The sequence below is a fragment of the Antechinus flavipes genome, chromosome 2 (genome assembly GCF_016432865.1).
Source record: "Antechinus flavipes isolate AdamAnt ecotype Samford, QLD, Australia chromosome 2, AdamAnt_v2, whole genome shotgun sequence".
In the NCBI taxonomy this organism is placed as follows: Eukaryota; Metazoa; Chordata; class Mammalia; order Dasyuromorphia; family Dasyuridae; genus Antechinus; species Antechinus flavipes.
The window spans coordinates 314830503-315072247 of record NC_067399.1 but is presented as its reverse complement, the minus strand read 5'-3'; the positions used below and the strand labels follow the sequence as shown (position 1 = coordinate 315072247).

At 35.4% G+C, this 241745-nt stretch overlaps 4 protein-coding genes across 5 annotated transcripts; 1 reads left to right on the top strand and 3 right to left on the bottom strand.

Annotated features, from left to right (window-relative positions):
* Positions 1-3026: 3026 nt before the first annotated feature.
* On the bottom strand, positions 3027-35444 carry VIPAS39 (VPS33B interacting protein, apical-basolateral polarity regulator, spe-39 homolog). Of its 2 annotated transcripts, none has more exons than XR_007950619.1 (20): positions 34892-35444; positions 29995-30087; positions 24375-24474; positions 22995-23141; positions 20238-20276; positions 19746-19810; positions 19053-19109; positions 18413-18505; positions 17900-17933; positions 16777-16879; positions 15793-15820; positions 14731-14804; positions 10020-10095; positions 9468-9602; positions 8878-8919; positions 7509-7598; positions 6998-7084; positions 5525-5614; positions 4796-4977; positions 3027-4050 (listed from the first exon to the last, which is right to left on the bottom strand). XR_007950619.1 is itself a non-coding variant. In XM_051977512.1 (20 exons), exons 2-20 carry the CDS (start codon positions 30085-30087, stop codon positions 4030-4032), a joined length of 1479 nt encoding a protein of 492 aa, XP_051833472.1. In that variant the 5' UTR covers positions 34892-35444; the 3' UTR covers positions 3027-4029. The 2 variants fall into 2 exon arrangements, 1 of the variants encoding a protein (XP_051833472.1); XM_051977512.1 differs by lacking the exon at positions 4796-4977 and adding an exon at positions 5008-5112.
* Positions 35445-35584: 140 nt separating this feature from the next.
* On the top strand, positions 35585-44557 carry AHSA1 (activator of HSP90 ATPase activity 1). Its single transcript, XM_051977513.1, has 9 exons — positions 35585-35771; positions 37544-37734; positions 38617-38699; positions 39195-39312; positions 40052-40140; positions 41342-41470; positions 42579-42680; positions 43049-43100; positions 43400-44557. Exons 1-9 carry the CDS (start codon positions 35692-35694, stop codon positions 43570-43572), a joined length of 1017 nt encoding a protein of 338 aa, XP_051833473.1. The 5' UTR covers positions 35585-35691; the 3' UTR covers positions 43573-44557.
* Positions 44558-46434: 1877 nt separating this feature from the next.
* On the bottom strand, positions 46435-81758 carry ISM2 (isthmin 2). The gene is made up of 6 exons (XM_051977511.1): positions 81416-81758; positions 60677-60925; positions 56321-56672; positions 54627-54767; positions 54059-54136; positions 46435-50569 (listed from the first exon to the last, which is right to left on the bottom strand). Exons 1-6 carry the CDS (start codon positions 81668-81670, stop codon positions 50052-50054), a joined length of 1593 nt encoding a protein of 530 aa, XP_051833471.1. The 5' UTR covers positions 81671-81758; the 3' UTR covers positions 46435-50051.
* A 1532-nt stretch (positions 81759-83290) lies between these two features.
* On the bottom strand, positions 83291-237589 carry SPTLC2 (serine palmitoyltransferase long chain base subunit 2). Its single transcript, XM_051977509.1, has 12 exons — positions 237377-237589; positions 196548-196742; positions 183743-183897; positions 182499-182647; positions 178975-179099; positions 163684-163777; positions 161985-162090; positions 160735-160954; positions 159082-159208; positions 95051-95186; positions 93028-93157; positions 83291-88937 (listed from the first exon to the last, which is right to left on the bottom strand). Exons 1-12 carry the CDS (start codon positions 237512-237514, stop codon positions 88818-88820), a joined length of 1695 nt encoding a protein of 564 aa, XP_051833469.1. The 5' UTR covers positions 237515-237589; the 3' UTR covers positions 83291-88817.
* Positions 237590-241745: the final 4156 nt, after the last annotated feature.

The window sequence follows — 241745 nt, the reverse complement described above, 5'->3', positions numbered from 1 at the left end:
CATTCCCAAGAAGCCTCTCTAGATTTGAAACCAATTCATACCACTCTTGAGATTTCCTTTGTAGACATTTTGTCCTTGTCTGTCTTCCCTGTCACCATAATAACTTTCTATGGTTAAGGTTCTTTTCTGTCTTATTCATTTTTTTTTTCTTTTCTTTTGTGCCTTTTACAGTCAAGCTCTGCTCCTAGAGTACAGGGAGCATTGTCCCAAGCTTCCCATGTAACACTGAGCCTTTGCTTTGAATACAGGGGTCCCTTGTGTTTGGTGTCTTGCTCACAGCAAAGGGAAGCCCTATCTGCAAGCTCTCTCTCCTGGGTTGGCAGGAATTGCCTTCTATGCTGACATTAGAAGGTACCCCACTGATCTGTTCTGATGAGGCAGGACCAAGGGTCTCAGTTGCTGATCTGCTGTGACTAAGACCTTCTCACTGGTTTTCCTAGATACAGTCTGAGCTAAGATGAAAACCCTTTTCATCCCAGTGAGGGATAGATTTTCCCAGAGATTTCCCTATCCCAGAGATAGATTTTCAACCTATCGAGCTGGAGAGTAGTTTCATTCCTTCAAACTGTATTCAGAGGCTTGGTTTCATGTGATTTTTGAGGAAAAATGGGAGAGTTTGAGCAGCTTCCAGGTTCATTCTGCTATCTTGGCTTCACCCCTATAACTCTCCCAAGATTTTTTCTCCTTTGGGGGAACCCAATAATTTTCATTTTTTTTTATTAAAGCTTTTTAATTTTCAAAAGATATGGATAATTTTTCAACATTAACCCTTGCAAAACTCTGTGTTCCAATTTCCTCCCCTTTCCCCCTATTCTCTCCCCTGGATAGCAAGTAATCCAAAAATATGTTAAACATGGTAAAAAATGTGTTAAATCCAATATATGCATACATATTTATATAATTATCCTGTTGCACAAGAAAAATCAAATCAAAAAGGAAAAAAAAAATCATGAAAAAGAAAATAAAATGCAAACAACAAAAAAAGAGTGAAAATGCTATGTTATGATCCACATTCAGTTCCCACAGTCCTCTGAGTGTATATGGCTTCATCACAAGATCATTGGAACTAGTCTGAATCATCTCACTGTTGAGAAGAGCCATATCCACCAGAATTAATCATCATATAATCTTGTTGTTATGTACCATGATCTCCTTGTTTTGCTCATTTCACTTAGCATCAGTTCATGTAAGTCTCTCCAGGACTCTGAAATCATCCTGGTCGTTTCTTACAGAACAATAGTAATCCATATTCCATAACTTATTCAGCCATTCTCCAGCTGATGGGCATCTACTCACCTTCCAGTTTCTTGTTACTACGAAAAGGGCTGCCACAAACATTTTTGCACATGTAGGACCCTTTAAGATCTCTTTGAGATATAAGCCTAGTAGAAACACTGCTGAATCAAAGGTATGTACAGTTTGAGAGCCCTTTGGCATAATTCCAAATTGCTCTCCAGAATGGTTGGATCACTTCATAACTCCACCAACAATGTATTAGTGTTCGTTTTCCTACATCCCCTCCAACATTCGACGTTGTCTTTTCCTATTGTCTTAGTCAATCTGAGAGGTCTGCAGTGGTACCTCAGAGTTGTCTTAATTTGCATTTCTCTGATCAATAATGATTTAGAGCATCTTTTCATATGACTAGAAATGGTTTTCATTTCTTCATCTGAAAATTGTCTTTTCATATGCTTTGACCATTTATCAACTGGAGAATGGCTTGAATTCTTATAAATTTGAGTTAATTATATATTATAGAAATAAGGACTTTATTAGAACCTTTGAATGTAAAAATGTTTTCCCAGTTTGCTTCCCTTCTAATCTTGTCTTAATTTTGTACAAAAACTTTTTAACTTAATATAATCAAAATTATCTATTTTTTGTTTAATGATTATTTCCAGTTCTTCTTTGGCCACAATTCCTCCCTTCTTCACAGATGTGAGAGGTAAACTATACTTTGTTCTTCTAATTTGCTTATATCATCCTTTGTCTAAATCATGAACCGATTTTGATCTCATCTTGGTACAGGGTGTCAGGTGTGGGTCAATGCCTAGTTTCTGCCATACTAGTTTCCAATTTTTCCAGCAGTTTTTGTCAAATAGTGAGTTTTTATCCCAGAAGTTGGGCGTTTCCCCCCCCCCCCCCAACATTCTTAAGACTTAGAAACTATAGAACAGTTGTCATATTGATGGAAGGAATTTCCTTACACAGAGAACTCCACACCAACCAGATCATGCCTGGACCAAAACTCTCCCTCAAATGCTTAAATACTTACTACGTGCAAGGCATTTTGCTCTGCATTCATATGTATCATCTCCCTTCCTCCTGCCACTTCATATATTTTGTGTATTCACAGAATCAGAATTTTTAGTTGGAAGAAAGATCTTACAAATATCTAGTCCAACTCCTTCATTTTACCATATAAAACTGAGGCCCAAATTCATATTTCTGATTTAGAAGGGAGTTAAAAGAGATCAATTAGTTCAATCTCTAATCAGTGAATGAATCCTTCACAGAGACATCCAACTTCCTTTTGCATACCACTATTTAGTGGCAAAACTAACTAAGTAGAAGCTTCAAACTTAGAGGTCAATACATTAAGCAGAGTGCTATCTCAATGACTAAACTTGTTTTTTGAGGAAAGTAGGTAGGTTATTGTTCAGTTCTTCAATGGTGCCTAACATCTTTATGACCCTATTTAGAGGTTTTTTTTTTTTTTTTTTTTTTTTTTTGGCAAAGACAGGAGGTTTGTCATTTCCTGTTCCAGCTCATTTTACGAGTGAAGAAACTGAAGCAAACAGGATTAAGTGACTTGCTCAGGGGGTCACATAACTAGTTAGTGTCTGAGGCCAGATTTGAATTCAGGAAGATATATCTTACAGATTTCAGGGCTAGCACTCTATCCATTGCTATCTTTTAAGGAAAGAAGGCATACAAAACCACTAACTGACTTGGGGCCACCCTGAGAAAAAAAGGATTGTAAGGTTAATTTTGAATAGAATGAAAGGAAAGAGATGGGCAGCATCTAAGGAGGCAGAGAAACAGCTTTATTAAGAGTTTGTAGAAGACAGAGTAAGTCAGCTCTGACACAGGAAAGGAAACTAAACTTGGTGCAGAGTAGTAATCAAGCTTAGCATAATGCCCTTGTGAAAACCAAGGGTGAAAAAAAAAAATGTGACCCCCATCACAATCCATAGTAGACCAGAGGCAGGACTGAGTTGGGATCTACCCCAGGTAGACCTATCTGCAGCTTCCAAAAAAGGGCTGAGAAACCATCCAGAGAGTATTTCCCAGCACTGCTGGAATCTGGAGGGGACTACATCTGACCTCTAAAAATATGTTAGGCCTGGGTTAGTAGAAGAAGAAAAATAATGGGGATCTGCTCTCATCACCAGCATAAGAGAGACTCTGAATATGCCAGAGAAAGCAACCATAATCTCTTGAGATAAAAGGTCAGATGGTGTAGCAGAAAGACACTTGATGGAAAAACAATTTCAGAGGCCTAATAAAAATGGTTGTGAATTGATTACCATTGTCAGACTATTCCCTGCAAATCTTCAGAGCCTTCCTTCTGTTCCTATAATGTAGATACAACTGCCTTTTAATTTGACTTAGAATAGCCGCTGTCTGACGAAACTTAGTTCCACCACCAGCTGAAAGGAAAGCTTCTAGCCCCAAAGTGCCTGACACTCAGTCTTCCAGGATACTTCTTTTCTGAAGTAATCATATTCTCAGTTAAGCAAGAATGTGCCCTAGAATTACAAACTTGAAAATATATCTTCTCTGATGTTCACAAAAGTACCCAGTTAGCAGGGACTTGCAAATCACAGCTTTAAGGCTTAGCCATCATACGTGTCCTCTGGTCTGAGGCTCATTTTAAAGATGTCCTGGTTTAAGGTCTGATCTGTCCCAGGTATAGGCTCTGCCTATCAGTGACAAGACCAAATGATGTGGCTTAGAGTTCCCCCCTCCTCTCTTGGGGACAGGAAGAGGGTAAACAGGAAGGTTCCTAAGTTCATTACTTTCCAGTTAGTTCTTCCATCGAATTTGCTGCAAGAAGAACAGACAATGAAGGACTCTGATTAGTATTATCCTTTAAAGCAATGGTTCTCAAATTTTTGTTCTCAGTATCTTCGTGTTAAAAAACTATCAAGGATCTGTTCAAAGAGTTTTTGTTCACATGGGTTATATTTATAGCTATTTACTATATTAGGAATAAAAAAGGATTTTGAATTTGTAGACCCTCTGAAAGGGTTTCAGAGACCCCAACAATTCTTTGGACTACACTTTGAGGACCACTGCTTTAAAGTTACCAAAGCTGTATCCTTCTAGAAAGCTCGAAGAATCAGTAAGATAAAACACATATCCAGGCACAGTGAAGGAAAGGGAAAAAGAATTCTCCCAAGTTGAAGGGACATTTTTATTCATGGGGAACTCTAAATTTATCTCTGTAATCCTCAGAACTAGTTAAACTGGTACTCCCCCAAATAAAATTTATAAATACACTGAAAAATCCTGGTTGTGGAAAAAAGCATACTCAGAAAATACCTTAATAGGGGATTAAATTTCATAGTCACTCTGCCAGTCAGGCACTATCACTAAACAGATACAGTCTGTTTTACCCACTTGTTTCCACCATTGTAACCCAGTTCTACTTACTAAGAACATTTTGGATCTAGCATCTTAAAACCACAATTTTGTAGACACCCTCAATTCCTTCTTCCAATCCCAATTTATTCTTAGTCTAGCCACACCAATGAAAGACCAGCCCAAAGACCCCCAGAGGAATAGTTACCTTCATAGGATAACCCTAATTTTCTTCCGAAGCTTGAAAGAAATCCTGCTCAAATCAATCACTGCTGGCATCAAGGCTCATATAAAAGATTACTACTCAATCTATTCAGCCAACTGCTGTTCTTACTAGGTCCTTGAAGCACTCCTCTAGCAGCTCCTTTGTGAACAGTTTGTGTCCTACGGCTGACAAAAAGACAAATTCTTTGTGCTCACCGTACTACTTAGAATGCTGTCAATCTTCTCCTCTTCCACGGATGCTTTATCCACCTTACACCTATAAGCTATTAATTGCTGCCGATCCTTCAGGTCCCGATATGTCTGAGCAGCAAAACATAAGAAACCAGGTATTTTGTTTCTTTATTACTTTTCTAAGTAAGCATACCATGAAAAAGTTTATGTTGGTTATAGTGGAGTTAAGATGAAAATGAAATTGGGGGGTTGGGGCCTTCAACAGAGCCATGTAGAGAAAATTTGGGAAGAAAGACCTGACTGGCTTAATCTAAAACCTTGCCTTCAATAAATAAACTCATTAGAGGATATATATAGCAAATTATCAAGGCAGCTGAAAACAGGACCCAGGAATCCCAGCTTCCAGCACAATTTTCATCAGGGCACACGACCCAATATACAGAATGTGAAACAAGTAGGGAATTATGGATGGTGAATGTAATGATCTACCTTTTACTCTTATTAAGGGACTAACCCAAGGCCCTTTTTCTCTGGGACTTACTTCAATGACAACATCATGGCACTTAAATTTGGTAGCAAGATTCAGCTTTGTGTCCACATCTTCCACAAGTCGGATATATTCTTGTAAGACCTGTGGAAGAAGAGGCATTAAAAGTCCATGGGTTTCTAAGCCAGTAAAGACAGAGATCTAATAAGAAGTAGAGTCGAGACAGAGATCATTACTGGATAGAGAGTACATTTGCAGTCAGAAGTTAGATTTAAATCTTGATTCTGTGCTTCATAGTTTTGCAGCCTTTGGCAATTAGCTTCTCCAAAATTCAGTTTCTTCACCTCCAAAATTTTAATATCTCACAGGATTATTATTAGGATTAAATGTATGTAAAGCAATTTGTAAGAATAAGCACTATACACACAAATACACATTTATGTAAATATATGAATTGAAGTTTCTATACAAATAAAATCATTGCAATTAGAATTAAAAGTGAAATATTTAACTGGGGAAACAAATCTGACAAAGGGCTATTATCCAAAATATAGAAAAATGTTATTTTCCAATATATGTCAAAGGACATGAAAAGATAGTTCTCAAAAGAAGAAATGCAGGCTAGCAACAACTATATGAAAAAATGCTCCAAATCACTAATAATAAAAAATACATATTAAAACATCTTTAAGTTATTGGAGAGACTGTGGATAGAATGTAGAGCTGTGAAATGGTCCAACCATTCTGAAAAAATGATTTGGAGTTCTACCTACACTCTTTGATCCACAATATCATTCTTGGGTTTATTCCCCAAAGAGATCAAAGAAAGAAGGGGAAAGAACCAAAAATATTTACTGCAATAATTTTTGTTATAGCAAAGAACTGGAGATTGCAGAGGTACCAATTAATTTGAGAATGGCTAAATAAATTATGATTCATAAATAAAATGAGATATTATACTTTAAGAAATTATAAAATAGATGGTCTCAGAGATGCTTAGAAAGAATGATAAGATATGATACAGGATAAAGTGGAAAGAACTAGTAAAACAATTTATAAAATAACTGTACTATAAAAGAAAACAACTGTGAAAGAACTATGATAAATGAAATTTTCAACTACAACTCTAGAACCTTGATTAACTATGCTTTTCACTTTTTGATAAAAGTGATGAAGTAAAAATGCAGAATAAGATACATATTTTTCAGACAATTGATGATGATGATGAGGGGAATCATCCATTTCCTCTGGAATCTAACATTCAGAGCAAGTCAAGCTTTTCTGTCATGTAAACATATTTATGTTTTCTAGAGGCTCAATACAGCCAAATACTCCTAAATATTTTAGAGAGGTTATTCTCTGAGGTAGATAGATTTATCTACTTTTAAGGGGCAGAATGAAGCTTTCTTCACAGAGCATCTAAGCTACAGTGTTTAACAACACATTTGGTCTCATTCAGCATAAAGATCAGCATTAAAGAAGCTCCTGAGGTGTTTTGCATGCAAATCTTTTCTACAGAAACTCTACCTGTACAGGGGCATTGTTCTTGTGCAGAATTTCCACAACTCGATGGAAGCCAATGGGAGCTCTCTTCTTGGTATATCCTAGCCAATTCTGAAAAGAGAAGTGCAGAGAAATGAGAAACACTTAGACCTTCTGTACAAAGGAAGAAAAAGGCAGATAAAAGGACAAAGACCCCAAAGAAAAGAGGATAGAGAAAATGGAGACAGAGAAAGAAAAATGGTAATGAGCTTCATAGAATTCTTGCAAAGAAGACCAGGAAGCAAGATTATGGGAATTGGAAGCCAGAAGCATAAAGAAGGTTCTCATGGGGAGGTGGAATGAAAAGAAAGCAGAGAGAGCAGATATCAAAGTACTACAGTACAATCCTAGGAAACTAAAAGAGGACATCACAGACTTCAAACTTCATGTTTGAAGTTAAGAGGAACCTTTACAGCTACTGGACAATAAAGTGACAGCATCTCTTCCGAGGTAAAAATGAGCAAGAGAAAATTATAGGCTCCAGAGTGGTACCTACCTTGGTGGTGAAGAGGGCATCCACATCCTGCCATGCTCGGAGTTTGGCACGGGCAGCCAGTGCTGTCAGTACATACTGCTTGTCAGGAATCTGGAAAACAAAAATGGGGATTTGGGAGTGGCAGAAAGCAGCAATGGCTTCAGAGCATAGTTAAAGTTGATAAACAACTTTATTACAGTGAGAGATACAACTGCATGCATAAAGATCAGGGTTTTGTTTTTTTGTAGGGTATAATAAGAACCAAAGATGGGGTTAGGGTAGAACCAAATAGTTCAAAAGTACAACTTCTCTAAAGTTGGGGTCATAAGATGGTATTCTGTTTAATCCTATTTATACAAGGTCATTTGAGAAAAATTAGAAAATCCCCACTGGGATTGAGAACTGAGAATAACCATCCTTTCTTGTAGTCCACTAAGAAGCAAGGTAGCACAGTAGAGGGTTCTTTAGAACTTCAGAAGCTTGTTTCAATCAATCAATAAATATTAATCATCAACTATATATTAGGTATTTGGGATAAAAAGATAAAAAATGAATCAATTCTTACTCTCAAGAAGTTTACATTTTGTTGAGATGGGAGAAGGGGGAATAGAATATTTTCTATAAAGAATAAAAATAATGTAGTTTAGGGAGGAAGAAAGCTGGAGAAGTTGGGAGAATCAGGAAAAGTATTATGTACAAGATAGTATGTAAACTGTATTTTCAAATAAAGTATTTTATGAGGTAGAAGTGAGGAAGAAGAGCAAGGCAAAGACTGCCAGTATATAGCCATTGAGGTGGAAGATGAGTGTAAAGTATAAGAAAAAAGAAAAGCAGTTTGCTTTGACTGTGGAGTGTGAAAAGGGAATGATCAGAGAGATGGGCTGGAGCCATATTGTAAAGCCATATAGACAATGGGGCACTCCTGAAGTTTACTGAGTTAAAGAGTGCCACAATCTGATCTGTGCTTAAGGAAAATCATTTTTCCTTTAGCAGTATCTACATGGAAAATGGACTAGAGAAGGGGATCAAGAGATTTGAGCTAGAAAGCACAATCAGAAGGCTTCTGTAAGGTTTCTAGACCAAAGACAATGAGGCTCTGAATTAAGGTGATAACTATATGAGTAATGAGATAGAGCTTATATGAGAAATGTTGAGATAAAAATGGCAAGATATGGCAAGTGAATGGACATATAGAGTAAAACACTGAGATTCTGGACTTGGGAAACAGAAGGATGGTGATAACCTTAGAACAACTAAGGAAGATGAAAAGTAAACTTCCTTGACTGCTAGCACTAAATAAGTCTAAACTTTTCTCAACGTTTCCATCATTCATTTTCCTTATTCTTACTTCTTCATATTTTGTCTGATGTGGCTACCCATTTATACTTACCTTAAAAGTTTTTTTCAGATTGATGGGACTGCTAAATGTTCCCTGAGGGAAAAAATGAGAAGGAACATTATTGCATTTGCTAACTGCCCTACAGATTACAGTGAATCTTTCATACTGGACTTCTCATCTTCTCTTCTTATCTCTAGGACTTCCTACATTTCATTTCATGATCTCCTGAGTTCAACATATAATAAATAGAGCAAACCTATTTAGAATTAATATCTCTATAGCTCAACTACAAGAATATTGATCTGAGAATTTCAATGTGTTCTCCAATTCTTCAACAAGTCTTAATGGGAAAACTGACATGCTAATCATTAAAAACATTTTCATGAAATCAGAAGTTGTGTCTGCAGTTATCCCCTTTGAATAGAGGTTGGTGTGAAGACTAGAAGCCAAAGTAAACTACACAAGACTCTGCTGCTGATTACTGAAGGTACATCAAGTACTTCTGTCTGTTCATTGACCCTCTGAGAATAAGACAACATCCAAATCTACTTTTAAAGTTAATATTAATATGTTCTATGTGTCCCAGCTTAAAAACTTTTGAGAATTTGTACATTTATCTCCTAACTTTTACTTTCACATACCTCAGGTTCTGTGTAATGATAAAAGCAGGAGTAGAAGAGAGTTGTCACCAGTGGCATGTTGAGGATGGAGGCCTTACGTGGATGTTTCCGGAAGATTTCTGTCTGCCCTGAAGATTCTAAATGTCGATCATTCACCTAAACCAAATGGGGTCAAAAGAGAGAAAAGGAGAATAAAACTCATAGGTTATATGAGAGACAACTGGTACTATTACAGAAAAATAAAGGGAAAACATTTGGTCCAGAAAGATAAGCCAGAATAGTCAAAATAATTCAGGCCAATGATTCCAAGTTGGATCCAGAAAAACTATGGAAAGATAGCATGCTAAGGGAACATTCTTCAAGGGGAAATGGAAAAAGAAAAGAATTGGTCAAGAATATAAGGAGGGAAAAACACAAAATTCTCAGAGACCCGCTATCTAATGCAGTTGAATAAGAGGAATTATGTTTGGAGACAGAAAAAGTTCTGGAACTCTCCTTGGTGCTGAACAGCAATGACAATGAAGGAAGAAGAGGTCTTACAGGAAGACAAAAAAGGTTAATGGGTATTCTAACCTCAATGATGATCTGTCGTTCCAGGAGTGTATAATGGTCTTGAACATGAGCAGCATCTTCCACTGAAAATGGCAAACTGGTAAAAGGCCAAAAAGTTAGTACCCTTCCTCAACTACAAGTGTCACTCTCTCAAAGGATAAACAAAACCACACTATAATTAGCAATCGTCAGGCAAGGCTTTAAAACAGGGACATTAATGCTTGCCAAAGTTGTCGACCATAGAAGATGTCTCACAGAATTCAAAAGAAAATAGAATTTCCCACTCTCCTCCAAGTGCTATTGTTTGTATATAGCACTAAGTTAATTTTATCAAACCATGGAATACTGCACACCCACAATCATTCAAAAGCATTTGGCACAAATATTTACAAATGAAAAAACAAATGGATAATAATGATCTATTATCTCAGACATGATGAGTAATTTGATTTACACCTCATGTAGCTGGTACAGAAATACTATTATCTTGGATAGACATTATGAATGTACAAAGAACTGAATTCAAGACTTAACTAAAAGGGAAGCTGACTGGATTAGGGAAACTGTAGAGTCTCTTTTTAACAATTTCCTGAAACAAAGGTTCTTTTTAACAGTGACAACCTTCCAGTAATATATGATTCTGAGTCATGAAATATCATTTCAGGAGAACTAAAGCCATAGATTATTTTAAAAAGCAATACAGAGTTACATAGTAAGCATAAATAGACTACATCAAAGGGAAAATGGCATCCAGAAATGAGGGCAACACAATGCCAAAAAAGTCTTACACAGGAAGCTTCTCAAACAGTATTGTCTGAGAGCTGTATGGCCAGAAAAGAAGGCAGCATGTAGTCAAAACGTAGTCAAAGAGATAACTAATGCACAGATGGTCCAAAGGTATTTATGAAATGTTTTAAAAATTATAGGAAAATGGTTTATGAACATTACTGATTATTCACCTATAGCATTAACAATTTTTGAACATGTATACCATGTTTAAGATTGACATCAATAATAGGGTAGTTCAAAAGGAAGATTGGAACAGAGTGAAGGTAAAAATAGTAATAATGTTATACAAATGAGGTGCAGAGGAAGAATAGACAGAGGCATTAGAGGGGGATGAGGATTCATAGCTTCGAAAACCTAGTCACATCAGAAATGGGTTAAATAGGCAACTTTACATATATATCATGAAGAGTATAGCATCCTCCAAAATCTACAATGAAATAAAGGAACAGGAATGGGAGAGGAAATAAGGAAGCAAAGGGTGAAGGAAGATAAGGGAGAGATTCATGAGAGGGAGAAGGCTAGTAATAGCAAGGCAAGTTAAAGAGCAGAATTAAAACAAAGGATCAGCAGGAATAGGAAAAATATGGGGGGAAGGGCAGGGAAGAAAGATGTGTGTGTAAATATTTCAGAGTCCGATTCTTTTTGTATACCAAAATAACAGTTTGGTCATGTTAAAAAAAAAAAAAAAAGAAAGATGTGTGTGTGGGTATGTATGTGTATATACCTATGTGTATATATATATATCTATATATAAATATATCCTTTCTTAACTACAGCTGCTTGGGGGGAGGTGAAGGGGAAAAAAAGAATAAAATTTAAAAAATGAGCAGCAGAGAACAAAAGAATGATTTACAAGGAAGTAAAAAAAGAGACACTCATGAATATAATTTCTACTAATATATGTACTTTCTTGAACTGATAATTTGTTGTTATATATTTTGAATCCTCCCTGATGAGGATATGTTGGGCACATGATAATGTCTCTTTTGTTTTATTTTGTTTTATATTCCTTTTCTTTTTTTTTAATAAAATAAACTGAAAAATATTTTGAGCATGCACTTTCAATACATGCACATTTACTTATTTACAAATTATGTGCACAACCATGATAATAATTATAGGAATTATAAAACTTACACAAAAATTGATGAGCTAAAAATGAACTTATAGTCATTCTCTAATTGATAAATGGTCAAAGCACATGATCAAACAGGTAAGGGAAGACTTCAAGGTATCTGTTATCATAGGAAAAAAATGCTCCAAATATCTAAAGGTTAGAGAAATGAAGTTTCTACTCATAGTCATCAGAATGGCAAAAATGACAAAAAGAAAACTGGGAAATGTTGGAAGGGCTGCATTATTGGACTACTGATAAAGCTGTGAATTGGTCCAGCTGTTTTTGAAAGCAATGAGGAAGAGTGCTCCCAAAGTTACTAAACTGTGCATACTCTCAGAGAATATGCATACTATCTGTATGTCTATACCCCAAAATGAAAGAAGGTTGTATGTGCAAAAATATTTATAGCAGTTCTTTTTGTGGTGGCAAAGATCTCAGAACTAAAGGGTTACCCATAGAAACGAATGTGAACTATCTGCATTTTTGTTTTTCTTCCCGAGTTATTTATACCTTCGGAATCCAATTCTCCCTATGCAACAAAAGAACTGTTCGGTTCTGCAAACATATATTGTATCTAGGATATACTGCAACATATCCAACATATAAAGGACTGCTTGCCATCTAGGGGAGGGGATGGAGGGAGGGAGGGAAAAAAAAATCGGAACAGAAACGAGTGCAAAGGATAATGTTGTTAAAAAAAAAAAAATTACCCTGGCATGGATTCTGTCAATATAAAGTAATTATTAAATAAAAATTATAAAAAAAAAAAAAGGGTTACCCATAAATTGGGGAATGGCTAAACTATGATATATGAATATAATATATTTTATTACTGTACTGTCTGAAACGATGAAAAGGCCAGTTACAGAGAAACCTAAGAAAATTTGAACTGATGCAAGAGGAAGTGAGCAGAACCAGAATGGCAATTTGTATTATAATAATAACAGTAACAATTTGTACTATAACAATAATAAAAACAACATAATTTTTGGAAAATAATTTTTAAAGTCTTAAGAAATTTGATCAATGAAATAATCAACCATGATTCTTCTAGAATAAACTTACTACTTCTTGAGAGAAAAGTGATAGAGTAAAATATACAAAATGAAATATGTCCAGATACAATCCATACAAGAACTTACTTGACTGTGTATGTATGTTAAAAGTCTTTTCTTTTTAGGAGGAGTGGTTAGAGATAAAATAAATACTTATTAACTGAAAAAATTTTAATTAAAAATGAAAAATTGTATTTAATTCTCAAGTCAACAGGGTGCCATTAAGTGAATGAGACACGGTCAGACCTGTGCTTTGGGAAAATCATCTTGATACCTGATAGAGGATAGACTAGCCTTTCCAGAAGGTTGGAAAATCATTTAGCAGTCCAGGCCAAAAGTTAAGAGAATTTGAACTAGGATGGTGAGAAAAGAGCTATGAGACATGTTGTAAGGTTAAAACAAGATTTAGCAACTGCTTAGATATATGAGTTAAGGAAGAATGATTTTGGTTTGGAACTTGGCTAACTTGAAGGTCGGTGGTGTGTTCAACAGTAACAGGGAAGTTTACAAGAGAGTAATTTGGGAAGAAAAATTTAAATAAAGAAAATTGAAACGCCATCACAACATATCTGTGCCTGCTCCTCCTGTGCAACTCATTGTCTCACCTCAAAATAAAAAGGTTCTTTTTTACCAGTTACAGCTGCAGGGTCTTCCCTCTTAAAAAGAGCCACTAGTTATTCTGGAGGGAGCAGTAAGGGAGTTTGATGGTATTTTTCCAAAATCAGCCATATAGCTGTTGTAATGAATGTCTTTATCAAGATTGGGTTATAACTGCCCTATCGAGACAGACAACTAGCAAGAAAGGAGGTTGGTTGTGAATTTATAGGTTTGAAAGGTAGGTAGTGATGCTTCTTTCCACCCTCTTAATTAGCTGGTCAAAAACACTGCAAGATCAGGCTAATGGCTCCTTGGTACCAGGTTACCACCCACACTTTGGAGACCATTCATCTCGAAAGGCCTCCAGGAAGTTGGGTAGAGAACATGACAAGCTTGCAAAAGATTAGGGGATATATTTATTAAGCTCTGCATTTCTGAAAGAAGTATGCCAATCAATCCAAATACTGATGTTATTAAATTTATGAAGCATTTTCCTAAAAGCCGTCATGTACACTAATACAAGTATTATCCGGACAGTATAGCTGAGGCAATTTCAACTTGAGGATATTAAATGACCACACAGATGAGAAACCCAAGGCCCAAGGAGATTCAATGACTTGCCCAAAGTCTCTCAAGTAGTGTCAAATCTAGAATTTGAGCTTCACAATCAAGAGTTGTTTGTTTTTTTAAACTACTCCAGATTTGATGTTTTTCTACCTTACCCACACGTTGCTGTTTGCAACATCAACATGCACAAGATACAAACTGAATGTGGAACATTGAGGCATAGTAGGGAAAAATGGATTTGGAGTCCAAAAACCTAGATTCAAAGCGTAGGTCTTTACATCTTACATCTTAGGCAAGTCATGTAACTTCTGGTCTCAAATCTCTTTTAAATGAAGATTTGGACTAGATAGCCTCTGAGGTACTTCTTAGATCTAAGTTTATGAAACTGTGATCAATCATGTCAGGAATGCTGAAGAACAGAAATAGATTTCTACATTGGGTATCTAAGAGTTACACTCATCCCTAAGTCTCCATCATGCCTCATAAATCTATTAACCACTTTGTAAACCCGCTTCCAGTTTCCGTCCCCATTGTTTGCCTTCCTGATCTTTTCTATGTAAGGCTTTCATATTTAATCTCCCAAGTTTAGGAAGAGGAAAATACTTACCCAATACAACTTTTGAGAAATTCTTTCCGCTTCTCAGGATCTTGGATGCTTAAGTGTTCTTGGTACTGGGACAGCTACAGAAATAAAAAGAAAAGTTCTGAGTAACCTGGATTTCCTGAAAAGAGGAAAATAGCTAGAGGACAGCTCTAGTGATTGGTATCATTCCTTCAAAACACTCTATTAGGGAAAGTACCCAAATCTCCCAATAGATTTGACAAACTCGGGACTGAGGGAGCTGTTGCATTTACGCAGCTAATTTAGCTATATTAGGCTTCTTTTCTTTGTGAAATTTCATTGGTGCTAAGGGCTCCCTGACAAACATATGTCTTCAACTAATGCAAATGAATTATGGTATTGCAATGTAAGAAGTGAAGTGACTTATGCAGGGTCACACAATCTGGATGAGTTGGAGGCAAGACTTGAAGTACATGACTCAAGGTTTTCAAGACTACCAGGCTGATTCTCTATCTACTACTCCCTGACATCTCTCCACCTCACTTTTGACTCCATCTCATCATCTTGGTCCTATGAAAAAATAACTAACATTTATATTTTTTCAAGCAACAGGCATTTATTAAACACTTATAATATGCCAAGCACTTTGCTATGTGCTGATGAAACAAAGAAAGGAAAGAAATATTCTCTGTGTTCAAGGAGCTCATATTTTAATTTCAATAGCACTTTAGACTTTGAAAAACACTTTACAAACATTATTTAACTTAAATCTTAAAACAATCTTTATTTCTGTCTTTCAGTTGAGGAACTAAAACTAAAACAATTTCAAGGGTCTTGTTTGTGTTCACATAGCTAGAAAGTCAGAGGAAGATGTAAAGTCCAAGTCCTTCTAACTTGGTCCAACCATGCTGCCTTATTTAGTCTTTAAAATGAGGTAAAGATTAGAAACAAAGAACCAAAAAGACTAGTGTAGTTTTACAGCCAACTAAAGCAGCACACCAGAACAAATAAAATGTCATTAGAACATATTCTATGTTCTACTTAGAATACTAATTGTACTTAATGGCACAGCTTAAGGTAGTGTCAAGTTGAGATGGTCACACTTACTGCAAGTTCTTCTGTTCTGTCCAGATACCTTGGAAAATAGAAAAAAGGAACAGATCATTAAGTGCTTCAGGTGCTCCATGTCCTAGCATTTTTATCTAAAGCTGGGTGAAAGTAATTCCTTGAATATAAGCTTTCACCTTAAGATGAATGAGCTAACAGCAACACAGTCCAAAGCATATTCATCCTCATCCAGTATATGCCCTTTTCTTACAGCCTCTACCACCAGCCTCACCCTCTCCTCAAAGGGTAACAAATCTTGACAAATACATCTTATTTTTACAACACCCAGGCACACATGGTCAGTGTCCATAGCCAGATGAAGTACTTTATTCATCTGCATTCATCAGCTGGGGTGAGGCAGCCCATTACTTAGCTGGTGTCATGGAATGAAACCTTACTAACAGGAGCCCATATCCAAAGGTAGAGGCTCTAGCCTTTTCTATAAGTTTAAAAGGAAAAAAATGAGAATTACACTCTTCAATCTCATTCTGAAATGCCTAAACTTCCAAGGGCAGTCAAGTAGTGGCAATAATTAAAGCACTCTAATGATGAAAATGATAACTCACATTTAGACAGCACTTTATACTCAAGGTGCTTTCTTTATATTCCAATGAGATTGGTAACATAAGAATTACACTCTGTTGGGGCAGCTAGATGGAGCAGTGCATAGAGAACCAGCCTTAATTCAGGAGGACCTGAGTTCAAATCTGGTCTCAGACACTTAACACTTCCTAGCTGTGTGACCCCAATTGTCTCAGCAAGAAAAAAAAAATTATACCTTTTTTAGAGATCGTGAAACTAAAGTTCAGATAAGTTAACTGTCTTGTCAATAAGGCAACAACAGCCAGTAAACTAGAGAAGCTGAAATATGACCTACATCCCATGTCTCTTTTCAGTGAACCAGATGATCTTGCCTTCATTACTAACATGGTATCTGCATGTACAACTCGATTGTTACTACTGACTGATGAAGTGCCCTCTCACCTGAAAAGGTCTAGTAGCATCTTCTGATCACCTATCTCTTTAAGAAAGTGAATGAGATGTCTCAGGGCAATCTGTCGCACTTCTAGCTCTCGGAAAAGGATCTCTGGTAGGAAATAAATAGAGAAAAACTGAAATTAATCACTAAGTTGCAAATTGATTGATGGAATTGAATTGATATCTCCCATACCCCTTTTTTTAATCTTTGTTACATGGATAGGTTTTCTGGGTAGAGGAAAAAACAGACAAATCTGGAAACTGAATGAATAAACAGAATCAATAAAAATATTTTAAAATTTAGAATAATCTAGTCATTGGCGAGACTTACATGAACTGATGCTAAGTGAAATGAGCAGAACCAGGAGATCATTATATACCTCAACAATGATACTGTTTTGAGGATGTATTCTGATGGAAGTGGATCTCTTCGATAAAGAGAGCTAATTCAGTTTCAATTGATCAAAGATAGACAGAAGCAGCTACACCCAAAGAAAGAACACTGGGAAATGAATATAAACTGCTTGCATTTTTGTTTTTCTTCCCGGGTTATTTATACCTTCTGAATCCAATTCTCCCTATGCAACAAGAAAACTGTTCGGTTCTGCACACATATATTGTATCTAGGATATAGTGTAACTTATTCAACATGTAAAGGACTGCTTGCCATCTGGGGGAGGGGGTGAAGGGAGGGAGGGGAAAAATCAGAACAGAAGTGAATGCAAGGGATAATGCTGTAAAAAATTACCCTGGCATGGGTTCTATCAATAAAAAGTTATTTGAAAAAAAAAAAAAGAATAATCTAGTCATGCTAAATATGAAACTAGCTTTCTTTCTAACTATATGGTTTTTGCGCAAATTCTAGCAGGAGCCAATTTATTCATCATATACCCTCCATGAATTAAAGAAAATACTGATTAAAGAACTCTTCAATTCCCACTGACTCAACTTGTTTGGTCCCCCCAAATTCTAGCCCAGCTGTCTCTGTATAAAATGAAGTACAATTTGTGACTAATGGGTAACTATTAAGATAAAGTGACAATTACTTGGATGAACACTTCCCTGGCCATTATCTTAAGCAAGAGGCAAGGAAGACCCTTGACTGTAAGTCAATCCAAACTATTCTCACCTTTGCTGAGGGTCCTCTTAAGGAAGATCAAAACCTGAGGAGAGAGGGAGACTATAAAGTGTATGTTACATAAAGAGCTACCCAAATATATCAGTTGGTATTCCCTAGGCTCCTTTGAATAACACTTTAACAGAGGCCAAAAACACATTAGATATTAATTAAGGCAAAGAACAAGCTCAAGGGTACAAAAATGATTGAAGACTTGAGCACAATATCTTTCAGAAATCACTTAGTTCTTGGTGTCTCATGACTATCTGGAGCCAATGTACACAACCACTTCCCTGAGTATCCTTTCATATTTACCCTTCCTTAGGATAAATATAAGAGTGGAACTACAGCCTTTTTTCAATTTCCAAAACAGCCAAAATGCCAATTCTATACCACAGTTAAGATTCCCACCACTCTCCATGTCAGAAGCTGGGCCATTCAGAGTTCCAAGAGACACCAAGAAGTCAGGAATCAATTCCTCACATGACACCTAAGCCACAATCCTACTCCTAAAATAAAGCTCACGGCAGTAATGACGTTCCCATCATGGATAGTCACTGCTTCTTCCAGAAGTTGGAGCTTGTCCTGTAGGGAGCGGAACCTCTCTAAGGAGCAGACCTGGTAGGGCAAGGGTAAGAAAAAAATCAGAATATGGTTCCCCAACTGCACAACTAGCTTCAAGGAAGTCATATTCTTAAACACTCTTCAGTAATTTCCAGAGTGGTACCAATTTCAGAAAATGTCACTGATAACAAAATCTCAGATCAAGATCCCTGGTTACACTCTAGGCCTAAGACCTCCCCTAAACCTTTCCCCATTAGCTTTGTATTCTGGTGTTACCGTCCTGAGCAAGTCTTAGAACTTGGCCTCCATGTTAAGTCCCACCACAAAACATCACCCAAGGCAGATCGCTAGCGTATGAGATCATTCTCACATATCCTTTTTCCTTCCATTCACATATATTCCATTCCCTTCCATTCACCCTAATCCACACCAAGCCAAAAGGCATCAATAGTGCTACAACCTTTGACATAGTGAGTTCAGTCCTTTCAGAAACCATCCAAATTCATCAACTGAAGATGAGGATATAAAAAGGGCACACTGGAGACAATGTGCCCAACATCCCAAGAACTGCTCCATGCCCTTCTTTCCACAATGTCCTTACCTTACCCTTCTGCAGACGCCTGACTGTGTCACTGAGGCTCCAGTCACTGCTGTAATCCTGAAATATTAGCAGCTTGTGAACCCCACTGGGATCAGAGGCCAGGGTATCGAGATGCCAGCTCCTCACCCCAGCCTCACAGGTACCAGGAGGGCTTGATCTCAGGTGGCTTGGCTGATTTCACGAGATCCTTTGTCATGAAGGGGGAGGTATTTAGTAGGAGCAAATAGACAAGGGAGAAGCTGGAAAGTCGAAAATGGCCTTGATAGGAAGCTGAAAGCTAATATTACTCTACGTTGCTGAAAGCACTGTGAATAGGGGAACACCAGGGGAAAAAATACAGGGAGAAAGAGGGATTCTTTCCACAACCCTTCAAAAAGTCACTGTAAATGGAGTTAACTTGTTCAGAAAACCAGAAATTCTAAAGCCACCATCTTAAGATTTCCACCCACTAATAATGGTTCTGTGCAATATCTGTATACCCATCCATGACCCTCATTTGAGGAAAGTAAGACTAGAGTTGCTTCAACACACTCTGGATTCTTGGCCTCAGAGAGAATTCTTTGCTCAGGGATCAGCTGTTCTTTCTTATCCATTTTATTGTAGTCTCTGCCCAATTAAGCTCCTTTTATGGGGGCTTATGGGGACACATGAAAATCAATGGGTTTTGAAGTATAATTTCTAATAGTAACCTACCTTGTATTCACCCTTAGGTCTTCGCAGCTCAGGAGCATAGTTTTTGGGAGGTATATCTGAGAGGGCTAGGGAAGAAAAGGTAACAGTTTCAAAACATCCTGAATTCTGCCTCTTGTCACCTCTGCTTTTAAACACAACTTCCTTCTCCAAAAGATTCTCTGTCATCATAGATAGACTTAAGGCCTAGGGCAGTGACCCTCTCATCTCTGCAGTCAAAGCAAGACATCATTCCAAAATGTCCTCATTATTAGAATTAGAAAGGGGACCAGAGAACAGCAGGAAGGGAGGGAGAGGACATGTTGCTTTATTCTTTATAAGGCTAAAACATTTCCCATCACACAGTTCAGGGGTTCTTCCTAAAGTCAGAGTACCAAAAAGGAGCTCATTTGAAATGCCATCTTCTAACTCTTCAGACTGGTTATTAGACAAAAAGCTATTCCCCACAAAAAGCAAGGAAATTCCCAACTCCAATCCCCAAAACCCAATGCCTACCATCTGAAAGGGACTGGAAACTCCCAAGTCTGCTTCTTCCTAAAGCCAAAGAGCATATGAAGAATAAGACCCTAGGTTCTTACTAAGGTTATTCAGGACTACTAACAATCATAAATATTCATTGGGAACAGAACAGTTAAGTAACAAATAAAAATTGCCTTTATACCATGCTTAAGCTTTGTATTACTGCTTTACATACATACATACAAATGTATATTTAAAAAAAGAGAGCCCCACAACAAATGTTTTTGTCTTAACTAAAAGAATTGTAAACATAACACTAAGAATTCTGAAATCATAATAAAAGGATATTAAAACAATTCTTTATTAAAACACACTTATTTAGAAAATATTAACAAAATAAACATTTTTCTAAAACTAAAATATTTTTAAATTTTTTTTCCCAAATACACAAAAAGGTAGTTTTCAACATTCATTTTTGCAAAATCTTGTTCTAAATTTTTCTCCTTCTTAGCCCCCCCCCCACTCATCTCCCCAAGATAGCAATCTGATAGATTAAACATATGCAAGTCTAACTATATTTCCATAATCATCATACTACACAAGAAAAATCAGAACAAAAGGTAAAAAAACACAAGGGAAAAAAACAGCAAACAAAACAACAACCAAAAAAAGCCTTGATGCACATTCAGTCTCCATGGTTCTCTCTGGATGCAGATAGCACTTTCTATAACAAGTCTGTTGAAACTGTTTAAGGTTAAAATATTAAGAGCAAGCTTTTCTAATTTCCCAGATTCCCTCCCTATAGAAGAGGTTTATTCACAATTCAAAAATACTGGCAATGAAGCCTTAGTCATATGATCCAAATCATGAAATATATGCTTTCTCTGATATTTAGATGAGTTTCTTTTGTTTGTCCTCCACAGAGTTATAACTATGAATTTTTTAGCCTTAATGAAAACTATAACTTTTTATTAAAATTGTATGGCATAATGGACAGAGACCAAATATGAAGTCAGAAAAAAACAAGTCCTATTTCACACCTCTTAATATCTCTAATGACTCTTAAGACTTTAAGTTACAGATGGAGCTGCCCAAGTCCATCCGTAGAGGAAGCGCCCACATCAGGTATTCTTTATGATGATGAACTCAAAGATCCTGACCATACTAAAAAATTCTCTTTAGAATGATACTTTAAGCTAATTCTCCTATTAAAGAAATGCCCATAGTGCAACTTTCTCAGTAATTTGTAACTTTTTTCTTGTCAACTCACCCTAAATTTGAAGTTGCAGTCCAATGCCCTCCTGCTCAGTTTGTGCCCACTGGGTTTAGCTTAGCATCTCAGAATTCCTAGCATTCATGGTGCGTAGCAAGCTGGACTGGGAGTTCTAATTTCAGCATATCAACTAAGCATGTGACTGGCTACACTAGATGGCCTGTCTGAAGGAGTTTTCAACTCCTCTGATTCTCTCTGCTGGTGGCTGGGTATCAGCTTTCTGTCTTGGCCACAAGTACTTATCTATGTTGTCTAACTAAGCTATTGAAGCTAATTAAAGGAAAGATTTCCCTTTCGTCTCTCCAACCCCTGCTTCTCTGATCTATAGCAGAAAAAGAAACAGTTAAAAAGGTGTGATATTGCACTAGCAACATACCAGTTTTTGAATTTTTTCTTTTCTTTCTTTCTTTCTTTGGCAAAAGGTAGGTTTATTTCGGAGAAGAAGTTATAGACAAAATGAAGAGATACAATAGATGCCAGGAATGATAAATATGAAATAGGAATGGGAAAGCATTTAGAAAAGGATTTTAATAATAAATGATGGAAAAGTGGAGAAAGGAAACACCCCATGAAACTGGGGCATGCTCTTAGCTGGCAAACTAAATTCTGAAAGGGACTTAACACCTTAAAAGAACTAGTTAGCTATCTAAAGGAGAAGTGGGGTCAGAAGAAGAAACCACCATAAGGTAGAGTGCCATGGCAGACTGACACAAAGGAGTGCAACATCAAAGCCATGGGCCATAAGCAGATTTATTTAGCCTCAGAGTCTTGACATAACTTTGGATTTCTAACTGTATTACCCTCAGAGGTGGGACCACCGAGCTAACCTAATGTATTTTTTCTTATATTTTAGCGTACAGCCTGGCACATGGTAGGTGTTTAATGTTTACTGACTATATCAAAAAAGAGGTAACTTCCCATTTTAGCCTAATTTTCTCTCACCTATAAAGCTGAGATTTTTTACATTCTGACAATTAGTCTAAGTTAATATGATAGAGCTGAATACATGACCTACCTTAGAAACCATCTAATGAGAGATCACAGCTATGCCACATCCTTCCCAAAGCAATAAGATCAGAGATCGGGAGCTGGCAATGCCCTCAGATACTATCTAGTACAATCCCAACATTTTAAAGGTGCCAAAACTAGAGCCTAGAGAATTTAAGTAATTTGTCAAGAGTTACTGGTCCCATATAGGTAAGAGGTCATGCTTGAATTCAAGTTCATGTCCTCTGACTCCAAATTCATAACTCTTTCCACTGCACCAAGGTCACCTCGCCCTTGGCAATCCAATGTCAATTCTTTCAACCAAGCTCTGGAGACACCTCCCCTTGATGCAGCCATCCAAAATTCTGCACAATTCCGTTATCCATTAAACCTTACTGAATATTGGAATAGGAAATTTGGAATACTCCAATAATTTTGTCTTTCAGTTTCCTTTTTTCCACAGTAAAACAGAATGTGCTCAATCTTTTAAGGCTCAAGGGAACGGGAACTTCTCACACCTCTTCACTCTTTACCTTTGAAGAAGCTACTCAGAGAGTAGGTGGAGGCAGGCTTAGGTAGTGGAGGATAGGAGGATAAGCTGTTTCGAGTCTTCAGCTGCTCACGTCCCTCAAGGGCAGGACCACCACTGGAAGCTGTCTCTTTGATGGACCAAGAGATGCCTATATGACAAGAAGCAGTTAAAGTGCATATTTGATAAAATATGCAGGCAGAATATAAATCCCCACACTCCTATTTACCAGGGGGCATCCAAAAACTTCCTGGGTGATCCTGCCTTATAAAATCAGAGAGACTACCAGGTGACCACTGGAGAAGCTAAGTGTTAATAGTTTTAATGGTATTCAGTAACGTCTGGGTAACAACATTTGGTAGGTAACAGTTTTGTTACAAATCTATAGGAATTCATTCACCACCACAACTCAGAGATATACCTGAGCAGTTCACAGCAAAAATGAATAATTTTGTCTCCCAAGAATAAAAAAATGATTCACATATATTGTCAGAGGTTGTCACTTTTTTAGTTGGTTTTATTTAATTATTTTTGTTATAAGAAAGGGCAGTGGGTTTTAATGGAAGATGGGGGATAAATGAAGAAGTGACTATGATATAAAAGTAAAACAAAGACGCCAATAAAAAAAAATATATATATATATATATTTTAAAGACTAGACAAGCAGGGAATGGTGGCACATTGTATAGTTTCTGTTGCTGGTGAAGCTGAGACTGCTGGATCTCTTCAGGAATTCTGAGCTAGAGTTTGGTTAACTCTGATTAGACATTCATTCTAAGTCAGAAACTTATGGGAAGCTCCTGAGAACGGAGTAGTCTTAAGAGAGAGGCAAAACAGCACAAGTTGGAAAAGTGAAGAAGTTAAAACTTCCATGTTGATCCATCCCTTCTATGATATGGGTATTAATGGGACTAATCTGTCAGTGGCCACTGCATTTTTAGCCAGGGTAAGAAAGAGAGAGTCAATCTCAAATTAAAAAAAAAAATAAATGGAGACAGAAAAGTTCTTTCTTATATTTTTCATGTACCCTAAAAGAGGCAGTGTGTATGAAACTTGCCAATCAGGAGGGCTTGGGTTCAAATCCTGCTTTTTAAACACACTAGCTATGAGGCCAAGGGCAAGTCACTTAATTTAAGTCTAAGTTTCCTTATTTGTAAAAGTAAAGGGATGGCCTAGAAGGCCTTTACAGTTGCTTCCAACTCTAAATCTATTCTCCTATGATCACTTGTCTCTTCAGAAGATCCTCAGTCAAGAATAGACTTTTAAAGTGATTAAATTTTTAAAGGAGAGAAAGAAGGGGAGGAAGAGACATGGTTTAAGCACGTGGGTCATCTATTAAGAAGATAAATCTGGATTAATATCTCCTTGGATTTCTTCTACTTACTCCCCACAGGTTCTCCACTCCAGCTGACTCTCTCCAAGTCATCATCATCATCATCCACAATGTCCCGAAGGCTGTTCACTGCCCGTTTGGACTCCTTTAACTGCAAGGGAACAGAAATCTGGGAATCCAAGTCACTAACTCCTCGTCTGCCTCCTTCCCTCCATCAGCATCCAAATTTATTAAAAAGATGATACCCGAGGAATTTGAGACATAAAACTAAAAAGCTGAATGATTAGTACTTAGAAGAAAAATTAATTTAATACACCTAAAACATTCACAAGTGTTTTGTTGTGATATTCATAAGTATCAATACTCCTGCTCTCCCCCCACTTTTTTTTTTTTTGATAAAGGGGATTAATTATAGGAGCTAAAGGTTAGGTTTCATAGAATAAATTTAAAATTATCAGGGCTCTTCAAATTCCAATCCCAGGTATAATTGTATTTGTGTGAATTGGTATGTGACTAAATTTCTCTCAGAGATTCAGTGAATTTCTGCATTAATAAGATGTAGAGAGTATTATCAATTATATTCCTTCTTTAATTGGGAGATGATTTTTTGAACTCCTATTGAAAATCTTAGTCTACTCCTCACTTTCTCATCCTATGCAGTTTCCATCCTCCTCTGTCCCTCCTTTTTGGTTTGTCCTCCTGAACCCTTGTTCTGTTGTTAGCAAAAACTCTTGTCACCCTAGACTTCTGCTTCTTCTCACACTATTTCCACTGCATTCATGAAAACCTAGTCCCCTCACCCAGAAGAAATTGCATTGCTGATGCTTTCAATAGCATGGGCTCTTTGCTCTCTTCTATAGCTGACAAATAACTAAAATAAATAGTCATATTCCTTCTTCTGAGGGTCACTCCCCGATCCTCTCTTTACCTCCTTCACTCAGCAATTTCTCTTTTGAGGTTCACTTTATCTGCATACATCACCCAGTCCAGATCCTTGCTGCTGTGATATACTAGGCACCAAATCATTCTTGAAACTGGCTCAAGGAGTTAAATACCTACTTAGCTTATAGTATTCCTCTTTATCCTGACCCCTACCCTCATATAAAGGGATTTCAAAACACAGCCTCATATATTCCTTTGAACACCCCAGCCTCTCAATATATCAGATTTCTTAATTTTTAGCACCTTTATCTTCACACCACTTCAGCTACCCAGAAAGATATCTTAAGATATTGCCATCACTAAGTGGGGCCAAAAAATAGTAATCATAAATCTGAATAAAAATTTTTAAAGCAAATTTCTCTGCTAAAAATCTCATTTCTCAAGTATATAGGGAACTGAGTCAAATTTACAAAAATAAGCCATTCATCAATTGATAAAAGGTCAATTTTCAGACAAACTAATCAATGCTATCCATAATCATGAAAAAATGCTCTAAACCATTATTGATTAAAGAAAGGCAAATTAAAACAACTTTGAGCTACTACCTACATGTATCAAATTAACTAATATGACAAAAAGAAAATGATGAATGTTGTAGTAGCTGTAAGAAACTTGAAAGACTAAAGTTGTATACTGATTTAACTATTCTATTAAACAATTTGCCCAAGAGTTATAAAATCATATATATCCTTTGACAAAGCAATACCAGTACAATGTCAATATCCCAAAGAGATTTAAAAAAAAAAAAAAAGGAAAAGGACCTATATGCACAAAAACATTTATAATAGCTCTTTTAATGATAGCAAAGTACTGGAAATTGAGGGGGATATCCATCAATGCATATACTTGTGATGGAATCTGATCATGCTATAAGAAATGATGAGCAAGATACTCTCAGAAAAATTAGGAAAGATTTACATAAACTGACGTGAAGTGAAATGAACCAGACAATATTGCATATTATATATATACAAAACCAGGACAATATCACGTATTGTACAAAACAGCAATATTGTACAATGATCAACCCTGAATGATTTAGTTATTTTTAGCAATACAATTCAAGATAATTCCAATAACTTAAGATGAAAAATGCTATACATCTCCACAGACATAACTGATAACAGATTTGATCTGAATGTAGATCAAAGCATACTTTTTGCTTATTTCTTTATTATTTCCTATTTGTTCTGGTTTGTGTTTTCTTTCATAACATGACTAATATGGAAATGTTTTACATGACTACCTATCTATATCAAATTGCTTACTTTCTCAATGGAGAAGAGGAGGAGGAAGAGAAAGAATTTGGAACTAAAAATATTCTTTAAAAAAATGAATGTTAATGAAACTGATGCTAAATGAAAATTGTAGAACCAGGAGATCATTATACGCGGCAACAGTAAGATAATATATGATCAATTTGATGGCCGTACCTCTCTTCAACAATGATATGACTGAGGCCAGTTCCAATGATCTTATGATTAAGAGAGCCATCTGCACCCAGAGAAAAGACTGTGGGAGCTGAGTGTGGACCACATCGCATTTTCATTTCTTTTGTTGTTGTTTACTTGAATTTTATTTTCTTCCTCAATTTTTTTTCCTTTTTGATCTGATTTTTCTTGTGCAGCAAGATAATTGTATAAATATGTATGTCTATATTGGATTTACATATATTTTTACCATGTTTAACATATATTGAATTACTTGCCATCAGGAGAAGGCGGAAGGAAGTGGGGGGGAAACTGGAACACAAGGTTTTGCAAGGGTCAGTGGTGAAAAATTATCCTTGCATATGTTTTGAAAATAAAAAGCTTCAATAAAAAAATGAATGTTAAAGATTCCTTCTTATTCCAACTCCTTACATAATGCTTTATACAAAGACGATGCTAACAAGAGCTGACTAAATTAAATTCTCACTCAAAAATAAGAATAAAGCCATCTAAATAAGGAACTTGAGATCCTTAAAAAAAAAAAAAAAAAAGGAAAATTGTTTTATGTGAACAAAATTAGAACAAATAGGATATGGAAAGAAATGGTTGCCATACAAAGAAAACTTTATATATATTCTTTTTTTTTTCCTGTGTCTTCTTTTTTTAATTGAAGTTTTTTATTTTCAAATATATTTAAGGATAATTTTTAAACATTGACCCTTCAATGCTTTGTATTTCAATTTTCTCCCCCTTCCCTTAGATGGCAAGTAACCTAATATATGTTAAACATGGAAAAATATATGTAAATTGAATATAGATGCATATATATTTTTACAGTTATCTTACTATATAAGAAAAATCTAATCAAAAAGGAAGAAAAATGAGAAAGAAAATAAAATTAAAGTAAACAACAACAAAAGAAGTGAAAATGCTATGTTGTGAACCACACTCAGTTCCCACAGTCCTCCCTCTGAGTGTAGATGGCTTTCATCATCACAAGATCATTGGAACTGGCCTCAATCATCTCATTGTTGAAGAGAGCCATGTCCATCAGAATTGATCATGTATTATCTTACTGTTGCCGTGTACAATGATCTCCTGGTTCTGCTCATTTCACTCAGTATCAGTTCCTGTAAATCTCTCCAGGCCTCTTTGAAATCATCCTGCTGAATGGAAAACTTTATATTTCTGAGAAGGGTTTAATATCCAAACATCTAGGACACCTAGGTGGCACAATGGATAGAATCCGGGCCTGGAATCTAGAAGACCCATCTTCCTGAGTTAAAATCTGATCTCAGATACTTACTAGCAGGGTTACCCTGAGCAAGTCACTCAACCCAGTTTGCTTCAGTTTCCTCATCTGCAAAATGAGCAGGTGAGGGAAATGGCAAATTGCTCCTGTATCTTTGCCAAGAAAATCCCAAATGGGGTCATGAACAGTCAGACATGACTGAACAACAATTCAAACAAATAGAAAACTAATAGAAATATGTAAGACCAAGCACCATTCCCCAGTGGCCAAAGTATTAGAACAAACAGTTCTCAAAAGATGATAAGCAAACTATTAACAAGCATGTGACAATACTCCAAATAACTAATTATAAGAAAAAGGCAAATCAAAACAAACCAGAAGCTTCACCTAATAATCAACAAATTGGCAAAAATAACAAAAGATGTAAATAGTCAACATTGAAGAGATTGTGGGAAGATAACACTTAATGAATTGTTGGTAGAACAATGAATTCATTAAACCACAAAACCATTAAAGCAATCTGATATTTTGCAAAGGAAGATATTTAAAAAGTCCAACTCTTTTAACTCATGAATTCCATTTTCAAATATATACCAAAAGGAGGTCTCTCTCTCTCTCTCTCTCACACACACACACACACACACACACACACACTCCCATACACAGCAAACTATTTATAAGGACACTTTTTGGGGAAAGCAAGAAACAAGAAATGAAGTAGGTCAATTAGTGAGCAGCTAAACAAACTGCTACAAAAATATAAAAGAATATTAAGGGATTGTAAGAAATGGCAAATGTGAAGATAACAGAAAAGCATGGAGTTAGATGAACTGATACAAAATGAAGCAGAGACAAGAAAAGAACTTACACAATGACAAAAATGCAATTGGATGGAACCACCAGAAAATGACTGAAAAAGAATATTTCAAAATTATAAAGCTCGGCTTCCCCAAAAAATGTAAAACACCTTCTCTCAATCTTTTGCTACCTCTTTTTCTTAAAAAATAAAATTATAAGCCATAAAGGATCATTCTCTGGGAAAGGCTAGATAAGACATACAGGAGAAATCTAGGCAATGTAAAAATGAAAGATATGTTAAAGAACAAAAAAAATGAAGCTTAATGGTACAAAATTATAATGATCAAGCTTGACTCCCAAAAAGAGATGTTGAAAGATAGGTGCTTTTTTTGCAGAAAGAGATCTAAGTATGGAACATACTATACAACAGCTTCTTTTTTTATATGCTGATTTTTTTTTTTTGACTAGTTCTTTCTAATTTTTTTTAATGAGCTGGCTCTCTGGGAGGGGGAAGAAAGTAGGATACAGTAATAAATATAAAATTTTAAAATATCAATTAAAAAAATTTTTAAGTTGATCTTTTTTTCCTCCTCAGTTCCTTCTTAACACTTCTCTAGGTTTTTAACATTTTATGACCCTGAACATTTTCTAACTGGAATTTCATAGAATTCAATATGAGGGCAAAGAGAAAGCTCAGAAATCATTTCGTTCAATTCTACTTAACAGATGAGAAAACTGAGAGCCAGAGATAAGTAACTTGCCCAAGGTGACACAATTAGTTACAAAGAACTCTATGGAAGCTGTTTTGAAAAAGAGAAGCCAGCTGGAATACTGAGAGAATGATTTCTGGCTAGAAGTTGGTTGTTGTTGTTGTTGTTTGTCCTTCATTCTGGAAGAGGCCCATGATATGAGAGAGGTGAAGCCATGATATACAAGTGAATTGGATTGAAGGGAGGGAGAGCTATGAAAGATTACCTGCTCACTTTCCCCTCCAGAGCAATCTGGGTCCATTGATCACATATAGATCAGGATGACCAGAGATGGCCCTGGATGAAATGAAAGATCTTGGCCTTTTTAAGCTGAAGTCTTCAACAGGTCTCGGTCCGACTGAGACTGCACCCATTCAGTGATTAAGGCTAGATAACAATTGAGGCAAAGACTCTCCTCTTTCACAGAGGTTAGAAGTCAGAAGGGCAGTTAGTTATACTTTCAGGTCTGTCCTGTGTCTGTCATATCCTTGGCAACCTACCTGGCAAAGTTCATCATCATCATCATCAAATGTAAAAGCCTTGAACTTGGAGCTGTGCCAGTACTCTTCCTCATCAACTTTTGTGCGACTCATCTGAGGCAGAGAGAAAGGAAAAATTCTTAGAAAGGCAGCATGGTCCTAAGGAGAGAATGTTTCAGATGTCCTGTACTTTAATTGAAATTGTAAGGATCTGAGCAAGTCACTTTACCCTGCCTATCCTCATTTGGAAAATGCGGCCAATAACAGGACTTACCTCATAGTGGTCGTTGTGAGGATGAAATGAGTGAACATAAATAACAGATTTTGCAAACCTTAATTGCTACAGAAATCCCAGCAATTATTATTATTAGTATTGTTACCTTTCCTATACCTGATGGCAGAGTCTCTGTATCTGCTATCTGTAGATGATTCTCTGGTTCTTCAGCATAAATGCAATAACCTGGTCCACTTACATTTTAACTCATCACAGAATCACAGAGGCCAGGAAAGTGAAACCAAGAAGTTAAGTAAGTAACTGTCCAAGATCACAAAGTTTTAGACTGGAAGGGACCTCAGAGCCATCTAGACCAACCTTCTCCTTCTATAGATGCAGAAATTGATAACCAAGAAGATCAGGTAACTGTACAAGGCTACACAAATGTCAGAGCTGGACATGAATATGGGTCCTCTGATTCCAGAGCCAGTGCTCTACCCTGCATCACAATCATTTCATCAAATAGTAGATATTGGCCAAGCATCTACTACACTTAAGATACTCTAATAGGTTTTGAGAGAAATACAAAGAGGAAATAACTTCAAGGAGCTGATGTTCAATCTGAGGAGAAAAACACTGAGTTTAAAAGAATCTGAAGTGGAGAGCTAGCAAGGATGCAGAGGTAGACAAAGTTGTTTAGAGTCAAGAAGACCCGGCTTCAAGCTTTGCCAATGTGATATTCAGCAAGCTATAACTTCCCCATGTCTCCAGGAAATTATGCAAATTGCAGAGAAAATGGCATAGATAGAGAAGTTGCTCACCATAAGCTCCTAATACTTATGAAATCACCAATCTGGTTCAAAGAAACAAACAAAATAAAGGCAGTAAATACATGCTGTGTATATGGACTAAAAGGCTATTATAATATGCATGAACTGGGCAATCAGTGCTAACTGAATGAATACTACACAACAACAGTACTTTCCTAGATGTTCCAAAATATCCAATCTTCATTTAATTTACGTTCAATTGTATTCTAAATATTTGGAAAGCCAGGCTTTTGACTGGTAAAAGATATGTTAAAAAAAAATTTTTAAGTGCTATATTGGTAAGGCATAAAGTTACCCAACATAAAAATACCGGTTTATTCCCAAACAGGAAATTCTGTCCACAATACATCCTAAACCATTTGTGGCATTAAACTGGCTTAAAACTGGTTTAAAAATAAGGGCTTTTGGAAAACAATAGTTTAAGCCAAGAAGTGAAGAGCAAAAATAAATAAAAATATAAAAAGACTAACAAGCAAAGAATAACAGCAGCTCTAAGAACATCCAAATCTACTCACCTCTTACTTGGCATTTCTATACTTGCCTCTTACTCAGTCCCTCTAAGGAAGTATTCTTTAAAATGAAGCTTGTGGAAAGTTAGTAACAGCCCAGCTAAATCTGCTTTCTGGTGGCCACAGGCCATAGACCTTAGTGTAAGGCCTAATTACACTAACCTAGAGATGTTGTAGATTTGATTTGTTGGTGTCAAATTGACTTCAGGAACTTAATAACCACTTTGAGTAAAAATCAAAACTGTATCACTTGCTTAGTAAGTGTAACTATAAAAATCCCAGGGTACAGTATGAAGGAAAGTTAAAGCCTGTGCTCTTATGATCTGTAATGTGTCTTTTCATTTTCTATCATTTCATTGACAAGTATTTTTTTGAAAGTCTATAAATTGCATAATAGTATATTACCAGAGATGCATCTATTGAAGATTAAGATAGTATAATGGATTAGCAAACAATGTGAAAAGAAAATGATGGAAAAGAGAAATGCATTTTAAATTAAAGAGGAAGACTGGTACTGGATTAGCAAACAATGTGGAAAGACAACAAATCAAGGCACATTAAATAACAAGAGCAAAATAATAGAAATAAAATAAAAAACAGTAAAAAATTTGGAACAATAAAATAAGAATATAAAGCTTCTGTTCACAACACTACAAAAAATTCATGAGAAGTTACAGAAAATAATTTTCAAGGATGACCAAAGGATTTAGATCAGGTATGACAAAAACCATCTTAGCCAAGAACCTAAGCACTTTTTGTAAAGTCCATTACATCTAGGATATACTGCAACATATCCAACATATATAGGACTGCTTGTCATCTAGGGGAGGGGGTGGAGGGAGAGAGGGGAAAAATCGGAACAGAAACGAGTGCAAGGGATAATGTTGTTAAAAAATTACCCTGGCATGGATTCTGTCAATATAAAGTAATTATTAAATAAAAATTTAAAAAAAAAAAAAACGTCCATTACAGGTCTTCTAACACACTCTTCAACTCTGAGTTCACAAGATCCAGGCAAAGAAATTGAAACTTGTGTAAAAAGACAAGGCACATTAACACACTATTGATGTGAACTGGTTTGACCATTCTGAAAAGCAATTTGGAATTATATAGAGAAATGGGCTAAAATGTCCATACTCTTTGATCCAAAGATTCCTCTGCTAAGTATATATCCCAAGAAGAGCAATAATAAAAAGATACCACATATACCAAAATATTCATAGTAGTACTTTTTGTACTAGCAAAGAATTAGAAACAAAGCCTATTTATTTAAAATAGACAATTCTGATTTAAGAATGAAATGAAATAGTACATGAAGGAAAATATGAATAATAAGAAATATGTAAAGATTTAAATGAATTAATATAAGGTGAAGCAATGGGGCAGCTAGGTGGCACAAGTGGATATGATGCTAGGCCTGAAGTCAGGAAGACTCATTTTCCTTTATTCAAATCTGGTCTCAGACATATTTAACCCTGTTTGCCTTAGTTTCTTATCTGTAAATTGAGCTGGAGTAGGAAATGACAAACTATTCTAGTATTTTTGCCAAAAAAGTTCCAAATGAGGTCTTGAAGAGTTGGACTGAAAAACTGTTCCTGGAGCCACCTGCTAGGGATCTACTTCTGACATAATAGATCCCTTCATGTAAGAGGATGGTAATGATACAAGGAGACTGTGAGGCAGTTCCAATCTCTAACCTCTTGCCTCCCATTCACTTCATTCCCAATTCCTAAGCATCATCTGCTTAAAGGATGATTTGCAATTCCTTCAAGTGTGTTGATTCACAGCTGTGGAGGCTTTCGAAGAACCAAGCCACCCCTTAATGGTGCAATCCCCTTTAACCTTTCTGGTTTTCTGGGTTTTGTACTTAAGTGTGGTCCTTAACAAAGGACTGTACAACAAGAAAGGTGAAGTAAGCAGAAGAGGGAATAAAAATTACATGGTACAACAGTATAAATTGAAAGACTTGTGATAAGAAAACAACCAAAACCAAATGCTGTAAAATTAAGACTATGCTTGGTCTCAAAGAAGAAAAAGAGATTACACAACCTTGCTTCTTTAAAGGGGTTTGGAACTGTGTGGCACACTGCATATAATGTTTAATTTGGTCAGTTTGCTGGATTTTGAACTGTTTTTCTTTAAATTTTATTTTTTTCAATAGTATTTTATTTTTCCAAATACATGTAAAGATAGTTTTTAACATTCATTTTTGTCAAACTTTGTCAAACTTAAAAGAAAAAAAAAAAGGGAAGAATATGTTGGGAAATAGATGTGGGGGGAAAACACCAAGAATTTTTTAAAGAGGGTTCAATTCTATAGTGGATGGAAATTATTAGGAAGTGACTTAACAAACCCACCAAAAAGGCATTCAAAAAATAAAATCCTATATACCTTAAGTATAGAAAAGAACCTTAGAATTCATCTAATCCATGAAGGATTTAAATCCTGGGGAGATATGTTTAACCTTCTTAAATCAGTCTCTTCCTCTTTTCATTACATAAAAGCAGATCATCACAACGGAAATAGTAGTGAACTTTGGAGCTCAGAAGAAACCCGACTTTGAATATCAACTCCAACATATACCAACCACAAGCAAATGCAGGTAGGTGAAACAGTGCCAACAACCTAAATTCAAATTACCAATCCAAACACTTAACCTCTTATCTGGGCAAGTTCCTCCTCAGTAAAATAGGGACAATAATAGCAATTACCTCCCAGGATTGTTGTCAGGGTTAAACAAGCTATTTGCAATTACTAAAGCCTTTATATATTGGAAATCGCACTGCAAATATCTCATTTTTATCCTCACAATAACCGGGGGTGGGTGGGGTGGGTGGGGTGGGTGGGGGGGTGTTATTATTATCCTCGTGCTACAGATGAAAAAACTGAGGCAGAAGTGAAATAACTTGCTCAGGGTCACACACCTAAGAAGTCTGAAGCTAGATTTGAACTAAAGATCTTTCTGATTTGGGGCTCTATCCACTCCGTCCCCCATTCGCCCATACTTGGCATTGATAACTGCAAAGAGGTCCCGTCCCCACCCGCCTGCAGGAGCTAAGAGAAGGGAGATGGGAAAGGTAGGGGCGGGGGCGAATACTGGGGGACAGGAAGAGGTAGAGCTTGGGGGCACTCAGCAGCCCCTGCTTCCTTCAGGATTCCCCCTTTTCTTTTCCCCTGCCTTCTCCCCAGACACCTCGGTGGGCAAACGAGGGAGAAGGGGGAAGGCATCCCAGAGGGACCTGAAGGGAGGGGACGTTAGTTTAAGGAGGGGACGAGAGAATGTCAAGAAGGCACAGCGAAAACTGCGCAGTGGCCAGCGGGGAACCGAAGGGCGAGGGGGACAAGGGGCGGCCTGAACCCCTTACCTCTTCCGCATCGGCCCCTCCCTCTCAGGACTCAGCAGCAGTCACTCAACCTCAGCCCGCCGAGCCTTCCTCGTCATACAGCGCAGCCCAAAGGTAATGGGAAGAGGGAGAAAAGAACCATCTAGGGAGGGGGTCCGGCCGCACGGCATGCTGGAAGTTGTCGTTTTCCTCTCTCCCCCTCCTTTTTCCGGCTCGCCCTCGACTTTGGTCCTGAGGACTACAATGCCCAGAAACATAATTGGGCAGGGCGGATGGGCTCGGGACGCTTCCCTATTTTGCAACGCCTTCTTCCGCCGGACATGGAGGGGCAGTTAAAAACTACAATTCCCAGAGAACCTCGCGAGGAAAGCTTACTGTTTTCTCCCCTCATTGCGTGGGTGAGAAACCCGGAGAAGAGTTATAGATTTTCGGCATGTAGTATAGATAGGTTATCCAGTGTTCTTTCCACATATATAATTGCATATGTGCACTAGTTGTGAGGGAGAGGGGCAGTTTAGCAAATGGGGAATAGGCCGGAACCCTTAGAATTGGGGCGTCGTACTCTGCGGAAAGTTGGAGCGGAAGTACATGGTGGAAGTAGGCCGAAAGAGAAGTAGGAGGAAGAGAAGGAGGAGGAGGAGGAGGAGGATCCGGAAGCTTGCGGAGGGGGAGCGGAGAAGGTTGGGCTGGGGTGGGGGGGGGAAGGTGGAGGGAAAAGCGAGCCGGGAGGCGCTGCGCCCGCTTCTAGTAATTTCCAGGCGCTGCCGGGCGGCTGGGGCCGGGGCCGGGCGGGAGCCTGCAGCAGTGGAATCCGAGACCAGATGGCCAAGTGGGGCGAGGGTGACCCACGCTGGATCGTGGAGGAGCGGGCAGACGCTACTAACGTCAATAACTGGCACTGGTAAGTGCAGGGAAGAAGAAGTGGCCGGAGCCGGGGCCTGGGCTCGGGTGGCCCCGGAGCAGAGATCTGCACGGAGGCTCTGCTGCATGCGGAGCTGGGGACGATGGGGATGGCAGGAGGAGGAGGAGAGAGGAGAGAGGTCCACTGGACAAAGCGTGAACCCCCCAAGAAAGTGCCCTCCTCAGCCCCGGGCAAATAACCCTTCCTGGAAAGCCGGGGGCCGGGCCCACGTTTGCCCCCGAGCGCTAGCAGTGGAGAGGTTCGGGGAGCGCATGTTTTCCTCCCCCCCACGTGTTGAGAAGGCGCAAATCCGAGCGTCTCGGAGAAGGAGGGTGGGATCCACCAGAACGAAACACCCGGGGAAGTGTGGCGAGAACGGTGGCAGAGGAACCAATTGCTGGACAGCGGGGGGGTCTTAGGTTCTATAAGTGCCTTCTTTCTTGTCGCCCAAAAGCATCAGAAAGCCCTTTGCCGAGGGAAGCGGGCCATTGCTGCTGGGCTGGGCAGGCTCGGGGATAGAGAGCTGTCCGAGTTCTCGTCTAGGTAACCCATGGCCTCACAGTGATTCGGCTTCTTAGTTGTTGCTGGAGTTTCTTCTCCCTCCTGGGCCCAGCTCAAATGTCATTTCCTTAAGGCAACCTTAGCTAGATGTTCCTCTTCTCCAATCCCTTTGTCACACACGCACACACCCTAAAAAGCTATAAATGCTGCTCTCTCCTTCCTCCGAATTCTTTGTGCCTCTCTCCAAGTACTTATACCACGTTGTGCCTTGTTTTAGTTATTTGTGGATATGTCTTATTGTTAGAACTAAAAGGTTTGTCGAATTGCATAAATGACCGAGCTTTCTTCTCTTTCTTCTAATACTGCTACTTGTACTTGTTGAATGCATGAGTTTTTAGTTTTATTTTTAAACTGGTGTGTTCATATCCCCATGTTTTACAGATGACCAAATGGATTTTTTTTTTTAATTGACTGCTCTTTGACATGTAGGTGAAAAAGAATTCTTGCTGCCTTGAAGCTCTCTATACAAGGAGTATTAGTGGTATTAGCCCTATATTCTCTAACCTTTATTACTTTGAAAGCGAACAAGTTGCTTTTTAAAAAAACATACCCTGCTTCTTTCAGTGGTATCAAACTCCAAAAGAAACATCCCCTGGCTTCATATTGATTTCCAAAACTATAAGCTAATATCTTTGTTGTATTGTGTTTTTATTTATTTTGTTAATATTTCCCAATTACATTTTAAGGTGATTCAGGGTGCCTTCGGGAATTTTCTGGGCCTCAAGTATGACACCTCTCCTTTTACAAGGTTTGATGCAGTAGCTACCACTTGTTAGCTCAGTTTGAATACAGAAATCACTCTGGTTCAGGCCTTGAATTGACCTGTTACTTTATTACTATACTATTACTACTATACCCACAAATTGTACTTCTAATTCTAGTAGAAGTCTTACAAATTCTTAACTTTGATCATAAGGGGAATTGTTTGAGTGTTAGGTTACTCATATCAGAGTACATGGTTAATAAGTAGCATTATAGTAATACCTCGAAACATTGTAGATGAGGGAGAAGGGTGTGGTATTGGATTGAGCACTTCACGTGGAGTCAGGAAAAGTCCTGGGTTCATTGGAATCCCATCTCTGGGTATTTAATAACTGAACAGTTTGGTAAATTATCTGAACTTTAGTTTGCTCATTTGTCTTTTCATACAGTGGGTTGATTCTAAACAGTTACTGTAGAGAGAATTCCATGGTTATGTTTCTCCTTTTTAGGACTGAGAGGGATGCTTCAAACTGGTCCACTGATAAGCTGAAATCCCTGTTTTTGGCAATCCAAGTACAAGGTGAAGAAGGCATTTGTGAGGTGACAGAAGTGAGCAAGCTCGATGGAGAGGCATCAATAAATAATCGAAAAGGCAAACTCATCTTCTTCTATGAATGGACCATCAAACTGAATTGGACAGGTGGGTGCATACCAGCTTTCTGAAAGGGTAAGGGTGTCTGCATTTTATTTTGAATGCTAATGACTCCAGCACCTGGCACAGAACTTTGTTCATAGCTATCACTTGGTAAATGTTTGTTAAATGGCCGTTTGAAAGCTGTTTGTTACAATCTGAAACCATCTTTGTGAGAAATATGTGCTGCCTTGAAGCTCTGTGGAAGGGATATTAGTTGTTTTGGCCCTATATTCTAAAATCTCTAACTTTGTCAGTGAGTGAACAAGTTGCATTTTTAAAAAAACATCCTCCAGATTCCTTCAAACATCTGTTTCTAAAATAATATAGAACATTTCATTTCTGCTACTTTTAACTTTCTGGACATTAGGGAAAATCTTAGTTCTAGTCAAGGTCTTCAATTAATATTTCTCCACAGTATCCACTTCACAGTTCTGCTTACCACTGAACCCTCTTTTGTGATATCTTAGGGAATGAACTCTAGAGAGAAGCAACATGGCATAGTGAATAAAAAACTGTTCCTGATGTCAGGAAGACTTGGTTTAAATCTTGCTTTTGACATACTGGCTGTATAAATAAATTGAGTCACTTAGACAACTCTAAGCCAGTTGAGCCAGAACAAATGTGAGTTTGTTTTTTAAGAAGAGTTTCTTTACTGATTTCCTATGAAGTCAAGAGTCTAATAATAAAATTAAGAAATCTAATGTCTCAAGCAAAAGTGGAAAAATAAGAGTGCCTCTATTCAACTTGTGGGCTAAACAAAATAATCCATAAAATCACAGATCTTGATCTCATTGATAATGATTAGCGTTAATGGGGGACCATGAGTGGCAGAAGCCTCTGCTTACTAAAATAAACAAAAGGATCTGACAAGCAAAATCTTGTTGGCAGGTACTTCTAAGTCAGGAGTGAAATACAAGGGACACGTGGAGATCCCCAACTTGTCAGATGAAAACGACGTCAGTGAAGTGGAGGTTTGCATTTTCTGATCCTTCATCTCTTAAGACTTCTTTCCTTCCTACCTCTCTACCTTTTTCCCTTGCCTTTTCTTTTTCTTCCCTTCCTTCTTTAAAAAGAAATGACAATTAAAATTGATATAGGATTGAGCCAGGCATTCAGTTTCATTCTACCACATGACTATTTCCAAGAACTTTAAGTCAATTGAGATCTTACAAAGTAACTTTGGCTTAATCATAAATGTAGATTTTTCTCATACCTTATTCTACTTTTCACCTAAAGACTTTTGTTTTCTAAAGCTTTCCACCATTGCCTTGACAGAAAAAGATCTTGGAAGGAATATTTCAAGTGGGCCTTCTATGTCAGGAAGGGTATTGAATCCCGGTATACATGTTTTCTTTAAAAATCTGGTCTGTAATCATGTAACTGCTTAACTTCTACATGTAGCACCAAGGGTAAGAAGATTGTTGCTTAAGCCTCTCAGATTATTTACTGTCTGGTTCTCCATTCAGGTTAGTGTGAGTCTTGCCAAAGATGAGCCTGACACAACCCTATTGGCCTTAATGAAGCAAGAAGGTGTGACAAAGATCCGAGATGCAGTGGAAACCTATATCAGGACTCTTAAAACAGGTATGCTTTGGGACAGGTGACTCTTTCTTATCCTGTTTGAGGATTAATAAGAAATAAGAGCCCCTTTGCCCATTGGAAATCAAAGGTGGGGAGCGCTATCTCAGCTGTTAATTTTTTTAGGGCTAGGGACACAGGAGATCCAGAGGCGTAGCATCCTCTTACTGTTTTTGAATAAATGAGATGCTATTTAAATGTTCTTATCAGGACTAGGTATTAGATCAGCATTTAACTTAGTCATGAAATTGGTTACTTTCTGGACACTTCCCATATCAGTCTACTTGTACCATTGTTAGAATAGAGAACCAAGCTGCAGAACACACTTATGTGTTTTGTGTTTGGGGACCAAGCTCACTTAAAACAAGTACAGTTAAAAAAACAAACAAACAAAAAACCAAGTATGGTTTGACACACTATATTATATAAGCCATAGATCTCAGTAAAGATTAAAGTTGAGATTATCTGTCTTTTCCCTTTTCACCCTCATACAGAGGCACATTGTGCTTAATATATCTTGTTTGCTTCTATATATGGCCTATGACGTTTTTTTTTTAAATAAAATATGTTGGCTGAAGAGTGTTATGAGGGGTTTCAAATACTTGTATTTGAAACGCATGTCTAATAAGACAGTTTTTCTGAGCATTTCCTCCTCATAGGCTTAGTTTCTTCTGTTATACTATCAGTACCATGTGCCCCAAATTTGCTAGGAAGTAACTCTATGACTGGGATTCTGTCTCTGTAGAATTCACGCAGGGCATGATCTTGCCTACTCTGAATGGCGAGACAGTAGATCCAGCCCCCCAGCCGCCAGTGAAAGCTGAGGAGTCCAAAGTAAGTGGCACTTTCTCTATATGGTAACACTTCAGAGCAAGCCAGGGAAATGAGGGATGTCAAGAACTACACAGCCACTTGACTTGCTCTGAAGAGAATCCTTGTCTTTTAAAATGAATAAAAATAAACATATAGGTATGTTGTCTTTTTTCCTTTCCATTGAAAATCTAAAGTGTTTACAAATTAGAAGCAACCTAAAATTTGAACAGCCTAAAGTAACCGTATTTTACAGGTTTCTAGGATGTCCAAAACTTACTAAGAACCAACCTATTTCAAAAAATGTCAGCACCGGTCATGTTTCCACAAAATTACTCATTACAGCTTCCACTTTATATCTCTTCCATACAGTCCTTAATTTGTATTGTGGCTACTAGATATCTACGTGAGGCCTTATCTTCAGGTTATCTAATAGTCCCCTATTGTCCCTTCCCATCAAGAAATTCACATGTCACATCTTTTTGTGCAAATTTTGATGCATTATCATGTACTTAATATTTTCTTAGAAAGGAATATGATATTTTATCATGTTTAACATAGATCACTTGCCATTTGGGGAGGGGGTGGAGGAAAGGGGAGGTAAAATGGAGCACAAGGTTTAGCAAGGGTTAATGCTGAAAAATTATTCATGCATATATTTTGAAATATAAAGCTTTAATAAAAATATTTTCAATAAAAAAAAATAAAATGACTTCCAAGATTCAAAAAAAAAAAAAAAAAAAAGAAGGGAATATGAGAGAAAATCTGAAGAATATAACTAAGCATTATAGGTAGAAAAGACTTTTTTTTTTTTTTAAACATAACACCTTGCTTGAGAGTAACAATTAATACCTAATTACTTCCTTTAAAGATGCCTGATAATTCAAACCTTCCTCTATCTGGTTTTTCTCTTGATTCTGATTTCTTTTAAGTAAATGTAACAGATTCTTTGTCATATAGATTTATCAGTTTTGGGTGTATAGGAGGTCTGTTAGATCTTTTCCCAAAATATGCATTGGGATATGTGGAGAAATTGTCAGACTTGACTTTGGCATGAATTAACTTATACATGTTCCTTTAAAATAGGAATACTATTATTTCTCCCTTCCTACTCTACAAGTTATGAGGAAAGTGCTTTGTAAAGCTTAGTAGGTTATTAGGTAAATGTGAGTTGCTGATTACATCATCATCAGATAGCAGATTAACAATCAGCATCATTCCATAGGTAAAGCCTAGTAGTTTGGCAAGTCAGTCTAAAACCGTTGGTGTCAAGATCCCTACGTGCAAGATTGTTCTGAAGGACACTTTCCTAACATCACCAGAGGAGCTCTTTAGGGTATTTGTCACCCAGGAGGTAAGTGTGTGGTTTGAGTGAAGTCTGTTATGCCCAGAGTAAAGTTTATATAACCAGTATAGTATAACCAGTAAAGTATAACCAGGCCTAAACTGTAGCTCTTAAGGCAACAGGTTCTTGACCTGGGTGGGAAAAAAATTACATCTTCATTTTCATTAAACTCATTGAAACTTAGCATTTTCTCCAATTATTCATGTAAAAATGCCTTCTGAGGAGTTCATAAACTTCACCAGACTGCCAAAGGTATCCATGACATCAGAACAATTAAGGACCCCTGCCCTAGGGGATACAACATATGTTAGCACCTCAAAGAGTACTGGTGAATTTGCCTTTACAATTCTCCCTTTTTATTACCTTCTGTTCCCATACTTGCTAATGGTTAAGAAATTCCTTCCCCAAAGTACTGTTGAATAATTCTTCCTCTTCAAATGATGTCAGGGACTCAGAGAGAAATCCTAAATACAATGTAAATCTGGTCTTTAGTCTACCCAATGAATGATCCCCTGCAATATTAAATTGAATTAGATAAATTAGAACCAGTCATTTAAAAAAGAACAGAAGTGGGGATTAATGAATGAGTCTGCTTCATGATAGAAAATGCTATTCACATCCAGAGAACTAGTCTTGAATGCAAATCAAAGCATGCTATTTTCACTTTTTTTTTCTTTATCGTGTTTTTTCCCCTTTTGTTCTGTTTTTTTTTTTTTTCTCCCCACCACATGACTAATGTGGAAATAGGATTAATAAAATGGTACCTAGATAACCTATATCAGATTGCTTGCTGTCTTGGGGAGGGGGGAACTCTAAATATTATAAAAATGAATGTTGAAAAGTATCTCTACCTGCAATTGGGGGGGAGGGGAGGATTATTAAGTGGAAGAGGGGAAAGGTTTACTTTGCTTGCAACCTTGAATATGCCTCCTAGATCTTCTTCACCGGATGATGTGGAAGCTGTGACTGGCCAAAGGACAGTGAGGACTTAAGTGTAATTGTGGGCATAGGGCTGCACTCATTTGTAAATAAAGCACCAAATATCAGCAGTGAAATGAATGGCTGGGTGCTAGAAAAGCACAGGCCCCACTTCTGACCTCTTCTCTTGTCCATGCAGATGGTTCAGGCCTTCACCCATGCGTCTGCAGTCTTAGAAGCAGACAAGGGAGGGAAGTTCCAGTTGCTGGATGGCAATGTCACCGGGGAGTTCTTAGACCTGGTGAGTGCTGCCCACGCCCAGATCCCTTCTGGTCACTGCCCCATTAGAATCATACTTTTCCTAAGGTCCCTAGAGTTGGGTCCTTAACCTCTTGTTACACTTAAACCGAGATTGTTTCAGGTTGTATCACCATCAAGATACATGTATAAGAAACGTGCAGCCAGAGGCTGATGACAGGGTTAAAGCTGTCCCTGATCTGTCCTGACAGGGCCTAGATGTTAGCACACGGACTGCCTTAGCCTCTGGGCCTCAGAATTTCTTGGGTAACCCGACTGTCTTCAGCCTGTGCTAGGCAGAGTATTGGGGGAGGGACTGAGGGAGGTGATTCAGAAGGTGGGGCCTGACCATTCACTGTTTTTACCCTCCAGGTCCCTGAAAATAAGATTGTGATGAAGTGGAGGTTTAAGACTTGGCCTGATGGTAATTGTCTCTTCTCTTATTGTGTGTATCCCTCAGCATAGGAATGAGATGGGGGTTGTCTAAGTCCTGAAGTGGTTTGTGGGAATCCATTGGGCTCAGTGCTGAGCTCTAGATAAGTTTATGTTCAGTCATTTCCCACATGGAATCTACAGCTAATTTCCACTAGAAAAATCTAAATTTCTAAGCCTGGAAAGCACACTTGGCTCCATTAAGGGAGAGGGACTTGAGGACTCCAGTCTCCTTTGAATGAGATTTCAGAGGTAAATGTGAAGTCCTAACAACTGATCTACTCCTCCCAGGACATTTTGCTACCATCACCTTGACCTTCATTGACAAAGATGGAGAGACAGAACTTCTCATGGAGGGCAAAGGCATCCCATCACCAGAGGAGGAACGGACAAGACAGGGTTGGCAGCGGTACTATTTTGAGAGCATCAAACAGACCTTTGGCTATGGCGCACGCTTATTCTAATGTTAATGTCTACAGGGCCATGGCCCACCCAGCAGCTCAGTCCAGCTCTCTACTGTCCTGCAGCTGTGACTGGCAGGATTGCACCATCCCAACCACTACTGTGGGGCCTAGGCCCCCTCCCCATTCATATACCATGGGTTCGTGCATGTTTTCTGCTGGGCGGGATCAGACAGTAAATTCTCTTTTATGTGTACATACGCTAAATAAACATAACTTAAAAAAATACGGAAGCATTGTCTAAATCTGAGTTTAGAACTGTGGAATAGGCAGCAGGTTCTCTTTGGATTTGGAATTAAAGAAAGATGGGAGGAGTTATACCTACTGTCAATTTATTGTAAGGTTTATTGTAAGGATTAAATGTATATGTTCCATCAGTGAAATAGTTTGGAGAACCTCCTGCTTCCCACAAGCCCAATAAAATTCATCTGTCTCCTTAATAGGGCTCTAGGGCACAATAACTGAACACAAGAAGAATCACATGGTGCTATAAAGGCTCAGATTCCAATAAATGATGTACTTAAATTCATGTGCTGAAGTTAGTGGCAAAATTGGGCTTAACCCATCCCTGGTTCATAGTTCACTGGCCTTCCCACTATATACCATTCTGTCTTGATCTTAATTCTAGGGGTTATCAAATCCTGAGTTCTTTCCCTCTCTGGTTCCAAAACATTTGATTGACAATCCAAGGCAAGGTCCATTTTCAGTGAAATTACAAGTAAAACATTTCTCCCCTCTTCCCTTCTCCACTTACTCCATGGAATGGAGGAGTGGGGAATACTTAAAGGATTTGAATTTGTCATTTGGATTATTCTCACCTCACTAGTTGATTAAGCATTGCTGGAAATTTAATCTCTTTGAAAGCAGCAACTGCATTTTTGGTTTTTGTATCCAATATTTGTGGTCTGAGGAGGGAAGTGGGATTTTTCTCATTTTTTAAATTTTCTGGTTCTTGTCAAATAAAGTACGTGGTACATCGTATTTAAAAGTACCCAGATTCTCAAAAATGTTTCTGCCTGTATAGAAGCCGTGTTGCTGGTGATCAAGGCTTCAAAATCCGAGTCTCAGCTTTTAAAAAGAAGTGTAAAATTCAAACCCCTAACAACTTTCTTAGACTTGAAATCCTCAGAAAGGACTATGGCACAGTGATAACCTCACTGAATTAGGACTCATGGAATCAGGTTTAAAGCTTGGAAGGAATCTTAAAGACCATATAGTCCAAACGCACTGAATACGTGTCCAGATGGCACACGCCACTTGTCCAAGATTACAAGGATTGTGGTAGAACTGGAATCTGAATACAGGTCCTCTAGTGCCAGTAAGTGGATTGCCATGGAGTTCTGTGACCCCAGACAAATCAACTTGTCTAGCCTTCAGCGGCAAAGTAAGGACAGCAAATCCTCCCATTACATATATTACTGGATTATTACAGATGATAGAATCAAAAGAGGAAATGGATGTTTAAAAGCTCTGTGACCAAAAAAATGTGCTTTTCTCTAAAAAGCTATTATTTTTTTTTAAGTTACAAATAAGTTCTTTAAAGAAGAGTTCTGGGTTACTGAATTCTAACCATACCATTTTCTAGCTAGATGCCATTAGGGAACAAAAATCTATTTATGCACCAGAAAAGCTCAAATGATTTGGAGGCTAACTATGCACCTATAAGATATAAAGTATGTGTATATACATATATATATACATACATATACTATTAATATCCAATCCCAACACCAAAAAAGCCCAGTTCTTTTTCTATCTCCTCAAAAATTAAAAACAATATCCTATATCAGAACTAATTCTGAGATGAATCTAGTCAGTTTGCAAATCCTAAAGAGATACTTCAATATGAAAATGTAATTGAAATAGAAGAATCAAGGAAGGTAGCTATATCCTTTTGGGGGGCTGAGGGAGTGAAAGAGAAGGGTCTGGAAAAAAACTTTTTTTTTTTTTTTTGTAATTTGGGTAAAGGATTCAATGAATTTTTTAAAAATCAGTTTCTAGAAGAAAGAAAGTATTCATCCCTGTCTAACACTGAATGAAGCCGTCAGTATATATTGAGCCAGGCTTTCTGAAAGACCAAATTTTCTTAAAAGATCGAAGGAAGAAAGTACTGTAACAAGCTTTGGGGAGAATTACCTGGGTGACCAATGCAGACAGAGATTGTTGAATATGTGATTTTCAACAACCATAAGTTTTTAGAACTGCAAAAGATTTTAATGGCCAATTAGTCAAATTATTCTCCTGTTTTACAGATTTACATTTTAGAGAGATTGGAAGTCAGGTTAAGTGATCTGCTGAGGGTGACAACCTCAATTATCTCAGGCATTTGTTTTGATAGCAGGCAAGGATATCTATTTGGCCAAAGGTGAGATTAATAACGAGTAATGAAAGTCCTCTTTGCTAAAGATATGATGAAGTAGTGGTAGTGGAGCAAGGAGATGGATCCGATTATCTGAGTGTTAGCTTTAAACCAGGGTCTCTTGACAATGCCCACACACTGTTTTCCTAAGTTTTATGATACCCCATTCCTATTTCACCTCAAGCACAAGTGGAGGATCTGTGTTATCTGTTGCCCTTTATTACCTTGGAAAATCACTTTAAAGTCCTATCCATTCCCAACCCCATCATGGTTTTCAACACTAGGGTTCACTTTTTTTTTTGGGGGGGGGGGGCCAGTGACTGGATATGGTTGCAATTTAATATGTGTCCCATTTCACATTAAATTTAGATTTGTTTATGGACAAATCGCTTATTCTTTCCGTGCCTACAGTAAAGTCTAAGATTTGTTAGTTACTTACTTTTCCACACTGAAAATTCTTTGAACTGATGAAATCACATGTCAACAAAAAAAAAATCAACTCAGCATAATGGAATAGTCTTTCATTTTATAGGACAGTGTTGCAAATCGATTATAACAGGAGGTACTAACTAAAATCTAAAATGTGTTTGTTGCTAATGTTGCCAGGTTTGTGAGACAAAAAACAAACAAATGCGGGAGTCACCTTTCAGCGATCTTGTGCAATGTGCACAAATATAGACTGGAGTGAGAAGGTATCTGGCCAAACAAAACTACAGAGGACGACCCTTGATGATTGAAGAATACATCTTCCTTTATTATCACTTTCCAATTTATCCTCCTGTTTCCTTCTCCAACCACCAACTCTAAAACGATTCTGAAATCTCATTGATATGCCCTCCAGTGACATATATCACGACTAATCCATGTCTGCTTATCTCTGATCAATCCTTAACAATGCAATCCTACCCGACGTGCTGGGTCACTCGAATTCTCTTGCCATCTTGGTACCATGGGCCATTATGACTCCCTCTCATCACACAACTAGCACATCTTTTTCTATTACATATGTCTTTGATATCATCACCTTCAAAATGGACTTGTTTGAAGTACATTGGCAGCCTGTTTAAGAGCCTGGGGCAGGTCTCTACCTGGTCCTTGGGATGATGCTCAACTCCAATTCTTCAGAGACTGTAATGTACTCCTGGCTGTACAATCTCCCCAAGCACCATGAGTTAGGAGATAATGTACAGAGGAAAGACTGCTAGCATTGGAGTCTGGAACCCAGAGTTCTAACCTAGTTCTGCTGCTATTCAGTCACCCAATGACAAGACAGACCACGTTTCCTTTCTGGGCTTTTGTTTTCTCACTATATGATGAGGGATGATCTTCAAGGCTTCTTCCTGTAATGCTGTGATTTATCCCATAAAAGAGGGCAGGGAAGATCTTGCAACGTCTAACTGGTCTTTTCCTGGGGTCTAGGTAGTACAGTGGAGAGAAAGAACCCAGGTCCTGGAGTCAATAAAATTTGTGTTCAAAGTCGGCTTCAGACATCTGCTGGCTGTAAGACATTGGGCAAATCACTTGGTCTCTGTTTGCCTCAGTTTCCTCATTGATAAAGGGGACATAAAATTAGCACCAGGGTTGTTTTTAAAATTAAATGAGATCATTATAAAGTGCTTAGTACAGTGCATGGCACATAGTAAGTGCTATATAAATGGTAGTTATTACTAGTGGGCCCTTCTACAATAAGAGGATCTATGAAGTGGGGGCAGCTACCCCCTACATAAATAGGAGTACATCCTTTGGCTTCCAGAGCAGCCCTCTATAAATCTGCCTTGGACAAAGGGGCCAGGCTCAAAATTTAGTAGCCAGATGAATTGTCCACTTTCAAGTGGAAAAAAGAAAGACAGGCCACAGGATACGGGTTCCCATTATCAGTCCGAGATGACAGAAAGTTCTCACAGGATCTTCTGGAAGAGTTCAGAGAGGCAATGCAAACATATCTGGACTGGCACTTTGTAGGTCATATTACAGGGCCAGTGGAAGCCCTGACAGCCAACATTCCTTCCTCTCACCCCAGCTAAGCTGCAGCAGGTGTAGGAGCAGCTGAGAAGACTGAGGGTACTCCAGGCAAGTGTCATTGCTGTCCTGGGTAAGCACTCTCTAATGCAACAAAGTAAATTAATTTGCACGTTTGCAAGATTCAAATGCATGAGTATAGAAAGAAAGAAGTACTTTTTTAAGCCAGATTTTGATGAAATTGCTAAATGCTTGATGATCTGGCGTCCCCCCATGCCTGCCTGTTAAAGTACAAAAAGGGTTTCAGGAGCCGACAAGCCAGTGGCCTTTGGATTGTCCCACCCTGGTCATAGCTCTCTGGAAGATGAATCCCAAGCCTAATAGGTGATCCTTAATGAGGAGAGCTTCTTTTTAGTGCCCTCCTGAGAGCCTTAACCAGACAGACCCTCAGCTGTTCAAATTCATTTCAACCACCCTTGTATTCCTCCCACTGCTCCCTGCTTTATCAGGAAGTGGTTTCAAATAAAGTGCTTTATTGCTGAAGATCCACAAAAATCCCATTGCAGCTCGCTGAATCTCCTTTGCCCTCTTTCCAACCCTCCAAAGAACTTGGTGACAAATGATAGTTGGAACTAAAGCAAGTTAACTCCTAATAAGATATTGTAAATCCAGGATGGAAAAAAAGGGCACCAAAAGCTGGAGTAAGATAACTGGAAATGAAAGTCTCCTGGATGAGGGAAGGGGGATAGGTATGGTGTAGAGATTCTTATGCCATTCCTCATCAGCTATAGCCCCCATCACAGATTTTGTAACTATAAAACCTATCCTTTTTCAATCCTGCCCTGTTCTGACATCAAATCACATTCTCACTCAGGCCTTCTCATTTCCACTGTGGGGGTGGGGAGTGGAATATATCAGTACGATGGGAGCAAGGGTTGGGATCAGCATGAACTTTCTCTTCTCTTCTTCCTGGAGGGTTTCCATTCCCCTAAGCCCTAACTAATCAACATAATTCTTATCAAATTTCTTCATCCCAACATGTCAAGAACCATACACCTGCTTCAATCCTTAATGCCTTTGTAGGACTGCTTTGATGCAGGAACTATTGATACAAGTGGGCAGTTGATGAATATATTCCAATATATCCCAGTTGATGAATATATTCTAAGGACTGACGGATGATGTCTGGCATCTTCCTTTCAGATGCCCACCCAACATTACCCCCAAACACCAGATGTAAGTGTCTGGTCTATGGGAGGGCGATGGCACTGAGCTACCCAGCCAGACTCTTGGGGAGAGGTGGAAGAGGGTAAGTGTCCCTAATGCAGAGCTGGCCACACCCCAACTAACTGTTCCAGATTTGCTCAGACACCTCAAAAAGGAGAGAGAGAAGACACAGGGCGGACAGGGATGGAGTCCTCCAGTTACCCGTTCTCCACTGGCCCTCACTGATTCCCCAGATCCTCAGAGAGTCACTGGCGATGAAGGTGCTTTTCTCTAGCTCAGCTGAGCCTGTCCTAAGATCCATTCAGCAAATCTTAAGTTCCCAACCCTTCTCTCCAAGAAACTGGAGGTTAGCTGGATGGCCGTAGCAACACTTGTATCCGAACCAGGATGATGAGGGCACAGAAACCGGGGACTGAGAAGACAACAAAAGTCTCCTTGAAGTGGGGCAAGAGAGAGAGATTGGGAATGGGAGAGTTGAATTCACAGGGCTATTAAGGGCTTTCTGAATGACATGCTTCTCTTTTCTCCACCACGAATCCAAAAATATGCTGATCTAAGACCAACTTTTCATTCACTCTCACACACACACACACACACACACACGCACGCACATCTAAGACCAACTTTTCATTCACACACACACACACACACACACTCTCTCTCTCTCTTCAGCTTTCATATTACAAACAAGAAAGGAGACTTCTCACGCCACTAAACTGGGAGAAAAAGTGCAAGGGTCAGAGACGCCCAGAAAAACCCTCCCCCATTGAGCAGCTTGGTACAGATACTCCAATTATGAGGTGTTCTTACCCTGCCCTTTTCCAGATATTCCTAGGGAGCAGCCAACGGGACCCCACTCACTGCTCTGGCCCAGCCACCAGAGACCAAGCCAAGCCTCCTTTCCATCCTCCACATTTGGGCCTCCCTGATCCTTTGGTTAATACTCTTTGGCCTCCTGCAGCTGGGCCAGGTATTCCTCCTCGGGTGGGTTGTCAGCACAGGCTCGCCCGTTGTTTGGGGGCCGCGCCGCATGATAGCGGCTCCAGTCCCCTTTGCACAGGATCCAAGGCAGTGTGTCCACCTTGAAGTGCAGCTCTGGGGAGAAGTCTGTGCTGATGAGGTCCGGGGCGCCAGCCCCCTTACCCCGAGTCAGCAGCCGGCTGCCCTCATCATAGCAGCAGTGCTGGGCAGCCAGCGTGGTACTGTCTAAAGAGAGGAGGGAGCGCAGGCAGAAGCGGGCAGTGGGCTGGTAGACGTCCAGGCGTTCCTTGGGGCCGCTCGCATCCCTCCAGCGGAAGCTCCTGCCTTGTTGCTCATCTGGAAGGCTCACGGCACTGTACACGGCCTCCAGAGGGTAAGCACAGGGGCAGCTGGGCAGGTCGGTCAGCATCTTGCTCATGTATTTAGCCAGGAAGTCACTCTTGCAGTTCAGCCACTTTTCACAGCTATCTACATCTGGTCAAGGGAAGGAAAGGAAGCCAGATTGACTCCTTAGCACAGTCAATGTTCCATAAATGTTGGTCAAGAAAAAGAATGAATGAATGAGTAGGAGACAATCATTCCCTTCTTTTCCTACTCAAAGCCTCTGACAATGAGAGCTTACCCCTGCAAAAATTACTAAGCCTACCTGCTGTCTGGGTGACTCTGGGAGCTGAATCAGTTTAAGACATCAAATGGGCAAACTCTAGTGGGAAACACTCCTTTCTCCTCCCCCTGCTCCTCAAATCCTCAGGAGGAGGAGGAAGGGGCCATACAAAGCTACTGTAGCTACAGCTGGGGAAAGACTATCCTTCCTCCGAAGGATCATCATAGCAACGTGGCCCCTTTAGGGAAAGTTACTGAGATAGCACGAACCTCCAGAGGTTATTTAGTCCAGTTTATTTTACCTGGAGCATTACTGCCATCACTCTAATCAAGCAGTCCAGGCTTGACTACCTCCAACATCAGGGAGCATATTAACTTCCACTCATTTTTCAGTAGCTCTAATTATTTGGAAGGGAGACTAGATTTGATGCCTGAGCAGGGAATTTCATATAGATATAGATAGATACACAAACACACACAATGCATACACCTTAGGAAGTATCCCCCACAAAAAAAAAAAAAAAAAGAATTCTGGAAGAGAAGGAGGTGCCAAATCCCACACAGCCAGTCATTAAAGAGCTAAGGTTCAATCTCACTTTGGCCCCTCTCTGGGCTTAGTTTCCTAATCTGACAAATGGGACCTGGCCCTGTTGACCTCCCCATTGAATTGGGTTGAGGATTACATAAATCAGAGGATCACTGAGCTGGGGCTAGATTAGAACCATCTGATACAACCTGCTTATTTTACAGATGAGGAAACTGAGGCTCAGGGGAAATAAGTGACTCCCACAGAAAGCAAGCATCAAAGGCAAGTTTTGAACCCAAATTCTCTAGTCTCAGAAAACTCCTTGAAAAGTTGTTCATCCCACGTCCAGCCATTCTGGAGAGCGTTATCAAACTGTGCACACCCTTTGATCCAGCAGTGTTTCTACTGGGCTTATACCCCAAAGAGATACTAAAGAAGGGAAAGGGACCTGTATCTGCCCAAATGTTTGTGGCAGCCCTGTTTGTAGTGGCTAGAAGCTGGAAAATGAATGGATGCCCATCAATTGGAGAATGGCTGAGTAAATTGGGGTATATGAATGTTATGGAATATTATTGTTCTGTAAGGAATGACCAGCAGGATGAATACAGAGAGGACTGGCGAGACTTACATGAACTGATGCTAAGTGAAATGAGCAGAATCGGGAGATCATTATATACCTCAACAATAATACTGTTTGAGGATGTATTCTGATGGAAGTGGATCTCTTCGATAAAGAGAGCTTTAATTGATCAAAGATGGACAGAAGCAGCTACACCCAGAGAAAGAACACTGGGAAATGAATATAAACTGCTTGCATTTTTGTTTTTCTTCCTGGGTTATTTACACCTTCTGAATCCAATTCTCTCTGTGCAACAAGAAAACTGTTCGGTTCTGCACACATATATTGTATCTAGATTATACTGTAACCTATTTAACATGTATAGGACTGCTTGCCATATGGGGGAGGGGGTGGAGGGAGAGAGGGGAAAAATCAGAACAGAAGTGAGTGCAAGGGATAATGCTGTAAAAAATACCCTGGCATGGGTTCTGTCAATAAAAAGTTACTTAAAAAAATAAAAAATAAAAAATAAAAAAAAGTTGTTCATCCTTCATTCTCAAAGAGAACCAATGACATCAGGAGAGTGATGTCCTAACTTAGAAGTAAATTGTCAAGTGAAAGTACAAAGTGAAAGTGGCTTTAGATGAGGCAGAGCTGTGCAAAGTCAACATCCTCACTTTCCTCTCCAGAGTCATTGTAATCAAGTGATAAGACATAAGTCAAGATGACTGTGATGGATACAATGGAAGACCCTGTTCCTGTTAAATTATGGTCTTTTTCAGGTCTCAGTTTGTTTAAGGCAATGCCCAGTCAGGGCAAAGACCAGGAAAGAATTAAGACTTAAAAGGCCAAGGTAGCCTTCATAAAAGAATCAATGTGGGAGGGGAAAGTGTGGCAATGCATTAACTTTCTCACTGTCCTTGTAATTCAGGGTCCTTTCCTTTTTCTTTTTTTTTTTTTAACTAAGTCAATACAAGGAAAGGTCATATATTTGAAATTTGCTGATAATATCTATTAGCAGACAGTACCATCCCCCCATCTTTCAAGTATTCCCTAAAATAATATCTGGCAGCTCAAGGCAAGAATGACTTTGCCCCCGGATACAAAGGAGGAGATTGAGTGTCTCAGAGGGCCAGTTTGTAGTCCCCTCAGCCCTTTTCACTTGATCATACTGGATTCTGTTAGGCTTCCCTACTTGGTTAGCTGGGTAGGAAGAGAAATGGTTAACCTGAGACTCGTAGTTCTTTCTTCAAGGGAAGAAAAACCTTACTAGAATGAGAAATGTCTGGCTTAGAAAACCAAGTATGGCCACATATTCTATTAGTTAGGGTTGCTGTAGATGGGATGGACGGCCTGAAAAACAACTGTTTGGTCCCTGATACAGAAGATCACAAGAGAAGGCTGTCGGATGGCCCGTGATTCATGCTTCTGATAAAGAGTTGGACCAAATGACATTTAAGTTCAAAGAATCAGATTTAGAGCCGGAAGGGACCTTAAAGACTAGTTTATATCTCTGTTTTAAGGAGGAAAATGAAACACAGAGAGTTTAAATAATTTGTCCATAAAGAGAGATAATAAGTCTGAGGTAGAATTTGAATCCCTATTTGCCTGTCCCCAGTCCAAGGCTTTACCCACTATTCCATGCTGCCTCTGAAGAGACGAGAGCCAATATTACTGTTTAGTAATATCTGATTTTTTTTCTTGGTTTTCTTGGAAAAGATATTAGAATGATTTGCCATTTCTTTCTCAACTAAATTAAGGCAAATGGAGGTTAAGTGACTTGTCTGGAGTCAAACAGCTAATGAGTAGTAGAGGCTGGATTTGAACTTGGGTTTTCCTCACTCCACTGCTCTGTCCACTGAACTATTGAGTTGCCTTCAAGAGGCAATGTAGTGTAAAGAACACTGTCTCTAATAACCTGATATCTATGTGATCTTAAGTCATGTAACTTCTCTGTGTCTCAGTTTCCTCATCTGTGAAGCAATGATAATGATTTCATAGGGTTGCTACAAGTAAAGTGTTTAGACTTTAAAATGCTATATAAATGTGAATGACTTCTTCTTTTTCCAGAATGGGAAGAAATACAACTCCAAGGGTCTTTGTGACCACCCAAGCCTTATCAGAGGACTGCTGCATTATTATTTGAGTGAAGAGAGAGATTTCTTATCCATGTGAAGTTTCACAGTTAAATGGTTCTATCCCTATCCCTTCATTTCCTGCCCCATCCCCACCACCATCCCAATACCCCCAGCTCCAGGCTAAACTCTGTACTGACCTGAGCCCAGCATTTGAGTGTCATTGTGTACTTCAGGCAACCAATCCTCACTGGGAAAGCCCATCTTGCTTTCTGTTCCTTTAAAAAGAATGAAAATCAGTACAAAGCAGTGACCCTCTCCACCCCAAGCCCACCAAACTTTCAAGTCCTTAAACCTTATTCCTCAACCTTGAAGACACAGTGGGTTGGAGAGGCAAACTTTGGGACTGGAGGTAGGGAATGAATAACATTGAAACTATACCTGGAAGCTAACAAACACCTAGTGGTGAATCAGTAGTTTAGGTAGGATTTTTTGCTATTTCCATAGATACTGGGAAGGTCCAATGGGACTCTACGATCCTTGAACCTAATATGGAATTGTTTTCCTTCTACAACACATCCTCATGCCCCCAAACCTTATACATTACTTACTGCCATTTAAATACAGAACAGCTATATGGTACAAGTCACTTAACCCCAATTGCCTCACAAAATAATAACAATAAACACAGAACACTCAATTCCTTGGAAATTTAGCTCATAAGCTCATCCATACCAACGTCAGCCTTTATAGGGCCCACACTCTCACCAGGGCATCGAGGCAATTCACACATTCGAGACTCTGTGGCTGTGCAGGCGTAGCCACAGGAGCGGGTCCTTTTCTGGGTACCGCTGCTGCAGGTGACACTGCAAGAGGACCAGGGGCTCCATTCTTCTTCCACCTCATAATCTGGGAGCAGACAAAGGAGAATATGATAGACACAGTTGAGATGAGGGCAAGACTAAGCAAGTAGTTGCTTAGAACAGGAGGGCAAGAATGGGGAAAGAGACACTTTGGAGTATTTTTTAAAAATAAATGCACATATTCTCAATGCTAGAAAATTGTATTCCCCATAGCATGTAGGTATCTTATTTTGTGATAAGCTGTATGTATTACAGTAGAGATTTGAAACCCTGAGTAAAATAACATTTTTTCATTATAACTAAGCTGCCTACAAACACAATTGGCTGGGGTCCACAGATGTTTTGTTCCAGATTCTCTTGTGAGACCCCTACCTCATTCATATCTCGAGCAGTCAGCAGCTCTGTCTGGCACATATAGTAGTGGATGCCTAATAAATAAATTGGTTGACTGATGGTTCTAAATTCACCTGTTCAATTAATTAGGTGAATTTGAAGGTAAGAAAATTTTTCTACTTACCTGCTCAGAGATAAGATTTCATTGGTCACATATGGACTCGACTAAATGTAATCTTCTTAAAAGTAGGAAATTTTTTTTCTTTATATCTCTAGCCCTTAGCATTGTGCCTGGCAGAGGAAGCATTTAATAAATGCTTGTTTACTGATTGATTTGGGTCCTACCTTTGCCAGTGACTTCATGGCCTTGAACAAATCACTCCCTTTGGAGGAAGCTCACCATCAGAAGGTCAGCCAACAGTTGAAGGTTTTTTTTTTTTAAAGCCTTTGCAGCTCTTAAAGAGAGAGGCCACTTCTAAGGCCAGTTGCTCCTAATCCCCTCATGGTGTAGAGCAGTGGGATCAAACTTGAATACAAACAGGGTCCTCAATTAAGGATCTTTGAAGACATATTGATTCAGTTTTAAAATGTAATATAATCTAAGTTTTATCATATTTTAATTTATTTTGTTAGCTATTTCCCAATTACATTTTAATTTGGTTTGGGGTCCCGCTCAGAAGCATAGTGGTCCATGTGCAGCCCTTGGATCCAGTGTTTGACACGAATGGTGCTGGGGATAGAGAGTCTGTCTCACAGCCAGGAAAACCTGGGATCCATCCAGCCTTACCTTTGTCTGACCCACATGGCTGTGTGACCCTGGTCAGGTCATTTAATATTTCAATACTTTAGATAACTCTCTAAGATCGTAAGATGCAGAGAAGATTCCAGGAAGTTATTTCATCCAGAAGTTCTTGATAACTGCTCTAGTTCCCTATCTCTTATTCTCGATGAGAATAAGAAGCATTATCTGCTATGGCATCGAGGTCCTTTGACCTGGCTTGGTGGAAAGATTTTTCTTTCAGATTCATCTAATTCAATTCCCTCGTTTTACAAAAATGGAAATTGCCAAGTCAAGTTAAGTGACTTGCCTAAGATCACACAGATCACAGATTCATGTGAAATCAATAATCATTTCATCAAATGGATTATTATTATTTTATGCCCCACCCCATAAAGAGCTTTCTCTCCAGCTCTGCCATTTCCCTATGACACAAAGCTTCCCCTCCTGTAACGTGACACACAGCCCCCAGCGCACCGTGCACTCACCATAGTTATATTTCTCCATGAAATCCCAGGTCTTTGGTGTCGGCCATCTCTGATTCCAGCTGCTTTCCACTCCACTCAGCACGGGCTCTTCGTCTTCCTCCTCTTCCTCCTCATACTCTGTGGCATAGTCTTCCTCACTGTCCTCCTTCCCCTCTTCCTCTCTGAGGGCTTTCCCCTCAGGCTGGGGCCCAGATCCTCCCTCCTCACCCTCTGTATAGCCCCAGAACAGAGGCCAGAAGAGCTCTTGGGCAGGGAGCCAGCTGGGGGAGCCCAAGGACCAGTAATCACTGGTTTCTGTCAACAAGTCCATCTCCATCTCAGCCTGCAGGTCATCTACCACCTCAATGGTCACCTGGGTGGGGGGATGCCAGGTTGGGCAGTCAGGGAGATCTCAGCAGCAAAACTGCCACTTCTGTCCACAACACAGCAACGGTATAGCACTTTACAGTTTACAAAACACTTTCAGACATAGAATCTCATTTGCACCTCACAGAGACCCCAAAAGGAGGCAAGATTCCTGCAGGATCATAGATTTTGAGCTTAGAATGTCACCTAGATCAAACCCTTCATTTTCCTATGCCAAGGAAACGGATTGCCTAGAACGATGCTTGGAAGATTTATTTTCCTGTTACTTTTTTCTTTTTAAAGTTTTTTTCCCCCATTGTTTTGTGTGTATGTGTTTACACTGACTCCTTATGTCCTCCAGAATCAAACAATCCTCTTTGGCATTCAAAGCCCTAGCACCTTCCTACCTTTCCAGTCTTGTTGCACCTTACTCCCCACTATCTGTTCCCCAAAGCCCTGGCTTCCGGAGCTGTTCCATGAGCAAGGCACTGGGCATTACTCTGGCCATCCCTCATACCTGGGATGCTCTCCTTCCTCCATTCCACTTAGTGAGCCTTCCTGGCTTCCTTTAAGTCCCAAATAAAATCACATCATCTCCAGGAAGCTTCTTCCAACCCTTCTTAACACTACTACCTTCCCGCTTTACTTATTTCCTATTTCTTCTATATGTAATTTGTTTGTATGTCTGTGTTTGTCCTTTAAATTGTGAACTCCTAGAAAACAGGAGCTGCCTTTTCTTTTTTGTATTCCCACCACTTAACACAGTACCTGACACATATTAAGAGCTTAATAAATGCTTGAATAATCTGTAATTTCACTGGTGTACTCTGGATGAAGGCACTCCTTCTACCACTGAAAACAGGCAATTTTGACAACTCAAGAGTGTTTGAGAATTACCTAGAGGTGAGAGTTGAACTTAATTCTCCCTGACTCAAAGATCAATTTTTTGCCTTTCTGCCTGGCAGCATGTAGGCAATTAATAAATTGATTATTTACTGATCAATTTGCAATTGCCCAAGCTTACCCAGGTAGTAAGTGGCAGTTAGAATTTGAACTCATTTTCTGTGGCTCTAAATCTGGCATTCTTTCTACTTTAGCAACTTGCTTTCCTCAAAATGTTTGTGGTGAAAATAAAAGGAGGAAAGTGCTTATTAATGAGATATTATCAATCAAGGTAATATTATTATTTTTCTTCCTGGAGAATGGTATATTCAGGCCATGGCAGAGGGTTACCAGTGCACAGTTAGCTTCTTTTTTTTTTCTCAAAGGCTCAGTTTCCTCATCTGCAAAATAAACGTGTCCAGTCTTGGATACCTACTGACTATATGATCCTGGGAAAGACACAGAATCTCTGTCTTCTCCAGTTTCCTCATTTGTAAAATGCAAGATAATACTCCTACCTCCCAGAGTGACTGTGAAAATCCCAACTAGTTTGAATGATGAATCCTGGAAAGTGGTTTATTATTTGAATTTTCACTGCATATTTTCATTGGACTGAAATCAATGACCATATTTTTACATAACTGCAAATTTGAAAAGTGTGAATTCCACAACATCTGACCACTTCACAGGATTGTTATTTTCACTAATTAGAACTTAGCTGTCCAATCTGTAAAATACTATATAAATGCTAGCTCTTATTGACTATTATTATCATGCCTTGAAAACAACTTTCTGTAAAGCTCAAAGTGCTAGGCAAATGTACTTTGATATTATTATTCTCATTTTACAAATGGAAAAAATTGACGTTCATATGGCTGGTTGGTAGTTGAGCCAGGATTAGAACCCAGGCATCCTGAGCTAAGCCTGGTGCGTTTCTATCTCACCTCCCTATTCTCAGTCCCAACAAGAGGGAATAAGGAACAGAAAGGGGGAACAAATGGCAGATTTTCCTTTAACCTTTAAAGGTGAGGGGTAGGGAGAATTTTCAGCCTCACTGCTTTTATCTAACCCTTAGGGCTTGGGAAATAATGAATCTTCTCAGGGCAAATGGAGAATGCCTTAATGTTTCATCTGTTGGGAGCACAGTCCAGGATAAAGGCCAACACAATCTAACTGAAATAGCCTGAGTCTGGGAGACAGCTGGGGTTCTAGTTACAACCCTGCCACTAACAAACTGTGTGACCTAGAGAGAAACATTGCTGCTCTGGGCCAACATTTCCTCCTCTGCAAAATACAGATTCTACTACTACCGGCTCTTTCTCTCTTACGGGGCATGATTATAAGAAAAAAAAGGAGACTCCAGGACTTCAGGGACCTCAGAGATCATCTAGTCAAACTCATTTATTTTATAAATTAGAAGGGGAAATAGGTGGTAAACCAGGATTCAAACCCAGGTTTCTAACTTCACATTTAGTTTTCTTTCTGTTTACTGTGCTAATGAAAGGATTATAAAAGTAATGGACAGTGATAATATTATGATATGATACAGTATAATATGATATTTGACATTTATAACACGTATAGTTAAATATAGTTACAATTATATGAGATTGTATATGTATATTATGACAATTATAGTACAGCAAAATCTGGCATAATATTATATAAATGTATTATGTTATTTTACATTATATTATGCTGTGGGATTTTTGCCTACTATTTCTAGAAGCACTGATCAAAGAATTGAAATGTGGAAGGAACTGTAGATATCCTATTCCTTTCATCTTAATGCACGGATAGTGCAGCTTCTGAGGTTTTCAGGTCATGGTTAGAAATTAACCAAAATTAGAATCTATTTTATCTAAGTCACTCTCCCTTTGATGGGTTCTTCCCTGTGTCAAGATCTAGCCTACCCAAAAAAGAACGAAATGCTCAAGCCACACTCCCCCTAAACCCTTCTCCCTGCCAGCCATGCTGAGTGTGGGGCTGATGGGGAAACAAAGTCTGCATTATTCTCCATGCAGCATGCATTGGAATGGACACTGCCTTTATTTTTTTTTATCAACATTCACCTTTGCAAAACCTTATGTTCCAAATTTTTCTCCCTCTCCTCCCACTTCCCCAAGATAGCAAGCAATCCAGCATAGGTTAAATACGTGCAATTCTTCTAAATATATTTCCATATTTTGAACACTGCTTTTCTTTTAAAAGAAAAAAAAAAGAAACTGAACTTGTCTGTTTGTCCAATCTTCTGGGATTGGAAGAGCCAAGGATTCACAAGGTTTTCTGCTCCTCTACAGTCTTCCTTACTTGTGACAGTAAATAGGAGCTAGTAAGCACTTTGGTAAAATTATAAATGGCCCCAAACTGTTCAGTTTCCAAGTTTTCCCAATTTAAGGAACAAATAACATTTTCAAGTGTTTATAGTTTGAGGTAGAGCTGAGTAGTAACACAAGTACTGGATTTGGAGTCAGGAGAACTGGGTTTTAGTCTTGGGTCCAAAATGTCTTGTGACCCTAGGAAGTCAATCAACTTTTCTAAGCCTCAATTTCCTCAACTCTACAGTAGGTATAGTAAAAAGTGTAATATTATCTAATATGAGCATTGTGAAAAAAAGCCTTTTGCAAAACTTAATGTATTATATGTATGTGAATCACTACAAAATTCTTAATTCCTGAACAAAACTCATTTGTATGCAACATACAGGGAGAGGACCCGAGCCTCCATTTCTAGAAACACTGATCATAAGGATGAAATTTGGAAAGAATTTTTTAGATTCCACTCTCTTCATCTGGAGTTCCATTACCCTCTAAAGCACTGAGGTAACTATTTGAATGATGACACATGGGGTCTATATCACAGGATATGGTCTAAGATATCTTAGGGGTCACTGGCTCAAGACCTTTATTTTACAGATGAGGACTTGGAGGCCTTGGGAAATGAGGGACCTATCCAAGGTTGCACAGGTATAATCAGGATTCAAGATTTGGAGTCATGGCCCCTAGTTTATAAACCAGCAAACCAAGGCTTCTTCCCTCCTGCATCCTAAATGGTTCAGTTTCTCCCCTACTCTACCCCGTTCTCTTAGACCTCCACTCCATTCTCTGACCCACCTTCCCAGATACTCACCTGGATATTGGGGTTTTGGGCACTGAGATCTACATCAGCCAATCCTGGAAGGCTCTGCAGTTCCAATAAGAAGGGAGAAGTTTCCTGTGTAGTAGGGGATTCAACATCCCTTGGGCCTTGATGGGTTGGGGTCACAAACTGGGATATGCCACGGCGCTTATGTTGTCGTAGCCCAGCTCGGTTCCTGGTCTGGGAGGACAATGGCGCTTCCTCTTCCGGGGGTAACATGGGACTAGGTGAGGTAGCAACCTGAAGGAATGAAGATGCAGCCAGAAAGAGGATCAAGAACTCCTCTTAAAGAGTGGGGGTCTTAATCAAGTCAGTGATGGCTGGCCAAAGTATGATAAAAGCACTAGTTTTGAAATAAGGATGTCAAAATTCTAATCCTAGCCTCTACTACTAATTCATTAGATGATCTAGATTAATTTCTATAATAGCCTTGAGCCTCAGTTTCCCCTCCTGTAAAAAGGGGGAGATGTATCTACTTTGAAGGATTTCTGTAAGAACTTAATCAAATAATGAATGTGAAAAGGCTTTGGAAATTGTAAGCAACTGTATTGGTGAAAGGGATAATGATTTTCAGAATTCACTCATATATATATAAACATACATGTATACGTGTATATATACATACATATATATAAGTCGATATAGATAGATGGATATACATACACACACACATATATCCATCTATCATTTATCTATATGTATAGCCATTGTGCTAAATGGAAAAAGTAAAAATGATACTACCCTTGACTTCAAGGTGTTATTCTAATCTCAGCAGTAAATTTTCTGATGCAGTAGAAATGCACAGTGCCTTGACTACCATAGTAGTCTTCTATTTCTCCTTTTAGTAACAAACTAGTCAATCAGCCACAGACTATTAGATCTGGAAGGAGGGTTTAAGAGATTATCTAGTCTAACACAGATGAAGAAACTAAGGGTCAGAGAGATAGGAGGACTTGCTCAGGGTCACACAGTGACATGGTCTCAACTGGAACCCAAGCATATTGCTCCCTGTCCAATGTCCTTTCCACTACACCATTATTATTACTTCCAAAACATCACAACCAATTTGTTCTTCTCTGTTCTCACTAGGAGTTCTCAGCACTGCTGAGGAGGAAGAGGATTTGAGAAAGGGTACAAGGGGATGGGATGGTTGAGTAGCTCTCAGTGCTATTCATTGTCTGATCCTTGGAATCATGACCTTCCTAAACACAGCTCCTCATCATAGCCACCAGCACCCCCAGAGTGAAATGCCCAGAGCTGCTCCTCAGTTTACTGTGTATACTGAGTATTTGAAGTAAAAGAAACTGAACCCAAGAGCTATTTAGCTTGTTGAGCAAGGTGAATAATTATGGGAAAAGACAAGCTAGGTTAGGAACATTTTATTTCTTTTTCCCTCTCTTCTCCAACATTTACCCTATCCTATCTCTTTCCTTCCTCACCCAACCCTATCTTAATTCTCTCCATTCCCATCCCTCTCCTCCTAAGCCACCATCATTCTATTCTCACAGCTTCCATCTCATCCCCTTTACTCAGCACATCACAACATCTCTTTCCTTCCCATCCTATTCCATCTTTCTCTATCTCTCCCATACCAATCCTTCTCTTCTCCATTCCCCAATTCTCTTTCTGCATCCCCATTTCATTTTTTCTCTTTTCCTATATCTTCATCCTTTCTTCTCCTTCCTATACCTCTATCCCATCTCTTTTCTCTTTCCCACAAAACTATCCCTTCTCTTCCTTGTTCTCTCTTCTCTTCTCTTTTGTAATCTTCTCCTATTTCTCTTCTCACTCACATACCACAGAAGCATGAAATCTCAGAGTTGGAAGGGACCCCCGGATCATCTAGTCTAACCAGTATTCACTATCAGAAAAAGAATCTTAGCTAATTTTTTCTTTAATTCCCCCTTTTAAATCCTTAGCATTCTGTCATTTTACCTGAACACTTCATAGTTTTTGGGTGTTGTCTTCTTCATAATTTCTGACATTAATTCTCCAGTTCTTATCCCCACTTCCCCATCTACATGCCACCTTATTTTTGCTATTTCAAGACATTTATCTATCCATCAGACTAGTTCCAAGGCATTTCTATCTAGAAACTTCGCAGGGAGCCCATATAAATAACAATAGTTAGCAGTTCTCCACTGATCCTTATAATATATATAGTAGGTGCTAATATTATCCCCATTTTGTACACAAGAGAGATCAAGTGACTTGCTGAGAATCACACAGCTAGTAAGTCACTGTGGTTGGATTCAAATTCAGGTCTTCCTGACTTCAGATCAACACTATATCTGGTGTGCTACCTAGCTGACTCAAAATAACATGATAATGATACAGTTTATCAGAGATTTAGCAGAGAAGATAAAACTTAAAATGACTCCTTGAAATTTTGTGTGACTCATGTCTGGACTATTACAACAAGCTTACTGCTAAGTCTGTCTGCCTCAAATCTCTCCCCACTTCAATCCATCCTTCATTCAGCCATTAAAGTGAATTTCCTAAGGTACAAGTCTGACCATAACCACCCCCTTCTCCCTTACTCAACAGACTTCAATAGTTCTCCATCACCTCCAAAGATGTAAAGGGAAATAGGTTTTGGCATGAAACTGCATGGGGCAGAATATGTAATGGTGAGGAATTCAGGATGACTCCTAGGTTGCAACCCTATGGCTCTGGGAAGATGATGTTGCCCTCTACAATAATAGAGATGGTAGATGGGGAAGATTTTGGGAGGAAAAATAATGAGTTGAGATTTAGGTATATTGAGTTTAAGATATTTACTGGACATTCAGCATGAGATGTTCAACAGGCCTTTGAAGATCAGCAAAGAATTTGGCACAGGATAGGCAGATTTGAGAATCATCATCACAGAGATGGAAATTAAATCCAAGTGAGCTGATAAGATCACCAAATGAAGTAATATAGAGGGAGAAGAGAGTAGGACTCAGGACTGAACCATGAGGGTCACTTGTGTTTAGAGGGTATGATCTAGAAAAGGACCATGAAAAAGAGATGGAGAAGGAATTTTCAGATGTCTTATATCACCCTTTCTTCCTTCATCCTATCTCATATAAAGAAGTGGTCATTTCTTGCCAAAGCCCCCCTCAGCTAAATGTACAAGTGATCCGATTCCACCTTGTCTTTTCTGGCAATTGTCCTCTCTATCATCCCTATTTTCAATCTCTCCCTATATCATGGCTACTTTCCTAATTACCTCAAGCATGCCCCTATCTCTTATCTTCCAAAAATGCTCACTTGAGCCATCCATCTTTGACAGGTATTAGGCTGTATCTCTCCTTCATTTTGTGATTAAACTCATTGAGAAAATTGTCTAAAACAGGTGTCTATTTCCTCTCCACTCACTATCCAGCTCATACCTGTTAACGGTGTTTCTGGTTTTTTTTTCTTTTTTCCTATATTATCTGGGTTATCTCATTAGTTTCCATGTGTAATATTCTTGTTTGGTTTTCTGGAGGTTTCTGAGCAGCTTCCTTTCAGCTGAGCAATCACCACAAGAATAGCCAGGTGTTAACGTCCAAATTCTTTATGATCTCCTTCACAATCTAGTTTCCTTGCCTGGGGCCTGGGCTAGCTTTCTTAGAGGCCTTCCAGAGTCTTGGTTTCACTGGAGAAACTAAGTAGGACAGACCTGCCATCAAGGTCCTGTGAGATGGAGTGAATGAATCTGTCTCTCAGTCCCACAGGAGAGCCACCAGGAGCCTGACCGAGATGGAATGCATCTCTCTCCCTGGCTCCAAGAGCTTGAGCTCCCGCCTCCAGTCCTTTGTCTTCTTTGTCTTCTCTGACTGAGGCTCCCTGCTTATATGCTCTACACTGAGCATAAGCCAATCATTATATTACTAGGAAACCATTATTTGTTGTAAGACTAAATCAATCATACTGAACTTAGAGAGCTTTTAAGCATCATGCTAAACTAGACAACCATTGTCTCATCAGTTCTACTGACTTAACATCTTATAAGAATCCTTGTTTCAGAGTTCTGGCCCATAACATCTCCTGCTTTCTTTTGTTTTAGAACATAAGGTGGTCACACTCTCCCTGACTTCTCAAGGAGGTGAGAATCCCAACAAGGAGGTGATGATGTCTTCCCTGACTCCTCAAAAAAGGGATGAAAACACCAAAAAAGGAGGTGATCACACCCTCCCTGACGTCTCAGGAAGGGAGATGAAAACCAAAAGAAAATGGGGAATCAAACCAGATTAGCGGGTTTCTGAAGGGTCTCACTTGAAACAGGTATATATAAACCCATCAACATGGGAGGTATTACATAACAAACAACATGAATTAACATGAGGAATTATATTATATATATATATCCATAAGTCCTAGAAATAGTCCAAAACCAATCTACTGTCCATTACTTCATGTGTCTGAGAATCCAATGATTCCTGCAAGTTTTGAGGTCCTGCAATAATCTCATCTTGTGTTAGGGAATCCAATGATTCCTGCAGATTTTGAAGTCCTGCATCAGTCTTATTAACAATTTTTCATCTTAGGGAATCCAATGATTCCTGCTGGTTTTGAAGTTCTGTAAGAGTCTTATCATGTCTCAGCGAATACAATGACTCCTGATGGTTTTCAAGTCCTGCAACAATCTTATCATCATGTCTCAGAGAATCCAATGATTCTTACGGGTTTTGAAGTTCTGTAACAGTCTCATTATTAACCATGCTCTTTCAGTGCCAGATGTTTCTTAGGTCTTCTCCTTTGTTTCAAGGTTTTTTTCTCTATCTTTCTCCAATGGACAAGGTGAATATGGCTCGTTGGTACCCATCTGATTCCTTCTTCATCTGTAGAGATACAAGAAAACCCTCTCCCCAAGCAGTTAACCTACCTGGTAGCTTCCATTCACCACTTTCTGGATCTCTCCTCACATCTGGCAATTATATTAGAACTGTTTGCATTGCACACTGCCCTTCTGTCGGATTAAAAAGCCTGTATTCTCCCCTATTGTAATCCCTTTCTTCCATCTGATTGCTTTTCTGCTGATTGATCATACCAGAGTCCTGAACTTCTAAAGACTTTCTGGGTGCAACCTCAGCTGCCATCATGCCCCACCTGTTTTTTGTTTGAGGTCTTGGAGCTGGGCCTTGCCTCTCATTTCCCTGGGTCAATCTATATTCTGAGGTCCAATGGAAACCTCTGTTGCATTTTGAGCATAGGGCTTTGGGTCTTGCTTTCTCACTCTGTCCTCTTACTCTATCTCTATGCCTACATTGAGCTTCAGATGCCCGATTTTTCCACATTGAAAGCATCAGTGAGTCCCCATATAATTCTTCTATAAACCTCATTAGCATTTTCTCTAGCAAGTTGTTTGATCATTATTCCTGTAGCTGCATTTTTACCAATCGTTCGTATGACAGCTGTCTGCAAACATTCCATGAAATCAGCAAAGGGTTCATTTGGCCTTGCTCTGTGTTCATGAAAGCTTCCCCTCTATCTTGTTTTCTTGCAAGGGAGCCCCATACTTTGATAGTAATAGCAGCAATTTGCTCATATGCTATCAAAGGGTAATTAATCTGTGCTAAAGCGTCTGCATACTGACCTTTACCTACTAGTTGGTCAAAGGTGATTTGTATAGTAACTCCAGTTTGCCTGGTTTTTTGGGCTTGTATCCTACATAGCTCACTATACTCCAAAAGCCACAAGTTTTGTCCAAGTCCTAAACATGTCCTTGCTATAGATTTCTAATCACTGGGGGTTAAAATTTTATAAGCCAATTTCTCTAATAACATCTTAACATAAGATAATGTAGCCCCATAAAGAGTGCAACCTTTTTTCAAATCCTTGATTTTTTCCAGATCAAAAGGAGTGTATCTTCTCTTTTGTTGACCTGAAGAGAATATTCCCTTCAATAACAGGGTATGCATTTATCAAATCAGATGTATCCTGTCCTTCTTTTTTTGCTTAACTAGTGCCTTTTGAAATCTTGTCATGGGGGTGGACAAAGCTCCTGTATGGGTGGTGCTGTCAGTGCCCCTCCCTTTTCTCTTTCTCCCTCCACCCATGAAGGGTTAATTGAGGGAGTAGGTCAGAGGTTGGGGAATGCCCTAATGATTCCTGCTGTGAAGCACCACATTCCTTAATTTCATCAGAATTGTACTTAACTCCTTTCTTGTCTAATTCTTCTTCCTTTTCAACTGTTTTTTTGGTAACCTCCCCTCCTGCACTTTCTTCTTTTTCCTTATTCTCTAACTTACATAATTTCCTAAAGCCAATTGTATTTATATGTATAAAATGTGTCTTTAGTAATTGAATCAGGGCTATTATCACTGTAATATTCACTTAGTTGCTGTCCTATTAATTTCCATTCATCTGGATCTAATTCTTTTTCCTTTGAGAATCAAGGAGCTGTGTATTGTAATGTTTCTAAAAGTTCAATGATCTGCTCCCAAGTTACAATCAAACCTCATTTTTTTATGAGTTTAAACTTTCGAGACATTTTCCTTGAGGTGGAAAAGTCTCCTTTCTAAACATTTGTCCCATTTTACCTGAAACATTAGTTTAGCCTTTAACAAAGTTTCCTTCTTGTCTATTTTTGTACTTACCCTAATTTCTGGGTCACAGATGTAGGTCCTTAGTCCCACATTCGGATGTCAAAATGCAATGTTCTTGGATGGTTTTCCAAAGGTCTTAGATCAGCCTTCTTTTCAGTAGAGTAATCTCCCCGAGAATAGCCAGGTGTTAAAATCCAAAGTCTTTATTTTCTCCTTCACAATTTAGTTTCCTTGCCGGGGGGCCTATGCTAGCTTTCTTAGAGGCCTTCCAGAGCCTTGGTTTCACTGGAGAAGCTAAGTAGGACAGGCCTGCCACCAAGGTAGTGTGAAATGGAGTGAATGAATCTGTCTCTCAGTCCTCCAGGAGAGCCACCAGGAGCCTGACTAAAAATGGAATGAATCTCTCTCCTTGGTTCCCAGAGCTTGAGGTCCCACCTCCAGTCCTTTGTCTTCTCTGCCCTCAATTTGGCTGAGGCTCCCAATTTATATGCTCTATACTGAGTATAAAGCAATAATTATATCACTAAGAAACTATTATTTGTTGTAAGATTAAATCAATGATACTGAACTTAGAGAATTATTAATCACTATACTAAACTAGATAACCATTGTATTATCAATTCCCCTGACTTAACACCTTGTAAGAATCCTTGTTTCAGAGTTCTAGCCCATAACATCCATGGATTCAATTATTCTCTCCATGCTGATGATTCTCAAATCTATTTCCTAATCTCCAGATTCTCATCTTCCAGTAATAACTGGATATCTTGAACTGTATGTCCAATAGACATTTTAAACTCAACATGTCCAAAGTTAAATTTGTTACTCCCCCCCAACCTTCCTCTTCCAAACTTTCTTATTCTGTCAGAGGAACCACCATCCTCCCAGCTGCCCAGGCTTACAGAATGCCTACCTTGATTCCTCATGCTCTCTAACCACCCCCATATCAACTTTGTTGCCAAGTTCTACTGATTTTACTTTTCTAACATTCCACATATGTATGTATATATGTGTGTGTGTGTATAAATATGCATGTATATGTACACATATAGCATATGTATATATCTTTTTTATTTACAAGATATGTGCATGGGTAATTTTTCAGCATTGACTATTGCAAAACCTTTTGTTCCAACTTTTCCCCTCCTTTCCCCTACCCCTTCCCCCAGATGACAGGTTGACCAATGCATGTTAAATATGTTAAAGTATAAATCAAATATAATATTAGTATACATGTCCAATTATTTTGCTGTACAAAAAGAATCGGACTTTGAAATATTGTACAATTAGCCTGTGAAGGAAATCAAAAATGCAGGTGGACAAAAATAGAGAGATTTGGAATTCTATGTAGTGGTTCTTAGTCATCTCCCAGAGTTCTTTCCCTGGGTATAGCTGGTTCAGTTCATTACTGCTCTATTGGAACTGATTTGGTCATTGCAGACTGGGCCACATCCATCAGAATTAATTATATGTATATATCTTAAGACAATGCTATCATCTTGATTCAAGCTCTTTATCATTTCATATTTGAACAACTGCAGTAGTCTGCTGGTTGGACTGCCTGCCTTAAGTCTTTCCCCTTTTCAGGCCATCCTCCCCATTTATCTGTCAAATTGATTTTCCTAAAGTATAGATTTTATTGTGTCACCCAAACCCAAATAAATAAGCTATAATGGTGTTCTATTACTTCCAGGATCAAATGTAAATTCTCTATGTGGCATTCAAAACTTTTTGTAACATGGCTCTCTCCTGCCTTTACAATCTTATTCCCCTCATCAATACTATGCAATCCACTCATCAATGCTGTCCATCATACAAGACACTCCATCTCCTAACTCCAACTCCTAACATTTTTTCTGGATATTCCCAGTTCCTAAAATCATTTCCCTCTTCAACCTCACCTCTTAGATTTCCTGGTTTCCTTCAACTTTCAGCTAAAATCCCACCTTTTATAAGATCTTTCCTGATTCCTCTCAAAGCTAGCCCTTTCTCTCTGTCATCTTCAATTTATCCTCTCTTTATCTTGTTTGTGTTGTACATAGAGTGTGAGTAAGAGCAAGGTATGGTTTTGTCTTTTGTAGATGGTGGTAATATTTTTAAATAAAATTTTATTTTTTACTATTTTTGCTATTACTTGAAACACAGTAAGCACTTAATAAATGTTTGCTGACTGATTAGGAGTGTAGTACCTGACACACAGAAGGTCCTTTAGAAATCCTTGGTGATTGAATATACAAATATGCATATCCACAGACACACATACATCATCATCATCATCACCATCAAAAGTTTCTAAATTCCCTACTGCAAGACTTCTGTGGAATCTTTATACTTACATATACATACTTTCTCTCCCCAAGTTTGTTGTATGTGTGGGGAGGTGTGCCCCCGTCCAGATTAGGACATTGTCCTTTTCTTAGAGTTTCAAGAAAATATCTTAAAAATAGCATCTCTATGGAGACTTTGGGAAAAACAGAGAAAGTCTTGAGAAGGATTCTCTCTCTTACTACTTCAGCATATCAGCTCCAAAATCAAACTCTCAAACTCTCCCCAAATGCTAGTGGGGGAAATGGTGATTGTAGAACATATACAGGATGTCTTAATTGCCTACCTATTAGAAAATGGCTGAAGAAATTATGCCATATTATTTTGTATTATGGCTCCTTAAGAAATATTGTTATGGACAGAAGCAGCTACACCCAAGAAGAAACCCTGGGAAATGAATGTAAACTGTTTGCATTTTTGTTTTTCTTCCCAGATTATTTTTACCTTCTGAATCCAATTCTCCCTGTGCAAGAAGAGAACTGTTTGGTTCTGCACACATATATTGTATTTATTTAACATGTATAAGACTGCTTGCCATCTGGGGGAGGGGGTGGAGGGAATAGGGAAAAAGTTGGAACAGAAGTGAGTGCAAGGGATAATGCTGTAAAAAATTACTCTGGCATGGGTTCTGTCAATAAAAAGTTATAATAAAAAAAGAAATATTGTTAAATTAAATAGTATTAAAGAATATTATTGCTCTATAAGAAATTACAAAATGGATACTTTTAGAAAAAATCTGAGAAGATTTAAATGAAATAATATAGAATATAATATAGAATAAATATATAAATAATATAGAATAAAATGAGTAAAGATATAAAAGAGGCATTTTTTTAAATGCAGAGAAAAAAGGCCAGTCAAAAAGAAGCACAACTTTGAAAGTTACATATTGAATTTAATCTATACTATAAAAAGAAAATCAGGCTGAATTGAACAGAAACGTGAACTTCTGTGTACAATCTTATTTTTTTCTGTTCTATTATGAATATAAAGCTGTCCATTTTATTTGGTGTTTGTTAAGTTTTGAATAGTGTCACAATGTTAAGACTTCAGTGCTTCCCAGCGTGTGTTTCCAGTGAATCCCAGCAGAGGTCTCTCTACTTCCCTCAGGAACAGCCTTTCTCAAGAGTAATCTCAACTCCAGTTAAAAGAATTTGGGGATGGTCAATCCAAAGGAAAATTCTTCTCTGCAGTCAGCTGGGCCCAGGGCCAGAAGGCTTCCCTCCCACAGCAACATAAGAGGCACTTTTTCAGTATTTCTGCTCTGAGTGTTCCCTGAATGGAGGACCTGCAGAGCCTGCAAATTGCTAGTGTGCTCTTCTTACCTGTGTGAATAGCCTAAGCCCACAGATGATACAAGATTACTTCCTTGCAAGGGTGCAGACTCATAAAAGACACCCAGGTGAAGAGGAAGACACTGCCCTTCAGGGAAATGCCCTCTGGCCTTTTCACCGGCTCTGACCGCTCTGGGCGTTGCTGTCCAACCCTCAGGTACACTTGGGTAGGGAAGTAACCCTCTTCCCACTTTATTGACAGGGAAATGGGCTTTGAGAGCCAGGGGCACAGAAATGCAGTACCAGGCTCTCAGGCCCTTAGAAAGCAACAGTCCGTGCCTTGAATCCCCTTCCTGGCCCTTCCATAGAAACCAGAAGATGAATAACCTGTGATCCAAATTCACTCCTCACTGAGCTTCAATGTGACTTCACGTTCCTCCCTAACAAAGAAATCTAAGAATCTCCTCTCTGAGAAAGTTTTGTCTACAGTTTAGATGAGAACATGTTGGAAGACCCCCTGACCAGAACGAGACCCTCCCCTCAACCTCACTCTGCACCCATTTGGACATATATCCTCTTACACAGGTCCACGTTTATGGATTCACTGGCTCGTTTGTGGTGATGGATGCTTTCCCAATTCATTTCATTAACTATTTTAGAGGGGCAGGCACTGGATCTGTGATTTCACCGATACAAAGGGAAATCCAAGATGAAGAAATTCCCTCTGTGGATGTAACTTGGCACCCTCTGGGAAACCTGTAGTGCCTAGAGCAGTGATGTATTAAGTGATTTGCACAAGATACTCAGCCAATTGTCAGTGTTGGGGGTTGGATCTGGCTTCAGGTCTTCTTGGCTTAGAGGGCAACGCCAATACATTCTCAACCTTTTTTTAACTGTACTGGATTTTAGATGACATCATCATATGGGAAAGGTAGCATGGTGTAGTAGATACAAAACTTTTGTCATTATCATCCTTCCTTTCCGAAGAGGACCAATAACATCACAGATAATGTCTTAAATTACTGGTGAACTGGATTTAAGCAAGGCAGAAATAGAGCCAGATGCCTCACTGGCTCCTCCTTTCAATCATTCAAATCCAGAGACAAGATAAAAATCAAGATGTCTGGTGACTCCTTATAGAGTCAACTGGCAGAGGGGTTTCCTTACAGAGAATTCTCTTTATTAGAGAAATTACAGGTCTTAAGCGCCCCGAAAATGATCTTGTAAATATATAGAAGACTCCCACATTCATTCACCTAAAAGCACCCAAACTCACTCGCCCACACAGCTGTACAGCTCTATATTTGGCCTAATGTGTGCGCGTGATAATCTGTGGGGAAGAGCCTCCCATGTATCCTCTCCTGCTTGGAGCCTGGCTTGAATCACCCCACCCCTAGGCCACATGTTCCCAGTTAATATTGTGTAAGCACGTTAGCCATAATCTTTAATGCATTAAGTGAGCAGAGTTGTTGTTAACTTATTCCAGCCTTAACCCTCTCATTAGCCCCACTTCCACTCACTTCTGCTTTAGGAACGATGAACTGGGCCTATGGGGGCCCAACCACCCCAACTGCTAAACCAACACTCCCAGGCATCCTCCCCTCCCCCTATTCTTGAGCAGCTCTGACTCCTCCCCGGCCTAAGTTCCTTCCCTTCCTCCCCACTCCAACTTCTCCCTAGGCTGTTGCCCAAATATGACGGAAGCTAGTGAGGGAAGAAGAAAGGCTTCAAATTCTAGGGGCCCAGCAGATGCCCCCTTGAATCCAAGGGGATTCAAATACTCCTTCCTTAAGATCAGGCTTCCAAGGGGTCTGGGCAATTATAGCTGATTAAGGTAGGGGGTAGAAAAAGCAAAACTCAGTTCAGATTTCACCCTCAATACCAAGACTGGCATCTGGGATCCTAATCTTGTCTCCTGGTCCTCACCCTCAAAAAGGAGTTCTCTCCTACAGAGTACATTGAGACAGACAGCATGGGGGTTCAGAGCACTGAGCCTGCAATTGGGAAGGCCTGAATTCAGCTCTTACTCAGACACTTATTATGCCACTTTACCTCTGCTGCCTCCTTTCCTCATCTGTGAAATGGGGATAATAATAATAATACCTATCTTTCAGGGTTGTTGTGAGGATCAAATGAGAGAACATTTGTAAAGTCCTTGTAAAGCTTAAAGCATTATATAAGTCCTACCTATAATATATAACAATATATTATAATAGTTCTAGCTGAATATTTAATTGTGTCTGACTCCCCTTTTGGGATTTTCTTGAGGAAGATACTGGATTCCCATTTCCTTCTCCAGATCATTTTACAGATAAGGAAACTGAAGCAAACAGTGTTAGGTGACTTGCCCAAGGTCACACAGCTACTAAATCTCTGAGGCCATGTTTGAATTCAGATCTTCCTGACTCCAGATTCAACACTCTATGCCAGGGGTCCTCAAACTACAGCCCAGGCCAGATGCACCAGCCGAGGACGTTTATCCCCCTCACCCAGAGCTATGAAGTTTCTTTATTTAAAGGCCCACAAAAGTTTTTGTTTTTATTATAGTCCGGCCCTCCATCAGTCTGAGGGACAGTAAACTGGCCCCCTATTTTAAAAGTTTGAGGACTCGGTGAGTCTATGCAATGCACCCCTTAGCTGTCCAACTTACATATACCTTGTACATCTATTGTTGTTACAATAAATCTTTGTAAGGAATTATAAATATAATGATCCCCATCTCTCTTTGTTCCTCACAATAATTCTGTGTAACAGCATGTATTATACTTATCCTCATATTGCAGATAAGGAAACTGGGTCAGATTCAATTTAATTTAATTAAGAAAACTTTCTTGAAGAAAGCAGATAAATATTATGTTGCTTGTGCTACTTATTACTCCTGCGACTTAAATATGTCACTCTGCTGCTCTGGACTTTAATGTCTTCATTGGGAATTTATGGAGGTTAAATTAGATTATCTCTGCATCCATTCTGACCCAGAGATATCAAGAGATTTATCCATGGTCACACAGCTGATAAGAAAACAAGGTATCATTCAAACACAGGTCTGTCTAAATCCAATGTTCTCCCCCTTACATGCTGCATCTCCGCAGTTATGTGGTTCATTGAATAAAGCACTAGACTTGGAGTCAGAAAGACTGATTTGAATTCAGCTTTGGATACTTCCCAGCTGTGTGATGCTGGACAAGTTACCTAAATTCTGTTTGCCTCGGTTTTCTCAACTAAAAAACGAGGATAACGGGCAGCTACATGGCATAGTGGATAGACACTGGTGCTAGAGTCAGGAGGACCTCAGTTCAAATCCAGCACTTCCTAGCTGGGTGACCCTGGGCAAGTCACTTAACCCCAACTGCCTTGCCAAAAATGAAAGAAAGAAATGCCTTAGAGAAAACCATTACATTAAAGCATGGATGAAAGATGGGGATAATAACTGCACTTACTTCACAAGTAATGTGAGGAACAAATGTAATTAATAATAATAAATTAAATCATGCCTGAATCCATTAGAGAAGGCAATAGCAAACCACTTCAGTATCTTTGTCAAGAAAAGACCATTCATAAAGACTAAACAACAATCACTCTAAACAATGGAACAAAGTCAATCTATGATTATATTTGATTTCAGAAGATAAAATAATCTTCTGAAAATTCTAAAGCCAATATCCAACTGCTGAAATACTCTGAGGAGGAGAAAGGAATAGAAAGATTCAGAATGAAGTCATTTCAGTTAGAAGCTTAGAGACCAAAGGTACTTAGATAAAAGGATGAAACTGGAATCTTATATTTCTGTCTGTCCAGCAAAAGTGCTGCCATCTACCTTCTTTTAGAAGGTAAGTAAGAAAGTAGATAGAGCACTGGAGTCAGAAAGACCTCTGACCTCAGACACTTTCTAGCTATGTGACCCTGAGCAAGTTATTTAAACTCTGATAATATTGTACCCACTTCACAGGATTGCTATGAAAAACAAATGAGACAATACTTGAAAAGTGTTTATTTACCACAGTATCTGGCACATAGTAAGTACTTTGTAAATATTAGTAGTGATAATAGCAACAATAGTCATTATTATTAACTATGTATGTGCTACCTCTATCAAACAAAGCTAATGGGGAAGAAGATGGTTAGCCAATCTAAACTCTTCAAATGCCAGAAACAGAACCAAAATAACCTCAGGTTCCTTTAGACAGGCTCACAGAAGTCAGTCCAATTCTCTACCTCTAGCTTACCATCCTGGACAGATTCATCCTGTTCTTATTTTTATTTATTTTGTCAATGTATATATTGTCAATGTACCATATAATTATCCCCACGGATAGCATTTGGAATAAAATATGCCTTTAAATAGAGATGTAAATGAAACCGAGTTCTTTGATAGGACTCTTGACTGAAAAGATTTCTTGACAGAAATATATATATATATTTATTATATATTTCTACAGTGAACATAGCTATACACTAGGCCAATGATCCAGGATAGCTGGTTCTAATATTTTACAATCCTCCTCATCAATCAATAATATCAATAATCAATAAATATTTATTAAATATCTATTGTGTACCAGTGCTAAGTACTAGAGATACCAAGAGGCAAAAGACAGACCCTGTTCTCAAAGAGCTTACAATGAAATGGTGGGTACAACACGGATACAAATATAGGGAAAGAAAGCTATAGGATAAGCAGGAAATAACCAAAAGAGGAAAAGAGCCAGAGTTAGAAGGTTTTAGGGAAGGCTTCTATAGAAGGTAGATTTTTAGTTGAGTCTTAAAGGAAGTCAGGGAGGTCACAGACAGAATGAAGAAGGGAGAGCATTCCAAGGCATGAGGGATGGCCAGAGAAAATGCCTGGAATCAAGAGACGGAATGTCTCTTTTGTGGAATAGCCAGGAACTCCACTGGATCAGAATACTTCTTGGAGAGTAAAGTGAAAGATACAGTCTCTGCCTTCAATAACTTACAATACAGCTAGAGAAATAAAACAATTTAAGGGCATGCAAAAGAATAACAGGCTGAGGGAGTACACAGTACTTTCACAGTAAGTAAGTACTCCAAGAACTCAGGGAAGAGTTCACTGGGGGCCACTCTGTCCAGGGAAAGTCTCACAAGGGAGGTGTAACATGAGCTTTGCTTTGAAGGATAGATAAGTTTCAGCTGGGTTCAGAGAAAGGTGGATGAGCAAAGGCATGTTCTTTTGGCCAAATCCTTTGCCCGCCTGGCCTTCTTTCCTCATCTGTAAAAGGAGAGGCCAGAACCAAATGGCTTTGAGGTCCTTTCCAGTGCTGTTCCTATGAGCTTAAATTTTACTGGCTCTGAGATGACTCTGTGAGTGACTCGTGGCCAAGCTTGGGGGAAAATGCAAGAAGATTCAGATTTGAAGGCCATGATTAAATGCTAAAATTTTTGGGGGGGAACAGGAGACTCCCAAAGTATTACTTGTACATTCAGGGTCTTCTGAATAATGATAGTCTACTCTGAAGACCGCCTTAATGTGAAGGACTTCCTTAAAATTTCCTATTGGTTTTCAGAATACAGAATAATTAGATTAACTTCATATAATTTAGTTTGAACAATTCAAAGTCTGTTTTCTCATCTTTAAAATAGAGATAGCACCTGTGTCCTGCCTACTTTATTCCACAGAATTACTGTTAAGATCAAAATTTTTCACAGCATCTGGCTAGCTCTTCTTTGAACACATTATATCCTATCTTCCATCAAGCTCATTTGTATATTTGTAATGTTTCTCATCCTGAAGCCCTCAAACTCCTTGAGGATGGGAAATGTGCCCTTTTTTGTCTTTGTGTAAGAAGCAAAAAGATTTTAATCGCTAATACAAAATCAGGCAAAGCTTGTCAGCATCACCAATTTCATCTGGACTGCTTTAGCTCTGCTCCTGAGATGATTTGTACAGTAAGAAAATCTGCCTGCTCCTCCCACTTCAGACACACCCGTGGGGGAGAGGCTGAATAGCAGATGTATTCCAGCAAATGTCAATGGAATGGGGGGAGGAGATGGGGAGGGAAAGGGTGGGACAGAAAAAGTTGCACAGAAGCCAAAGCTCAGAAGGTGAGAGCAGGTCAGTGGAGATATCCAACAGAGAGCTGTGTGACAGCAAGAATGGAACCACAGAGGATGTTCCCATCCCAAAGCAAGCTTTGGTACCCCATGACCTCACCAGTGAACACTGGGGCCCTGTACTGTCAGAGGTACAAATTGCCCAAGCTATGCATATCCTCTGGCCACAAGGATCCTTTACCCAACCAATAAACACACGTTTTCTAAGAGTCTGCTATGTGTCTGGTCATATTTATTCCCATACTAGCATTGAAACCTTGGGAGGGTTTCTCCTTGTGCACAGGGATATTTCTCGTTACTTGACTTATTTGGTTTTATTGTTACTGACTGGGAATTGTCCGTGAAGAAATCAGGAAAGGCTTTATGGCAAAAAAGGCCACCTTTTGTGGTAAAGGTATGGAAGCATGGGAGTGCAGGACATGTTTGGGAGAATGAATGGTACAATTTGGCTGGAGTGTAAATGACACAAAAGCAATTAGTTATTTTTTCCACATCTTGACTTTCCCCGGTTTCCATATTGACATAAGAAAAGGTTGTTTGAAGAGTTTTGTGGAAACTGCAGATGACCCACAAAGCCAGCAGAAGACACAGAAAAAGTTTACAGACTCAGAAATGAATAAATATGCAATATGGTATTGCATAATATCAGCATATTTTATCTTTTTTATCTTATCACATTTTATATTACTATCACTTTATCATATATTTATGTATCATCATATTTTAAAAAATCTTTCTTATCATATTTTATCTTTTAATACCACATTAATCCAGACTTCTTCTCTGATGTGAAGGAAGGGCCAAAAACTTTTATGTGAATTTTCTAGATTTCCATGAGTGAGAGGGAGTGGAGGGGACATCACACCCCTAACCTCCATGTTGTGGAAGGGATAACCATCCTGTGCGATAATGCTGCTAAGGAAGGATAGTGTCAAAGTGGAGTGCCTTAAATATCATCTGGAGAAGTTTGAGTTTTATTTGGTTGTCACCTAGAAACCAATGAAGATTTCTGGGCAGAGAAATGACATAAAAATAATAATAGCATTTATATAGTGCCAGGTACTATGCTAAGCACTTTACAAATATTTCCTCATTTGATTCTCATAACAACCCTAAGAGCTATTATTATCCCCCTTTAGGAGCTATAACTTATCCCCTGAGACTAACAGAGATTATGTGCCTTGCCCAAGGTCACAAAGCTAAAGCACATATGAGGTGAGATTTGAATTCAGGTTTTCCTGTGCTCTAGCTCTGTACCACCAATCTACTTTCAACTAAATGACCAAATCTGTGCATAGAAAGGATTATTCTGATCATTGTGTGAAGGATAGACTGGAGAGGGAAGATAGGAAAGACAGGCAGAATTATTCAGATTATTAAATTATTTCAGGTGCCAGATATTCAATTAACAAACATTCATCAAAGATTTACGATGTATCTATGATGAGGGTCTATTGTAGGAAAGGAGAAGTAATTGGAGTTGAGAGGAGGGATTATGGATATGGAGCTGTTGGTGAGGCGTTAAAAGGATTTAGTATCTGTTTGGTTATGAAAGGTGAGAGAGAAGGAAGAATATATTTGTGCTTTATCTCTCCAAGGAAATTCTCAATTCCTCGAGAGCAGTTCCAGGTCCCTCACAGTGCCCAGTGGCAATGATAAGACAGTACATGCTCAAAAACTTTTACTAATTAAGTCACCAACAAGCAGTCCATAAATATGAATAGGATACTCATCTCCTATGCAACACTGGTATTCAATGGTACCCCCTAAGGGCCCCTAAAACCTAGGATAGGTGCCAGAGGAAGGAGGGACAGAAGATCAATTTATGCTAAGTGAGTAGAAACAAATGCTAATGAATTCATTTTTACTACCAGAGCCATTTCCCATACAGAAGACCCAACTCATACAAAAACAAAAATTTTAGTTTTATGATTCTACTCTTGGTTGTTGGACAGCATCTACCTGGAAAGGTTGTTGTGAGGATTAAATGAGATATTTCCAAAGTGCTTAGCATGCTACTTGGAAAATTATTGGGTCGTTTTCGGTTGTTTGACTGTGACCCCCATTTGGAGTTTTCTTGGCAGAGACACTGAAGTGGTTGGCCATTTCCTTTTCCAGATCATTTTACAGATGAGGAAACTGAGGCAAACGGTGAAGTGACTTGCCCAGAGTCATATAGCTAGTAAGTGTCTGAGAGCAGATTTGAATTTAGGAAGATGAGTCTTCTTGACTCTAGGGCCAGAACTCTATCCTCTTTGCCGGGACTGCCTGAGCGCGGCACACAGAGATGCTTAATAGATATTTGTTTCAAACTCCTCTCCCCATCTTCCCTTCCATAGTTGCTAACTCAATTCCCTGCTTCCTCTGACTTCTGTGAGTCACAACTTCATTTACCCCTCCCCAAAACTTAGTTTATAATAGAGAAGGAAGGATTTTCTCTACGTATAGATTGGATAATTTCTTCAGGAAATTCCCATCATGCCAGGCTAGTAGACAGAATTTCCAAGAGTCCAGATGTTCTCAAATTTGAACTCCCCTCCATTCTGGAGAGACAGAGACAAAGTTAGACAGAGACACAAAGGGAGGTGAGTTCTAGAGAACATAAGAAAACATCATAGAAATTGTAAACTGGAAAAGATCTCAATCCAAGGTACAATTCATACCTGAAACAACCATAAATGCCATCTACATAAATGATCATCTTGACTCTACCTGAAAGTATCTGGTGATATCTGGTGATAGTAGGAAACTCACAACTTCTCGAGATAGCCCAGTCCAATTTTGTTGTTTAATTGTTTGTTTGTTTTTTCACTACAGTGGGAACCTGCCCACATATTCCACTGACCCCATCTTTGTCTTTCCTTATCTAAATACATGTGTTTTATTTTTCTTTTCTTTTTTGCTGAAACAATTGGGGTTAAGTGACTTGCCCAGGGTCACACAGCCAGGAAGTATTAAGTGTCTGAGAACAGATTTGGACTCAGGGCTGGTGCTCTGTCCACTGCAGCACCTAGCTGCTCCCTTCTTTCTTTTTTAAAATAGTATTTTATTTTTCCAAATATATGAAAAGATAGTTTTCAGCATTCACTTCTGCAAAACCTTGCCTCCCAAATATTTTCCCCTCTTTTACCTCCCTCCTGCAAGACAGCAAGCAATTCAATATAGGTTAAACTTGTGCAATTCTTTTAAAAGAATATTTCCATATTAGTCATGCTGGGCAAGAAAAATCAGCTCAAAAGACTAAAAAATGAGGAGAAAGAAAAGAAAACACCAAGTAAACAACAACGACGACAAAAAGGAGAAAATATTATCCTTTGATCCACATTCAATCTCCACAGTTCAGTCTGTGGATGCAGATGACACCTTCCATCCCAAATCTATTTGAGAATTGCCTTGAGCCACCTCATTGTTGAATAAAACCAAGTCCATCACAGTTGATCATCACATAATGTTGTTGTTACTGCTACACCCGTTTTCTTGATGGGGTGTCTTAGTGTAGTATAGGAGAGAAAGGGCACATCAACTGTGGCCTTGGAGGGTCTGCCGCCGACACTTTCTACCTGTGTGACCGTAACCTCCCTGAGCCTGTTTTCTCATTTGTAAAACGAGAGGGTCAGCCTAGTTGACGGCTGAGGTTCCTGAACCATGCAGTAGTTTTCTCTCTGAACTAAGGAATCGTTTGTTTCGCATTATTCAGTTCCTAGTCTAGTGTTCTTGTATTTGACCTCAGGAACACAATTCATTTTTCCATCACAAAACAGCTTATTATTTGCTGGAAAATGCAAACTTCCAGAGACTTCCCTACGAAGGAGACTACAGGCTAAAGATTGTCTATCTGGGAGAGAGAGCAAATGCCCTCTTTAATTCATTTCATTTTACAAGCATCTATTAAGAGTTCTGCTGTGAGCAAAGCGCTGGGTAGGCCTAAAGAACTTACGGAAGGTATACATAGAAAAAGTAGCATGTGCTCCCTTTCCAGTGGGTATGTACTGATTTGGGATCATTTTTATGTATTTATCTTTGTCTTGACTCCAGTTAAATTCCCCTCCTTCTTCCCTTCCCCCCTCCCCCCCCGAGACAGCTCTATGCCTGGTGGGGAGAGATTCACACGACGCGAGTACCCGGTTTCGGTACTAAAATGAAACCTAAGTTCTTAGCTGTCTCGCCAAAGACCCTCCACTTGCTCTATTCCGTGTTTGGGGCTCTCCCGGGGTGGAGCACACTGTGCACGGGAACACTGGGTAGTCGGGATAACGTAGCACCTCGATAAAGTCTACCCTTCTTACCGGGTGGAGTTAGAGAACGAACCCCGAGGACCCGAATCTCAGCTGCCCCGCGGCTCTCCTCCCTAGCCACCTGCCACCTGCCGCCAGTCCCTGTCCCCAGGCTCCCCCGCTACCTCGCGAGGCGGGGGACGCCCAGCCAGCTCCCTGGGCGGCGGCCGGGGCACCTGGCCGAGAGCTGAGCAGCGGCGAGCAGTCCGAGCCGCGGGCGAGTGGGCGGGCACAGCACCGGGGGCGGCCGTGGCCACGCCGCGCGCTCACCTCTGCTGGCTCCGAGTGGCTGCGGTCCCGGGGCCCCGGGGGGCCGGCTTCGGGTCCTCGGAGCTTTCCCAGGGGCAGAGCCCTGCCGGCAGGGAGCAGCTGCGTGAGCAGGACAAAGCGGAGGAGGAGTCCGGTTTTCCCGAGGAGCCGAGGCATCGTCTCCTCCACTCTCCCCGGCGCCTCACTGCTTCTCGCTCCGCTTACTCGCGTCTGCCCCCCCTTCCTCCTCCACCGCTTTCCACTCCCCTCCCTCATTGCGGGGGGAGGGGGTGGAAAAGATTGGACCAGTGCTGGCGAAGGAGGGCGGGCGGAGAGAATCCCTCTTCCTTCTGCCTTCTCGGGGGGGCGCGGGAGGGCGGTGCGGGAAGCGAGGAGAGGGAGGGAGGGGAGGAAGGAGGGCGTGTGCGTGTTCCACGCTTCTGCACACACCCGGGCACACCCAGACACGCGCGTCCCCACTCCTGCACACACGGAATAATCGGGGCTCTGCCGCCTCCTGCCCGGGGCACGGGAGCCTGCCCGGGCGGGCGAGTGTGACCATCTGGGTTCGTGCACGTGTGTGCAATGGTACCTTTTCTGGATTCGAGCTGGCCAGGTTTCTCGACCTGCACCTCTCTTCTTTGACCTCTCTAGCCCCCAGCAGATAGCCTTCGGGTTTCTCAAGTTCCGGGCTCCTCTTGCCAGCGCTATCCCTTGCAAATGAGGGAAAGAGCAGCCCCAGCCAGCGGACTTCGACTCCCACTGGTAGCTCAATCCTCTCCTATAATCTTCCTGCCCCTGGGAGTGATTGGAGAATAGGCTGTTTTAACCGCTACTGAGCGGACTCTTAGCTCAGGGTCTCCTAGGGTGGGAGACATCGAGTTCTGTGAGATAAAGGCAAAACCCTACTAGAGGTCAAAGGTCCCCAGGGATTTCAGTAGGAGTAGGACTCTAGTGATTCTAAACTTGTTGCACTATTGAAACGCAGACGGGTTGTTTTGCATAGAGAAGCTTAAGAGAGTGGGGGTTTGCTTTCTTGAACCACTGAAATAATTTGTAGATTTGGTGCTGCTCCTAAAAGTTTCACACCATCATTGCCCCACGTGGACTTGGCAGGAAGGTAATTAAACCATCCAAGAACTGAATAAAAATCACGTTACTTCCTTCACTAGACTAAACCTTTTCCTCGAAAGTTTTTGGAATTTTATATTGGAACAAAGCGATGTTCAGAAAGGAGGAAAAAAACAAAAAACAAATAAAACCCAATTAGCACCCTCAGAGCAAGGTGTAGCCAAACACTTAGTCAAGCAAGCATGTAGAAGGGAAGAGTCAAATCCTGTCCTAAAAGGACCCTTCGTTTTATGTTGTTAAGGAAAAAAAAAAAAAAAGAAAAAAGATGGAATGTGATTTGAAGGCAAACGGGGCTTGCATCTCACTGCAGAACTTGACAGAAATAAAAATTCGTCGAGATGCTTAAGAATCAGTCAGAAGGTTGCCAGAAAAATGCCCACTCAGAAACTGCTTGCCTGACTGAAAAACTGCAAAAATTTAAGTAGAATTCAGTAATTTAAGAGGAGAGGGAGAGAAGACGAGAGGGAGAAAAGGAGGAAGGGAAGGAGAGATTCTAAACACAAAAGGCTTCATACATTATACATTTCAGGTCAACTGAATTTACAGAGGTCCCCAACACCCGCTCTGAGAATTCAGCTCATATTTAACCAGCTAGTGCTTTGTTCATTACTTTAATTGATGCAAATGGTAACTTGTATTTTTAAAGTGTCTTTTACTTTTTAAAAATGCTTTCACAAATTATCTCATCAAACCTTTGTTCTTTCCACTAGAAAGCCTCTTTCTTAAACTAACAAACTTAAAGGATTTTAAAGAATGAAGCCAAAATCCATCTTTCTGAATATTTTATTGGGCAAAACACAGATTTGCACGGATTGTTCTTATTTATCCCAGGCAGTTTCCCCTTCAGGGTTTAACATGCACTTTTGAAGCTGAATGAACAGTTCCTTTCCACTGCATCCAGTTTCACAATCATCCAACAATTTAAAAAAATTAGATCATCTGGCATAAAATACTTTATTTTTTGGTGGTAGAGGGGAAATCAGTTACAAAATTTTATTTAAAATGTTTCATATTTACAATCTATTCCCCTCCTCCCTCCAAGGGTATGTGTATTTATTTACATTATAGGATTAGAAAGGGACAATTCCATACTACTCCCTGCAATTCCATTTTGTCCTCTATGGCAATGGAAAAATCTGGGCCACTAGCCACCTTAGGTTCCAAAAAAAGTTGTTTCCCTAATTCTTAACCCATACCTTTTATCCCTGTCTTCCTTATGTTAGCTGCCTTCATACAGAGAGAGATCATCAAGATTGTATGGGAGTTTTGGTTGAAAGACGTTGGGGTAATGTAACATATTCTGTGCTTCTCCTATCATTCCAACCACTGGCCCATTTCCAGTTACTAGAACAAGACCCCTGTTCGACGAAGGAAAATATCAGTCATTACCCTATACTAGGCAGTGAGAAGCCTTAATTTTCTTCCTACTATTTTCTCTTCTTTATTCTCTAGGGATTCCTGGCCAAGTTATCAAGCTTTGCATGAAGAACTTGGATATAGAACTGAGAAAATTTTGAAATGAATCAGGTCTCCATATGCACAGGAATATTCCCTGATCATCCAAGGAGATCATATTCAGGGAATACATTTAAGAAAGCAAAAGAGGAAGTTTCCTCCTTCCTTCTACCACTCCCTTTCCGTCTGCTTGCTTAGCAAGAACAAAGCTGCAGGTAATGCTTTATTAAAAATATGGTACCTGCAGTTTAAGAGTTACTGCATTCTTTTGGGTCAGTTAATGAAAACACATCATACCAAAAAGAATCACAGTTTAAGGCCATTTATAATGTGCATTGTACAGTAAATAAAGTCTTTCTTGCCTGCATCCTTCCCTATTTTCTTCTTTAAGTTTGGATTGGGATGAGAACAAGGTAATTCTGGACTCACTAGTTAAAGGGTACAAAACATAGCATTCTTACTGGAGGAAAGGGAGACAATCCCTTTGGTTCTCTCCCCAAATCAGGCATTTCAACTTATAGCAAGACATGCTTAGGAAATCTGAGTGGTTAAAAATGACAGAAGAGGACACATCTTTTCCCAAATTAAATCCATCAAAAATCACTTCTTACTTTAGGCATTTGTTTTTCATGAAAAGGGAGAGACACAGTGGCCAAATTCTGGGTCAGGCACATGGCCCTAGACTGGGAATCTGAGAACTACACTGCATATTAGCAAAGCCGAGCAGGGAGCATACATGCTTCTCTCTTTCAGGTGAGTGTGGTTCAGGTTAGAAAGAATTTCATGCTGACAGCTGTACCCCTTTGTAAATCAGGTAGCAGCCACACTTGAATACTCTTTGAGCAGTACTCAGTCTTCTAGTCTTGATGTGATATTTTTCCTCTATATACTGATGCCCTGTCCTATTTTAATAGCATGGAATATTCAACACTAATCCATGAATGAGACCACACAAGGAAAAGAACTTTGCTAGTTCCATTCATTTCACATCACATGGGGTCAGGTTATACAAGCAAAAATTTGGGGGAAAAAAAAAAAAACAATCACTTTATAAATGGAGCACCAGGAGAAGGGATAGGTAGTATCTTAACAAAACTATGTAAGGAACAATGGCCCACCCAAGTACTCTCTATAGTCAATGGATACTGGAGCCTTTCTTTTGGATATTTTATACCATGCCTCCATGCTATCCTAACTAGGATAAACTATTTTTCTTCCCTATCTATGGCTTGAATGATAGGGTAGCACAGCCACCATATCCAATTTTATTGAGAGAGACAGCTACCTTACCAGTTGGAAGAGAATGAAATAGTAAGATTATACTTCAGAATTTTCTTTTGAAGGAACTAGGAAATTTTCTCATCATACTCTCTCCATGTAATCATGAACAGGCAGAAGAGGCATATATAGATTCTAATAAATTCAGTAGATACATATTTGTCAAAAAATATGGAGGCTGATTCCACATTAAGGTTCAGAAGGGATAAAAAGGATGCCAGCCTCTTAGAAAACCCAAAGAAGTTAGGCCAAATGCATTTGGAGAGACTCACATATCTGCATCCAATTTGAAATAATAATAAAAACTTTCTGATGTATCATCCTAAAATACCATAAACAACATACTATACCAATTTCCTCTGGGAGAAAGAAATTTAAAGAAAAAAAAAAAAACTGGAAACTAAAAGAACTTGAGTAAGAAAATAAAGTAAATTAAGGAAAAAGAATCCAGAGGGACAATTCCAGAAAGTAATGCCCCTTTTCTTTGACTCCAAAATGATGGTGAGAAGTGAAGTCTCAATAAAGTGATCAAAATATTGTTAAGGTCTTGAACATGTTCAAAGATAATCAGTTCCTTAAAGGTCTAGAGATAAATATATTTTTACTGAAAAGATGATTCCATCCAAAACTAAACAGAAGACTTTACAAGGTCCTACTCCTAAGGGGAATCTATCTAGGAATGTTTTATGATCATTACATTTATTTGTATTGAAACAAGCACCCTGTGAAGTGTTTGGTGAAAGTATAAATTAATTCAGAAGAGGTTACCACCTCAATCCTTCCTACTTGTTACACCTGATTTCATATGACTGGATGCGTAAGGAGAAATAGCTTCTGGATTTGAATTCAACAACTTTATTTCTCGGATGGGAGGATTGATTTGATGTGTTCTCCAAAGAACATGAACTTCAAAACAGCTTAAGTCATTCACTAAAGAGATAGAGGAAGGATAAGGGGAGAGGGAAAAATGAGGAAAGAAAAAACAGCATATTCTGCAGTACTTAATATAGTACTTTGGATCCCAGCTTTTGATGATAATTGATTAACAGATCAATCTTAAGAGTCCCATCAGATTCCCACAACATAGTTTATCAGGGTGTCCTGTCTTGCCTAGTGTACCAGATTCCACCTCATTAACCAACAGATAGACTTAATGATTTCAAAACAGTTAGTTAAATAAAGATACTACAAGTCTGACTATACCATAGGTATATCACAGTATCAAAAAGGGAGACAACCAATCATTTTGTGTAATTCATTCTCTCTGAGAAAACATGGAATTATGGATAACACAAGGGTTTTATCCCTTATAAATAAAACCATAGTTTAAATTTAAAACTTGTTCAAGTTTATTCTATACTGTCATAATATCAATTTTAAAAACTGGCCATAAAATGATGCATGTTTTTATTTGCTACCACCTCTTTTCTCCCAAAGTAAATAGCAGGGGAGAAAAAATACTGATTTGAAAGTCTAAAAATGAGATTTTGGAGATTCTTTTCAACTAAAGGGCAGAAGTTGCTGCTTGGCATATTGGTGATATGATGGAAAAACACTCATTTAGGAAAAGCTAACTATTTGCTTGGTTTATGTTAAAGGACTATTTCCCTTTCTGTTACTTCATTTTTTTAAACTTATGTATATTACACCTAGTTTTCGCCACCTCCATTCAATTTTCTTCAAACTTTAAAAAAAAAAAAAAAAAAAAAGCACAAATTGTAGACTTGACCCAAAAGCTTTCAGTTTGGGTATAAGGGAAATCAACATATTTAATACACTAAAAGCAAATAACAAATCCACCCTTTCAATAGTATTTTTTCTGCCTTCTACTTAACAATTTAGTATTTCTTCACAAACATACTATAGCTTATAACAAGCTGCCTGGATAGAATTTGAGATGAGAAATTTTGCCAGTAAAACAAATGGTTTGAAAACATACACAATATGCAAAAATCCATACACAAAATACTCTTTTCCATTCCTTTCCCAACCTTCCCCTGAGAAGATTAATGGTCCCTTATCTTTTGGAAAGACAGGATAACTTTGGACATAATAAAGCCAAGGACATTTCTCCCTTAGGTTTTGATTAAAAGAACAGGAATAATTTTGGAATGGTGGTATCCAGATTTTCTTTCTGGCTGTGTGATATACATGGATTATATAAGTAGTCTCCCTTGGCAGAAGGTCCAAGGAGTCCCATTCAGAAAAAGGATGCAATCTGAACTGCTCAGAAAAAAAAAAGGATCAAGTCCAGCTAACAAGGAAACAGGAAAGCTTCTTAGTGTCAGAAACAGGTTAAAATAATCGCTGTAACCATGTATCTCTTTCATGTAGTTGGTGTTTTGATGGAAAACAACAAAAGAAAATAGTGATCAGGATATAACCTGAAGAAGTGAGCTTTAAAAAAAAAGCTAGGGTAGCACTGTTAATCCTTTCATAGAAATATACTAAGTGGTTTCCAGGCAGAGAACTTATCCCTCTTTTACTCAAGCATTCTAAGTCTTGACTGGAAACAACTTTTTCCCTGGACAGCCCCAAATCTGAGATAGAGGAAGCAGTAAGAGATTCATGAACTGTGGACAATTATATCAATACTTTTCTCTGAGATCCTATCAGCACTCCTTCTTGTACAAAATCCTGTCTCACAGCCAACAGTGGCTTTGTACATGAAATACCAAAACAGGAAATTTTCTTTCACTAGCAAAAGGAGATTAAATAGGAATGGGATATGGCTATCTCACAAATATTAAACATGCTTAATGGGGAGAAATTCTGTCCTGTTTGGACATACTCTAGATTTGTGACTATCATGAGGAAACAAAGAATGGCAAAGTAAGAAACACCTGTTGGCCAGAATGAAAACAGATACTGGACAAAGTCTTGGGAGGGTCATGTCCGGGGGGAATTATATAATGATCCTGTCAGCAACATTTGTTATCTTAAAAAAAAAAATTAAAGCTAAGTTTCAAGTGTTTAAACTTAAGACTAAACTAAAGAAAGCAAGCTTTGGTTGATTATCTGTCTGGTTAAATTAGGGTTTAAAATTAATTACTTTCAAGGACTGATTGGGAGATAAGTGGAAGGCACTTGCTTCCTAAGGAGGAGGAATGCAGTGAATTCTCTTTGCAGGTACCATTCTATACCCAACATCTGTGTAGAGAATGGTTACTCAGGACAAGAGTGATGGGGAAATATGTAAGGGGAGGGATTGGTTTACAGGGCTAGCCAAAGGCAGGTTAGGATATCGTGATTTCACCAGGACAAGAACTATAAAACAAAACCTTTTTTTTTCCTTCCAAAAATTTGTGTTTGTGTGAGGGTTGGGAAGGCAAAGAATAAGACACCTTTCTTTGAAGGAGAGATGCAGCAGAGAAAGAACATGAAACAACTTTCACTATTTACAAAATGCCATTTGGATTGGATGTGGTCACCTTCAATATTGTGAGAAAATGTCTTTTACATGAAGCAGCCACAGAAGTGTGGTTCCTAGACTGGGCTCAGAAAGGCCACATATTGTCCTGGGTAAGGGAGGGTGTCCTTTACAGGCCACCAAGAGGGCTCAATCTTCTGTCTCTTCATATGTAGTCTCATCAAAGGGCCGATCCAACAGAGGTACCAACCGATGACGAGAATATTTCAGCTGCAACAGATCCCCAACTTCATTTATTTCCTTTAATGCCTGATGAAAGCAAAGGCAAAAAATAATCAGTCTAGTCAGGATACCTGCATGTCTCCTTCACCACAGTTACTTACAGAGCATTCACCTTTTTGGTTCTATCACAGAATAAGTTATATTCTAATATTCAGTATTCAGGAATACAGTACAGATATACAGCTTAAAAAAAAATTCTCTTCAGTCAACCAGAGATCTACTTTCATTTAAGGCGGGGACTATGTTTTTCTTTTGTAAGTCTCTAAATTGCCTACTATACACTATTAGATTTAGGGAATAGAATATCAACCTCCATGTAAGCCTAACATTAGAAAATCAAGATATGAATTGTTTAACTGGAGCATAAACTTGGGATATGCTGGAGAACCTATGAATATCATCAAATGTATTGGCTGATATCGTTCATCTCTTTTCTTGGATTAGTGAATTTTTGTAAGACAGTCACTGTTTTTGTTTTTGTACTTCTAATCATTAGCATGCTTTTGTGCCTACTGTATGTATTAAATAAATATTTGCTGACTTGCTGAAACAAAGCAGAAAGACAAGAAAACCAAAACCTCAACCACCAAACTGATCAAAAAAAAATCACATTCTCTTCCCCCCCAGAATGATCCTTCTACAAACAGAAGTAACATTTATTAATCACTTACAGTGTGTTAAATATTATGGCACTAGGAGAAATAACAAAGTTGAGATAAAACAGGATTCTTGGCCTCAAAAATAAGGGGAAAATGTGAAAAGAAATATGCATAACATAATAATATATATAATTGAAATAAGGAAGGGTTCCTGGGAGAAATGTCATTTGATTTAGATTTTAAAGGATGGCTAGGAATTCAGTGGTTAAAGAGAGGGAGAATATTTGAAAGATGCAAGTTTCAGCTGGATAGTTAATATTTCAAACTTTCTTTAAAGATCTAAGATTCTCAAACAATTTCTCTGCAGTTAGTTTTTAATATACTGCAATCTTATTTATCTCTTCTTTTCCCATATTTGTCTGAATTTATTTTCACACTGAATATTGTTTTGTCTCATTTAACATTTAATTTCTTTTTTCAAGTAAAATAAATATCTTTCCTTCCTATAAATGAGTTTACATTACTGGAAAATTTCTCAATCAGCTGCTGAATACTATTAGTGCAAAGGAATTCTCCAGCACAAAGCATCAGACCTAGAGCAGGACATTCTAAAAAAGGTTGGCAAAATTGTTTACTCCAAGTCAAAGAACATAAATACAACTCTCTCAATGAGAGAACTAGCACCAGGAAAGACTGAAACAAACACAAGAGAGAGACTTTGTTTTAATTCTTCTTGTTCAGCACCAAGCCAAATAAATAGGTTCTTCATAAATGATTTCTGAAAAGGGGATGTTGCACTTTCCCCTCTTGCCAAACATTCCACATCCCAAAGCTTGCACTCCTGCCTTGCACTTCTGCTCTATCTCCTAGAAGAGGCCAAGCTCCTCTAACTAAAATTTACCATTAGCCAAGTATTGTAACCCTTAGAGTTGCTAAATATCAACTAGCTAATCTGATCAGAAGAGATGGAATTACTCCTAGAGATAAGTGTCCTGCCTTTTGGGGCTCTTATGAGAGGTGATAAGGATATTTCTTGGCAGCCCCAAGCCCTGAAGCCATATTCCACAATGTATCTTCCCCCTTCACTAATCCTCAAGTTTTTTTGTGTTTTTTTTTTTTAAATAAACAAACAAAAAAACCCACAAAAACAAATGTGGGTTGAACAACTTCTTTTCAGTCCTGTGGCAAATATTATTCTCAAAGATTCTGGTTTTCATACCCTCTTCCTCCAAAGGCTTAACTGTTAAGTCATTATAAAAACTATCAATTGTTAAACTGAACTACTTATGTTAGGTAATTAGGAATGCTTCTTTAAAAAATGGCAATGAGAAAAATGAAAATAAAATAGCTCCTCCAAGCTTCTTAGGCTGAGCAGAAAGACATTCTTCATTCCAAAATGGAGAAAACATGAGAGTTTACTAAAAGCTGAACTTTATCATAAGAACAGTGGGCACCTTTGAGAAGATATTGAACTAAAAGCTCCATATGGAAACAATTTAAGTTTGAATTTCAGCTGGGAAAGTCCATTAACCATTTTTTCCTACACTCTGATTTAGGATTTTATTAATTTAAAAGAAAAAGACCATGTGACTTGCCAAGACCACAAAGGAAATGGCATTTGTGAACTCTGATTTTAGAAGAGTGTAATATTTTTCATCACCATAAAATGAAAGAAAAAACCCACACTGGCCCAAAGGGATACAGGTTTCAAGGTTTCCCTCTGATCCCATGCCAAATATTCCAAGCAAGGAAGTTCTATTTACATAAAACAGCTATAAATTGTAACTGAAAACTAATGCCCATTGCATGAGTTTATTTAATAAGAACAGGAATAAGGAAGCATTACATACATGTCACCATTTAATAACAAATAGTCTACCCTGAACTTCTGAATCACTGGATAGTGGTTTCTTAGGAAAACACCATGTTATTAATGATAGGGCTGAATGTATTGCTTCAGAGGAGGCAATATTCCAGGTAATCCTCTCAACTGGACTGGTCCCCCAGTTCTTTTATTTTAATTTGGAATATTTGCATTGATTTTGAGGTGGCCAACCTCATTTAGGAACAATAATTTCAAATATTTTATGTAATTGTTGCTTTAATCAGGAAAAATCACCAAATAATTACATTTTATTTACATCATTTAAGATCATATAAGGATTTCCCATGGATTAGAAGTAAATGAATTATTAGAGTTTCATCCCAACTTGTTCTTTAATAATATCCTTGAAATGTAAATATAACGGGTTATGAAAGTAAATGAAATTTAATCCCTTAAAACAAATCTAATTTATGCAATCTTGCTGGAAAAGTCATTGTTCACAAAGACTGTAATTTGAATTTGATTTTTATTTTATTTCATGATAGGTTTACCCACAAGAGCCTATTCCCAAAAGCCATGAGATATGAGCATTTCAAATACAATTTAAAATTATCATAAAGTTAAAAATTAAAGACTAAATTGAATATTCCCAGATATGTGAAAATTCATGGAAAGAGTAATTACACTCAATTATTTCACTAGTTCATCTACAATTTCCATAACTGCATGAGAAACTGGATAACCATATTGAACAAGTCTAAATTATTTCTCAGAGTTGGTCTTATTTTTCACTATGGCCACAGAAGAAGTGTGCAATGAACTCTCATAATCCCTGCTTAAAAGAAAAGCACAAGGGCAGACCAGAAAATCAAATGCAACTGTCTGACTTAAAATCTATCATAAAGCGTTAAATCTACATGAGCTTGGAGTTCAAATGATTTTTTTTTTCCCTCCCTTGTGTCTTTATAGAATGCGAGGCTATAGTATTCCCAAGGCAGGGTTCAGAAATTGGATTAAAGAGACCACAGAAATTGGAACATAAAGGATCATTGAGCTAAACTCAAAGTTAAATAAGGTAGCTGCCAAAATGTAAGAACTTATACAAAAAGCACATTTTAAAAGATTCTAATCACTTTGCTTTGCTGAAGTAAGAAGAGGGGCCTAAGCCCTAAGAATTTGGAAATTTTAAAATATAAAATAAGTGGTTGCAAAATTAGATTTTTTTTCTTTCTCTCAATTGCTCTTTAATGGAATTGCAACTAATTACAGGAAGTATTCAATATTGTATATAAGACAGGACCTAGTACTGGCAGTCATGCCATTAGTTGAAATCTCATCTCTATCACCAAACTAGTGGTCTACGATGGGGTACATCATTTCATCTCTGTTAAAATAAGGGGATAGATTAAAATAAGGATGACAAGAGAAGAAATTATGTCATCTTTAGATCCTTTATAAAAAAAAAGGGGACGTGTTCTTCAGGTATCTGAATACCATTTTGCTTATCTGACCTAAGGAAGAAGGTATTAGGAAAGAAATGTAAAAAGTTGTCTATCACCACCATCTGTGTTGCACACTATTCAAATTGAGGTACAAAAATTGAGGGTAATTTTATGAATAATTCCATTATATCTAGGCCCATATAAGACATAATTATCATTACTGTAAACATGCCCAAAACTGGAAAACTTACAGTATCAAGTATTTCTTTGGTATGTGCTGCTGACAAGCAAAACCTAGCTCGGGATTCAATAATTGGAGTGGCAGGAAATCCCACCACAACCACACCAATGTTCCGCTTCAACATTTCCCGTCCAAATGCACTAAAAGGGGGTAAAAACAAGGAAGAAAATCAGGAAGAATAAAAAGAATAAGGCTCCTGTTGTCCTGAACTGTGCTACTTTTTGGTGGAACTATATTTTGAATCACCCACTGCCTTCTTTTAGCTCTGGAATTGACACAATACAAAGGTTTCTTTTGTTCATTCCTTAAGGAGGTCTTACCCCCAAATGGGTTTCACTCACAAAGTTGAAAGATTATATTTGGCAGAGGAAGGAGTTTTCTAGCAAGGCTGGTTTAAATAGATTTGTAACATAACCTATTTCTGATATACTACAATGACCCACAGGGTTTAAATGAACTCAGCCTAAACCCTGGATTTTGGAATAAGAGATTTGGCAGGTTTTACAACTAGCAGGTGGATCAAGTTGTTGTCCAAAAGAAGAGAATCAGCTCTAATATGGCTGTTTTTGAGCTGTCAGGTTGGCCATTTGGCTCTAGAGTCTAGAACTGAAAATAATTCTAGACTCTGAACTTCTTCGATTAGCTTGAGAACAAGATTGCCTTTGAAATTAAACTCTTCCTTTTTACGGGACTAGTTCATCACCAGCTTTAGAAGATCACACAATTCCATTTAATCTCCCTTCCAATTCAAATCAAGCTGGTAGTAGAGGGCAGTGGTATCAAACTCAAATAGAAATAGAACCAACAAACTACATAAGGATTCCTATGAGTACATATTAACTCAAAAACCAGGTACTGCCATTATCTGTTATACTGTATTTTTTATTAACTTTGTTATTATTAACAGATAACATTAACTTTTATTAACTTTGTTAAATAATTCCATTTTAATCTGGTTCTGCCTGCATTCTGGAGTGTTATGGTAGTAAAATGGCTCACCTCAGATATAGGCTAATGATTCCACATCTAAATCTTGTCTAAATAGAACCCTGGAAAGTATTTGATTAATTAAATTGTCCCTTTTCCTTTGTTCATGTTGATGGAGCACAGTTTTAAACAAAACTTTTCCTTAAAGTTGTTCAAACTTCTTTAAAATGAAAATTTTTGTTCTTTACTAGTCCTTTAACAGCAGCACTGTTTTCTCTAGACCATATCCAGCTGACTGCTCTCCAGCATTTGCAGTGTTAATACTCTATAATAGGAATAAAAAAAACTTGAGGAATGCCTCACCATTATATTGAGGAAAAACATTTTATTTTGATCAGTCTATTTCCCTAAATCCATCTATTTCTTTATCTCATTCTAAAGCTTCATTGTTTTCTCTTTTTGTAAATAAATGCTTTAGAATTTATATAATTTTATGTATCTTTACGAAATAGTTTAGATATAGTCCTGTCTGATGACAGGCAACTGGCCTAGCAGACGCAAGATCCTTACAAGTCTTGGATATCTATGCTAAGTCCACTTAAAAACAGTCTTTATTATATTAGTAATTCAGAAAAGCCAGCTGCATAGATTTATAAAGTGCTTCTGCAACAATTCTGTGAGGTAAATAGTATGAATATTATAATCCTCACTTTAAAGAGGAATAAACTGGAGTTGAAATAAGTAAAATACCAGCCATGGCACCCATAATTAGTAAAAGACAAAAGCAAAATTTGCACATAGATCTTATTCCAAGTTCAAGATTCTGTCTACTATACCATAGGGCTTCCCCAAATATCCCAACACCAAAGCACCTCCTACAAGTTCTAGAAATATTATAAAGCATAAATAATAAAGATATTATTAATAATAATAAGTTATTAACTCTGATTCTATTGGTTTGTAAAATCTTCAGGAAGTAGAGGCAATTTTATTTTATATTGATAAGCTAAAGAATTTTCCCAACAGCATATACTCCAGAAAATACATATTCTCAAACTAACTGTCTGAAGTTCAAAAGGGTTTAAAAAGGTTTCTCTATGACTTACCCAATTTTAGCTGGCATGTACAGCATCAAAGGCACCACAGGGGAATCTTCATTTCCATAAATGATGAAGCCCATCTCCTTCAATCGTCTTCTGAAATACCTAGTGTTTTCAGCTAGCTGTTGTACACATTCTTTGCCTGGAAGACATTGGGGAAAAATATGCACAAAATCATCAACAGATCAAGAACTATCCCTTAAAATACTATTATCTTCCTTTGCATCTAATTTGCATCTGAACTAGTTTACTAGTGTGACTCACTAGACAGAATGCCAGACTTGGGAGTTGAAGAGAATTGAGTTTAATCATGCCTCTGATACTTACTAGCTATGTGACCACAAACAAATCACTCTCCCTACCCTTCTAACCCTTTTTCTTCTCATATGTAAATGAGAAAGTCATATCTTCAATACCAACTCACAAGGTATTATGAGAGATATTCTCTGCAAATTTGGCAGCACATGTAGATATCACTATGGTATTTGTGGACAGAACATAATCCAGTTGATCATCTAGAAATGATGTGTTTTTGAGCACACAGGCAATTAGCATAGTTCCTACCACAAAGTATGTGCTTAATAAATGTTTACTGACTGAATGACTCAAGAATAAAGAGGGCTTCTGAAGGATAGTAAATGTAAGAGGATACTGGTATAATTTGTGCTAGCATGAGTTCTTTTGATTAGTTGAAAAATTCATATTGATGTAGTAATTTCCTCTATTAATAACTGATTTTCAAAAGTTTTCAACACACACAAAACCATCCTATTATCTGCATGCGACATACAGTAAATACTTTCTGTGCCAACATTAATAAGCCTCTATATGTTCTCCAGCAGACTACCCCCATAATCAACTAGTTTTTTTCCTTATCTCCAAAAAACATGCCTAAATTTCCCCTAACCAGGAGAAAATCCTCATTGGACCCTATCATTCATCCCCATCTCTTTCCCTTTCATAGCTAAATCCTTAGAAAAAGCTCTATCCTCACTGCCTCCAGCTTTCTTTTCTAAATTCTTTGTAATTTGTCTTCCAATCTCATTACTCTATAGAAACTGCTCTTCCTACACTTACTAATTAACAATCTTAATTACTAAATCTATTGGTCTTTTTAAAAAGTCCTTAGCCTTTGATTTTTACCTTTCAGGGCTCAATAAATGCTTGCAGATTTGACTAGATTTCTTTACTGATGCCTCCTAAATCCACAGTCAGCTCTCACTTTCTCTTAGATATTTGAAACTCAGGTCCTTTTGCATCTTACACTGGATCCATGTCCCTAAGTGAATTCTCCCCTCTTCTATATATTTCTATAGAGGGCACTCTATAGACTGTTCGTTCTCCTTCACCCACTCCACATCTAATCAGCTGAGAAAATTTTTTCATTTTACCTTTACAAGATCTCTAATATCTGTCTCTCTCTGTACTTACAGAGCCAAAGTAACTTTTTGAAAGGGCAGGTCTGAACATGTCCCTTCCCTATTCAAATACTAATGCTTTTCTATTGCCTCTAGCATCAAATATAAGCTCCACTGTTTTTTAAAAATTCTTCCTAAACTGGTCCAAGCCTATTTACTCCCCTTTCTATATACTACAGTCCAGGTAAATTGATTTTTTTCCCCCTTCCTTAAATATATCATTCCATAATCTATTCTAAGTCTTTTCATTGGCTGGTCCACATGCCTAGAATGTTCCTGGAATACTTACTTTTTTTCAAAACTTAGTTCAAGTGACATCTTCTAAATGAAGACTTTCCCAATCCCCAGATCGGCATGTGTTCCTCACCCCCACTTTACCTACCTTCCTTGTCTCCAAAAAACATGCCTAAATTTCCCCTAACGAGGAGAAAATGCTCATTGGACCCTATCATTCATCCCCATCTCTTTTCCTTTCATAGCTAAATCCTTAGAAAAAGCTCTATCTTCACTGCCTCCAGCTTTCTTTTCTAAATTCTTTGTAATTTGTCTTCCAATCTCATTACTCTATGGAAATTGCTCTTCTATTTTGTATATATTGTCCTGCCCTATAGAATATAAACTCCCTGACAGTGACTGTTATTTTGTCTTTATATCCTCAGAGCCCTAACATGATGTTTACTTGTAGACTGATTAATCTCTATATTAATGATGTTTGTGTTTGTCAACTCCTAGATGAAGAATTATTATCTCATAACTCATTTTGTATTGCTGAAAAAAAAAATTGCTCTTTCATCATCTTCCTTGAGTTCAAGTATCATTTTTATGCAGATAACTTCTAAATCCAAGTAGACCTTCATCCTTTTCCAAAGTTTTAGACCCATATTACGCCAGAAGCCCTTTCTCCGAGGCAAGGCAGAATATTTTCCACTTGGCTGGCTGGTGGCAGAAGAAGAGTTTTCAGAAGAAAAAGCTACGAGTCGAGAGTTCAGTGGACAACTAGATTCATCTTCATCTCTACCTAGATGGCATATAGGTATTTCAAATTCATGGGAACTCAGTATCTTTCCTTCCAAACCCATCCCTCCTCTATATCTGTATTTCTGTGGAGTTATCATTCAGATTTCATCATCTAGAAGTCATCTTTTATCTTCATTCTTATCACTAGCCCTCTCTAACCAATCAGGATATGACTTTGTTGATTCTACTTTCATATCTGCTGCATTCTTACCACTCATACAGCTACCATTTCATACCTCTCATTAGGACTGCAGCAACAACTTCTTAATAGGTCTTTCTTTCTTTGAGATCTTACATTTTGCCATTATGGAAGTGATTAAAATGGATATTTTAGAATAATGTACAATGTTTCCCAAGTGGCAGCTATAGGAAAATGTTATTATCTATTAAGTACCTCTCTCCCAAATCAGATCACTCTTCTGGTTCTTCCTACCTATTTTTTTTCTGTCCTCCTTCTGTCCCCTGCCTCTTTGACTAACAGCTTATGTTTGAGCCAAAATGCCTATTCATCAGGCAATTCAAATATGGAAAAAAAAAAAGAATATGCATAGATTATATTGTGTTTAACCATGTTAGTGAGCTGATGCCACAAACAGAATTTTAATTCTGACAAGATTCTAATTGTGAAGGTGCTAGTCTTCTCCAAGAAATGAAAAACATTTTTAATTAATAGCTTATTTCAAAGAACCTACGCTCAACCCATAATTAAGTAGTTCTTCCCAGGCTACTCCATGATCTAAAAAGAAAAATTATTAATGTGAACTTAAATTTTCAGTATGGTTTTGTTTGTTTGCAGTAGCAATTCAAAAATATAAAAATTTCTCTTATCCCAAATAAATAATCTCATTTTAAAGTCCCTTTAGGTCAAGGGAAATAATTTGTTGCTAGAAAAAATGATAATTTATATTTTCTAATAGAATACATTTAAATATTTTAATTATCTTGAAACATTTCTGCATGATTTGTCACCAATCTACAAAATAGATGCCAAATGTTCCCTTTAAATTCAACATTCTGGGTAACATTGATTTTGTAGATTTAAAAGAGAAAGAATAAAAACAGCCTACTGACTTGAATAATTCCTAGCCATTGTCTTCTGAAAAAAAATTATTTTACTTTACATTTCTAAATGAAGGGGTGGGAATAGAGATAAGCTTCATAATATCTTGCATCTAGCACCATTATTTAATAATTTTTGAGATTCTCACACATTTACTAAAAAGACACAACACATAAGAATTAGAGCATTAAGTGACAAAATTAATCTAATATTTCTCTCCTTTTTTAGCAATCAAGATATAAAAGTTTTTCTTTCTCTTAGAGACATTGCCAGCAAATATCTTTCTCGAAGAGGGAGAAAGTGACGGAAGGATAGGCGAATAAATGAGAAACAAACTGACTTCTAAAGTGATAGGTTTCCCCACCCTCAATAGCACTATCTTCTTCAATCTCAGCCATTTGGGTGCTCTTTTAAAAGCAGAGGAGTGTGGGTAAATGCTTTTTCTGGGAGGAAAAAATTTTTTATTCCTGATTTTCCTTCTAAAATATATGACGTTACAGAAATTAACATAAGAAAAATGTATAAAAAAGTTATTAGTAACTATGGAAAAGAAATATTTATTTAGACTAAGACATGACAGATATAGAAAGGAAGCATTTTAGAATAACATACATTTCAAATATTCTTTCTTTATTCTTTTCTTTATTCCCCCCAGTGCTTCACTTTTTAAAAGGCAAGTGATATATTTTATAAAGTGGCTCTATTTCTTTAAGCAAATACATTTATCTATAACCTGGTATTGACCTGGGTTCCAGAAAGGAGGAGGGAAGGTTAATAGCAGACACATTGGGATGGAGAAAGGAGAAGAAAAGAGTAGTACTTGGTCACAAAAGTGAACACCAACTAGCTCAGAAAATCAATGAACTGGCAAAGAAGGTTAAAGTAAACTAATATTCAAAATTGTCACTCTCATAATATTAAATTTATAATTTCTTAAGTAATATGCAGGTATGTACTGAATAAAAACTAATATTATTCCTAAGAGTATGTTTGTTATACGTTTTTATATATAAAATTATAAATGTACTTATACCCTGACAACTTACGAACAAAAGATATGAAACCTATTTTGTTAGGATACCAAAAACATTAATAGGTTGAGATACAAATCAATATCCTTTCAAATACTTCAAAAAGGCATGGAGGGATTGAGAGGGAGGGAAAGGAGGAAATGGAAGGGCAAGGAAGATATCCATACATCTAAAATAAAGAACGAAGCTAATCTCTTACAAAATCAATATGCTGTTTTGCCCCCTCTTTCACAGGTTCCTTCTGAAAGTTCCTTGAGTATTTCATTCATTATTTTAAGCAGAGCATAATTAGCCAAACTGGCAAGAGATTTTCCCTAATTGACCTTGAAGAAGTTGCAGGCTAGCTGAATCTACAAAGTAAATTAAGGTCATACATATGTAATACTGTGTGATACACTGTAGATATTTTTCCCCTTGGGTCCCTTATACTATTCTCAACTTTGAATATCCACTGACAACGCAGAAAGGAGAAAATATTAAGCCTACATTTCATCACTGTGTTTAGTCAGTCTAACAATATAAAAAGAACAGCTGAGGGGCAACTAGGTGGTGCAGTGGATAGAGCACCAGCCCTGAAGTTGGGAGGACCTGAATTCAAATCTGATCTCAGACACTTAACACTTCCGAGCTGTGTGACTCTGGGCAATTCACTTAACCCCAATTGCCTCAGCAAAATGGAGGGGGGAAAAAAAAGAACAGCTTAGTGTTTTGTTCTATGGAAAAATCCATACATATCATCCTCTTACAGCTTGAGAATAAAAGACAACTGAGCAACAGAACTTGGATCCCACTATAACAGTAAAACACGCTTATGCCAAAGGTTTTCTTTATACAAGATCAGCTTCCTTTACAAGGGCATTCTCTATGAACATTTCACATCATAGTTTTCATAATAGAACTTGCCTCATAATATAGTAACCTCTGTATATAATTTATGAGATTGGACAGATTTTTCCCATAGGGACTCACTCCTAAAAAGCATAGGGAACTTTCCTTAAATTAAAAAAAAAAAAAAAAAAAAAAAAGCATAGATGGAACAAATAGGGGGTTGGTAAGGAGATACTTTTAAAAACAGATTAAAACTTAAGGCCTTCCTTCACAAAGGGGAGAACACACACCAGGGGATAATGCTAAATAAGAAAGCCAAGAATCATCTCCTAACTAAAGAGTTTCATCTACAAAATGATGTTTCTCTTTAGAATTATTATCGCTCAGTCATTTTGTACAGCTCAAAGAATATTTAGCTGAGTTACCTCAAATACCTGGGAATAGCAAAATACTTGTCTTTGTTCTAACAACTAACAAATGACAAATGTTAATGGACAAAACCCTAAAGTTTTTTGCAGAAATTTAAAAAATTACTTCAGTCCATTGAAGATAAGGTTACATCTGACTATTCTTAATCAGGAGAATTTGGTAAGAAACTCAAGGCAGTTTGCACTATTATTTGGCCTAAAATTTAAAGATATGTTTACAATATACCTAAAAGGTGAGAAAGGAATTGGAAATAAGTAGAAACAGGTAATGGTGTCAATTTAAAAACTAAGGAAGAAGACTTCCAACAATTGGGTTAGGGGCAGCAGTAGAAATACTGCTCCTTTCTAAGGAACTAGTAGGAGGGCTAGATTGTGAAGATTTGGGTCAAGATTCTGCTCTGTCACTTGTTGTTCAAATAACATTAGACAAATCATCTTATCTCTCAGAATTTTAGTTTTTTCATTTAAAATATAAAGATAAAGGACAGCTAGATGGTGCAATGGATAGAGCACTACAGCCCTGAAGTCAGGAGGACCTGAATTCAAATCTGGTCTCAGACACTTAACATTTCCTAGCTGTGTGACCCTGGCCAAGTCACTTAACCCCAACTGCCTCAGCAATAAACAAACAAATGACTGAATAGTGTGTGTGTAGTGTGTAGTGTGTAGTGTGTGAGTGTGTGTGTGTGTGTGTGTGTGTGTGTGTATGTGTATGTATGGGGGGGGGAGAGAGATTGAGATCGATTAGAATAGATGATGGGGGGGGGGTTCCTCTTCTAAATCCTATGGTATTCTCAAATTAGAAACTTAAATTATTAAGTAGCATTGGTAATCTTGACCTTGATTTTTATATCAACAGTATAATCCTTCCACAAGTTTTGATTAAATTTTGATTATCTGTATTTAATTGTGACTAGATTTCTAAGATGAATATAATTTGAAGATTTCTATTTACATTAGCTCTCTGAGATCTCTCTGAGATCTCATACTCATCTAATTCTACAGCTGTAAGGAGGCTATTCATAATATTCTACTTCAACCAAATGACATAAGTGATCCTAGATAGAATTGATCTATGGAAGATTCTTGGAAATTTGTGCATTGATTAAAAGTCTGGAGTAAGAATATAAAAGTTAATAGTGCAACTTACTAAAAAATTTGCTTTTCAAATGTATATGCTTTTGACATGTTCCCACCTGTTTAAATTTTACTGTAATTTTCCATTAACTACTTATGGCTGAAAAAGTGAATTATTTTCTTTTGTATACATTGCACCATAGCCAACAAAATGTATGAGTCTGGGACTTCAAAAATAACATTTCAGGTGTTGATTGAAATCTTCCGAGTTACCAAAGACATTTATACAAATGATGCTCAGTCAGAGTTAATCCTCTAATTCACTTTACACTCTACTGCACAGCTCCTAATCTTTACAGATTTCCTGGATGAGCTGATATAATCTGCCTAGGGGTGGGGGTACCCGTTAGAAATTACTGCTAAACCCTTCAGTATGTACTTTCCAATTAAGTGCATTTGATTAACAGAATGTGGAAGTCAACTAAAGAACCTTTTTGTTTTTCTCTCCTTAAATGCATCAGAGTAGGAGAATTATGCAATCAGTGACACATGAGCTTTCTCAATTGGTAATCGCCTTAAATATTGCATAGTCCCATTTGGAGAAACTTAAAACTAGTTTAGTTTCAGCTATGCATACACAATGAGTAAAGCAGAATTAGAAGATCTGTGTACACATGAAAATACAAAACTAGCTGCCTTCAGCTATTTTAATGTCTAACCAACAGAAAGCAGCAGAAGGGATGAAGAAAATAGAGAAAAATCAATCCTCTTATTAAAATTAGAATAAAAACTCTAAAACAAAAATGCTTGTCACAATGTTTTGCAATATGCTTTAAGTATATATCATATCAAAGAATTGAGCTTTCAATTGATACTGGTCACTTTCATTACCTCCGCGCCCCCGCGCCCCCCCTCCCCCGCACCCCCCAGGTCAGACTGCTCAGCTTTTTTTTTTTTCTAAACCATACAAAAATCCCTATTTATGTACATTTTTAAAGCTACTTACTTTTCCTTAACATTTTATCTATTCTATTCTGCACACATAAAAAAGAAAGATTTCATTCTTGTGTTTATTTCAAAAGTATTAGCAAAATAATTAACTTAAAATTAGGGGAAATTAGGAAATCTGATTTTTTTGTTTATAAGGTCACATTTGTTTGTTTTTGCTGATCTTCTTGAAATTGGAGACCAGATACCTTGAAGACCTTTCACACAAGTACTTATAATGCTAAATTTAGTCCTTTAAAAACAAATTTCAATTGTTTTCAGATTATATAATCCTGGCTATTTTGAATAACTTTCAATCCATAATTCCTTTAGAGCAGGGAAAAGACCACTAAAACTCTTTAATTACAGAAGAAAGCTCTTTTTTAATAAAAAACTATTTTTTCCATAAGTGACCAAAAGATAACTAACTACTCTTCTATTCTTCTGAAAAGACATTATTATATAATGATGAGAACTGACTACATGGCATCTTTTGACAGCAGGATTGCTATGGTTTTTAACTAAGAAAGTAGTGACCCTTTCTTTAAAGCTAAAAGATTTTAATAGTCTTCAGATTTAAAGATTGGTTCCCTAAATTTTTTTAAAGCAATTTTAAAGCCTGAAAATTATTTTGGATTTACTTAAGGAGCTAGTAACTATTATTACTATTTACAATGAATACTGTAGACAAATTCAGATATAGTAAAAATGGTATAAACAAAATAAGCATACACTTTATATTAGCAGATAAAGAATAGTATCACCCTTTCAAATTCTGCCAATTTCTGTCAATTTTACTTATATAGGTACAAAAGTTTCACATTAAAACAATATACAATGATTACATACAAGTATTTAAGGGAAATATTCTGTAATAGATAAATATTCAAACAATTTTTAAAAGACAAAATACAAATTACAGTCCCATGACATTTCTTATACCACAATAAGATTCCATTACAATTGTTATCTAACTGATGGGCATTCCTCCTCTCCCCTTCCCCCCTCCCCCAGTTTTTAATTCTTAGCTACTATAAAAAGAACTGCTGTAAATATTTTTGTACACATGGGTCCTTTGCCCGCCTTTCCCCTTCGCCCTTAATTTCTTTGAGATACACTAGTGGAATTGCTGGATTAAAGGATATACACAGTTTTATAGCCATTTAGGCAGAGGAACTAGTTATATTTAAACAACATTGGCAAAATTCTTTAAAATATTTGTGAAAAAAGAATAGGCTCGAATGTGTCTAGACTATATTGACAAAACCAGTATATAACTCATTTACATAAGATCTTTGAGAATAGGAACTATTTCTTTCTAGGCTTTGTATGCTTGGCATCTAGAATGTGTTATTTTTTAATCATGTCTGACTCCTTTTGAAGTTTTCATAGCAAAGATACTAGAGTGGTTGGTCATTTCCTTCTCCAGCATATTTACAGATGAAGAAACTGAAGCAAACAGGGTTAATCGATTTGCCCAGGGTCGCATAGCTGAGTTCATGAAGATGAGTCTTCTAGACTCCAGGCCCATTGCTCTTTACACTGTCCTACCTACCTGTCCCAACCTAGCACATAGTAAATATTTAATGATGTTGACTGACTTATCCAATACAAATTTAACTACAAAGTTGTCAATATAAAAAAAAAAGTTGTTTTCAATTATCTTAAGTCTATATCTTGAAATAATCATTTGCTCACCACTTATCAAATTTCAAAGATAAATAAGAAATGGTACCTTGCATTCAGGTAACACATAAACTAAGAATCAGCAGCTGTCTTTCCAAAGGGAAGAAAAAGGATAATTATTATTCTAAAGAAAGATATTTTTTTCTTGATACTTCACAAATAATTATGGGAAGAAAGGCACTAACCAGATTAATTTAGTGTATTATACTATAGTATGACACATCATTAATCTTTACCACATCCGGCCACAACTCAGCAAGGTTTATCCCTGGTCAATATTTTCAAAAAACATGATTAAAGTTTTGTTTAAAATAGGATCACATTTTATGATAAATTCAGAAATGGTCATCTCTTTGAAGAACTGAACATAAATTTCTCCCTTATATTCCCATCTCCAATCTTCCTTTTAGGGAGGCCTTTTAAAATGCAACAGACTAAAATAAAATTAAAAGAAAAAAAGAAACAAACAAAAAGTGAATTGAGTTTCTATTCCTTCTACTCATTATATTAAGTGTACATAACAAGTAAGGAAAATCACCCACTAATCTAGTTGGTAATGTAATTATAGTTACAGAGTGAGCTAAGATATTCTCTCAATTTTTGTTGCTTTAACACAAAATTGGAAAGTTATTCAAACATGCAGTGATGGAATTTGCAAGACAGGAGAAATATTATGAAAGCCCTATTTCCCTGAGGTAGTAAATCAAAGGAAAAAGGGACTAGTCCTCTCTGAGTTACCCTCTGAATGAACATATAAATAAATGCACAAATATAATTGTTCTAACTACAAAAAATTCCCTCTCACTAAAAATTTTTCTTTTCTTTATGTTTAAGTATTTTTTCCTAAGTGTTTTATTGCTGTAAATCACTTCTATAAATTGCTGACAAGATGAGAGGTGTTGACTGAAGGCTGACACAAGGCATCACCAGTACAATAAAGACCTTGTTCAAATTAGCAGAATGATAGGACACTTAAATTAGCAGTGGGGGAAAAAGGATCTAGGATTTTTAGAGGAAAAAAACTGCTTTCAGTTATTGGGTATCCTAAGATAGCAAGAGAGCATTTCATGTACATTATTATCTCATTTGATTCTGACAGCAGTAAGTTAAGTTTCCCAAGAGGTGTATTAGAAATATTATTGGATTTAGAATCTGAGGACCTGGTTTCAAGTCCCTGTTCTGTTAATTTACTGTTTTTATGAATATGGTTAGTCGTTTAGCATCTCTGAGACTTTATTTGTATATACTATAAAATAAGAGTTGGTCATATATTAAATCTGCAGAAAGACATACATTTTTGGATATGGGAATGTATTTTACTTGACTGTGCAGCTTTGTTAGAAAAGTTGTTCCTTTTCTTTTCTTTCATTTTTTTTCTTTTCCAGTGTGAGGAGATGGCAGGGAGAGAAATCAAACACTGAAAAATAAATCAAATAAGATGTTCCAGGCACCAATATGCTAAGCACACAGGCAAGTAATGAAGAGTGCAAGGGAATCTTGCAGAAAGAGAGTATTTGAACTGAGTACTAATAAAAGACAGAAATCAGTAGGTGAAGGTAAGGAGGAAAAGCATTCCATGAACAGAGGACGAACAGTTAAAAAAAAAAAAATCATCGAGTCAGTAAAGGAAATGCTGTGAGTAAGGAATTTTAAGAAAGCTGGTCACCAAATTAGAGTAAATGATTCGAGTTTAAGAAGACTGGAAAAGTTGGAAGGGATCAGGTTGTGAAGGGCTTTCAATGCCAAATAAAGCATTTTATATTGAGTCCTACGTGTGAAATGGAACCACTGAAAAGGGCCTGAGTGATACAATCAGACATGCTTTGGGAAAAACCACTTTGACAGTTAATAAAAGATGGAATGGAATGGGGTTAAAACAAACCAGGAGAACATTAAGAAAACTAATAGGATAAATAGTCTTAAGCAGAGTCTGGATGTAGATCGGGGTGGCAAATCTTCAGCCCACAGACAATCATTTGCTAAGGCAACTGCAGGCAATGAAGGGAGGTACAAACAACCTTCCACTGCTTGAATTCTATAAATTGGTAATTTTATATGGCCTGTGAATGATGGTATAAATATCCAAATGGCTCTTGGCAGGAATAAGGTTCCCTACCCTTGGTCCAGATGATGGCTCTGTGAGTGGAAAGAAAGGGACTTATGAGAGATGCTGTGAAGATAAAAGAGACTAGAACTGGCAATAGGACATGTGAAGTAAGTGTGAACGAGAAGTCAAGGATAACATTGAGGTTGTGAGCCTTGATGAGTGAGAGGATGATAGTGCCCTCAATAGTGGAGGAGCTCTGTTTTAAATATATTGACTCTGATGTAACTACAGGTTATTCAAGTCAATAAATTCAATAAATCTAAGAGGATGGAATTCAAGAAAAGTTAAGACTGGATATACAAAGCTGGGCATCATCTGTATACAAATAATTGATATCATGGGAACTGATAAGATCACCAAAAATATGGAGGGCCTAGCACAGAGCCTTGAGCCATGTGTGTGTGACTATGATGAAGATCCAGCAAAGAAGACTGAGAAGGTGATATTAGATCTAAGGAGGAGAACCAAAAGAAAGCATTGTCACAAAACCATCTGGAATATTTATGAGAAGAGGGTGTTTTCTGGCAAATCTGAAAAAGCTAACTCTGGCTGCAAAGAGTTAATATGGCTCTGAGTAAGCCTTTCATCAATGAAAAGCTAAAAAAACAAAAACAAAACGTTTTGTTCAATCCCTGTAAGGTAAGCTACATTCTCTGGAAATTTTAGGAGTCTGAAACTGACTGTTAGACAGTTCTATAATGGCAATATATTTGCTGGAGGAAAATAAATTTGGGATGGATGTGTTTCTTTAGGAAGGAAAAAAACAGACTCAAATTCAAGCTTTAAAAAAAAAAAAAGTGCTGGGAAGCCTAAAATATAGGCATCTTGCCATGCTTCATGATAATTGTCCTGAATTAAACTTTAAGCCAACATAGAAAATTACGTACAAGAGTAGGTAGCTCCTTTAAGTGTCAGACTACCAGGATTTCTGCCTCCATTGTTCAGAAAAATGACTATAAAATAAATTTTCTTATAAAAGATTAAAAAATAGAACCTCTTTGAGCCTATTCATTTCAGAGTCAATATTAAGCGCTAGTTACGAAATAATAAAGATTTCCTAAACCCAAGAGGAAGTATACTATATATTTGTTTTCTATTAAAATTTTTCATAAAATATGTAATATTCACACTTCCATCTATTATCTCTTTTTAAAATAGATAAAACATTTAAAGTCTTAAAAAAAGTATGCAGTAAAATCAAATGTATATGAAAGTCATTTATTCCAAATAAAAATATACTTGTATTTTAAAGTCATATTATTATGATTAAAAGAACTCTATTCTCTTATGAGACATTTAAAATTTCTAGGTCTAAAATTGGTGTATTTTCACAGAGTCAAAATTAAGGGGAAAAACTGCTTATATGTGTTGGAAATAAACCTACTGCAGAATTTTGTAGGAGACATAAGTCTAATTTGAGGGAAATTGACCTGTTATAATAATTCTCAAACATCTTTGAAGATACAACATAGTCTTAAAGCTCAAAAATCACCATCAAAAGAACCCAAAAACTAAAGCAAACCAACTACAAAAAACTCGATTAAAAGTTACTTAAGGCTAAGTAGGAACTTGCCAAGAAGTAAGTTGGAGTGAAACATCGATTTGTATGTGTTACATGCTCTTTAAAAAGAGGGGGGTGAGCATGGAAACTATGAGACATAACTACAGCAGTATTAATAGATCCCTAGATAATTAAGCCTCTTACTCAAGAAAATTAAACCAACAGTAGCCCTTTTGACTTTTTATTTAACTATGTAACATCAAGTGGATGACTGGAAGAAACTGTTAAGAGTAAGAATTTTAGGAGCAGTTAGAGGCACAGTGGATAGAGCACTAGCCCTGAAGTCAGGGGGACCTGAGTTCAAATTTGATCTCAGACACCTAACACTTCTTAGCTGGGTGACCCTGAGCAAGTCACTTAACCTCAACTGCCTCAGGGGAAAAAAAAGAATCACAAGAACTTGAACTCAGATCTTCTTCCAACTCTTTCTACTATATTGTGTCCCAGTCAATCAAAACTTACAAATGTTTATGGGAAGAGACCAGATATAAATGTGCTTGCCACAGTTTAACAGTACATTACAACTGAAGATACAACAGTTTGATTATATTCCAAAATACACAGTACATCCTTTAAGTTAAGAGATGAACTTGGGAAATGGTTCCTAAAGGATAAGGGGGTTGTTTCCTGTCATTTTCAAAATGGCTAATTCAACATGATCCTTAGATTCCTTCTTTTTCTTGATTTCTTGATTTTTGATCTCTGGTTATCATTATTAGGGCAATCATACATTGAAAACCACATGAAGACTGAACAATAGTAAAAGCCACACTAGAAATTTGGCTAAGACTAACTTTGAAATGTCAAGCTTAATTGATAAGAGAAAGAAAAGAGTGTTACAAATTCAAAGGAAATTTGACAAACAGCATCTAGCTTTTAGGAAGATTCTACTTTCATCAAGAATTTCAAAATTAAGAAGGGGCAATACTTTGCTTTCAAACAATGTGAATTAGCATATACAAATTCTATTTTTATTTTAAAGCTTTATTACTAACTGCTTATCACTGCTTGCCACAGTCAGAATTAAGTGAAAACTATTTTAAATGTAGATAGTAGGATGAAGGAGTCTGAACAAGACTGAAAAGGCTAAAGAATTAAGTCTTTGTTGAAGATGTTTTCTTTTTGTAGGGCATACACTATTGTTATTGACATCACATTTGGGATTCTGATAACATCTTAGAACCCTTCCCCGTACTCTTGGCTCACTGACACATCAAAGATGACTGAGTCATGGCTAGTATGTATGTGTGTGTGTGTGTATATATATATATATATGCCATTATCTTTGGAATTGGATTGTAAAAGGGGCCAAAGAATAGAAAATCAAAGCCAAGGTGACAGAGAAAGTGGTAAAATGTGTGCATATTGATTCTCACAGGGAAAATTTGCATGGTTCAGGGACACCTTCCAAGAAACAGGTAGCCTCAAAAAAGGTCAGATATCCTTGGCGACAGATATGGAAATTAAAGCAATGAGAATTTCTGGATCCAACTTCTTGGAGAATAGAAGAGTTTCAGATTAATGCCAATTTTGGGGACCAAATGGAGGAGTGTCAGGACTACGTAGAAACCAGAACCAAGGAAGGAGCAACATAAGAGCCAACCTGTGAAAGAGCATTTGGAAGGGGGTTGACTCCCTAGCAACCAGGCCCATGTGCTTTTTCCATTTTGGTAGAGAGACAATGGTTCAATCACAAGTTATTACCTTAAATCTAGAGCCCAGATTTTTAAACTGTGGTTCACACTCTCATATGGAGTCTTGTAACTGAATGTGAAGGTTATGAAATTATAATTTATCAGTAAATACATACCTATTATACATACACATATAAAAATTTCTTGGGCAAAAAGGGGTTGCAAGTGGAAAAAATTTAAGAAGCCCTAGTCTAGAGGACTATAAAGCTCCATGGAAGAGGTAGGGCTCACCAAAGATGGAAGAAGAATTATCTTAGTTGTTTATCAGCTTACGTGTATGGTTAGTTTCATTTTCCGTCAAATAAAATTAAACTCTTATATTCAAAGTATTGCTAACTTGAAGACTTGTATGAGAACTGAGGATTTTTTTTTAATTTATCTATAGAGACTTAGACATGATATTCTTAGAAGAAACCCTAATCGGGGACTTGAACAGTGAATATGATTCTGAGAAGCCTTCCCAAGGCTGAACTTAGTCTGTGTAAAACCATAGCTTCAGTTTCTGAACCATGAGTTATATAACAATGTATAGCTTACCTACAAAAGCAGTACATTCACATTAAGTGATACAAGTACTAGTTCTATTAGCACTTCTCTTATTTGGAAAAGAAAACCTACATCTAGATATAATGTTCTCAATATTGATACTCACTTAGTAAAAATACAAATACTCATGAAAATTCTTCTGGAAAAACTTCTGCTATCTAAATGAAAACCATGCAAATTTCAGTAAACATAGGAAATCTGTTTTTCAGCTTTATTTTGGTTTTGTTGTCTTTTACACATGTACAGATATGTTACAATTTTTTGTTTAATCCCCAAAGGAATCAAATGCCATTGAAAAGTCACTAACTTAGATGGAGAGAGGCTAGAAAATGAAGTCATGGAAAACTCCCTTTGGCACTTTGAGTCAGCCTGTAGTTTGTACTATGTTAATTTGTACTTGTTTATATGTTCCTTTGCAAGTGTTCTTAATTCTTTTTCATTTATATTTTCCTTGTGTCTCCAAATAAATTATAAGCTATGAGGCTCACTATATTTTTTTATTTTTAGTGAATCTTCCCCAACATGGCCCATCATAATTGGCATTCAAAAATAATTCTGGCTGACAAGTAAAAGGAAAAAATTCTGGTAGAATATAAAATTTATTTGTATATTGTGCTGAGACAAGTATTGAATAGGCACATAATTTTTAAAAATCTGCTTTCAAAATGATACTTCCCCTGCTGCATGTTTAATATGTCAATTGATAATTCAATTCCCTCTTTTCTAAGATTTCTATCTTCATATCTCTGAAGGGACAACATCCCTTCAAACAGTAAAATATAAGACTAGCTTAGTGTAACTAAGGTGGTGAGTCCAAAGGAGATACCAGAAAGCTTTAAAAGAAACAAAATGCAAAGCAACAAAAAGATTTTTTTAAATTAAGTACTACAAATTTGTGGGAAAGTAAAGATTTAAAAATGAAGATAGGCAGAAGCAGAAAAAACTGCTTGTAAAAAAAAAAAAGAATCTGAAGAAGCAATCTTGAGCTGGGGGAAAAATTGGAGAGAGGGCATTCATTAAATTCAATCTAGAAGCACAGATCCTAGTAGGTAATAAAAGAAATGCTCAGACACTTTTTCAGATGTTTTATGTAAAGAAAAGAAGGAAAGAGTTAATCAGTTTTATAGTATTTTACAACAGTTCCATAATTAACACCTTAACAGAAATGGATACTGTATACAAATCATAAACATTATGAAGGAAAATCCAAGTCCATGCTATTCTAAATAAAAAGTACCTTTTCCCTAATCTGAGAAATCACCATTTGAGGAGCAACTTATTAAGTGTGGTTTTTTTTTTCCCCCTTAAATATGGCTTTTTAAATTTAAGAATGGGACATAAGCATAACAAATTTTCAAACTCTTCCTAAGATGTGGGAACTATATAACCTCTTGCTGCTTATAAAATTGGAAATAGAAAATGAATCTTGAAAGACCACAATCTTTGCAGACATACAAAGCCCTTTCTGTGCAAAGTTCTTTGACTTGGAATGATTTGATCAGTAAGGGTGATAAGGTGATACAATGGCCAGGTTGGATATCAAGCAGACTGCCAAACACATCACACTTATAATTGCAACACACTGAATCAAATCTACAACATCTTTCAGTAAGGATAAAAAAAAGGAGGTCAATGTTTCTATCTTCAGAGAAACATATTAGTAATCTTAGTCTGCCAGAAACATTTTTGAAAATATGTTTTAAGGTCTTTTTGATGTAAGAAGATTTAACTCATAAACCTTTTTGCATTTGACCTCTCAAAGTTCTAAAGAAAATTATGCCCCCATCAAGACTGTTGTTTGCAAACCCCCTATTTTGGGAATAGAAGCTTTAATAAATGTATAATATGTTGATACTTAAGTTATCATTCAACACTCATACCATAAAAGAATGACAGCTGAAAAAATACCAAGAAAGGTCAAAAGTACATTATAAACAATATTTATAATATCTGGCAACTTGGTTTAAAAAAAAAAAAGTGGTGACAGAAGACATGTCTGAATACACATAAAGGCACAGACTTTATAAACTAAATGTGATTCAGTCCATAAGAAAAGCTTCTTTTTGTGATCATATATACTTCATGATCCTCTTTCATTTTAAGTTGCTAAGTTAAATCTTGTATCTTTGGCACACATACAAAAAAGACAGCTTGCTGCTTGAATAGAAAGCAGTTTATTAAAACTTCATGGTTTTTTATAGGGGCATGTGTGCAAAAAGTATATATATGTGTATGTTTTCAGGAAGGAGAATTATGTAGGGTAAAGTGGAAGATGGAACAGAGAGGAAAAAAGCTACAAAGATTTGTCATTTCTACCCTCGCCAAGAGGACAAAGATAATAGACTTGAGAACTTCAAAAAAATGTCTTAGAATCCTCAAAGATTTCAATTTTCCACTTGTTGGAGGATGGGGGGAGATGGGAAGGCGGGGTGCTAATATCAAATATAAGATTATCCTAATCTTGGAAGGTTGTTTCCCCTTAAAAAAAACTATTTCATAAAGATAAATCCATAAGGAAAAGACGTGGTATTTTCACTGAATTGTCATTTGCACCTATCCTTCACTTCCACCCTCCTCTTTCATAGATCATAGAGTCTGAGGTTAGAATGAACCTCATCAGGATCCATCTAATCCAATCCATACATGAAATGAATCCCCACTAATCAGCATCTTATTAAAACCTCAAAGGAAAGGAGAGTCATCACCCATGAGCAGCCTATTCTATCATTGGAATCTCAACTTTTAGGAAGATTTCATTAAATTAAGGCTAAATTTGCCTCTTTGCAGTTTCCACTAATGGCTCCTGGTTCTGCTTCCTAGGTTCAAAACAAACAAGTCTAACCCTTTCCCCACAAGACAATCCCTCAAATGCTTGAAGTCAGCTAAACATCCAGTTACCAACACTTATATGACATAGACTCAAGACCCTTCACCAGTCTTGTTGCCCTATTCTGGATAATTTCCAACTTATCAATATTCTTCTTAAACCTGTGGCACACACACCTAACAACATTGTAGACAGATCTGAAGAAGGCAGAGTTTATGGGAAAAGGGGAACTGTCATTTCCGTGTGCTGCTAGCTATAGTCTTTAATATAATTAAAATACATTATATTCTTTATCCCAAGACTGAATTAGCTTTTTGGTTACCATATCACATGTCTGACTCATCCAGAGATTGCAGTCAATTAAAACTCCCACTTAAAAATACAACACCTTGGGGTTAGGTTTTGTCATTCTGTTCTTCTTTTCCCAGCGTTCATCTGTCTCTACTTTGTCCCAGGCAGGGGCCACTCACAGAATGACCCCACAACTAACTGGAACTTGGAACTTGGAACAATCTGTTCATCTTTAGACAATCTGGTGGACTCTTTTTCCTGAAGGCTCACCATGCTAATGTCAGGCTTAGTGCAGTGCAAATGATCAGGTTAGACCAACTCAGTTCATCACTTCAGAGTCCAAGAAAATCCTTCAGTTTCTGTCTCCCAGGTAGTTAGATTACCAGTGTTCTCCTTGGTGTTTATTTAACACTTATTGAATGTTTAGTCATTGCAAGACTTGTCAAATATCTGAAGAGTAACAGATGATAGTTATAGCTTGGAAAGTTAATAATATAATTTTCATATGATCCCCACAATAAGTAGATATAGCAAATGTAAGTATTATCACCACCCCCAATTTACAGATGAAGAAATAGAAAATGAGAGGCTGACTTATGGAAGATCACATAGATAATAGCATCTAATTCTATAGCTAAACCTAATTCTAACGTGACAGAGCTAGGATTCAAAAGCATATAGCATGGATTTCCCCAAAATAAAACTAACCAGAAGAACTTCTGCATCTGCTAGTATGTGTCTGTTAAAAGTCAGGGACAGAAAGTGGGAAGCAGGGATGACCAGCAAAACTTACAGAGAATACAACAGGATAGGCACAAGCAGCTTTATGCAATGAAATTAAATCCCTTAAATCTCTTCATTATCCTATTCCAAATTAAGGAAAAATCATCTTACTTCAGAATGAATTAGTCAGAAGCATGGGGTACCTGAGACATGCTTGAGTAAATCATAACTACTTCCAGACAAATCTCTAATACCTTTTCAGTTGCAAAGCAAATGCCTATCTACATTGGGAGAAGAAATTTTCCTATCTAGAGTTCCAGATTCCAATAAATCATAGGCCTAATTAATAAATAGATCAATTTAAGTTATTAGACAGAGATACATTGATATCACTTGAAAAAAAATATATACCTCTTTAACATTAAGGAAAGTCTTGAGCCTCAGGGTCAGGAAGGCCTGATTTTCAAATTTGATCCCACACACTTAAAAGCTGTGTGACCCTGAGCAAGTCACTTAAGCCTGATTATCTCCAAAAAAAAAAAAAAAAAGTAGCTCTTGTTCAGTCTGTTTCATCAGAGGTATAATATATTAACAATAGTTGATATTTATATAGTGTAGTACCTTTCAACCACCTAACTCAGGGCTCCTCATTATAATAACCACATTTCTTTAATCAATTTGACCTATCCCTTAAAACTTATAGATTATAATACACTCTATTTGCCTATCTCATTTTCACTATATAAGAAAATGCCAAAAGTCCAAAATATTTGGTTTCCTGACTTTATCTTTACTTTTACTTATTTCTTGACATCTTTCACTTAATAAAATCAATTCATATCAAGAAAAATACATCAACAAAAGTTTCTTACAACAGTCATTCTATGAAATTAGGACACAGTTAAAAAACAGCAATGGCTCATATAATAATGGTTTTCTTTCTTCATGTTCCTGTCATAAGCACCTAGAGCTGACAATCAAGGCAACTAGTTTATGTCAAAGGTACTTTTAGGGACAGCAAAAGCCTGTGAGTCTGAGCATATTTCCAGATACATACAGTATTAGAAAAGTGTTACATTCAAAAAATCTGATTACTTTTATTCAAATTGATTATAGTACGGGAAGTATTTCTTCCTGTGTGAAAAATTAAGGCAGAGCTTTCCAAGCTTCCAAGAAATATATATCCTCTACTATGAGCCATGGCAGTTAAAGAATGTGAGTCAAATTTGTCTTGGTTCTTCTCACTGTGCACAAATGATCTGCTGAGATCTAGAAACAACTTAATACAACTTCAGAGAGGCCAGTCCCCGAGATGTGTACCCTGGTGGGTCAAATACAGAACATGCATATTAAATCACAGTAATGTATCTTTACATTTTTGAAAGCTGAAAAATAAAATATGCAATTGGTTCAGTGCTGAGAAAACACAGAACATCTCCAAACCTTTAGCCAATAAAAAAAGAAAAACTTTTGGGTTCAGGGAAATTGGTAAGAATAGAGGTCATATTTTGTTCAGGTTTACATATTGTGGCTAACTGCCAAAAGAAGCCTCTTTTCCCCCTACCCCCAAAGAGGGAAATCTCATCATGCTCAATTCTCTTTCTTACCACAGTTCAAATAAAGAAAAATGGCTAAAAATGTGTTTTCTACTTTTTTAATTTTAAAAATTAATATTTATGTATACTTTTTTGTTTGTCACTGTCACTTCCTAATTACTATTTTCTCTGTCCATCTGGAAGAAGCTTACTCGTAAAAACTAGAATAGTTAAGAAAATAAATTAATCCAATAAATATATTTTATAATTCTGCATCTATAGTCCATGACCCTTTCCGTTATATTCAGGTTTATATTAATCATTCTCCAACTATAGGAATCCATTTTATTTCTAGTTCTTTGCTACCACAAAGAGCACTGCTATATTTTTGTATATTCTATTTGTCTTTGATCTCCTTGATGTGCTTAACTAGTAGTAGAATCCTTTACACATTAGTAACTTTTTTAGCATTATAATAAAATGTTTTCTAGAACAGTTGGACTAATTCACAACGTACCAAAATGGCATTTTTGTGTCTATTTTCCAACGATCCCTTCAATATTCACTATTTTAGTTTTTTGTTATCTTTGCCAATCTGACAAGTATGATATGAAACATCTTAGTTATTTTAATTTGCCTTTTTCTTATTATTAATGATTGGGAACATTATTTCATGTTAATTTTAATAGCTTACATTTCCTCTTCTGACAACTATGTATTAACAGCTTGTGATTATTTACCTATTAGAGGAATAGCTCTTGTTTTTTACATATTTGTACTCACTATGTATCTTAGATATCACATATTCATCAGAAAAATTTGCTATATTGATATCCTCCCATCAATGCTCCTTAATAAAAATTATGATTGCAATGATTTCCCACCATCATTTCAAAAATGTTTTCTCCTAATGAAAAGAGGATTTTTTTTTCAGTCTATAATGGTACAAATAATACTTTTCTAAAAAAAACTTTGACAACCATTCAATAAGTTGAATGTATTCACTCAATATTAACAAGACATCAAATAAGTAATCTGGGAGACAAATCTACTAAAAAACCACTTTTTATAGAAACAAAGACAAATAACTGGAGATATATCAATTACTCAAGGTTGAGCTATGTCAAAATGGTATAAATGTTCATATTGCCTAAGTTAACTTATATACATCTGTTACCATACCAATCAAACTTCCAAGTATTTTATAGATATAGAGAAAAACATTAAAATTCATCTGTGGGAACAAAAGGTCAAGAAGATCAAAGGAAGTAACCAAAAAAGTAGGAATGAAGGGGGTTTGGCTATACTATATCTCAAATTACCTGATAAAAAAAGTAGTCACTAAAAAAATTTGATTAATAGAATGAATTACGTAAATAAAACCTAGAAGTAATCAAATATAATATTTGATAATCCTAGTGACACTGAATTCCTAATTGATAAAAACTGCTCAAAAATCTGGAATGCAATTTGTTAAGGAAAAAAAAAGCCAAATCTTAAGCTATATGCCACAACAAATGCCAACTGGGTATATAACCTAAATATAAAAGGTCATATTAAAAAATCAAATAAAGTAAGAAGACATCTTTCAAAACTCTGGCAAAGGGGAGAATCATATGTAAAATAAGAGATAGAATCTTGAAAAAATAAAAAATTTATCATTTTGATTACATAAAACTGAAAAGTTTCTGTACAAACAAAACAAGTGAAGTTATTATTATGAGAGAAGTAGTTAACTGGGGAAAAGTCTTTGTAACAGGTTTCTCTGAGAAGTGATGATATTCGAGACATATAAGGAACTACTTCAAATATAAGAAAAGCCATTCCCTAATAAGTCATCAAAGGCTCTGAACAATCAATTATCATTGGAAGAAATGTAAGCTATCAAATCATATGAAAAAATGGTCAGGTACTAATAAATTAAAAAATGAGAACCACAACTCTGAGGTTCTACTTCATATCATTCAGATTGATAAAGATGACAAAAAGAAAAATGATACTTATTGGAGGCAATGTGGAACACAAGCATGTTAATGCACTGTTGATAAAACTATGAATTTTCCAACCATTTTGGAAAATAATTTAGAGTTATATCCTCAAAACTATTACACTGTATATACTTTTTCACTCTGCAATATTATAATTAGCAACAGAGGAAAAAATAGGAGTACTTTTTGTGTATAAAAGACCTGGAAATAAAATAGATGCTTTGTCGAGAACGAAGCAAACTGTTATTTATGAAGTAATGGAATTTTACTGTGCTATTAAAGTAGAGTGTCATACTGGGTAGAACACTGGATTTAAAGTTAGGAATACCTTGGCTCAAAAACTGTCTCAGATATTTACTAATTCTATGATCCTAGCAAAGTTATTTAATCTTTCCAGGATTCAATTACCTCATTTTTAAACAAAGATGTTAGATTCAATGATCTCTAAGGCTCTTTCCAATTCAAATGAGCTTGTGATCTGATGAAATCTTATGAAATTATGAAATATGACAAATTTAGAGAAATAGTTAAAGATACTTATAAACTGAATAGAATGAAGCAGAACCAGGAAAACAATATGATCAACATAATACTTTTAAGGAAGTAACTCTCAAAGACCTCAAAATTCTGACTAAAACAATCATATTTTTGGCAGATTGTAGATGAAATGTATCTTTTATCATAAATAGAAGCAAATATGCTTCTCACTTAGGCCAGTATCTCTATTTGTGTGCCTGTGTGTGTATGTGCGTGTGTGCAAACGACACATTCATTATAAAGGAGGACTTCTGGGAAGATAGGTGGTGAACAATGATAGATATGAAAAGTAGCATCAATAAAGCAGATTACAAGTTGCACAGTGGGAAAGGAAAGGAGGTTTAAAAAGTAGAAGATAGAGTAGTTTATCATTTTCTCATATAAAAAATATTCCATGCAGAAGTTCACAACTTCTTATAGTTTTTGTCCTTGTTTTTTTTTTATATGTTTTGAGATGTGTTTGTGATTACTTATGACTGTTGGATTCAAAAGAGAAAGACAACTCAAATATTTTTAATCATATCTTTTATTATATTCAGGTCCAAGTCCAATAGAAGAGATAAATACATGTAAAGAAATATTAACCCTTAAATATTTTGGTTCTGACCATACATCTCAATTCTGCCTAATTTATAATTACTCAGAAATCTTAGATGCTTAATAAATATTCATTAACCTTTACTGAATAAAATTAATAGCTATGAAAATAAACATCACTGATTGATGCAGTAATTTTTTTAATACTGTAGCAAGGGGCTGTCATATTAATTACAATAAAGATTAGAAATAACAGCAATTGAAATCCTATGAACTTCATTTAAAAAGGGTATCTGCATAAAAGCAAGTAAAATAATAATAAGGTCTTATCCACGTGGACTGGAAAAAAAATAGCAGTTTTAAATAATCTTCTGAATTTTTCCAATATCTTCTTCAAATATAGATAGATAAATAGATACACACATTGTTTGATTATACAGTTGTGAAAATATAAAATATTAAGTCATGAAATGCCAATAACTGAAAATATTTGTGGCTATATGAAGATCAAATAATAGTAGTCCAAATATTTGTTTTCTAATTAACACCCTGTAAAACAGGAAATAAAACTATCAGCATCCCCATTTTATAGACAAGTAATAAGAAGCTCAGAGGTTGAACATTTACCCAGGGTCAAATGACCAAATAATAGAACCTAATTATAGTTCAGCATTCAGGATCATCTCTTTTCATTTTGCAAGTGAAAAAATTGAGGCTCTCAGAGAGGTTCAGTGATTTCCTCAAGATCCCATAGATAATAGTAACTAACTCAGAATTTGAGTTCAAATCCTTCTGCTTTCCAATCTGGTTATCACTGCTATTCTGCAGCCTCTTACCCCAGCTGTCCAACCCTTCTTTTTTTTCCCCTATTCCATTCAACTATGCACATAATCTAAGATCTATCTCTGACATTTTAAGACAAATGATGTTAAATAATGTTTTTGATACATAAAGAACACAGTTTATAAAATACATTCCTTACTACAACTTAGTAAGGCAAGTATTGTACACATAATATTATTTCCATCTTCTATTCTAGATGAGGAAACTGAGGCACAGCAATTAGATTACTTGTTTCAAGATCAGTTAATAAGTAGTAGGGCCAGGAGTTGAACTCAGGTTCTACCATATCCATATCTCCCATAATCTTTCCAATTATATTAAATTATTTCATATATATGAAACAATCCTCTTGTTATACATTTATCACATTTTCTCCATCTAGTCCATTTTCAAGGAAGAATTCTAAATATTCATTATCTTTATTTTCAAATTTTCAGCATTCAATTAAGAAGAAGAGGGAATTAGATATGAAATGGTCATTCAATTAACATTCTTTCATTTTACAAGCTAACCTACATTTCAGAACTGAGGGTCTACTAATCAAGAATTGTATGTTTACTAATAAGATCTATTAAAAGTCTCTTAAACATCTTGATCTTTGATATGTTAATCTTCCTCTTGAAAGTAGTAATTTTTTCTGTGGATATAGAAAAAAAAATTTACCTTCTCTTCGAGTCTATTTCTCTCTAAAATGAAAAAATATGACTAAAAACGATACATGTGTAAGTTCATCATTGTCATCTAGCAATTTTTTATCTGGCCTACCTCAGGCTTAGGCTCAACAGATCTTTTATACCCTTTTTGAGAGATTCTGGGGAAGGGAGTACTTTCTAATTCTGAAAGACTCTAATGAAACAGCTTCCCCTAAGCTCCACCATCAAAACTAGTTTCTCAGAAACCTCCCAACTGCTCAGATAGCTTTCAGCCAAAATAAACATGTTCTATATAGCTACTTTGACACCTTTTTGAAGTGCTGACAGCTGAATATTGCTATCAACGTGGAATTCACACTTATTCAATTCTGTAGCCAGGTGGTCCTAAACATCCTCCCTAAGGACTCAAAAGTATGAAAACAAATTAAGGCAAAAGAAGAAAGCTGTTTGACCTAACATTCTTTGTAATTTCATCCAAAAGGACAGCAGAAAAGGGATCTAAAAACCAAAATTTTAAATATATCATTTAATGCAAATAAACTTCTCCACATTTTTTAAAATGAGACTATATTAAAAGGTACAAAATCTTTATATATGTGTGTGTGTATATATATATTTTTTTTGGGGGGGGGGTGAGGGGGGGATTACAAAATTCCAATAAATAGAAATCTAAACAATTTACTCATGGCTTACCTTTTATAAAAAGAAAACAAATCCAGCTCTTTATATAATAGAAATGTGAAAAATCATTGTCAGAAAATATATTGAATAGCATTTAAATTATTAAAGTTTAGAGGGAAAGATATTTTGTTAATTCTCTCTATTATTTTACTTTACAAAAGTTTTTACTTCTTATTTGGAACACTAGGGGGAAAAAAGCCATGCCTTTTTTTTTTTTGCTCATCAACAACAAAAATCCCTTTTCATTTAGTAACATTCCCATGTATTATAACTTCAAGATATTGCCTCTAAACTATTTTAAAAATAAGATGGTATTGTAGTGTTTCTTTTTTAAAAATGTTTTCAATTTCACCTTCAATTCCAAATATACTTCTATCCTTCCTTCACACATTTCAATCCCACAAATCTCAAAAAACAAAACTATAAAATAAAAAAATAAAAAAAAACCAGTTCAATAAAACCAACCATACATCAACACATCAGTACATGAAAGGTTTCACAATCATAGCTCTCTAGACTTCCTCAATGAAGGGAAAGAAGGTTATCTGAATTATTTTAGGTCAAACCAATTATTACAATTATACTGTTCACTACTGTTTTGGTTTACATTGTTGTAATAATTTTGTATATTATCTTCCCTATTCTTTTTACTGTAATCGGCATCAATTCAAATATGATTGCCAGTTCTCTTCATATTCACAATTATTTGTCCTTCATTTTTTGAAAAGGACTGATGGTATCACAGGATGCTTGTAAATTGAACTTCACGTGAAATAAAATTGCACAAAGTTATCAGTCTCACTCTCTCTTCAAGAGCAATTGAAGTCCAAAGGCAAGACAAAAACCCATGACAACTGGTGATGACCTAGAATGCAGTGGATAGCTTGGTATATTTTATGTCTGACAAGCTCTAAATGCTCCACGTCCTGCTTCAGCCACCTTCATGGCCAATGGGGCAAATTGTTTTCATCCATCCATTCTGCTGTGGGAAGTCTTAACAAGTTTGGGATAGATTATCATTAAATAAATGTACCACAATTTTCTTAGATAAAAGGTGGCTTGGCACATTGGAATAAACCTCAGATTAGGAGAAAGTACCCAAAAATGAGCCCTGGTTTGGTCAAACTACTACATCTTTCTGGTCTCAGATTTCTTGCCCACAAAATGGGAAAACAAGACTAGATGTGCATTAGTTCTTCTAATTCTCAATCTATAATCCTAGGTTTTATCCTCTCTCTTTTGGGGGGCGCAAGGCAATTGGAGTTAAGTGACTTGTCAGAGTCACAGAGCTTGTTTTGTAAAATTATCATTACAAAATCCTTCCCAGAAAGACTAAAACTAATTCACAACTTCACTAACTGTGTAAGTGTGCCTGTCTTCCTACAGTGTCTCTAACACTGACTATTCCCAGGCTATCACCCCTGAACTGGATACACCTTCCCCTAATCCATATCTCACCCTCACAGTGAAATAGTTCTAGTCTTGAATACCTCCTGTCTTTGTTACTCACTATACACTGCTAAATTCCAAACTTAGATTATTTTCACCATCTACTTCCTTTACCCGGTAGCCTTGGTGTGGCAGCACTGGGCTACCTGGTGAAGGAGGTAGAGATGGTGAAAAATAATCTAGGGTTGAAGTTTGGCATTAAATACTTGCTAGCTGTTTGAGAAGTCACTTAAACTCTGTCTGGTCTCAATTTCCTCAACTGTGAAATAGGAATAATATTAGCGCCTATTTCTCAGGGTTGTTGTGAAACTAAAATAAGACAATATTTATAAAGTAGTTGGCATAGTAGCTGGCACATAACAGGCATTTTCTTGCTGATGCCAAATTGAACCTAAAGAAAAATCATCACATCATGCTGTCTGGGTCTATTACAAATTAATTGGGCCTTTAAATGCAGCAAAACAATCCTTCTACTGTTCCTTAATCAATTTCTTATCCAAATCTTCTCAACTGTCCTCATCTCCAGGCTCTCAAAGTGCTGCTTCCACCCTCTCAATTGAGAATCTTCTCCAAAAATACTGAGGCCATCAAGAGTTCTCTCTTTCCCCCTTCTCTTTACCTCAAATCACTCAAGCATCTTTCCCCACTAATTTCTTTGTTTCTAGGAGTGGCCCACTGCTTGATGAGGCAATTTTTCTATGTTTTTTATAATATTGTGCCCCCAATTACCTCCACCATCTCTCTAATCCTCTTTGCACTAATTTTTGAGAGAAGCAAGAATTCAGCTCAGTATATTAATGTTTAATATGGCAGAGAGGTCAGGAAAGATGAAAGATGATGACTAAGCAAAACCCTCTAGATTTGGCAATTAAGGGATCATAGGTAACTTTAGAGAGGGAATCTCTTAGTGAGAAGCAAATGAAGGAACCAAGTATAGACAGCTTTGGCTTCAGGGTTTTAGCTGAGAAGAATTGGAGGACACAAGGGGCTAGTAGGGGTGATAAGACCAAGCAAAGATTTCTATGGTTAAGGGGACAGCCACATTCTTCATGACTGTTATTTCCTGGAGTTCCTCTTATGACAGCTCCTTTTCAGTATCTTTTGCTGGATCTTTGTCCATATACACATATCATGCCCACTAACCATGGTTGTCCTCCAAGTTCTATCCTTTGCCCTCTTCTATTTCCCTTTGATATTATCCATCAAACAATACTAAGTGACTTCTATGTGGCAGTCCCTTATTGAGCATCTAAATTGCAATGAATACAATGCTACAATAAAATTAATTTAACTGTCTGTTCTTTTGGGGGAGATAGACCCAACCAATTATATGGTTAGAAGCCAGTTCTGATAAAGTCACTTTAATCAACAAGCATTTATTAAGCACCTACAATGTGTCTGCTACTGTGCTAAGTTCTAGAAATACAAACAAATGCAAAAGTACCATCTCTCTATTCAAAAGGCTCACATTTTAATGAAAGTGATGACATACAAATAACTACATACACACAAAATAAGCAACCCAAGAAGGGATGACACTAGCAGTAGAGAGTACCAGGGAAAGACTCTTTTCAGAAGGTGGTATTTTGTAAGAAAATCTGAGCTCAAGTAATATCTCTAATATATTCTCAATTTGTGATCCTGTTAAACTGTTTAGGACCCTAGGAACCTTGTCCCTTTGTTGCATAACAGATGGTAATCTCTGAAATTCACCACTCTGATGAAATCACAGGTTCAATTTATTTATTTACTTTTTGTTTTTCTCTTACATTTATTTACTTATTCATTCATTTATTTTTTATGAGAGTGAAAATGCTATGTTGTGGTCCACACTCAGTTCCCACAGTCCTATCTCTGGGTACAAATGACTCTTCATCACAAGATCATTGGAACTAGTCTGAATCATTTCATTGTTGAAGAGAGCTACATCCATCAGAATTGATCATGATACAGTATCGTTGTTGAGGTATATAATGATCATTTCACTTAGTATCAGTTCATGTAAGTCTCGCCAGTCCTCTCTGTATTCATCCGGCTGGTCATTTCTTACAGAACAATAATATTCCATAACATTTATATACCACAATTTACCCAGCCATTCTCCAACTGATGGGCATCCATTCAGTTTCCAGTTTCTAGCCACTACAAACAGGGCTGCCACAAACATTTTGGCACATACAGGTCCCTTTCCCTTCTTTAAGATCTCTCTGGGATATAAGCCCAGAAACAACACTGCTGGGTCAAAGAATTTGCATAGTTTGATAACCCTTTGGGCATAGTTCCAAACTGCTCTCCAGAATGGACAGTTCCACCAACAATATATTAATGTCCCACTTTTCCCACATCCCCTCCAACATTCGTCATTATATTTTTCTGTCTTCTTAGCCAATCTGACAGGTGTGTAGTGGTACATAGATTCAATTATAAAAAATAAATAAATAAAAAGCACCAAGAAGCTTGAGTAAATAACTTCATTAAATTCCATTCAAAGAATTGCAGAGAAGCTTCTACATTTGAAGTTTCCCATTAAATTCAAGAGGCTCTTGCAAATTAGCCCTGATAGCAACTTATCTAGCTTTGCTAAAGATCTTTTATTAGACATCTGTGTATGAAAAGGTCCAAAGCAACAAATCTTTTGGCTTTGGGAGAAAGGGAGAGAAACTCACTCCCCTCCCCCCCCCCAACCTGGAGTTTGAGGTGCCTTTTACCCCACCTTCCCTCCTGTTTACACTTGTGTGGTTATTACCCCAGATTCAGAGATCAAAGAACCAGGAAGTACAGGAGCTGAAAAGTTTCATTATCTGTGAAGTAAATAACGATCTCTGGAGTTAAACCTGGTCTGGGAACTTGAAAGAAGTTAAAAACCTTTTGCTGTTGTTGCTATTGTCTATATATATAGACAATAGCAACAACAGCAAAAGGTTATACACAATATATACACAAATAAATAAATACACACACACACACACACATATATATATTTTAAAATTAGCTATTCCCCTTTCTTCCTTCTCCAAACCACTTTTATTGTGGCTGAGTTAAAAAGAGAGAGAGATGTGGCATAAAAAAATATATAGAAATTAAAGATTTAAACCTATTGGGATCTAAGACAAAAAGCATGTGATTCTATTCTTTCATTTTATATGTGAGAAAACTAAGGCACTTAATCAAGAGCATATAAATAATAACCAATAAATGGCATTGTTGGAGTTTGAATACAGGTCTTTTAACTCTATATTCATTACCATGCTGAGTCTTTTAATCAAGGAATTCACATATGCCCCAAAGAAGTTGGTTGGTCATGTAGCAACAGATAGGGAAAATAGCCACAGAAGAGTTAAAATGAAACCCTCAAATGCACAGGATATATCATCATTATAAAATTTCACTCAATAAACATTTATTAGGAATAAAAACACAAGGCACTAGGAGTATAGAGATACAGAGACAGAAATGAAAAAGTCCTTGCCAACAGTCATAGACATATATGAATAAAAATATTTCAGGATAAGAGATTCTGGATAGGTTTCAATCAGTTTGTGTGGAAGAAATGCCTATGAGATTAAGAACCTTTCAAAGTATCAAGTTAAAATATATATTAAAAATGATTCTTAAATACATACCACCTAAGAACCTATCACGAAGGGAAACCCAAAATCCAATTATAAATCTCATTTTCAAGATGTTCAACAAAACCCACTTTCTTTCTTGAAAACCTCTAGAAATACTAAATTCACTTCCTCCTGAGGCAATCTAATTTTGTAAGAATTTTAATTATTAGGAAATGTTCCCTTATGTTGACTAGAGGTTTATACTACCCTACAATTTCTATCTAGTTCTGCTGTCCAGGATAGAATAAGTCTAGACTTCCAGTTAAAATGGCAATAGTAAAGGTCACAGAAGAGTCCAACTCTCCCATGTGAATTCCACAAACAAAAAGAACATCAGATTAAATCATGCTCAATAAATTCCAAGAGAAACAATAGTAAGTTCTGTCATGGAGAACAGGCTTGCCAAAACAAACACCATCATCCACTAGCCATGGGCAACAGAAAAGGTGACCTAAATGTCAGGCAGACAATAGGTGTGTAATAAGCATCAAATAGATGCCAGGTACTGGCTAAGTACTGGGAGTACAAAGAAAAGCAAAATCCTCTTTTGATGCTCAAAGGAGAATTAAAATGAAAATGACTACATACAAACAAGATACAGAATAAAATGGAATGCTTTGCAAAGGGAAACCATGAGAATTGAGAGAAACCAGGACAAGTTTTTCATAGAGGATGGATTAGCCCAAAAACCAGGTAACCCAAAAAGGTAGCCCAAAGCTAGCCCAAAAAACCAAGAGGTAAAAATGAGGAGGGAGAGAGAATATTCCAGACATGAGATAAAGCTAGTGAAAATGTCCAGAGTCTAAAGATGAAGTATTTTGTGTGAGGAACAGAAAATGGGTCCCTGGATTTCAGAGTACATGATGGAAAGATACAAGAAGAATGGAAGGAAAAGGGGCAGATTGCAGGGTTTTGAATGTCACAACAGATTTTTATATTTAATCCTGATGGTCATAGAGAGCTTGCTTAGTTTTAGAATTAAGTATGCTTGACTCTGATTAACTATATGAAATTTGTAGAATTTCCACAATATTTGTGGAAATGACCAACTACCTTTCAAAGAGTGTTTCTGAATCAATATTTTAAAGGGTAAAACCATTTGGTACATTCCCAAGTAATTTTCTGAAGAAGGGGCTGACACAGCCAGATCTGCTTTTTTAGGAAGATTAACATGACAGATGAGTAGGAGATGGAATAGAGTGGAAGTAACTCTGGGTCAAAGAGACCAACAAGAAGGAGAATGCAATAGTTCAGGTATAAGGTGATGAGCTGGACTAGGATGGTGGCACTGGCAGAGGAGACACTATTTTTATATGTAGCCCAAGAGGTATGATTTGGATGTTCTAAACTAATCATTAGATGTTCCCTATGTGAGGTCACCTCCCTTGCACTCAATCAGCCTGAAGTTCTGCAATCCTTTCAAAGATCTTTTCAAACTGAATGAAGGCTTACCTACACATTACAATGAAGCTGGGAAAATTCCTTAATATCTAGTTTACTCTGTTACCTGACTGGATTTAATTAAGGTGTCTGGGCCTTCAGTGATTAACTTAACTGAGGTGGAAAGTACCACCCTTACAATAACAAAAATAATATATGTTAACTGGTATACTAACATTTCAGTTAGTCAGAAATCAATTATCCAAGGATAGTCACATTTTTCTCTATTTTCCATTATTAGGAGAGAAATATTTTTAAATATTTGAAAAGATATGAGAAATTTTTAGTACATTGTCAGTGATTTCTGATGCATATACTGAAATTAAAACATCTTAATCTTTTATACCACCTACATATATATGTACATAGATATCAATATAGGTATATACATATATCTATATATGTATGTGTATATGTGTATCTAAATGCAAAAATCTATCTTCATTATGATTTTACAATACATCAAAATTCTGAAGAAAAAACATTCTGGTATTCTAAGTCTATGAAGACATACTAATATTGAGAACAAGTATTAAAAAATAACAAGGGATTTTCTATTCAAACTTAGAAAAATATATTAATCATGGTACCATCATGTCTTATCCCACAGGCATTCTAATTAAATGGAATCTCATAATATATAAAGTCGATATGATGGGCAGTTTATATACTTCAATTCCAAAGATGACTGGATCCAAGATGCCGGAAGAAAGGAGAATGGGAAGTAAAACACAAAAATCATAAATCAGATACCACAATACATCAATTAACAAATTCTTCCTTTGTTTTACAAACTGATTAGAGACATTCAATCAACTATATTTCACTATATTTCAAATCATGTCACTACAACTTTGGGTTAGATCTGTTATAAATCATTTGTTTCTCTAAAGAAATATGTTAAATTCTGATAACTACATACATTAAAAAGGCCTTTATTACACTTTTTGTGGATCAAACAACTACCTTTCAAAGAGTGTTTTGAATCAATATTTTACAGAATATAAATTATTTGATTCCTGACCAAGTGACGTAGATTAAGATGAGTGTCATCTCTCTAGCATAAGCAGCCTTAGAATTTGATATGTATGCACAAGGAGATACTTCAGTAACCCAGAGTGAACCAACAAGAAACAACGGAGGTTTTATCCCACTGAGAAAAGCAGGTAGGCTTATAAGGATAAAAACAAAGAATAAGGCATACAGTGCACAAAAGCAAAGCCATCCATCAGTCACTATCTCTCCTAAAGAAGCAGCAACCCAGAAAGACACATGATTTATCACAACCAGATGGCTCACTGTCAAGAGAAGAAAAAGAACTACAAAGGGGTAAGTTTTGTTATCATTCCAACACAAAATAACCACCTTTCTTTTGAACTGGAAACAATATTTTAAATAGAACTTTGAAGCAGACTGGCCCAACTTCCTGCTTCCTTGGGGCTCTTTACAAAATATTTATCTATGCTTTACTTACCTATGGGAACAAGTATAAAAGAAGGAACCAAATCTGATCAAATCCCATATCCTGAGACCATTGAAAGGCACTAGTAGCTGAGGTGTTTATTAATCTTGTATTTTTTAACAAACTGACATTAACATTTTTGACATTTCTCATTTATGCTTTTCTTATAACATATACAGCACAAGGTTAAGCTGCACTAAGACTTTGGGGCCATCCTATACGTAGTTTGTGTTGATTAAATGGGAGAAATGGGTGGTTTTTTTAAAAAAAAATTCTCTCATTTAAGCTATCGGTGTTTCATAAAGGATGTTCTTTCCTCAAAGAGTAAGCGTTGAAGCAATGCTCTAGGAAACAGAGCTAAGAAGATGCAATCACTATTGTACATGTAAAATTTAGTTTTATTGCAAAATTCACCCTTGTAAAACCTTGTGTTTCAAATTTTTCTCCCTCCCTTGCCCCTCAGGGCTCCTTCTCTAGAAAGCAAGTAATCCAATATAGTTAAACAACATGCAGTTCTTTTATACATATTTTCACATTTATCATGCTGCACAAGAAAATCAGATCAAAAAGGAGGAAGACTAAAGGAAAAAAAAAAGCAAGCAAACAACAACAAAAAAAGGTGAAAATACTATGTTGTATTCTACATTCAGTTCCCATAGTCCTTCCTCGGGATGCATATAATCACAAGTCTATTGGAATTGGCCTGAATTACCTCACTGTTAAAAAGAACCAAGTCCATCAGAGTTGATTATCATATAATCTTGTTATTGATGTGTACAGTATTCTTTTGGTTCTACTCACTTCACTTAGCATCAGTTCGTGTAAGTCTCTCCAGGGTTTTCTGAAATCATCCTGCTGAAAGTTTCTTATAGAACAATAATATGCCATTATATTCATGTACCATAACTTATTCAGCCATTTTAAAACAGATGGGCATTTATTCAGTTTCCAGTTCCTTGCTACCACAAAAAGGGCTGCTACAAACAGTTTTGCACATATATCACCATCTTCCTAATGGCTTGGTGCTCTGACCAGACTACTGGTGTGTTTATCTCATCAAAATGATGACAGTAACAAGGCCTAGAATCTAGACCAAAAAAAAGTTTTCATTCTACTTAAGACATAGATTCATTTCTGGATCAGTGAAATTATCTCTAAAAATATCTGGAAGACAAATATATAAGACAATATATATATATACGGAAGATATTAAGAGTGACAACAGCAAGTATTTATGCTTTCCTGAGTGCTAAGGATACAAATACATAATAGATAGCTCCTGCCTGCAACCTTGAGGACCTTTTGTTGTAATGCAGGAGACAAATCCATAGAGGATAATGATAGGGAAGAGAGTTATAGTTTGAGGTGGGTGCATGGAACAATAGGGCAGCCAACTGATAGGTCCATTACCAGATCTGACTGTCTTCCCTCCTCCAAGGCTTGAGTAGGAAAAGGGCAGTCTGCTGGACTGAAAGAATTTGTAGTGCTTTTTATGCCCTCAAGCTTTTCCAGGAAACAAAAGGCCATTTTCTCTTACCCCCTTCTACCTGTCCCCCATCACAATATTCACCTGGTTTTGCTACATGGTTAAGTCTTGAAATAGCAGTCTTTAAATAACTGCAGTTACAAGTCACCCAAGGGAAGGGATATAGAGGCACCCGAATGGGTAGGCACAAGTTGCAACTTATCATCAATAAAGAGTTGCAATAAAGTTACATAAAGAATATTATTAGAGAGATGGATGATTTAAAAGGAAGGTGGATGAGCCACAGGAGAGTATAAGATAACTGATGGACAACATGTATATTATCCATACCACATACTGAAATTGACAAAAAAGGTGTTAAGCAATCAGAGTGAATGCAATTATGAACAACTTACAGGAAGACACAGACAAGAATCATACAAATAGGGCATGAATGTGTTTCAATATACATTACTGTTAGAAGTCCCCACATGAGTGAAATTCTAAATTTGCTGAAGTGTGTGTGTATCTTTTATTATTTAACACTTTTTTACCGAACACTTACCTTATTTATCAAGCTATACTCTACTGAGCTTGTTGTTCTGTTAACCCTAGTGTAGTTCAGCAATATGCGGTCTTAATTATTTTTATTCAAGAGCACTGAAGAACTTTGTATGTAGTGTGTACACAGTATGTACACACACACACACACACACACACACACACACACACACAATATTTACCAAAGTACTTATACCAAAATATTTTTGTTGAATGGGAAACTCAAAATACTTTTACCCAGGTGAACTGAAAAAAGAAAAGTAATTTCTCTAATTATCCAAGTGACAAACTAAGACAAGAAAGAACTTGTCACCAGATTAATCTTTCTAGCTAATTAATTACATAACCACAATGTCTAGTCCTATGTTTTAATCTTCCCCCTTTAAATGAAATTGTATAGGTAAAGCCTGATGTAATGAAAGGGAAAGAAAATTATAGTTCTTTTTGCAAAAATATCTGAAAAATGTTATAAAGTTCAAAGTTACCCAACATAACATTTACCTAGAACAGCTGCTTTGAACTAAATATTGAAAAGCATCATTATTCCACAATAAATTAATGCAAAGATAAATAGAATTGTTTAATAGAAAGGACATTTAGATTTAGATTTGGAGGAACTGGATTGAACTCCTACTACTGCTTCTTATTAGCACATCATTTAACCACTTTTGGTTTCAGATTTATACGTAAAATGTGGGAGTAGGATTAAATAACCATTAAGACCCCTGTAAGTTAAATTCTATAACTCCCTATAATAAATTGATGAGATACATGAAAAAATTTTCATCTCTACTTGTCAGTGATCAATTGGCAACTGACATTTCTTATTTTCCTGATCAAGTGGCCTGGGTTTTATCCTTTAAAATAGATTTTTATTGATGCTTTTGTTTTCACATCACCTACCTTTCTCCTTCTATCACTCCATCAACAACTTACAGGGAACCTTCAGGTCGCTCCTCCCCACCCTAGGCAACTGGGGTTAAGTGACTTGCCCAGGGTCACACAGTTAGGAAGTGTTAAGTGTCTGAGACCACATTTGAACTTAGGTCCTCCTGACTTCAGGGCTGGTGCTCTATCCACTGCACCATCTAGCTGCCTCTGAACCTTCTGTTTTAATAAATAACTTTAAAGGAGGAAGAAAAAATTTACTGGAATCAAATAATAATTCCATGAAGTCTGACATTATATTCAGCATTCCACATCAGAAGAGAAGTAACTTTTGACTTCTTTTCTTTGGGACAAAATTTGGTTTCATAATTTCACAGAATTCAGTTTTAATTATTTCATTACTGTTTCCATTTAATTTTATACCTATTGCATATTTTCTTGGTTTTATTTTTTTGCATCAGTAAAAATAAATCTTTCCATGCTTCTCAGTATTCATCATGTTATTGCTTTTTTTTTTTTTACAGCAGAGCAACACCCCATAATATTCATGTATCATAATTTCTTTCATCATTTGCCAATTGATGGGGTTCTTTCTACTTTGTTGTCACTTTGTCACCAAATGAACTGTTGCCATAACTTTACAAGATCTGGCAGTTTTTAGTTAAAACGAGAGGTCTCGATATGGAATGTTTCAAAAGACAAAAAGATAAACAAGAATTATCCTGCAAAATTAAGTATAAAATTATATTCAGGAAGAAAAGGACTTTTAGTGAAATAAAGAATTTTCAAGCATTTCTGGTAGAAATACACTGAAATACAACAAAACAAACAAAACAGAAAAACCTGAAAAAGTAAATTTATTTGAGCAACAGAAAGAAGTGATATAATTTCTCATAATTGAAACGGCTGAGAGGAAGAGTCTACAAACACAGAGGAAGGCACAGGATAAAAAGGCATCAGATGAACTGCACTATTATCTGAAATGAACAAAGAGCTGAAAACAGAGTCAATTTGGTATAGGAATAGATGAAAATCAGCAGGGAAATTAGCAGATAATGGGAAAGAGCTTTAAGATAGTCCCAAGCAAAACAAATCTCTTTGTGGTCAAGGGAAGATTAAAAGAGGATGGGAAAAGGAAGAAAAACTAACAACTTTGGCCAATTTAAAGACTTCTGATCAATGCAATGATTACCTATGTCTCCAGAGCACCTATGATGAAGCATGTTAATCACCTACTGAAAGAAAAGTAATAGACACAGGTACAGAAGGAAACATATGTTGTTTGTTTTTGTTTTTCAGTATGATTACCACATGGATTTATTTTCCTTGAATTTATTTATTATTAATATTTCTTTTTTTCTTTCCATTCTTAATAAGGGAGGGAATGTTGGGCAAAGGTTAATATTGAGCCTCTTCCACCCAACAGAACATGGTAATTTTCTTTTAAATGTATATAAGAAAAGAGAAGGATCTTCAAAAGGAAGCAGAGAAAAGAAACACATATACTTCAAAAATAAGAATATACTTTCAAAAAAAATGAAAGAGATCAGTGTTTTCATGTATCTTCTTTTTTTTCTGTGTTCTGCTATGTTGATGAAAATAACAGAGGATTTTTGGGATATTTAAGTGTGGACTAAAAAACCTTTCTTAGAAATCATACGGCCTAAATTCTAATTTGTACTTAGTTGCTTTCTGATTTTTTTTTTTTTGGTAAGTTTTTATCCCATCAGTAGGAATTTTACTTCTTCATTAATTTATGTTTTGGGGTTGACTGACTATTTAGCTAAAAGGTCACATTATTTCTACTATTTTCTTATCTAATGTGTTCCATTAATTTACTTTTTCTAAAATTAAATGGCTTTGATTGTGATGTACCATCTTATGATTAAGCTGTGAAATTCAACAGCAAAGACTAGCACACTGGAAAAATCTTCTGTACTCTCAGTTTACAAATGAGTAGAATCCAAATATTCACTATACCTCTTAATCCAACAAAACCTATTTCCTTCTTAATGAATGCTAGCCTACTATAATTATTAATAGTCAACTTAATAGGCCTTGGGAGAAGTTAAATAAAATATCAAAGAAAGTAAATATCATCTTAAGAAAGTATCTATTACATTGACAGTAAAACAACAAAAAGCTTCTGCTAGAAGAATCTACAATTTCATCTCTATGCAGCCTCTATATACTATGAAACTCTCCTATGTACTATGTACTACTGTAATCCTATTATGCTTACTATGTGTCTAGAAAATGCTCTTTGAGAGTTGTGGCTGAAAAACTCATCACAGCGCAACTAGGGTTCTTGTGAAGATCTCTAAACTGAGACTGGCCTTTGGAAGAGAGATTGACCCATATTCAAAACCCTTTCAACTTGGGAATTGACATTACTTTGGGAAAGCATTGGGATCAACTATATACTATAATAAAACATCAGAATAGCCAACAAAATAAAATGTATGAGTAGCAGTTTTTCATTATCTGTGCCAATAGTAAGCAAAAAGGAGGCTAGATTACCTGATTCAAAAATGGTTCCCAGATCATTATGGAAAGGGCAAGGGACTTGAGGGCCAACAGAGATTGGATCTAAAACCTACTTCTGATACTTAATAACTGATGACCACAGGCAAAACACTTAAGCCTTTCTGAAACTTAAATGTCTTCATCTATACTATGAGTTCATAACCAGGAGGTCATCAACCTTTCAATGTGTCCATAGGTAGACAAGAGATTCACAAACCTAGATGTGATTAAAAAAAAAAATCTGCCTTTATTTCCACTAACTTCTAAATGAAATTTGATATTTCCTTCAATTATGAATTTCAAAAAATTATTCTGATAGTTTAGATAAGTTTCTATTTGAATGAAAGATCCATGACATACAATGGGGGGGGGGGGGGGGGGGCGCAGAGAGGTATGAACTACTGAGATACAAGATGTGAATAATAATGTACATACAATAAGTACTGAGATAATACATGAAAATCATCTGGTAAAAATTAACATTCTAAAAATGTCTGCTATGATTATATGGAAGGTATTTTATGTTAAACCCTTCTCATTATTTTTGACTTCAGTATGACTTAAAAGTTTTTCGATTATATTGATATGCCAGATGGGTTAAGAGCAGAACTGACCAAAGAGCATGCTTATTAAGATTAAAAGTATGTCATGGATAGTTCTATATGGATAACACAATAGATTGTATCCTAATATTCTGGTAAACAATTTGGACTTATTCTTTAAAAAAAAGACAAAAAATTTCAAAGCTACTTAACTAGAGAGCCCTCTCTTAAGTACATAATTCAAGAAGATCAAAGGCAGAAAAATGCCATAGGGTTCAGAGGGTTGGGGGTAGGTAAATATCTGGGAAAAGGGTGAGTAAATTAACAAATAAAAGGAAGGAGGGAGGGAGGGAGGGAAAGGGGAAGAAGTGAAGGAAAAAGAGAGAAAGAGAGAAGAGGGAGGAGGGGGGGAAAGGAAGAGGGAGAGGGACTGGGAATGTTATGGCAGCACTTTTTGTATTAGCAAAGTATTAGAAATTAAGTATATGGCTACTGATTTAGGAATGCCTAAATAAGTTGTGGTATACAAATAAAATGAAATATTATACTACAGGAACATTCCAATGAATAAAAAATTCTGAAAAGTGTAGGAAAAAATTTTTCAAATAAAATCTTAAGTTTCATAATTTAAACATCTAATAACATTAATATGCTCATATTAAAAATAGAAGAGATGAGGATTTGCACATGAAACCACGAATTTCACTTGTAGTTGAATTTTTTAAGCACATAATATATTTAATATTTCTTTCAAAGTTGTTCTGCTTGTTTTGAACTTCCTTGTACTTGCTTTGATGGATTTTTAAAAATCTAAAAATCCATCAAAACAAGTTTAAAAAGCACTCAAATGATCCTCTTTTCATTCTCTGTCTCTGTGTCTCTCTATCTCTTATCTGTTTGTCTCTGTCTCAGTGGTCCCATGGCAGTCCTAGACTCATGAGGATCCAAGTCCAGTTTCAAACACTTACTAATTGTTTAACCCTGGGTAAGTCACTTATCCCAATTGCCTTGCTCCCCCTCCCACCAAGAAAAAATACTACTACTACTTCCCCTTTCTCCTGATTTGAAAGAAATGAAAAACCAAAACCAACAACATTTTTAAACAAATAGATATCATAAAGTGTAACAAATCCACACAGTGTCCATGTCTGAAAATATTTTTCATTATGAATTTTGAATTCACAAATTCTCTTTCAGGAGGTAGGTAGCAAGTTTTATTGCCAGTCTTCTAGAATCATGTTTGGTAATTTTATTCATTAAATTTCTTGAATCTTTAAAAGATGCATTTCTTGACAGTAATGTTGTTTCTAGTATTAATATTTCTCTTTATTATACTCAGTTCACTCTGCATCAATTTATAAGAATCTTCCTGGGTTTCCCTGATGACATCCTTTTTTATTATGTCTTATGGCACAATAGTATCCAATTACATTTGTATACCATAATTTTTCTAAATATGAAATTGTTCTGAATTTCTGAAAATGAAATATTTTGGTATACAAATCAGCCATTCAAATTTATGGGGACCCTCTTAGCTTCCAGTTCTTTGGAAAACCTCAACAAAGAAGTTTCTATAAATATTTTTTGCATGAGTTTTTTCAATTTTTAATCTCTTTGGTGTATAGGCTCAGTGTAGAAATATTGCTATATTAAAAGGTATACAGCTTAGTGATCTTTGGGGTATAGTTACAAATTGCTTTCCAGAAAGGCTGAACAAATGAAGAAATTCACAACTTTACCAAGTGAATTGGTACACTTGGTCTTCTGTGGAAAGACTTGCAAACTGATGCAAAATAAAGTAAGCAGAAACAGAGAAATAATTTACACAATGACAACAATATAAATGGGAAAAAAAGCAAAAATTCAATGCTATGTAATTATGGTTATGAATCTTGGACGAAAAGAATAAATAATAATAGTCAGCATTTTTATGGTGCTGTAATATATGCAAAATCTTTATAAATGATGTCTCATTATCTTCACCAAAATTCTGGGATCAAAACTCCACTTTACAGATTAGGACACTGAAAAAGACGGAGCTTAAGTGACTTGTCCAAAGTCAAACAGGTAGGATATGTATGAAGTAGAAAAACAATTTGGACTTATTCTTAAAAAAAGACAAAAAGTTTCAATATTTACAGAGGTAGAGGGACTGTGGAATACTGTGTATAAAAATATTGTCAGTTTATATATTTACTGGCTGAATGAGAAGTCAATTTTTTCTTTTTTTTATTCTTTGTTATAAAAGATAGTTTACTGGGAGGGGAAAAGGCCATATTTAAAAATGAATTAAATTTAACAAGTAAAATATAGCAATAGAAATAAATTTCTCTTTGTCAATATCATTGTATCATCTACTACGATGTAAATAACTGCTGAATATTCAGAGAATGTACTAGAGACTGGACTATCTGAAAAGGAAGAAATAGTAAGAACATTCCTCAGCTGTTATAATATCATGGTAACAGCTAAGAATATGGCCTTCAAGGTATGTTATATATTTATCACTTGAATTTAGGCATCATTGACGTCCTATTTTATGTAGAATTCTCCGGCTGACAACATGATTCTCCTTCTACATTGTTAGGATTTTGTTAAAAATTCTTGGCAGTTCAAGTGCAATAGTTATTGGCTTATCTTCTTTTTTGTATCCCTAAACTTGAAAACACATTAAAAAATTCAGTGTTGTGAGAGTAGACTCAGTTACTTGCTGTTACTTGATGTTACTTGGTATAGAACTGCTGAATTATTTCATTTTAAGTTAATATCCTTAAAAATAAAACCACTATAATTGTTATACTTTTTAGATTTAATAAGGTAAATGAAGTGATACCATATAAATATTGTTCCTTTGCATACAGAAAACTAAACTTATTAGTCTTGAGCTGTGTATATATTTGACATATTTAACAAGACACTTTTAATGAAAGGTAAATCTGTTCTGTCATAGGATCTTTGGAATTCCAAAATGGTAAAGAAACCCTAAAATTTAAACAGGAGCATGAAATACATGCCTGTGACAATATTTTTGGTTCCTTTGTGTACGTTTTCTATGATCATTATGTAAAGGTTAAAAATAAAATTTCCCAATTACTCTTACTTTTATTAGCTCCCATTTGTTCTACTGTTTCCTTAGTGGAGATTGTGAACAGCCCAAAGTCACTGGGGTTAACTTAACTCTAATCATGCAGCTCATTAAGGGAAAATTCCATGTACATGCAAGTGTTGCCAAAGTTTTTCAATTTACTGCAGAGTTCAGATCCAAAGGATGAACTGAAGTATCTAGGATCTAAGTGTACACATTAATTCAACCCTAACACGTATCATAATTCTCTGAAATTAGTCACAAAAAATGACTCCTATCATTCATTAGTAAAATGACCTGGTAGGTATAAAACAGAATGGATTGTCCTTATTCTTTTGACTAAAGTAAAACCAAGGCATAATCAAGTACACTGGGCTGGTCATCTAAGAATGGAGATTAACACATGAGTACACAGTCAAAATTTAATTGCTCGGATGTTAAAGGCTAGCATAAATTATAATAACTCTTCTTTCTTCAATCCTTGAGAAGTTTAGAAATAGTTTCCTAATGGCAGTAAAATAGCAGTCAATATGTATCCACTCTTTCAACATGTTATCTGAGTGCCTACTACTATTTTAAATATTATTTTGGTCATTTTTTAAAAATAATCTCATCTTTACTACCTATATCACAGGGCTGTTGTGATGAAAGTAGTTTGTGAACAAAGGATTATTTCAATGTAAGCTATTATTTTGAGGCTGAAAAAGTGCAATTATTAACCATGTAAAACTGATTCCCCTTTTCGCTCCCCATTCACTGACACTTCCTTTTGTTATTTCCCATCTATCTTTTCTACTTTTTTTCTATTTTTTTCCCATATAACAGGCATGCAACTTACTATAAAATTGGAAGTGAAAAGGAAAGGAAAGGGAGTGAAGGACCTCTTCTACACCTTTCCCTAGCAAAAAGTTTATTTTGTAGATAAAATTAATTTTAATTAAGACTTTTTCCCCTAAATTAATTTTAAAATATGTAAAGAATGATATTTTAAAAATTAACATCTAAACAAATTGTGTTAGACTAAAATCAAGTAAAGTACATATTATTGCCCTTGCCTTCGAGATGGTTAGTCTTAACAAAAGAGAAAATTGATAGATAACAAAGGAATACATAAAAAGCTACATGAATATTAAAAAGATATACAAGGAAAGCAGATAATATAGATATTGATTTATTGTCATGACCCTTAAACCTGTTGTGGTTTTGTTTTTTCCTGAGAATTATTTCAATCAGTAATATTATTATTCACTTAAGTTTACATGTTTAAAATTTTGGAATTCTCTTTGAGACTCTCCTTCTAATTCACTTCTTATATCCAAAAGCTATTTCACTACCAAATTATTCCTTATTGCTACATAAAGTTTAAATTCATTTGCATGGCATTCAAGGGCTCCTACAATTCAATATTACTCTACCTTAGCCTTTTCATAGCACTCTTTTGACTATCCTATACTCCAGCCAAAAGGCACTTACCTTTGCAGGCCAGAATATCTTTCTTGCAGCTGTATTTTTGTTTATGCTTCCTATCTATTTTTTAAAGCCCATGTCAAAGGTCACTTCCTCCATGAAGTCTTCCCTTATATACTACAGCAAAGGATTCCACTTCCCGAATCACAACACTTTGGTGTACATTGCTCTAAATCACTTATGTATAATTGTATATTCTAATTATATGTGTGCTATATTTCCCTACTAGATGGTCAATTCTAATAGGGCAAGGACATTGCTTAAATTTAATCTCTCTCCTTGATTCTGGTAAATGATTTACTCTGTACATAGTAGGTATCGAACAAATGTTCTAAATGTCAACAAAACTGATCCTAGTGCCATTTTTAAAAAATGAAATTCTGCAGAAGCAAAGGAAATCTCATAGAAGAAGTGAATTAGTAATTGAAACTCATAGAATACAATTCAAAATGAAAGAGTCAAATCTCAATAATCAAGGGTAATGGGATCATTAATAATAGCAAAAGTTAAAAGTCTACAGGAAAATCTCTGATACTGGTTATACTTTGCTTCTTCATTTATGCAAACTGAATAAGGGACATAAAAAAGGAAGTATTATGTTATCCTGTATTAATGTTAGAATTTTTATGATGACTTTTTAAAGCCTCCAAATAGTATAAACATTGAAAAAAAAATTTTAAAGTACCTTCTTATTCTTTATAAAGTGCAAAATACTTGAGGACTACTTATGTATAATACTGTTACATAAAATTAAGAATAACTGAATATATCTCAGAATAAAAATTTGCTTTGACAGGCAGGCTATATCCCTGTTGACATGTGGAGCGGGAATAAATAATTAGCAACCAAATAATTTGTAGTGACTATATGATAGAAGTAAAATCTAATGCATGGGGGGAAAGAGGGAGAAGAACTAAAAGAACTCCTTATTTTAATAAGTAGTGGAAGAATGACTTAGTATTATTTCCATTAATCATTATTTTTTGTCATGTTTTATCTGAATACAATAGTCTAAAATAAATTTCCTAGCAAACAACGTTTGTTTCTTTTTTATGAGATATAAATTTTATTTAGGGAAACCAATAAAGCAACAAAACACCAAAACAATTTTTGAATTTTTAGTATTTAGCAATGTTTCCTATTTATAATACACCTCAATATATGAACTGAACAACTTAGATTAATTTTTGAACTAAGTAATCTATGTTTTAAAGAAAGGACACTTCTTTTGATAATTTATTAATCACCATTTTTTTTTAAGTGGCCTGGAGAGGAGAAAAGTTAGCATTTTAAGCTTCTACCACAGGGTGGATCAATAAATAATACATTTTCTTCAGATTAATAAATAATATATTTGCCACAAGTCCCTAGCTATAGATAGCATTTATGTTGAAAGAAGGTAGCACTCACAGGCAGCTCAAAGTCTACCTAGGAATAGGAAAGGGACAAAAACATGCATAGTAACTATATACCAAAAAAAATCCATGATCCTTAAGATCATCCTTTTCATTTGATTTTGTATCTCAATGCTTACTAGAAACACAGTAAATCATTAAACATATATTTAAACCACAAAATATCATTTAAGTAGGAGAGAGGGACAGGGAATACAGGGCAAAGATACAGAAGCTATTCTGATTCCTACTATGTTCATCTTTTATTCATTACAGTTTACAAATTTTTTTCTAAATTTCAGAAAACAAGAAAAAATATGAACTAAATTACAAGTGGCAGATAAAAAACTGAAAGGACTAATCTAATGACAAATTCTGGTTTAAGTCCTAGCCCAAATAGAAATGAAAAGTCTTTCTTATTGCTACTGTCTTAAGAGTCCCAAAGAATAAAAATATATACCTACTATGGGATAAGCTAAAGAATTTTTGTGTTTCAGCAAACCAAAGAGATGTTTATAATGGACTTCCAGGGAGTCAGGCTTCAGTAGCTTTATAACTTTGAACCAAAGTGAGTATGAACTATGTTTAGTGTCTGCTTGGGGCAGACTCTGTTTTGCCATACTGGAGACATATCAAAGTGTTCTACATGGGTCACAGTCAAACTGCCATATATCAAATACAACATTGCTTGCTCCTTCCTCCCCCCCCCCCAACTCCCAAGGATGACCAATGGAACAGAACTCTTTTGATGACCTATCTCTCCAGGTGAGCAAAAAGATGTCTTTAGCTTAGAAAACCATTTTGCCAAAAAAAATTTTTCAAATGTGCAATGGAATAGTTTTTAAATACTAAATACCTCCTAAAAAGCAAACAGAAGAATCAGTATAATAAGGCAATGCCTATCGCCACTCCTCCCCCACTCCCCCCCAGTTGTGCCTTAATCCTTTAAATCCTTCCAATGCCAAGAACTAGGATTTCCTCTTGCAGTTCCTGATGACTGCTACAGGATGTGCTACAAACAGCAAGGGGTCAGGGCTTAAACTTGTTTCATTATAATCAGAGTTCCTAAGGAATGGCTGCTAAGGCACAGCTAGAAACAGGACCCTGAATAAAAGAAAGAAAGTCTGAGTTCTATTGAAAAGAAATGAAGAGTACCAACACATGGTCAAGAGTTTTCATTCCCAGAACAATATTCTACCCTCATCCCAAGAGGATCTTATAGATAAGTCTAAAGACTATTTAAATGTCTTCTTTGATTTTGTATTAAAAACAACAACAACAACAACAAAAAACAGCTCCTGTGCTGGTGTCAACTATCCACCTGGAAACTGAAAGATTTAGCAAACAGATAACTCTATAAACTAATGGCAGCAAATTTGGGGTTCCATGTGTCAATGTCTTTGATCAATACCAAAATCATACACAATTCTCTGTAATAAGTCAAAATATACATGTTAAAATTTTATGTAGATGAAGTAATTTCTAGACCATTGAAGGAAAATAACCAATTTAGATACTATGAAAAGAAAAGGAGTGATAAGGCTGATCTCCAAGAAAATTATAACCAGTATATTCTCACAAGCCTTAAATAACACTGAAGTATATCACTCTTAACTCTTATCTTGCAATTTCCACCTTCTATGTTTCCAAATCCCAGTCCGTACCCTGCCAAAACAACCTATTGCTACCTATTAAGAGTAACTTCTATCTACTCTAAATTCTAAAGACATTTTATAACAATTTAATTCTTTGGATCAAATTCCTTCTTTATTTCAAATGTGTTTTCACTTTTCTTTTTTAGAAGAAACATTTTGTCTTCCTTCTTTTCTTTCCTTGAAAGAATAATCTATAAAGAGATGCCTTTTCCTCCTCTGATTCATACAAGCACAAGAAGTCTCCAAGATAACTCTTTAATCCCTTAATACTCAACAACAAGTCATAGCATTAGGCTTTCATATAGAATCAGACACTTCTAGGATAATAAAGGCCTCAGGCAACCTTTACAACAAATTAAACAAGGACTCACACTTCCCAAGCCAGCAGGCACTGTCTAATAACTTGAATGGAACATTCCTCAGGAGATTCATCTTTGGAAAAGTCTGAGGTTGATTAGACCAACAGCAAGGATATGATTATGCACTCAGCTGAGGAATGCTTTAAAATACATAAAAAACACTTTGTGAATGGGCTTTTCAAAGAAGGATGAGAAAAATCAAATATTTGAGGGCAGGGGTTTTTTAAAGCAAAAAGTGACAGAAGTTAAAAATCAACCTCTCCCTAGAGAGGTCCTCAAATTTGGCAAACCATCAGAGGAATGAAATTTCCACTGAATTAACTTTCAACCTTTTAATTAGGAACAAACACAGTTTGTATTGCTTTGATTGTTTTTCAATATACTGTTCATGTAGTAAAGTTGTAGAGTGACTGGGATAAAGTCTCCTAGATAACAAAGCCTTTAAAAATAATCTTGAAGAAAACAAGCCCTACCAGGTAAATTTTTCAATTATTCTTCAAAATGTGCACAGAGCTTTTTTGTGTGTGGTTCAGCAAACTTAAGTGATAGAAGGAAAAACCTGGAAATCAACAGGAGTCCTGGATAAGAGGGAAGTGAACAGATCAAGCAGTGGAGAGAGAATTTCACTTTAAAAATGTAACCGAATACCAAGAAACATTGTCCTCTCCAATAATCTGGAAAATAATAACTTTTTAAGTAATATGCAAGTTTGTTTTCCCTGTCTCCTCTACCTACCCCTAAATGATAGAGAATTCATTTCATCCCTTACTCCCAGGAAAATACTCTTTCCATTTATTCTTTGCACTAAAAAATAAAAAACCAGTATGCTATTTTAAAATGAATCTACATCTGTTCAAATCTATTGCTTATGAGCACCTTAAATAACTTCAAACTGAAACAAAACATAAAAGAGAAGGCTAATCTTGTGGCAAAAAAAAAAAAATTTTTTTTTATCATTTGGATATGGAAGAAAGATGAGGGTAAAGAGGAACTTTTAAATAAGACAACCACACAATAAATACCCTGGAACTCACGGTAGGTAGATTTTCAGCACAAAAGAGTGTATAGAGGACCACTTATTCATGAACAGGAAACAAATAGATAAATGCTACAGGAACTCTTATGCGTAGATTTGAGAACTCTAACATCAATCTGGGATAGTTTTGGGGAAATTAACAAAGAAAAATAAAGAAAATAAACCAATTCAGAAAAAAATTGCATTTTGATCAACTCTTAAGGAAAGAGAATAAATCTTTCATAATAAGCAGTTTGAGTTTAAGAAAAGAAGATTCCATCTATCTGCCAAGGGAAAGTCAGGAACTATATGAGCAAAACCATAAAACACTTTCCACACAAATAAAATCACATCTAAACAATCGGAAAAATATTAAGTGTTCTTGGATAGGCCAAGCAAATATAATAAAGATGACAATACCACCTAAACTAATCTATTTATTTAGTGCTATACCAATCAGACTCCCAAGAAACTATTTTACTGACCTAGAAAAAATAACAATAAAATTCATCTGGAAGAACAAAAGGTCAAGAATTTCAAGGGAACTAATGGAAAAAAAATAATCAAATAAAGGTGGCTTCGCTGTACCTGATCTAAAACTGTATTTTAAAGCAGCAATTACCAAAACCATTTGGTCTTGACAAAGAAATAAACTAGTTGATCAATGGAATAGGTTAGGTTCACAGGACAAAATATTCAATAATTATAGCAATCTAGTGTTTGACAAACCAAAAACCCCAGCTTTTGTGATAAGAATTCACTTTTTGACCAAAACTGCTGCGAAAATTGGAAACTAGTATGGCAGAAACTAAGCACTGACCCACACTTAACACTGCATTTCAAGATAAGATCAAAATGGGTTCATGATCTAGGAACAAAGAATGAGATTATAATTAAATTAGAAGAACACAGGATAGTTTACCTCTCAGACCTGTGGAGGAGGAAGTAATTTGTGACCAAAGAAGAACTAAAGATCATTACTGATCACAAAATAGAAAATTTTGATTATATCAAGTTAAAAAGCTTTTGTGCAAACAAAACTAATGCGGACCAAATTAGAAGGGAAGCAATAAACTGGGAAAACATCCTTACAGTTAAAGGTTCTGATAAAGGCCTCATTTCCAAAAGAAAATTGACTCAATTTTATAAGAAATCAATCCATTCTCCATTTGGTAAATGGTTAAAAGTTATGAACAGAGAATTTTCAAGTGAAGAAATTGATCTAATCACATGAGAAGGGCTTCAAATCTTTATTGATCAGAGAAATGCAAATTAAGACAACTCAAAAGAGTTACTCAAAAGAGATACCACTACAAGAATCTCAGATTGGCTAAGGTGACAGGAAAAGATAATGATGAATGTTGAAGGGGATGCGGGAAAACTGGGACACTGATGCATTGTTGGTGGAGTTGTGAATGGATCCAACCATTCTGGAGAGCAATCTGGAGTTACACCCAAAAAGTTATCAAACTGTGCGTACCCTTTGACCCAGCAGTGTTACTATTGGGCTTCTATCCCAAAGAGATCTTAAAGAAGGGAAAGGGACCTGTATGTGCCAAAATGTTTGTGGCAGCCCTGTTTGTAGTGACTAGAAACTGGAAAATGAATGGATGCCTATCAGTTGGAGAATGGCTGGGTAAATTGTGGTATATGAATGTTATGGAATATTATTGTTCTGTAAGAAATGACCAGTAGGATGAATATAGAGAGCCTTGGAGAGACCTACATGAACTGATGCTAAATGAAATGAGCAGGACCAGAAGATTATTATATACTTCAACAACAATACTATATGATGATCAATTCTGATGGACATGGCTCTCTTTAACAATGAGAGGATCCAAATCAGTTCCAATTGATCAGTAATGAACAGAACCAGCTACACCCAGCAAAAGAACACTTTCTATTATTGTTTGCTTGCATTTTTATTTTTCTTCTCAGGTTATTTTTACCTTTTTTTCTAAATCCGATTTTTCTTTTTTTTTTTTTTTTTTTTTTGCATTTTATGTGGTTTTTATTTTTTTTATTTTATTTTTTTAATTTTATTTTATTTAATAATAACTTTGTATTGACAGAATCCATGCCAGGATAATTTTTACACGACATTATCCCTTGCAATCACTTATGTTTCGTTTTTTCCCCTCCCTCCCTCCCCCCCGCAAGATGGCAAGCAGTCCTATATATGTTAAATATGTTGCAGTATATCCTAGATACAATACATATTTGCAGAACCGAACAGTTCTCCCGCTGCACAGGGAGAATTGGTAAATCCGATTTTTCTTGTGTAGCAAGACAACTGTATAAATATGTATACATATATTATATTTAACATATACTTTAACATATTTAACATGTATGGGATTACTTACCATCTTGGGGGGGGGGGGTGGAGGGAAGGAGGGGAAAAGTTGGAGAAGTTTTTGCAAGGGTCAATGTTGAAAAATTACCCATGCATATGTTTTATCAATAAAAAGTTGTAATTAAAAAAAAAAAGAGGATTCCATTGAGGGAGTCTTTAAAGTCAGTGCATCCCTGTCAATAAAAAGTTATTTAAAAAAAAAAAAAACCCAATTACCTCAGCTAAAAAAAAAAAAAAAAGCACAATGAAAAAAATACATTAATAAAGAAATTTTTAAAAAAATAAAAACAATTTTAAAAAAGAGAGCTACCTGAAAAAAAATAAACTCAGTGCATCCTCTCCTAGTCTACCTAATTTTCTTTACCCACACTTCACTGTATAAAGAAAAAATATTTTTTCCTTTTCTCTTGATTCCTGACAATTAACAAGAATCCTAAACTACAAAAAAAAAGATAATTCAAGAAAAAATTTTAAAATGTTGTTGATCAATTCATTTGGTCATTAAATTATAATGGGAAATATCCTTAAAGATTTAGTTCAATTCTCAATATCTGTGTTTGCATCACCTATTTCAGCTCTCTCTCTAAATAATGCTTTATGTTGAGGGGAAAAGAAATTAAAAGAAATTGAGATATTATTGCTACTCCCATTAAAAAAAAAAATACAAGCAATCAATAATTTTAACAACTCTACCCTAGAGTCAGGAAACCTGAGGCTTAGTTTTCTCATCTGTGATATAAGGGAAGAAGTTAACATTAGATGATTTAAATTTCCTTTCATAAGAGTTCATTAGTTCTTTATTAACAATCATTTTAGGAATATAGATTCTAAGATCTAGTTGTGAATTGTCAGTAAGACACACTACTTAAGTATGAGGGATATAAAAGGTCAAAACTAGGCTTACTTGAAAAATATTTTTCATGTTAAATAAACAATAAAATGCTTAAAACTCTGATATACAAACTGGCTTAAAGATGAAAGAAAGCAACCACAAACTAATACTGTGATGGCTTACTGTCCAGGACAAAATTCATCTGAGAATATCCAAGTACCTTTTTTTTTTTCCCTTCTGATAGTATGTGGTTGTTTCTAAATTTAAAAGTGTGCGTGGAATGTGAACATTCTGCTAATTAGGAGTGATACAAAGGTTCATCAAAACTTATCAAAAACACACTAATATTACATTTTAAAACATCAGTACCTTGGGAAAATTAAATTCTCTTTATGGTCTCTCTTCCTTTCCCTCCTCCCCATTTATTTTTCCAGGTTTTTACTCCTTATAGCTTTGAGATTCAGAAGGGTTAAATTTCAATTCTCAAAATTAACAATCAAGGTGATAAATTAACACCCCATTAACAAGTCCATTATTGGAAGAAATTCAACTGAGCCAAGCTTCATTTTAATGAAAGATTTTTAGTCTCAATTAGGCACATGCTTTAAAAAACTTCTCCCCCTTGAAAAATGGCTGCTTTAATCTAAACTAAACAGGTACAATCTTTAAAATACTATGAACAGGATGAGAAAATAAGATTTCTAAATGAAGTCTGCTATCAAGCACATATAAAAGCATCAATCAAGCTTATTTTATTCTACAGCTTAGTGAATTTTTCTTCATCATCTTGTTAAATACACAACACTATGAAATAGTTTGAAAATTTTCACTCTTCCTAAAGTTTCCTTGGATTACACATGCTATTTGAACACACACACCCACACAAAATCAATCTAAGTATGATAATAGCATACAGAAAAATACAAATTTGTAAATGAGACAGTCTAATCCAGTGGTTCTCAAACTTTTTTTCTCAGTATCTTTACAATATTAACAACTATTGAGAATATGTCCAAAGAGTTTTTGTTTATATGGGTTACATAACAGATTATCATAAATAGAAAAAAAACTAATTTTGAATTTGTAGACCCTCTGAAAGGATTTCAGAGACCCTCCAGGATTCACTGCACCACACTTTGAGAACCACTAGTCTAATCAAATATAGACCAGTTATCCTAAGTATAAAAATTTCTGTTTTGAGGACACAGCCAATTTATGTATAATATGTAACATAAATCTACAGAAGTTCATAATCATCTAATCAAAATTCCTGATTTTACAGAACTGGAAACTGAGATCAAGAAAGACTAAGAAGCTTGCTCAAATTTTCATAGGCAGAAAAGTAGCAGAGTTAGAATTCAAACCCAGATATCTGAATAAACCCACACCCTGTCATTAATACAATTTATTTGCTTTGATTCAAAATCAAATATTGAACCTTAATTTCCTTTATGAATCTAAAATTCTGAGCTATTGGGAGAGAAAGCTGGTTTCACAAATGTCCACTTCAATTTTTTCAAACTGTTTTTAGGTCTCACTTTAATTCACCAACTTTTTCCAATTCAAAATATTCAGATCAAGGGGACAACAATAAAAGTAGAATCTTTTCTTGTAATGTTATCTTTTCTTTTACATTTAAAAAGAGATGGAAGGCAAGAAAAATCTCTTTAATTTTTATAAGTGACACTCTAATGAAAGGACAAAACAACAATTCCCCCACCTCCTTTTTTTTTTTTTTAAAGATGGCACAATGGATAGAATGCTGGGCCAATAGCCAGGAGAACCTAAGTTCAAAAGTTAGCTAAGTATCCTTAGCAGCTGACCCAGAACAAGTCATTTAACTCTGTTTACCTTTCCTCATCTGAAAAATGAGCTGAAGAAGGAAATGGCAAAACACTCCAATATCTTTGCTAAGAAAACCCCAAATGTAGTTAGTTTGCTAATATATATAGATATATTAAAAATATACAGACAAGCCTATTTGTCAATATAACTGCTTCTCCTTTTAAGTTTATGTATTTCATTTTATGCATTCAATTTTTTTTTCCCCTAAGAAGGGATCCATAGGCTGCACTTCACTGTCAAAGGATTCGTAACACAAAAGGATCAAGGAAAAACTATCAGGATATGGTTGCTTCAAGCTTGATAGCTTCCAAATCCAATCTATTTTTTTGTATCAGCAATACAGAAGGTAGAGAAAGTTTAAAGGACTGTGAGGTAAGGACCTAAAAAAAGGAAAAAGTTGTTTCATCTATTTAATATCGACAGTGGAATGTCAGCTATTTGGAACTCCTATTTTGGGGTGGGGAAGTTGAAGAATCCAGGAAATAGATAGGAAGAGACAAGACAAGATCCTGAACCCCAAATCTGAGAAAGAACTAACTGCAAATTCCTTAAAGAGAGTTATATTAAAAATGCTTGTATTAACTACCCCAAGGAGAAGGGGGACAAAGTTATTTATTTTTAAACTAAGACCAGCTTTATTAATATTTGCAAATACTTTGATGGTCCTAAAGTAATCATATCAGATTTTTGAGCTACCCTTAACAATATTCTTTCATTCAAATATTTAAGTAGTAGTTGTAGTCAAGGAATGGGATGGGACTGAAGAGAAGGAAATTCAAAATCTTAACTTCAGCTTTCAAGGAGTTACCATCTAACAATGGAATTAAGACATGTATCCAAATAACAATTAAATCAAATTATGGGTGTCTAAAGTGAATTGCAAATAACATTATAAGAGTTCAGATGAAGAATTAGCAATCTATAAATGCACATTTCATACAAATTTATTTAAGGGCTGGGTAATAAAAATTGGTTACAATCACATAGATTTTTTTTTTTTTTTTGTAAGTGATAGGCAATAGACTCAAAAACAACCCATTCAGCACAAGTTCCTCAGCAGAATATCGTTGGAGAAGAAATCATTTATCTCCTCAAAGTTAACCTTTTATGCTCCAAAAATCACTATTCCAGCTATTTTTGGCAATGACAAGGGGATTAGCCAAAGCCTTACTATGACACAAGAATGTCACAGATATTGATACCCTAAAAGGTTCTCTGCTATTCTTACAATAGTAAGTTTACTATTCACTCTTAATGAAAACACTAAATAATTTTCTCAAAGGCAATATTAATTTTGGTGATTATTGACTATGAATGATCCTGATTCTTAATTGCTTTTTTTCTTTTACATTTTAATATTTTTCAAAACTGTAGTTTCACTGTTAGGAATTTTATGTTTCTCTTTCATCAAAAGAGGAGCTACTTTGCTAATAGTTATAAATTAACAGAAATCCTAAAGGAAATATAAGTCAATAATTTAAAAATCTCAACTTCCCAAAGGCCATTAACTGCCAAGATTTCAAATTTCAGTGCCCAATATCATCAAGCTCATGCTTTAATATTTATTTGACAATGATTTGAATCAAAAACATTCTTTTATATATAGTTTTGATGGTGTTATACAGAGTCCAAATTACCATTTGGTTTATGATTTTGCAAATTTATAATACATTTTCCATTTGATCCTATAAAATGTTTATATGTTGTAAAATAATTTGCAAGTTCTGCATTTTCCTCTCAAAATTTCAGTATTTTATAAGCCATATGCCCATTTTAATTTGATCTTCTTTAATCTAAGCACCTTCTATTGAGTATGCATGTACTTAACTCACTCCTATATCTATCTTTAAAAAAATTATTTCTGTTTAATTCTATTGTCATTAATTCTATCCCTAAATCACTAGAGCCTTATTTATAGAATTTGAACTTATTTTCACTAACCAACTGATTTCAACACAAGTTTTATTGTGTTTTAATTTACTTACACAATTGACAAACTACTATATATCAATAAACGTCACTTAACTTTGGACGCTTTCCGATTTCAAAAGAAGCTTCTTGTCTGGGAGCATTTTGGGTTTCACCTTCATTTTAGGAGCCCTAATCAGGACTTGCTTGGTGCTCTCAGGTTGGTTGTTTAAAAGCAGTTAAAAAAAAAAAAAAAAGTAGAAGAGTAAATGTGCTCCAATTCTACTCACTTTTTTTTTTTTTTCTGAAGATTGCCTAAAATGTCCTTATTCTGCACTCTAATAATAAAAATCCCTTCAGGCAATAAAATAAATTTATCCCAACTTTAAGTACAGTTCTTAAGTATACCTTTATTTTAAGTATACTAACATTAAAACCAATCTCACTGATTGATGCCCTAAAACTTCAGACTTAGATTGGTTAACTGAAACGTCTTCACATTTAGCAAATGTGTTTCCTTTTTATATTCTCAGCTGTGAAATTATTTAAACTCACAAGACTTTTAATCTAATTTATCTATATTATTTCCTAAGTTTTCTTATTTTAACATTATCCTAAATTTCTATTTCAGTGAATCTCTCCTGAGACTGTATGCTATTATGCTGGATTGTTTCTATCTCTGGTTCCTTTTTATAAAAAATTAAATTTGTTTATTTTTATATAGACAGATCATTTGTGACTCCCATTCCCCCTCTCTCAATTGAATAACCGAATAAAGCCTTCATCATAAACATACATGATCAAGCAAAACAAATAATTACATTAATCATGATGAAAAATTTCATCTTTCTTTTGGCCTGTTAACTTTATTTCACCATCAAGAAGACAAAGTTGAGTTATATCTTCAGTACTTTGGAACTAGTAGGTTAACCCTGTATCAGAGTTATAAACCTTTCAAAGTTGATTTCATTACAAATATATACTATCATTTTAAAAATATTGCCTATTAGTCACCCTGAAATAAGAGAACAGAGCTTCTTAGGTTCCAATTTTCTATTACTACAAAAAGAGGTTTTATAATTTTTAAAAAATATATACATATGTAAATCCTTTTCCTCTTTCTTTACTCTCTTTGACATATAGGACTGGTAGTGATAGATAGTTGGGTCAAATAATATACTCAGGGGCAGCTAGGTGGTACAGTGGATAGAGCATCGGTCCTGAAGTCAGGGGGACCTGAGTTCAAATCTCAGATACTTAACACTTCTTAACTGTGTGACCCTGGGCAGGTCACTTAATCCCACTTGTCTCAGAAAAAAAAATGTGCCCAATTTGTAACTTTGGGAGCACAATTACAAATTGTTCTCCAGAGTACCTGTATTCATTTAGTTCTCTACCAGCAGGGTATTAGTTGTTGCCTGTCCCCCCTACAGCCTCTCAAATATTTATCATTTTTCTCTTTGTCATCTTGGCCAATATAATGGATAAGTTAGAACTCCAAAAGAGTTTGATATGCATTTCTCTAATAATCAGTGATCTAAAGCATTTTTCGATATAGTTAATGAAAATTTGTATTTCTTAATTTGAAAATCGCTCATTTACATTTTTGACCATTTGTTTACTAGGGATTATTTAAAAAAAACAACAAATAATATTTCACTTTGTTAACCAGTTTAGGAATAAAATTGCTACATCTACTTCTGTTTCTTTTTAACAGTTCTAGTCTTCCCTTGTGAAATCATAATGTACTAAGAAATGATCATTCCTCCCAAACAATAATGAAATTATATATTTATTGCTTTTCTCCTGGTATTTATTAATACTACATAGAAATATTCATGATTTCCATAGATTTATTTTGTATCCTATCAACTTACTGGAGGTATCCCAATTTTTTTAGTTTCCTACATGTCATCTTCACATAGGAATAATTTAACCTTATCTTCTGTCTATGCTTATACATTTAATTTCTCCCTTTTGTTCATTAGCTAACATATTTAGCACTATGTCAAGGAACATATAGAGGTATAGCTTTGTTTTACTCCCATTACTTGCTGAGGAAAGGATCCCAGATTTCTCCATGGCAAATAATGCTAGTTCTTGATATTCATCAAATATTTTTGATTGCTTTAAAGTACATTTCTGGGGCAGCTAAAGGACACAGTGTATAAAGTACAAGACCTGAAGTCAGAAGGATATGAGTTCAAATGTGGCCTTAGACACTTAATACTTACTAGTTATGAACTGAGTCAATCATTCTGGAAAGCAACTTATATACTTATGTTTTTAAAAAATGATCAAAATGTCCAAATCCTTTGATTCAGAAATTATCCTACTATACATTCACCCAAAAAAGGTCAAATACAGAAAAAGAGGTTTATATGCACCAAAGTAAATACTCAGAGTTAAAAATGGTTAAACAAATTATGGCATATTAATCTAATGGACTATTATTGCACTTAAAAGTGAGTACTGAGTGTTAAGAAAAATCAGAGAAGCCAGGGAAGGCATATAAAGTGAAGCAAGTAGAACCATGAAAACAATTTATCCAGTAAGTATAACAAATAATCATGATTTCAATAATACATATGTTATATCTTGTCACTTTACTAAAGATTCTATCTTGATTAGTTTCCAATTAAGTAACATAACATAATTATATACTATTATAACAAAGTAAATGAAAACAACAACCAAAAAACAGTAAATTAATGATGCATAATTATAATGTACAAGTTTGATGGAAAAAAATAATAAAAGTATGTACTTCCAACCCATTTCTGCAGAGATGGAGGACTATTAAGTGTAGAATATTGTATAAAGCATTAAATTTGGTTGCAGTATATACACATGCATTTTTAGGATATTTATTATAAATAACTTTTCTTTCATTCAAATAATTTTTCAATCTATTGATCATCATGTGGTATGTGTAATTCATTTTGCTAATTATTTTTAAAATGCTGAACAATTTCTTGATTATAAATTCATAATTTTGGGGGCAACTAGATGGCACAGTAAATAGAGATTTGGACCTGAAATCAGGAAAATTCATCCTTCCAAGTTCAAATGTGGCCTCAGACATTTGCTAGTTAGTTGCATGTTACTTAACTCTATTTGCCTTAGTTTCTTTATTTAGAGATGTGGAGAAGGAAATTGTAAGCCTTCTCACTATCTTTAACAAGAAAACCCTGAATGGATCACAAAGAGTCAGACGTGATGGAAACAACTGAAGAAAAACAATTATAAATTCAATTTGTCAACCAAAAATTGTTATATGTTGCTTATCCTTTTGATTAAGATTTTATTTAAAATTTTTGATTTAATATTCATTACTAAAATTAATAAGTAATTATTCATTTGCTTTATCATTCATTTCTTAGGGTTATCAGGACCTTTGGTCCTAATAAAAGGACTTTGGTACAATGTTTTACCTCTTATTTGTTGAGAATGATTTCTGTAGAAATGGTTTTAATTACTCCTTATGTATTTAATGTATTTTAAGTCCCTGGAAAGCAAGGGTCTCTCCCACTCCTTTAAAGTTCATCTAAAAAGTTTCTGTTAAGGAAAACAAATACATCTCTGTTTGACAGAAGAGGAAATACTGTAAACAAGTTAGATTATCTGGTGATTTAAGGAGATCTTGGGAACAACATCTAGATCCCCTCTTCTGAGTCAGGTTCAACTCTTTTCTTCAGACACTTAGTGATCCATAATTAGTGACTCATGCTTTGATCACTTTTTCCTAGACATTCATTTCCTCAAAATTCTAAGAATGGAAATTCTTACAATGGTATAATGGCCAATGTAGTATCATTTGAAAAAAATGTTTTTAATTCAATAAGGCACAAAGGTACAAAGACTATCTAACATACTAATAGGATGAAAAGGAGAGTTAGCTTAGGAAAGATGACATATCTACCCTTCAGAGTACCAAAAATGTAAGACTTAACCAGGCACTTCAAATTTAGAACCATTAATAAGAAGTTTCATCTTTTACAATAACAAAAGCTTTAAGGGTCCCTATAATCTTCGCTTTCAGCAATACAGCTAATATATTCCTTTAATAAAATTAAACTTTTTAGAATTTAAAAAAAAAAAAAAACAAGTCCGAAAATTTGATTAACCCTTTATTACTACTATGACTGAAAGCTAGATATTTTGGCAATGCAAAAATAATTTTAAAATTGTCCTACTAAGAGTCTTTGGCCTCTTTTTGTATCCCCAATACTTAGCACAGTGTCTGGCACAGTAAATCCTTAATAAATATTTGTTGAATTGAGGTAAGTATAGCAACTTTAAAATAAAAATTATTTTCTATACTAGTCACTGGTGAGATCAGAGTGCTAGACAGATCAGGGTTCTCACCAATCAAAATACTAAAAAGGATATATTAGGTATAGAGTAGGCAATCTGCATTTTCTCAACAGAAATTATTTCCATTTATTCATTCTTTATACAATTTTATTGTTCAATAATTAGCTGCTGGAAGAGTAACAATATAGACACACACAAAAAAAAGGCTCATTGATGTGACATAATCATAAAGCATTAACTAATAATTTCCTTCACTGATTTCTCCAGTTTTTTCTACAAAAGATCAGTCTACTATATAAAATCATACTGTCTTTTTTATATTCTGTATGGTGAGAGGTAGAGTTCTGCAGTAGTCTTAGAGGAAGTAATACTCATTGCAAACAATCAGTTTATGGGAGACTATTACAAGCCCTAATAATGTTACAGAATACCACAACACAGGGTATCCTATAAAAAGACTCATCTTGAAATTACTCTATGGCCATTTTCATTATTTTTCAATCATTATTCAATAATACCAAATAAAAATTAAGGTACAAAGCATTAACTTAAAACTTCAAGCTAACTGAATAAGGAAGGATCTAGATGTTGTTCCCAAGATCTCTTTAAATCACCAGATAATCTAACTTGTTTACAGTATTTCCTCTTCTGTCAAACAGAGATGTATTTGTCTTCCTTAACAGAAAACATTAAAAAGATTTTAAATTTTGTAAATAAAATGTAATGGACAATATAAACATTGATATTTAATATACTAGCTATAATTTAAATTAAACTAAAAAGAGTACTACTACTACTACTAGGGCAATTGATAAGCAATCACAATAATTTTCAAATAGTTTTGAAAGATCTAAGTTAAAGTCTGAAGTGTTTTAATTTATGGATCTAAGATGTATGTGTGTGTGTATATATATATATATATATATATATATATATACATATATACATATGATTTTTCTTAGATACTACCTATTTTTTAAATAATTTCTCTCTCGTGTACACACACACACACATACACACACACACACACACACACACACCCCCATATGTATATATAGACTGATGCCTTTAAAAACATCTTATCAGTTTGATCTAAAAGAAGAAATTGCATGCAAGTCAAAATTAATCAAGTTATGTTTTAAATTTGCTGCAGAATATGTTTGCTCTGTTCCTAAAAAAAATTATTGATCCCCCAATACTAACTAACTGCTCTTTTTGTAAGAATTATGAGATGATACAAGGTATTAGGGATGTTACATTGGATTATTTTTATCTGTCACTTTGCCACTTTGCCCAGGCTATTACTTTCTGTCCAAATCATGAGTTCCTTTGCCTTACAACAATTCTTAAAAATATTTTTTAGGAAAAAAAATTGTTCAGAGTAAAATTTAATATCTAATTCTAAACTTTCAACATAAAACATCAAGATACTGATATCCTAGTGTCCTGGTCTGTCCAATGACAACATCTGCTTATGACAACATCTATCTGCTAATAAATTCACTTAATTGACACAGCACTGATCACATTTTTCCTTCTTATTAGGAAGTTAGAAAGATGCTCTTTTAATAAAAACATGAAATAAATATATGTGTCTAAGACCTTAAGTTAAAGTGACTTTTTTTCCCTTTTCTTTGAGTTAATTTTCATTGAAATCTCTGTGGAGAAAGTTGATGATCTACCCACTACAATCAAATTAGCAAAACCTTTACTTGTACTATGTTTCTTCATTTTATTAAACAGCCAAAAATAAGAATGATTAGGACAAACAAAGGAACTGATGAATATATGTGAGGCTAATAAAAACTTCTTAGGGTGAATTAAATTTGACAAACATCAATTAAATATCTATCATATGTAAAATGTGCTAATATCTCTCTCTCTACAAAGACAAAAATGTAATGATGGTGGTTCTCAAAAATGTCTTTGTTAATTTTTTTTATCATTATTTACCAACTATTACCAGAAAGCCTCTCATTATATTTGTTATCCCTTTCATAAGCACATCACTCTCATATTAAACAAAAGATATCTAATTTATTTCAAGTAATATTTTATATGGATCTATAGCATAGGATATAAATAACAAATAACTATCAGTAGATAACTGACACTTGTTTTTATACATGTGAGCTTACATATTGTGTTAGTGTATGCAATGAAGTGTTTGAAGTGCCTGAAAGATCAGATCTGATGAAAGTGAGATATGAATAGTTATAAACACTAACTAAAAAAAAAGTGAAAAAGATTTTAAAAGTACAACTTAGTTCTTACTAACATAGTACTTATATTGTTCTTGGGGATAATACAACTTTAAGTAACAAATTTTTTAAATGAATGAACTAGGATGGCTGAAATTGGAAGTGTCTTCTTTGCCATTGCAACTGAACAAAAATTAACCTAGAAAGACTTTCCCATTTTAAGACACATTCAAAACAACGTATAATTTTATTTTAAGGGATTAAAATAAAAAACTATGGAGAAAGAAGTCAACTGGGACATGATGATAATTGATACTTAAATAGCCCTTTAAAATTTGCAAAGCAGTTGACACCCAACTTTTTAATTGATACTGGGAGATAAGAAGTCTAGGTATTTCTGTCCCCATTTTTACAGACAAGGAAATTGAGGCTCTGAGTCCAAATAAATTAATTATCCAACATCTCATAGGTAAGGCCTGGAAGCAAGATTTGAATCCAGGTCTTTCTGACTCCCAACCCTAATATTCCACTATCCTCTATTAATGCATTTTCAGTCTTTTCAAATATGATCAAAAATGGTTTGTACTTGAAAGAATCTATTTAAAACCAAGTGTAGTATCTAGTTCACAATATTAGAAAATGAATTATGCCTTCTGAACAGCATATCTATTATCACAGAATCTGAAAGCTAAAAGAGACTTTGGAAGCATCTAGTCCAACTCTTTCCCTAAAGAAATTTCTCCTATAGTATATTTGACAAACGATGTTCCAACCAATGACTGAAGAACTCCAAGGTGACAAAACTCACCCCTGAGAAGACAGCCCATTACACTTCTGGATAGCATGGGTTGTTAAAGATTTTTCTGACATTAGTTTGCCTCTTTGCAACTTCAAAAACCTGTAGGTCTGACAACTTTTACTACAGCCAAAATTGTTTCAGAAATACTTAAAAAGGCAAGCAGGTAAATGAACATAGCCCTTACCTACTACCTAAAATTAACAATGTTCCAAAACAATACGATCATCTGTGTTTAACTAAGATCCTAAGCATTCTATAGTCATCACTGCCCCCTAGTGCTCAGCAATTATACCAAACAGCATAAACAGTATTCTTTTCAATATTTAGTCTAACACATTAAAAACAATAACCCAAATACCTTATTAGAGCTGAGAATAATTAGAGCCAAAGGTTGAAATATCCTTTACTATTTACATGAAATAAGAAAGTCTAAGACACTGCAAAGAAGCAGTAGCTCTTACATATTACCTTAATATAACATCATCAAACACACAAATTCAATCAGTGAAGCGTAGAAGGAGATATAAATTTAAAAGTTATAAAATTAATATGACTATAAACAAACTCAATGAGAAATGAGCCAGCCTGACAATTAAGTGAAAGGGAAACCTATCTGCTAGGTTACTCAGGTCTCGTGAATAAGATCTTCCAACACACTAATTCTGACTGGGTACTCTTGAGCATTACAAGAATGAGTTTTGTGAGATACTGCTGAAAAAACATGTTCAAGAAGGGCAACAAAATACAAATGATTTGTAATCACAACTGCTAAGCTAAGTTATATAATAAAATGAAAACTCACCAAGATTTGTGCCATCTTCACCCATGATGCATTTCATGGAGGTGATAATTTGTTCCACCACAGGTGGTGACAATGATGTGGCATATACAGCACTATGAGAATGTACACGGAGATAGTCTATCAGTTCCTGAGGAAGTCAGCAGAAACCCACAATTAGAGGTATTTTTTGGCTTTAAAGGCTTTAACAATGAAACAACCATCCTCTTGGTACCTAGTACAGATTTTTTGCTTTACTGTCACTGATTCCGACCTCTTAAAAAGTAAGTTAGGCTGACAAGTAAAGCTATTACCATTATAGTACAAGAAGAACTGAACACAAAATCAGGAAAATAAATACTGGAAAGTATATGGCACCCATAGGTTTTACATTCAGTGGCATTTTAGAGTTCTTAGGGGCAGGACTAGCTTCATTTTTGGTTTTGGTTTTATCTCCAGTCCTTTGTACAGTACCATAAAGAGAAGTTGCTTAATAAAAATTTATTGTACTTAATTCTAAATGCTAAGTATTTATTGATTTTATTCCCCATGTCCCATCATAGAAGGCTATGCCCTCCAAAGTCTAAACTCAGAAGACTATGTCACCTCATATTACTAATTACTATGCTGGGGGCAATTGTTTATGATCACTCTTTCTGTAGTGTTCAATTCTTTCTATTCTGACAAAGCTATTACTTATAACTTACCCTGAGCTCCCTGAATAGTATACACATAAGATAACTTCATATCTCAAATTCAACATTTTATAAACCTGAGCTAATTTCTGAAGATCCAAAGGTAAAATGCAGCAAAAATTATAAAAAGGGAAATTTCTAAGTAATCAGCAAAAAAGTGAGTTAAAGTCATTGAATAAAAAGAGTCTGCCAGATATAAGGGTTTTACTTTAACCAGTTACCTTTAAAAAGAAAATGTGTATGCTAGAAAAGGGATACGTATCATATATTTAAGTAAAATTAAAAAGTACATGTATTCATTCTAAAGTTCAACTGCATATCTTTATCTTAGATTATGGGAAACAATACTGATGCACATGCTTATCCTTCAGGTTATCACTTTTGTAGCTTTCTAGAAAGCAAGCAAAATTTTCCAAACACTGATCACTTTCCCAAAGATAACCTTTTTCAAAGAGTACTTTGGCAAAATTAAAAACAAGAAAATCTAGCCCAGATCTTGTATATTTATTAAGAGATACATTAGTAGGCTGTCACTTAAAGATCGATTCTGGCAAAATCAGGAAAATATTGGATTCTTAAAAATTCCTGTTGAAGCTAGCAAAGTAACTTCATTCCAGTAGATCTCTCTAAAATCATCTACATCCAGGATCACTAGCACAACACAAACCAAACAGAAGTCTATTATAAACAGGAATCACTACTGTTAGTTCTCTCACACAACAGTGCAATCTGTCCTTCAGAATTTGAGAAGTTATAAAAATGAAAAACAAAGAACATAAAGCACCTTTAGTTCAGCAAAGATATATTAGAATTACTCACCATACAACCAAAGTGTGAAGCTCACTTGTACTGCAAATCCAAACAGGAAATAAATTTATACTCAAAGCACTACTGCTCAGGAGCCTACTAACATGTCACTCAACTGTTCAACAGAGTAGTCTTTAGCTTCAAACATGCTTCCCATTTCTTAACCCAAATTTACCTTCCTGCCTCCAATGTATCCTCCAGCAGCTCCAAAACTTTTTGTGAATGTCCCCATCATAATATCCACGTCCTCAGGATTCAGACCAAAGTATTCTACTACACCCCGACCTGTTGGGCCCAGTGCCCCAATGCTGTGGGCTTCATCTAGATACAGGTAAGATTTGTATTTCTTCTTAAGGGCAATCACTTCAGGGAGACGAACAATTGACCCTTCCATGCTGGTAAAACAGGATAACAGGATACATAAACTTAGATTTCAATGGAAAGCTAATATTTTGTCTCCTGTTTGCTAACTGATGTTCAGAGAAAGTTTGATTGTAGTATATGCAGCAGTAAAAACAATGAAACTTGTCTTGGTTCTATGACTGAAAGATCATCCTTTTTTCCGACAATCATGGTTTTTAAAAGTATCTAAGAAGCCTCAACATCTATTTTAATTCAAATATTATCTCTCACAATCTAATTCTTTCTAATGCAGGAATTCAATTATAACTTCCAAGTACAATTCACGACATAACATTAAACATAGATTTAGATGCCATATTAAATATGTCATTGACTGCTAACCAACTTGAATACCATGTTTCTGCAGACTTCTAAAGAAAAAAATTGTATCTTGCATAAGCAGTTAAAAAAGTTAATCTACCTTAAAAGGAAAAAGATCAAAACAAATTTTCCTCAAGCTTATATCTAGAAGTCAACAATAGGTTTTAAAACATTTTTAAAAATTGATGAAAATAATGAAAAATAACAAATTATGTATGGTAAAGGGAGGAACATGGCAACAGGAAATAAACATTTGGAACAAGATTTAAAAAAAAAAGTTGTCGGCATGCATAATTATAGTCAGCACATATACATTACAAGTAAATGCTTATACAAGTAAAATTAGACCTTAACAGAAGAGAGATAAATAGAAAGTGTGGCATAATAAAGAGTGATGAAGTTAGAATGAGAAGAAAACTTATACCCCAGCTGTCACTAAGTATTAGTATAATTTTAGGCAAATAGCTTCCACGATTCGAGCCTCAGTTTTCCTATATGTAAAATGAGAATACCTAAGGTCAGCTTAAAAATTTTTTATTTATAATACTTACCTCAAAGAGTAGAGAGGATGATTTAAAACTAATTAAGTAAAGCACTTTATAAACCTAAAAGCATTATATAGAATTATCAATGTTAATTTTACCACCATTACTCTTTGATTATATGGAATAACATCATCAAGATGAAGGGCTACAATATTACCTGTATATTCCCTCTACAAGAATGAGGATTTTCTTCCATGGTCTTCGTGTTCGAGGTTGTCCATATACAATGGCGTCTTTTAAAAGTTTCTCAAGGCTCTGCATATCTAGAGCAAATAGAAAAGAATTATAATATTCCAGACCAAATCTTTTCCTTCATTCATTCCAAAAATACATAATTTATTGCATTCAAAAATTTTTTGAATTTTTGAAGAAAGGTGTCAGAAATGGAGTATTATTACAATGCTGAAAAAAATGAGATAGGAAAGATAGCTTGAATTAAAGTCTTTCATTTAGAAAGTCATCAGAAATTACTGAGCACCTGCTTAAGTTAATATGACCTAATTGATCCAATTAGTATGACTCTAATACTGGTTAGAACTCAGTTTTTTAAAAGGGCAGAGACTATCTATTTCATATGTTTTTATAAAAATATGCTACCTTGCTTTCTCACACAAAGATGATATACCCTAAATATGATTCATTTTTCCCAATATTGGTGATAGATTTGCATCACTCACTCATTTACTCTCTCTCTTGCACAGCAGCATGGACTTGTAAAATGGGTAGCCTGGGATAGTTCTGATCATAGAATGCTACATTCCTATGTGAGACTGAACTCATGGTTTTGACTCTTATTACCCTAACCAATAAAGGAACTAGCCATATAGCTCTGAGATAATGATTCTTTAAACAAACAAAAAACCCCACAATTTTTATGTGAAGAAAAGAATTATTTTAGTTTAAGAAATATAAAACACCCTCTATGCTACATCTGGGCTAGAAATTTAAACTGGGCCTAATTATATATAATGTCCAATGGACTCTAATATCTTGGGCTTCTGCTTTTTCCATTTGCTCCTTAGAGGACTTCATTCTGGGAAATAATTTAATGGCCACTTCTGTTGCTGTAGTTTTCCTGAGCAGAACGAAATTTTCATGTTAGATTCTTTTAGTTCTAAAGTTCTAAATACCACAATAAGCCAGATACTTCTGCTGAGTCTGATAAACATCAAGATAAACTAGGAGGGAAAATCTGTTTAACATAAAATTTGGAGGGCGATTTTAAAAGAAAAATACAAATCCCTATCATAAAAAGCCTTTTAAAAATACAGATATGGAAGTGGGGGGAGAAATACTACTTTGTTATTTTCATAAGGGATGACACATGGAAAGATGGCAGAAAATGTGAAAAACATGGCATTAGAAAAAAAATAAAGCAGCAGAATATAGATGTTTAAATCTCAAGTCAATATATTACCAAACAAGTCAAATGATAATTACCCAGATATCAAGAATATTTCTAAATGTATGCTTAAGTTTCTGTTACAGTCAAGAAAGTACTAAAGTTAGAAGAAACCACATGAAAATGCGCTAATTACCCTAGAAGAAAAATTTAGGAAGCTTATTTTAGTTTTCAAAGGAAAAAATACTTCCAGTATAATGATTTACATGTAGAAATTTTGCCATTTTTATACTATGAAGGAGAACTTAACAAAGGGGAGAAAGAACATAAGAGAATAATTACTTCAGGAGAAAAAACCCTCCTTTAGGTCTTTCCCCATAATCTAACTAAAAAGAGAACAACTGCTAAAAGAACAGAGACATCTTTAAATTCTGCTATTTCCTCTATATTTTCCAATATAGTCATAATGCATGGTGGAAGCAATGACTAATGAGAAAACATTGAAAATACTTACTGTTGTGCTTGAAGACCCTAATTGTTGCTCCAGACAACCTTGCTCCAAGAACTAGAGATGCATGGTTCAGTTCATCACTCAATATAAGGCAGCCCTGTGTAGAATAGTCACACAAAAGAAAAATTGGAGAGAAAAAACAGGTTACAAAAAAAAAAAAACAAAACACCATTAAAAACACCATTAAAAACACATTCACTAGTCTGTTAAAGCAGAACTAATGCAAAAGAAAAGCCACAAAATTTGAAAGGGGATAAAAAGTCAGCATGTAATTAAAAAAAAACTTTCAGGCTCAACTTAATAAAGAATATATATCTTGGAGACTGATTTAAAAAACAATAACAACAATAACAACACTTTAACCTTGCCAATTCTATCACTCTAAGAACTCAGACTTATTAAACCATGTCATAATCAAATGCATAGCTTACCATATATCAAAGCTCTTAAATTTTGTAGTTTAATATTCCCTTCAATAATGTATGTCACATGCCTTTGTAGAAGATTGTACTTGGATGATTACTACAATACTAGCAGTATATTTCAGAATAATATTTGGATACTATACTGTGGGTTCATAATTAAATCTTTACTGCTTAGTCTCATTCAACAAGTCCACCTCTATGTCATGTAGAGGCTTCAAAGCTGACTTTAATAAAAATGCACTGAAACATAAGAATTAAAAAAAAAAAACCCAACACATATAAACCTATTTAATTTCATAGAGATCTGAATTGTTTGTTCTGAGGTTTTTAATATATGTTTTATATTTTTGAATGGAGAAAAGGGAAGAACTGGAATTGAGGGAGACAGTTTTCCCTTACACAAAGACTAATGTTTGCTCTGCATTAATGTCAGAAATGGAGTGCAAATCAAAGTTGTATATTTGTTCCTAAAAGAAAGCACAGAGCTCCATCCTGAATAAAGATACTTGTTTTTGCTGAGGCAAGAAAATGTGAGATTTTTTTTTTTACTACTTATTTAATCACTCCCAGATTCTGATGTCCCACCTTCCTATTGTCCTAAGAACTCAAAATAATCTTGCCAACAAGATTGTCAACAATCTTCAGCAGGTAAGACCTGTACTCAAAAGCAGATTTTCCTGTCAAAAATCTTGCAGTGAACTAAACTATCTTCATTCCTGGCATGGCTGAATATAGGGGATTCAATTTATTGGCCAAAACGAACCTCACAGAAAAAAGTTCAGCAAAGCTACACCTCACTAATGCAGTGATTAGAATTTCTTCTCCTCCCCCTTTTTTAGATGGTATTTTATTTTTCCAAATACATGCAAACATAGTTTTCAACATTCACCTTTGCACAATCTTTTGCCCCCAAATTTTGTCTCTTTCTTTCTCCCCTTCTCAAGACAGCAAGCAATCCGATATATAGATTAAACATTAAACAATCCTTCTAAACTTATTTTCATATTTGTCATGTGGCACAAGAAAAATCACATCAAAAGAGGGGGGAAAAAAAACCATGCAAACAAAAAACAACAAAAAAAGGAGAAAATACTAGGCTTTGCAGCCAGAAAAAAACAATTCAAATACCAAGGAGCCACAATAAAGATCACTCAGGATCTAGTAGCTTCCACCTTAAAGGGCCTGGAATCTGATATTCAGAAAGACAAAGGAAATTGGAATGCAGCCAAGAATAAACTACCCTACTAAACTAAGCATTTTCTTCCAGGGAAGAATGGGCATTCAAGTAAATAGGTGAATTCCATTTATTTCTGATGAAAAGACCAGAACCAAACAAAAAAATTTGACCTCCAAATATAGGACTCAAGAGAAGCATAAAAAGGTAAAAAGAACTCTTGAGAACTGGATTTCTATACATAGAGAGTGTGTGTATAATTTGATTTTTAGTGTTATAATATTAAAAAGGAACTAGGAGTGGAAAAGTCAATTGTACCAGAAAAAGCAAAAAGTAGAGGTAAAATGAGTGAATTACATCTCACAAAGAGACAAAAGAAACCTCTTATATATGAGGAAAGAAGGGAATGTGATAAACATTTGTGTGAATCTTATATCAGATTTGGCTCAAAGAGAAAATATTAGACATATTTGATTTATAGAGAAATTTCTCTCACCTTATTGAAAAGTAGAGGGGAAAGGCAAAAAGGAAAGGGGCGGGCTAAATAGAAGAGAAAACAGAAATAATGGGGGAAAGGTATAAGAAAGAGGGAGGGATTCTAAAGGGGGAAGGCTGCTAGAGCAAGTGGTGCTCATAAGTTAAATACTGGGGAGGGAGGTATGGGGAAAAGGAAAGAGAAAAGTATAATCTGGGGATAATAAAATGGCAGGAAATACAGAAATATGGAATAAAACCTAAAATGTGAATGGGGTGAACTCTCCCATAAAGCAAAAGCAGATAGCAAACTGCAGTAAAAGCCAAAATTCTACAATATGTTGTTTACAAGAAACACATTTAAAGCAAAGTGATACATATGGAGCAGCAAAGGTAAAAGGCTGGAGCAGAATCTATATACTTTAAGTGAAGTAAAAAAAACAGGGGTTGTAGTAACTATAGGTAGGCCGCACAATGGATAGAGTACCAGCCCTTAAGTCAGGAGGACCTGAGTTCAAATCTGGCCTTAGACACTTAAAGCTTCCTAGCTGTGTGACCCAGGGCAAGTCACTTAACCCCAATTGCCTCCGGGGGAAAAAAAGCAGCAGCAACAAGGGTAGCCATCCTGAAATCAGATAAAGCAAAAGCAAAAATTGATCTAATTAAAAGAGATAAGGAAGTAAATTATATCTTGCTAAAGGGTACCATAGATATCAATATTAAATATCTATGCACCAAGTGCTATAGCATAGAAATTCCTAAAGGAGAAGTTAAGAAAACTGCAAGAAGAAATAGACAGCAAAACTATATTATAGTGGGAGATCTTAACCTTGCTATCTCAGAACTAGATAAATCAAACCACAAAATAAATAAGAAAGAAGTTAAAGAGGTAAATAGAATGCTAGAAAAAGTAGATATGATAGATCTTTGAAGAAAACTGAATGGAGACAGAAAGGAGTACACTTTCTTCTCGGCAGTTCATAGAATCTATACAAAAATTGACCATATATTAGGACATAAAGACCTCAAAATCAAATGCAGAAAAGCAGAAATAGTAAATGTATTTTTTTTAGATCACAATACAATAAAAATTACAATCAATAAAAAAGCAGGGGGAAATAGACCAAAAAGTAATTGGAAACTAAACCTCATCCTAAAGAATGAATGGGAGAAACAGCAAATCAAACACAATTAATAATTTCAAACAAGAGAATGACAATAATGAGACAACATACCAAAATGTGTGGAATGCAGCCAAAGCAATAATAAGAGGAAATTTTATATCTCTAGATGCTTACTTGCATAAAATAGAGAAAGAAAAGATCAATGAATTGGGCTGCAACTAAAAAAGCTAGAAAAACAAATTAAAAACCCGCAATCAAATACCAAATTTGAACTTTTAAAAATAAAGAGAGATCAATAAAACTGAAAATAAAAACAAAACTATTGAAGAAATAAAACTAAGAGTTGGTTTATGAAAAAACCAATAAAATAGATAAACTTTACTAAAATTGATTAGAAAAAGGGAAGAGGAAAATCAAATTGTTAGTCTTAAAAATGAAAAAGGAGAACTTTCCTTCAATGAAGAGGAGATTAGAGCAATAATTAGGAGTTACTTTGCCCAACTTTATGCCAACAAATTTGATAACATAAGTGAAATGGAGGAATACTTGCAAAAATATGATTGTCCAGATTAACAGAGGAGGAAGTAAATTGTTTAAATAGTCCCATTTCAGAAAAAGAAACTCCCTAAGAAAAAATCCCCAGGACTGGATGGATTTAATGTGAATTTTACCAAGCATATAAAGAACAATTAATTCCAATACTATTAAAACTATTTGAAAAAATATGGAATGAAGGACTCCTACCAAATTCCTTTTATGACACAGATATGGTATTGATACCTAATCACGTAGGATGAAAACAGAGAAAAAAAATTATAGACCAATTTCCTTAATGAATATTGATGCAAAAATCTTAAATAAAATATTAGCAAAGCATTTACAGAAAACCATCCCCAGGATAATACATTATGATCAAGTAGGATTTATATTAGGAATGCAGGGCTGGTTCAATATTAGGAAAATTATTAACATAATTGACTATATCAATAACCAAATTAACAAAAAACATATGATTATCTCAATAGATACAGAAAAAAACATTTGATAAAATCCAACACCCATTCCTATTAGAAACACTAGAGAGTATAGGAATAAATGAACTTTTCCTTAAAATCAGTAGCATCTATGTAAAACCATTAGTAAGCATCATATGTAATAGGGATAAAGTGGAACCATTCCCAATAAGATCAGGGGTGAAACAAGGCTGCCCACTATCACCATTACTATTCAATATTGTATTAGAAATGCTAGCTTTGGCAATGAGATGAGAAAGAGATTAAAGGAACTAGAGTAGGTAATGAGGAAACCAAATTATCACTTTTTTGCAGATATGATGGTATACCTAAAGAACCCCAGAGAATCTACTAAAAAGCTATTAGAAAAAACAACAACTTTAGCAAAGTTGTAGGATACAAAATAAATCCACATAAATCATCAGCATTTTTATATAGCACTAACAAAATCCAACAGCAAGAGATACAAAAAGAAATTGCATTTAAAATAACTGTCAATAGTATAAAATATTTGGGAATCTATCTGTCAAGGGAAACTCAGGAATTATATGAGCAAAACTACAAAACACTCTCCATACAAATAAAGTCGGATCTAAACAATTGGAAAAATAGCAAATGTTCTTGTATAGGTAGAACGAATATAATAAAGATGACAATACTACCTAAACTAATCTATTTATTTAGTGCTATAACAATCAATCTCCCAAAAAACTATTTTACTGACCTAGAAAAAAATAACAAAATTCATCTGGAAAAACAAAAGGTCAAGAATTTCAAGGGAACTAATAAAAAAAAAAAAATCAAATGTAGGTGGCCTAGCTGTATCAGATCTAAAATTATATTATAAAGCAGCAGTCATCAAAACCATTTGGTATTGGCTAAGAAATAGACTAGTTGATCAGTGGAATAGGTTACATTCGTAGGACAAAATAGTCAGTAAATATAGCAATCTAGTGTTTGACAGACCAAAAGCCCCAGCTTTTGGGATAAGAATTCACTATTTGACAAAAACTGCTGCAAAAATTGTAAACTAGTATGGCAGAAACTAAGCACTGACCCACACTTAACACGTATACCAAAATAAGATCAAAAATGGGTTCGTGATCTAGGCATAAATCAGGAGTACATAGGATAGTTTACTTCTCAGACCTGTAGAGGAGGAAGAAATTTGTGACCAAAGAAGAACTGGAGATCATTACTGATCACAAAATAGATCATTTTGATTATATCGAGTTACAAAGTTTTTGTACAAACAAAACTAATGCAGACAAAATTAGAAGGGAAGCAATAAACTGGGAAAACATCCTTCTAGTTAAAAGTTCTGATAAAGGTCTCCTTTCCAAAATACATAGAGAATTGACTCAAATGTATAAGAACTGACTCAAATCAAGCCATTCTCCAATTGATAAATGGTCAAAGAATAGAAACAGACAATTTTCAGATGAAGAAATTGAAACTATTTCTAGTCATATGAAAAGGTGCTTCAAATCACTGTTGATCAGAGAAATGCAAATTAAGACAACTCTGAGATACCACTACATACTTCTCAGATTGGCTAAGATGACAAGAAAAGATAATGATGAGTGTTGGAGGGGATGTGGGAAAACTGGGACATTAATACATTGTTGGTGGAATTGTGAATGGATCCAGCCATTCTGGAGAGCAGAACTATGCTCTCCAGCAGAACTGGAGAGAGAGAACTATGCTCAAAAAGTTATCAAACTGTGTATACACCTTTGATCCAGCAGTGTTACTACTGGGCTTATATCCCAAAGAGATCATAAAGGAGGGAATGGGATCCACATGTGCAAAAATGTTTGTGGCAGCCCTTTCTGTAGTGGCAAGAAACTGGAAACTGAATGGATGCCCATCAATTGAAGAATGGCTGAATAAGTTGTGGTATATGAATGCTATGGAATATTATTATTCTGTAAGAAACAAACAACTGGATGATTTCAGAGAAGCCTGGAGAGACTTACATGAACTGATGCTAAGTGAAATGAACAGAACCAGGAGATCAAGAAGACTATATGAGGATCAATTCTGAAGGACATGGCTCTCTTCAATAATGAGATGATTCAAACCAGTTCCAATTGTTCAGTGATGAAGAGAGCCATCTACACTCAGAGAGAGAATCATGGGAACTGAGTGTGAACCATAACATAGCACTTTCACGCTTTCTGTTGTTTGCTTGCATTTTTGTTTTCCTTCTCAGGTTTTGTTTTTCCTTTCTAGATCCGATTTTTCTTGTGCAGCAAGAAAACTGTATAAATATGTATACATATATTGGATTTAACATATTTAACAAACATTGCATTACCTTCCATCAAGGGGAGGGGATGGGGAGAAGGAGGAGAAAATTTGGAAAAGAAGGTTTTGTAAGGTTCAATGCTGAAAAAATTATCCATGCATATGTTTTGTAAATAAAAAGATATAATAAAAAAGTTTTAATTTTTTTTTTTTTTTTAAGAAAATACTATGCTTTGATCTACATTCAATCTACATAGTTCTCTCTCTGGATGCTGATAGCATTTTTCATCACGAGTCTATTAGCTGCTTTAAATCATCTCTTTGTTGAAAAGAGCCAAGTCCATCACAGTTGATCATCACATAATTTTATTACTGTATACAATGTTCTCTTGGTTCTGCTCATTTCACTTAGCATCAGTTCATGTAAGTCTTTCCAGGCTTTTTAGACTGCTCATAATTTCTTACAAGAACAATAATATTCCAATATTTTCTTTTCTTTTTCTTTTTCTTTTTATTTTGCTGAGGCAATTGGGGGTAAGTGACTTGCCCAGGGTCACACAGCCAGGAAGTGTTAAGTGTCTGAGACTAGATTTAAACTCAGGTCCTCCTGACTTCAGGACTGGTGCTCTATCCACTGCACTACCTAGCTACTCCTCCATTACTTTCATATACCATAACTTATTCAGCCATTCCCCAATTGAAAACATCTATGCAATTTCCAATTCCTTTTCTGTTATAAAAAAGGCTACAAACATTTTTTGCATATGTGGGTTCTTTTCCCTCTTTTATGATCTCTTTGAAATCCAGATCCAATAGTCTTTTCCCTCTTTCAACTGCCTAGGTATATCATAAGAATATTGTTTCAGTACTTCTTCAAACAGTCTGACTTGATTCAAATCAGAATTCAAGAAATGTCAACTCTCCAATTTATATTAAGTAACTCCAATAAATGGGAAAAAAAAAAAAAAAGCTACCTACTTCTTCTACTTCAAGAAGGGTTATATTTATAGTCTTCTGATCCCATTAAGTTTTTAATCCAATCACTTATGGGACCTGGTATGTTCCTGGAATATATTTTTACCTTAAAATTACTTAATTTTTCCTTTTGCCTGCTTTAATTTTTTTTTCCCTCAAAAGAGTATTAAGAGGGGACAGCTAGGTGATACAGTGGATAGAGCAGCAGGCCTGAAGTCAGGGACAATCTGAGTTCAAATCTGGCCTCAGACACATAATACTTCTAGCTGTGTGACCTTGGGCAAATCACTTAACCCCAATTGCCTCAGCCCAAAAAAAAAAAAAAAAGTATTTAGGGTACTTTTCCAGACTAAAAATCAAGTAACCTCTGAAACAGTTCACATTCATTTAAAGGATTATTCATGCAGCAAAATGTTACAACAAGGTTAACTGGATTTCAACAGATGGGATCATGATATATGAATCAAGCAGACTCATGTTTACAAGTGACTCTTTCGGCATGTTTTACTAGAAAAGCAAGGTCAGTGAGTTATCTAAAAGGTGTGTGACCAGGAAAGCTAACCACACCTCAGCATAACTTAAAACAGAAGAATCAACTGTAAGTTCTATTAGACTAATAATTTCTTATGGTCTGCAATGTGCACCCTCCTTTAATGCTTTGTTGCTTTTTGCCTAGGTTGATGTCTGATTAAGAATTTAATTTTTCAAATAAATGCTTATTTAATCAAAAAAAAAAAAAAGAATTTTATTTTTTTTACTTACCTGAACTTAAACTTCCCCAGGTTCTTAGCAATATAAAATTTGCCCCTGAAAAGCCAGAACTGGTTCTCACAAATGAAATCCCTTCACTCTGTCCCACCCCACCCTGACAGTGTTTCTTCTTTCTAGGGTCAGCATCATGGGACAGCAGGATTTGGAATTAGAAGAGCTAGGTCCAAGTACTGACTCTGATAATTAAGATATGTGAAGATAGGAAAATGTTTCTTTATCTAGGCCTGTTTCTTCAACTTATAGATGAAGATAACTTTTATGCTTCCTAATAATACACTAGGATTTTTATACCACAATCTCTATACTAGGTTCTTCATGGGATTGCTATAAGAAAGCACTTTGTAAACCTTGGAAGTTTTAATATAAATTAATTTTCTCCTCTTTTTCATCCTGCTACCAGATAACACCAGAGCATCTGGAGGGAATTTCAATGTTTTCTTTGACTCTCTGAACTTGATGCTAGCAAGCTAATTTAACAACCTTCAATTTAAATGATACAAGGTTAAAGAAACAATTTGCTAAGGAATTATTGGGGGGAAGGGAGAACATAAAACTATCTATTTTAGGAAAGTTAAGATAGTTGAAATTCAAAAGTAAAGTAAATGCTTTGGTATGTCTATGACCTTCTTTTTCTAGAATCTGGTTCTTATCTCATTCTAAGAGTACCTACTTACTAGTCACTAAATTGGCTTATCCTTTATGTGAAGCCCAGATTGTTTCCCTTTAACTAAAATTGCAGCCTAAACCAAGCCCATCTACATAGCTGTTTTATAACCCTGAAAACCAAACTTTTTGTCCAATTCTCAGAAGTAAATATTTTTCTACTTCTGATATCAAAACTGGTATACCCTTTTTGAACTCCCAGTTTCTGAGAGGCCTTAACTGCAGATTCAGTGAACATACTGGTAAACCTCTCCAGTCTACCTTTAACTTTGCCTACTTCTTCATGGTCTTGATGTAACAAATCATTTGTAGAATTCACCCCCACCCAATCTTATGAATATATATATCCAAAGTCCTACCTTACAGTTTTTATAATACCATAAAACCATAATGACAATGTACAGTTTTTATGATAAGGAAGAGAAGAATTTGTCTTACACATTTAAGTTTTCCTTCTCTCTTCTAATTAGGATCATAAATTTAAAGAAGGAAAGAACTTTAAAGGTCTTCTAATCCAAATACCTCATTTTACAGATGAGGAAACTGAGACCCAGAACTTAAATGATTTGCCCAAAGTCACATAGCTAGTCTCTAAAGTGGTATTCAAACTCCAGGTCCAATGACTTCAAAGTCAAATCCAACATGTTACATATAGTGCCTCTTGGTTCCTTCAATTCCTTGTCATGCCTTTTATCACTTTATATGTATTTATCTGGTCTAATAAAACTCTTGCTACATGATAAAAACAAACTCATGTCTCTAGAGTCAGATTAAGATATGAAACTAATCCTTTATTCTGGAAAAGTACTGGAAAATGTTTTGAAAATTGAGGAAAATGGAACAGCTAGGTGGCACAGTGGATATCATATCAGCCCCAGGGTCAAGACCAACTAAATTCACATTTGTTAGACAGTTGACACTAGCTGTGTGAACATGCTCAAGTCACTTAACCCTGATTGCCATGTGTGTTTGTATGTGTGTGTGTTGGGGAAAGTAATATTTCCTCACAAAGAAAAGCAAGAATTCAGCAGACTTTAAAAATTAAAAAAATAGCAATTCAAAATGGAAGGGACAATTAAGAAGATCTAATCCAAATCCCTCATTTTGTAGATAAGGAAACTAAGTTCCTAAGAAGATGACTGACTTGTTTAAGGTCATATAACTAGTTAGAGGAAAAATTGGGCTAGATCCAAGTCAATGTGCTTCTACCATACCACACAACCTTGATTTTTCAGCTAAGCTATGCACAATAGCTAGATATTTCAGAAATCTAAAATTTAAAATTTGCCACTCCTTACACTTAAACTTTTCCCAAGTGATCTTTGTTGTTGAAAAGATAAGGGAAAGGATAAGAATTGAACAAAATAAGAACTAAGTTAACAAAAGTAAAATTTTTTTTCTTACTTTGGAACTGAACTATTAAAAAGCTACTCCAAATAACTAATAAGAAAAATGAAATCAAAACAAATCCAGGGGTGCAGCTAGATGGCTCAGTGGATAGAGCACTGGCTTTGAAGTCAGAGAGCACGAGCCTCTCAGAGGCTTACTGGCAAGTCACATTAACACTGATTGCCCTCTCTGCCTCCCCCCCCCCCCCAAAAAAAAAAAAGAAAGAAAAAGAAACCCACCTCTGAAATTTCATTTCATATCCAGCATATCTGAATATGACAAGATATATCTGGACAACCAAAAACAATGACAATAGGAAATGTTAGAGGGACTGCAGAAAGACAGCCACACCAGATTAATGTTGATCAAACTATATATGTCCAATCATTCTGGAAAGCAATTTAGGGGAGGAAGAGAAAGAGATAGAGGACAAAGGCAGAAAAGTAAGAGAAGGAAAGGGAAGGAAGGAGGAAGAAAGAGAAAGAAAATATTCATCATGATAATCAAAAAAGCAATTTTTCTGATAATAAAGAATTGGTAGTAAATAAGACATCTATCAATTGGAGAATAATTCAATCTGAATGAAACAGCAAGATATAAAGAGGGGAAATGTCCTTTTCCTTTCTTTAGGATTTCTCCTTTGAACCATTTCAAATCAATTTCCTAAGCATCACAAATTAAATCATACATATATTTCTTCTATTTTTATATTTGGTCAGGTTCTCTTATGCTTTTCTTTCTTTCTTTTTTTTTTTTTTGCTGAGGCAACTGGAGTTAAGTGACTTGCCCAAGGTCACACAGCCAGGAAGTGTTAAGTGTTTGAGGCCAGATTTGAACTCAGGTCCTTCTGACTTGAGGGCTAGTGCTCTATCCATTTCGCCACCTAGCTGCCCCTATTATGCCCCTATGTCACTTTTAAGTGCCAATGATATTTCATGATACACTGGGTACTGAGATATCAATGTCAACACTTCCATATCACTGATAAAAACAAGAGTATAAAAATGTCAGAAAATTTATTTTATTTCATGTAAGTTGTCTAATTTCATCTAAAAATGCTTTCAGAATGGTCTCATTAGCTCTTTAAAAATTGTTTTTTAAATATAAATTAAAAATGTAACAACCTTTTAAACATATTTCCATTTTTGTCATGTTGTGAAGGAAAAATCAGAACAAAGTGGAAAACCATAAGAAAAAAAAAAAATCAAACAAAAATAAAGGTGAAAATAGCATGCTTCAATCCACATTCAGATTCCACAGTTCTCTCTCTGGAAGCAGATGGTATTATCCATCTTAAGACTACTGAAATTGTCTTGAATAACTGCACTGGTTGTTTTATTTACAAGATATATGCATGGATAATTTTTCAGCACTGATCTTTGCAAAACTTTCTGTTCCAACTTTTTCCCTCTTTACCCCTACTCCTTCCCCAGATGGCAGGTTGACCAATACATGTTAAATATGTTAAAGTATATGTTAAATACAATATATGTATACATGTCCAGACAGTGATTTTGCTGCACAAGAAGAATCAGATTTTGAAATAAGGTAAAATTCACTTGAGAAGAAAATAAAAAATGCAAGCAGACAAAAACAGAGGAATTAGAAATGCTATGCAGTGATTCACACTCATTTCCTAGAGTTCTTTCACTGGGTGTAGCTGATTCTCTTCATTATTGAGCAATTGGAACTGATTTGGTTCATCTTATTACTGAAGAGGGCCATGTTCATCAGAATTGATCCTCATATAGTATTGTTGTTGAAGTATATAATGATCTCCTACCTTGCTCATTTCACTCAGCATCAGTTCATATAAGTCTCTGCAGGCCTTCCTGAAATCCTCCTGCTGGTCATTTCTTACAGAACAATAATATTCCAAAACATTCATATACCACAATTTATTCAGCCATTCTCCAATTGAGGAGCGTCCATTCAATGTCCAGTTTCTGGCCACTACAAATAGGGCTGCCACAAATATTTTTGCACATACAGGTCCCTTTCCCTTCTTTAGTATCCCTTTGGGCTATAAGCTCAGGAGAGACTGCTGGGTCAAAGGGCACGCACAGTTTGATAGCTTTTTGAGCATAGTTCCAAATTACTCTCCAGAATGGTTGGATGTATTCACAGCTCCATCAACACTGCATCAGTGTCCCAGTTTTTCCACATCCCCTCCAACATTCCGCATTATCTTTCCCTGTCATTCTAGCCAATCTGACAGGTGTGTAGTAGTATCTCAGAGTTGTCTTAATTTGCATTTCTTTGATTAATAATGACTTGGAGCATCTTTTCATATGGCTAGAAATAGTTTCAATTTCTTCATCCAAAAATTGTCTGTTCGTATCCTTTGACCGTTTAACAGTTGGAGAATGGCTTGATTTCTTATAAATTAGAGTCAATTCTCTATATATTTTTAAAATGAGGCCTTTATCAGAATCTTTGACTGTAAAAATGGAATAACTGCACTGTTGCCTATATCCCAAATAAGTATAAAGCCTGATGACAGCATAATACCATCTTAAGCCATTAAAATGATAACTAGAGCTTTCTTTTATATTCCACTCCTCTTCCAGGGTCATATACTTAATTTTTTTTTCCTAAATAACTTCTTTTAATTCCACTAAATACAATAGATATAGAAAATAGCTCTACTGTGCAGCATTTTTTTTAGTTTTTAGAATACTGTACAAGAGAGTTCAATTAACTATATTTTCTAGTATTTGTTACTATCATTCTGTCATGCACATATTTTTTAAACAAGTCACAAAGAACTAAAAATATATGATTAAGTAAGTTTAAAAGAATCTCATTAGATTCCTTATAAAATTTCTCTATTTAGAATCATAAGACTTTAAAGTTGAGAAGAGGAACAGCTAGATGGTACAGTGGATAGAAAACCAGCCCTCGAGTCAGGTGGACCTTAGTCACATAACACTTATTAGCTGTGTGACCCTGGGTATGTCGCTTAACCCCAAATGCCTTGCAAATAAATGAATAAATAAATAAATGGGTAAATGAATGAATGGATAAATGAATTATTAAATAAATAAATAAATAGTGCTGGGGGTAATCTATACCAAAATCCTCATTTTGCAGAGGCTCAAAGTCTCATCATTACCAGTGATATTGTTTCTTAAGGCTAGAGCCACTTTTTGCAGTAGCAAAGAATTGGAAACACAACAAATGCAGGAGAATGGCTACATAAATGAAGATACATGAGTATAATAGAATACACTAGACAACTGTTAAGAAATGACTTAAGAATTCACAGAGATTTATCATGAAGATTTACATGAAGTTGTATAAAGAAAAATTATTGTTTTCCTATTTGTTCTGCTAAACATAATCATGACAATGGAAAGATAACTACCACAAAAACAGAGAAACAAAAATGCACACTGTCAATAATCATAAAGTTTGGCCAAAGAAAAGGTGAGAAAATGGACTTCCTTCATTACAAAAGTGGCAAACTATTTATGTGGAATGTTACATGCATTATTAAATGAGTATGTTGGTTGTTTTGTTATCCTAAACTGTTTGTTTCCCCATCTTTCTTTTCTTTTCTTTCTTTTTTAAAATACTTTGTTACAAGGGATGATTCTCTAGGGCACAGCAGGGGGAGGGATAGATTGGGAAATGAAAATGATATTAAAATAAACTTTAAAAAATAAGTAGAAAAGACAGGTTTTGAATCCAGGTCTATCACCTCCAAAATCAATTTATTGTCCATTACACTATTTCCTGAGCATACAATGGATATTGACACATGTATTATACAAATATTCCTCTTTGGTATTGAGCAATGAAACCTAATACCCCATAAAATTATATTTCTTGTTGAGTACCACCACCATAGTCAACTCATTTAATCACAGAATGAGAGGATCCTAAGATTTAGATCCGAAAAGGATCTCTGAGGCCAGAAAGTCCAAATCTCTCATTTTATAACGGAGGAAACTATGGAACAGAGAGAGGTTTAATGACTTTGATATTACACAATTTAGCAAGCTAGATTTGGACTTGATCTTCCTTATTTCAAGTCTGAGACTCTATCCACTGATTTATTATGCTGCCTCTGCATACAACTCTGAGAAAAACAAATCATCTTTTCATTTATTTGCAAAGTCTTTATGTCTACTAATTTTATTTATAGTAAGAATAATTCAGTTCCTTCATGTCAACTCAGTCACTGGACAAAAAATATATTAGATATAGTCATTTAAATTGGTGTTTGTAGACTAACTAAGCCCTATTAGCCTCCTTTTTATAGTAAGCTGTACTCCAATGTTCCCTGTTTATTTTTGTCCATATCACATATGACCTGAATGAAAAATAAATTTTTTTAATGGGAGCAACATTCTAGTAACAAACTCCATAATTAGTTAGATTGATCTAAAAACAGCAGACATATTCTCTTGTCACAAAAGTTCATACACATACATATTACCCTGACTGATAATACTTGCTAGAGCTTGCTGGCACAACAAAGCCCAATGTTATCACAATGCAATGATAAAGACAAAAGAATAGAACTTCTGGGGCAGCTAGGTAGTGCAGTGAATAGAGCAACACTGAAGTTAGAAGGATCTGAGTTCAAATCTGACCTCAGACACTTAACACTTCCTAGCTGTGTGACCCTGAGCAAGTCACTTAACCCCAATTGCCTCAGGAGGAAAAAAAAAAAGAATTGAACTTTTGTCATTAATCTTTTACATAAGATGAAAAGTCCCTCAAATTATTTTTTTGTTAGAAGTCTAACTTTACTAAAATAAACTTTTTTTTTTTTTGCAAAAAAAGAAAGCTAATGATAGATAAAATTTAAAATCTTAAGTTAATTAAAGAATCACAGGTTTACTTAAAATAACTTCATTTGCCATGGAGTATGCTTATCTGAAATCTGGCAATCACTGAACATAGGATTGAATCACAACCAAAACAAAATTGAGTGAAAATTAGAACTGATCCTGTTTAATCTTAACTTTTCAGTAAAATCAAAGGGAAAATGATCATGACTAATAATTAATTAGTTACTGTCTTACCTTGCCAACAATAGCAGGGATATTCATCGAGTTGGTTGCAAAACCCATTCCATATGCCATGGCTGCTTCTACTCCCAAAAATCTGGCTACTAACTTCTCTAGCTCTTCATGCTTATCCAGGTTTCCTATAAACAGAATGAATACTAACTTCAAAAACTCAAACTTTCCAAATTTAAAAATTACTTCTTGTTTAAATCCAAGTAGAGTATAACTATAGACTAAGAATTAAAAAGTATTTAGAGTTATGTGTAATTATATCTTATTTTTAAAAGCATAGCAATTAAATATTCATAATTTGAAAGATAAATTAGTACTATGTTGGCACATAATCAGCATCTAACTGCTTATTGACCAACCTATGTAGCTTGATATCTGCTACCTCTGGCTCTTAAGTAATGGTCCTTCCACACGTTAGGACAAAAAGTTGTATGAGTTGAACATCTTAATGTAAAATTGTTCTTTTTTAATAGTACTAGCCAGAAAATCCAAAGAACTTTAGGATACCTTCCTCTCCTCCGAAAAGGCCATACAAGGTGCAAGAGAAATACAACATGCCTGACCTCTTGGCTCAGTTTGCTTTTCATTGCAATCTACTTTAGTGAAGGAATTAAGCATTTTCTCTATGTAAATACTTGTTTACCCAGTTATGATTTTGCAACTAGCATTAACAGGCCTAATATGATCCTATAGAATATAATAATCTAATATTTTAATATGTAAAACAGATGTCAAAACTTGTGCCATTAACCAAAAGAGTCACAGGAGGCTGAATTTACAGGAGAAAAAAGTTGTCAGTGGCACTAGTCAATCTGGTAAGATTAAAGTAAATTTTGTAATTCAAATATGATTTTTATAAGCTTAATGATACTATAAAAACAAAGAACGATAAAGCTTTAACATTAATAACAACCAATTCAGACACATTTTTCTTTCATTCTGTCTCTGAAATAAAATCTAAATTTGGTCTTTTTTTTTTTAATTTTTATTTAATAATTACTTTATATTGACAGAATCCATGCAGGGTAATTTTTTTACAAGATTATCCCTTGCACTCGTTTCTGTTCCGATTTTTCCCCTCCTTCTCTCCCTCCACCCCCTCCCCTAGATAGCAAGCAGTTTTATATATATTAGATATGTTGCAGTATATCCTAGATACAATATATGTTTGCAGAACCGAACAGTTCTCTTGTTGCTCAGGGAGAATTGGATTCAGAAGGTAAAAATAACCCGGGAAGAAAAACAAAAATACAGATAGTTCACGTTCGTTTCCCAGTGTTCTTTCTTTGGGTGTAGCTGCTTCTGTCCATCATTTATCAACTGAAACTCAGGTCTCTTTGTCAAAGAAATCCACTTCCATCAAAATATGTCCTCATACAATATCGTTGTCGAAGTGTATAATGATCTCCTGGTTCTGCTCATCTCACTTAGCATCAGTTCATGTAAGTCTCGCCAGTCCTCTCTGTATTCATCCTGCTGGTCATTTCTTACAGAACAATAATATTCCATAACATTCATATACCACAATTTACCCAGCCATTCTCCAATTGATGGGCATCCATTCATTTTCCAGTTTCTAGCCACTACAAACAAGGCTGTCACAAACATTTTGGCACATACAGGTCCCTTTCCCTTCTTTAGTATTTCTTTGGGATATAAGCCCAATAGAAACACTGCTGGATCAAAGGGTATGCACAATTTGATAACTTTTTGGGCATAATTCCAGATTGTTCTCCAGAACGGTTGGATTCGTTCACAATTCCACCAACAATGCATTAGTGTCCCAGTTTTCCTGCATCCCCTTCAACATTCATCATTATTTTTTCCTGCCATCTTAGCCAATCTGACAGGTGTGTAGTGGTATCTCAGAGTTGTCTTAATTTGCATTTCTCTGATCAATAATGATTTGGAACACTCTTTCATATGAGTGGTAATAGTTTCAATTTCATCCTCTGAAAATTGTTTGTTCATATCCTTTGACCAAATATTTATCAATTAGAGAATGGCTTGATTTCTTATAAATTTGAGTCAGTTCTCTATATATTTTGGAAATGAGGCCTTTATCAGAACCTTTAACTGTGAAGATGTTTTCCCAGTTTGTTGCTTCCCTTCTAATCTTGTTTGCATTAGTATTATTTGTACAAAGGCTTTTTAATTTGATGTAATCAAAATTTTCTATTTTGTGATCAGTGATGGTCTCTAGTTCATCTTTGGTCACAAATTTCTTTCTCCTCTACAAGTCTGAGAGATAAACTATCCTATGTTCCTCTAATTTATTTATAATCTCATTCTTTATGTCTAGGTCATGGACCCATTTTGATCTTATCTTGGCATAGGGTGTTAAGTGTGGGTCCATGCCTAATTTCTGCCATACTAATTTCCAATTATCCCAGCAGTTTTTATCAAATAATGAATTCTTATCCCAGAAGTTAGGGTCTTTGGGTTTGTCAAACACTAGATTGCTATAGTTGACTATTCTGTCTTGTGAACCTAATTTATTCCACTGATCAACTAATCTATTTCTTAGCCAATACCAAATGGTTTTGGTGACTGCTGCTTTATAATATAATTTTAGATCAGGTACAGCTAGGCCACCTTCATTTGATTTTTTTTTTTCATTAATTCCCTTGAGATTCTCGACTTTTTATTGTTCCATATGAATTTTGTTGTTATTTTTTCTAGATCATTAAAATATTTTCTTGGAAGTCTGATTGGTATAGCACTAAATAAATAGATTAGTTTAGGGAGTATTGTCATCATTATTATGTTCGCTCGGCCTATCCAAGAGCACTTAATATTTTTCCAATTATTTAAGTCTGACTTTATTTGTGTGGAGACTTTTTTATAATTTTGCTCATATAATTCCTGACTTTCCTTTGGTAGATAGATTCCCAAATATTTTATGGTATCAACAGTTATTCTGAATGGAATTTCTCTTTGTATCTCTTGCTGTTGGGTTTTGTTGGTGCTAAATTTGGTCTTTTAAAAATCCATCATACAAAACTATCTTTTCTATCATGACAGAGCTTTCTTATATTCAAAATAACTAGTTATCATTTATTAAAGACTTAGTAAGTTAATCATTTAATAAGGATACTTAGAATGGAATCACTAAGTCTGCTAAGTTTCATAATCAAGATTTTGTTAATTTTATGACTTATGATCATTTAGTCCAATTACCTTTATTTTACAAAGGATACAAATGAGTTCCAGAGGAATTAAATAACTTACCCAATGTCATGAAGGAAAAAAGGTAATGTTAAATATTACTTTACAGAGCCTAGTACATAATAGATATTTAATAAAAAAATGTTTGGCCTTCTGATTCCAAACCCAGTGCTCCTTCCACCAAATTATGCCTGTCATTATCTGGTGTGAACAATGGTTGAAACTTCATATGATGAACTATTTGATTTTAATGTTTTGATTATGTTAAGTTTATACCTATAATTTTGAGAATTAGTTCTTTAACTAATAAAAATTCAGAAACTTCAGTTTTTCAAATGAAATCCTGGAATTGAGCTTACCTATTTCCTGCCTAGTGCTACAAACTCCAGCTCCATACTCCTCCAGGATTTTGGCTGCTGCTTCTTTGCACGTCCCAGTGTTTTTTGCAAATCCAAGATAGTTGTAGGAACCCATGTTGATAACATCTTTAATTACATTTCCTGTATACCTGTGTTTTAATAGTACATGATCAATAAAAGCCATAAGTCAAAAGAAAAAAAGAAAAATTAAAAATAAATATACCAATGGAATAAAAAAATGCTAGCGACTGCAGTAAATACAAGTATAATCTTAAGTATAACCTTACAATTGTATATAATGGAAAGTAAAATACTTTCAGGAACTAATTAACCACGGTAAGAATTTAGAATTGGGCCTATTTATCTTGGATAAGTGGCTATGGTAGTTCAAGTAATAGAGTTGATGTTGTGTGGAAAAAGGATGTTTTGATCTGTTTGTCATCAGAGAAAAGAATTAGGAACAATGGACAGAAACTGCACAAAAGATGTAGATCCATATGAGGAAAACCACATTAACTATTAGAGATAACTTAATATGGATCTTCTTCTCTCAGTAAATAATGAATTTCTTATCCCTCTGTGTCTTCAAGCAATAGCTATAGGACTAATTTTCACTAATGTCATATGTGGATTGAATTGGACTCGTGAAATTCTTTTCAACTCTATGATTCTATGAGTCTGACAGAGTTTTTGCTAATCGAATGTTAAAACCACAAGAAAAAGAAAAAAACATACAGCACATAGTCTGTAAATAATTTGACATTTTTCCATGTATCATGCAAATGTTAAAGCACTTGTTAAAATAATTTATGAATAACATTTTTCAGATTTTCCCCCTCCTCTTTTGGGGGAAGAAGTAACATTTACTTATTATAACCCTTTAAAAAGTTTAAAAAAAAAGTCAGAGATTTGATTGTAATAAGGAGCATAAGGTTGGTTTTGTTTTAAGGCCAAATTTAATCACCCCAAAGCAACACAACACATATGTTACATTAGTGGCTAGGTTTTTAATGCCAACAAAGTTAAATGTAACAGAAATATAAAATATCAAAAAAGAACATTAGACACTCAACAATTTTAATCTGATTTTCAATGAAACCTATAGGTTTCTGGTGGGAAGTAAGCTTACCAAGGGGGGGGAAAAAAACTTTCATTCAATTCATTATTGAATGTCTCCAAAATTAAGTCTATTTTGTTTCTTACTAGAGTTATCATCTGGGAAAATAACCATAATACACACTTACTTAAATGACCAATTATAATCATGGGAATGTCTTTCCATGATGTCCACCTTGGCTCCAGGCACACTACAGATTGGTCGGTTCCAGTTGTCTCTAATCCGCATGTAGAGGTTTCTTGTGTAGAAGTTTTCAAAGTCCTGATACAATGAGACAAAATCCTGGACAACAAACAATAAAACACAGAAAAACCATGATACTCAGTTAGAATTCACATTTTAGTCAGCAATCGATGCCAAAAAAAGTTAAATACTATAACTTTGGGAAGTTCAAGCCCTATAGTTTCAAACAGTTTCCTAAAATTCACAAAATCAAACTCATAATATTTCGATCACAACAGATCTTAAAGAAACCTAAAATGTAACAGAAATTTAAAGGGAGTAATTAATAAATGTAAAAGGAAATGAAAACTCTTGAAATGTTGATATTCTGAAACTGCATAGGATCCATGACATCACAAATGTAGTCACAGTCTTAATCCATGAAAACTATAATCCTAACTATGACTTTTCTTCCTATGCAATTCTTAGCCTCTTTCCATAAATCCTCCAAAGGGCAACTTTATAATATATTCACAAGAATCCTTCCTCCCTTAAGATATTTTAATATTGGTATCCACAATAATCTTTCCTCCCTTCAGATATTTTAATATTGGATTACTTGCTGTCTAGGGGAGGAGATGGAAGAGGAGAGGGAGAAAAATTTGGAACACAACATTTTACAAAGGTGAATGTTGAAAATTTTCTTTACATGTATTTTGAAAATAAAAAGATTTAAAAAAAGATATAGAATCACTCTCCAAAAAAGATTTTTTTCTGGATAAAATGTAATGCTGTCTACCTACTATTCCTGATTTTCCTTAATGATGTCTTTTTTTTTTCTTCTTTTTTTAAAATGATATCTTTTAAAGCGGTTTCCCCTAGTTTAAAAAAAAAAAATCACTTAATTAAGAAGACATTGGGAAAGATTTCCTGTCTTTTTTAAGTTACTAGATGTGAAATAATGGAATATCTACTTCTACTGATCTAAGAAAAAAGTAGACAGCCAACTTAATTATTTGAATTTTTTTCATTTATTATTATGTATCCATAGCACATGAAGATTACACATATATATGCATACCGCTACCTATAGATATGTCTCAAGGATAGGGACTACGACTAATTTCACTGCTATAGGGAATTTCTGGGTAAAGAAATTCTCTCTATCAATGCAAATCATTCCCATCTCTAACTTCTTAGTGAAGCGAATTAATTTTTTTAATTGTTAATTGTTCATTTTAATTGTTAATATTAATTTGTGATATTCCCTTTTCTCTTCATAAGGCCATTTCTTCTGTTAGCTTAAAGAGAAACCCTCCTGGGACATTCTACTTGAGGAATGTCATTTACTCCCAGATCCCAAGACTTCTATCTGAGCAGGGACCCTTACTATTGTATATCTTAGAAACAAAAGAGCAGGGACTCTCATTTTTGTTTTTCCTATAAACAAAAGCTAGCCTTCAGTAACAGAAGGGTCTATCTATAGTTTAGTTTTATTAGTAAAGAAATCTTAACCTTGCAACTCCATGCTCAAACCTTTGACCAATGGATTCCTTAATTTTTATAGGAGCCAGAGGCAGTTGAGTAATTCTCTGGACAAATTATGCCCTTCTCTTTCTAATATCAACTTTGCTCCTCTGGGAGTAGGGCTGTCATCATGATGAGAAATGTGTTCAGGGGCAAGCAGAATGAAGTATCCTCTCTCTACAATATGATTTAAAAGGTAATGAGAATGTCCCTGACCAAAATGGTGTCCCCAGCCAGATACAATGATTCTTCTTTTTGTTGTTTAAACATACTGTTTCAGTTCCTTTCTAAACTTTAGGGACATTCTTTATTAGAATAGGATTTCTTAAACTTTCTTCACTTGCAGCCTCTTTTCACCTGAGAAATGTTTATGTAACTTTAGATGTATGGGTAATTAAAATATCTTTTGCTGATAAAATATAATAAAGAAATTTAAAACAATTCTTTGATATACATATAATTTTACCATTTATTAAAGACGAAAGCACACTTGTATATTAATGAGAGATGTGCTTGTTTATTTTTATGTAAGGATTACATCTTGGTAGAATATTTAATATAGCAAGACACAGAGTATTCAGAAACTTTTTACTGTTGCCAAAACTTCATATTCAGTTATATAACCCTATCTATACAAGATCACAACCTACAGTTTAGGAAGCTTTATATTAGAGAACAAATTTTATAAGCAGACAATCCAACTATTAGGAGTCACACTTAACTACTACTCCCTGACTGTTGTAATTCATAGTTATATTTCTAAGACAGTAGCAATAGTTACGATTCTCAGTTTATGGATTAGAAATAGAAAAATAAAATGTTTTGTCAAAAGTCACAAGAATCCAGAGGCACAGTTAATAAAAAAACTGGGTTCCTTTTAACGTGGCTGTGTTCTCAGCATGGATTCTAATAAGAACCTTCACCTTCAGTTCTGATTCAAAAGATTCTATTCCTTTCAAAGAACACAGCTTAAAATAACCTGTACATCTTATCAAATGAGGTTTCATTTTGACAAGCTAGCTTTTGAAGTCACTAACAATTACTGTTCTGACCTTGAGATGAAGATGACCTTGCTCAAAATTCTGTCAGTCTACAACAAAAAGATTTATAATTCTATCCTTGATATTCTGTCCTTATATGATTATCATTTCTGATGGATATGGCTCTCTTCAACAATGAGATGAACCAAATCAGTTCCAATTGTTCAGTAATGAAGAGAACCAGCTAGATCCAGCAAAGGAACTATGGCAAATGAGTGTGGACCACAAGAAAGCAAGCATTTCTACTCTTTCTGTTATTGTCCACTTGCATTTTTGTTTTTCTTCTCAGGTTACTTTTACCTTATTTCTAAATCCAATTTTTCTTATGCAGCAAGATAACTGTATAAATACGTGGGGGGGGGGGGGGAATATATATATTTTTGCATTTAACATACACTTTAACATATTTAACATGTATTAGTCTACCTGTCATCTTGGGGAGGGGATGAGGGAAAGGAGGGAAAAAGTTGGAACAGACGGTTTTACAAGGGTCAATGCTGAACCCATACATATGTCTTATAAATAAAAAGCTATAATAAAAAAAGATAAGATAAAAAGAGGGAGACAGAAAGAGAACCACAATTAAATCACAATCAAGTAATTTCTAAAATGAAATTCATTTCAGAAAGGTAAACAAGTCAATTCCAAAGATAGCAAAGCTAGGAAGTCAAAATTTCATGTCTATGAAATAATACCACCTAGTATTTGGTCATTAAACGCTTCTCAAGTTTTTCCAAATAATTTGTAAATTAAATTGATTAAAAATTAAAGCTACCTATTCTTATACAGCCATATACAAACCCTTGAAATGGCCAATATGCAAAAAACAGATGCTAAAAAAACAGATCTTTCCCTATCACTATAAAACTGCATTCTTAATTAAAAAAAAAAAAAAGTATCCTGCTTTTTACACTCTGTCCTTCTACTTCCTTACTTATTTAGAAGTGAACAATATATACAGTTCTTCCTCAGAGGAGGAAAGGATAGGTGAAACGTATATAGTGACACAGCTTTATATCCATGTTCCTAAGAAACATATGACAGTTCATTAACTTTTCAACAAAAGAGGTATAATTTACCCCTTAATCTGTGATTGGGCGCTATTTCCCTAATATTTATTGTCCTTTTCTTTTTTACCTATTTCTGAAATATCCCCTATAGCTGTAAGGCTCTCAAACCATTTTTTCCTCCTTTTCTCCATATGCTGATACTTACACCTTGAAGGTTATGCTTAGCTTATATCATAATGGGAATCAAGGAAGTATTTGCTAAGCAGCTATTATAAAGCAAAGTAGCTTCTGCTCTCTAAGGGAGTTTGAATCCCCAACAGGAAGACAACATATACATATTGTTGTTCAATTACTTTCAGTCATGTCTGACTTTTCGTGATTCATTGTGAAGTGGTTTGCCATTTCCTTGTCGAGCTTGTTTTGCAAATGAGGAAACTAAAGCAAACAGAGTTAAGTGACTTGCCCAGGATCACACAGTTAATAAATATCGAAGACCAGATTTGAATTCAGGAAAGACTCCATGCCTAGTGCTCTTCACTGTGTCACTTAGCTACCCACATACATACAAAGACATATTAAAAATATATAAAAAGAAGACACAGGAGAAACTTGGACAAAAAGGTACTACCAACCAGGAAAACCAGGATAGGCTTCGTGCAAAAGGTAGAATTAGGGAGCATTATTATATAAAAATGCTGAAAAAAACAGGGTGGAAATAAGTTACAAGATGAGCTCTAAATGCCAATTCAACATTTTTATTTAATACCACATATTAAGAGAGGCATTGGAGTTTGAGTGGTAGAGAGACATGGACAGAACTGTGATAGCCAGAAAATCAATGATGCTATAAGGCAGTTAAATTGGACTGGGGAAAACTCTAAGGCAAAGAAACCAATAACAATATACTCCAATAATCCAGGTGAAAGGCAATGTGGACCTGAGGAAGAGTAGTAGCTATGCATAGTGACCCCATGAAAAATGTTGAGACAGAAATAATGTTTGACAACTAATTGAATACAAGGTTAGAGTGAGGAGTGAAGGATGACACCAAGTCTTTGTACTTGGGTAATTAAAAGGATTGGATACCATGAAGGGAAGTTGGAAAGAGGTGGAAATTTGGGGACAAAGAGAATGAGTTCCATTTTGGACAATTGGAGCATGACAAACCTAGTGGATCTCCAATTCAAAATGTCCAATAAGTAGTCAATGATGCAAAAACAGAACTCAGGGGATACTAGAGCTAGATATATAGAACTGAGACTATAAAGGCATGTATATTCCAAGTCCTAGAAATACAAGAACAAAAAGCAAAACAGTTTCTACCTCCAGGGAGTTTATATCCTTGACAACTGAATCTATAAGAGCTAATGAGAAGTAGAAAGATAAAGGGAAGAAGATCTAAGATACCCATAACTGGTAAGCATGAAAGGCAGAACAGTCTGGCAAAGGAACAATAAGGTACAGCTGTATCTGGTGAAGAATTGAAATCCTCTAAAAACTAACCTGAGTTAGAAGTGAAGGTTATTTCCTACAAAAGCAGTGAAATTTTATTTTCCTAAAAGACAACTTTCCATAAAAAGGTTCTAAAAAAAAAATCTAATCTAATGTTTATACTTCCAAAGTTGAGAGCTCAGCTTATTTACATAAAAATTTTGATAGGACATATTCTTTAAAAATTTGGTTTCTCAGCCTGAGTTTCAATTGATAAATGACGGACAGAAGCAGCTACACCCAAAGAAAGAACACTGGGAAACGGATGCGAACTATTTGCATTTTTGTTTTTCTTCCCGGGTTATTTATACCTTCTGAATCCAATTCTCCCTGTGCAACAAGAGAACTGTTCGGTTCTGCAAACATATATTGTATCTAGGATATACTGCAACATATCCAACATATATAGGACTGCTTGCCATCTAGGGGAGGGGGTGGAGGGAGGGAGGGGAAAAATCGGAACAGAAATGAGTGCAAGGGATAATGTTGTAAAAAAAATTACCCTGACATGGATTCTGTCAATATAAAGTAATTATTAAATAAAAATTTAAAAAAAAAATTTGGTTTCTCAGAGAGAGAGAGAGAGAGAGAGAGAGCGAGAGAGCGAGCATGTGTGTGTATGAGAAGGGCTATGGATATATGCTCAAATTACTTCTGAAATCTAAAAGTTCTTGACTAAACCTTCCTCAAGTTGTCCAGTGACAAATTTCCTTTCTCTTGACTCATCTGTTTCTTTACAATCTAAAATATCTCCAGGCTCCCGATTCTTATTTTTTTATTTCACTTCTACATAATAATAATAATTTAGAATAATAATAAAGCGACTCTGTTCCAGTTAAAGACATCAAATTCCTGAAAGGAAAGAAAAAAATGTATTATAACTTACATTCTCTTCTAAAAGGTTTCTACTATGTAGTCTGTTTCTCTATTCTCCTTCAAGAGCTTTCATCTCTCTAGAAAAAATCTTGTTTCTATCTTGAGCAGATAAGAAACCCAAAGAACAATATTTTTTTTTTTGATGAGTGACTTTCCCAGGATCATACAGTTGGTATATTATGTAAAGGACTCATTTGAACTCAGATCCTCCTGATTCCAGCACAAGTACGCTATCCACTGTAACAAACAGGTGCTCGCTCCCAGCCCCCAATAATAATATAACTTCTTCCCAGCCAAATATCGGACTTTAAGGAAACACATTTTAACTGTGATGCAATAGTACTAAAATTATTCTAATTTCTCTATCTGAGAAAGGCCCAAACATTTTGGATCAGCTGAATTCAAACGTAAGCCACCTTAAAACACAAAAATAAGCTGCTTATTAGTTACAATAATTCAATAGAACTACTGAGTTAATCTGGCTTATAAGCCAAACACAGATTTTTACCAAAGGCAATTGTAAAGGAAATCTTAAACCTTTAAATTCAAGTAGTTCCTTTTCCACGGTAGAAAGTAATCCGATAAATCTAGGAAAATCTCAGACATAAGCAAGTAGTTTCAAAATGTTCACAACTTTAGAAAATGAGCATATCCCAAGGAATTCCTACAAGAAGCAAAACTAAAAAAATCAATTATTTTATTCTAGAAAGCATAGAGCTTTCTCTATTTTATGAGTTATATAAAATGAAAATGGTTTTTTCTGTTAAAAATCTCAACAGATTATTATTTAGTAAGGAAAATTAGAGACAATTATTTGTCAATAATCAGATCACTGATCTAACAACAATTTCATGAGGGTGATATAATGATGAGATTTCCCTTCATCAATGCAAATTGTCAAATCACTTGTAACCTGTAATCTTAGAGAGACAATGAGGTGACACTGGGACACTGAGGTGAAAAGTCTTGCCCCTATGTTCATATAGCTATTATTACTAAAGGCAAGACTTCCCAGGTCTTTCTAATTCTAAGACCAACCTTGTCTTCTATTTGTCAAGCTATCTGTGGGAATTGGGAGAGGGAGGAATATATTTTAAAAGGAAGATGTTATAAAACCATAAAGATAATAATATAGGTGTTTTTTTTTTTAACTTAAAATGTGGCTCCATAGCTATATTTTACATCTAATCCCCTAATCTTCATGAAGCTTTTTTAAAGTGATGATCATAAAAAAAAAAAAAAAAATAGAAAAATCAACTTTATACAGTGCTAGATCACCACATATGTGAGTAGCAAGGTGGTATTTTCATTCCTCTGTTATGAGACTAACCTGTTTCAAAATAGCTATCACCTCTACAGTTGCTACTAACCAGTATCATCCCAAATCGGAAGTCAGAAAATGAATCCTTTAAACATGTAAAGGTGTTTAATAGAAACAGTTTCAACATACAAAGTTAAAAGTTAAGACATGCTCTAAATTACCAAGTGCATAGAAAACCTTCGATAAACTGTGGCTGATAACTCCAAAATTTTTTTTAACAATGCTTTTATTAAGTACAGTAAGATATCACAATGACTGTGTATACACTCTGTAAACAAAACTCAATTCTTTATAGGTTTAGTTCAAAGGAGAAAGAGACATAACCAAAGACATCTTAAAAGGTATAATCCGGAAAAGAGCTTCTTAGAAATGGTCTCTCCCCAGCAGATACGAGGTGGAAGGATATGAACAGGGGGTTCTTAAGGGAAGAAAATAAATCTACTATTGGGGGGGGGGGGTGGTGAGTCAGGTGGGGGAGGAGTCTAAATCATTACTAACAAAAATACAAAATGAAAGCAATTCAAGGATTTCACCTATTTAGCAAAGATGACAAAAATGGGAAATTACAGTTGTTGGAGAGTGTGAGTGAACCAACACAAAAATGCACTATTGGTGAACCTGCAAATTGGTCTAGCCATTCTAAACATTTGAAACTAAACACCAAAAATTGCAATTCTGAAATTCCATTTCACACCCATCAGTGTTAAAGATGATGAAAGGGAAATGAAAAATGCTGGAAGGGCTTTCAGAAAATAAACACATTGACATCCTGTTGGTGAACTTATAGCTCAACCCATCAAGCAACAACACTGTGTTATTAATTGTCCTGAAAGGCTCTTAAAACAGTTACCAGGAAAATCTCTGTTGGATTCATTTTGAAGGAAGTTAAGAACAAAATCCTTCCAGGAATCCTTATTCATATAATCAGATCTATTTCCTCCTATTGTACGTGAAAATTAAACAATCCAGGTTGTAGTCACATATAAGCCACCATTTCCCCCCAGTATCTTCTTTCAGAGTAATGCTGTGAAGAGAGCATTAGATTTATACTCAGAAGACTAAGGCTTAAATCCAGACAGGGATGTTTGCTGAGTAACCTCAAATATACCACTTAACTTCCCAGGACTTAACTTTAAAATTATGGGATTCAATTAGATGATTCTAAATCGTTTACCAGTTTTAAATCTTTGATTCTTACTATCCCATCTTTCCTAGTTCTGAAAAAAAATCATTTAAAATACACCATGAAAACATTAAAGTAGAGCAAGTATGTAATTGCTATCCAAAATAATTTATTCCCAAGGTTCCTTATAATTTCTATTCTCTTCAAGTTTGGACATTAGTGAACTTGAAAAAGTTGACGTCCTGCTGGGCCTAAAGCAATATATGTAGCTAAACTCCTTAGTACCTACCTATAAATAAAGCAATATCCTGGGAAGGCATAAACAGTCTAATTTATACATCTGTGCTCAATATTTGTGATTGAAATCCAGTTCTATTTAATTAAAAGGACAAAGAACTCTACCAAGAATTATGCCTAATTTGTATAAAATGTGTCAAGTTTTTCTCATTACATCTTCATTTGAGGATCTATTAACTGAAACATTCAGTGTCACTTTAATTAATTGTCCTACGTAGAGAATTAATGTATTTGGTGTAGAAGAAGGAATGGTAGATAACAGAGAAATGGTGTTGAGGAAACAACTTCCCAGAAGAGATCAGGATGTGATAATAATAGCATGTAATTTGCATGTTATAATCAATCCCCTAGAACTGAATGGGCATTTAGCACCCAGTCTAATATTTTTTTAAAATCCTCCCTTGCCTTTCTCTGCCTCTCAAACAAAAAATACTTAGTATAGTAGAAAGAAGACTTCACTTTTTTGGATGAAGAAGACCTCACTTTGTATATCCTCTCTCAATCCTTATACAAAGTTGGGCCAGTTCATCTTAGTTTGTCATCTGTAAAAATGGGCCAATACTTTTGCTACTTATTTAAAGAATTATATAAATAGGACTTCTTATTATCCTGTGGCCTTTAAGAACTTTCTCTATTGATGATAATTTTTAGAATTTTTATGGCTAGTTTATCTTAAATCCAAAATAATGTTTTCATGATTAGTCAAAATTAAATGTTATAAAGATTTAGGCCTTTTTTTGGCGCTTTCTTTTTTCCCCCAATTCTTCTATTCCCTTCAAATTCATACCTTCGGGAAACATTTTCTGATTCACATCATGCTACTCAAATTACTTCTTTAATTTCACAACCTCAATATGAACATATGAATATGCTCACTTGAATCTTGCTTATAAATATAAAATCATATAATTAAACACCTTAAATTCAAGCTCAAACTGTATGATGTAAATTGCCTTTGCAACATTTCCAACAAATGTTCAATCAAAATCTCTAGTGAAGAGGAAATCATGACTTACACTAGGCAATCCATTCCAATTTTAACAGCATTAGCATTTAATAAGTTTTTTCTTATACATCTACCAATTATAGCTGCTTCCTAGTGCCATCAGACTGCTATTATTGATTCAATGTTTTCAGTCATTTTATCAAAGGCTAAAAGAAAAAAAAGCTTGCTTTTAATCAAGAGCAGAAAATGGGAAAAAAAAACACATAGCTGATATGTTTTTATCAGATACATTATCAAGCAAGTCAAAAAAACAAGTATTAGCTAGTCAAATTAAAAATTAAACAATTAAGTTTAAGGTAAGCATTCATTTAGTAAAAAAAGGCAACACAATAAGACCAGCTAAATTTTACAAATTTAAACTATAAATCCATGGTGGAATCTATTTGCTTTTTGGCTGACAAAAGCAATGATATAAGTTAATCACAATAGTACTAAACTAATACATGTTTATATTTCTTTTTTTAGTTAATCAGGCTTGGGTTTACAACTATAAATCTGTGGAAATCAGAGCTTATCTACTTCATTTACTTTAAAAAGCACTGTCTCTTTCCAATCCCTCTATTTTTGTCCGCCTGCATTTATTTCCTTCACAGGTTAATTATACATTATTTCAAAGTCTGATTCCTTTTGTGCAGTAAAATAACTGAATGGACATGTATACATATATTGTATTTAGCATATACTTTAACATATTTAACATGTATTGGTCTACCTGCCATCTGGGGGAAATAGGGGGGAAGAAGGGAAAAAACTGGAACAGAAGGTTTTGCAAGGGTCAGTGCTGAAAAATTACTCATGCATATATCTTGTAAATAAAAAGCTATAATTAAAAAAAAAAAAAAAAGCAGCAGCAGCACTGTCTCTTGTGATGGAAAATGCCATCCATATCCAGGGAAAGAATGGTACAGTCTGAATGCAGATTGAAGCATACTATTTTTCACTTTTTAAAAATCTGTTTTTTTTTTCTTTCTTGTCATTTTTACCTTTTTGTTCTCATTCTTCTTTCACAACATGATTAACATAGAAATATGTTTAACATGGTTACACATATGCAGCCTACATCAGATTGCTTGCTGTCTTGGGGAAGAAGGAACGAAAGGAGGGAGAAAAATTCAGAACTCAAAATCTTACAAAAAATGAATGTTGAAAGCCATCTTTTCCATCTAATAGGAAAAAAAATAAAATGCTATTAAGTACAAAGAAAACCTGTCTCATCCAAAGGAGAAGCTATCATTCTACCAAAATGGACACAACCCTGTTTTCTCCATGAGTGGCAATATACTTTTACAAATCCATTTATTCTTTTTCATATAATATGGTTTTGTAAAATATTCACAAATAAATGACAAACTCTTTGAAAGATCTTGTTCCCTATTTTGGGGGTAGTTTCAATGATATACCTTTAACCTTCAATTTCTAAAACAAGGATTTATGCATTTCATAGCATGCATTGCTAAATTCTTAAAATATAAATACCACTCAAATCAACCTACAACATGAAAAAAAATCTCTCTAATATACTTTCGCTATATAATTAAATTGAAGGCAGTTAATTGTAAACACTAGTGTGAACTTTTTTTTTGTTTCTTTCTCATGGTTTTTTCCTTTTTGATTTGACTTTTCTTGCACAATATAATGTTTAAAAGGATCGCACATATTTAACTTATATCAGATTACTTGCTATCTTGCAAAGGAAACAGGGAAGGGAGGAAGAAAGAAAAATTTGGAATGAAAAATCTTTCAAAAATGAACATTGAAAACTGTCTTTACATGTACTTGGAAAAATAAAATACTATCGAGAAAAAACAACACTATTGTGAAGACACAGCTGAATTAGGCCATAGGGCAAGGAAGCTCCCTTCAATACCCTGGGCCTCCCAGGAGAAATTTTGCTGGACATTCCTAGAGTTTATTATACATACAAAGAAGAGTTCCTTGATTGATAAGTTTACTTTCCCATTTGCCTTTCAAGAGATAGGGCTATAGCACTCAGCCATACTTTATGGCCAGCTGGTGATACTTACTGTGGGTGAGAAGCAAAAGGGAATCAAAATCCATTTGGGGCTGACAAGGAAATAGTAAAAAACAGGGGGAAATGGTAAGCCTGCATAAAATCAACAATATCAGTCTGAGTGTAAATCTGCTATATGTACTATTCTTTTATTTAACTTATCTTTATCTCTGTTTCTAATGAGAATTTTCATTTTTTCTGGACTACAGAGACTCCACAAGGAGCTATAAACTCCATGTCTTTAATTAAAAACCATGTCCATGCCTTTATTTTAAAGCAGCATCTTTCCTCATAAACATTATTAGATAAGACATACATGTTGGATTACAAACAACATAATAGTGTTGTTTCGTACTATGTTTACATGCAAATATGTAGTATTTCAAGCTACATTATGGACTAACCCAGCTGTTTTTGGACTGGCCAAGAAAATAAAATCACTAATATCATTGGGTTGTTTTTTTTTGGTTAGCCTAGGAACCCATCAATCATAGCTGGGTTTCAGGGGGAAAATATTCTAACAATTTACTTACAAATTAACTAATAAAATACAATTTATTTAACTGTGACAGTCTATTAGACATTTTCTATTTAGCTTTTTTTCTCCATTAGGTGTCATTAACTTTTTTATACCTTGACCAGTCTCCAAATGTTTTCATTTTATTGTATTTGGAATAATAAAACAGTCTTTGTAAAGTGTGATGACTGCATTAGCACCCTGGATACTTTAAAATCAGCCGGAGTCAGGATAAGCAAAAGTCCTTGATCTTTATTCTTTGTGGACATGAGAGGAATCTGGCAGGAGTCACTCTGGCTTTCTTATTCCACCCTTTAATCCCTCCTCCAAATCTCTCTATAGGCCAATAGATGGAGCCAGTACAGAATGGTGGGATGGGCCATTTTCCAAGCAAATGCTAATAGAGTATTGTCCAATTAGTAATTAGCCTTAAGTGCTTGCTTTTCCAACCCTCAATGCATTTGCTCAGTTTCAGCCCATTACAGTAAAAGCTAAGAAAAAAACAAATTCATAATTAACTTTCATTTCAGAATCAAAAAAAACTCATTTACCTTTTGCTCCTCTCTTTCTGTTGCATGGTGACACTTTTCAATTCTCCAGTGCCTCAAGAAATCACGAAGATATCCAAAGAGCGTGAGAACACCATATCCCACATATGTAAGCACAGCAACAAGCATTGGAGTTTCCTCAAAGGCTTCATTAAATGGTCTTTTATACAATCCACCATTTTGAGTAACATGATGAATCTAAGGATAGAAGTTAAATTTGAATTTAGAACTCATTTATAGCTCTATCATAATAAGAAAAGGATTTCAACTTAAAAGCAAAGTTCTAAAAAAACTACTAGGATATAACTTTAATTTTTTATAAGTAGAAGCTTTCTGGTCAAGATGGCAGACAGAAAAACAAAGGAAACAAGTTACTTTATATATTCCTTTAAAAAATGCTTTCATACACTTAATAGAATATGAGAAAAACAACAAAAAGTGTTCACTTAAAAATATTACAGAGCAATTCAAACAGCTAAGAAATAAACACAGAAGGAAAAAGAAAATAGTCTGAGACACATATTCAAGTTAATAACACAGGTAAGAAAATCACAGGCCTAAAGAAAAGAACACCACAAAGAAACTGAAGAGTTATAGGAAGACGTCCAAATGTAATGAAAAGATGCTTTACAAAAAAAGGGGGACTGGATAACATAGAGTGACATCTCTCTACCGCAAATCCTACGCAAATGCCAGTAGGTTCTTCTTTCCAAGGTTCCCTTCTCAGGCAAAAGTCAATCCCATCTCTATGGGAGAAACATTGAAACTCTAGTCCTGTGGCTCCATTCCTCTTGCTCTCTTTCCAGTGATCATGAGGTTCAGATTCTTCCAACTCTAACTTTACTTCCCAATAGGATCGATATATGGTCATACATACTGATTTAATGAGATGCAAGTTACCCTCCTTTCCCATCTCCAGTAAGCATGTAAGCTCCTTGAAGGAAGAAATAGTCTCTTAAGAAACATAGTAAGGGCTTATCACAGCTTTGCATATTTTTGTTGTTCAGTCATATTCTACCCTTAATAATTCCATTTGGGGTTTTCTTAGCAAATATTACCAAAGTGGTTTGCCATTTTCTTCTCCATCTCATTTTACAATGTGGAAACTGCAGCAAATGGGGTGAAGAGACTTGCCTAGGTCACATAGCTGGTATCTGAGACTAATTTGTGCTCAGGAAGATCAATCTTGACTCCAGGCTTTGCATTCTTTCCACTGTGCCATATAGTTAGTTGCCCTGCTTTTGCATATAGTAATTGCTTAATAAACACTTCTCTAATCATTATTGATCACAAAATAGAAAATTGATTACATCAAATTAAAAAGCCTTTGCACAAACAAAACTAATGCAAACAAAATTAGAAGGGAAGCAACAAACTGGGAAAACATTTTCACAGTTAAAGGGTTTTGATAAAGGCCTTTTTTCCAAAATATATAGAGAATTGACTCTAATTTATAAGAAATCAAGCCATTCTCCAATTGATAAATGGTCAAAGGATATGAACAGACAATTTTCAGATGATGAAATTGAAACTATTTATAGCCATATGAAAAGATGCTCCAAATCACTATTAATCAAAGAAATGCAAATTAAGACAACTCTGAGATACCACTACACACCTGTCAGATTGGCTAAGATAACAGGAAAAAATAATGACCAACATTAGAGGGAATGCGGGAAAACTGGGACACGGATGCATTGTTGGTGGAGTTGTGAACGTATCCGACCATTCTGGAGAGCAATCTGGAACTATGCCCAAAAAGTTATTAAACTGTGCATACCCTTTGATCTAGCAGTGCTACTACTGGGCTTATATCCCCAAGAGATACTAAAGAAGGGAAAGGGACCTGTATGTGCCAAAATGTTTGTGGCAGCCCTGTTTGTAGTGGCTAGAAAATGGAAAATGAATGGATGCCCATCAATTGGAGAATGGCTGGGTAAATTGTGGTATATGAATGTTATAGAATATTATTGTTCTTAAGAAATGACCAACAGAATGAATACAAAGAAGCCTGGAGAGACTTACATGAACTGATGCTGAGTGAAATGAGCAGAACCAGGAGATCATTATACACTTCAACAACAATATTGTATGAGGATGTATTCTAATGGAAGTGGATTTCTTTGACAAGGAGAAGATCTAACTCAGTTTCAACTGATCAAGGATGGACAGAAGCAGCTATACCCAAAGAAAGAACACTGGGAAATGAATGCAAACTGTTTGCATTTTGGTTCTTCTTCCCAGGTTATTTTTACCTTCTGAATCCAATTCTTCCTGTGCAACAAGAGAACTGTTCGGTTCTGCACACATATATTGTATCTATACTGTGACATATTTAACATGTAAAGGACTGCTTGCCAAAGGCAGTGGAGGGAGGTGGTGGAGGGAAGAAGGGGAAAATTCGGAGCAGAAGTCAGTACAAGAGACAATGTTGTAAAAAGTTACCCAGTCATGGGCTCTGTCAATAAAAACTTATAATTATTAAAAAATAAATAAACACTTCTCTATTCATTCAAAACACAAAGCAATTGGAAAACAGACAAATGAAAATAAAAGATCTCAAAAACATGTCACAATGTAGTATCACCAAATTACTGACATCCCGGATTTTTTTTTTAATTAAGCATTATATTCCAGGAAATAATAGGGGAGAAAAATTTTTTTAAAAGAATTAGAATAAATGAAGTGCAACTAGATGTCACAGTGGATAGAGTACCAGCCCTTGAGTCAGAACCTGAAAACAAATCCTGCCTCAGACATAACACTTATTAGCTGTATGACCCTTGGCATTTAAACCAAAGAAGAAAAAAAATTAGGAGAAATAAGCTATTAACTACAGAAAGAAAAAGTGAGCAAGATCTGGGGTAGGAAGAAACAAATATTCAATATGTCTATGCAAATTATATTCTCAGTGTCTTTCTTTATACAAAATAAGGGAAAATACTTTAAAAGTTTCTAGGAGGGAAAGTTGGGGGAAAAGGGAGAGGGGAACCACTCAGCAGGGAGCAAATAAAGAATCATTGTATTGGAGATATTGAACAGTTGGTTTTTAACTTTCAAAAGTTAAAAAAAAGTAGTGAAGCACAAATTATCCAGAGCAATTAGAAAATTAAATTTTCAATTAATTTTTTCTCTTCCTCTTTTCTTCTCATTCTCCTTTTCTTATATTTTTCTTTTTTTAAAACAGTATTTTTATTTTTCCAAATACATGCAAAGATTTGCATATATATGATTTTTTTTTCAACATTCACCCTTGCAAAACCTTTGTTCCAAATTTTTCTCCCTCTTCTCCCTTTCCTGTTCCCCAAGATAGCAAACAATCCCATATAGGTTAAACATGTGCAATTCTTTCCAAGCTTTTCTGAAATCAATCTGCTCATTGTTTCTTATAAAACAATAATATTCCATTACATTCATATGCCATAATTTAATTAGCCATTCCTCAATTAGTGGGCATCTACTCAATTTCCAATTCTTTGCCAATACAAAAAAGAAAGCTGGGGTTTCTGATAAAGACCTCATTTTTCAAATATACACAGAATTGAGTTAAATTTATAAGAATGTAAGCCATTCTCAAATTGACAAATTGTCAAAGGATGGGAACAGGCAGTTTTCAGATGAAGAAATCAAAGCTACCTATAGGTATATGACAAAGTGCTCTAAGTCACTTCTGACTTTAAAAAAATGCAAATTAATACAATTCTGAGCTATCTATCCCATAGGCTAATATGACAAAAAAAGAAAACTGAAAAATGTTAGAGAGAATGTGGGAAATGAGGATGCTAATGCACTGTTGTTATGAAATGATCCAACCTGGAGAGCAATTTGAACTATGCCCAAAGGGCTATAAAACTTTGCTTACTCTTTGACCCAGCAATACCACAACTAGATCTACGTCCCAAAGAGATCATAAAAAAAAAAAAAAAAGAAAGAAAAGAAAGGAATCTACATGTGCAAAAATACTGATAGCAGCCCTTTTTGAGGTGGCAAAATATTGGAAACTGAGGGGATTTCAATTGGAGAATGGATTAACAGATTGTTTTATATGAAGGTAATGGAATACTGTTGTACAATAAGAAATGATGAAGGAGAAGGTTTCAGAAAAACCAGAAAAGACTTGTACCAACAAATGCAAAGCAAAATAAGCATTACCAGTAAAACAGAGTAATAGCAACATAATGATGATTAATTATGAATGACTTAGCTCTTCTCAGCAGCACAATGATCCAAGACAATCACAAGGGATTAATGATGGAAAATGTGATCTACATCCAGGTAAAAAACTGATGGATTCTGGATGCAGATCAAAGCATTTTTTTTTCATTTTCATTTATTTTTTCATATTTATTTCCTCTTGGTCTGTGACTAATATGGAAACATATTTTATATGACAATTATAACCTATTCCAAATTGCTTACCATTTTATGAAGAGGAGAGAGAAAAGAAGGGAGAAAAATTTGGAACTTAAAATTTTGTAAAAAATGAATGCTAAAACTTCTCTATGTATAATTGGTGAAAAAATAAAATACTTATTTTAAAAGGGGGGAGGGGAAAAACATATTGTTAAGAACATATTCAGCCAGCAATTGTATTGATAAGCATATATGCCAAGATCAAAACAAAAATTTACCAGTTATGCCAAAATATTCACTGATACATTTTGTGTGTGTGTGTGTGTGTGTGTGTGTGTGTGTGTGTGTGTGTATTTTAGCAAAGCACTGGAAACAGCAATGCTCATGAGTTGAAAATCTATGGTACATGAACATAATTAAATACTTCTGACCTATAAGGAAGGATGAATATTTGAAGACATATAAACCAATGCACCGTAAAATAAGCAGAATCAGGAAAATTAGGGGATTACAATCATGTAAACAATATGCCCAAGAAAAAGGAATAATGCAGTATAATAACAATAAAAAAGTTTGGTATTGGAGCAGAGCTGAAAAAATGCAATTTCCTTCTTTAATTGAAAAGGAAGACTAGAGATGTGTAATTTTGATGTAGTTTGTTATAATTCAGATACAGTTAATGTATCCATTAGCTTTGCTTTACTGCTCCCTTCCCCTCCTCTTTTTTTCTTTGTTGACAAAGGATTTTTTGCTGGGGAAAGGAAGAAAAGGATGTATTTGGGAATAAATATGATGTAAAAATGAAAGGCATAAATAAAAACAAGATAAAAATTTAGGAATAAAAACTTTTTAATAGAATCCCTATTTGGAATTTTCTAATCTAATAAAATCCTTGAAATTAAAAATGAAGGGGTAGGGGAAAAGCTGTATACACATGTAAAATAAGTTGGATAGACATCAGAGAGAGTAGATGTAGCTATACTAATATAGAAGGAATAGTATAATTTTTCAGATATTCAAAGAATTCACACAATTGAAGCAAGGAAATAGAAATACAACCTATATAACCTAAATGCACTAAATTAAAGATCTAGAGATTCTGATGCAAGAAGACAAACTTTACCTCATAGATACCACCAAGACTTCATGAAATGAAACCCATGACTAAACTATGGCTGTAAAAGGGAACACTCTATTAAAAAACAATAGGACTAATAGATCCAAGTTTTCACATATTCCTCTAAATCCTTCATATCCTTTTTTTATAGGGTATTAATATTCCATTATTCATATATCACTATTTGTTTAACTATTCTTCAATCTACTTTGTTTTCACTTCTTTGCTATTATAAGAAGAGATATGGTGAATATTTTGGTGAAAATGGACATGTCTTTGACTTCCTTAAGACATAAGTCTAAGAAAGGCCAACTCAGATTTTTAAGAGATGTACAAAAAATGAAAGCAAAATCAGATAACAGGGTAAACACAAAAGTGTGGCACGGTTCCATAAGAACAGTATCAATAATTTTCAATGCTTGGCATAAGAAGAACTAAGAAGTACTACAACTTGTAAAAAATTTTAAAATATGCTGAAGAAAAAGATCAAATAAGGAATAAGATCACTGTTCACATAGACAAGTCAAAGATATTCAATTTTAATTTATTTTTATGTTAAGGAGAATCTCCAGACTGGGAAAAAAAAACTGAAAGCATGACTAGTTAGGAGTTGAAAAAACAACATTAATGGAGAAATGTTAAAAGAGCAACCCTACTTGGCCTAGATGAATCTGTCATCAGATCCAAATATATTATATCCTAGGAAATTGAAAGAAATGACAAGTATGATTGCTGAGCAGTTAAAGATCTGACAGTAAAGCTACCAAGGCCCTGGTTTTTTATAAAAAGGAAGAGAATGGGATATATAAACTGTAAGCTAGTGACAATTAGCATTTATTAAGCACAATCCCAGCTTTTGGAATAACAATTCATTATTTGACAAAAACTGCTGGGAAAAGTGGAAATTAGTATGGCAGAAACTAGGCATTGAGCCATAACACTGTACACTAAGATAAGATAAAAATGGGTTCATGATCTAGGCATAAAGAATGAAGATTATAAATAAATTAGGATAGTTTACCTCTCAGATCTGTGGAGGAGGAAGGAATTTGTGACCAAAGAAGAATTGGAGGTCATTATTAATCACAAAATAAAAAATATTGATTATATTAAATTTTAAAACTTTTGTACAAATAAAACTAATGCGGACAGGATTAGAAGGGAAACAATAAACTGGGAAAACATTTTTATAGCTAAAGGTTCTGATAAAGGCCTCATCTCCAAAATATAGAGAGAATTGACTCTAATTTATAAGAAATCAAGTCATTCTCCAATTGATAAATGGTCAAAGCATATGAACAGATAATTCTCGGGGGAAGAAATTGAAACTATTTCTATCCACATGAAAGGGTGTTCAAATAATTATTGATCAGAGAAATGCAAATTAAGACAACTCTGAGATACCACTAAATACCTCTCAGATTGGCTAAGATGACAGGAAAAGATAATGACGAATGTTGGATTAGTGGGAAAACGGTAACTGATACATTGTTGGTGGAATTGTGAATGGATCCAAGCATTCTGGAGAGGAATTTGGAACTATGCTCAAAAAGTTATCAAACTGTGCATACCCTTTGACCCAGCAGTGTTACTACTAGGCTTACATCCCAAAGAAATCTTAAAGAAGGGAAAGGGACTGGTATGTGCTAAAATGTTTGTGGCAGCCCTGTTTGTAGTGGCTAGAAACTGGAAACTGAGGGGATGCCCATCAACTGGAGAATGGTTGAGTAAATTGTGGTATATGATTATTAAGAAATATTATTGTTCAATAAGAAATGACCAACAGGATGATTTCAGAGAGGCCTGGAGAGGCTTACATGAACTGATGCTAAGAGAAATGAGCAGCACCAGGAGATCATTATGCATGGCAACAAGAAGACTATACGATGATCAATTCTGAGGGACGTGGCTCTCTTCAACAATGACAGGATCCAATTCAGTTCCAATTGATCAGTAATGAACAGAACCAGCTACACCCAGTGAAAGAACTCTGGGAAATGAGTATGGACCACAACATAGCATTTCCACTCTTTCTGTTATTGTTTGTTTGTATTTTTGTTTTTTTCTTCTCAGGTTATTTTTACCTTCTTTCTAAATCCAATCTTTCTTATGCAACAAGATAACTGTATAAATATGTATACATATACTGTATTTAACATATCCTTTAACATATTTAACATGTAAAGGACTACCTGCCATCTGAGAGGGGAGGAGGGGGGTAGGTGAAGGGAAGGAGGGGGAAAGTTAAAACAGAAGTTTTTGCAGGGTCAATGGTGAAAAATTACCCATGCATATGTTTTGTATATAAAAAGCTATAGTAATTTTTTAAAAAAATGTTTATTAAGCACCAACAGTATTCCAAGGACCCTGATAATCATTGGATTATATATATATATATATATATATTTTTTTTTTTTTTTTGACTGATGCAACTGGGGGTAAGTGACTTGCCCAGAGTCACACAGCCAGGAAGTGTTAAGTGTCTGAGACCACATTAGAACTCAGATCCTCCTGACTTCAGGGCTGGTGCTCTCTCCATTGCGCCGCCTAGCTGCCCCTGGATGGTATTCTTAATTGGTCTCCCTGCCCAAGTCTTTCCCAATGCCAAACATTCCTCTATTCAGTGTCAAAACAGTTTTTCTAAGACAGATCCAAACATATAACTTCTTCCCTGATCAATGCTCCATTGACTTCCTATCATTTCCAAGATCAAACAAAAGTTCCTCTATTTGACATTTAGAACTTTTCATTACCTGGTCCCTTGCTATCTTTCCAATCTTCATTAAAATTACTCCTCTTCACACATTCTGCAATCCAGTTACATGAGCAATTCTTTAAATATAATTGTCCCTTTCCCATTTCTGTACCTTGGCAATGGCTATCTCTACATCTTAAAAATGCTATTTCCTTTACTCCCTCCCACTTCTGAAGTTTCCCCCTGGCCTTCCATCCACTTCCTACAGAAGGCCTTTTTGGGTCTCTCTCTCCCACATACTAATTCCTTCTATTTTCAGATTACCTTTACATACTCTGGATGTATGTTACATATACCTAGATATTCAAATATCATCCCCTGTCCATGAGAATGAGAACATATACATAATACAAAGACAAATATTGCATGCAGGATTTCATATGGGCATGAAGGGACTCAGCATTTTTTCATTGTTCATTCATTAAATTCTATTCTGATAAATACTCAGAACTCAGTTTTGTGTAAATTTTAATGTGTTTATTCAGAAGAGAAATAAATAAACATACCTAATTAAGAACCAAATTTCACATGAAACCTTTAGTGAATGGGCCCTACTATGATGCCTCATTGTTACTTAGAGGTAACCTATAGTCTTGAACACCATGTCTACAAAAGAGAAAGCCTTATATTTTCTACCAAGATGTGAAGATTGTGCACATGGTTGGTATCATACTGAGTCTGCCTCCTGTGACATACTGTGTCTGTCTCCTTATGCAAGAAACTCAGCACCAACAGCCTATTTATTTTGCAATGAATTCTTTGACCATGGCGATCCATGAAACAAAGAAAAATATGAAACAGTCCTCCAGTCGTCCTCCTTCTAAAGTGCAGTGACATTAGAAGAGTGATAGAAAAAGGAGCAGAGAGTACCAAGAATCATCTAGTTTTTGGTGCAACTAAGTATCTGATTTGACTACTCATCATCAAAATGTGATATCCATGTCCAATGAGCAACAAATGAACACATTACTAAAGGATCAAAATCATGTTAATTTCGACAATCTCAATATATACAAGCTTTAAGACAAAAAAAGTTGTAGTAAAATAGAAAAACGGCTATAAAGTTCTCATTTCAAAGACAAATAAAGAAGTTAGCAAGAATAGCTTGTACTGTGTATTTTCAGTCAACAAGAAACATCATTTCACAGAACACTTGGTCACTCTGTAATTCAAGAGGATTACCACAAAAATAATCCCAGCATATGTATCAAAATCTATTTCATAAGAAGAATTTTTAGAGAAATCCTATGAAGAACTCAATAAGAATCTCCTAATTCTATCAACACACACTCTGATACTTGTTGACATTAGCAAAAAGATAGGAATAGATAAAGACAATGAGAAATATTTGAAAATATATATTAGGTAAAAAGAACGGGAGGTCTCAAAGTCTTGTAGATTACACAAATACTTAATACTTACACACAACATGAATGTTGTATTCAATGAAAAAAAAATCATACTTGATATGCCATGCATCTAAAAATATCACCAAAAAAAACTATTTTAAAAAACAATAAATGATTTGTTACTGATAGAAGAGCCATTCCTAAATCAATTATTTGTATAGATAGGAGGGCATCTATGGGCAATGCTGGTTTGGAATATAAAATCACAAGTAAAATCTCAGAGAAATAAGATAAAAGATCACAAAAATGTTGTAAACATTTTTGTTTATAAAACTCATAAAACAGAGAAACACTAGAGCCTAAAAATAGGTTTTAAATGTTTAGTAAGAAACCCAACTGGGTAAAATCTTCTTGAGGGCATTTGAGGATGGAAATAGAAAGAGGTCAACAAAGAAAAGAAAAAATAATAAAGATAACAAAAGATTTTTATACTAAACCTCACCGTTAAGGAAAGGTGACCTACAATACTTGGATGATTAATACCACAGCCTACAGAAGTTACTATAAAGGAGGGAGAAAATGGCACAAAAGAGAATAAAATTAGATCAGTAAATGTACCCCAAGACGATTTCTGCTAAAGAAAACAATTTTTTAATTCTTTCTTTTTTTCCTCAATAGTATTCTATCTTTTCAAGTACACAGTAAAGATAAGTTTGAACATTCAATTCTGTCGACAATTTTTTTTCTACCTCCTTCTTTTACCTTCTTCCACAAGACAATAAGCAATCTGATGTTATACTTGTACAATCTTTTAAAACATATTTCCATATTTGACAGGTTGTGAAAGAAAAATCTAACCAAAAAGGGAAAAAAAAAAACAGTAAAAAGGTGAAAATGGTATGCTTTGATCTACATTCAGTCTACAGAGCCCTCTCTCTTTAGATGCTGATGGTAATTTTCATTTCAAGTTTATTGGAATGGTCTTAGATCCCCACATCGCTGAGAAGAGCTAAATCTATATTGTTGATCATCACATAATCTTGCTGTTATTGTGTACAATATTCTCCTGGTTCTGCTCATTTCACTTAGTTATCAGTTCGTGTAAATCCTTCCAAGCTTTTCTAAAATCAGCCTACTCTTCATTTTTATAGAACTAAAGTATTCAAATACTACAACTTATTCAGCCATTCCCAAACTGCTTGAGTACTACTCAACTTCAAATTCTTTGCCACTACAAAAAGAGGTACTACAAACATTTTTGTACACATGGGTCCCTTTCCCTTTTTTAATGATCTCTTTGGAATACAGACCCGGTAGTAACATTGCTAGATAAAATTTTATAGCTCTTTGGGCATATTTCCAAATTGCTTGGAGGAAACAATTTTAAAAGCATTAAGGAAATGATCCATAAGATAGCTGAAGAAAGAATGATTACTGAAAGGATGAAATTTATTAAAACAACAACAAAAACAAAAAATGACTGAGAAGACAGCAATAACAATAAATCTATAGATTTACTTTCCCTATCTATGAAATTTCTAAAGAATAATCTACATAGGCATAAAGAGCATCCTTGATTAGAGTATTCAAAGGAAATACGGATGATTTCAGAAAAATGTGGAAAGACTTACATGAACTGATGCATAGTGAAGTGAACAGAGTAGGAAAACATTGTACACAGTAACAGCAATATTGTTCAATCAAGAGTTGTAAATTACTTAGCTATACTCAACAATATAACGATCTGACAATTGCAAAGGACTAATGATGAAGATCTGCCTCCAGAGAAAGAACTGATATTGAATACAGACTCAAGCATACTATTTTTCACTTTCTTCCCTTCATTTTTTTGAGTCTTCTTGTACAAAACAAATAATATTGAAATGTTTTATATAACTGCACATGTATAACCTATACCTGATTGCTTAATCTCTCAATGAGGATATTGGGTAGGGAAGGGAGAAACAGAATTGGGAACTTGAAACTTTAAATAAAAATGTTTTAATTTTTTTTTTAAAAGAAGGAAATAGACAAGAAATATTATATAGTAGACCACCATAACATGAATGAGTAAGAGATAAAAAGAATGCATGGTCTGCAATGTATTTATTATTTATTGACAATAAAAATTTTTTAAAAAGCATTTGATTCAGTAGAGTAAAATGCTTTATTAAAAACTCACTCCCCAAAATAGCATCTCCCCATAAAAGTTTCCTGCATAAAAATAAAAAAACAAGTCCTTGAAAAACACAAGAGACAACATTGTACAATGACACTTTGATCACAATAACAAGAAAAGCATACAGACTGTAGAGCCTCTTGGATAAGATCCAAAAACTCAAAAGAATTTGGCCTTATCATGTATACAGGAAAAACCAAGTATATGAAAAATATTTGTTGAAACAGGCAGTTTATTGCACAGTTGAGCTATTATTTTAAAGATATTCTGAAAAGCAATCTGAAACAATGCCCTAAAAGAAAATAAAATTATGCCACAATATATCAGGTCTATATCCCAAAGAGATCAAAGAAAAAAAAAGAAGAACCATTGTTGGAATCCTTACTAACTGCTAACTAATTAGAGTTGATCTAATCTTACAAGAAGATGTTTTGGGCAGAACCTGAAACAAGGTACTAAGTAGAACTACCCATAATCCCTCTCTCTGGAAGGAGCATAAATAGGCCAATGGGCCAGTCGAAGAGGTTCTGGAGAGGAAGACGCTACAAGTCGAGATTTCACCGGAATGACATGAAGACTGGAGCTGGCTGGAGGCTGAAGAAAAGCAGAGGCAGAGGCTGAAGGACCAGACCTTTGGATTTAAAGACATTTGGAGAGAGCTCTTGGAACCAAGCAGAGAGATAGGCCTCTAAGCTAACAGGGCTAATAAAAGATCTGAACTTTTATCACCTGGCTGCGTTTTGAGAAGAAAAAGCTCACAACAAACCATATGTACAAAAATATTCATAGCAACTCTTTTCAGAGTACCAAAGAGCTAGAAACTAGAAAATATATATTAGTTGGTAAATAGTTTAACAAATTATGACATATGAATGCAATATTAGTGAGCCATAAGAAATAATGAAATTTCAGAGAAACCTGGGAAGGCTTATATGAACTAATTCAGAATAAAATAAGCAGAACTAGGAAGCAATTTATACAGAAGCAACTGTGTAAAGAAAAAACAATTTTTGAAAGACTTAAGGAACATTAATTAATAATCAGTAACAAAATATGACCAAAACTAATAACTAACCTCAATTCCTGAGTACTAATGATAAAGCATATTGCCTACCTCCTGACAGATTACAGATTCAAGATATAGTTGTGTTTTTTTTTTTTAAATATATATAGCCAATGTTTTGTTTTTTGTTTAGGTTGACTATGCATGCTTGTTACAAAGCTTTTTGTCTTTTTCCAAATTAGAGATTTGTGGGAAGGAGAGTAAGATTAGATATAGGGTTCCCATTCCAAAATGAGAACAGAAGGAATAATAGAGAAATGGGTGACTTTGAAAATTACATGAATGCATTATATTCTTTAAAAAAATAAAAGTTCTTCCAGGAGAGTATTATACATCAAGATTATATACAATGTTCAATTCTGATGGACATGATTTTTTTCAATGAGATGAGAGACCGGTTCCAAAGATCTTGTGATGAAGAGAGCCATCTACACCCAGAGAGAGGACTGTGGGAACAGCATAGCATTTTCACTCTTTTTGTTCTTGTTTGCTTGCATTTTGTTTTCTTTCTCATTTTTTTCCTTTTTGAACTGATTTTTCTTATGCAGCAAGGAAACTGTATAAATATGTATACATTTGTTGAATTTGACATATTTCTAACATGTTTAACATATATTGGATTGCTTGCCATCTAAGAGGTGAGGGGAAAAATTTGGAACACAAGGTTTTGCAAGGGTCAATGCTGAAAAATTATCCATGCATATGTTTTGAAAATAAAAAGCTTCAATTAAAAAAAATAATAAAGTTCTTATGCCTAAAAGGCTAAAAATTAGGCATATCCTTTGACCCAGATGTCACTACTGGGTCTGTATTCCAAAAAGATCATATAAAAGGGGAAAGGACCCATAAGTGCAAAAACGTTTGTAGCAATTCTTTCTGTGGTGATAAGGAATTGAAAATTGAGTGGATGCTCCTCAATTAGAAAGTGGCTGAATGAGATGTAATACCTAAATGTAATGTAATACTTGTTCTATAAGAAATGATGAGCAGACTGATTTCAGAAAAGCCTGGAAATACATACATGAACTGATACTTATAGTGTTCTGGTTAGCTTTCTGGAGGTCTTGGGACCAGCCTTCGTTTCAGTAATCACCATGAGAACAGCCAAGGATAAAGTCCAAAAGTCTTTATTGTCTCCTTTAGTCTCCTTGCCTGGGGCCAGGGCTAATTTTCTGGAGGCCATTCACAACCACCTTGGTCTCAGTGAGGGAAAGAGGCCAGCCACCACAATGGTGAGAGATGGAGTGAATGTCTTCATCCAGTCCTTGTTGGCTCTTATATACTCTATTATAATTATATAATGACATCGTAGGTGTCAATCTTGTATAATTATATTAAGTACTAAGTATGTGTACTGAAGTAGAGAACTATTAATCACCACGCTAAACTAGATAACCGTTGTCTTATCAATTCCTCTGAGTTAATACCTTGTTTCAAGTAGGCTTCTCCAGAGTTCTGGCTCTCTACAGATACTGAATAAAATGAGCACAACAAAGCAAGATTATGTGATGATCAGTTATGATAGATTTAGCTCTTCTCAGCAATGCCGTGATCCAAGACAATTCCAATAGACATGAGATGGAAAATGCCATCTGCATCCACAGGGAGAAAATTATGTAGATTGAATGTGGATCAAAATGTACTATTTTCATCTTTGTTTTTTCTTTCTCATTTTTTTCCCCTTTTCTTTCTGATTTTTCTTTTCACAAGATGACAAATAAGGAAATATGTTTAAAAGGATTACACAAAGAATGTTTATGGCAGGTCTCTTTGTAGTGGCCAGAAATTGGAAACTGAGTGGATGCCCATCAATTGGAGAATGGCTGAGTAACTTGTGGTATATGAATATTATGGAATATTATTGTTCTGTAAGAGATGACCAGCAGGATGATTTCAGAGAGGCCTGATGAGACTTACATGAATTGATGCTGAGTGAAATAAGCAGGATCAGGAAATCATTATATACTTCAACAACAATACTATATGATGACCAATTCTGATGGACCTGGCCATCTTTAGCAATGAGATGAAACAAATCAGTTTCAATGGAGCAATAATGAACCGAACCAGCTACACCCAGTGAAAGAACTCTGGGAGATGACTAAGAACCATTACATAGAATTCCCAATCCCTATATTTTTGTCCAACTGCATTTTTTATTTCCTTCACAGGCTAATTGTACTATTTCAGAGTCTGATCCTTTTTGTACAGCAAAATTTTGGACATGTATACTTATTTTGTATTTAATTTATACTTTAACATATTTAACATGTATTGGTCATTCTACCATCTAAGGAAGGAGGAAGGGGGGGGAAGGGGGAAAGAGGGGAAAAATTCCAACAAAAAGTTTGGCAATTGTCAATGCTGTAAAATTACCCATGCATATAACTTGTAAATAAAAAGCTATTAAAAATTAAAATTAAAATTAAATTTGACAAGTCAAAAAGAAAAAAAAAAAAAAGGATTGCACATTTATAACCTAAATCAGATTGATTGCTCTCTTGGAGACAGGGAAAATAAGAGAGAGAAAAAAAATCTGGAACTCAAAATCTTACACAAATGACTGCTGAAAATTATCTTTACATGTATTTAGAAAAATAAAAACATGAAAAAATTAAATTAACTACTAAAAAATAAACTTGAAATGGAAAATGCCCTCGGCATCTAGAGAAAGTATTATGGAGACTGAAAGAAGATCAAAGTATACTATTTTCACCTCCTCCCCTTTTTAGTGGTTTTTCCCTTTTGTTTTGATTTATCTTTCACAACATGACTAAGACGGAAATATGTTTAAAATGATTGTACATCTATAATCTATCAGACTGCTGCCTTAGGGAAGGAAGAGGAAAAAAACTGGAATTCAGAATCTTACAAAAATATGTTGAAAACTATCTTTGCATATAACTGGAAAAAATGAAATATTATTTAGTGAAAAAAATGAAGACTATAAGCAACAACAACAAAAAAAGAAAACAAAGCTCTATATAATAGAGACCTTCAGTTTCATGTAAAATCCTCTCCTATTCTATAGTACAAATAGAAATTGTTATTTTATTTCATGCTAAGTTCAGACTTTTTAAAAATCCAACAAAAAAAGAATGAAAATAAACCAAATGAAGGTTTATTTCCAGATTACAATATGAACTTAAATGAACAACATATAAAGCTTATCCATAAGTATATATACTTTGGACAGACATTATATAATTTGGGCCTCAAATTAAAAAGAAAAATGTGAGTATCCTGGACAGTCTTCAGCAAACTGCAAAGCTCCTTTGATGGTATTAAATCATCATCATAATTGGAAACATAGAATCACTAAAGGAAACATACACATTGATGAAATCACAGATCTATTTGAGTGTAAGCACCAGCATCTAGGGGACAGAAAACCAATATGGAGAAAGACCTGAGCTCCAGTTCTACCTATGATTCAAAATGGCTATGTGATGCTGGGTAAGATATATAGCCTCTTGATGCCCTTAGGGAACTCTCTAAAAAAGCCTATTTCAGAATAGCTGTGAATCTATAATGATAGAGAGAATTTTATTAGCAACAGTTCCCAAAACCAGTGACATCATGGGCTGGGGCAAGAGAAAAAAATTCAATTTAAACATTAAGATCTAATCAGCACAGTCTTCTTTCATATAGAAAAAGCACATAAATAACATTTATTAAATTGCTTGCCTTCTCAATGAACAGGGATTAGGGAAAATGGGAGAAAATATGAACTCAAAGTTGTAAAAAAATGAAGGTTAAAAATGTTTTTACATGTAATTCGGAAAAAACAAAATATTAAAAATTTTTAAACAAGAAAGAAAGCACATAAGCTATACGTACCTCTACCAGATAGGAAGATAAACATCACAATAAAATCCCAAATTCAGAGAAAGGGAAAAAAGATCAAAAGGAAAGGAAACCAAAGGAAACAAAAGAAAAAATTGTCACAGCAGTGAGCAACTGTAATGCTGTCTCTATAAATTGAAATAAGTTTCAGTTCTATGAGCAACTGTAATGCTGTCTCTATAAATTGAAATAAGTTTCAATTCCTAATCTGGGAAAGAGTAAAACACCTCCATCATTAGTTTTAATGGAATTTTAATTGTCAAATATTAATGTACACCTTTGAGTTAATATCTTAGCCACAATGCACCCCTCTTTTTCCTTTCTGTTTAAAGAGAATTTACATTTGTGAGGTATTTACTGCAGAAGGGATATATATATATTGACTGTACATTTCCAGCTGGGCAACAGAAAAATATTGTGAAAATTTATTTAGGAGGAAAGAAATGTGATTTCCTGTTTTCTTTGGAGACCTGACAAACACTAATAGAAAACAAACAAAAAAGACACATAAACCACACACTAAGGATATACAGATATTCTACCGATGCATATAGTAGAATATTAAGGGATTGTGGGGAATAAAATTCCCACAATGGTATTTGTCTAGAAAATTACCTGTACTATTGGCTAGAATGACAAGGAAAGATAATGCAGAATGTTGGAGGGGATGTGGAAAAACAGGGACACTGATACATTGTTGGTGGAATTGTGAACACATCCAGCCATTCTGGAGAGCAATTTGGAACTATGCTCAAAAAGTTATCAAACTGTGCATACCCTTTGATCCAGCAGTGTTTCTATTGGGCTTATGTCCCAAAGAAATACTAAAGAAGGGAAAGGGACCTGTATGTGCCAAAATGTTTGTGGCAGGCCTGTTTGTAGTGGCTAGAAGCTGGAAAATGAATGGATGCCCATCAATTGGAGAATGGTTGAGTAAATTGTGGTATATGAACATTATGGAATATTATTGTTCTGCAAGAAATGACCAGCAGGATGAATACAGAGAGGACTAGTGAGACTTACATGAACTGATGCTAAATGAAATGAGCAGAACCAGGAGATCATTATACACTTCGACAATGATATTGTATGAGGACATATTTTGATGGAAGTGGATTTCTTTGACAAAGAGACCTAACTGAGTTTCAATTGATAAATGACAGACAGAAGCAGCTACACCCAAAGAAAGAACACTGGGAAATGAATATAAACTGCTTGCATTTTTGTTTTTCTTCCCGGGTTATTTATACCTTCTGAATCCAATTCTCCCTGTGCAACAAGACAACTGTTAGATTCTGCACACATATATTGTATCTAGGATATATTGTAACCTATTTAACATGTAAAGGACTGCTTGCCATCTGGGGGAGGGGGTGGAGGGAGGGAGAGGAAAAATCGGAACAGAAGTGAGTGCAAGGGATAATGCTGTAAAAAATTACCCTGGCATAGGTTCTAGCAATAAAAAGTTATTAAAAAAAAAAAAGAAAAGAAAAGAAAATTACCTGTACTGAATATTAAGCAGAGTATTATCAGAAAGGAGAAATATTTGGGGGAGAAAAAAAGGTGAAGTGGAAATCTAGTTGAGAAAAAAAGGTGAAGTAGAAATGCAATTAAGGATAATGACATTGAACAAATTCAAATCTGGTAGCCCAAAAAGGAATTTTATGGATGTAACAATCTTTAAACCTATTTGTAAGTCTTGTCCATTTCTCCCCAAAAAGCTAAAACTCAAGAATTTTCAGGTAGTGAAAAATAAGTTTCTCCCACAGGATTTACAACAGAATGAGATGGAAAGAATCAATAGATCTAAAGGTCTATGAATGAATAAGGCAGTGGAAATTGATAAAAGATGGTTACAAAACTGGGAAATGTGAATGTGTTTGTATTTATGTGTGCAAATGAGGACAAATTTCATTTATTTCTGAAGAAAATATGTTACAGTAAAAATTTTACCAACTGTCTTAAACATACTACATTGAATATCAGATTAAAACTTCTTTTGCTTTTAAAGACTCAATTAAATAAATCAGTAACAAGGCAGACAATTTGCAGAGGCCCAGCAATCTCTAGTCAACTGATGTGTTGCAGATTTATGTTTCAGGAATGTTATGGGTGGAACTCTTTACAAGATATCAATGCTGATTTGAGACACACCCACATTAGCACTACCAACTAAATTAATACAGTTGGCCTATTAAAGAAGAAACTATTAGGTTGTTTTTAAAGATTTTGAAACTCAGTTCAAACGTCATAATTTAAGGATACTTATATGTTAATAAAAAAAAATGAGATTAAGTGCATGTTTAAATAAGTTTCGTTACTTTATAGTCATTTCTTATAGTAATAGGCAATTTTTAAAAATCCATCAAGCCAAACTGGAAAAAAATTGTGAAAGAAACTGATCTGCTTATTTATGAGGATAAGAAATTTTAAAAAGAAAGCTATCTGCAAGGATCAGCTCTAGTCCTAACCCACATCATCCTTTAATCAAAGTTAAAGTGATAGTATAATTTATATGTAATAATAACAATTCAATTGAGTGAGATCATAAATATTTTGAAAGCTCTCTCATTTAGAACCTTAAGATTATAAGATTTACAGCAGGAAGAGATTTTAACTAAGATTTCTAGTGTAAAGACCACATTTTACAAATGATGAAAGTTGGGTCCAAAATGAATTGGCCATCATGGTCACATGGACATAAACAGCAGAGCTGAAATTTGAACCCAGATCCTTTGACTCCAACTTCAGTGTTCTTTCTATTTCATGTTGTTTGGTTAGAGAAACAAAGTAACATGTTCAGAAAACTAAATGCCTTTTAACCTCTTGAAAAACTATTTGTTAAATGTAGTAATCTTCAAATGTTTTTGTCACTTGTTCTAACTCTCTAAATGCTATATATAGTACTTTACAGTATATAGGTTATTTTCACATATAATATCTCATTTAATTCTCATCAGAAGACCAAGTAGTAATACTACTAATTATTTATTTAAAACAAAAACAGACAAGAAAATGGAGTTGCAAGATGTTAACTGACTTGCCCAAGGCTACTCAGCTATCTCTTAGTTTCAAATGAATTGTTACCAAAATACAGAACAGAAAAGGGACATCACACACATATTCTTTATCCAGAGAATAATTTGTGAGAATTGAAATTGTTCAAATACTTTTTCTTACAAAAGAACAAATCTCAGAGCAAAACTGATTTCATTAATTATTTAGGAAAATTCCTTGAGATTATGAAGAAAAACAAATTAAAGTCAATCTGGCATCACACTTTTCCAAGTGAAAAAAACAAGACTAGTAATATTTTTGTCAACATTTGGCAGTGACAAAAAATGTTAGATCATTCCCAAAATATAATTTATGGGAAGAATCCCTGACAGAATTTTACAGATATAGGGAATAAGAGAAGAACATAAGCTCTTTAAAAGCAGAAAAAAAAATTTTTTTACAAAGACTTTTTTGTGTTGATAAGTCTGCCTAGCAGAGCATTCTACACATATAATAGGCTCTTTAAAAATGCTGAACTGAAGATTTCAGAATTTCTAAAAACTGAAGTAAATTCCTTTGACATACTTGGTTTGTGTGTTTGCAATACTTGAAAGAACAGCCACAAAAACCAAAGGAAAAAAATTTTTAAATATATTTGAAAAGCATATTTTTAAATTTTTAATAACAAATGATCTAAGTAGTATCACATCTTCTAAGCAGAGATCACAAAGTAAGAACGCTTAGGTTTACTTTTTAGTTCTTATATTTTCTAGCTATGGAATTCCTAGGCAAGTCACTCAAAAGGTTCCATCTCAGTTTTTCATCTGTGAAGTAGGGATAATAATACATATTACCAGCCACCTCTAAGGTTGCTATAAAAAAAATTATGTTATATGCCCCTAAGACCTATGATTAAGTAATCATTATCATGACATGCTAAAAGCCACATCTATAAAAAGAGAATTAATAGCCAAAAGTAGTTTCCTTCCAAAAAGGAACACGAGCAGAAATAGTCTAGAGAACTCATTACATTTTTCTTATTTAGGCCAGACTAAGAGAAAATACCTTATATTTCTTTGGTCTTTTACAATTTGCAGAACACTTTACACAAATATTTTATTTATTTTTACTTTTAAAACTGTCTATAATTATATCTTGAAATGACAATTCTGGTAAAAGGGAATAATGAAATGGAATTATAAAAGACATTTATTAACTCTAAGGTATAGATGAATACTACAATTGTTTCTCAGACATATTTTTGTGATTATTTTCTGAACTATCAAACTTTCTTCACTTAATAGTCTTAAAAATGCTATCTGTAGGCACACAAAAGGAAACAAGCAACAATAAAATAAGGATGAAAATTACTGAAGAGTGTGAAGCAAAGATTTCCTTTATTATAGATAGAAATGATCACTCTGTTTTAAAGTTTTTTATATTAAAGGAAAGAGAAAAGGAGTAGGCTAGACTCTTATCTCTAACATATTAACTAGCTATATGATCCTCACCCCTCACTTGTCACTTGTCCCCTGAGAGCCCCTAGGCAGCCATTTGTTAAAGAGCACATACCAATATGCATTGGTAGGGGAAGTTTTTTCATCACTAGATACCTACACCAAAGAAATCACAGGTTCATGTATATAAATGGCACATAGATGTGTATACATATCATAAACATCCATATATATTTATAATAAAAGCATAATGATAAGATGCGGAAAAGGGCACCTTAAGATAAATCACTAAAGTTAATCTGGAAAAGTGGGTAGCAATGGAAAATGTATCACCTAAGCTCCACAAATATAAGAAATCAAATAGAGCAAAGTGTGTGTGGAGTGTGAGTCAGGAAGATTTCTCTTGGTGAGTTCAACTCTAGTCTTAAACAAGTACTTACTAGCTGTGTGATCTTGAGCAAATCACTTTAAGCCTGTTTGCCTTAGTTCTAAATCTGTAAAATGAATTGGAGAAGGAAACAGCAAAGCACTTCAGTAAAAGAAAATTCCAATGGAGTCATGAAGAATCAGACATGACAGAAAAACTCAAAAACAACAATACATGCAAAGCACTATGATATAGGATCCTACAATCTACTCTGGCTAGGGGAAGAAGGTAAATAGATAAACAAATATGATATCAGAGGGAAATGCAAAGGAAAGATGTAGGCAAACTTCAAGGAGAAATTTGGGAAGGGAAAAGATTATTTTTACTCCAGAGAGAATATTTAAGTCAATCAGTACATCAAAAAGCATTTATTAATAAACTAAGAGATGCACAGCATTGATCCAGGGGTCCTAAAACTATGGCCCGTGAGCCAGATGCGGCAGTTGAGGACATTTATCCCCCTCACCCAGGGCTATGAAGTTTCTTTATTTAAAGGCCCACAAAACAAAGTTTTTGTTTTTACTATAGTCCGGCCCTCCAACAGTCTGAGGGACAGTGAACTGGCCCCCTATTTTAAAAGTTTGAGAACCCCTGGATTAGGCATTAGTGATTCAAAGATAAAGCAAAATACTCTCTTGTTATCCTTAAGGACCTTATACTCTATCAGGAGAAACAAAATACAGAAATCAATATAAATACATGATAATTTCTGAGTGTAGGGAAGAAGGCACTAGTAGCAAGGAAGAATCAGTAAAGACCACAAAGGAAAGATAGTGCTTGAACTGAACTTTGAAGCAAGCCAGAGATTCTATGAAGCAGAAGATGAAGAAAAGCATTCTATGCACAGGGAAGCCTTTGACATGGTAGAAAAGGGAGATGGAAAACTGTACAAAGGACAATAAGTAGGCCAGTTTGAATTAACCATAGAGTGTGTGAAGAGAAGTAAATGTAATAAATACAGAAAGGTGGGCTAAAGTCAGATTCTTGAGAGCTTTAAATATCAAATAAAAGAGTTTTCATTTTATCTTAAAGGCAATAGAGATCCAATGGAGCTTTTTGAGCAGAGAAGTAACATGGTAAGGCCTATGCTTTAGGAATATCACCCATGTAAATATTAAGATTGGATTGAAGAAGACAATTATAAGGCAACAGAGGTGGTAAGGGCCTGAACTAGATTGGAAGCTATGTGAATGGAGGGGTGACACAGAAATATTGTGGAAATAAAATAAAAAATGATTGGCAAAATAGTTTTTATATTATATTTTAATAATATATTTATATTATAACATATTAACTTATATACTTATATATAATTTATACATTTCTAAATTACACTATATATAATTTATTATTATATACTATATATGTTTTACATAATTATATGTATATTACATACATATATATGTTTTTATATAATTATATATTTACATATTATTAAGGACCATGCCTAAGTGTGAAGAGGCAGGTTGGTTTTCCAAAAGCCCTCCCAGCTGTGAATTATAATACACTTGAAGGAATTGCAAATCAGCCTTCACTGACTCAGATGTTGCTTGGAAATTGGTAATAAAATAAATGGGAGGCAAGAAAGAAGAGGAGAGAGGCAATTGCCTCAGTCTCCTTGTAGTGTTATCATCCTCTCACATGAAAGGATCTATTCTGCTGGTCAGAGTTAGATCTCTAGGGGTAGCTAGATGGGGCAGTGGATAGAGCACCAGCCCTGAAGTCAGGAGGACCTGAGTTCAAATGTGATCTCAGACACCTAACACTTCTTGGCTGTGTGACCCTGGACGAGTCACTTAACCCCAATTACCTCAGAGAAAAAAAAAAGAATTAGAACCCTAGCAGCCGCTAGCAAGTGGCTCCTGTAACACCCAACAGCCATTAGCAGGTTGCTCCCATAACACATATAATTATGTTAATTTATAATATATTTACATTATATAACTTACAAAAATTATTTCCTTTTCAGTCCATCCAATGAAAAGACTTGGGTCTTTTGCTATTTAACCAAAGTCACTATTTCCAGCTCACCAAGCCAGGCACAATGCTGGGAGATGGGAGCTAAGAGGCTCTTGGGTCTGCTCAGCTGGTGTGCTTGGACCTCTCCTTGCAAGGACGGAATAAATGCTTTCTCTTTGCATCTGAAGATGCCTCTGAGTAATCAATTTAGGCAAGAGGGTCTAGCATCCATCCCACACAAGATTTTTATTTCCTAAATCTAATGGCTTCATGTCAGGCATCAAAAAAAAATTATCGAGTCACGTTCAATACAGAAAAAAATGAGATTATTGTTTTTCATTTTTGAAGAGGATTAAAATGATATCACTATGTTAAAGTCAAATTACAACAAATGCATCTAGGTACAAATACTCTTCTACCTCTTTGCTATAAGGGAAGCTTAAATTAGTTCCAACCAATCAAGGAAGCAAATAAAAACAATCTTTGAATTTTTTTTTCATGGATCCTCTAAGGAAACAGGGAACTTAGATTATATACACTCATAGGAATCAGAATCCAAAACCTATTTTAAAAAGAAAAAACAAACTTAAACCTCCAGGTTTGCTCCAAACAGAAGTGAGTTACAACCAACCCATTCTATATGCAAACCTGCTGGGTGGAATCAGTTAAGAATAATATTCCAGCATAATCTTTTTTTTCTCCTGAAAGTGACTCGCCCAGGATCATACAGTTATGAAGTGTTAAGTGTCGGAGGCCACATTTGAACTCAGATCCTCCTGACTTCAGGGCTGGTGCTCTATCCACTGTGTTATCTAGCTGCCCCTAGCATAATATTGAATTTTCCTAGAGAATAACAAAAGTTATCAGAAATCCCCAACAGAAAATCGTTCCTTATTCCAAAAGTTCTTCAGCAAGAATAAAAAAGTATGACCAAAACACCAAATTGCCTTAGATTTTTTTAAGTTCACTATACTTCAGAATGGATTAATTGCACAAAAGGTTTCCTGCATGATTATGAAAAATATTCAGCTTCCTCAGGTTTCCAGTGATCTTCAAGATATTTTGCTGGAAAATATACAGAAAGTAATATAGATGAAGATGTTGGTAATTTTTTGTCCTCTACTGGAACAAAGAAAGGGCTTAAATTTAAAGTTACAAATTAACTAAGATAGGCATGCATACCTCTCTGGAATGTAAAAAGTGAATACTACCATTAATACCCCTCCCAATGAACCATTCTTCCTTCCAACAAATACTGCTTTTCTACACATTAAATCTGAACAAATTAACTATTTTGGTCTGAGCACCACAAAGTTTCCAAGACACCCAAAAATATTCTAATAGATATATTGGCATTCTAAATAGTTTTGGATATGCAAAGTAAAAAAAAAAAAAAAAAAAAACAAAAAAACAAAACTGACCCCTTTGCATGTAAAAAAGTAAGGAAAATCTGAGATCAAAGGCAATCTCAATTCTCAGCTGTGTAACCCTCAGCAAATCACTTAACCTTGTTTGCCTCAGTTTCCTCACCTGTAAAACGTGCTAGAGAAGGAAATGTTAAACCACTCCAGCATCTTTGCCAGGAAAAATGCTAAATGGGGTCACAGAGAGTTAATGCATGACTGAAAAACAACTGAGCAACAGTGAAGAAAGAAAAAGAAAGGCCTTTCCAAAACATATCCAATGCAAAAGAGGCAACAAATTCAGCAGGGCTCTATGACACTTAGTTACCCTGGAGTTAGTTACCTGGTCTCAAGAAGTTCTACGATTTTAACCATTTACAACTTATGGGACCAGATCTTGGAACACCCAAGGAATCTTTTCTTTAAATAGTGTTTGCTTTAAGAACAAAAAAATGCTAGAACTTGTTAGCTAGGCTTGAAAGATTGTTGTAATAGATTATTCTATGGTTTTGTGGTGTAATGAAAAAGCCCTAGATTTGGAGTTAGAAAAGTAATTGAATGCTCTGTCCACTGCCCAGATAGCTGTCCTTCCTCTTTAAGTACTACCAATTAATATTAAGTATCCCAAATTTCCTTAAAGTTTCAGCTAAGATCTGGGAAAATTGGGACACTAATGTTGTGAGTTGTGAATTGACCCAACCAATTTGAGGACAATTTGAAACTATATCCAAAGAGCTAGAAAACTGTGCACACTCTGATCGAGCAGTGTCACTACAAGGTCTGTATTCTAAAAAGATCATAAAAGAGAGAAAAAGACCCACATGTGCAAAAATGTTTATAGTAGCACTTTTTGTGGTGGCAAGGAATTGAAAATTGAACGAATGCTCATCAATTGGGGAATGGCAAAATAAATTGTGGTATTTGAATTACTGAAATATTATTTTTCTATAAGAAATGAGGAGGTGGCTGATTTTAGAAAATCCTGAAAAGACTTAAAATGAACTGATGCTAAATAAAGTGAGCAAAACCAAGAGAACAGCAAGATTGTATGATGATCAACTATGACAGACTTAGCTCTTGGCAATGTGGTGATCCAAGACAATTTCAATATACTAAGGATGGAAAATGCCATCCACATCCAGAAAGAAGACTATGGAGACTAAATGTGGATTGAAGTATACTATTTTTACCTTTTTTATTTTTATTTTTTCTTCCTCTTTCCTTTTCCTTTTGTTCTGATTTTTCTTTTACACCACGACTAATATGAAAATGTGTTAAAAATGATTACACATGTATAATCAATATCTACCCTGGGGAGGGAGAAAAAATTTGGAAATCATAAATATTACAAAAATAAATGGTGAAAATTAGCTTTACATGTAATTGGTAAAAATAAAGTATTGGTAAATGGAGGTGGGGGAAGGCCCAGATAAAAAGTCAACTTTGTATAGGAAGCCTTTCTGGATCCCTCTTATTTCTAATACCATCTCTCTGCTGATTATCTCTAATTTATCTTGTAAATTTATCCAGTTTCTCTTCATATAGTTGTTTGTATGTTGTCTTTCCTATTAGATTGTAAGCTTTTTGCCAACAGGAACCTTTTTTTTTTTTTTCGGTGGGGGGGGGGGAGAAAGGTAAAGGGGTGGGGAGGAGGGGAACCCTTTCTTTGTATGCCCAGTACTTAACAAGAATCTAGCACATGGTAAGCCCTTAAAAAATGTAACTAATATCCTATTATGGGAGGGTTTTTGGTCCATTTGAAACAAAAGCTAATAATAACTATTAAGTACGGAATCTTTCATTGTTATTCTTTCTATACCTGGCTATTTTAAATGTAGGATATTCAAAGTATTTCTTGTCTTTCTATTCTGCTTACCTTATGATTTAACTATTTGAGTTAGAACTTGATTTATTAAATGTCTTCATTTCTTCCAGCCAAAATATTTAATTTATTTTCTTTAAATAGAAGGCCTTCTATAATCCCATCAGTAAGACTCTTCCCCCAAGGAAGGGGAGGTTTGGATTAAAAGTTGGTTTGTGAAAATAGAACTTCTCTCCTCTTCCATTCTTGTGGGATTTTTTTTTTTGTTTTATTGATATGTTTTATTATAGCATTAAAAATATTTACATATATATATAGGATGGCTTGCCATCTAGGGGAGGGAGAGGAAGGGAAGGAAGGAAAAATTGGAACACAGGGTTTTGCAAGGGTCAGTGTTGAAAAATTATCCTTGCATATTTTGAAAATAAAAAGCTTCGACTAAAAAAATATTTAGAGATTACTCCTACTTCACTGAGAGGTATTTTTTTTTAACAGTGAAATAGGTAAAATGAATAATGTGTACACATGACATTTCTCATCTATAGCATCCCCCCTTTCTATTAAAAAAAAAAATCAACAAAAATTTATTTTCTATTCCTTCAACCTTCACTCATTGGAGAAGGGAAAGGAAAAAAAAAAACACAACCAATTTTTTACTTGATTTAGAAATTCTAATGCGGAAACTCCAGGGCTTACTGGAGTAAGCCCTCTATTATTTATAACATCTTACTATCAGAACCAAGATGTAGCCCAATGCCTGTTATAGGAAACACTTGAATCCAGGTCCTCTTGACTCCAAGGAGGCAGTCTGTTAATATTCAGTGTGATATACTACTGCTTTTGTAAAAGAGTAAGGGCAAAAAATTTCCCCAATTGATTCAATATCAGGAAAACTATCAGCATGATTGATCGTATCAATAACAAAACTAGAAGAAATCATATGATTATTTCAACAGGTGAAATAAAAGCATTTCATAAAACACAAATAGCTATTCATACACACCAAAACACATACTATACAACATAGGAACAAATGGAATTTTCCTTAAAATGATAAGTAACATCCATATAAAACCATCAGAAAGCATTATATATAATAATGATAAGTGAGAAGTATTTCCAACAAGATCAGAGGTGAAACAAGGATGCCTATTATTACACTATTATTCAATATTGTACTAGAAATGTTAGCTTTAGCAATGAGAAGAAAAATAAATCAAATGAATTAAGAATAGGCTTTGAGGAAACAAAACTATCACTCTTTGCAGATGATATAAAGTTATACTTATAGAGTCAACTAAAAACTACTAGAAACAATTAACAACTTTAGCAAAGTTGCAGGATATAAAATAAACCTACATAAATCAGATATAAACCCACATAAAACCTACATATTATCAAGAGATAGAAAGAGAAATCCCATTTAAAATAACTACATAAAATGTAAAATATTTGGGCATCTATCTCCCAAGACAAAGCCAGGAACTATAATAACAAAATTACAAGACACTTTTCACACAAATAAAGTCAGAACTAAACAACTGAAAAAATATCAATTGCTCATAGGTGGGCTGAATTAATATAATAAAAATGAAAATTCTACCTAAATTAATTTACTTTTTAGTACAATATTAGTTGAACTGCCAAAAAACTTTTATAGTTAAAAAATAATAACAAGAATATCAAGAGAATTAATACAAAAAATGCAAAGGAAGTTAGCCTAGCCAAATACTATTATTATAAAGAAGCAGTTATCAAAATCATTTGGTACTCACAGTGGATCAGTGAAACAGATTAAATACATAAGATACAATCTTGTATATTGTATCAAACAGTAAATTACAGTTTGATACTCATTATTTGACCAAAATTGCTGGGAAAATTAGCATGGCAGAAACTAGGCATAGAACAATATCTCACACCCTATACCATGAAATGGGTGCATAATTTAGACATCAAAGGTGATGCTATAAGTATATCAGGAAAGCAAAGCTTAGTTAGTCAGATTTTTGGAGAAGGGAGAAATTTCTGATCAAAGAACTAAAGAACATTATAAAATGCAAAATGAATAATTCTGATCACATTAAATTAAAAAGGTTTTCCACAAACAAAGCCAATGAATGCAGCAAAGATCAGAAAGGACATAAAAAGCTGGGAAATAATTTTTACAGCAAATATTTCTTTCTTTTCTTTTTTTTTTTAAGATTTAGAATCAAGAAAGTTTTGTTTTTTTAATTATAGCTTTTTTATTTATAAGATATATGCATGGGTAATTTTTCAGCATTGACGATTGCAAAACCTTTTGTTCCAGCTTTTCCCCTCCTTCCCCCCACCTCCTCCCCAAAGACCAATACATGTTAAATATGTTAAAGTATATATGTTAAATACAATATATGTATACATGTTCATTCAGTTATTTTGCTGCACAAGAATCGGACTTTAAAATAAGGTAAAATTTACCTGAGAAGAAAATCAAAAATGCAGGCAGACAAAAATAGAAAGATTGGGAATTCTATGTAGTTCATACTCATTTCCCAGGGTTCTTTCACTGAGTGTAGCTGGTTGTATTCATTACTGCACTAATGGAACTGATTTGGTTCATCACATTGTTGAAGAGGGCCACGTCCATCAGAATTGATATTGCTGTTGAAATGTATAATGACTTCCTGGTCCTGCTCATTTCACTCAGCATTAGTTCATGTAAGTCTCTCCAGGCCTCTCTGAAATCATCCTGCTGGTCATTTCTTACAGAACAATAATATTCCATAACATTCATATACCACAATTTATTCAGCCATTCTCCAATTGATGGGCATCCACTCAGTTTCCAGTTTCTGGACACTACAAACAGGGCTGCCACAAACATTCTTGCACATACAGGTCTCTTTCCTTTCTTTAAGATCTCTTTGGAATATAAACCCAGTAGTAGCACTGCTAGATCAAAGGGTATGCACAGTTTCATAACTTTTTGAGCATAGTTCCAAAGTGTTCTCCAGATTGGCTGTATTCACAATTCTACCAATGTATCAATGTACCAGTTTTCCCACATCCCCTCCAACATTGGTCATTATCTTTTCCTGTTATCTTAGCCAATCTGACAGGTGTGTAGTGATTATCTCAGAGTTATCTTAATTTGCATTTCTCTGATTAATAATGACTTGGAGCATCTTTTCACATGGCTAGAAATAGTTTCACTTTCTTCAAATGAGAATTATCTGTTCATATCCTTTGACCATTTATCAAATGGAGAATGGCTTGCTTTCTTATAAATTAGAGTCAGTTCTCTATATATTTTGGAAATGAAGCCTTTATCAAAACCTTTGATTGTAAAAACGTTTTCCCAGTTTATTGCTTCCCTTCTAATCTTGTCTGCATCAGTTTTGCTTGTACAAAAACTTTTCAATCTGATATAATCAAAATTTTCCATTTTGGGATCAATAATGATCTCTAGTTCTTTGGTCACAAATTCCTTCCTCCTCTACAGGTCTAAGAGTAAACTATCTTCTAATTTAATTATAATCTCATTCTTTATGCCAAGATCATGAACCCATTTTGAACTTAACCTTGGTGTACGGTGTTAAATGTGGGTCAATGCCTAGTTTCTGCCATACTAATTTCCAATTTTCCCAGCAGTTTTTGTCAAACAGTGAGTTCTTATTCCAAAAGCTGGGGTCTTTGGGTTTGTCAAACACTAGATTATTAAAGTTATTGAATATTTTGTCTTTTGAACCTAACCTATTCCACTAATTAACTAGTCTATTTCTTAGCCAATACCAAATGGTTTTGGTAACCACTGCTTTATAATATAATTTTAGATCTGGTATAGCTAGGCCACCTTCATTTGATTTCTTTTTTCATTAGTTCCCCTTGAAAGTCTTGACCTTTTTAGGTTCACAAGACAGAATAGTCAACTATGCCAATCTAGTGTTTAACAAACCCAACTATTCTAACTTTTGGTATAAGAATTCATTATTTGATAAAAACTGCTGGGATAACTGGAAATTAGTATGGCAGAAATTAGGCAAGGACCCACACTTAACACCATATACCAAGATAAGATCAAAATGGGTCCATGACCTAGGCATAAAGAACGAGATTATAAATAAATTAGAGGAACATAGGATAGTTTATCTCTCAGACTTGTGGAGGAGAAAGAAATTTGTGACCAAAGATGAACTAGAGACCATTACTGATCACAAAATAGAAAATTTTGATTATATCAAATTAAAAAGCCTTTGTACAAACAGAACGAATGCAAACAAGATTAGTAGGGAAGCAACAAACTGGGAAAACATCTTTACAGTTAAAGGTTCTGATAAAGGCCTCATTTCCAAAATATATAGAGAACTGACTCAAATTTATAAGAAATCAAGCCATTCTCCAATTGATAAATGGTCAAAGGATATGAACAATTTTCAGATGATGAAATTGAAACTATTACCACTCACATGAAAGAGTGTTCCAAATCACTATTGATCAGAGAAATGCAAATTAAGACAACTCTGAGATATCACTACACACCTGTCAGATTGGCTAAGATGACAGGAAAAAATAATGATGAATGTTGGAGGGAATGCGGGAAAACTGGGACACTGATGCATTGTTGGTGGAGTTGTGAACGAATCCAACTATTCTGGAAAGGAATCTGGAATTATGCCCAAAAAGTTATCAAAATGTGCATACCCTTTGATCCAGCAGTGTTTCTATTGGGCTTATACCCCAAAGAGATACTAAAAAAGGGAAAGGGACCTGTATGTGCCAAAATGTTTGTAGCAGCCCTGTTTGTAGTGGCTAGAAACTGGAAAATGAATGGATGCCCATCAATTGGAGAATGGCTGGGTAAATTGTGGTATATGAATGTTATGGAATATTATTGCTCTGTAAGGAATGACCAGCAGGATGAATACAGAGAGGCTTGGAGAGACCTACATGGACTGATGCTGAGTGAGATGAGCAGAACCAGGAGATCATTATACACTTCGACAACGATATTGTATGAGGATGTATTCTGATGGAAGTTGATTTCTATGACAAAGAGACCTAACTGAGTTTCAATGGATAAATGATGGACAGAAACAGCTACACCCAAAGAAGGAACACTGGGAAACGAATGTGAACTATCTGCATTTTTGATTTTCTTCCCGAGTTATTTTTACCTTCTGAATCCAATTCTCCCTGTGCAACAGGAGAATTGTTCGGTTCTGCAAATATGTATTGTATCTAGGATATACTGCAACATATTTAACATATATAGGACTGCTTGCCATCTTGGGGGGTGAAGTGGAGGGAGGGAGGGGAAAAAAAATCAGAACAGAAACGAGTGCAAGGGATAATGTTGTTAAAAAAAATTACCCTGGCATGGATTCTGTCAATATAAAGTAATTATTAAATAAAAATTAAAAAAAAGAAAAAAGAAAAGACATGCACAAAAACATACAGCCAATAGTAAAAAAGAAAGGTAGAGAAAGGAAAAAGGAAAATAAAGAACGAATAATCCAATAATCAAAAAATGAAATCTCTAATGATCAAGAAGGTATTGCTTAAGCAAATCTAGATTTTGCACAAGTTCAAGGTTTTCTACTATCCATTAAATATCACAAATACAGAAGGAAAAAAAATGAATGTTGGAAACTCTTTACACCTAACTGGAAAAATAAAATACTACTAAAAAAAAAATTGTCCAAATCTTCAAAAAGTATTCTACAACAAAATTAAGGTTTTAAAAATATAAGTACCATAGGAGAGTTTCAAAAGTTACTTTTGTTTCATTGGTAATGAGAATGAAGTTACATTTATTTATTCAACTGCTAAATTCACAGATGTTCATCGGCCAATCCAAATAAAATCAGAATTCACAAAACATATATCAAGCTATTCACAATACCAGTCTGGTTTCCTGTAAGCATGAATATTACTCAGGTAAGCTTTCTCTGTTTTCTCATATTCTCCCCAATGCAGAAGATTAGAATATTTGATATTTCAAAAAAATGTTTTGTTGAGACATTTTGCCAATTTTGCAAGAAAAAAATATGTGCAAAATATGTTGCAAAAAAAAAATTATCCTCCCTTAACTAAATTCAATTTAGGCATAAATGCCTTTATGACAAAAACTAAAAATCAAGGGAAAATATATTTAATACTGTTCCTGCATCTAATAATAGATATAGCATTCTAACCTAGTAAATGTCCTCCTAACCCATGCAGTGAGAGAAAGTAAATTTATTTTCCGGAATCTTTGCTGATTTTTCACTTGATCAGTTTGACTTCTTTTTAATGATAATTTTAATTTTATTTACATTTGTATAATTATATATATTGCCTCTTTTAGTTCTTATTTCACTCTATCAATTAGTACAAATCCTAACATTATTTTTCTGAATAAGTAATTTCTTATTGCACATTCTATTACATTCTTATACCATAGCTATTTTTGGTTATGCTCTTAACTGATAAGTACTTGCTTTGTTTCCACTTCTTTGCTACCACAAAGAAAGTTGCTATGAATATTTTAATGTCTTCGTTTTGTTCTTTAATATCCAATAGTGGGATCCCTAGTCAAAAATTATTTGTAATTTATGTACCTTATTTTAAATTTACAAACTGTATTGGAAATATGCCCAAAGGGCTATAAAATTGTGCATCCCCTTTGATCCAGCAATACCATTACTAGGTTTATATCCCAAAGAGCTCATAAAAAAAGAAGAAAGGATCATACGTATAAAAATATTTGTATCATCTTTTTGTGGTGGCAAAGAATTGGAAACGGAGTGGATGCCCATCAACAGGTGAATGGCTGAATAAGGTATGGTATATGAATGTAATGGAATATTATTGTTCTGTAAGAAATGATAGGCAGGCTTATTTCAGAATTTATAATTTATTTTGTTGAGTCTTCTTTCACAATATGGCTTAGGTAAAAAAATATTTAACATGATTTATTTAGCCTATGTCAATATGTTTAATCTTTATCAGATTGCTCGCTGTTTTGGATAAGAGGCAGGAAAAGAGAAGAAAACATAGAGTGCAAAATCTTACAAAAATCAATATTAAAAATCATCTTTACAAATAATTGGAAAAAATATAATACTATTAAGTAAAAAAAATCTAATTTGTCTCTAGAATGACTGGACTAAATCAAGCTTCAACAGAGCATTTAGCAATTCTGTCATCCAACAATCCTTCCAACACTGACAATTTTTTTTAAAAATAGGAATTCTAAATATGATACTTATATAAGAAGTTGGAAAATATTTTCTCAATATCTAATGACTAAGAAATTGTGTAGAGTCAACTATTAAGTTTGAGTGTAGAAGAGCCAGCGCCTTGGATGAGAGGATAAGAAATCAAAAGGATTTTGGTAAAATTGGAGGAATTACAAAAGAATGATGCTAAAATATAGGAAAGGTGCAGTGGCACATTTGGATAAGGAAAAATGTTTTAAAAATACAAAGTGAGAATTGAATATCTACAACAACTACGCAAGGGAAAAAGTTCAGAATGGATACATGATTATATTACTAAACCCCAGATACTTCCTATTGTTCTAGGATCAATTATAAATCCTCTGGTTAGTTTTTCTCAAAGTCCTATACACCGTGGGCCTAATTTCATTCAACATCATTCCTCCTATTGTACTCCATGATCCAGTCAAACCAGCTTTCTATCTATTCCAGAGCATTTCATCTCCTGCCTCCATGCCTTTGCCTCAGAGAAACCAACTCCCTCCTCCTCCCCCTGACTGGAATGCATTCCCAACCTCCTTTATCTTTGCCCAGTCTCTTTCTTTAGAATGCTGATTTTCCTGATCTTACCCCTTAAATGCTATTATTTTCCCTTTTATTTTATTATTTATTTATTAATAAAGCTTTTTATTTTTCAAAACATGTGTGGACAATTCTTCAGCATTAGCCCTTGTAAAACCCTGTTTTCCAATTTTCTTTCTCCTTCCCCCATGCCCTCCCCTAGATGGCAAGTAGTCCAATATATGTTAAACATGGCAGAAATGTAAGTTAAATCCAATATATGCATACATATTGATACAATTATTATGCCACAGAAGAGAAAAACTGAAGCAAAATAAAATGAAAGCAAACAACAACAAAAAGAGTGAAAATGCTATGTTGTAAACCACACTCAGTTCTCCCGGTCCTCTCTCTGGGTGTAGATAGCTCTCTTCATCACTGAACAATTGGAACTGGTTTGAATCATCTCATTGTGAAAGAGAGGCACGTGCATCAGAATTCATCACCGTACAGTCTTGTTGCCATGTATAGTGATCTCCTGGTTCTGTTCATTTCACTTAGCATCAGTTCATGTAAGTCTCTCCAGGCCTCTCTGAAATCATCTTGTTGGTTATTTTGCACAGAACAATATTCTATAAAATTCATATACCATAATTTATTCAGCCATTCTCCAATTGATGGGCATCCATTCAGTTTTTAGCCTCTTGCCACTATAAAAAGGGCTGCCACAAATATTTTTGCACATGTGAGTCTCTTTCCCTCCTTTAAGATCTCTTGGGATATAAGTCCAGTAGAAACACTGCTGGATCAAAGGGTATGCACAGTTTGATAACTTTTTGAGCATAGTTCAAAATTGCTTTCCAGAATGGTTGGCTCCATTCACAGTTCCACCAACAATGTATTAGTATCCCAGTTTTCCCACATGCCCTCCAACTTTCATCATTATCTTTTCCTGTCATCTTAGCCAATCTGACAGGTGTATAGTGGTATCTCAAAATTGTCTTAATTTGCATTTCTCTGATGAACAGTGATTTAAAGCACCTTTTCACAAGACTAGAAATAGTTTCAATTTCTTCATTTTTAAATTGTTCATATCCTTTAACCATTTATCAATTGGAGAATGGCTTGAATTCTTATAAATTTGATTCTTCCTTTTAAAACTACATTGTACACTATAGTTTGTATTTCTACCAACTTTTTATATTTATGCTGCATGCATTTTTATATGTACTTTTATAACATGAGCTCACTGTAAATATGGATTGTTTCATTCTTTTTTTTTAAGGGGAGGGAAGGAGCAATCAATTTTAACTGACTTGCCTAGGGTCACACAGCCAATAAGTATCTGAGACTGGATTTGAATCTAGGTCCTCATGACCCCAGAGCCTGTACTCTACCCACTAACCACCTCGCTATCCCTGGATTTCTTTCATTCTTCATATTTTTATCTCCAACACCAAACATGAAATAGGTATTTAATACTATTAATTGACTGACAAAGTCAGAAGAATCTGTGTTAAAAAGAATGTATGACAATAATATAATTAAGATTCGTTTTCAAATATCTATAAATATGAAGTATAGTTCAAAGATGCATATAGACGATATATTTTTTTAAAGCAGCACAATAATAAAATTAAAGAGCTGACCTACAAAGAACATAAAAAAAGTGAAAGCAAGATTCTTTTTTTTATTTTTTTTTGGCAAGGTAATTGATATTAAGTGATTTGCCCAACGTTACACAGCTAGGAAGTGTTAAGTACCTGAGGTTAGATTTGAACTCAGGTCCTCCTGACTCCAGGGTCAGTGCTCTATCCATAGCATCTTTTAGCTACCCCTAAAGCAAAAGTCTTTAGACTAAAAAAAAAAGTTTCATAATTAGCCTTCATATTTTGTTGTTGTTGTTTATTTTAGAGTTTTCCTGGCAAAGAATTGGAATGGTTTGGCATTTCCTTTTCCAGCTCACTTAAAGAGGATATTTATGCTTACTTAAATAAGATTTCAAAATGGAAATTTGAATGTTTTATTAAACATACATGTAAATATTCAAAAAAAGTTTTAACATAGCCAGATGTTAAAAGTATTATTCCCCAATATTAATGTTATTATAATATTCTATAAAGTTTACTTTGCAATATTTCCTTCCCAGAATAAAACATTTTTTAAAAGTTTAAAGTTAACTGTGTTTTGAGATTTGTGCACATCAGCTGGATACATACAGATTATCACAAAAATGAAGGCAGAGACTCACTAATAATGGAGGATGGTAACTTGTCACACTACTTTACTTTTGCAGACAGAACAAGTGATTGACCATCTAATTACTTCATGAGGTATATTCTTGATAATAACATATTATTTGGGGAATATGATACAATCTTCTTTCCTGGAGGTAGAATCATAGGATGGAGAGTTAAAGGAGACATTAAAGATCATTTTCCAATCTCTTCATTTTATAAAGGAAAAAAATGAAGCTCAAGAAAGTTGAATAATTTTCCCAAAATCACCCAAACCTTCTAATTTTAATAGTATTCTTTTTTTCTCCCATTATATCAAGACAGAGAACCAATGTAACTAGGATGATTAAAATATCAGTGCACAAAAGGCCAGAAAATGAATTGTAAAATCCTTTAAGATGACTCCTAGCTTTATGATTCTTTCAAAGCTTTTGGTAATGGTAGCATTTCCCAACTATAAATTACCAGCAAGACCCCTCTCCCATTCAGCTGTACATGGGGAAGAGGGGGGAAGGGAGAGTCTGAAAAATCAATGCTTTATTGTTCAATTGCTCTTTCTTGGTGATATCCATAAGCATCCAGAGGCACCATTACACAATAATGTTTGATTGTTCCTCTCAAAATGCCTTCCTATTCACAAAAGACACAGTCTTAAATCTCTACATACAGCCTAGAGCTTTCACCCTTTAAACATATTTTTTTATGCCTTCACAAGTTCATTTTGCATTTGTGATTCAGCTCTTAGATTTCTGGGAACAATTTTTTTTTTCAATTTTCAAGGAAAAGAAGAGAGAAAAAAAAGTATAACATGCTACCATAAGACATGGTACAGAATGGACTCCAAATTAGGTTTCAATGAAAGCCTTGAGACACTCTCTGGAAAGGCTCAAAGCACAATCAGAGAACATCTGACAAGTATGTTTCCTTCCTGGCCATGTATTTGATAGGGTGGAGACTAAAAGAACCCTGGTGATCTTCCTAAAGAATTGAGCAAGAACAAATGCAAGAACAATCCAAAACTTTCCAGGAAAATAAGCACCAGCAGTCAAAGTGGTACTGCCCAATGCCATGTACTCCTAGGCCTCAGTTTCCTCATCTGTAAAAGAAGAGGCTCAAAAACAACATTACATTATGTCTACGTTATTTAAATCAGCTGTGAGTCTGTACTCTTAGAACTGTAGTTTTAAAGTTACTGAAAATCACAGCAAGTTACAAAATACTTTTTTCAAAATAACTTTGCAAGATAGCTAGAAATATATAAATAATAATCTCACACACCATTTAGAAGAGCAAAGTGAACACTAAGAATTACTACAAAGGTGGTAGTGTTAAGAAATCATAAATACCTTACAGAGTAGCCTGATTAGGCCAACCAGCATTTGTCCATATATAGTGGGTGATTATTTGGTTTGGTAAGAAAGCCACTTTATAGCTTAGTTGTAGAAACCATATTATAACACCTTAGGATACTTTTTAGCTAATAGTTTACATATCCATACACATCTTCAAATCTATCCTTTATAATGACATAACATTTTCCCTCCCAAAAAAACCCCAAATAGTTGAGTCATTATGCATTAATTTTATTCTTTTTTTTAAACAGCATTGTTCCTTTTCTTAGCTTGCTTAAAAAAAAAAGACATGAAGGAACAAAACTACCCATATTGGGCACTCTGTTAAAAAAAAAAAAAAAAAAAAAAAAGGAAGCAAATTAAGCAATATTCTTCCAACCATCTAAATATAACACTGAAAATGAAGTTCAGCACTAATAGTTTTCAATATTTAAGATCCTCTTTATTATGGCAGTTTCAAATAAGTACACTGTGATCTTAGGAGATCCACAAAGAATTTGCTCTATCTCTTCTTTTATAGACACAAAAGATATACCTAGCTTTCCTCCAGACACAGCCATTTTCCCTTAGGCCATAAAACTGGGTCACAACTAGTTAAGTTGGATACTAGTTGCAATATTATATTTTATATATTGTTCTCATTCTTATAACTTGATATTTCTTACAATCTGAAAACTTCTAAATAGCATTCACAATTATGAATGCAAATTTACAAATTGTGGGGTGGTTGGGGCCCTGATTTTACTAAAGTAAAACGATTTTTGCTTCTAGAGAAGGGAAGGAAGCATTTAAACAAAAGACATACCAAGCATTAAGAACACAAGCCTATGTTGAAAATGATCTTCCTCTTGATTCCTTTTTTTTCCCTCTTAGAAGGGGTCATGACCCATTGGAAAAGAAACACTGTTTTCATTCATCCATTTTCAACTTATTTTCTTAGTTACAATTTCAACAGGAAAACAAGTTAAATGTCATTGCTACATTTTAGCCCAGAAAAAAACCATGCTACATATATTTTCATGTCATCATAGGAGTCAAAGCTTCTTTCATTAAATAACCTATTTATCATTTAATCTTCTATAAAATTATTTTAAAAATTAAAAGATGCACCAGTGTATTAATGTCCCTTTATACAATGCTTCATAAATCTTAAAATACTTCAATTACAATAACAATGAAGGAGTGAAAGTATCATCTCCATTTAATGAAGGAGGAAACTAGCAGAGAAATCATTGCTAACTTGTCAAAGATCATACTGGTAGTATATGTAGCAGGGATCTGAGCCTAGATTCTTCTGACTCCAAGGGAAGCAGGCTACTTCAGCTTCAGGACACTGCTCTCTACTATAGTTCACCTTATACTTTAAAACAATAGAAAGGGCGTCTGACCTATTTTCTCTTAACTGAATTTAATATCACTTCTATCACTACTAAGCACTGACAGATAACTCTATTTGGAGAAACATGCCTTTTTTCTTTCTTTTTTGTTACTTTCTAAACAGTAATAAGTCTGGGATAGGCCTCTTCTTCCCGGACTAGATATTCATTCTACTGAAAAATACAATTGTCACAGCTACTAGAGAAAACCTTGGTTCCTTTTTAAAATTATTCTTAAACTATTAGCATTTATTAAGCACTTACTGTATATTAGGACACTTAGATGGCATAGTGGTACCAAGGTTTCAGGTAGTGTCAGGTACTAAGCTATTCTGCCCTCTCCTCCCCACATATACACACGAGAAAAAACAGTACCTGAAGGGGTTATTTAATAGTAACTGCAAATCATCACAACCATCCCAAAAAGGCCAGGTATTTTTAAAGCCAGCATAACTGACAGCAAAAAAGTCACTGTTCTAAATTTAAAACTTTCCACTGCTGCGTGGAAGTTTGGGCATTTCAAGAAAATTCAGAGCTTCTCTCGGGCAAGGACTCTATTGTTGTAATCTATGGATAAATCAAGAAATTAGTACACGTACAATCACTGAATATTCTGCAGGAAATGCCTCTTCAAATTAGTTGGTGAGTCAGCCCTAATTCTCAATTATTAGACTCATTGCAAGTCACTACCAGGTCAAAAGATACCCTAGTTTACAGCCTATCTGTTCAGTGTTCAGGTTGAACAGAGGGCCACACAAACCATTACACAACTACTCTACCCAGAGGATAGGTCTTCTCCCAAAGAGGGAATGATGAGGCAAGTGCGCGCCTGTGGGGCAGCTAGTTAGCCCGTACATACATATGCAAGAGAGAGACATTGCAGCCTGGCTCCGCACGTGGCAAACACTTAATGTCACCGAAGGGCTGAATGTCAACCTCAGGTTTCCTCCCACACCCTTCCAAGGGTTCCGAAGAAGGCGGGTTTATTCCCCATATCGACCAACAGGTAAAGCAAACACCTGAGAGGAAGAAGAAGGAAGTGGGTAAAAGAGTAGACGAGAGGTCTACAGGAGGTACGCGACCAGCTGGGGGTATCCCCGCCACCAGAATACTCCTTCCCTCCTCATAGCTGGGGTTGGGGTGCCTGAGCCCCGCAGGATCAGGTGACAGGAAGGCACCCCCAGCGCCGCACTGGCCGAGCATCCCGGGAGGGGGAGGGGGGAAGCAGCTCCGAGGAGGAAGGGGGGGAGGGGGAATAGTCCGAGGCCATACACCTGAACACGCAGCGGCCCCGCCTAGGATCCAAGCCTCGCCGACCCGCGAGTCCCACCTCGCGGCGGAGGCGGCAGCGAGTCCCGGAGGAGCTCCCGGCCAGCCGCCCGGCCCCTGGCCCCGTACCTGGCTGGTGGCAGTGGCAGAGGCGGCGGCGATTGCCGGACTGCTCCTCACATACCCGTTCCGCAGCTCCCCGTTCGCGACGCAGCCGTTCGGCAGCGGAGGGCGGCGGCAGCAGCAACCCCCGGGCCCTGGGCGCATCCTGCCGGCAGCACCAGGTGCGAGGCAGGATCTGGCGGCCGCTCCGGCTCCGCGCCGCACCCCACCCGCCCACCTCCGGCAAACCGGAAATGGCAGCCGCGCCGCCGCCAATTCCCGACCCGGCAGTCACATGGAGGCGGGACCCAACACCCCCGGACTCCAGGCTGGCCCGAGGCCGGAGGAAGGGGTGGGGGAGCAGGGAGGGAAGGAGCAGCCCGAAACTCGACTGACCAATACAGAGGGAGGGGGGTGTGGCCTAGGCTCCCGCTCGACCTATCGCTGGTGAGACCGGAGTGGACGTGAGAGCCGAAGGTAGGGGGTGGGAGCACGCCTCGGAGGGACCTTGGGGCGGTAACCTGGTTGCTGGCGACCGGCGGTTTGAGGAAAGGGTTTGGCCCGCTGATCTCTGGCTGCTCTGCTAAGGGGGAAAGGAGAAGGCGGGTTGGTGACAAAGTCACAAATAAGGAAGGAGGGAGAGAGCGGAGCCCAAACCCGGGCTTGGTGATTCTGGAGCCTGGACCACGTGGGGGGTCTCTGGTTCGTACTGTTGTGATCAGAGATCTGGAACTGGAAGAAACCTTAGAGGTCATCGAGCATAACGCCCTCCTTTTACGGAGGAGGAAAGTGAATCCTAGAGAAGGAAAGTGATTTGCTCTCCCAGGGACTAGAAAGTGGCGATGCTAGGATCTCCGCACTTCTGAGGTGGTGCTCTATCCACTGCTGGGCGCTGCCTCGTCCCCGCCCTTCGCCCCTTTCCCTCAATAGTTTATCTTCTCTCACTTGGCCCAATTGGGAAATTCGTGAACTTCTTAAATCTAGAGTTGGAAGAGGTGGAGGTCATCTTGATCGATCCTTTCACTTTACAGAAGAGAAAACTGAGACCTGCTGATGGGAAGTGGTTTTCCCCAAACCTAATTGATTCTCTCGTTTCCCCTCATACCTTTTCCTTTTCCGAGCCTTCTACGGAAGGCAATGCCATTACTTTTTCCCCAAGTTTCCAAGCTCACAATGTAGCCTATAATCATACTCCAATGAAATAGCCCCAAATAACCAATTAGTTACCAGTCTTGAAGATTCTAATTCTATATTTTTAACATTTATACCGTTCTATCTTCTCAGGCAGATTTAGTGCAGATTCTCATCACTTTTCAAGTGCTCTGTTTAAATAACCTAAATGGCCTATTTGACTTGTCTCTTCACTAAGTCCTTTTTCTGCTCAGTAGCAAAAGAAAGATTCTTAAAACACCGATCTGATCATGTCACTCTCATGCTTTTCCTCTAGGATAATATGCAAATTCTTCACTTTAATCTTTGAAGCCTTTCACAATACAGTTCCAGCTTAAATTTCCGGATTTTGCACGTTACTCTCTTAAAAGAGTAATTCATTCTTCAGTTCAGTTCAATTCAAAACCTAATTGGCTTATTGACTCTTCTATGTATACAACATTCCACTTCTTGTTATTGCCTGGTTGCAATCTATTCCCCATGTTTGGAATGTATGCTTTCTTGTCGTTAAATCCCTAGGAATCCTCTAATGTGATAGGGAACCTATAGATTCCCTAAAGCTCATATAGCACCTCCTACAAAAGGCCTTTCCTGATTCCCCCTAGTTGATAGTGACTTTTTCCTTCCCAAACTTGTATTTACTTTATAGATATTTTGTATATTTACATGTATGCATTTTGTTTTTCCCTATAGAATGTAAGGGCAGGGACTATTTCATTTTTGCCTTTATAGCCTCAATATACTTAATTTATTCTTGTTGACTGATTCATTACCCATGATAAACTCCAATAGTCTTATAACACATAATCTTCATTAACTAATTGATTGAGGATGTTTTTAAAGCTTTTTTTCTGATTGAGCTGTGATGGGAAATTTAGCCCCTTGAATATCCCTTATGTGATTTTTTGGCATATTATTTACTTAATGATGCCTAGATGGCATAATAGATAGAAATTTGGGCCTAGAGTCAAGAATTCATGAGATTCTGAGATCTTAGGTATTTGATCTTTGCCTCAGTTTGCTCAACTATAAAACATTGTAATAATAGCACTTACCTCTCAAGGTTATTGTAAGGATAAGGAAGATAATTTTTGCACAGCACTTTAGCACAGTGCTTGGTATATTGTAGGTGATATGTAAATGTTAGATTGTAATAGTAATAATAGTATTAAATATCTCCATTCTATATTTCTTCTCTCTAGGTTCTCTGGCTTAGATAGTAAGCACTATCTAAGAGGAATATGCAGATCTATTTCCTCCTTGCTTCACAGTGGTCAAAATGAAAGGAAATAGGTCTAAATTGCACCAAGGAGATTTGGGTTTCATAACTGAAAGGGTGAAGAAATACTGGAACAACCCAAAATAAGGGAGCCTGTGCAGTTTTCCTTGGGAAGCTTTAAAAACAAGATTGGCAACCATCTATTTAGGATGATTTAAATACAGAGAAGAGAAATGGGCAAAGCAGATGGCCTCATCATTTCAATTTGACAAATATTAAGTACTAATATGCCTTATATATTTAGGTGATATGAGGAGAGTGAATTATATATATTAATACTTGAATGTATCTAGGGTGGTTATTTCCTCCAGATCAAACACCTTCCTGTCCTTTGTAATTCTTGGCCTTGTCCTTCCTCAAATCATACCCAAAGTGTAAAGGGCAGAAACTCTGTATGATTGATTTAATCCTACAACAAGGTGTTAACTCAGTGGAATTAATAAGACAATGGTTATGTCTTTTAGCATGTGAGTTCTTTAGTTCAGTATGATTGATTTAATTTTAAAATAAATAATGGTTCCCTAGTGATATAATAATTGGTTTATACTCAGTATAATGTAATGATGTATTTGTAATAGAGTATATAAACTGGGGACAAACTCAGCCAGAGGACTATAAGACTTGACTAGTCTTCTGGTGGCTCTCCCGCCGGTTGTGAAGGAGACAGACTGAAGAAGACTTATCTTCTTTGGACTTTATCCCTGATTATTCTAGTTGTGATTATTCTGCTGAAACAAAGGCTGGTCCCAAGACCTCCAGAAAGCTAACCAGAACCTTATACCAAAGGGTATTTGCAATGTCTTAGAGGTCTCTTTTTATATCTTTTCCCTTCAGTTAAGTTCAGCTTCAATTTAGTTCACTTAACTATGCAAAAATGTTTGTGGCAGTTCTTTTTGTGGTGGCAAAAGAATTGGAAAATGAGTAGATTCCCATCAATTGGGAAATAGCTAAATAAGTTGTGGTATATGAAGGTAGTGGAATATTATTGTTCTATAAAAAATAATGAATAAGCTGATCTGGAAAGATTTACAAGAACTAATGCTGAATGAAATAAGCAGATCCAGGAATACATTATACTCAATAATAGCAAGAATGTGCAATAATCAAAAGACTTGGTTCTTCTCAGTGGTTCAGTGATCTAAAGCAATCCCAATAGACTTTGGAAAGAAAATGTATCTGCATCCAGAAAAAGAATTATGAAAATTAAATGTAAATCAACACATGCTATGTTCACTTCTTTTTTCTGTTTTTTTCCTCTCCCATGGTTTTTCACTTTTGCTCTGACTTTTCTCTCAACATGATTCATAAAAATAAATATTTAAAAAAAACAAAAGAGTTAAAACTTCATGACAGTTTTTTTTTTAAAAGGTCACTTACTATGTTCAAGTAACTGTAGCAGTTATGATGTAAACATGTACATGATTAAAGAAATCCAAGTTGGATAGTCAGTATGGTATAGAGGAAATGGAATTGAAGCTGTGGTCAGAATGTTCTCAGTTTGAAACCAGATTGACATTTATGACTATAGGAAAGTCACTTAACTTCTGTGACCCTCAGTTTCTTCATCTTTAAAACAGAGGATAATAATAATAACTTACCTTATTTCATTTATTTGGATCAAATGAAATTATATAATTATATGTATAATTGGAAAAGTACTTTGCAAACTTTAAAGTTATATTGATATTAGCAATAATTTGAGGAAGGGGAACATTAGTAACTAGGAAGGGGAGGTCTTTTAATATTCTAAGGACACTAAGGATTCTGAGCAACACTTAGGCTTTCCAAATATTTTGTTTCACTCTCTTTGAATCACTGGCCCAATTTTTTTTCTGATCACATTTTTAAACTTGTTCTCTTTGTTATTTTGAACTTGATAAAACCCAGCAAATTTCCCTAAACAAGAATATGTGTGAAGCCATTCATCTTTATTACATACAACTTGGG

Bases quoted from the DNA above. Each gene is read 5' to 3' on its own strand.
- ISM2 (XM_051977511.1), bottom strand. From the start codon at position 81,670: ATGAGGGAGGGGAGTGGAAAGCGGTGGAGGAGGAAGGGGGGGCAGACG. The intron at 56,673-60,676 runs GTGAGTATCTGG...CCCCCCACCCAG, and splicing joins CCCAAAACCCCAATATCCAG to GTGACCATTGAGGTGGTAGA. The intron at 50,570-54,058 runs GTCAGTACAGAG...TCCCTTGACCAG, and splicing joins CACTCAAATGCTGGGCTCAG to ATGTAGATAGCTGTGAAAAG.
- AHSA1 (XM_051977513.1), top strand. From the start codon at position 35,692: ATGGCCAAGTGGGGCGAGGGTGACCCACGCTGGATCGTGGAGGAGCGG. The intron at 35,772-37,543 runs GTAAGTGCAGGG...TCTCCTTTTTAG, and splicing joins AACGTCAATAACTGGCACTG to GACTGAGAGGGATGCTTCAA. The intron at 37,735-38,616 runs GTGGGTGCATAC...TCTTGTTGGCAG, and splicing joins CATCAAACTGAATTGGACAG to GTACTTCTAAGTCAGGAGTG.
- SPTLC2 (XM_051977509.1), bottom strand. From the start codon at position 237,514: ATGCGCCCAGGGCCCGGGGGTTGCTGCTGCCGCCGCCCTCCGCTGCCG. The intron at 196,743-237,376 runs GTACGGGGCCAG...TTCTATCCTTAG, and splicing joins CTGCCACTGCCACCAGCCAG to ATTCATCATGTTACTCAAAA. The intron at 159,209-160,734 runs GTAAATTTGGGT...TGACTTCCTCAG, and splicing joins GATACATTGGAGGCAGGAAG to GAACTGATAGACTATCTCCG.
- VIPAS39 (XM_051977512.1), bottom strand. From the start codon at position 30,087: ATGAGTCGCACAAAAGTTGATGAGGAAGAGTACTGGCACAGCTCCAAG. The intron at 16,880-17,899 runs GTGAGAATAGTT...ATTTCCTACCAG, and splicing joins TAAGAGGACCCTCAGCAAAG to AGATCCTTTTCCGAGAGCTA. The intron at 4,051-5,007 runs GTGAGCACAAAG...TTCTTCTTGCAG, and splicing joins ACAGCATTCTAAGTAGTACG to CAAATTCGATGGAAGAACTA.